Here is a 288,358-nt window from a genome sequence, read left to right on the forward strand (position 1 = left end):
GTAGCAGTGGCCTGAGTGACACGGTAGCCCTGGACTGGTTATCAGGGTAGCCGTGGCCTGAGTGACATTGTAGCCCTGGACTGGCTGTCAGGGTAGCAGTGGCGTGAGTGGCATGGTAGTTGTGTGTTGAGTGACATGATAGCTGTGGACTGGGTGACATGGTAGTTATGGGTTGAGTGACATGGCAGCTTTGGCCTGTAGCTAAGTGGCATGGTAGCTGTGGACTGGTTATCAGGGTTGCATTGGCTTGAGTGACATAGTAGCCCTGGATGGTTATCTGGGTAGCAGTGGCCTGAGTGACATGGTAGCTTGGACTGGTTATCAGGGTAGCAGTGGCCTGAGTGACAAGGTTGCCCTGTACTGGTTATCTGGGTAGCAGTGGCCTGAGTGAAATGGTTGCCGTGGACTGGTTAGCAGGGTAGCAGTGGCCTGAGTGTCACCGTAGCGCTGGACTGGTTATCAGGGTAGCAGTGGCCTGAGTGACCTGGTAGCTGTGGGCTGGTTATCACGGTAGCAGTGGTGTGGGTGACGTGGTAGCCCTGGACTGGTTATCAGGGTAGCATTGGCCTGAGTGACATGGTAGCCCTGGACTGGTTATCAGGATAGCAGTGGCTTGAGTGACATGTTAGCCTTGGACTGGTTATCAGGGTAGCAGTGGCCTGAGTGACATGGTAGCCCTGGACTGGTTATTAGGGTAGCAGTGGTCTGAGTGGCACAGTAGCCCTGGACTGGTTATCAGGGTAGCAGTGGCCTGAGTGACATGGTAGCCCTGGACTGGTTATTAGGGTAGCAGTGGTCTGAGTGACACAGTAGCCCTGGACTGGTTATCATGGTAGCAGTGGCCTAAGTGACACGGTAGCCCTGGACTTGTTATCAGGGTAGCGGTGGCCTGAGTGACATAGTCGCCTTGGACTGGATATCAAAGTAGCAGTGGCCTGAATGACATGGTAGCCCTGGACTGGTTATCAGGGTAGCAGTGGCCTGAGTGACATCGTAGCCCTGGACTTTTTATCAGAGTAGCAGTGGCCTGAGTGACATGGTAGTCCTGGACTGGTTATCAGGGTAGCAGTGGCCAGAGTGAACTGGTAGCCCTGGACTGGTTATCAGGGTAGCAGTGGCCAGAGTGAACTGGTAGCCCTGGACTGGTTATCAGGGTAGCAGAGGACTGATTGACATGGTAGCTCTGGACTGGTTATCAGGGTAGCAGTGGCCTGACTGACACGGTAGCCCTGGACTGGTTATCAGGGTAGCCGTGGCCTGAGTGACATTGTAGCCCTGGACTGGCTGTCAGGGTAGCAGTGGCGTGAGTGGCATGGTAGTTGAGTGTTGAGTGACATGATAGCTGTGGACTGGGTGACATGGTAGTTATGGGTTGAGTGACATGGCAGCTGTGGCCTGTAGCTAAGTGGCATGGTAGCTGTGGACTAGTTATCAGGGTTGCAGTGACTTGAGTGACATAGTAGCCCTGGACTGGTTATCGGGGTAGCAGTGGCCTGAGTGACAAGGTTGCCCTCTACTGGTTATCTGGGTAGCAGTGGCCTGAGTGACATGGTAGCACTGGACTGGTTATCGGGGTAGCAGTGGCCTGACTGACATGGTAGCCTGGACTGGTTATCAGGGTAGCAATCGCCTAAGTGACAAGGTAGCCCTGGACCGGTTATCAGGGTAGCAGTGACCAGAGTGAACTGGTAGCCCTGGACTCGTTATCAGGGTAGCAGTGGACTGAGTGACATGGTAGCTCTGGACTGGTTATCAGGGTAGCAGTGGACTGAGTGACACGGTAGCCCTAAACTGGTTATCAGAGTAGCAGTGGCCTGAGTGACATTGTAGCCCTGGACTGGCTGTCAGGGTAGCAGTGGCATGAGTGGCATGGTAGTTGGGGGTTTACTGACATGATAGCTGTGGACTGGGTGACATGGTAGTTATGGGTTGAGTGACATGGCAGCTGTGGCCTGTAGCTAAGTGGCATGGTAAATGTGGACTGGTTATCAGGGTAGCAGTGGCCCGAGTGACATGGTAGCCCTGGACTGGTTATCAGGGTAGCTTTGGCCTAAGTGACACAGTAGTCTTGGACTGGTTATCAGGGTAGCCGTGGCATGAGTGACATGGTAGCCATGGACTGGTTATCAGGGTAGCTGTGGCCTAAGTGACATGGCAGCCCTGGACTGGTTGTCAGGTTAGCAGTGGCATTGTAGTTGTGGCAGTGACATGGTAGCCCTGGACTGGTTATCGGGGTAGCAGTGGCCTGAATGACATGGTAGCCTGTACCGGTTATCAGGGTAGCAGTGGCCTGAGTGACAAGGCAGCCCTGGACTGGTTATCAGGGTAGCAGTGGCCAGAGTGAACTGGTAGCCCTCGACTGGTTATCAGGGTAGCAGAGGACTGAGTGACATGGTAGCTCTGGACTGGTTATCAGGGTAGCAGTGGCCTGAGTGACACGGTAGCCCTGGACCGGTTATCAGGGTAGCCGTGGCCTGAGTGATATTGTAGCCCTGGACTGGCTGTGAGGGTAGCAGTGGCGTGAGTGGCATGGTAGTTGTGTGTTGAGTGACATGATAGCTGTGGACTGGGTGACATGGTAGTTATGGGTTGAGTGACATGGCAGCTGTGGCCTGTAGCTAAGTGGCATGGTAGCTGTGGACTGGTAATCAGGGTTGCAGTGGCTTGAGTGACATAGTAGCCCTGGACTGGTTATCGGGGTAGCAGTGGCCTGAGTGACATGCTAGCCTGGACTGGTTATCAGGGTAGCAGTGGCCTGAGTGACAAGGTTGCCCTGTACTGGTTATCTGGGTAGCACTGGCCTGAGTGACATGGTAGCCCTGGACTGGTTATCGGGGTAGCAGGGGCCTGACTGACATGGTAGCCTGGACTGGTTATCAGGGTAGCAATGGCCTGAGTGACAAGGTAGCCCTGGACAGGTTATCAGGGTAGCAGTGGCCAGAGTGAACTGGTAGCCGTGGACTGGTTATCAGGGTATGTAGCAGTGGACTGAGTGACATGGTAGCTCTGGACTTGTTATCAGGGTAGCAGTGGACTGAGTGACACAGTAGCCCTAAACTAGTTATCAGGGTATGTAGCAGTGGACTGAGTGACATGGTAGCTCAGGACTGGTTATCAGGGTAGCAGTGGACTGAGTGACACGGTAGCCCTAAACTGGTTATCAGGGTAGCAGTGGCCTGAGTGACATTGTTGCCCTGGTCTGGCTGTCAGGGTAGCAGTGGCATGAGTGGCATGGTAGTTATGGGTTGACTGACATGATAGCTGTGGACTGGGTGACATGGTAGTTATGGGTTGAGTGACATGGCAGGTGTGGCCTGTAGCTAAGTGACATGGTAGCTGTGAACTGGTTATCAGGGTAGCAGTGGCCAAAGTGACATGGTAGCCCTGGACTGGTTATCAGGGTAGCAGTGTCCTGAGTGACATGGTAGCCCTGGACTGGTTATCATGGTAGTTTTGGCCTAAGTGACACAGTAGTCCTGGACTGGTTATCAGGGTAGCATTGGCATGAGTGACATGGTAGCCGTGGACTGGTTATCAGGGTAGCTGTCGCCTAAGTGACATGGCAGCCCTGGACTGGTTGTCAGGTTAGCAGTGGCATTGTAGTTGTGGCCTGTGTGACATGGTAGCCCCGGACTGGTTATCAGGGTAGCAGTGGCCTAAGTAACATGGCAGCCCTGGACTGGTTGTCAGGTTAGCAGTAGTTTGGTAGTTGTGGCCTGTGTGACATGGTAGCCCTGGATTGGTTATCAGGGTAGCAGTGGCCTGAGTGACATGGTAGCCCTGGACTGGTTGTAAGGGTAGCAGTGTCCAGAGTGGCATGGCAGTTGTGGGTTGAGTGACATGATAGCTATGGACTGGGTGACATAGTAGTTGTGGGTTGAATGATATGGCAGCTGTGGGCTGGGTGGCGTGGTAGCTGTGGCCCGTGGCTAAGTGGCATGGCAGCTGTGGGCTGATTATCAGGGTAAGTGAAGCCTGTGTGACATGGTAGTTGTGGGTTGAGTGACATCATAGCTGCTAACTGGGTGACATTTTAATTGAGTGATACGGTAGCTGTGGGCTGGGTGGCATGGCAGCTGCGGCCTGTGGCTAAGTGGCGTGGTAGCTGTAAACTGGTTATCACGGTAGCAATAGCCTGAGTGAAACAGTAGCCCTGGACTGGTTATCAGGGTAGCAATGGCCTGAGTGACATGGTGACCCTGAACTGGTTATCAGGGTAGCAGTGGCCTGAGTGACACGGTAGCCTAGGACTGGTTATTAGGGTAGCTGTGGCTTAAGTGACATGGCAGCCCTGGACTGGTTGCCAGGTTAGTAGTGACATGGTAGTTGTGGCCTGTGTGACATGGTAGCCCTGAACAGGTTATTAGGGTAGCTGTGGTCTGAGTGACATGGTAGCCCTGGACTAGTTATCAGGGTAGCAGTGGCCTGGGTGACATGGTAGCCCTGGACTGGTTATCGGGGTAGCAGTGGCCTTAGTTAATTGGTAGCCCTGGACTGGTTATCAGGGTAGCAGAGGACTGAGTGACATGGTAGCTCTGGACTGGTTATCAGGGTAGCAATGGCCTGAGTGACACGGTAGCCCTGGACCAGTTATCAGGGTAGCCGTGGACTGAGTGACATTGTAGCCCTGGACTGGCTGTCAGGGTAGCAGTGGCATGAGTGGCATGGTAGTTGTGTGTTGAGTGACATGATAGCTGTGGACTGGGTGACATGGTAGTTATGGGTTTAGTGACATGGCAGCTGTGGTGTGTAGCTAAGTGGCATGGTAGCTGTGGACTGGTTATCAGGGTTGCAGTGGCTTGAGTGACATAGTAGCCCTGGACTGGTTATCGGGGTAGCAGTGGCCTGAGTGTCACGGTAGCACTGGACTGGTTATCAGGGTAGCAGTGGCCTGAGTGACATGGTAGCCCTGGACTGGTTATTAGGGTAGCAGTGGCTTGAGTGACCTGGTAGCTGTGGGCAGGTTATCAGGGTAGCAGTGGTGTGGGTGACGTGGTAGCCCTGGACTGGTAATCAGGGTAGCATTGGCCTGAGTGACATGGTAGCCCTGGACTGGTTATCAGGATAGCAGTGGCCTGAGTGACAAGGTAGCCTTGGACTGGTTATCAGGGTAGCAGTGGCCTGAGTGAAATGGTAGCCCTGGACTGGTTATTAGGGTAGCAGTGGTCTGAGTGACACAGTAGCCCTGGACTGGTTATCATGGTAGCAGTGGCCTAAGTGTCACGGTAGCCCTGGACTGGTTATTAGGGTAGCAGTAACCTGAGTGACTATGGTAGCCCTGGACTGGTCATCAGGGTAGGAGTGGCCTCAGTGAAATGGTTGCCCTGGACTAGTTATCAGGGTAGCAGTGACTTGAGTGGCATAGTAGCCCTGGATAGGTTATCAGGGTAGCAGTGGCCTGAGTGACATGGTAGCCCTGGACTGGCTATCAGGGTAGCTTTGGCCTAAGTGACACGGTAGTCCTGGACTAGTTATCAGGGTAGTGGTGGCCTGACTGACATGGTAGCACTGGACTGGTTATCAGGGTAGCTGAGGCCTAAGTGACATGGTAGCCCTGGACTGTTTCTCAAGGTAGTTGTGGCCTGTGGCCTGAGTGACATGGTAATTGTGGTTTGATTGATATGTAGTGGTGGGCTGCGTGACATGGTAGCAGTGGCCCGTGGCTAAGTGGCATGGTAACTGTGTGCTGCTTATCAGCGTAACTGTAGCCTGAGTTACATGGCACCCCTGGCTGGTTGTCAGAGTAGCAGTGGCCTGAGTGGCATGGTAATTGTGGCCTGAGTGACATGGTAGCCCTGGTCTGGTTATCAGGTTAGCAGTGACCTGAGTGGCATGGTAGTTGTAGATTTAGTGCCATGATAGCTGTGGACTGGGTGACATAGTAGTTGTGGGTTGAATGATATGGCAGCTGTGGGCTGGGTGGCATGGTAGCTGTGGCCCGTGGCTAAGTGGTATGGTAGCTGAGGGCTGATTATCAGGGTAGCTGTGGCCTGAATGGCATTGTAGTTGTGGGTTGAGAGACATGGCAGCTGTGGCCTGTAGCTAAGTGACACAGTAGCCCTGGACTGGTTATCAGGGTAGCAGTGGCCTGAGTGACATGCTAGCCCTGGACTGGTTATCAGGGTAGCTGTGGCCTAAGTGGCATGGTAGCTCTGGACTGGTTATCAAGGTAGCTGTGGCCTGAGTGATATGGTAATTTTGGGTTGAGTGATATGTAGCGGTGGGCTGCATGACATGCTAGCTGTGGCCCGTGGCTAAGTGGCATGGTAACTGTGGGCTGATTATCAGGGTAACTGTAGCCTCAGTGACTGACATGGTAGCCCTGGACTGGTTGTCAGGGTGGCAGTGGCCTGAGTGGCATGGTAGTTGTGGGTTGAGTGACTTGGCAGCTGCGGATTGGGTGACATGGTAGTTGTGGATTGAGTGACATGGCAGCTGTGGCCTGTAGCTAAGTGGCATGGTAGCTATGGACTTGTTATCAGGGTAGCAGTGGCCTGAGTGACATAGTAGCCCTGGACTGGTTATCAGGGTAGCAGTGGCCTGAGTGACATGGTGGCCCTGGACTGGTTATCAGGGTAGCAGTGACCTGAGTGACATAGTAGCCCTGGACTGGTTATCAGGGTAGCAGTGGCCTGAGTGACCTGGTAGCCCTGGACTGGTTATCAGGGTAGCAGTGGCCTGATGACATGGTATCTCTGGACTGGTTATCAGGGTAGCAGTGGCCTGAGTGAAATGGTTGCCTTTGACTGGTTATCCTGGTAGCAGTGGCCTGAGTGATACGGTATCCCTGGACTGGTTATCAGGGTAGCAGTGGCCTGAGTGACATGGTAGCCCTGGACTGGTTATCAGGGTAGCAGTGGCCTGAGTGAAATGGTTGCCCTGGACTGGTTATCTGGGTAGCAGTGGCCTGAGTGACACGGTAGCCCTGGACTGGTTATAAGGGTAGCAGTGGCCTGAGTGACACTGTAGCCTGAACTGGTTATCAGGGTACCAGTGGCCTGAAAGAAATGGTTGCCCTGGCTGGTTATCAGGATAGCAGTGGCCTGAGTGACATGGTAGCGTTGGACTGGTTATCACGGTAGCAGTGGCCTGAGTGACATGCTAGCACTGGACTGGTTATCAGGGTAGCAGTGGCCTGAGTGAAATGGTAGCTGTGAACTGGTTATCAGGGTAACAGTGGCGTGGGTGACGTGGTAGCCCTGGACTGGTTATCCGGGTTGCAGTGGCCTGAGTGACATGGTTGCCCTGGACTGGTTATCAGGGTAGCAGTGACCTGAGTGACACAGTACCACTGGAATGGTTATCAAGATAGCAGTGGCCTGAGTAAAATAGTCACCCTGGACTGGTTATCAGGGTAGCAGTGGCCTGAGTGAAACGGAAGCCCTGGATTGGTTATCAGGGTATCAGTGGCCTGAGTGACATGGTGACCCTGGACTAGTTATCAGGGTAGCAGTGGCCTTGGTGAAATGGTTGCCCCAGACTGGTTATCAGGGTAGCAGTGACTTGAGTGACATAGTAGCCCTGGACTTGTTATCAGGGTAGCAGTGGCCTGAGTGACCTGATAACCCTGGACTGGTTATCAGGGCAGCAGTGGACTGAGTGACATGGTAGCTCTGGACTTGTTATCAGGGTAGCAGTGGCCTGAGTGACATGGTAGCCCTGGACTGGTTATCAGGGTAGCTTTGGCCTAAGTGACACTGTAGCCCTGGACTGGTTATCAGGGTAGCAATGGCCTGAGTGATATGGTAGCCCTGGACTGGTTATCAGGGTAGCAGTGGCCTGAGTGACATGGTAGCCCTGGACTGGTTATCAGGATAGCCATGGCCTGAGTGACATGGTAGCCCTGGACTGATTATCAGGGTAGCAGTGGCCTGAGTGACATGGTAGCCCTGAACTGGTTATTAGGGTAGCAGTGGTCTGAGTGACACAGTAACCATGGACTGGCTATCAGGGTAGCAGTGGCCTAAGTGACACGGTAGCCCTGGACCGGTTATCAGGGTAGCAGTGGCCTGAATGACATAGTCGCCCTGGACTGGATGTCAGGGTAGCAGTGACCTGAGTGACATGGTAGCCCTGGACTGCTTATCAGGGTAGCAGTGGCCTGAGTGACATGGTAGCCCTGGAATGGTTATCAGGGTAGCAGTGGCCTGAGTGACATGGTAGCCCTGGACTGGTTATCGGGGTAGCAGTGGCCTGAGTGACATGGTAGCATGTACTGGTTATCATGGTAGCAGTGGCCTGAGTGACAAGGTAGCCCTGGACTGGTTATCAGGGTAGCAGTGGCCAGAGTGAACTGGTAGCCCTGGACTGGTTGTCAGGGTAGCAGTGGACTGATTGACATGGTAGCTCTGGACTGGTTATCAGGGTAGCAGTAGCCTGAGTGACACGGTAGCCCATGACTGGTTATCAGGGCAGCCGTGGCCTGAGTGACATTGTAGCCCTGGACTGGCTGTCAGGGTAGCAGTGGCGTGAGTGGCATGGTAGTTGTGTGTTGAGTGACATGATAGCTGTGGACTGGTGGACATGGTAGTTATGGGTTGAGTGACATGGCAGCTGTGGCCTGTAGCTAAGTGGCATGGTAGCTGTGGACTGGTTATCAGGGTTGCAGTGGCTTGAGTGACATAGTTGCCTGGACTGGTTATCAGGGTAGCAGTGGCCTGAGTGACAAGGTTGCCCTGTACTGGTTATCTGGGTAGCAGTGGCCTGAGTGATATGTTAGCCCTGGACTGGTTATCGGGGTAGCAGTGGCCTGAGTGACATGGTAGCCTGAACTGGTTATCAGGGTAGCAGTGGCCTGAGTGACAAGGTAGCCCTGGACAGGTTATCAGGGTAGCAGTGGCCAGAGTGAACTGGTAGCCCTGGACTGGTTATCAGGGTAGCAGTGGACTGAGTGACATGGTAGCTCTGGCCTGGTTATCAGGGTAGCAGTGGACTGAGTGACATGGTAGCCCTGGACTGGTTATCACGGTAGCAGTGGCCTGAGTGACATTGTAGCCCTGGACTGGCTGTCAGGGTAGCAGTGGCATGAGTGGCATGGTAGTTGTGGGTTGACTGTCATGATAGCTGTGGACTGGGTGACATGGTAGTTATGGGTTTTGTGACATGGCAGCTGTGGCCTGTAGCTAAGTGGCATGGTAGCTGTGGACTGGTTAGCAGGGTAGCAGTGTCTTGAGTGACATGGTAAGTGTGGGTTGAGTGATATGTAGCTGTGGGCTGCATGACATGCTAGCTGTGGCCCGTGTCTAAGTGGAATGGTAAATGTGGGCTGATTATCAGGGTAACTGTGGCCTGAGTGACTGACATGGTAGCCCTGGACTGGTTGTCAGGGTGGCAGTGGCCTGAGTGGCATGTTAGTTGTAGGTTGAGTGACATGGCAGTTGTGGACTTGGTGACATGGTAGTTGTGGGTTGAGTGACATGGCAGCTGTGGCCTGTAGCTAAGTGGCATGGTAGCGGTGGACTCGCTATCAGGGTAGCAGTGGCCTGAGTGACATAGTAGCCCTGGACTAGTTATCAGGGTAGCAGTGGCATGAGTGACCTGGTAGCCCTGGACTAGTTATCAGGGTAGCAGTGGCCTGAGTGACATTGTAGCACTGGACTGGTTATCAGGGTAGCAGTGGCCTGAGTGACATGGTAGCCCTGGACTGGTTATCAGGGTAGCAGTGTCCTGAGTGACATGGTAGCCCTGGTCTGGTTATCAGGGTAGCAGTGACCTGAGTGACATGGTACCCCTGGACTGGTTAACAAGATAGCAGTGGCCTGAGTGATATAGTCACCCTGGACTGGTTATCAGGGTAGCAGTGGCCTGAGTGACACGGAAGCCCTGGATTGGTTATCAGGGTATCAGTGGCCTGAGTGACATGGTGACCCTGGACTAGTTATCAGGGTAGCAGTGGCCTTGGTGAAATGGTTGCCCTGGACTGGTTATCAGGGTAGCAGTGGACTGAGTGACATGGTAGCTCTGGACTGGTTATCAGGGTAGCAGTGGCCTGAGTGACATGGTAGCCCTGGACTGGTTATCAGGGTAGTTTTGGCCTAAGTGACACTGTAGCCCTGGACTGGTTATCAGTGTAGCAATGGCCTGAGTGATATGGTAGCCATGGACTAGTTATCAGGGTAGCAGTGGCCTGAGTGACATGGTAGCCCTGGACTGGTTATCAGGATAGCCATGGCCTGAGTGACATGGTAGCCCTGGACTGGTTATTAGGGTAGCGGTGGTCTGAGTGACACAGTAGCCCTGGACTGGTTATCAGGGTAGCAGTGGCCTTAGTGACACGGTAGCCCTGGAACGGTTATCAGGGTAGAAGTGGCCTGAGTGACATAGTCGCCCTGGACTGGATATCAGGGTAGCAGTGGCCTGAGTGACATGGTAGCCCTGGACTGCCTATCAGGGTAGCAGTGGCCTGAGTGACATGGTAGCCCTGTACTGGTTATCAGGGTAGCAGTGGCCTGAGTGACATAGTCGCCCTGGACTGGATATCAGGGTAGCAGTGGCCTGAGTGACATGGTAGCCCTGGACTGCTTATCAGGGTAGCAGTGGCCTGAGTGACATGGTAGCCCTGGACTGGTTATCAGGGTATCAGTGGTCTGAGTGACACAGTAGCCCTGGACTGGTTATCAGGGTAGCAGTGGCCTTAGTGACACGGTAGCCCTGGAACGGTTATCAGGGTAGAAGTGGCCTGAGTGACATAGTCGCCCTGGACTGGATATCAGGGTAGCAGTGGCCTGAGTGAAATGGTTGCCCTGTACTGGTTATCTGGGTAGCAGTGGCCTGAGTGACATGGTAGCACTGGACTGCTTATCGGGGTAGCAGTGGCCTGAGTGACATGGTAGCATGTACTGGTTATCAGGGTAGCAGTGGCCTGAGTGACAAGGTAGCCCTGGACTGGTTATCAGGGTAGCAGTGGCCAGAGTGAACTGGTAGCCCTGGACTAGTTGTCAGGGTAGCAGTGGACTGAGTGACATGGTAGCTCTGGACTGGTTATCAGGGTAGCAGTGGCCTGAGTGACACGGTAGCCCTGGACTGGTTATCAGGGCAGCCGTGGCCTGAGTGACATTGTAGCCCTGGACTGGCTGTCAGGGTAGCAGTGGCGTGAGTGGCATGGTAGTTGTGTGTTGAGTGACATGATAGCTGTGGACTGGGTGACATGGTAGTTATGGGTTGAGTGACATTTCAGCTGTGGCCTGTAGCTAAGTGGCATGGTAGCTGTGGACTGGTTATCAGGGTTGCAGTGGCTTGAGTGACATAGTTGCCTTGGACTCTGGTTATCAGGGTAGCAGTGGCCTGAGTGACATTGTAGCCTGGACTGGTTATCAGGGTAGCAGTGGCCTGAGTGACAAGGTTGCCCTGTACTGGTTATCTGGGTAGCAGTGGCCTGAGTGACATGTTAGCCCTGGACTGGATATCGGGGTAGCAGTGGCCTGAGTGACATGGTAGCCTGGACTGGTTATCAGGGTAGCAGTGGCCTGAGTGATTAGGTAGCCCAGGACAGGTTATCAGGGTAGCAGTGGCCAGAGTGAACTGGTAGGCCTGGACTGGTTATCAGGGTAGCAGTGGACTGAGTGACATGGTAGCTCTGGACTGGTTATCAGGGTAGCAGTGGACTGAGTGACATGGTAGCTCTGGACTGGTTATCAGGGTAGCAGTGGCCAGAGTGAACTGGTAGCCCTGGACTGGTTATCAGGGTAGCAGTGGACTGAGTGACATGGTAGCTCTGGACTGGTTATCAGGGTAGCAGTGGCCTGAGTGACATGGTAGCCCTGGAGTGGCTGTCAGGGTATGTAGCAGTGGACTGAGTGACATGGTAGCTCTGGACTGGTTATCAGGGTAGCAGTGGACTGAGTGACACGGTAGCCCTAAACTGGTTATCAGGGTAGCCGTGGCCTGAATGACATTGTAGCCCTGCACTGGCTGTCAGGGTAGCAGTGGCATGAGTGGCATGGTAGTTGTGGGTTGACTGACATGATAGCTGTGGACTGGGTGACATGGTAGTTATGGGTTGAGTGACATGGCAGCTGTGGCCTGTAGCTAAGTGGCATGGTAGCTGTGGACTGGTTATCAGGGTAGCAGTGGCCTTAGTGACACGGTATCCCTGGACTGGTTATCAGGGTTTCAGTGGCCTGAGTGACATGGTAGCCCTGGACTGGTTATCAGGGTAGCAGTGGCCTGAGTGAAATGGTTGCCCTGGACTGGTTATCTGGGTAGCAGTGGCCTGAGTGACACGGTAGCCCTGGACTGGTTATCAGGGTAGCAGTGGCCTGAGTGACACTGTAGCCTGAACTGGTTATCAGGGTACCAGTGGCCTGAAAGAAATGGTTGCCCTGGCTGGTTATCAGGATAGCAGTGGCCTGAGTGACATGGTAGCGTTGGACTGGTTATCACGGTAGCAGTGGCCTGAGTGACATGCTAGCACTGGACTGGTTATCAGGGTAGCAGTGGCCTGAGTGAAATGGTAGCTGTGAACTGGTTATCAGGGTAGCAGTGGCGTGGGTGACGTGGTAGCCCTGGACTGGTTATCCGGGTTGCAGTGGCCTGAGTGACATGGTTGCCCTGGACTGGTTATCAGGGTAGCAGTGACCTGAGTGACACAGTACCACTGGAATGGTTATCAAGATAGCAGTGGCCTGAGTGACATAGTCACCCTGGACTGGTTATCAGGGTAGCAGTGGCCTGAGTGAAACGGAAGCCCTGGATTGGTTATCAGGGTATCAGTGGCCTGAGTGACATGGTGACCCTGGACTAGTTATCAGGGTAGCAGTGGCCTTGGTGAAATGGTTGCCCCAGACTGGTTATCAGGGTAGCAGTGACTTGAGTGACATAGTAGCCCTGGACTTGTTATCAGGGTAGCAGTGGCCTGAGTGACCTGATAACCCTGGACTGGTTATCAGGGCAGCAGTGGACTGAGTGACATGGTAGCTCTGGACTTGTTATCAGGGTAGCAGTGGCCTGAGTGACATGGTAGCCCTGGACTGGTTATCAGGGTAGCTTTGGCCTAAGTGACACTGTAGCCCTGGACTGGTTATTAGGGTAGAAATGGCCTGAGTGATATGGTAGCCCTGGACTGGTTATCAGGGTAGCAGTGGCCTGAGTGACATGGTAGCCCTGGACTGGTTATCAGGATAGCCATGGCCTGAGTGACATGGTAGCCCTGGACTGATTATCAGGGTAGCAGTGGCCTGAGTGACATGGTAGCCCTGAACTGGTTATTAGGGTAGCAGTGGTCTGAGTGACACAGTAACCATGGACTGGCTATCAGGGTAGCAGTGGCCTAAGTGACACGGTAGCCCTGGACCAGTTATCAGGGTAGCAGTGGCCTGAATGACATAGTCGCCCTGGACTGGATGTCAGGGTAGCAGTGACCTGAGTGACATGGTAGCCCTGGACTGCTTATCAGGGTAGCAGTGGCCTGAGTGACATGGTAGCCCTGGAATGGTTATCAGGGTAGCAGTGGCCTGAGTGACATGGTAGCCCTGGACTGGTTATCGGGGTAGCAGTGGCCTGAGTGACATGGTAGCATGTACTGGTTATCATGGTAGCAGTGGCCTGAGTGACAAGGTAGCCCTGGACTGGTTATTAGGGTAGCAGTGGCCAGAGTGAACTGGTAGCCCTGGACTGGTTGTCAGGGTAGCAGTGGACTGATTGACATGGTAGCTCTGGACTGGTTATCAGGGTAGCAGTAGCCTGAGTGACACGGTAGCCCATGACTGGTTATCAGGGCAGCCGTGGCCTGAGTGACATTGTAGCCCTGGACTGGCTGTCAGGGTAGCAGTGGCGTGAGTGGCATGGTAGTTGTGTGTTGAGTGACATGATAGCTGTGGACTGGGTGACATGGTAGTTATGGGTTGAGTGACATGGCAGCTGTGGCCTGTAGCTAAGTGGCATGGTAGCTGTGGACTGGTTATCAGGGTTGCAGTGGCTTGAGTGACATAGTTGCCTGGACTGGTTATCAGGGTAGCAGTGGCCTGAGTGACAAGGTTGCCCTGTACTGGTTTCTGGGTAGCAGTGGCCTGAGTGACATGTTAGCCCTGGACTGGTTATCGGGGTAGCAGTGGCCTGAGTGACATGGTAGCCTGAACTGGTTATCGGGGTAGCAGTGGCCTGAGTGACAAGGTAGCTCTGGACAGGTTATCAGGGTAGCAGTGGCCAGAGTGAACTGGTAGCCCTGGACTGGTTATCAGGGTAGCAGTGGACTGAGTGACATGGTAGCTCTGGACTGGTTATCAGGGTAGCAGTGGACTGAGTGACATGGTAGCTCTGGACTAGTTATCAGGGTAGCAGTGGACTGAGTGACACGGTAGCCCTAAACTGGTTATCACGGTAGCAGTGGCCTGAGTGACATTGTAGCCCTGGACTGGCTGTCAGGGTAGCAGTGGCATGAGTGGCATGGTAGTTGTGGGTTGACTGTCATGATAGCTGTGGACTGGGTGACATGGTAGTTATGGGTTTTGTGACATGGCAGCTGTGGCCTGTAGCTAAGTGGCATGGTAGCTGTGGACTGGTTAGCAGGGTAGCAGTGGCTTGAGTGACATGGTAAGTGTGGGTTGAGTGATATGTAGCTGTGGGCTGCATGACATGCTAGCTGTGGCCCGTGTCTAAGTGGAATGGTAAATGTGGGCTGATTATCAGGGTAACTGTGGCCTGAGTGACTGACATGGTAGCCCTGGACTGGTTGTCAGGGTGGCAGTGGCCTGAGTGGCATGTTAGTTGTAGGTTGAGTGACATGGCAGTTGTGGACTTGGTGACATGGTAGTTGTGGGTTGAGTGACATGGCAGCTGTGGCCTGTAGCTAAGTGGCATGGTAGCGGTGGACTCGCTATCAGGGTAGCAGTGGCCTGAGTGACATTGTAGCACTGGACTGGTTATCAGGGTAGCAGTGGCCTGAGTGACATGGTAGCCCTGGACTGGTTATCAGGGTAGCAGTGTCCTGAGTGACATGGTAGCCCTGGACTGGTTATCAGGGTAGCAGTGGCCTGAGTGATATAGTCACCCTGGACTGGTTATCAGGGTAGCAGTGGCCTGAGTGACACGGAAGCCCTGGATTGGTTATCAGGGTATCAGTGGCCTGAGTGACATGGTGACCCTGGACTAGTTATCAGGGTAGCAGTGGCCTTGGTGAAATGGTTGCCCTGGACTGGTTATCAGGGTAGCAGTGGACTGAGTGACATGGTAGCTCTGGACTGGTTATCAGGGTAGCAGTGGCCTGAGTGACATGGTAGCCCTGGACTGGTTATCAGGGTAGTTTTGGCCTAAGTGACACTGTAGCCCTGGACTGGTTTTCAGTGTAGCAATGGCCTGAGTGATATGGTAGCCATGGACTAGTTATCAGGGTAGCAGTGGCCTGAGTGACATGGTAGCCCTGGACTGGTTATCAGGATAGCCATGGCCTGAGTGACATGGTAGCCCTGGACTGATTATCAGGGTAGCAGTGGCCTGAGTGACATGGTAGCCCTGGACTGGTTATTAGGGTAGCAGTGGTCTGAGTGACACAGTAGCCCTGGACTGGTTATCAGGGTAGCAGTGGCCTTAGTGACACGGTAGCCCTGGAACGGTTATCAGGGTAGAAGTGGCCTGAGTGACATAGTCGCCCTGGACTGGATATCAGGGTAGCAGTGGCCTGAGTGACATGGTAGCCCTGGACTGCTTATCAGGGTAGCAGTGGCCTGAGTGGCATGGTAGCCCTGGACTGGTTATCAGGGTAGCAGTGGCCTGAGTGACATAGTCGCCCTGGACTGGATATCAGGGTAGCAGTGGCCTGAGTGACATGGTAGCCCTGGACTGCTTATCAGGGTAGCAGTGGCCTGAGTGACATGGTAGCCCTGGACTGGTTATCAGGGTAGCAGTGGTCTGAGTGACACAGTAGCCCTGGACTGGTTATCAGGGTAGCAGTGGCCTTAGTGACACGGTAGCCCTGGAACGGTTATCAGGGTAGAAGTGGCCTGAGTGACATAGTCGCCCTGGACTGGATATCAGGGTAGCAGTGGCCTGAGTGAAATGGTTGCCCTGTACTGGTTATCTGGGTAGCAGTGGCCTGAGTGACATGGTAGCCCTGGACTGCTTATCGATGTAGCAGTGGCCTGAGTGATATGGTAGCATGTACTGGTTATCAGGGTAGCAGTGGCCTGAGTGACAAGGTAGCCCTGGACTGGTTATCAGGGTAGCAGTGGCCAGAGTGAACTGGTAGCCCTGGACTAGTTGTCAGGGTAGCAGTGGACTGAGTGACATGGTAGCTCTGGACTGGTTATCAGGGTAGCAGTGGCCTGAGTGACACGGTAGCCCTGGACTGGTTATCAGGGCAGCCGTGGCCTGAGTGATATTGTAGCCCTGGACTGGCTGTCAGGGTAGCAGTGGCGTGAGTGGCATGGTAGTTGTGTGTTGAGTGACATGATAGCTGTGGACTGGGTGACATGGTAGTTATGGGTTGAGTGACATTTCAGCTGTGGCCTGTAGCTAAGTGGCATGGTAGCTGTGGACTGGTTATCAGGGTTGCAGTGGCTTGAGTGACATAGTTGCCTTGGACTCTGGTTATCAGGGTAGCAGTGGCCTGAGTGACATTGTAGCCTGGACTGGTTATCAGGGTAGCAGTGGCCTGAGTGACAAGGTTGCCCTGTACTGGTTATCTGGGTAGCAGTGGCCTGAGTGACATGTTAGCCCTGGACTGGATATCGGGGTAGCAGTGGCCTGAGTGACATGGTAGCCTGGACTGGTTATCAGGGTAGCAGTGGCCTGAGTGATTAGGTAGCCCAGGACAGGTTATCAGGGTAGCAGTGGCCAGAGTGAACTGGTAGGCCTGGACTGGTTATCAGGGTAGCAGTGGACTGAGTGACATGGTAGCTCTGGACTGGTTATCAGGGTAGCAGTGGACTGAGTGACATGGTAGCTCTGGACTGGTTATCAGGGTAGCAGTGGCCAGAGTGAACTGGTAGCCCTGGACTGGTTATCAGGGTAGCAGTGGACTGAGTGACATGGTAGCTCTGGACTGGTTATCAGGGTAGCAGTGGCCTGAGTGACATGGTAGCCCTGGAGTGGCTGTCAGGGTATGTAGCAGTGGACTGAGTGACATGGTAGCTCTGGACTGGTTATCAGGGTAGCAGTGGGCTGAGTGACACGGTAGCCCTAAACTGGTTATCAGGGTAGCCGTGGCCTGAGTGACATTGTAGCCCTGGACTGGCTGTCAGGGTAGCAGTGGCATGAGTGGCATGGTAGTTGTGGGTTGACTGACATGATAGCTGTGGACTGGGTGACATGGTAGTTATGGGTTGAGTGACATGGCAGCTGTGGCCTGTAGCTAAGTGGCATGGTAGCTGTGGACTGGTTATCAGGGCAGTAGTGGCTTGAGTGACATAGTAGCTCGGGACTGGTTATTAGGGTAGCAGTGGCCTAAGTGACATGGTAATTGTGGGTTGAGTGATATGTAGCTGTGGGCTGCATGACATGCTAGCTGTTGCCCGTGGCTAAGTGGAATGGTAACTGTGGGCTGATTATCAGGGTAACTGTGGCCTGAGTGACTAACATGGTAGCCCTGGACTGGTTGTCAGGGTGGCAGTGGCCTGAGTGGCATGGTAGTTGTGGGTTGAGTGACATGGCAGTTGTGGACTGGGTGACATGGTAGTTGTGGGTTGAGTGACATGGCAGCTGTGGCCTGTAGCTAAGTGGCATGGTAGCGGTGGACTTGCTATCAGGGTAGCAGTGGCCTGAGTGACATAGTAGCCCTGGACTGGTTATCAGGGTATCAGTGGCCTTAGTGACATAGTAGCCCTGGACTGGTTATCAGGGTAGCAGTGGCCTGAGTGACCTGGTAGCCCTGGACTGGTTATCAGGGTAGCAGTGGCCTGAGTGACATTGTAGCACTGGACTGGTTATCAGGGTAGCAGTGGCCTGAGTGACATGGTAGGTCTGGACTGGTTATCAGGGTAGCAGTGTCCTGAGTGACATGGTAGCCCTGGACTGGTTATCAGGGTAGCTTTGGCCTAAGTGACACAGTAGCCCTGGACTGGTTATCAGGGTAGCAGTGGCCTAAGTAACATGGCAGCCCTGGACTGGTTGTCAGGTTAGCAGTGGCATGGTAGTTGTGGCCTGTGTGACATGGTAGTCCTGTACTGGTTATCAGGGTAGCAGTGGCCTGAGTGACATGGTAGCCCTGGACTGGTTGTCAGGGTTGCAGTGTCCAGAATGGCATGGTAGTTGTGGGTTGAGTGACATGATAGCCATGGACTGGGTGACAAAATAGTTGTGGGTTGAATGATATGGCAGCTGTGGGCTGGGTGGCTTGGTAGCTGTGGCCCGTGGCTAAGTGGCATGGTAGCTGTGGGCTGATTATCAGGGTAACTGATGCCTGTGTGATATGGTAGTTGTGGGTTGAGTGACATCATAGCTGCTGACTGGGTGACATGGTAATTGAGTGATACGGTAGCTGTGGGCTGGGTGGCATGGTAGCTGTGGCCTGTGGCTAAGTGCCATGGTAGCTGTGAACTGGTTATCACAGTCGCAATAGCCTGAGTGAAACAGTAGCCCATGACTGGTTATCAGGGTAGCAGTGGCCTGAGTGACATGGTGACCCTGAACTGGTTATCAGGGTAGCAGTGGCCTGAGTGACAGGGTAGCCCAGGACTGATTATTAGGGTAGCTGTGGAGTAGGTGAAATGGCAGCCCTGGACTGGTTGTCAGGTTAGCAGTGGCATGGTAGCTGTGGCCTGTGTGACATGGTAGCCCTGGACTGGTTATCAGGGTAGCAGTGGCTTGAGTGACATGGTAACCCTGGACTGGTTATCAGGGTAGCAGTGGCCTGAGTGACACAGTAGCCCTGGACTGGTTATCAGGGTAGCAGTGGCCTGAGTGACATGGTAGACCTGGACTGGGTGTCAGGGCAGCAGTGCCCTGGGTGGCATGGTAGTTGTGAGTTGAGTGATATGGTAGCTGTGGGCTAGGTGACATGGCAGTTGTGGCCTTTGGCTAAGTGGGATGGTACCTGTGGATTGGTTATCAAGGTAGCAGTGGCTTGAGTGACATAGTAACCCTCGACTGGTTATCAGGGTAGCAGTGGCCTGGGTGACATGGTAGTCCTGGATGGGTTATCAGGGTAGCAGTGGCCTGAGTGACATGGTATCCCTGGACTAGTTATCAGGGTAGCAATGGCCTGAGTGACACAGTAGCCCTGGACTGGTTATCAGGGTAGCAGTGGCCTGAGTGACATGGTAGACCTGGACTGGGTGTCAGGGCAGCAGTGGCCTGAGTGACATGGTAGCCCTGGACTGGTTATCAGGGTAGCAGTGGACTGGGTGACATGGTAGTTGTGGGTTGAGTATACAGTAGCTGTGGGCTGGGTGGCATGGTAGCCGTGGCCGTGGCTAAGTGGCATGATAGCCCTGGACTGGTTATCAGTATAGCAGTGGCCTGAGTGACATGGTAGCCCTGGACTGGTTATCAGGGTAGCAGTGGACTGGGTGACACGGTAGTTGTGGGTTGAGTGATACAGTAGCTGTGGGCTGGGTGACATGGTAGCTGTGGCCCGTGGCTAAGTGGCATAGTAGCTCTGGACTGGTAATCAGTATAGCAGTGGCCTGAGTGACATGGTAGTTGTGGGATGAGTGATACGGTAGCTGAGGGCTGGGTGGCATAGTAGCTGTGGCCCGTGGCTAAGTGGAATGGTAGCCCTGGACTGGTTATCAGGGTAGCAGTGGCCTGGGTGACAGGGTAGTTGTGGGTTGAGTGATACAGTAGCTGTGGGCTGGGTGGTATGGTAGCTGTGGCCCCTGCCTAAGTGGCATGGTAGCTCTGGACTGGTTATCAGTATAGCAGTGGCCTGAGTGACATGGTAGCCCTGGACAGAGTTACAGGATAGCTGCAGGCTGGTACTATTCTGACTTCCAGAGCTTAAGTAATATTATCATTTGAAAATGTACAAAACACACACTAAGGCCCAGAGGTATCTAGGCGCTAAAGGGACGGCAGCACATAACAACCGGAGTTTCGTGCTGAGTTTCCAGTCTGCTCCAGTTCTCTCACTGCACAGACGTGCTTCGTGCTTCTCTGCTGCTCCTGCCTCTGGGATCTTCGTTTGGTGGTATACACCTTTAAGAAAGTGCAACCTCGATCTGCTACAAAAACTCATTTCCGCGCGGAGCGCGCGCAGAGTTTCGTGCTGAGTTTCCAGTCTGCTCCAGTTCTCTCACTGAACAGACGTGCTTCGTGCTTCTCTGCTGCTCCTGCCTCTGGGATCTTCGTTTGGTGGTATACACCTTTAAGAAAGTGCAACCTCGATCTGCTACAAAAACTCATTTCCGCGCGGAGCGCGCACAGAGTTTTGTGCTGAGTTTCCAGTCTGCTCCAGTCTGCGCCGGGACCCGGAGGGCGGACCAACGCGCTTGCAGCTCATCCTTGCCCGAAGGATGCTGAGGTAGGCACTGATTGACTTATTGACTTATTGACACTCGCCAGTTGTGCCCTCGCCTCTGCCCTACCGCGGCTTCCCCCGCCGCCCATTTCTCCAGACCGTCCAGATTGATTGCTACCCGTCCCTCCGAGCCCTGCTACCCACCCACCCCCCCCTTTCCACCACTCCTTCCCCCCTTTCCCTTCCCTGCCTCCCCATCCCTTCTATCCTCACCCCCTTCCATGGAGGAAGACCCGGACCAGCGTCTACTAAGGAGCCGAGTGAAAAAGAACTTACTTCTCTCGTCTGCTTCCTCCACCGCTATCTCTCCACGCCAAGCAGCGGCGATGGCGGCGAACGCCATGCAGTCCCCTCTGGACACGGCCCCCCCTAGAAGCATTCTCCTCCTTTCTCAATTACCTGACAGCAACGTTCAGCCGCCAGGGATTCGGCCGCCGCCGGCCTCAGACTCTATGGACCTAGTGTCCTCACACGCCCTCCTTGGGCCCGGAGACCTGATGATTCCAGCGCCTCTCATCGCATCCAGAGACGGCTCCCTTGAGCCTTCCACAGACTTTTGGCCGGCTCTAGCACCTGACGCCACGCGCCCTCTTACCGCCTCGGCGAGCGGCCTGTCCTGTGCGGGGACCGGAGGGTTCCCGCCAGGGGGTCTGAGGGCGCCTGCGTCGGCGACCACAGCCACCCCGGCCTTCTTGAATTCTATGGCACCTGACCTCATGATCGATCCTCGATCCATTTCTGCTCCGCCTACTGGAACACCTTCACCTGCATTGGCTCCCCGGCTGGTGGGGGCTTTGTCCTCAGCCCAGTCCAGGGCGCAACCTACTACGACTGAACTCCACCTTAACTCTCAGAAGAACCTGGCCTATAAGACCACCATGGCCACAATTCACGCCGTCTCGGATGACAGCCGGCTCACTCCCGACACGGTTGGCCCCGCCTGTGTACAGAATTTGCCAGCAACTCACCCTGCATCGGGGGACCCCTCCATCGACTCCGTACAGGGAGCAGCCTCTCCACTTTTGACAGCTGTTGATGAACTGACTGGCCCATCACCAAACACAGCCGCGGACCACATTTTGCCTCCTGTTCCAACTTCGGAACCCCAAAACAAAGCTCAAAATAAAACCCAGGAACAACTCTTGAAGCCTCTTTTGGAGACAAGAAATGACTCAGATTCCGACGATTGTTCTAAATCATCGGACACATGCCCGCATAAATCAAGCCCATCCAAAAACAAAAAAAGAACGCTTTACAAAAAAAAGCCAATTCTGCATTGAAAGCTACGCCCTCACAACTATTGCACAATAAACTACCGACCTCAACAAAAAAGCAGCAAACCCTTCCTGGCACTTCACTAAAAAGTAGCAGGCAGTCCAAAAACGCTGCCCCGCACCAGGGCGGAAAAAAGAAGGGACATGCTAAACTTTCTCTACCCACCCCCCTCCTGTCAACCGCCCTGTTGAACTTTTTCAGACTCAAGGGAAAAGAAAGCTATCTACCGACTCCAAACTTTCAGACGCAGAAATTCTGGAAGCCCTTGACAAAACCTCACCTGCACCTAAAACCAGGAAAACTCTTGTTACCCAAGACTCCCACCTCCCTCCACCTACTCAAGCTCTTGCCCAAACCCTTGCATGTGGTGGAAACCCGTTAGATACTCCGGCTTTGACCATCCTGGACTCTGATCGCGCACACAGCACTGTTCCAACTGCCCCACCAGATGGCCAAGCGAAGAAGACCTCGCCTCCCATTCGAAGTCCGGAGGTCAGTCCACTCCCTCCGTCAACTACCAACGATCGACCAGTCAACCAGGGCCTCTCGGTAATTAAGGGCTCACTACAGCCCAAAGCTTACCCACGCCACAGAGAAATGTCTGCCCAACCTTGGACCAAGACGCACCTATCTACCTTCACCCCTCTGGCTGTGCCACGAGATTTCTCAGGCAACACCTCCCTCTTGGAATACCCCGAATTCCACCCGAGCTCCGCAACTACAAGGACGTTCAATCCATCAGCATTGGATGGTAGTACTTCAAGGCGTAGGCACTCATTGGCGAAACCCACATCTCTAGGCCCCAGAGACACACTACTGAACACTAGAAGACTCTTGGATCCCGCTTCCCCTCCCCATAAAGACTTACCAAGTAACAGAAAAGACTTAACCACAATCATGTCTGCAATAACCATCGCAATGGCCCCCTTTTGCAAACTTTACAAAACACTAGGTGACGCATCAAGAGACAACATGGCTATCTTAGCTACCATTCAGTCTAAGCTAACCTTCCTGGAAGGCTACATAACCGCCATCGACTTGAAGTACGACATCCCCCACATCCAAAAAGACTTGCCACTTCTGGCGCCGGACGCCCCTCAATTTCTTTCCATCTTGACGAAGAGTCCTTCACCGAAGACCATGGCCGATATGTCTACCCAGACCCTCCAACCCAAGTCCTCCAACGACCTTGCTCCAATATTCGTAAACAAACCGAAGCTGGCGCCATCTGTCAGCAAGTCTCTTTCGATTCTTAAGCTAACCTCTGCAACAAACTCCAGTCTGACCCAACGGAGGGCCCAAGGGAAAAAGGTTCTAAAACTAGCGACGAATGATCATCAGCCAACCTCGACCCGTCAACCCTGCAAACGCTCGCTGGAAATGGGTGCAGTCAGCTCTAATCACCACACGCCGCTGGCCAGTGCAGACCCTGCCGGGTCCCGGCCACAATCCGTGACGGACTTGACCCAGTCCCCGATATCACCAGCAGATTTCCTGAATTCAAGTATTCTATCAACAGCGTCTGCGCAAGAAGTCCAGGACTCGCCCGAGAAAGTCTCTACTTCCTATGACTCTCAACCAATTTCTCATCGGCTTTGCAACCCCCAAGCCTTGCCTGACACCCCAGGACTTTCATCGGGGGAGTCAGCTCCTCACAGCCCGACTCGGACGCGGCATCCTAACTCTCCCCTAAGTGCTTCACCAGAACCTCAGAGCAGATCCAGACCAAGACCCTATCTAGATAAATCCACGGCGTCGAGGCTCATCGTCCCCACAAACCAACTGGAAAGAACGAGGCTCTCTCTGAGAAGGACAGCCCCATCCGCCTTTTTAAAATTGAGCAGATATCTAACAAAGACAAGTACATCATTCTGAACAGAAGAACCATCTTAAAAATAACATTGTCCGTAGTCTCCCTAAAGCAAATGAAATCGGACGACTTCAAGCGGGTCGAGCCTTACCACAGGAACAAAAAGGCCAAGGCCTACTTGCATATCTACAGCTCCGCAATACAGGACATATGCAAGCAAGCAGGCGAAGAACTCAAATCACGCGGTCTTTTACTGTCGGAACTAAAACCCCTCGATCAAAAAATGGCCACCCGAGAATTCTATTCTAAGAACAGAAAAACCAACGAACACAGTCCATCCCGATGACACGTTGACCGTAGATATGAACTGAGGACCCACTTCACGGACGCTCCAAGAAAATTTACGTCCCGTCATGAAGCACCTGACTATCGTCCTCATTCCTCACGGGCCCACCGTGCCCAGTTAAGAACTCTATCTAAAGCTGTACGGGCCGAGGTACCAGCTGGGACGGACTCTCGTTTCAACGAAGGCAGACAAGAAATACCCACGCGCCGCCAGACCCACCACCAACAAGATAGATTTTGCGCGGACAGAAGAAATCAAATTTGGAGACAGCTGTCTCCCAGAAGAGAGGCACATATCCAGAGACCTCGTAACCGAGCTTCACCCCCCCTATCACCTGCGCCCAAAAAGTCCTCAACATCGGGTGGTCCATGGGACTGGATTAAAGGAGCTCTATCCTCAAACAGAGCTAAATAGCAATCACTGGAGGAAGCCGACGTTTGCCTACAGCCTAAACTACTGACGTTGGCCTCCTGAAACACAAGAGGACACGCTCACCTAATTAACGAAAACTGCTTGGATCTGGGTCAGTTCGATATTTTTTGCCTGCAAGAAACATGGCTTCAACACAAACCCTCGATGGATGGATACGACATCGTGATCTCGCCAGCTGTCAAAGGCCTTTTAGGCCGGCCATCGGCAGGACTTCTAATTGCGGTGCGGTCAGACCAAAATCTAAAAATCGTGAAGATCACGGCCAACTGTTACGGGGTCCTGGCAGTGCTAATTGAATGGAATCGACTGGCTGAAAATTCTAACTCACCCCCAAAAGGCCGTCCCACGCCTCTCCTCGCTCTGATCACTGTCTACTGGAATCCCCAAAGGACTTCGACATCGCTCTTCTGCCAAACCATGGCTGAAACAATTGATTCCATCCTTATCGATTGGGACACCCCATGGGTACTTATCTGCGGAGATCTCAACGCAAAGTGCGATCAACCAACGGATCTACGTACACAGCACACTGAGCCTACACAAGCTGAACTAAGAGGCGAAGCCTGGACGACCCTTATGTCCTCCAGGAATCTACACAACGCCGCCAGGATTCGGGAAGGTCAGCCCCACTTACCTACATGGAAGAGAGGCCAGTGGTCGGCTACCCTGGACTACATCTTCACTTCAAAAGCCCTGTGCGCAGAAATCCAAGGTTTTCAAGTGGTTGAAACTACAGCGAGTGACCACAACATTCTAACGCTGTCATGGTTCTCCATGGCTCGAAAGACAAACCACTATCTGCCTTCAGTGGAGTCTAATCCACAACAATCACGGCTGCGTCTGACATCTGCCAACATAAGGGCAATTACTCATCAATATGTTGCCGAAGCGGCAGGCGAGTTACCCTCCGCCCCACCTTGTAGACCGAACTACCTGCCTATGCTTCTAAACTACAAGCAGCATTCACCGTCGGGTGCGTCCAACCTTAAGATCCACACCCACCAGTACAATAAGCAAATAGCGCTTAAAAAAACTGCATTAAGGAAGTTCAAACGCAGCGCCAAGGCAGAAAACTATATCACCGATTGGAACCTGTGGATTAGCGAACGTCGAATCTACAAATCATGGATCAGAACGCGTCGGGCAGCCTTATATCAGCACGATGCAGAATCAATGCTCAGAGCCCTTACAACAAAAAAACAGCCGACTTTTGGTCCCTGATAAACCACACTCAAGGGGCTACTACGACAAACATGATCAACGCAGTACCGGAGCAAGCCTGGGTTACATTTTTCAGCGACCTTTTCGCCAGCCCGACTCCACTGTCATCTCTGCGTTCGGACTCCACAGACTCCCCGTGGATAAACCTGTCAGCTGCAGCAGACATAACTCTGACCATTAAAAGGTTAAAATCGTCAAGAGCTCCAGGCCCGGACGGCCTGTCCAACATAGACCTAAAGAAACACCTCCACGAGTAGTCCACCTTTATCAGCATTTTGTTCGACCATTGCAGAAAAACCAGGAAGATCCCACTGCCGTGGTGTAAAGCTATCATTATCCCCATTTTCAAACAGGGAAGCAGGGATCTTCCCGGAAACTACTGCCCGATTGCCCTACTGGACATTATGGGTAAACTCTTCGCTTCTCTCCTCCTAGTCCACTTTCAACTCTGGGCAAAAACGGCGCCGTGCAGTGATCCTCTTCAAATGGGCTTCAATAAGAACGGCAGCACTGTACTGAACATCCTTATACTAACCCTCCTAAAGGCAAAAATAAAACAAGGCTCACAGCCAGTGTACGCTGCATTTATCGACCTGTCTCAGGCCTTCGATAAAGTCGACAGAACGAGACTATGGGCTAAATTGAAAAACTGGAACTGCCCTGAATCTGTCCTAAACCCAATAATGGTTCTCCACACTGGCACCACTCTTAATGTTCGCTTGCCCTCTCTAGGGAAATCCAAGCCAACAGAGGAGTTAAGCAAGGCTGTCCGCTGGCTCCCGCGCTCTTTGTTGCATTTTTGGGAGACTACAAAGACTCTGAAGGCCTGGTCCACAGCTTCCCCCCGAAGTTCGGAAACACCACCTTGTCCCGACTTCTTTACGCCGACGACATGATCTTGTTCGACCAAACCCCCATTGGTCTACAACGGCAGCTGGACAACCTTGCAGTCTATATGTCCAATAAAAACCTGCAAATAAACCAGGCCAAAACCAAGATCATGATTTTCGCGAAAACCTGCCACCCCCGGAAAACACCTACGTCGTGGTCAGTGAAAAAAATCAGAATCGAAGTGGTTCCCCACTTTAAATACCTGGGGGTGTTTATTGATGGATCAACCCAGGAATTGAAAATGCAAGCCCATCTCTGGTCGAAAACCAAACTGTTGACCTCACAACTCAAAGCGATTGACAGGAAGTTCGGCAAATTTTCATTATCCCCGGCTATCAACTTCTACAAAGGAAAAATGGTCCCAGCCATAACTTATGGCATGGACGCCATGTTCACCATTCCAACGCACCTCTGGCGAAAGTTAGAGGGGTACATCTGGAAAACTCTCCTTGGCCTACCTAACGCCATTCCCATCGAAGCGGTTAGAAGAGAGCTAGGGCTGCTCTCGTTAAGTGCCACTGTTAGTGTGGCCTCTCTCGCTCTGTTCAGGAGGACCCTAATCAAAGATGGCCTCCCGATCTGCAACATCATCGGGCAGGAGTTGGCCACTACGACCTGCAAAGCTGTCCTTCTCTGGATGCGCCGCCAAGAATTCAATACTGGATGCACTAGTATGTTCCAAATCCGATTTGATCACGAACCCCGAAAGAGTCAACGAAAAACTGAAGATCCAAGACTGGATCAACACCATCGACAAAGCTGCTGCAATTAAATTCTTAAAACACCTCCCTCCCACGTACAACAAGCTGAAATCCCCCATGGGGTACTGTCTAAAATTCCCGGACAAAAAACTGCGATCGACATTCTTAAGAGCCCGATTCAATCTGCTCCACACGAGGGAAATTCTAGGGATAAGATCTGTATCCACTATTACCACCTGCAGGCTATGCAACGCCCCGGATTCCATCGAGACAATTCGCCACCTGCTGCTAAATTGCCCTTCGCTGGAGCAAGCACGCTCAGCTTTTCTAACCCCATTATGGCACGATTCCATCCTGATTGAAAATAACACATGGTGGTGCCGCTTGATCTCTGGGGAAAAACCCCGCTGGGCGGTTTCCACGGCTAAAATAATCGAGGAGGCCTTTGCCAAAATCGCGAACGTGGGACTGCAACCCTCACTTGATCAGCACGACTCTTGATAGGCCTGATCCACTTGAGGTCCCCTCCTGTCAGCTTGTGACTCTCTACGGAAACGGGGTCTACCCAAACTACCCATCTTCCCTACTGGTCGATCACGAGCTACTCTCCACGCCGTTTTGGCCCTGACCCCATCTTAGGATTGTAAACGATCTTGACCTGGAGTGAAGCAGGCGAAACAAGCTTTGTTCGATTCTAAATTGCCATCCTCTTGTAAAAATCATTTTCTTTTGATTATGCACAAGTAAATAAAAAAAATAAAAAAATAAAAATAACAACCAAAACTTCACACTCCTGCTTGAGGGAAAGCTAAGTTAGAAAAAGTATGCTAATCTTTTTTGGACAGCCTGCCTAAGCTGAAGCCAGCGACCTTCACCTTAGGGGGCAGTGTGGTGTCCAGCTGGTTATGCAACAGGGGTGAGCCCATTGCTAGGAGACTATGAATGACATGTAACATGACCAATGACTTTAGGGGAAAAGCACATGAAGATGAGCGCAATCAGGGGATCCAGCAGAATATACTTAGCCTGTGTCGAGTTAGAACATGCTTTTGACAATATAAGCAGAGAGACCATTTGGTCTAAACTGGAAACCAGAGGGTGTCCTAAGTATTTGCTCTCTGCAATACTGGCACATCTATGCAAGTTAGACTCGACCAAATAGGATCTGTGACAAAAATGATACCTACCTTTAAAGGACTGAAACAGGGCTGCCTAATGACACCTGCCTTCTTCAAATTCTTCATAGAAGATCTGAAAGAAGCTTAAAGGACTGAAACAGGGCTGCCCGATGGCACCTGCCTTCTTCAAATTCTTCATAGGAGATCTGAAAGAAGCTTAAAGGACTGACACAGGGCTGCCCAATGGCACCTGCCTTCTTCAAATTCTTCATAGGAGATCTAAAAGAAGCTTAAAGGACTGACACAGGGCTGCCCGGCGACACCTGCCTTCTTCAAATTCTTCATCGAAGATTTGAATGAAGCTTAAAGGACTGACACAGGGCTGCCCGATGACACCTGCCTTCTTCAAATTCTTCATAGGAGATCTGAAAGAAGCTTAATGGACTGACACAGGGCTGCCTGATGACACCTGCCTTCTTCAAATTCTTCATAGGAGATCTGAAAGCAGCTTAAAGGACTGACACAGGGCTGCCCGGCGACACCTGCCTTCTTCAAATTCTTCATCGAAGATTTGAATGAAGCTTTCCGCCAGGGCAGGTCCTTTTCACCGAGGATAAATAACACTGCGGCGGGGTGGTTATTATATGCAGACGATCTAGTCTTGCTCGACCTTACACGAATCGGCCTCCAGCGAAAGCTTGATCTCCTGCAACACTACGTGCATTTGAATGACTTAAAGATAAATGCAGAAAAATCTGAGATAATAAACCTGGAAAACTTGAAAGGGATGAAAAGAAGAACACAAAGCTGGCTGCTTAATGAAAACTGGATACGACCTGCCGAGAGCATGAAATATCTAGCAGTTACAATAAGGGCCAGTGCCTGTGATGCGCTGTGGGGAAATTGTTTAAGAAAAAAAGTAAAAACCCTAACGGCGCAGGCTGTGGTGATTGGGTGCAGGCATTGTAAGATCTTGCTTGTCACAATCATGAGATTTTAAAATCAAAAGGTAGCTCCATCGCTCACTTACGCAGATGATGCTTGTCTAGGACTCCCTTGGGAAATCTGGGAGGTCCTGGAAGGTCTCTTTTGGAAAACGGTCCTGTGTGTGTGCCCACGGCTATAATCAGGCACCAAGTGGGTCTCCTATCACTCTATGCAAGAGTGGTTTGGGATTCGCTCCTATTAGTCAGAAAGCTGAATTTACCAACTCACTCACCACAATTTGGAGTATTGGTGGCAAATCAACCTGGTAGACAGGACCCAATACTACATGTCTGTGAGACCCAATGTCAAACGATTTTAGGAAAGTTGGGAGTGTCTACAGAAACCCGGTGCAAAAATCCTATATTGGCAAGAAAGATGCTAAAGGTAGGCGTCTGGCGAGAAACCGAGCTAAGAAGACCAAAGTATAAAAAAGGGAACAGGCTCTCAGGATCACTAGAAGCCACCCTGGATGTGACACCGCCATACTTTAAGAAATGTCCCAAATTGAAACAAAGAGACCTACTTCTTAGGTGTTGTCTAAACATCTTGTGTACGAAGGAAACCTTACATAGATACGGTATTGTGAAGCATGACTTCCGATGCCATCTTTCTAAGACGGGCCAGCAAACCCTAAAACATTTGCTCCTCCGTTGTCCCAAATTGAGGACTCTGAGAATAGTCATCTTATTCGAACAGATGAAAAGACACTATGGTGTGGAGGCAGAGGCTTGGTGGGAGGTTTTGTAGGGGTGGGAGGCAGACACCAAATTTCACTTTACCCTTGTGAAATTCCTGGCAATCACCCTGAAAAGACTGAGAGACTCGGAACTACATCACTAGGCTCTACTACACATCCCTACATATTGACTGGGTCTTAGGTCCTGTCTACTCATTCTGGTTTCTCCCTGGGTTCTCTACCTTTTTTCTTCTTCTTTCTAAAACGTCCTACGTTGTGCAAACTGGACCTTGCTGTAAATTGGACTTTGCATACTTTTATGTTCTTACTGGCTAGACCGGATAAGCTGTTGGACAGTATGAAAGAATAGGGCCGGGCCGGAATTCTGGCAACATGCGAGTGCTAGCGGTGACTTAATGACAGGAGTAGGAGAAATCATGTCCCAAATGGGGGGGGGGGTAGTTCCAGCACATATTCCGAGAGGGTGGGGATACTGTACTGAAGACCAGAAATCCCTCCCACCCCCTGTCATTTTATGTCTGCAGAGAAGCCCTGTGACTTGGTTTATAGGTATTCTGGAAGAGTGAAAGGTGCAGTCAGGAGGACGAGTTTCCAGCCACCCCCTAAATCTGTAGAATGGGCTCGGCGGTGCTCTGTACGTGGCCCGGCGATCTTACTCGCAGGTGTTACACAGGTGCAAGCGTCTGGGGCCCTTCCTGGTGCGTACTCTTAGTTCTGGTTGAGGTAGCAGAGAGGGACAGGGGGCCCTCCTGATGTAGGGGTCCTTATTGCCCCGCATGGCGCAGCCTTGAGGGCAAGGGGGTTATTTTTCCGGGCAGGCGCCTCTCTACCTCACTTGTCACATGTGTCACTCGGTCTGGGCAGTGGAGGTCCGTGACATGTGATGTTTGTGAGTGGAAGAGGTCACGTGTTCATTGGGAAGAGTCCCCTGAAGTCAGCGGCGCATTCTCATATTTTCTGTCATGCTAAATCAGTGGCCTGCAAACTGTGGGGCTACCCCCCTAGGGGGAGGGGAACATAGATTATGGTGAAAATATAAGTAGTTCTCGCTTGTGGGGGTGGGTACAATATGTGTACTCATTGGGGGGGGGCTACGTATAGAAAAGTTGGAATACAACTGGGCTCAGGGAACGCTGTATTGCTTACTCGTGGTCTAAGGGAACTAAAATCATGAGGGGTTGCACACAAGTGAATCTTTTCGTGAATAGCTCATACAAAATAAATCCAACAATGAAACATGATAGCGAACAATGTGAACTGATTCCTTTCTAGGGGGCAATTTGTTCAGAAAAGGCAAAGTGACATTACATGATTTACCCAGGATCACACTCTTTGGCTAATTATCTCAGCCGGGATTTGAGCTCAATCTGAAATTACAGGCACCTGCTTGCAAGCCTTGTTAGCTGTAGGTTGAGTTTTAGCATTCGAAACTAAAATACCACTAGGCCTATCTATAATAGCTGTTTTTTAACATAGACAAATCACACGATAAAACAGCATGACAGTGAATAAGCAATCCTAAACCAAAAGAGTATGAATGTTTTTTTTATATATATTTTCCCGATCATGAATGTAAGCCTTCAAGTATCAGAATGCAAAGCAATTCAAGTATAAACGAAACCCCTCCCTGTTGTACAATTGTACCTTCTACCCACGCTGTTAGTCATTGTTTGACACGAGCACGCCGTTTGTTGTTCGTGATGTGAAGAGCCTTTGAAGTTGTAAAACAATAATCTTGTTTTGCATTTCTAAAACCGCAATGGGTATTTGTGTGATTCTTCTTAATTGATGTTTTGGAAAAAGGCACCCATTGGTAAGATTATTAGAGCCCTGTGGGGATTTGGACTTCCACAAATGTGTGTAGCAGAGTGCAGACCACCCACACATTGCCACCTATTGGGAGGACTTGTCACAAACAAGGCATTCACCAATGATCCAATCCAGACGCGTTAAGATGCTCTAGGTGCGGAAGGGGAAAAATACCCCAAGCCCCCCCCCATGGTAGCTCTGTTTTTGGGAGAGGGAGAAGATTGCCAGACCATGTACTCCGCGATTTGTGTGCCCTCATAGGACACCAGTCAGGCTACTTGCACTGCCCTGCAATTGCTATGTGCTTCTAATAACAGGCTTTATTCATGCTGGGCTCTCAAGTTCCTGGGGCCATTCATGCAAAGACCACTCAGTCCTGTGTTTGGAATTCTGGGACTTGTAGTTTTTCTAAATTTCAAATGGGAAAGAAACCACACAGGCACGCACGCATACACAGGGTACTCGACTCCCTCCCCAACCCCTTTCTTCTAAAGTCACCCTGGCACACATACACAGGGTACTCGACTCCCTCCCCAACCCCTTTCTTCTAAAGTAACCCTGCTTTTAGAGGAAGCGGGCCCCATTGCAGATTTTGCCACTGAGGTCCGTTTTAAAGGAATGTAAGAATAGGCCACTATTGTTAACGCCAAAGACCCCTGTTGCCTCTTTAAGAGTTTATGGGCAATGTGGCCCTCCCTTTCTAAGACGGAATGTATGGGTGGATGCATGGATGAATAGGATGGGTGAATGGACAGGATGGGTCGGGCGTGTCCCCTTAGTGTATGGACATTTCTTCTACGCACATACGCACGCAGATTTAGTCATTGCGGGGGGGGGGGGGGTGCATGGATACTATAAACATTCCTGTTCACTAAACTCGGACCCCCTAAGGAATATATATTAATAGCTCTTCTTTCTGCTTCTTCTTTTATATTTCTAGCGCGATGAAGCACTTTCGTCGCGATAAGGCGCTCAACTAATAAGATATGCATCCATGGATCGGAATGCTAGGCTACTAGCAATGAAGATGCAATCCCGTCCTGGCCCAGGAGTATACTTTACCTGCTTGCCACCGTTGCCAAGGTTTAATCCATTGCAGTCTGCAGGGCCTGGTGAGGGCAGTACCGCTTGGAGATCTGTCGGGCACTGAGGTCATTAAGCAGCTGTTGTATTCCCAGGACCAGTCCACCTGAATTTATAAATAATGAAAAAATAAACCTACAAACACGAGAATATCAAGAACAAATAGGACTGGACAAATTGGTTATCACTTGAAATCAAAACATTCCTTTTTTTTATTTTTTTATTCGGGCTCTTCCCCAACAACACTTGGCCTGCTGGGATCTGTAGAACCAGGCTTGAGGAAAACAAAATAAAGTTCATATCCCAGCACGCAAACTGCTACTGGCTATAATGCAAGTGAGGGATAAAGGAGAGCCAAGCATCTGGCAACTGAAACTCTAGAAAGGGCAAGTTATTCCACATGGGGTGTGGAAAGTGCACCCAGTCCTCGGTTCCCTCTGCATTCCACCAGCTGCATCGGCGCATCTGCAACTCGGACATACCTACCAACATTATCCATTCCATACAGGAGACAATAGTCACAGTTTTAACTTTGCATTCTGGGACTTGTAGTCCTCTGTTTAGAACAGGGCGATTCAGGACTACAAATCCCACAATGCACAACCGAAGCCTGGACTGGATTGGACGGGTGTCTCGCAAATGAGATGGATCATTGTGGCACGGATGCTGGAAGTAAGTGAATGTAAAGATGCATTTGTCTCAGACTGGCCCCAGCACTTCTCAGTTCAGGAAAAAGCTCAGGACCCTCCTCTTCAAGGAATGGCTCCTCCCTAACACCTAGGCCCACACACCCTGCACAACCCACCCTATTTGAGACTGGGTGACCTGATCCCCACTGTCTTCCTCCTACGCTGCCAATTGCCCACCCTCGTCCTCCCTTTAGCGCGCCGCACCCTCCTTCTCTGCTTCCTGTTCTGTGTTCTTCCCCCTGTGATTGTAAAGTGCCCTGTTGCGCCTCTAAGCTAGGTCTGCGCTCAATACATACCCTAACAACAATACTATGCAGTAAGATGGCTCACCGGGTAAGCACTCATTGCTGGGATCTGTATTTGATCCGCAGGTTCAAATCCCGGCAAGGTTAACTCATCCTATCATCCTTCCAAGGTCGATAAAGTGAGTACCAATTTCGATTGGGTAGTAATAATAATGTATGTTAACATGTCCCATGTAAAGCACTTTGGATAAAGGCGCTATATAAATGACACATTTTTATTAAATTATTATAATGGATTAATACTCGTACATAGCTTTAAAGTTTGTAGTCCTACATTTAAAATTGAAATGAAAGAGAACACTATATGACCCAGAATGCTAAGAAAAAATGGGACTGGATGGCTTTCTCATGCTTGGAACTGGGAAACTTGAGGGCTCTGCTGGCACACCACATGCCAGTGACAACTTGACTGCTCTAAAACAGGCGGCAGTAAAAAGACTCAGACCTGAGTCCCGCACAGATGCCGCTATGTTTCGGGATGTGGCTCGAACCCTTATAGCTGCCAAGTGACCCTGTGCCATGCACGGGACCTTGATCCAGTTCTGGCTTTTCACTTTGCATGCAGGGATTTGTATGCCCATTTTTATAATGAGAAAACACAACTACAAGTCCTAGAAGGTGAATTGAAAATCCAGGACTGGCTCAAGGTGCTACAGATGACATGGGCACATATAACGGCTAGCTAGGTGTCCTGTGTGGGTGCAGTTCTACCATATATAATCATGGTACAACCTATGCCAGAATCACATAAAGATTCTATATTATTGGTGACGTGTCTCCCCCGGCCCCCCGGCCCCAAGTGTGGCTCCTGCCCTACAGAAGCACAGGTGCACGTGGCCAGAGATGCTTTTTATGTTCCTGGGGTTTCTTGGTGTGACAAATCAACTTCCGGGGCACCAGTGGTGCAGGGATGAATATCAGTTTCTAAACCATCAATCAGCCCCACACCTCTAGTGCACCAGAAGGGATCTGAACAGATTGGAATAACAAGCATATTATAAACCGCTTTGTCCAATGTTGGTAACGTGGATGGAACGGCAGGCTTATCTCTGCAAGGTTGTGGTTCGTTGGTTAGTTGCAACACAGCAAAAATATCATTATTACCCAATGATAAAAGGTACTGTCCAGTCAAGTCTGTATACAAATATCTACTAAATTATTATCAAACAGCCAGTTCTAGCACACTACAAAATACAACCCACTCTATAAAGGAATGCAGAGGACATGCAGAAGAATGCAGAGGACAGACAGTTTCAAGAATGAAAAGGGATGCACTCTGGATACTGACAGGAGGGTAGTCGGTAAAGTAATTCATTGCAATAGTTCAAGGATACTTGGTTTCAGCACAAAAGGAGCAATGGGTAATTCAATGTCACTACAGGCCTTCTGAGAAGTACCAGTGGGACAGAACCACAATGTAGCTTGTGCTTGAAGAAGTTCTTGGTGCTCGACAGTGTAGAGTCGGTTTCAGGGTGCTTTGCAGCTCCTGCGGTAGAGTTCAAGATGGGAGACAGCTGCGGGTAGGCAGTTCGGCAAGCAAGGCTGGGCGGATGGCGCGAGGTGCTCAACTGGCTCATGTCGTCCTTTAAAGTGCATGGCCCAAAGCTGAGGAAAGTGTTGCAGGCAACGGCATTGTCCTTGGTTTATTTCAGAGACTCTCTGGCACTTCCCATCTAGGAAGCCTGCTTGCAGAGCTTAGCAGGGCATGCTGCGTGTTGGCTGGATACCGGTCCTGGAGCGGCTGACGGGTCCTCTGGATTCAGTATCTCCCTCGGTTCCCTGAGAGATGTTTAGGGGAGGGATCTTGCTTCCCTTTTTGGAAATCCTGCCCTTCCTTCACTGGTGGAAGCTGTAAGGCAGACTGTACTGTCCAAATTAGTTCTTATTGTTACTCCTTGCAAAGTATTCAGATGATTTGCCAAAGGAGGGGTTCAGCCCTCTTTTAAAGCCACATTGGGCACAATGATTGGTATACGCTAAGCCTACCTTATTTAACAAATCCTGGGTCCCCACCAACAATCTCCTGTATGAATGAGGTAATTACCAGAGTGCTTTGCAAAAGAAAAGGTAAAGGGGTGAAAATATGTAATACTAAGTCCCACGCATCTTCCTGTCTGTTGTGGATCAAAGGGTCACTCTGGTTAATTGAGCTCTCTGTGGTTTCAAATTAAAGTGGCAGGTCTCCCTTGAACCTTTGGCGACACCAGACTTTCTGTCTCCTGCAAACCACATTCTCATACCTTCTGAATGGGGTCCCTCATGCAGGCGTTGCCTACTGTAAACACCTAGTCTCAGGCATGACAGCTCAATGTTATTAATACTTTAGGATGGGAGCTGGTTTCAGGTTGACACAGTGCATATGAAAGGTTGTGGGGGTTTCCTGTCTCCTTTGTTAACCTCTGCAGCTAGGTCCCATGTAGGCCTGTTTGAAGTATACTCTATTAGACTTTTAAGTATGTTAATTGCTGCCATCCTCTGCAGAGGGTAAACAAACGGACCGAGTGGACCCATAGAGCCTTTGATAGTGAATTAGGCTAGCCATTGCAGGAGGAAGCTTTTGGCTCCCCCATTATGATGCATCGTGTACTCCACCTATCAGATCCCAACTAAATACTATATGGGTCTGTGTGCATGTCGTGCAGTGATCTTAGGAAAATCTGTGCAAATTAGCCCCACACATTTTCCAGAGGTTGATCTACCATCATTCAATTGCATTTAAAATTTCAAAAAAGCCCAGGCGAGCGCCCACCTACAGTGTGTATGATGGAATTCCTCACACTTGGACCGGCAGTTTCACTTTCCCACTGTCCATCCAGTACAAGTCCTGTAATGTAAACAATACACCAGCACTGGGAAAGCATCTCCTGTTTGAAATGGGGAATGTTGCATGTATGAGTGAGTGATTTGTAGGCGCACCTGCTTCCAGCCCACCATGGGCAAGACTTGGAGAGGGATGTATTCAGCCAGCCGGTGTGGGACTTCAGTGCTTATCGTGCAAATGCTTCTGTACACACCCTGCTGCACTGCTGGCATTGCCCAGCCTCATGCAAACAATAACTGGTGGGACTCTTTCAGATATTTCACTTACTTTTTGCAGGCTAATGCGCCCCCCCCCCCGCTTTATCATCTCTTTCTTCACCTCTCTTTTTAACGACTGCAATCAAGTCTTCCTGTCATTCTTAGTTAGTGCCTCTTTCCATATGTTCAGCTATGCACTCATTCTATCCCTTTCTGCCTTCTCTCTTTCCTCTCCCGCTTACCCGTTACCTCATGCAGCAGCAGCACTGGAATTTGGTTGCATTTATGGGAACCAGGCACAGTTGTAACATTGTTGCTAGGTGCAGAGAGAGAAAGAGAGAGAGAGAGAGAGGTAGAGAGAGAGAGAGAGAGAGAGAGAGAGAGAGATAGAGGGAGGCAGGTACTGGATCTGAGCAGGGTACGCAGTATTTTAGACCACCGGCCTGGCCTCGCTGCCTCTTGTCTTAGATAGACAGGGACCCAGAGAGAGGTGTGTTTCTGGTAATTATGTATGTCTGTTCCTGGTCTCATTGCTCCATGGTATCCAATGAATTCAGATTCATGGTGGGAGTAAGAGATCAGAAACAGCTGGCTGGAGGGTCCTCAGGGTTTTCCAGTGAGGGCACATGGACATGATCTTCATGCTGAAGATGTCCGATATTACCATGAGGATTAACGCGGCATGAAATGTCTTGCTAAACTCTTTAGGACGGCACAAGGCCTGATTCATCCAGATTGTGACCCTCAAGATTGCCCATACTGAGGACTGTTGCAGTGAATTACATCATTTCTTTGAGGATAAGAGTGAGTGCGCCCTGACACATAACCCAGCCTTCACTCCAAGTCTTGATTCCAAAACAGATCTTGCCTTAACAGAAAGTATCCATGTAACCACCTACAAGCTTCTCACATCAACCTTGCAAGCATGCATTGGGGAAGCTCTGGCTTTGAACCCCGCCAATCATTTTGCCTTAAGAAGACTTGGGTACAGTGGCCCCGTGGCTCTGAGGGATCACCAACTGGTCACATTTGATGGTGGTGGCCCTGGCACCATCAACAAGTGCCCTGATTGAAGACCTCCGTAAAGGTTCAGGCACTGATGTAGACTGCTATATCTCCAATTCCCAGGTTTGCGAAGATCTCGGAGACATGAGAATTCACAGAGCTGGGAATATGTTTGGAACCTGTCGGTCACGTTGATGTCTTTAACTCTGGCATTGACACACTCATAGAAGATATGATATGATATGATATGGTATTTGTAACGTGCCTATACACAAGTGTTTCAAGGCGCAACGAGGCAGGGAGGGTGGAAAAAAGAGCTACTAAAAGAGCACTAATCTACTCATCTGCAGGGTGCACTATTTATTGATGGCCGTGCACAGAGGCTGTTTGTCAGGGTTTGCCATGTGGAATTTAAGGCTTTGTCAATGTTGTCTGTTGACCAAGAAGGGTTGTTGACCCACCTTGGAAACCTGGAAGAGGTTGGGGTGCAGTTCTTGAATGCATCTTCTTGTTTTTGCAGGGCGGGGACACCCGGTGATAATTGATCCTTATGTCTCAGTGGTCTGCCCTATGCATTAGGGGGTTTCTCATTGCTCAGTCCTGTAAGAATGTTTATTTCTCTAGGTCACTTACACCATCTGCAGGAGCATGCAACAATGTGCACAATGCACCTCTGTTTGTTTTTGTTTGCTAAAGCATGGGGAACAAGCTCACTACTATACCTTCTGTCCTTATATGGGACCCTTGGCTAAAGCTATGCCAGACCTAGTGCTAAACCAGCAACGTTAATTTTGCCCCTAACGGTACCAGATGCATCAGGCTTCACACTCTATGCATCGCAAAAATAACCAAATCACGCAATAACCAACCAACTATTTCCTTGCCTCCTCATCAATCAAGCAAACACCTCCCCTTTTGGCCAACCTGCAGTAACTTTCCAAAACCCTTTCTTCTTTCACCTTTCTACAGCATTCTTTCTCAAACCTGGATGAATCTGCAACATTTTTATTCCAACTTCCTACAGCTTCCTGCTCAAAACAAAGAGTTGTCTTTTACATAGCACATACTGCTTCTCCATTGCTCTGAACCTCACATTCAGCACTCAGCAAACCAGGTTTTAATTTGTGCATTTATTTTCTAAACCAATATTGCAGTGCAAGGTCATGCATCCCCCAGCCTGCAGCTGGGCTATGGCCAAAGCAAGCCCATTCTAATTACTAATAGTTTTGTTTGTTGTGGTTCGTGGATTAGTAGTAGTCAGGTTAATTGTTAGTCCCTACACTACACTGTGCATTGCTAAACCCCAAATTACTCCTTCTTTGGTTTGGGATAGTTCTCATCAGTACCTTACATCAGCCCCAAATAACACATATGCTGCACAATGGGATCACTTTTGCATTGATGGTTACCTTCCCTATTGAGATCAGTGGCTCTGTTGAAATTCATGCACTTATTAACCCTACAGTCCTTTCATTGTTATTGTTCAATGCGTGTGTCGGGACACTCAGCGATACTATCCAGTGGCACAACCAGAAATGCCACCCGTATACTGATGTTCCGTATACTGGTGACTCCGATCTTTGACTCTGTCTGTGGCAGCCCGGAGCAGCAAATGTGCTGAAGGTAAACAGTGATTGTTAGGTAAGAAAGGGGACTGAGATCAAAGAAGTAGCAAACTGCCATTAGTTAAGAATGTGTTGCCTCTCCTTGATACTTAAGTAAGAGACCTCAGCATCCTTCATGATGGAAGCTTCAACATGTGTGCACAAATGTCCACAATGTCTACGGCTTAATATTTGTATCTCACGACAGTCAGAGAGCTGCATCCCCTCAGGTCGTCCACTGACCTAGGATCATTGATCCCTGCATTTGTGCATAAATGCCTCACTTGTGTGCTCCAACCGGTTCAGAATGCTGCACAATGTTTCCCATTCAGGGCACGCTACCACCACCCCCTGCTATTCACATGGGTTAGTAACAGTCTTCCTCGTAGAGATCAAGGTGGCCATGATGTGATGTGAGAAGAAGAATCATGGCATCTGCAGGCTCTTGCGGTACACCCCAGCAAAGTTCCCGAGATGAGCTGCACCCCGCTGTGCCACGCTTGCATGGGGCGTTGCAATGCCTCCAGTGCGGCCTGGGAGGTATGTATTGGTCTACTACATGCCCTAAAATGCATACTGTTATTGCACCAGTTGCTGGGGTGCAGCAATACCCAATATTCCCCTTTGACATTCCCGGCAACGTTGCTTTAGGATTCTATTGTTATGCTTTTTCTTGTCTGAAGTCTAACAGTATATGGTTACTCCTTTTGTGGGGTGGGGTTAACACTCCAAATAAGCCTCTGCTGGTGAGGCTAGAACCCTGAAAAATAGTATCTTCTTAGTCCTCCAACTTAGGCAGCACTTCCTGCCCTGGCATATGGAAAGGAAGCTTAAGGGAAAGGAGACACTGCTTTCAGATTAGGACACCGTAGGGCCAGGGCCTGCAACATGTAGCTCAGCTCGACGGATGTGTTGGACTATGACTGCCACAAGCCCTCACCCTTGGCTATCCTAGCAGGAGCTGATGGAAGTTGTAGTCCAAAGCACCTGGTGAGCCAAAGGTCTCAGGCCCCTGTCGTAGGGTTTGCATGTATAAAGACCAGCCCCCGAGAAGAACACCTCTAGTAGAGAGGGTCTTCGGTAAATAAGCAGGCAAGCACCTGTCTCTCTGACAGCTTCACTTGCTAATGACAAGAGGAGCATCCCTGCCACCTTATATTTAATCCAGGCATCTGATTGGAAGACCAAAGGACCAGCACTGTTCATAACTGAGTAAGCAGAATGCATCCATCTGATGTCACATACTTATTATGCCTTTGTGGGTTGAGCCGGGGCGAACAGCCTTCCTCTCTCACTTTTTCATCTTAGAGTCAAACTCGTTGAAGCCTCCTCTCAATTCATCTTCAGCTACTGAGTATTAAAACTTAAGCAATGTACAGTTTATTTTTAATGTCCTGGAAAAAAGATGTAACCAGCATTTCATGATGCAACAATCCCACATTTGCTGATGTATTAATTGAGCATTAGCAGTAAATTCCACATGCTCGCTTTCATGTGAATGTGTTGGAAAATGACCTAATTGGAAAATGTTTCAGCATTAACTTTTGAAATGTCTTAAATGGACATCATTAGTCATTTCCTCTACAGTTAAGCGTGCAGACCATACCAATTGTATGATATGTCATCGAGTGTAAGCCCTGGATCGAGAAAGCCCTGGATCAAGTAAGCACTGGATCGAGTAAGCCCTGGATAGAATAAGCCCATTGTCGAGTAAACTCTGGATCGAGTAAGCACTGGATCGAGTAAGCCCTGCATCGAGAAAGCCCTGCATCGAGTAAGCCCTGCATCGAGTAAGTACTGGATCGAGTAAGCCCTGAATTGACAAATCCCTGGATCCAGTAAGCACTGAATTGAGTAAGCGCTGAATCGAGTAAGCACTGGATCGAGTAAGCATTGCATCGAATAAGCTCTGGATTGAGTAAGCCTTGGATCGAGTAAGCCCTGCATTGAGTAAGCTCTGGATCGAGTAAGCCCTAAATCGAGAAAACCCTGAATGGAGAAAATCCTGTATCGAGTAAGCCCTGCATTGAGTAAGCACTGGATCAAGTAAGCCCTGGATTGAGAAAGCCCTGGAACAAGTTAGCACTGGATTGAGTAAACTCTGAATCGAGTAAGCACTGGATCGATTAAACCCTGCATCGAGTAAGCTCTGGATCGAGTAAGCCCTGGATCGAGTAAGCCCTGCATTGAGTAAGCTCTGGATCGAGTAAGCCCTGAATTGAGAAAACCCTAATCGAGAAAAGCCGGTATAGAGTAAGCCCTGCATTGAGTAAGCACTAGATCAAATAAGCCCTGGATCGAGAAAGCCCTGGAACAAGTTAGCACTGGATTGAGAAAGCCCTGAATCGAGTAAGCACTGGATCGAGTAAGCCCTGCATCGAGTAAGCTCTGGATCGAGTAAGCCTTGCATCAAGTAAAGACTGGATCTAGTAAGCCCTGCATTGAGTAAGCCCTGGATCAAGTAAGTACTGGATCGAGTAAGCCCTGGATTGAGTACGCACTGGATCGAGTAATCACTGGATGGTGTAATCCCTGGATCAAGTAAGCATTGGATTGAGTAAACTCTGCATCCAGTAAGCCCTGGATTGAGTAAACACTGCATCGAGTAAGCCCTGCATCGAGTAAGTCCTAGATCAAGCAATCACTGGATCAAGTAAGCCCTGGATCGAGTAAGCATTAGATCGAGTATGCCCTGCATCAAATAAACCCTGGATTGAGTAAACACTGGATCGAGTAAGCCCTGGATAGGGTAAGCACTGGATCGAGTAAGCCCTGGATCAAGTAAGCTCTGGATCAAGTAAGCCCTGGATCGAGTGAACACCGGATTGAGTAAGCCCTGGATCACCTGCCTGACACAAGTTATAGAGAGCTTACGATGGATCACCTGATGGATCACCTGCCTGACACAAGTCATAGAGAGCTTCCGATGTATAATCCCTGTGATTCAATAGCCATTGTTCTTTAAACTCCCAGTATTGGTTTTACTTCCAATGTAGGGCTTGGCAAGTATTACACTTTAACTAAATGCCTTGCACTCATGAAGTCCAAGATGTCATTCATGGAATACACAATCCTGCTGAACGAATACTTGTGGAACGGGACATCAGTTCCGACCATGTGACAGCAGGACGCGGGACCCCAAGGGGTGAGTAGACTGATTTCCATCTAGGAGCAGTATGTGGAAGGTTCCTGGACTCTTATCTGCTGATCTGTGGCAGCAGGACGCAGGACCCCAAGGGGTGAGTAGATTGATTTCCATCTAGGAGCAGCATGGGGAAGGTTCCTGGACTCTATCTGCTGATCTGTGGCAGTAGGACGCAGGACCCCAAGGGGTGAGTAGACTGATTTCCATCTAGGAGCAGCATGGGAATGGTTCCTGGACTCTCTCTGCTGATCTCTGGCAGTAGGACGCAAGACCCCAAGAGGTGAGTAGTCTGATTTCCATCTAGGAGCAGCATGGGCAAGGTTCCTGGACACTCTCTGCTGATCTGTGGCAGTAGGACGCAGGACCCCAAGGGGTGAGTTTACTGATTTCCATCTAGGAGCAGCATGTGGAAGGTTCTTGGACTCTATCTGCTGATCTATGGCAGTAGGACGCAGGACCCCAAGGAGTGAGTAGACTGATTTCCATCTAGGAGCAGTATGTGGAAGGTTCCTGGACTCTATCTGCTGATCTGTGGCAGTAGGACGCAGGACCCCAAGGGGTGAGTAGACTGATTTCCATCTAGGAGCAGCATAGGGAAGGTTCCTGGACTCTATCTGCTGGTCTGTGGTGTAGAACGAGGTAATTATGGGGAAAGCTTTGTTAAATTGACGCCCAAGTTTAAAAATAAGTGCTACAGTGTAAGATGGGGACACAGTTGTCAAATGTTGCTTTTATTTGAATAAGAGCTTCTTTTGCTTCCTCCCTTCTTGTTACATTGAGTTTATTTTCCACTGTTGTGCTGTACTGCACTCTGATTAAATGATATAATACCTAGACTCATGCTCCACAACATGCCATTACAATCAGCCTCCTCTGTGAATCAGTGAGTACCTTGTGTTATTTATTTTATATATTTATTTATTGGGCATTGATAAGGTACACTGTACAACAAACAGTGTTTCCAGGCGCCACAAGACAAACAGAGGGGGGGGGGGTGAAATGGCGAAATATTACAATAGTACCGGTCCTACTCGGCCTTGAGACATTGGAATCGTGCTAGTGCAGGAAGAGGCTCTAGGGGGTAGAGGAGTGGTGGATGGGGAGATCGTGAGGGGGGATAATGCAAGGAATAAATGCAGGGGGAGGGAGGGGATGGGCCCACCCCAGGTGCCAGCCAAGTGCTAAGGGGGAGGGCCCAGACAAGTGCTGGGGGGTAGGACAGGGTTGACCCACAGTCTAAGTGCGAGGGAGGGGGGTGGTCAACCCACCAGGCTGGTAAGGGAAAAGACCAGGAGAGGGCAGGATAGTCAGGAGAGTGCAGAGATAGAAGGACAAAGCTATTCAGGGGAGTTCAGAGATAGAGGTCAGGAGAATACGGAGATAGAAGGGCAAGGAAAGTCAGGAGAGTGCAGAGTTAGAAGTCAGGAGAATACAGCGATAGAAGGGCAGGGATAGTCAGGAGAGTGCAGAGATAGAAGCACAGGGATATTCAGGAGAGTTCAGAAACAGAAGTCAGGAGAATACGGAGATAGAAGGGCAAGGATAATCAGGAGAGTGCAGAGATAGAAGGACAGGGATATTCAGGAGAGTTCAGAGATAGAAGTCAGGAGAATACGGTGATAGAAGGGCAAGTATAATCAGGAGAGTGCAGAGATAGAAGTCAGGAGAATACAGAGATAGAAGGGCAAGGATAATAAGGAGAGTGCAGAGATAGAAGGACAGGGATATTCAGGAGGGTTCAGAGATAGAAGGACAGTGATATTCAGGAGAGTTCAGAGATAGAAGTCAGGAAAATACAGTGATAGAAGGGCAAGGATAATCAGGAGAGTGCAGAGATAGAAGTCAGGAGAATGCGGAGATAGAAGGGCAAGGATAATAAGGAGAGTGCAGAGATAGAAGGACAGGGATATTCAGGAGAGTTCAGATATAAAAGTCAGGAGAATACGGTTGTAGAAGGGCAGGGATAGTCAGGAGAGTTCAGAGATAGAAGTCAGGAGAATACGGCGATAGAAGGACAGGGATATTCAGGAGAGTGCAGAGATAGAAGGACAGGGATATTTAGGAGAGTTCAGAGATAGAAGTCAGGAGAGTGCAGAGATAGAAGGACAGGGAGAGTGGAGGAGATGTGATGGGGTCAATGGGCGAAGAGATATTCCTGCAACATCAGGGCCTAGAGTTCCTTACTGAAGTGCAGAAGGGATGGGGTCAAGCTGTCATTCCAGAGTCAGGCTGTGTATCAGAAAAAGGCCTATTTTCTGTTGTTTTTCTCCATCTTCCATCTCCTCATTCTAGTCTGGTTATGTTTTGGACTCTGGGTCTCTGGAGGTCTACCAAGATGGGGAATTTTAGTACCAGGTAGAATGGACATGTCTTTGTCATTGCCTTGAACGTGATGACGGCCGTTTGGACATAATACACGCTTAGAAAAATAACCACTGTGTTCCAAGTGGGTTGACTTGATGTGGTCACATTTCATCAATACTGTGATGAGATGGGCTGTAGCATGGCGGACATAATGGGTTCAGGAAGGAGGTTGGAGCTCTAGCAAAGAGACCGTTCTGTTTAGTTGGGCATGTCAGTATGTGTTTTCTTTGATTGTGACAACTTTGTGCTGCAGAATGCAAACTGATGACATGATGCATTATAAACAATCATTCTCCACATTATATCATATAAGAATATTTTTGGTTACAAACTATATTTTTAGGGAAATAATATGATTGCTCCTATTAAGTTCTACAAGGGCTGCTGGAGGATCCAGGCTGGATGGGTAATGTAGCATGTGTAACTTCTCTTAAGGCACCTTTTGATATTTCTTGTCAATGTACTGTACTGCAATGTATTTTAGAAAGCAGAGCAAATAAATACATAAGCATTATTTCTGAAAAGGTAATGGCGACAGTGTTCATCGTCATTCTTTTTGTGGTTTTCATATTCATAAGCACCCACTTATGAAGAGCAAGTCACGCAAAGGCGGCCACACCTCATCACAGAAGCATCGTTTTAACGCTGTACCATAGGATACAGAAACAAACATAAACCATAGAATCAGAAGCCATATGCTTTCGACATAGTAGAACACCGGGTGCTTATGGACACCCCTGCATTTGCACATGGGGATCAGCAACCTTGTCCTAAACTGGTTCATGTTCTAGCTCACCAACCGCCAGCCGTTTGTTCAGATGGACTCCTCTAGATTGCCAATGCTACTCGTCACCTGTGGAGTCACGAGGGTTCCATCCTCTACCCAGTGATCTTCAATCTATACGTCGAGCCGCTGCGAGCCCTCCTAGCCACACAGACCATCCACATCCACCAATACACCAACAACACACAGGTATAGCTCAAGATCGACTCCATCCAGGACATCCTGCCTCTCGCTGATTCAGTCTTGGATGTCCAGTGCCTACTTGAAGGTCAACCCCTCCAAGACCAAATTCCTACTCCTCACCAACAACACCGAACCCCCAGATGTAAAGACCTGGCTATCAAGCATGAAGTCTTAGGGCTTCACAAACGAGCTCACTTCCTGCACCAAGTCCCTCGGGTTCCACATCGACAGTCAACTCTCTTTCAAAACACACATAGCTACGAAAACTAGACAGCTTAGTATCAGCTTTCCTGCCTGTGGAAGGTCAAGCCCTTCCTCCCTCCAGACAGCTTTAGATCCACCGTTCAAGCACTGGTCATCAGGATGAGGGCAATGCACTCCTTGAAAGCCTCCAGACGTCCTCCCTTGTGCACCTGAGAAGTGTCCTACACGTGGCTGCACGCCTCATCAAGGATCTACAAAGATACAAGCACATCACCATGTGTCAGATCAACAGAGCACTTGATATGGAGCGACTTGCCTCGTCGTGTAGTTGACGAAGTCTTCCAAATAATGTACCTGTCTGGCTATTAGAATTAACAACCAGATTGGTCCATTACTGGAAAGACAGGAGACCGATGATCCAGGCGCCGTAGAAGGTAGACCTTGGTTGTGTAGACTTCGGTATTCCGGAGGACACACCACCAGCTGATAGACAATGGCAAGTATCAGACTTTGTATAACAATAAGGAAAATACAAAAGCATACACAATTGCCACTAACCTGCTGACCCAGGTAAGACGTTAACCGGCTGGTAAAGCGGACGCCTGCAGTCGTGTTGGACTCCTGTCCTAGTGGTAACACAGGTCCGGATAAGGAAGGGACAGACCATAGAACCTTAGGTGGAAAGCTCAAGAGGAAACAGCCCACAACGTACACAATGGAAGTCTCTAGTCCGTGTACTTGCGAGTGACGAAGGCAAAGAAGTTCACAGAATCAAGAAAAAAGGCCAAAGTCATTCAAGCTGCGGTAGCGGCGTGGAAACAATCCGAGGCAAGTCTAATAACAATCCGATGTCCTGCAGGGAGCGAGCAAAGCAGACCAAATCAGAATCCGAAAGCAATATCCAATGTCAGGCCGAGGTCGAGCAGGGAGCGGGTAGAGCAGACCAATTCAGTATCCAAGGCAAATCAGGGAAATCCGAGTTCAAAGAGGAGAAAGGCAGCCGATCAACAAGACAATATCCAAAGAGTAACCAAAGCAGTCCGAGGTCAACACCAGAAGGATCAGGAAACAACTATGTTCAGGAAACAGGAATCAAGTCCAGAACGCCACCGAAGAAAGTTCAGAAGCGCCGGTGTTTGTACAGGGAGGCGCTTATGAAGACTGCATCACGTGACTCGGCTTGCGTGATGCCGTCACAGCAGGGCGAGTGTTCCTGCAGTGTAGAGGACGCCAGCGTTGCCAGGCTACCTTCCAAGCCCTGCGCTGCATCCGCGGTAATGGAGGCAATTGACTGCTATGATAGTCTTTGGTCTTGTACTGCAGTCTTTGATCGCGGATGCGTCGGTGAGCAACTGGCGACGCCGTGCTTACTTTCCCAGCTAACAGATTAGAAGGGCATGGAGACTTAACACCATGGTCCTCATCGACCTTCACTGGCTCCCACTGCATGCATAAATCACCTTCAACTCTTGCTGCATCATCTATAAGGCAGCCGCCCTCAAGTCACTCAGCTACCTTGCAGAGAAACTCAGCATCTCCAGTGGACAGCGCACCACCAGAAGCCAGGACACGTGCAGACTTGAAATCTGCCGCTGAAAAAAGGAAAGGACCAGAAAACAAGTCTTCTCTGCCTACGCACCACCACTATGGAACCTCCTCCCCATCAGCATCAGACTCGCACCAACGCTCCTATAATTCCGAAAAGAACTCAAGACCCACCTCTTCAAGGAATCTCTCCTCCTCAACACCTAGGCCATCACGCTGGCCCTCACGCCACCTATATCGCTAGACCATACCCACCCCTCTCCTCCCCACGACGCAGTACATCTGTACCCCTCCTCTGTGCCCCTCTGTATCCCACCCCTGCTGTATATCTGTTCTGTTACCTCTGAAAAGCGCTCTGTTATGTATCTGTATGGTTGTATACCGCAGTAAAGCGTTCCGTTGCTTCAGGAAGATAGGTTCGCGCTCAGTAAATATTATAATAGTAATAAGTGAAATGAAGACGCTCACCAGGTTCAGGTTAGGGTTTTCTCTCTTGTTTATTAAAGACAAGTTATCCAACAGCTACCCCCAGCTCCTGTCAGCTCTGCTCCAACTCCCAACTGACTACAGTTCCAGCATAGAAACTCCCCCACCCCCAAATTCCAGAACCCCTAGCACCTAAGGGTGGGAGATATTCAGCATAACATAAGAATACACAATACAACGGTAATGATATGCTGAACTAACTCTCTGCTGTTACCAGTGGTAGCAGGAGGTGTGAAGACCACCCTAGCCCCCGGAGGCTTGCAGTCCACCCTAGTCCAGACCCCTGGAAACAGTGACAAGAAACTCAAAGAGGCAATAGTCTGATCATAGTGTGCGTTTAATTTAATGTCACCCCTCAGAGCTCGAAAGTTGAGAGCCCTACCAGCATATGTATCTTGCAGTACACAAAAAAGAAAGCAAACAGTGGACAAAGAGAGAGAGAGACAGCCCACATGTACCCATAGCGTGGTTTTCTTCCAAGGTGCACTGGACCACAATATGTTACCGTGGCTTGTTAAAATAGCATACAGGTTAGGTGTGGCCACTCGTGGATATCTGGCGGTCCACCTTAACCTCCCTCTAGTATGTGAAGTAGCCACGATAGCACACGTGGAAACACCTGATGTGATGCTCATTAGACACAAATAACCGACCTCAAGCAAGCCAGAGCTGATAGTGCAAGCCCTAAGCCTTTCCCAGAGAGTAGAGAGTTAATCATTCCCAGGATGCACCTGATCCCTAGGAGCTTTTGGACAAGTTGCAAACACATGAGATGAAGCACACCTTTCCTCATCACCTGGATAATTACTGCATGTATAGTGGGGTCTCAAGGGAGTAGGCGGATATTGTTTCTTCTAGCACCACTTTTCACCCACTCCAATCTCTCCTCTGCCTTTGCAATTCATGATGTGTACACATATGACACGATTTACTAAGCCACACAGCAGGGCTTCATGGCTATGTCAATGATAGCCTGATGTTTTCCGCATGTCTTTCAGCTGCTGGTCAGAAAACGGAAAGCCCACATAAGGCCGCAGAGCATACAGGGAGCGGGACAATCTGAAAAACATTGTGACGCGGACGCATTTATACGGGTCACATGTGATTATAACAAATTGAGAAATAACAAATGCAATTTTACTACGGAATTCTATTTTTTTTTTTATTGGGGGTCTCACCCTTCACCCAGTTTACCCATGCTTCTAACCCCACCCGATCTACCCCTCCTCTCCCCCACACCTTTTAGCACCTTATCCCCAACTCCTATACATTTAGCATTCTGTATTTTTTCTGGTCCATTGCATTCATTACTTCCTTTTCAATATAATCACTGCAAACCTTCATGAGCATTTACAATTCTATTAATCATTGGCACGGGCAATAAAATAGCATTGAAAATGTATAGCAGTAAAGACTTTTGTATATACCCTTGCCATATACATTTACAAAGCCAGACCAACCGTTTACCAATATACGCGGGTTTTAACCCATTCATCACATAATTCATCGATTCTTCCTTTGATAGAGTAGGGCTGGGTGAAAGGAAAGAGAAATATTGACATTGGCAAAGTGAGAAAGAGAAATGGGAACTGTCTGCAGAGGCCAGTGGTAGGAGTGTGAGGAGGAGAGCAGGCATTGTTACCTTGTTCTGACTGTTCATGCGCTTATCATACCTAACTAGACAATGTTAAGGCTTGCTAGATTTGGCTTGATTGCGCCCTTCAATGGCCTGCTCACCATTTTACTTTCTACAGTGTGCTATACTGCTCCCCAGTTCCTCACTGTGATTCTAGACACTGGGATTGGCTCTGATGCATGGGGCTTTAATTGGGCTCCTTTGTGTCCTGCTGGAATTGTGCCCCTTTAGGTTTTGAGCCCTGGTGTGACACCCTGGTGTCAAATGTGATTAGTTCCCTACCAGATTTTTCTCTCCCATGCCCAATGCAGTCTATGTGACTGGCTCCAAAACAATGCTCCTTGACCTCATAGCCTGCTGACTTGCTCATAGTGACTAAGTTAGGACTGTTTCCTCTCTGGAATCCCTACTATGAACCCTCCTCATGAATTATTCTCACCCGCTGTCTAATTGGTACCCATTTCTGTATGCTCCCTTTGTTTTGCAACCCCTCTCATGTTCCCCCACTCTCACCCAGGAACAATCGCTGTGCACTGTCCACTGCCAGAAACACCAGCCCACTCCAGGGTGCCTCGTGACATCTCCTGAAAGTAGCTTTCCCGAAGGTCCTCACTCCCGAGACGTCAACCAGCGTCTATACTGTTCTAAGTTTACCAATGAGCGCTCTACTCTAACATACCAAAAATCCTGATTGTTGAATCTCCCTCCTATAAGGCATTGAACAATAGAACGCTACACCTGTACAATCGACTTACAGTTCACAGTCCTGCATCCTAACACAGTGAGCATGTGAGACTCTCCTCTGTTCAAATATGCTTTCTGGAGTGCATTCAAAGGCCCCAAACTAAAGGTCCCTTTCACTTCAAAAGCAGGATTTTTCAATATTGAGACATCAGCTTTGCATTTATAATTGCAAATCAAAACTGAAGGGTCACGTGAAAAAGACTTAACCTGTCATTAATCAAGGAAAAGCAGCATTTTAATTCACAAAGCAAGAAGAAAAATCAAAGGTCCCTTTCACATGAAAAACAGGATTTTTCAACACTGACACAAAAATGGCTTTGCAGTTTAAATGTGAAAATATACCAGTGCTAACAGAAAAATGGCAGGGAAAAGACATGGAGCGTGTTGACAAAAAGTAATGTATATTATGTTTCGCATGCAAAATACCAGCAGACATTTGAAAGCAAAATCCACTTTGTTTTCATGAAAAAGTGTCTCTAAGCCAGAGGCAAACCCTTTTGCTGGCTGTTGAACACATGTCACAAGGACATTCGACAATGGGTGGCTGGCATCCTAGTGTTTACAACTGCAATGCAATGTGGCTTGCTCTGTAAGGTGTGGAAAGCCAAGTGTTTGTTAGACTGGCTGTCTCTGCGGGACCATTTTTCCTGGCTGATGCATGACCACAGAGTAGACAGTAGGTGTGAAGAGGGGAGCTGTGAAGACAATTCATTTAAGGGAGTCTGAAACTCCAACTTCAAACAGCTAATGCAGTTCAAAGAGACTGATAAAGAGAACATTCTGGTTAAAAGTGAGCCCAGTGAGAGCATATGGACTGAAGGCAGGAGAATTGCAATTTGTCCCACATGAAGATTTACTATTAATTTAAAAGGACTATTATCATTTAGGCCTTTTCCCAGCAATCGTAAGTCAGATTCTCTTCATTTATGTACTTTTTGTTAGGTAATTTCCGGGGGATTTGGCGCAATAAAATTCATCCACATGTGACTCAGCAAACTGTAATGGCCATCTAAGATTTGTTTCTGGCTGATCTGAAAATATTCCAAATTTGAGAGTTGGTGAATGGGTGGAGGATAAAATTAAGAATATGGGTAATACATTAATTATTCATAACTGTTATGCTTTTTACAGAAATGGCAGAAAATTGCCAGATGGTCATGCAAAATGGTGCAGATCTGGCTGTCATCTTATTTAATTCCCCATGATTAAGTGAAAAGGAAAATATATTTGTTATGGCAGTTGCTAGTAAAATTATGAAGTTTTGCCGCATAACTCCAATTTTCCAAATATGTGACATGAGAACAAATGGGGCTTGTAAATTAAGCTGCCATATATCTGCTCCAGATCCATAACCCAATCCTGACTGGGAGGTTGGGTTTGGTAGGTGAGAGAAGGGTAATTGTCCAATCCTAGTTGTGAGAAATCTGGCAGGGTACTTCCCCAAGATTGTAAAATTGGTGGTGTCGTCACTACTATATAAGGGGGACTGCACTAGGAGGAACAGAGAGAGCTGCTGAAATTTACTATGAAAAGAGTGCTGTTGCAAATTACAATCTGACAGCTGCAACAAACACCAGAGGAGATTGCTGAGAGTGCATCTGGGAGGCATTGTCTATTGCTAGGAAAGCCTAAACGCTGACTGGGTCGTATGGTGGAGAGCAGGAGGCCATCCTGGAGAGTGGAGTAACCAGACCCCTGCCCTATCTTTCCAGAGGGTCCTAACATGCAGCTGGCTTTCTTGAACTTTAAACAGAGGCTTTCTATGTAAGCAGAACTGAGCCCTGAGAAACCAAAAAGTGGGGTGTCTGCTTTCCTTAAATCCTTTTCCCTTTATAGTGGGCGAGAGGTAAAACTTTGTAGATCCTTAACCTACTTAACAAAAAATATTAATTTAAGTAATTCCCCATATGGTGAAACACTACAGGGTAATTTTTGTTAAAATTCGAAATTAACAAAGCTCACTTCCCAGTGTGCGCGAAAAACGATAGCCTATAATTTAATTGGGTAATCCTTTTTATCCCGTGGACCCCAACTTCTTTAAGGAAGGGTTTTTTTTATTTTCTTAAATCAGTCCTATCTATTTGTCCAACTTTCCCCTAACACTGGCCTTTCAGCGGAGGTGGGTCTGAAATCCAAAATTCCCCAAATCATTCCCATTTATCTGTCCAACTTCCACAACACAGACCAAAGTAGGGGTAGTCTAAAAAACAAACCACTAAATCAGCCTGTGTTTATTTTAAACCAAAAGTGTGGGTGAAATCATAATTGCCATATGTATTTGTACCAATCTTGAAATCCTGCTGTTAGCCTTTTAAGCCTGCAGGAAAATCAAAATTGCACAGCACTACATTTATAAGTGTTGTGGTTATTGATCAGTTTATTTCTTGAAGTGAAATTTGTTGAAAGTAAAGAATTGTGATTTGTGTCCTTTTAAACTAATTTGTGTAACAAGAAGTTAATGGTGAGCCATAAAGAATAATGCTGAATAATGATAAGACAGTACTTCTGATTGTAGATTGCCTCAGATTTATTTATTTTATTTTTGCATATATATAGCGCTACAAACCCTCAGTCACCTAACCGCTGCTTATAACCCATGGTGTGTGGTGTTCATTTATTGACCTCTGAAGGATGAAGGGCTCAGTTTGGCAATGCTGGGATTCAAACCTGCGTCGGCAGGCTCTGCATGGATGTCAAAGTGAGCGCTCTACTCGCTGTGATATCTGACCAAAACGTGAAGCACGGTATCCCTCTTTTCTTATATCTAACTGCCCTATTACAGTCAGCCCGCATGTAAAAACTCTGACCTGGCATAAATCAACATGTTTCACAAATAAAATATTCATGTTCATACATTAATAAACTTCTGAGACAAATCAAACCTTATTTGTCTCTAGAACATCGTGCCTCATTAGCTGCAGCACTTAATTCATTCCTGGATTATTGTAATGGCCTATTAACTGGCACTTAAAAAAAAGCCTTCATAGCCTTCAAATAGTAAAAAACAATGCGGTCAAAACAATTTGCAACCATGTCACTCAGTCAAGATGAGAATTGCACTGGCTGCCTATTTGCCATTGTATTTCTCAAAAGTCTTGACTTTGTCATATAAATGCCTTACCAACCAAGCACCCAGCTACCCAGCTAATAGATTAAGAAAGAACCCTACTACTCGCACTCTGAGGTCAGCGGGCAATTTAAACTTTCTGTCCCCGGCATAAGATGAGAAATGATGGTTGCCAGAGTTTTTCTGTTCAGGCCCCGTTCCTTTGGAACCCCATACCTGTCTGCAGCTGCCTTGCAGCTGATCTTGCAGGCTTCAAAGAGGCTGTTAAGACATTCTAATTCAATTCTAATGATTAGATTGGAATTGCTTTCGGTTTTCTGTCCTGGCCCTCACCCCTGTTATTGGCCCTCTTTCTTGCACTGAGGCCTTCGGGCGTGTTGCACTGTATGAGAATTCAATAACATAACATAACAAGAAGGTGGTGCGTGTAGTTCAGTGTGATTTCTATTACTTTTAATTTTAATAAATACAAATATATTTACTGTACACCAGCCTGGTTCTTGGCTCATTGTTAGCTTAGTCTGAGGAATCCAAGGGGCATGATATGTGTCTGAAGTAGGGCTGTATAAAAGAATCTGTTAAACAGTTTGGTGCGTCACACCTTGAGTGTGAGGGATGGAACTCCCTGTGTTGAGTGTGGCTTCTCAATAAACCATAACAGCTTCTATGCTCTCACCACAGAACACCAAGAAACAGACCCACAAGCAGAGCTCTGGGTACGTACGGACTCCATTCAGCAATGCAACAGCAAAGCAACCTTGCATTTTCAATCTCCCTCCAACTAACCTAAACCTCCTCTCTCTTTTTCGGAGCCGCTTGGATGCGTGAAAACCATGGAAATGGCAGCAGCACACGATGCACATCCCAGTAACATAACTTAAACAAGTGCTCTGTGTTCGTTTTCCCTAGAATAGAACGAAAAAGGTGCTTAATTCATTTCAACATTAGGTATAGCGCTTACCAAAATGCTTCGTCCGCATGTTTCAGCTGCATCGTCCAGCTGTAATTCTTTCTCAATGGGAAGTTAGGGACACTGTGCCCTGTCGCTCACATCTACATTACAAAGAATACAATTCTTAGCACTTCCTCAACATAATGTAATATACTACGAGCTGGAACCTTGCATTCTAAGCACTTGGCAGGTCAGCTTCAGCATGTCAATTGTACATCAATACAATGCTTTAGTAAAATGTAGGTATTTTGCATAAAGTGAATTCATCTCTGTAGAATGTATCTTTAATTACAGTGCCTAGGGTTTAGTTGATTTTGTTTATGATATGATATGATAGTTTATTCATATAGCACCTATACACAATGTGTTTCAAAGCGCTTCAAGACAAGGGAGAGAACAAGGGAAAATACAATGACATTCTTACAGGTCCTGAACAGTAAGGATGTGAAACTAACTATCGTACTCAGCCTGACGACATTAAACCAGAATGTATCAGGGCAGACTCCTGCAGAAATAGGCTGGAGGTGGGTAAGGGGAGCAGGGTAGAAGAATCAAGCAAAATAGGCAACAGGCAATAGGTCTGTATTTCTCACCCCCTCCATGAACAGGGAGATGTCATTAATTCAAATAATGCATATTTAATTCATATGCACACATATTAAAAAACACCTTCATTTCAATACATGTATATCTTTCTGTCTCATTTGTGAGGGGAATAATACAGTTGTACTCCCGAAGGCTAAATGTCATTTTTCTCCATCTTAATTCACAAGACCACATAATAAAAACACCAGTGCATCGGTATTACACCTTTTCCAGAGGGAGGTGTGATTAGGAGTCCAATTTGCAGTACACCTTTCTGCTAAACCACAGTTCTGCATTCATAACAGGAAAGGGCAAACATTAATTGCTGACAGATTTCGATTTCAGAGGCATTGCCAGTGCTTGGAACGAATGCACCCAAAAACACTAAAGGAATTCTGATAACGATTATTGTATTACACTACCCAAATTGATAACAATATTCGAAATCTATAAGTCGTGTTAGGTGACCTCAAATGTACTTATGCATCTTTGCATAACACAATCCATTTTGTGAATAAAAACATATACAAAATATCAATATATCAAAAGCAAATACAAACATTACAATCATCTGCAACCTTTGGCTCTCCAGATGTTTTGCACTACAACTTCCAGCATCCCTAGCCAGCATTGTCAATGGTGAGGGATGATGGGAGTCGTAGTCCAACATATCTGGAGAGCCGCAGGTTGCAGAGCCCTGACACAAATATTCAGCACACACGCGTCCCATTTAGTGAAATCCATTACAACGCCAGCACCGCTTGTGCGTTTAATACGTTTTGACATGCACAATCCCTCTCCTGGGGCATACAGGCGACCGGTTTCAATGAACGGCTAAAGAACTTGGGGCCTGGTATTCATCAGGGCTTTAAGTGGACCTCAAACAAACAAAGCAGATAAGAGACCTCATACACCAGATAGAAGCGCTCATAGAAACACTGACATTAATAGATTCGTTTTTACTGTGTCTTGTCCTCATTACACTTCCGGGTGACTCTCTTATATAATCAATGATAAAATATGATTCTGAATATAATTAGCATAATACTAGTATTTGTGAAGTCTGGTAAAAGTGATAGTGTAATGCACGCGCTGCTGTAACACTCACACTGCAACCAGTATCAGACCCCTTTCAAGAGTGTATGGTGCCCGCTAACAGCAAATGAAGCAGCACCTCAACACGTTGCTTTCAATACTTTCAAGCTACTCTCTACTCTGTAAAACCTACATTGTATTTCAGACACACTACGAGAAAGACATACACAGAGCATCAGCGCACATTAGACCTTCTGCCGTTTAACACTCGTTCATGGACCCTCCACAGAAACATGTGGGACATCACCTGACTTCAGGCCAACCAAATGAATACAATATGTGGACCCAACTCCTCAGCTAGCCTCAAGCTTCAACATTGCAGCAATCTTGCAAGCACAACAATCAAGTGCTGTTCCAACATAGGGCACGATTCATGGAATTATTTGCGTGGAAAATAGGGTACTTGCGCGCCATTCTGCACGCAAATCCCTGTTCGGCGATTCATGGAATTGAATGGTCGGTACTTCTCCTGTACTTGCGTGGATTTGGGGCAGGCTCGCACGTCTCGGCGAGCCGTCGAGGACCTTGCGCGAGACTCCATGCATAGCGTGGGCGTGGCTTGCGCAGATGGCTGGGAAGGGGGTGGAACACCAAAAATGGGGAAGAATTTGCTGAAAAATGGGTGTTCCGAGGGACGGCCTGCAGGAAGTCCCTCACACTCCCACAATTGTGCGGCATAAGATGTATTCATGGATTCGATCACAAAACCTCTCGGCTCGAAATTGACCACGCAAGTCCTTCATACAATCCGCTACCTGAAGGCAGGAGTAAGTGCACTTGCATGTAGTATTCCCAATGCAGATGTGTGGTTGCATGTCGGATTTCAAGGTGTCTGTACTAAACCAGGGTTCCGATCTAACTTAGGGGTGCATGTACACAGTTTAGTGGGGTGCAGGAACGGTTTACGGGGTTCGCATGCAAATTTCCCCAGTAATTATCGAGTTACGATTTTTTATACGCATGTTGTCGGGGTGCCGGATACAGATACGGGGGACCCCGTGCACGTGTTGGGGCGATCCGGCCACAACTTGCGAATACGGTTACTTTGCAAAAACAATTCCATGAATACACGAAGCACACATTTGTTAATCTGTGTGCAGGCTCGCGCAGTGTCCTTCTCGGCGCACAGCCCTTGAGGGATTTCTATGCACATTTCCATTAAATGGGCCCATAGTCTTACAACACCTATTCACGGTTTGATGTCTGCAAATCAAGTTATTCAAACAAGCAAAACTAGCGTTGCCTCAATCATTTTCAGTGCCAAGAAAACACCTGAGTGTTCAGAGAAAGCATAATGTCATCTTGCAGTGACGCTACTAAGCATGCCCAGGCCAGTTTTACTGTATATAGAATATAGACCAAGCATACCAGCTTCTTTCTCATAAATGGGTGTATTAGTGCCATGCACATAATTATCTAGAGGGGGATTGTGCATCTAGAGGTATTAATGCGCCATTACTTCAAGTGTGGAGTGTGCATAGAGCACCAGGGCATCGTAGGGAGTGCCTGGCACCACCTTATCTGCAGTTGCAACACTGTGCATGCACATACCAGGGCGTGTATATGTTATAAGGTATAGACTCAGCAATGGCGTGCGACCGCAGTGGTTCTTTTTCCTGATCCTTGCCATGGCGGCATACTTATTAGACACATATTTCAAAAGTTTGTTCGCAATGTAAACCTTTGATCTTTTCTCACAGTCAACTCTGCCAGACACCCAAACGTAAACAAAGGATGTTATTATACAGTCATTTACAACTGAGGCTGTCAAATTCGTGCCACACACTTAGGCCCTGATTCATGGAATTTATTGCGCAGTAAATATGGACTTTGTGTGTCAAACCGCATGCGAAAACTCCCTGCGTCGATTCATGGAATCGACTGCGCAGGCCTTTTACGTACTTTGCAGGGACTTTGTGCCGGCACGGCACGTCTCTGAGAATGGCTGTGTGCCTTGTGCGAGACACCACGCAGAGACCAGAGTAGGGGGCGAAATACACAAAATGTGGAAGAACAAGGGCAAATGTGGGCGTTACGAGGGACGGGCCGCAGCCAGTCCATCACATGCCCACAAATCCGCACAACCAAGCGGATTCATGGATCTGACCATGCAACCTCTCGTCGGGGAAATGCCCACGCAAGGCATTCAATCTATCCGCCACCGAAGGCAGGTGTACAGACACTTGAGCATAGGAATCACTGTGTAGCGGGGTGCAGGAACGGTTTACGGGGGTACGCACGCAGATTGACCAGAGTTCTACCACAGTTGTGGGAAATGGTAAGTAAGTATGTTGTCGGGGTGCTGTTAACAATTATGGGGGACCCTGCGTACTGTCGCTGAGGTGCTGGCCTGGTTGCAGGGGATCCACCGCAGTGTTACCTGGGTGCATGCCCTTGCGCCCGAGGAGCTCGCAGGGGTATGGTATGTGGCTGAATTTGCTTTGCGTGGGCATGTGTCAGGGACATTCCAGGCATGCCTTGCGTATAGGTTCCTTTGTGGGAATAAATACATGAATACGTGGAGTGCGTAGAAAAATGTCTGCACACAAGCTCGAGCAGAGTTGTTTTCAGTGCGCAGGCTTTGCAGGATCTATGCACACTTTTCCATGGATTGTGCCCTTAATGTTTTGTAATAATAATCCTGAGATTCAGCTAAGCACTATTCTATAAAGAGGGCCTGTTAATTATTACGGCCTTCTAAATGCAGACGAGTGCCTGCCACTCAACCTGTTCATTTGTGCCTTTCTCAAAGGTATGAGGGTTATATATCCACTCTGATCTCTTCTGGGCAACTTTTATAATCCAGTGAGTCACCACACCGACCTTTGGTCACTTTCTCTAATACCCTTTGGTTTAATTTATCTGGACCGTGGCACTATTTTTTTACTGTGTTCATCCCAGGGTTCGGTCAATACGTCATAACATATTCTTGACCTTTGTTCATTAATCTGCAGATTAACCTACAACAATGTTTTTTCCACATACATGTTGTCACAAGTACACATGATAATTTAGAAATTGTGCAGTTTGTATGTGTTCAGCTTCTATGTTTTATTCTTATGTTCATATTTTCTAATTTCTTCCATGAATGTACATGCTTCACAAGTGCCCTATGGCCAGTGCCCTACAGTGGGCCACTTATGTGTATTTATTTTTACTTCAGTGCAAGTAGCCCTTACACCATGAGGGCCTAATGGATATAAAATTGGGCAGAAGAGATCGGAGTTGGCTATGTAATCATCATACCTTTGAAGAGGGTGTGAATGAGATGGTTGAGTGGCAGGCACTCATCTGAGATTAGTGGGCCATAATAAGACTATTAGGATATGTATTTGATTAGCAATTACAAGATATTAAGCGGGTGGCACACATTTGGCAACTCTATTAATCCCTGATTATGGAATAACATGAGCACATGTGTTTGAATATTATTTCATCTGTTAACATTCTGGGTGTCTGACAGCACTGACTGTAAGAAGAGATCAAAGAGAACCCTTTAATGGTTTACATTATTAACAGACTTCACAAATATATGCAGAATACACATGCAACCATGGGCAGGATGAGTGTTAAGACGGATTTCTGAACTCTGTCCTGGTGGCGCAGAAGTTCAGAAGGCCAACCTAATTACTTGGAACAGGGTAACCTCTGGACGAGCCAGACCAATCAAGGTAGCGATCGCGGCGGTCAAGACTAGGTCTCAAGAGGGGTGAGGGTGACTGAAAGCCCGCAATGAGCACACAAAGCAAGATCACTTACAAACTACTCCAAACAGTTGTTATATTAAAAATATATACACATTTATTTCAAGGCCTTTAAAACAATGACCGTAGCGAGGAAATCACAATATCACAATATTAAACCAACACATACCATATCAACACAATATATATACAAATACGACAGTCGCAAGCGTTATATGCACGAAATGTGTAGTCCACCTAAAAGGGAGGGAAAACAGGCAGTGCGAAATAATGCTTAGACCCAGTTCACCTTCAGAGGCACCTAACTAGATGGAAGTCCGAGCCCTGCGAAGAGTGGAGCCTTGTGCTCAAAAGTACCTGCACGCGCTGGTGCCAACGGGCAAAAGGAGAAGCTCTTCGAGGGAAATCAGGCAGTTCAGTTTAGTGCACAAAAGAAGAAGAACAAGTTCCGTGACTCAAGCGCAGCCTCCACAGTGGGCAGAAGCAGAGCGCGAGTACGGAAAAGGGTGCTGTTTTACACAGCGGGGAAAAGCAATGGGCTCCTGCAGGAGGGCGACCAGATCCTTGCTATGCTACTCACCGGTCCCCGATGCAAGCAGACCCAGGCTTCTCCGCGTCAGTTTCAGCAGCTGGCAGGTTCAGAAGAGCAGGGAACGCCTCGTCGTCGTGTTGAGTAAAAAGACGTCCCAATCGAAGAAACCGGCACAGTTTGTTACCACAGCAGGGCAACGGAGCGGCCGTGTGTATCTGAGCCAAATGTACACTACTCACTTCAGACCTGGGAACGCCAAGTGTACGAAGCGTGAGAGAGTGACAAGGACTCGAAATACTACACAACCTGGCGGCGGTTACAGAGCAAGACTCCTGTGTAAGCTGGTCAGTCAGCTGGATGGCCCAGAGACGCTTCCGAAGGCTTACTGGCAGGAGATGGTGAAGATGCCGAGAATAGCTGTTCCCGCTATTCCATGGGACGAAGTACCAGTACAGGCCTTCTGGTTCGATCAAAGGTGAAAAGGGTTTCACAAGGCGACAGCAGTGCAGAGGAGAAGTCCTTCAGCAGGTCACCAGCGATTCCTCGGTCCAGCCTCTTGGTTGCAGGATACTTGGCTCCACGGTTCCCTTCGCGCCAAAACGGAGGGGACCCAATGGGAGATCCGCTCATCAACACTCACACCATTCGTGGACCAATCACGGACCAAGGTGGTCCCAGGCATTCACACCATCCAAGACTCTCTGGCACCCAGGATGTGTATTGGGACCAGACATCGCAGCCCACATCCTGGAGGCACACACAAGACATGTAGAAGCCCGCGAAAGCATCCGTGTTTCGCGGGAAAGTACATGCCCAAATAAGGAAGGCCCCGGGTCGGCTCGACCTGGGGAAGGTGAAGGGAGCATGACGGTCAGCAGACAGGACAAAGGAGCCTCCTGGTCTGGCCATTTTGGGAGCCAGGCCACCATTTTGGGTTAAGCGCGGAAAACGCGCTTAGAACGCCAAAAGGAGCTCAAAACACAAGAAACGATCGCTGCCACCATTCCCGTCCCTGAATCACTTGCACTGATCAGATACAATCCTAAACGAGTATCTAGGGCCTGTAGAAGGCTAGAGACCCAAGAGAGCTGTAACTTAGCTTACAGTGCCCTCTCGTGTCATGTTGCACGAAAGCCGCAACATGATAAAAGAAACTACGGGAAGCAGCGTTCCCCGGTACTGACTGTCTTAAGGGCATGTCAGTTTCCCCGTAAGAAAGGAGCGAAAGCCCAGAGGAGTGCGGCAGAAGGCTGCACTTCTCTGGCAAAGTCAACAACAAGGTGAAAAACAACAGCAAAAAGTTTAGGGGTTGCCACGTGGAAGGAAAATTACCTACAATTACGAAATCTTTCCGAACACTCGCCCCTCCCAGACTATGGACAGGGGGAACTAATCCACCCCTGGATGAGTCTCTTGTTCAGGTCGGTTAAACATTCTGGACAACCCATCAGCATTGCTATGTTGGACACCTGGCCTATGCTCAATAGTGAAGTCGAAGCCTTGTAGACTTATGGACCACCTAAGCAACTTTGGATTCTCCCCCTTCATGTTCATTAGCCACTTTAAGGGCTTATGGTCAGTTTGCACAGTGAAGTGGGTCCCATAGAGGTAGGGCCTCAGCTTCCTTAGGGCCCACACAACAGAGAAACATTCTTTCTCTACCGTGGACCATCTGAGCTCTCTGTCCTTAAGCTGGCGGCTAATAAAACCAATAGGGTGTTCCTTACCCTTCTCATCTACTTGTGATAGTACAGCTCCTATCCCAGTGTAAGAGGCGTCCGTCTGCACGATAAAAGGTATTTGATAATCAGGGGCCCTGAGGACAGGGGCCTGGCACAAGGAGTCTTTTAAGCCATTGAGGGCCTTCTCACACTCGTCGGTCCAAGTTACCTTCTTGGGTTTCTTCGGAGTTGTGAGGGCAGTCAGAGGGGCAGCTATGGTGCCATAGTCTGCCACAAAATTGCGGTAATACCCCGTGAGTCCTAAGAAGGCTCTCACTTGGGTTTGCGTAGTGGGGGTAGGCCAGTCTTGTACTGCTTGTACTTTACTGGGAAGAGGCTGTATCCTCCCTCCACCTACTTCATGTCCAAGGTAAACCACTGAGCCTTGTCCAATCTGGCATTTACTAGCCTTTATGGTCAAGTGGGCTTTCTGAAGAGCCTGGAGCACAATCCCAAGGTGTTTCACATGGTCTTCCCAGGTGGCACTGAAAACTGCTATATCGTCCAGATATGCAAGACAGAATTCGTCCAACCCATTCAACACATGATTCACAAGCCTCTGGAAAGTGGCAGGTGCATTCTTCAACCCGAACGGCATTACCGGGAATTGGTAAAGGCCGTCTGGAGTAGAAAATGCTGTCTTCTCCTTGGCATGTTCTGCTAAAGCTATTTGCCAATAGCCAGCAGTGAGGTCAAACGTGCTGAGGTATTTGGAGGCACCCAAAGTATCCACCAGCTCATCTGTTCGAGGCAAGGGGTGTGCATCTGTCTTGGTGACAGAAATCAGAGCCCTGTAATCCACGCAGAACCTCAATTCAGAAGTGCCTGCCTTTGGAACCAAAACCACTGGGCTGGACCAAGGACTACTAGAGGGTTCAATCACCCCAAGGTCTAACATCTTGTTGACCTCGGTCTTAATATAAGACCGTACTTTGTCTGACATCCTGTATCCCCTACTTTTGGTAGGTACACTGTCTCCTGTGTCTATGTTATGTTTGCACCAAGGTGTCAAACCAGGCGACTGTGAAAACAGGGGGGAAAACTGCCTAAGCAAACTTTTCACCTCAGCCTGCTGATCAGAAGTCAGGTGAGGGGCCACTCGGACACCCTCAAAGGAGCTATCTGAAGGACCGCTTTGGAACAGGTCGGGGAGAGGTTCAGACTCCTCTTCCTCAACATCTGAAGCCAGTAGCAGTGCTGCGATTTCGACTCTTGGGACGAAAGCCTTCAGCCTATTCACGTGAAACACTTTTGGAGCCTGTCCAGGCCTTCCAATGTCCACTAAATAGTTAACCTCACCCAGGGGCTCCACCACTGTGTAAGGGCCTGACCATTTGTCCTGTAAAGCTCGAGGCCTTATGGGATTCATGATCAGGACTTGCTGACCAGGTGTAAAGTTGATGAGGAAAGCTTTCTGGTCGTACCAATGTTTCACCAGCGCTTGTCCTGCCTTCAATTTATCACTAGCCAAGCCCATGAGAAGTACCATCCGTTTTCTGAGCCTTAGCACATAATCAACTACGTTGGTAGTAACAGGGGGAGTGGGCATCTCCCATCCCTCTTTGACGATGGCTAAGGGTCCCCGTACGGGATGACCGAACAGAAGTTCGAAGGGGCTGAAACCAACACCCTCCTGTGGTACCTCTGGGTAGGCAAACAGTAAGCATGGTAAAAGAAGATCCCTTTTTCTTCTCTGAGGTTCCTCCAGAGCCCCAATCATGCTCTTTAACGTTCTGTTGAAACGTTCCACCAGACCATTGGTCTGGGGGTGGTATGCAGAAGAGAACTTGTAGGTGACCCCACATTCTTTCCACATAGCCTGCATATACTTCGACATAAAGTTGCTGCCACGATCCGACACAACTTCTTTAGGGAAGCCAACCCTAGTAAATATGCCAAGTAAAGCTTTTGCAACTGACTTGGCAGTTACAGTTTTCAATGGGATGGCCTCAGGATATCTGGTTGCATCGTCGACCAGCACCAGGATAAACCTATTGCCTGAGGATGTTTGCGGGTCAAGGGGACCAACGATGTCGATCCCTACCCTTTCAAATGGTACCCCCACAACTGGGAGTGGTACCAACGGAGCTTGGATTGTCGCGCCAACCTTACCAGACAACTGGCAGGAGGCACAACTCCTGCAGTGACTTTCTACTTGCACCCCCATCTTGGGCCAGTAGAAGTGCATGGATAACCTTTGCTTGGTCCTCTTCATACCAAGGTGACCAGCAAGGGGAACTTCATGCGCCAACTGCAGGAGGAAGGGCCTAACAGCAAGGGGAACCACCAACCTCCTATGGTCTCCTTCTGTGGGCTCACTATACAGGAGTCCACCTTCCCAATAAATCCTATGCATCCCAGGAGGTTCACCCTCAAGTTGGGAGCAGGCCTGTCTCCTTAGGCCTTCCAGAGATGGGCACTCACGTTGGCCTTTACTGAATTCGTCCCTATCAGGACCTCCTTCAACTAACAAGTCTTTTAGTTCAGGATGATCGTTGGGGTCAAATACTTCAGGCATCGCCACCTCCTCGTCAGGCCTGGGCGATTGACCAATTTCCTCCACCGCAGTGGTAGGCGAGCTCGGGGGAATATTCTCTTTCCCTCGTCTTGACTTGTCGACTCCTTTCGCCTTGGGTTTCCCCTTCGGCTGGGGCGGCGTATTGGTCTTGGCCAATGCTGCCCGTGCTTGAGACCGTGTGTAGGGTCTTTCGGCAGTGTCTCCTACGAGCCCTAAAGCTCTGAGATCATTACCTAACAAGACCTTTCCCGGGACGTTTCTCTGAATGCTCACTGGAATCCTGACTGCTGTACCATTTAAAGTAAGATTTACAGGTATTACTGGGAACATACGGAGTGGGCCGTCAGCCAACTTAGTGGGCATCAGAGTAGCTCTGGCAACTTCCTCTGAGTCTACCAAGGTAAAATCCACTAGAGTGCGACTGCACCCACTATCCCTAAGAGCTGGAGTATCTACTCCATTGATCAGCACACTGTCTTTAAAGTAGTTCTTGGTATTATCCGGAATCCTAGCATAAGCCTCTGCGACTTTAGGCTCCCAGGAACCCAGGGACACTAAAACTACCTCAGCCTCTATCCCGCTGGGAAATGAGTCTGAGGAGAAGGATGCTCCTGTAATCTCTTCTTCCTCGTAGGAGGAGAAGGCCAGATTAGCGGAGTGGACCCCCAAAGGTCTAACCTTACACCGGGGATCCCCCTTCACGTGGTCAGTTGCTCCACAAGCAAAACAAGATCCATTGGGTCTGTTTACATAGGGAGGCTTATTGTAACCAGAGTTCTGTTTCGGAGGCTGACCTCCACTACCCTGTGAGTTCTCTTGTGTCTTACCCTTATTTTTCTTTTTGTGGCCCTTATGAGAAGATTTATCAGATTCTCCACCCTCCATATCTTTGGACTTTTTCCCTTCCTCCTGCTTACCAGGATGAGTTTTGTCCTTATGGGACACTCGATGTGACACCCATAAGTCTGCTGCAATGGCCAGCTTCTTAGGATCTATCTCCTTCGAATCGGCCAAATGCTGCTTAAGCTCTGGGGAAGAAGATGCAAAAATGTGTTCCAGCATGACAAGATTTATCATGCCTTCGAAGGTAGAAACCTTATAACCTTCGACCCAGCCAGTTAAGTTTTTCAAGGATTCAGTGACATAAGATACCCAAGTACCGCCTTCCTTTTTCTTATACTCTCTGAAACATTTCAAATATTGGGCCGGAGTCTTCCCAAACTTTAAAATGAGAGTTTGCTTTAACATTGCGAAATCAGCTCGCTCAGCCTTCGACATTTCCATAATGGCACTACAGCCAGAATGGGGCAGTCTGCTGAGTAACCAGGCAATCTTATCAGCATTGTCAACTAGTTGAACTTCGCATGCATACTCAAACGCATTCAGCCAGTCCATAATGTCATTCCTTTCCTCATACACACTGAGCAGATCTTTCGGAAACCGTGGATGAGAGGAAGCCCCAGACCCATGTCCAGGACCCTTGGACCCATTTGCAAACTGAAGCTTGGCCAGTTCCAACTGGTGATCCCTGTCTTTTTGTTTTTCTACCTGTTCGATTTTTAGTTTGGCTATGCTGAATGCAAGCTCCTGCTGCCTAAACCGCAGCTCTTGCTTCTTGAATTCAAGCATAGCCTCCCCATCAGCACTGGCAGAGGAAACATTAGACATCTCGTCCTCCCTGTCCTCGTGGTCGCGATGGATCAGTGCAGCGGCAGAACCGTCGGTTCTACCAGTGAGAGCAGCCCCACCACCTTCCGCACTGTCCTCAGAAGTTATAGCGTCAAGCTGTGCTTCTTGCCACGCCACGATTCTTTGGATCATTTCCAATTTAGTGCCTTGAGAGGAAACACCTCTCTCCGCACACATCTTTTTCAATGTTTCTGATTTGGAAGCATTTAAAGTTAACAAGGTATTTGTTTCCATACTGTTAGATAGGACTATGGCCTTTTTAAAGTTATACTACAACAATTCACTACGTGTCCTGGTTGGAATAACCTGAAATGCCTTAGTTCGTGCGCAACACTGGATACCTTCAGTCGTATCCCACCACTGTACAGCAATTTGTTAAGACGGATTTCTGAACTCTGTCCTGGTGGTGCAGAAGTTCAGAAGGCCAACCTAATTACTTGGAACAGGGTAACCTCTGGACGAGCCAGACCAATCAAGGTAGCGATCGTGGCGGTCAAGACTAGGTCTCAAGAGGGGTGAGGGTGACTGAAAGCCCGCAATGAGCACACAAAGCAAGATCACTTACAAACTGCTCCAAACAGTTGTTATATTAAAAATATATACACATTTATTTCAAGGCCTTTAAAACAATGACCGTAGCGAGGAAATCACAATATCACAATATTAAACCAACACATACCGTATCAACACAATATATATACAAATACGACAGTCGCAAGTGTTATATGCACGAAATGTGTAGTCCACTTAAAAGGGAGGGAAAACAGGCAGTCTGAAATAATGCTTAGACCCAGTTCACCTTCAGAGTCACCTAACTAGATGGAAGTCCGAGCCCTGCGAAGAGTGGAGCCTTGTGCTCAAAAGTACCTGCACGCGCTGGTGCCAACGGGCAAAAGGAGAAGCTCTTCGAGGGAAATCAGGCAGTTCCGTTTAGTGCACAAAAGAAGAAGAACAAGTTCCGCGACTCAAGCGCAGCCTCCACAGTGGGCAGAAGCAGAGCGCGAGTACGGAAAAGGGTGCTGTTTTACACAGCGGGGAAAAGCAATGGGCTCCTGCAGGAGGGCGACCAGATCCTAGCTATGCTACTCACCGGTCCCCGATGCAAGCAGACCCAGGCTTCTCCGCGTCAGTTTCAGCAACTGGCAGGTTCAGAAGAGCAGGGAACGCCTCGTCGTCGTGTTGAGTAAAAAGACGTCCCAATCGAAGAAACCCCACAGTTTGTTACCACAGCAGGGCAACGGAGCGGCCGTGGGTATCTGAGCCAAATGTACACTACTCACTTCAGACCTGGGAACGCCAAGTGTACGAAGCGTGTGAGAGTGACAAGGACTCGAAATACTACACAACCTGGCGGCGGTTACAGAGCAAGACTCCCGTGTAAGCTGGTCAGTCAGCTGGATGGCCCAGAGACGCTTCCGAAGGCTTACTGGCAGGAGATGGTGAAGATGCCGAGAATAGCTGTTCCCGCTATTCCAAGGGACGAAGTACCAGTACAGGCCTTCTGGTTCGATCAAAGGTGAAAAGGGTTTGACAAGGCGACAGCAGTGCAGAGGAGAAGTCCTTCAGCGGGTCACCAGCGATTCCTCGGTCCAGCCTCTTGGTTGCAGGATACTTGGCTCCTGTATTCCTTTGTTCGTGAGAACTCAGGAGATCGACATGGTAGTGGTGTTTCCAGCCCCCTCTTATCCACGGTTCCCTTTGCGCCAAAACGGAGGGGACCCAATGGGAGATCCGCTCATCAACACTCACACCATTCGTGGACCAATCACGGACCACGGTGGCCCCAGGCATTCACACCACCCTAGACTCTCTGGCACCCAGGATGTGTATTGGGACCAGACATCGCAGCCCACATCCTGGAGGCACACACAAGACATGTAGAAGCCCGCGAAAGCATCCGTGTTTCGCGGCAAAGTACATGCCCAAATAAGGAAGGCCCCGGGTCGGCTCGACCTGGGGAAGGTGAAGGGAGCAAGACGGTCAGCGGAGAGGACAAAGGAGCCTCGTGGTCTGGCCATTTTGGGAGCCAGGCCACCATTTTGGGTTAAGCGCGGAAAACGCGCTTGGAACGCCAAAAGGAGCTCAAAACACAAGAAACGATCGCTGCCACCATTCCCGTCCCTGAATCACTTGCACCGATCAGATACAATCCTAAACAAGTATCTAGGGCCTGTAGAAGGCTAGAGACCCAAGAGAGCTGTAACTTAGCTTACAGTGCCCTCTTGTGTCATGTTGCACGAAAGCCGCAACATGATAAAAGAAACTACGGGAAACAGCGTTCCCTGGTACTGACTGTCTTAAGGGTGTGTCAGTTTCCCCGTAAGAAAGGAGCGAAAGCCCAGAGGAGTGCGGCAGAAGGCTGCACTTCTCTGGCAAAGTCAAGAACAAGGTGAAAAACAACAGCAAAAAGTTTAGGGGTTGCCACATGGAAGGAAAACTACCTACAATTACGAAATCTTTCCTAACAATGAGTAATAGGAAAGACGGCAGAAGTTACCCGATTCTTCACCTAAAGCTTATAAAGTATTTCAACGACCAGTAACATGGTGACAGAAGATCTCACAACATTCTGCAGCTGTTTATACGCTTTGGCATTGAAAATGATGGCACAATAAGATTTCAGTTTCTTATTAAAGCAATAGAACTCGAGGGGGGTCATTACCGGTCCGATAATGTCCCCGGGCCAATACTTACAAGCCTGAGTGAACCCCCTTCGAGGTTTCTATTGCTATTAGTACCTCGGCACATTGTACCGGGTTACTAATAGTATTTCTACTCGAGTTGTGAAACAGTTTGTCAAGAGTTTCTCGACTTGAGCACAAAAAAAAAAAACATAAATGCTATTGATGGGCGAGAAGGGACTATGTGTAGTCCCTTTTCTCTTTCCATGGCAGCCATTAAAAAGCTAGAAAAAAAGGAAAACAAAGAAAATGGCCACCATGGAACGCGCAAAGGGACTCCATGTAGTCCCTTCTCCCTTTGCATGGCAGCATGGCAGAGAAAGGGCTGGAACTCTGAGGGACTCAGCACTGCTAACTATGGAAGGTGAGGTTTTGTCAGGCTGGTAAGGACCCAGTGAGGGCCAATCAGATTGTTTGTAACAATCTTATTGTCCCTCAGCGGGTACTAATGATAACGCTACTTCCAGATCTGAATTTACCCCTCTTGATAAACATGTTATGAAACACATGCAGCTGTCAGAAAGACTTGTCGTGCCATGCTTTATCTATGGCCTATAACATACATGAAAAAGGGTGCCAACTGCCAGCACCCGTAGATTCTTTAGTACAAATAATTATTGATTTGATTTGATTATTGGTGCTTTCAATGTGCAGCACCTCAAACTGAATTGCAGACAGGCATTGAAAGATGAGAGAAGAACGGTCAGAAGGAACATGGCATCCATCATTACATATAAAGATGGGGTTTGGCTTCTATGCTAAAGGTGAAATATTGGTGATTTTATGGATATCAGACGGGAGAGCATTCCAAGATCTAGGAACTTGGACACCAAATCTTCAGTTTACTCTCGATTTCAAAATGACTTTTAGTAACCATAAGACAGATTGTCCAGGGGATCCGAGGAGTTTATAGAAGGTGTATTTACTCCTCAAAGGCATCGAAATTAAGCACAAACAACGTTAAAACCTGCCTGTTGCTGCCACTGGTGGCCAATGGTGTGCGGTGCAAGGGGGAGCTAGAATCCGCAGGGCAGCTGCAACAGGTGAGCCCAGCACGCAGCTGCTGGCGTCAACGTTTCTCTGAACGCTGAAGAGTTTCCAGTGCACGTGACATTTACAATAATAATAATAATAATAATAATAATAATAATAATAATAATTAGGCTTTTATATAGCGCTACAAACCCTCAGGTATCTGAGCGCTGCTTATTATTACCCACGGTGTGTGGTGCTCATTTATCGACCTCGGAAGGATGAAAGGCTGAGTTTGGCCCCGCCGGGATTCGAACCTGCGTTAACAGGCTCTGCACGGGTGTCAAAGCGGGCGCTCTACTCGCTGTGCCACTTGACCGACAATGATTGAAGCCACAGTAGTTCCGTTTGTTTCCAAAGCGTAACTTTCAGACGCGGTACCATTAACTAGATGAAGGAAGCATAGATATGTTGAATAGCACCTTATTAGGCTGTTGCTGACATTTTCAGATGGACGTTAACTGAGGAATTGGGTAGAGAACCCTTTTTCTATTAATACTCTAATGAATGCTTCGATTGCTGAATGGTCATCCTCATTACTCCTAGTCGCAACACTTCCTCGTCACAGTACATATTTTTTTTCAGCACCACTCTCCAGGAAAGGAACCTTTCCAATCCTATCAAGTGTTCCATCCCTCCCTCCTGGAGGTGTAACGCCTCCTTTCACCCACGATCAACAGTTAACCTTTTCCCATGTAGGTTGATTTGCCATATAATTTTCCACTGGGAAGGTGAAGTGAGTCTTATGCATTGTGACGGGGAAGAGCAGGACTAGGTGTAATGGAAATCTTAGGATTACCTCCATGAGGAATGCCAAATACGGTAAAGATAGGGCCGACGAACCACCACACAGCGCCCAACTGGTGACTGTGTTTGGGTTTCAAATGTCCTGCCGAGAAACTCCATGTGATCCACCTACACACCTGGTCGACCCCGCCATGAACCTTTGCAGCAGTGGGAACCCTGTCAACTCATAGGCCTTGAAAATGACTGTCAAAGTCTACTGACTAATGAAAAACACTGAGACATTCCTGCCTGCCCATGAGGTCCCAAATGTTACAAACCAGATGCATTCCTCTCAATGTACATGAGCACTGCCCTCCTGACATCCAATCTATGCCAACTCTGCTCCTCTTCAGAGGGAGGGGTTGGACAGTAGGTTGGATAGGCAATGTCCTATAACCCATGGAACTTAGAAACTACTTTAGGGAGAAAAGCAGGATCCCAGCGAAGCAAAAAAGCCTGTAAGAAAGGCTTCTTACACAAAAACCCCAAATCACCCCAGCCTACAGGCATATTTATTTTATTGTTCATTTATAACATGCTTAATACCAGCGAGTGGTTTCTAAGGTTGCTCTGCATGGTTTTGCTTCCAAGACAAACACGTTGCCCCCCTTCAATACGTGATAGCAACCAAAAAGGCTGCCTTCAGAGTCAACAATTAAATATCCATCTCGCCCACTGATTAAAAGACTGACCTTGGAGAAACTGCAATACCAGTGGAAGACCCCAGGCTGGAGCCCTCAAATAGTCCACTGGCCTTGAGAGCGAGAAGCTTTGTGACAGGCATCCCATAAGATTCTTTCCTTCAGGCTCCCCAAAAGCCTTCAGAGCCGACCACTGTACTTTCGAAGTAAAGACAGCAAGCTCCTTTTTTAATACGTCCAACAGGAATTAGAGTGCGGCCAGAATGCAAATGACAGTGCCTGCACCCCATTCCTCATGGACACCCAATACCCATTGTAGAAATTCAGGGTTGCCAGCACCTCTGAAGAGAGTCTACCACTGGCAGAGTTAGGCCTAAATCCTCTGATCCTCTCTTCTCACTTCCAAACCAATCATTGTGCCAGGGACATGCACAGCTCTCCGATTGGAAAGCTGGTCGGTGATGGGTACCACGGCAAAATCCACACTGGAAACACCACCAAATGTACCAAAAAGGTGCACCAAGATCTCCTGGGCCAGTGAAGAATCACCAAGACCAGTGCCCACCTGGTGTCCTGGAGTTTGTTCACCCATGCTGGAATGTGGGGACACACATACAGTCCCCCTCACTCCTTTCCCTCTTCCCCCTCTCCTACCCTCCCTCTCCTCTCTATTCTCCTTTCCCTTCCCCTCATCAACATGTCCATTCCCTTTCTCAACCCCATTCCACGTCCACCCATCCCCTTCCTTCCCTTCCCCTTCATCCCAATCTTATCTACCCCCCTATTCTCCAACCCTCCAGGCTTATCAATATTGCTCTCTGGAATGTTAGATCTATCTGCAATAAGACCGCAGCTGTCTTGGACATGTTCTTCTGACTTAACCTTCACTTCCTCTGTATAACTGAAACCTGGTTCCAACTTCACAACTCTACTGTCCCTGCCTCTCTCATTGCATCCTTCTCCTCCTTCTCTCATGTCCCTCATTCCTCTGGTCGTGGTGGAGGCATTGGACTCCTCTTCCACCCTAAATACCTTTCTTCTACCTCCTCTGTACCTCTCCCAACCTTCCCTTCCTTTGAATACCTCTACAAATCCTTCTCTTCCCCTCACCCTATCTCTTTTCGAATTATATCTAGACCTCCTGGTCCACTTTCCTCCTTTTATGAAGACCTTGACCACCTCCTCTCTCTTATCTCCCCCTCTCCATCTCCTCTCACTGTCCTTGGTGATTTCAATATTCACCTCCCCTCTCCTTCCCCTCGTTTCTCCATCCTTGACTCCTGCTTCCTATCTCCTCTCCCTTCTCCTCCTACTCGTTCTTCTGGCTCCACTCTTGATCTTATCTTCAACTCTACCTACTCCTCCTCCTCCGTCTCTACTCTACCCAACTATCTCTTGGACCATGCCTTACTCCCCTTCTCCCTTACTCCTCCTCTCCCTCAACCCTCTCCTTAGACCTCCTCCTCATCCTTCTTTCGTAACTTTAGCCCTTCTCTCTTTCACAATACTTGCTCCTCCTCTCTTCCACCTCTCTCCGAAATCTCTTCTTTTTCGGCTAATGAAGCCCTATCCTCTCTGTCTTCATCAATCTCTTCCAGTCTCGATCAACTCTATCCTCTTTCATCCTTTCTCCCTACTTGTAAGCCTTCTCAACCTTGGCTTTCCTCTCACCTCTTGTCCATGCATCGTCTCCTATGCCACCTCGAGCGTCGCTGGCTCAAATTCCCCTCTCTATCTAACCAGACATCCTACTTCTCTTACCACTCTCTATATGACTCCAGCATCAGCTCTGCTAAATGCTCCTACTACTCTAAACTTCTACACTCCCAAGCCTCTCATCCTCATCGTATCTTTCAAACCCTTTCTTGCCTCCTCTCCCCACCTACTCATGACCCCTCAACCTCATCTCCCTTATCCGCTTCTGACTTCTCTAACTTTTTCTCCTCCAAAAAACTCTCTCTTCGCCAAAACATCACTTCCTCCTCTTTCTGCTACGATCCCCCCTTTTTCCCCCAGTGCCCCCCTAACTGTATGAGTGACTTCTCTCCTGTCACTCTGTCTGAAGTTTCCCTTCTCCTGTCCAAATCTCATCCCACTGCTGGCCTTTCTGATCCACTCCCTACCCTCCTTATTCCTAAGATCTACCCTCTCCTCATTCCTTACCTAACCTCCTTCTTCAATATCTGTCTCTCTTCTGCTACTTTCCCCTCTGCCTTCAAGCATGCTGCTATCATCCAAATTCTGAAGAAACCTTCTGCTAATCCTCATCTTGTATCCAACGTCCATCCAATCTCTCTTCTTCCATTCCTCTCTAAATTACATGAACGCATAGTCTACTCTCAGCTCTCTGCATTTGTTACTAACTTTTCTCTCCTTCCCCCCTTTCGATCTGGCTTTCGACCTAAACACTCCCCTGAGACTGCCCTCACTCAGGTTCTCAACTCCCTCCTCAATGCTCGCTACTCTAACCAATCCTCTGTCCTCATCCTCCTTGATCTCTCTACAGCCTTTGGCAACGTTGATCACCCCTTACTGCTCAACACTCTTTCCTCTTTAGGTTCTCTTCTTACCTCTCCCACCGCTCTTTTATCGTCTCCTGGGGTGGTCGTACCTCTTCTACTCTTCCCTTGCACTGTGGTGTACCCCAAGGCTCTGTCCTTGGCCCTTTTCTATTCTCTCTTTACACCTCCCTTCTCGCCACTATCATCTCTTCCTTCGCTATTTCTCACCACATCTACGCCGATGACACCCAGCTTTTTCTCTCATTTTCTTCCTTCACTTCTGAGCTCCATCTTAAACTCTCTTCTTGTTTTACTGCCATTAAAAACAGGATGTCATCCCACTTTCTCTCTCTCAATACAGACAAGACTAAAGTCTTATTATTTCCCTCCAACACTATTCCTCCTCCTTCTCCCCCTCCTTCTATTCACTTTCCTCCCGCTAATCTTCCTCTCTCTCGCCATGCTCCTAATCTAGGCATTTACTTTGACTCCTCCTTCTCCTTCACCCACCATATTTCTCTCACTTCACCCGCATGTCGCTACCACCTTTTCAATATTAGCAAGGTACGCTCCTCTCTCACCTTCCACGCCACTAAACATTTAATCTCCTCCCTTTTCTTCTCTCGTCTTTTCTACTGTTCTTCTCTCCTCTTTGGACTTTTTGCTTCTCATCTTGCCCCCCCAAATCCCTCTACCACTCTGCCATTCGTACCCTCTGTCTTCTCTCTCCTCACGACTCCATCTCCTCCTCGCTCTCACATCTTGGCTGGCTTTCCTTTCATTCCCAACTCAAATTCCACTATCTCGGTCTTGTCTTTAAATCTCTTCATGATCTTGCTCCCCCATATCTCTCCTCTCTCATCTCATTTTACACTCACTCCCATTCCCTCCGATCTGCAGGTCGCTTCCTTCTCTTTGTTCCCCCGTCCACATGTGCCTCCTCTCATTTTCACTCCTTTCAGCTCCTTGCCCCCCTCCTCTGGAACTCCCTTCCTCTCTCTATCCATTCCATCCCCACCTATTCCTCCTTTCGTGTCTCCTTAAAATCTCTTCTTCTGCACTCCCCTCCCTGATTCTCTGATCCTCCTCCACCGTACCCTCTCCCCCCTTTTTTATCCTCCTCTTCTTACCTCTCTCCCCCTGCTTCGTTTCCTCTTAAGTCCCCTCTCCTCCTCTCTTACATTCAGCTTATTCCACTTCATGTTCCCCACTTCCTCCCCCTCTTCCCTCATTTATCTTCACTGGCAAATTGTTCTAGTTGCTGTATTACTGGTTTGACTAATGTTTTGTAATTGCTTCTACTGTTATTGTATTCTTGTTGTTATAATGTAAAGCACTTTGGTGTAAAGCGCTATATAAACACAATAAACATAAACATACAGCAGCACCCATTGCCACTTCAACACCCCCCGCCCTCTTCCTCAGGAACCCGGAGCAGAACAAAAGAAGCTGGGCATTCTCCAGAGTGGCACAGAGATACAGTTACTGGGAACCAAACCTGACCCACTCCTCTGGAAAGTTCCAATATGATGCAACATCTCCTGGGAGGATGAAAATACCTGATTGACGCTGGACCATTGACTACATCTCTGATGTGCACTGACCTCAGAGACTCCAGGTTCGAATTTGCCCATGCCCTCAAGACCTTGACCCAGCCCCTAGCAATTTAGAGTTAGCACCTCCTTCCCGTTTAGAACAGTCTACAGCCTCCCTTTCTCCCTTTTCCTATCTCCTCTCCTCCTCCCCTTACTTTCTTCTATGCACTTACTCTATCAGAATTGTCCCTGGAACTAGTATGATAGCAACCTCGTCTGTCTCCTCCCCCCTCCCCTTACTTATCCCATCTCCCCTCCACCACTATCTGAAATTTCGTCAGGCCTAGAACGATAGTTACTTGTTTTGTTCCTCCCCTCCCTTTCCGATCCCCTCGCTCTCACCTTTTGTTTCTCTCTGGCTCTACGAGAAATGTCGTCAGGCCTAGTACGGTATTCGCCTGTCTGTTTCCATTTCATTCCCACTCTCCCACTCCCTTCCTTATCTATGTCTTAGATGCACTATCTGAACTGTCGTCAGGCCGAGTACAATAGTTAATTTCACATCCTTACTGTTCATGGCCTGTAAGAATGTCATTTTATTTTCCCTTGTTCCCTCCCTTGCCTTAAAGTGCTTGGAAACACATTGTGTATAGGCGCTATATAAATAAACTATCATATCATTGTGATGTCCTTCTGGACCAGCGCCAAGTGTCCCTGCACCCAGTTTGAAAAGACCCCTAGACACCTGGAACTGGTTGCCAACAACTTCTGATTGGAGGAATGTTTCCCCTCATGGTGTGTCTAGACCTCCTCATGCGTGAACTCCCAGAGAGTTGCCCTCTATCCTATGCCACAGACATATGTGGTAAGAATCTTCGGCATCAAAGTGGAACCCTTCCTCCGCGTGCCCAAATCCATCCACCAACAAAAGCTGTTCCTCAGTGCTAGAGTCACTAGCAACAGGATGCCTTGCCACAACACCACAAACACAGAAGATGCCATATTCCCTCTGTGTCTGGAACAGAATCCTGCCTGATGCCACCTCCATCATGGCCAACCTCAGCAACACCTTCTGAAGATGGACTGCCCGATCCATCAGTAGCAAGACCCGCCTCCGGTCCATCCCAAATGAATGCCAGATCCTGAGAGGGCAGAAGGTGAGATTTACCCTAGTTGACTCGGAAACCCTAGAGTGACAAGTGAGAGCGTGTAGAGCAAACTTATTCCTCCAGCAGAATCAAGGACGCCTTCACCGGTCAAACGTCTGGGCAAGGAGAGACCAAAACCCCTCCACGTGAGGAAAAGCCACCAAAGGAGCCAAATCTTTTGTAAACATCCCCTAAATTCACAATCCAAAAGGGAGAACCCAGAACTTGAATTGGTGCCTCCCACTGTATACCACAAGAACTGCTGATGAGATTTCTGATTGGGATTTGTAAATACACATCCGGAAGCCTGATGGAGGACAGGGAAGTCCCTCTTTCTCACCGGAGGTGTGATTCTCTACAGTGTCTCCATCTTGGAATCTTATATCCTATCCCCACCACTCATCTTGTCTCCATCTTGAAAACTATTGGCTGAGATTCCTCAAATAGATTGCTAAATGGAATTTGTCCAATCCCTTGGGGAATTGAAAGATAATCAAACAGAACCCCCAGCTCACACAGGCCTCTCTTGTCCAACAACTCCTGGATCTCTGGCTGAGGTGCCAATCTCTTGGTCCTGCCCTTGGACCATAGCATGAAGATGGGCCCTGATTGCAAGGAAGGGCCCAAGAATTCCATCTCATATCCTATCCCCACCACTCAATTTCCTCATGGATCAAATGACCAATATTCCTATTTGCTGAAGAAACAGTGCAGTGTCCCCCCACCCTAGAACTGCCCGCCTGTCTGGACCTCTGCCCTTCCTGCATGGGACAAAACCTGGAAGTTTGAAAAGCATCCCTCTCCTTCACTTGCCACCTGTGCCTAGGTTGAGAAGAAGACAGCGTCTTGCCAGTCTTGAGAATTGATAAGCCGCTTTGGACTTCCGCGGAAGCATATCCACTTGCATATCCACTTTATAGACCTTCTGCACCTTGTCCTTTAGTAACAGACCAAATACATCTCATGAGTCAGTTTCAAGTCTGTCAACCTGTGAGAACTTTCACAGTGCCAATCCCTGAGGTGTCATAGTAGCAGCTTGCATCCCATCAAAGCGAAGTTCAGAAGAAACTTCACCCGAAAACGCATGCCTTCCAGAACAGGGGCACAATTAGCATCTCCAAGAATTGCTTGATGCCTTTTATGTATGCCCCACCCCAAGACAGTCAGGCCAGCATAGGATGCATATGAACCGTCCAGCCCCCTCTCAGCAACAGAATTTCTCCTTCCATGTTTCTTAGGATTCCACCCAAAAGAGACCTACGGGTGTGTGGCGCGTTATACAAATTTAAATGAATAAATAAGAGGGAAGGGTGCTCAGAAGAGTCAGAATCTTCAGCAGTAGCCAAATGCAGACGCTTGTACTTACAGGTGTGCTTGCTCCAAGAACAGCTGCCTCTGTGATAAAATGACTACTGCTCTGTATGAGCAATGGAATATGTAGTGGCTAATGCGCCTACTCAGCCCTACACTGCTACTACATACACTAGCAGTGGCCCCAATCATAAATGTGAAACAGGCAAAGCACAACAAGTATACCTTTTAAGAGTGCTGGGAGGATAGCTCAGGGGCAATGCACTTGCCTTGGAAGCAAGACAATGTGGAGCAATTCGATCCCCATGTCAGCGCAGAGAAACCTCTGGGTATTAAGGCGTTATAAATAACCAATTAAATAAAAATAAGTAAATAAGATAGAGTAGCCGTGGGTAGGGTATACAGTTCAGGAGTGTTGCAAACCAAACAATTAAAGTACTGTGGTATCAAATAAAACCCAATAGCAAGTCTGTGTTGAGACAATATAATGTTAGCGCTCTCAGTGGGTAAAATCGTTGTTCAAGATGGGTTTGCGCCCATGCCTTCTTAGTGGGTTGAGTAGTTGTTTGAGTCAGGCTCAGACAAGGAGGAAGAGTTGGTGTGTAAGATGCATTGATGGCTTCCTCTTCCAGTGGGTTTATTCAGTGTTTTTGTCGAATCGAGGCAATGCTTCATCTGAATCGAGTCAGTGGTCGAGGCACAGCGAGCCAGTTGTTTCCAGAGTTGGGATGGCGAACGGGTCAAGCCAGGATGATCAGTTTCAATGCGTCGAGAAGGCTTGAAGAGCAGGTAACAAGTCAGAAGTACTTGGAATACTAAAGATAGCACCACAGTTCCCGTAGCGACCTTAAGTGTGTGGAGAACAGTCAAGCGAGCTCACAAAGTGTCTTGCGGCAGTCAACAGGCAATGGTGCTGCTTCTGGCCTTCTTGTTGCTGGGAGACTCAGTCCAGGGACTCTGACGGCAAACTAAGTCTGTTCTTTCACCATTCCCAACAAGGACATTTTGTAGACAGCATGTGCAGGGTTATGCCACCTCTAGTGAGAAGGTCCTGGGTACCAGTGGTCTCAGTTGCAGTAGGTCTTGTCCAACTAGCAGTCCCCCCGAATATCCCCTTGGTATGGTTAAGGAGAAGAACCTTCCTCTTCCGTGGAGTTCCTGGTCTTCACCTCTCTTTCACAGAACTTTGCAGTGGAATGTATTACCAATCAGGTTCTAGATGAACCCTTCATCAACAATTGTTGAAAGGTGAAGCAAATAAAGAAAGGGTCGTTCCATTCTCCTTAAATAGGCAGACAGCCACAGTGGATAGGTTCCCTTTTAGCCTTCTGTAAATGGTCCAATCCTTACTGATGTAACAAGAGTCATTTGCCTTGTTATGTCATATTGCGTCTTTAGGAGCTGGGTAGGTAACAGAATGTTTGGAACCCAAGCAAAAGCCACGATGGTGGGTCCCCTCTGTGGACTGAAACTCGCACCTGAGCTACTGTAACTCCATCCCCTCCTCGTCTGCCTACATCAAGGCTTCGGTAATCACACCCTGGTGATTACTATCACCAATTAACAACCATCTACTCTTTTCAACCAAATATTTCACCGGTATAAAGTCATCAGTGCGTTGAGCACCCATTCTTCTAGTATCTTTTCACATAGCAGATTTATCCCCATTAAAATTAAAATATGTTTATTTCGGAAATGTTCCCATAAAACAATAGTACAATAAAACATAAAAGGACAATCTGGAACATAAAATAGCAATTTGTTTACAATGTAAATCGATCCATTCAAATTGCATTCTGAAATATAGCAGCCTTTGTAATACTACAGGAAAGAGGTCTAACTCCCAAAACAAATACATGTGACAATTAGTCGTCATCCTAAAATATCAAAGCAGCAGAATACATGTTTATATAAACGCACAGTACAAGGTAGTCTCCCTTGTGAAAGGTGACAGTTGTAATGACAGGACTGCCCTTCAAGAACTGGTTCCGAGATGAACCCCCAAGGAGTGTCCCTGGAGGATGTGACAAGCTGCTTCAGGCGGATCAAAAAGAGGGTTTCCTGCGTTGGACCTACATGGGGTTGTGGGTACAGCAAGCCCAGAAAAATGTACACAAGCCAGGCCCTGCCATGAATTGTCCACCGAGCTGACGATATAAATGGCATCAAATGCTTGTGGCTGTATAATTATGTAATCACAGTAGCCACCATGACAAAAGAGACATGCCTTATACTTATTTATTAATCGTCTGCCTCCAGGCTGTCTGGGGGCAGACAGTTATGATGTTTTGAATTAGTGGTGTTTACAGTTAAGATATCACTCCCACCTGTTGGAATTTTGGCTTCTATTTCGCAGTTCAGGAATGTACATGTGGCCTGAATCTTCCCTGTTGAAACTGCAGGGCTGCTGCAGAGGAATGTCTACGGACAGTCACAGTGTGATAAGCAGAGCTCTCTTTCAGAGACAGACTTACCTGCATAGCTTGACCACTGAAAACAAAAAATGCTTAAGGATTTTGCAGGGCGCAAATTAGTTGGTATCATTTGCAAAGTGTTTGACATTGAAGGTACATTTCAGTTTCTCTCTGCTTTCCGAAAGGACACATAAAGATTGGGTTGGGAGGACAGCTCAGGGGCAACGTGTTTATCTTGGAAGCAAGACACATTAAATAATTAAATTATTAAGACTACTCAGAGCGCCACAGGTTTGGATACCGGTACTGTGCTTAGAGATTGTTCTCCATTAATTAGCATGTTACAAAAGATTACTTCATTAATTGCTTCCAGACATGAAACACACTTTATCAAAGCTCACTTCAGACGCCTTCACGCTCCTTTTTTCCAATTACATGTAAATCGATCAGGACTTCGGACTTGCGCGTCATGTTTTCTGCTTGGCCTTAATTCCTATGTAAGATTTTGCATGGAATTGGTCAGCCTTTTAACTGCTTTGAAAGTTGGTGGCTGTGACAGTTCAGAACAAAACGAAAGGCTGACTGAAAGGTTTTGAATTAATCATAACCACCCACAATACCCTAAGCAAACTCCAGCGTGTTGATATCAGCCTGCCATGATGTTACAGAAGGGAAAAAACCACATGAAAATCAGGCTTGGTTCCACCCCAAAAAGGGCAGTGCAACCCCAACTGGTAGGTCACATCCCTTCCAAACGATACTGAAGCATCCCCAGAGATGCTTCCACTGTTGCGTAGTACGCGATGCATGTGCACATGCGTGAGCCTCGTTCAGGCTCACGCATGCGCTTGTTGAATAAAGGATGTCCCGGTCGCCAGTTGCAGCCGGGACCCCGTACCAGCAACACGCGTCCCGTGTCTGTCTGTGTGACTGGCTGCGTGTGCTTGTGTGCGCAGGGGCCTGGGGGTCACAAACCGCATCCAACATTGGCGACGAGGATCTGCCATGGAGGGGAACGCGACATTGCTCCGGCTGATTCCGTCGGAGAAAGTGTTTCTCCCCACTCGGTCACGGACCTATGCAGTTGGCTGGCGGCCATCTTAAGAACACACGGATCACGGCGGTTGCAGCCCACACGGGTGCTTGTGCGCCGGCCGTGATCCAACATTCTAAATTCAATTTTTGGACATTCCAGGGCCCTGAATCATTAGAGGCCGTGGCTTCTCAAATGGGGGGACCCCAAAGGCATCACCTGCTGCAGATACAGGCCCATTCCATCATCAGCTTGGCGCCATCTGACACTGGGCACCTCTCCCTGTCCAGAGAAGGTTAGTGGGGAACACCCCAAACACCACCATGGATGAAGAGGATGGAGAAGAGGGGGCCCCCATGCCAGTCCCACGTAGGATGCACATCACTTTGGCACCCATGCCTTAGTTTGACACTTCAGGCCGCCATCTAAACTGGGGCCGAAGTGGCTACTGTGGGTGAAGAAACTGGAGATGATCTTCAGGGCCCCGGGTGAGACTGATGATGATGCGAAGGTGGCCACACTGGTGTACTCGGCTGGCACAGAAGTCCATCGGATTTTCGACTCGCCAAACCTTCAGGTGGTCACCTATGATGCGGTGAAACAGGACCTCCAGGATCACTTCCTCCCCATGGCGAATGTCGACTTTGACAGATTCGTGATGTGTGCCGAGAAGCAGCAAGGGGAGGAGTCTTTGGACCAGTTCTGTGCACGGTTGAGGCACCTTGCTAGCACCTGAAGGAGGGTGAATGAGGAGGAGATGGTGCGGAACCAGCTGATTCAGGGGTGTAGCTCCGGGAAATTGTGGAGGCAAGTGCTTAGTGAACCAGGACTGACACTGGCACAAATCCTGGACACTGGCCGAGCATATGAAATGGAAGAGTCAAGAGGCGTGAAGATGGACGCGGCGGTGCATCCTGGGAAGAGTGAGGACGCCTTTTCCATTGGGCGCTCTACCCCAGGGAGGTCGCGCTGGGGTCCTAAGAGACCAGACAGTCCCTCTACATCCAGTAATCCACAGTCCTGCCCATACTGTGGGTACAACCTGCCACATGCTGGGAAAAGCCCTGCAAAGACAAGGGTCTGCGGAAGGTGTAGCACGCCAGGACACTAAGCAAGAGTGTGTAGGGCCACGACCCCGGTAGCTGCATACAGGGGGCTGGCAAGATCAGGAGGGGGTAACCCCAGACGCTTCAGAAGTGTGTCTACGATCGAGCAAGGGGTGCAATGGCGGGACTAAAAGGCGCCATTAACATGTCTGACGATATTCTGGTCTTTGCCCAGTCAGAGTCTGAACACCTGAAGAGGCTCGAATGGGCATTGGGAAGACTCAAACGTTTGGGGCTGACACTACACTGAAAAAAATGTGAGTTTCTGAAGGACTGGATAGAGTTCTTCAGGTTTGTATTCCATGCAGGAGGCATCTCGCCCAACCAGGACAAGGTGAGAGACATACGGGTGGCAGCTCCCCCCCGGCGTCACCAGCTGAGATAAGAAGTTTTCATAGCATGGTGAACTATTGCGGGCGGTTCATTCGCGACTTGGCATCACTGTCAGAGCCCTTGCAGGCACTGACTAGGAACCATGTTGCATGGGCATGGACACCCAAGGAGCAAAGAGCATTTGCTGAGATCAAGAATGCTCTGTTGGGGAAGGATACCATGGCATATTTCAGCCCGGACAAGGAGTCGGAGATAGTCGTGGATGCCAGCCTGGTCGGGCTAGGGCAGTGCTGATGCAGGCTGACTCATAAGGATTCATGCGCCCGATATCGTATGCCAGCAAGGCGCTCACGGAAACGGAGAAACGGTACTCCCAGATTGAGCGGGAGGCTCCAGCAATTCTGTGGGGCTGCAAGCACTTTAGGATACACATCCTAGGGAAGCCTGTTGTAGTAATAACCAACCACAAGCCTCTCATTCCGATCATGGTGTGTGCTTCCTCCAAGCCACCTCCACGCATCGAACGGTGGATGCTGTCGCTGTGGAGTACGATGTGAAACTGCAGTATCACCCGGGCACCCATAACACAGCAGACTATTTGTCCAGACATCCAGGGGCCTGGCGCCCTCGTTACACCACCGAAATAGTTGACTGCATTGAGAATGTGGTGGAGGCGGCCCTGCCGGTGGCCCTGGCACGCCAGGAAATTGTGGATGCTTCAAAAGAGGATGAAATCTTCCTGGTCATCATGGAAGCGATGGACAGCGGCGAGTGGATGGAAGTACTCGCGATCAACTCCAGATGAAAGGTCAGAGCTCAGAAGGACCTTCAAGCGTTGTGGAAGGTGAGCAATGAGCTCTCGGTAACCGAGGATGACCTTCTGTTGCAAGGCCGCCAGATCGTCATCCCGCGAACCTTGGTGACAAAGGTGCTACATTTGCCGCAGAAGGGGCATCAGGGCGCCGCCAAGACCAAGGCACGCCTCAGACTGAAGGTGTGGTTCCCTGAACTGGAGCAAAGGTTGGGCGAATTTGTGCGCACGTGCATCCTGTGCCAGGCGGCCAGTCCGGCGGAGAGGGGTCCACCCATCGGAACAATGGAAAGGAGTGAGCAGCCATGGGGCACTGTGCATGCCCACTTTGGCTCCACGGGTCGAGGCATGTACTTTCTGGCTGTTGTGGACCAGTGGTCACGGTATCCAGAAGTCGAGCTGGTAGAGTCTACAGCCAGCGACCACACCATCTTGGCTCTGGAGAAGATGTTTGCCACCCAGAGAGATGCTCGGACAATGGCTCGCCATTCCAGGGGCAGCAGTTTGCCAGGTACTGTGAGGAGAGAGGAATCAAACATCGGAAAGTCACACCGCTCTGGCCCAGGGCGAACGGAGAGGCTGAGCGCTTCATGCAAACACTCAACTAGATCTTCAGAATCTCGCTGGATGGAGGAGGGGAACTGCATCAAAACCTCTTTGAGTTCCTGCGAGAGTATCGGACAACCCCCCACCAGTCCACCGGGGATGCACCGGCCAAAGCATTGTTTAACCGATGCCCCAGAGGTCTGCTGCCTGAGGTAGAGGGGCAACAACCCGCGGTGATTGACAACGACCGTGTATGCCAAGAGCTCAGGGTCAAGAACGATAGAGAAAGTGCCAGCTAGAACATGCAGGAAAAGACAATTAAAGTAGGGGACACTGTACTGGTTCGAAACAGGCGTCCGGAGGGGAAACTATCCCTCACATATGAGGCCCAGCCACTAGGAGTAACCCATGTCAAGGGGTCGATGGTCACGGTGGCCAACGAGAGGGGGACGGTCATGAGGAACATATCCTACTTCAAGAGGACCGAGGCCGGCCCACAGGTGGCCCCACCAGGAGCACCGCCAGAGGCATCTTCCCCAGGGCCATGACCCGTGGCACAGCCGGTGGACAAAGGGCCTCCAGATGTCCACAGGACACCGAGACCACCTTGCGGGGAAGGCAGAAGGTACCCGAGCAGGGAAGAGCGCCAACGCCTGTCGAGGTTCCAAGACTTCATCATGCACCCGGTCTCGTAGGAGGTCGAGAACTGTTCCCGTGCACCAAGGTTTTGTTTGTTATGGTCATAATTTAAACGTGTTCATTGTTTGGGGAAAAAGGAGGGATGTTGCGTAGTACGCAATGCATGTGCGCTGCGCGACCCTCTTTCCGGCTTGCGCATGCGCTTGTTGAATAAAGGAGGTCCCGGTCGCCAGTTGCAGCCGGGACCCCATACCAACAACATGCGTCCTGTGTCTGTCTGTGTGACTGGCTGCGTGTGCGTGTGCTTGTGTGCGCGGGGTCTGGGGGTCACATGCCGCATCCCACATCCACCTCATTGGAGATCGTCAGTGAGTTGCATCTTGAGTCTCTAGACAGAGCAGGCTCAGGACCCAGGTCAGGACATATCAGTCATACTCGGAGTGACAGAAGCAGACTTAAAGATTGATGGCTTGAACATTTTTATAAAATCATAACCACTGGCATTGCTCTGAGCTACCCCTCAGACCATCATTTTTCAGACTACCATGCCATTACATAGGGGGAAAGACAAGTCTGGGTGTGCTTGACTGAATTGTTTTTGATTGCGGCAAACTGACCGCAATGTATTTGCTTGGGGGCCAATTTAAATGCACATGCATTTTATTTTATTTTTTGTCCCCCACATGCAATTTTAAGGAAGGGGGGGAAACCCCTGCACTCCCAAAATTGCAAAATATTGAACATGGGAAGCAGGGGACATCCCTGCAACCCCTGATCTCCATGGTTGGTAGTTTGCAATATGTGCAACCAAATTGCCCCGAAGGCCAAATCACCCATGCAAAATTCGATCAAATTGGTCATTAGGTCAATTGTTTTAGGTCAAATAGGCTAACACCGGAAAGACCATGTGAAAATCAAGCCTGATGCCACCCCAAAAGGAGTCGGTGTGTAGCCCAAACTGCCAGGTCACAGATCAGAAGTGATGAACGTTTTGTGATTTCTCCCCTTCAGTGTTTTTCAGAATACTGCTCAGGTATACTGTAACTCAAAGGAAAATTTTGATCTTAATAGAAATGCCTTTTTCTGTGCAATTTAAGTTTGGACTATTGTTCATTTCTGAAGCCGGTTCAGTGGTAGGTTTTGTAACTTCTGCTCTGACATTTCTATAGGCCCTTGTGCGTCTCTGTATTGCTTGTGCCTTGCTTGCCAGAATCCTTTTAGAATCCCAGGTGTTGCCACTTTGGCATTAGTAGGTTCCATTGTACTGTATCTTGTCCCAACCTGTATTTATAATGTACTGTGTTGTTGTCGTACCTCTATGTGGATGTGTGTAGATTGTTATATCTGTCACATGTTGCTAGCTGCTTTTAATTAGTGTCTATGTTTACTGTTGCATGACTTAGTAATATACACAAAACCTTGTTCTTGGTTTGAGTCATTTTAGGGAGCTCATTGGTGTCTACAAACATGTGTTATTATTACACCTCTTGGAATCCTACTATTATAATAATGACGTTTCTAATTTAGAGATGAAAGGAAGTAAATGATAACTGATAAACAATGCAGAGGAACTCAACCAAGAGGCAAAGCACCAACCACCTACAGACCTGTGGGCAGACACCAAAATATGTCTGAGAGAATGAAAATGGAAACCAGGCAGGATGCTACTCCATTGGACAAACTTCTGGGCTATATGAGCCGGTGTAGCCCACTGTAACTACTGGAGAGGGGTATCTGAACTTCTGCCCTCTATATGGTTGGGACACAGGCACAGAGCACCCCAGAAAAGGTTTGCTGTCTGGTAGATTGGACGAGCAACCAGGCTTTAGCACTCAGGGGGTGATGCAGGCTGGTCTTAAGTACAGTGAGTCCCCAAGCCCCCACAAAGGAATGTCCACACACTATGTTAGGTGATAACACAGCTTTTCAAACAAAATAAGGTTCAGTAAAATATATATACTTATAAATAATAACACTTTGTACTTAGGTAGTTCTACTCAAAGAAAGACAATGATATGAACTCTAGGTGGTACCACACTAGACTTAAATTCAGCAAAAATGCACCAGCTGCTGACAGTTTCAAAAAGGCATGCACATTATTAAGTAAGGTGTACTTTCATAGATCATGGATGAAAAGCAGGATAGCTTCAGAACATAGACAGTATCCTTTCATGCGACTCTAATAGCAATACTGTGTGAGGATCCCCACCTGGGCAACCTGCAATGGAAAGGTTAGGGAGTACATTATCTTGTCATTTAGAGCCAAGTCAAAAAGTTTTCAATAATGCTCTGCTTTCTTATTACAGGTTCTACCACCCCAATGTACCTGGGAGGCTACAGGAGAACAGGATGCAAGATGACTCTGAGGTCTCTGGATGACTCCTGAGGCTGGAAGTCACGCTTCCTCGTCACAGTACCTTTGGTGCCTGGGCAGGTGAAGTGGCAGAGTTTCTCGGCTTCACTCGACGGGACCCTTTAAGGATGGGCCCCCTTTGCAGGAAGGAGTCGCTGGCCTGACAAGGCCAAGAGTAAAAGAGTGACCAGGTGCTAAAGAAAGGCAGCACTTGCGGTCTTCGCAGTGGTCTCCTTTGGTCGGCGGTTACTCTGCTTGTTGAAGTCCTAGGAAGGTGACACATGCTGTGGACTCCGAAAAGTCCTGGCTGAAGAAGATAAGACCCTTGGGGACCTTGGATGCCTTCCGGTGGCGCTGAGTGCAGTGGCAGAAGTAGGTGTCGGGTTTCAGAATTTCGCAGTTCACCGTCTTTTTGATCTTTGGTGCTGCAGCCGCAGCATAGACCTCTGGATAGCTTCTGGAGACCTGGACTCGAACAATGGACTAGACTGAGAACCAACATCTTCTTGGGATTTTGGTTGCAGGAAACCCACTGCTGGAAATTCCTCTGCACACAGCAAACTGGATTCTTCTACAGCAGGACAAAGCGGTCAGAGGTCTTGTCAGGGATGTCGCTTGAAGTATTCTTAAACCAGGTGCAACTTTCACAGCACCGGGTGTCACTATGCCAGGGTACCTCCTCTTGTGGGCAGTAGAGAGCAATCTGGCTTCCAGCGGTCACAAACACTCCTCCAGACCCTGGGTGACACAACTGGAATTCTTTGATTTAAGATGTCCAAGCACTTCCCTACTAGACTCATGAATACCCCTTCTCCGGATGGCAGGTACACAGGACTGGCTTCCAGGGTACTTTTGATGAAGAGTAGCAGGTGCATGATAGTTCCTCATAGCTCAGGAAGAGGTCTCCTATCCAGGTCGTTTCCTGATCAGTTCTTGGAAGAACACAGCAGCTTTCTGATTGCATTAACAAAATGCAGCGGCAGACGTCTTCCTCCAGCTGGGCTTCCAGGGAACAGCTTTTTCTGGCTTCAGTTTCGACTTCAGCTAATGAACAAATTAGTGAGTGAGAGGTCCCCAGATATACACATCAGTTCCCCATTCACTCAGGCTGAGCCAGGCCCAGCAGCCAATCATTCACAAGTAGATGCATGCAGGCAGACAGCCAATCAGGTGCACAGTGCATTCATACATGCAGGCAGTCAATCAGGCTCACAGAGCATTCATGCAGGCGGGCAGGCAATTAGGCCCACAGGCATTGAGACCATTCACTCCACCCAGACACCCATAACACTGAATGTGGGTTGGAGTAAGCACCCAGCCTTTCAGAATACTACACTGCATTCACCCCAGTTACAGACAGGGCTGTCCCAGGCATTGTGTCATACAACCAATAACAGACACCAACAACACACAATGGGCCTCATTACGACCCTGGCGGTAAGGGGTTAACGCCAGCGTTAGCTGCGCCGACCCCTTACCGCCAACTACGAGGTCCCTTAGCGCCATGGCGCTTTTAACACCTGCTTTTAGCAGGTGTTAAAATCCATGGCGCTAAGGGACCATGGAGTTAATTACGCCACCGTAATTTACGGTGGCGTAATTAACGCCTTCCCCACTCCCATTATGCCCTATGGGGCAAAAATGGGAATGGGGAAGGGTAAATGGGGATTGGGGACTTACCGCCCCGCCGACCTCGGAATGGGGCGGTAAGTCCGCCAACCACCATGGCGTAAACGTAGTTTACGCCATGGTGGTAAAGTCACGGCCCAGGCGGTAACTTACCGCCTGGGTCGTAATGAGGCCCAATGTGAGTACACTTCAGACACCATTCATACAGGTCCCACCCCAAGGGTGTACCCACAACAAACAGCTCCTTTGAAGGCTCCATTCAGTCTGACAGGAGGCATCCCCAGAGCCATAAATGGTATTTCCACCCAACAGCCAGTCAGGGGGAAGGGACACAGTCAGGGCTTCCGATGACTTTGTGAAACAAGGTGCAAAGGCAATAGAAACCAAGAGGCTACAGTGGCCATCTTGCCTTTCTTCAGGAATCCATTGATTCCTATGGCAGGGCCTGGGTGCCCAAAAAATTTAGGTCACTCAGAGCCACTGCCAAGTCAGTATGTAGCTTCCAACAGCCTATATCCTGCTCTGTGGGACACACACTTGCCCAAAAACACACATAAGGGGTACAAGAGTGTACCCCCACCCATGGGTGCCATACGGGTATCCCATGGGTGTTGTTCACCAGAAGGAAAACACAAAGAGCTGCACTGCCAGTGGTCTAGCTTGGCCTCAGTGGCATAAAACATAGAGCAAACACACAGAGAAGTGGTAGGACAAGGACTGGGAGGTCCTGTCCCTACAAAAGGCATTTCCAGCATCACACCCAGAATGTCTCATAAAGCCATACATTGAGACTCACCTCCAACTGATTTGAATTCTATCCGGCTGCTATTTGGCACTCTGCACCAATCTGCTGGGCTGCCCATTCTCTCTCCTCTTTCCGTGCCACTCCCTGCCCTCTGTGCAATCACCCGTTGCTGCCTGCCAGCCCCCTTCAGTGGTTGTCCTTCTCCTCCTACCCAAGTAGGCGCCGACTGTGCCTTTCATGCGGAGTCACAGCCACTTACCTGTGACCCCCCCAGGTAGATTTCACCCCCCCTAACTCCTGTTCTTTATATAGTCTATGGTTATTAATTATGTCACTCGCCCACAGATGTTTTGGATTACAACTCCCATGATCCTTCACAACTGAATATGATGGCTAAGGAAGACAGGAGTTAATGTGAGTTAATGTTCAAAACATCTGGAGGGCCACTTAATGAATAACCATTTCCACAAAAGCAAGAGCGACGTGGTTTATAATAGATTTATTGACCCTAACCTTGGGCCTTACCAGGAGTTATGGGCACTTAGTCCTTGTTAAACCCTCTCTCTACACTTGGGCCTTTACCTCAATCTTCAGGGTCCATAAAACTCCCGGCATGGCCCTTAGGGGCTTAAATACACATGAATGCCATTATAGAGCGCCTCTCAACCTGTCAGAATGCTCGGAATACAGTCTATAATCACTTCTATAGAACTCATACCAAACAGCAGCCTAAAATCAATCACTTTACTTTACATCTTCACAGCTCCATATGCTGATAGCCTCAAACCTCCTAGGAAGGGTCAGGAGCACTTGGGATAAGGACCCTTTCCCAACTTAACTTAGGGGTGGATCATTCTCCTATGGTCGTGACCCCTCCTCTGGACTATATGTCTTAATTACATTATATCATTCCCCACCATTTTTAGAATATTCAATTTTCTGGTGTGGAATTTCTAATTGGGGGTCTGCTTGAATTTAATATGTAGCATTATCTTATATTGTTTATAGCATAATCATATATAGCAAGAGCATGAAACACCTGTGTGCTTATTTTATATGTATATGTTTCCAAGAATGTCTTGTTAACATATATTTAAACCCCTGCTTACATTCATTTTCTGGAATGGTTAGTCAGTCCAAAGTATAAAGGAGCTCTGTTAGAGTGCTGAAGTGCACACTTCAGCCGAAACACCGAGGCATGGCAATTGCCATATTTCCACCGATCAGGAGTACAGTGAAACCAGTGTAACATACGCTGACGCAACTAACGCCAATCCGCCATTGGATCCGCCACAAAGCTGACAGAACAATGGTGGTCCGACGTTGGTAAATCACTCCTCTGGCGTACATGCATCCGCCAATAAAAAGCGGTAATTACACCACTAAATAATTGTAAATTACGCTGGACATGTACGCCACAACTGTGGCGGCGGAAATGACATACAAGCAATGTAGAAAGTCCTGCCCATCCACCAGACCACACGATGGCAGTTGCAGGGGTACACCTCGCTTTAGTGGCCATCCACCTAAAGACCCGGAGATGACAGCAAGAAAGAGAGGGAAGGGCCGCAAAGGATGGCGAGGCAGCATCTGAAGACAGAGCAGAACCAAATGACAATGCAACACAAAATGGACGGTGAGTGCAGCATGCGAAATACATACATACGTTGGGGACAAAGTGCTAGGAAGGACATGGACAGGCATACTGCATGCAACATTAGCAGGGTAGGTAGAACATGCAAAGAACGGTACACCCAATTCTGTGCGACACCAAGGGCTGCAGGGCCAGCATTGGATACAACCTGGGGGAATGACAAGTATGGGGTGTGCATGGGAAGCATGTGAAGCACATTAACATGCACACTGCTGAATTGAAATTGACACCCAATATTGTGCACCCACCAGGGCACATCGCAGATGGCAATGAAGACCACAGATTCATCTTCCAAAGGCATGTCTGCAGGTGATGTCAGCAGAGCACACAATCTCCAAATGCAGACTCGAACAATGGACCCTGAAGGACCTGACAGATAGCATAGCTGCTGACCTAGAGGCGCAGAGCAACATTATCACATCCATTTCTCCTGAAGGTAATGAGTGTATTGTATTTCTGTGCCAGAGGATATTTCCAGATCGCTGTGGGACATGTCGCTGGCATCTCACAACCAGCATTCAGTGACATCCTCACCCAGGTGCTAGACAGTATTATTGCACGTGTGGGGCAGTACATCAAATTCCCAACAGAAGACAGCACTATCACCAACAGTGTTACTTGCCTACCCAACGTGGTAGGTGTAATAGATGGGAAACATGTTGCCTTCATACCCCCAGGGCACATATGTATTGGAATCAAAAAGGTTTCCACAGCATCAACGTCCAGGCTGTGTGTGATGCAAACATGATATACACTCACATGTGTGCAAAATTCCCTGGACCCACAGAGGACACCATGGCAGTGCAGAACCGTAGTGTGCCACGAATGATGTGTAGCATGACCAACATGAGGACCTGGCTGGTACGCAGCTGTTGAAACACATGCAGAGCATAACTGTACTGTACTGTCACTGCGCATGCCACAAATCCAACATGACCATGCAAATGTGTCTCCCCATTAACCCACAGGTGATGCTGCCAAATGATGCAGGTGCTGCAGACCTACACTACAGTCATGCACACACAAAGACACGTAGTGTCATAGAACGTGCATTTTCAGTGCTGAAGAACCGATGGTGCTGCCTGCACAGAACCAGAGGCACCCTCAGTTATGCGCCTGGAAAGGTGTGTAGAATCATCCTGGTATCCTGCATCTTACACAACATTGCACTGTGGAGGGTTGTGCTATTGTCAGCGGTTGCAGACATTGAGGAGGAAGCAGATGACAGTGGGGAACCAGACGAGATTTCACTGACACACTCAGACAAATACACAGCCATGTGACCCACACTAAATGCGGTTACTTCTAGAGGTGTGTATAGTGGCACAGAAAACAGCAACACCTGAGACTTTTCCATCTCACAAATGACCACACCTATCCACGACAGCATGGGGCAATATGATGTAGCACACATGCTACCTCACGTGCAACTTCCTTGCAATGTATATTGCTCAACTCGGACCCACAGTCTAAGCAGCACATACGTGCCCTCACATGTGTGCAATGCAAATGTGCCGGTGAACCATGCAATGCACTATGATGCAGCTGCATTAGTCAGTTCACTTCCTTCGTCCCTTCTTTGCAGGAGCTTCCTGGCCCTCTGGAATGCCTTCTGACGGTGGTGTGGGAATGGAGCGTGAGAGGCGGTTTGTCTCCAGGGATGTCATCATACTGACTCAAGTGATGTGGACGACTGTCCTGCTGCAGCTGTAAAAGGGCCTGTTGGAGTGATTGGTCCTCTGTCAAGCACAGTTGTGAGACGTGCTGCACCCTGTTGGTGGCCTCCAAACAGAAACCATGTCTAGCTGTATGCCACGATGCAGGATACGAACAGCTGACAAAGCACACGTTAATCCCCTGTTTGATGCTTGTGGTCCAGCATTGCTTCGCTCCAGCATTCTCATAATTTTTTGCGGACTCTTCCTGCTCCACTCTTGACTTGTCATGTAGGCCCATGACGGCTGATGTGTGCTTGTCCAGGTATTCCCTGAGTGATGCCTGAATCTTTTTCTGACATGTGAGGCGCTGGTTGTGCTGCTCCAGTTGTTGCAAGATACTCTCCTGTATGTCCAGCTTGTTTTCAGCTGCATCAGACTGCTGTCTGGCCTCACGGACTAGGTTGTGCTGCCCTTCAACCAACAGGGCTGTCTGGTCATGGATCTCCACATCGTCCCGTGTAGTGGGTGTGTGCCGTGGGGTGGGCATCAGAGGTGGAGTGTTGGTCCAATCTTCAGGATGGTTGTCTGAGTGTTCATGCATGCCACCATGCACCCCTTCATCCCCTCCCTCCTGTAGAGGACGCTAGAGAGGCGTCCAAGATGGTGACCTCCCTCTGAGATCCGTGTAGCTCCCACAAAATCCTGAACAATCGTCGCCTCTGTGGCGTTTAAATTGCTTGACGCTGCCTCTCATCTGTTGCTGAGGTGATTCCACACAAAACGCTGTGCCCAATCCACTTGTTGGCTGGCGGTTCGCCACCGGTTGCCCGGCGAAGAGGAGCCCCCCCCCTGCCGGCGTGGAGCAACGGCCTCCGGCGCAGGCACAGAGGACCCCGCGAGTTGAGAGCGGCCGACTGCAGGACAGACCGGCGCCTGAAAAGAACACCCCAGGAGCGCCGGCCGCGCTTCGCTGGAGTTCCAGACCGTGGAGAAGAGCCGGTGAGCGTGAGGTCGTGGTGCCAGGGAGAGACCTACAAGGACAGTGAAGACCAGCGCGGGCAAGAGGAAAAGCGCCGGGCGCCCGATCGCAACCCAGCTGAAGACCAGGTACGAGCGCCCTGCATGCCTACACAGACATTCACCCGCGCGGCAGACCCACTTGAAGCCCCGGTCCTCCGTGTGACATAAGACTCATTAACAGCGGCTGAGGCTCTGAGAAACCCCACGCCCAAGGCCGCACGCATGGGGGGAGCAGGGATCGCGGTCACGCGACCCAAAACTACCCAAAAAGCACGACTCAAGGCACTTCAGCAGTCCCGAAGTGGGTGGCCCCAACTATAGAATACCGCGGGTGGCCAAAAACAGAAGAAGCATGCCCAAAAGCCCATCATAGGCGTGCCTGTCAGTAAGCCCGTGAGGTAAAAGCCATAATTGAACTTCGCATGAACATATGAACATGAAACTACGGCGGAGAAACCCAGCAACCCAGGTGTACCTGGTCTCAGCAGAACTACATCAGCACCGAGTCCTCGGATTCGGAAACCCCTGGATTTTGAAGAAGGGCTTTGAGACTATAATCTATGACAATAACACTGCAGTCAGACTAATGAACTCAGATGGGGAAATGAATCGGAGTTTACTATGGTGGACATTAGTGGACAGGGCGGCCTTGTAAGGGTGTTCGTAGTTAGTATTTTTGAATGTGCACCCAGTTGGTGCAAATGTATATCTGATGTATGCAAAATCCAAAAAATAAAGTTTAAAAAAAAAAGCAATCCCCTCCCTCCTGCATGGGTGCCTGGGCCACATGGTCAGCAGTTGCCACCACTTCCTCCTAAACTCTTCCCACCTGTGACATGGGCACTGCAACGTGGGTTGGGTGTGCCTGGGCTGGCTGGGTGGTAGCAGTACTGCTACCACAATCTAGTGTGGCTGTGTCTACTGGGTCTGCACTGCTGTCACTTGCGTGTGTAGTGTCACCAGAGGTGCTGGCCATGTGCCCTAGTGTTGCAGCATACTGCTTCTCGGCACTCCTTCTCTGCTGTTTGGCAGGTGCAGCTTCATGTCCTCTGGACTGCAGTGATGTGTTCACTGCATGAGGCACAGCATACATTCACAGAAACAGCTTGTGGTCAGGCGATATATTTGTATATCTAGGCATGTCTCATGGGTGTTGCCGCGTGGTGAGGGGTTGTGCACTTGGCATGGGGGTAACGTTGTTAGACATGTGTACATGTTGCATCTGTGTGATTATGCATATATGTGTGTTTGCATGGTTCATATATGTGTGGCAGGATGTGTCGGTGTCCACCCACCTGTGCCATGTCCCTCCTCTAGGCCTGCCACACTATCCACTTCAATCAGTTGGAGAACTTTCTGCTCCTAGGCAGTCTCCAGTCCCCCCTTACCAGTGCTGTCCTTGGCTTCCTGTGCCTTTTGAAATTATTGTGCGCATAGAATGCTTAAATCCATCTCACCTTTTGCGTTGGTCTTCTTTTTTTGATGGCAAAGTGAACACGGCATTTACTGCAGTGACTTGTCACATCCACATGTCCCTCTTCACACTTCCACTTGAGATGTGCATCTCTGTGCCAAAGATTCGTGCCTCTACTGGCATCGTCTTGTCCACCAGCACTTGCAATTCGGTATCTGTGAACCCTGGGGCCCTTGCAGTCTCCATTTCCTGTATGGGAAGGTGCCTGATTAGGCTTTTTGAATATCCTTCCATCTCCTGCAGGGACTTTGCTGGAGACATGGATCAGTGGTTCAGGCAGCGCTGTTTCCGCCGGCAGTCTGACCGCCGCCAGAAACAGTTTGACGTCACTTCCGCCGGCGGTCAGACCGCTGCTGGAGAGGGTTCGACATCGCGATTTGAGAGAACGGAGTGTCCGGAGGTGGTGGAGATGGCTTATCAGAGGTATCGTGTGAAAGCATATATGGCAATGCCATTAAGGTGTTATAAATGCCAACGATTTGGACATGTGGCGAGAGCATGCAGGAATGAGAGACATTGTGGGAGGTGTGGTGGAGAGCATGATATAAAGGAATGTAAGGTGGGGACTCCGGAGAAATGTGTGAATTGTGGGGGGGAGCATTCTTCCGCGTTTAGGGGATGTGAGAGTTACAGGGTGGCGAGAGAAGTGGTACAGGTGAGGGCGGCGGAAGGTCTGTCTTACGCGCAGGCTGTTGCAAAGGTGAAACCAGTACGGGTAGTGAGTGAGGTGAGTGAGAAAAAGTTGGTGGTGGATGAGGTTGTGGGAAGAAAGAAAGTGGTGGGTGAAGTGAAAGGTGTAGAAATGGTGGTTGTTCCGAAAACTGAGTTTTTGTGCTTTATAGTGAATGTGCTGGATCTGGTTCAGGGGAATACGTCTATCAGTTCATCAGATCTTACGAAAGGAGTGGTGGAAGCTGGGAGGAGGTTTTTGAATGTTGTAGATGTATCAGAAGAAGATGTGTTTAAGAAGGTTGCTAAAGTGCGGAAGCTGAGTGGGGTGCCGGCATGAGGCTTTTGCAGTGGAATGCGGGGAGTTTGTTGAGGAATGGACAGGAGTTGAAAGCCGTGTTGTGTGAGGAATTGGATGTTGACGTGGTTTGTATTCAGGAGACGCGGTTGAGGGGTGATTTGAGATTTGTGATACCAGGTTTTGTGTTGTTTTGTAAGGATAGGTTGGAGGGGAGAGGGGGGTGTGGCTTTAGCAGTTCGAAAGGGGTTGATTGCAAGGGAGATTGTGGTGGATGGAGCAGTAGAGGCAATTGGGGCAGGGATTCGGTAGGAGGATCGGAAGTATTGGTGGTGAATTATTATAATCCGTGTGAGGTGGTGGAAGTTGGTGTGTTGACTGGAGTGATAAGAGGACATGTGGGACCGTGTGTTTTGTGTGGCGATTTTAACCAACACGTTGTGGGGTAGTGATAGGACAGATACGAATGGAGAACTGTTGGAAGACATGGCGGATGAATTGAGTCTGGTATTGCTGAATGATGGGTCGGGTACGAGGTTGGATGTGAGGACTGGGAAGCTGTCGTGCTTGGATTTGACCTGGGTGACTGCGGCAATTGCAGGTGAATGTGATTGGGAGGTGCGTGAGGATGGAGACATTGGGAGTGATCATTCTGCTATTTTGGTAACTGTGAGGGGTGAGGTAGGGATCAGGTCACGTATGACTGGGAGTCGGTTGAATTTTAGGAAGGCTGATTGGGAGGTGTACAAAGGAGTGTGTCGGGATTTGATTGTTCCAAGGGGAAGGGAGGGGGGTTGGATGAATGGAATGAGCATCTGGTGCAGGGAATGAGAGCAGCGTCTGTGGCAGCAATTCCGGAGGTTGAGAAGGGGAAGGGTGGGAAGATCGAGGTTCCTTGGTGGTCAGTGGAATGTTCAAGAGCAGTGGCGGCACGAAAGAAGGCTAGAGCAAGAGCGGTGAGAACGGGAATGTTGGTGGATCTGGTGGCATATAAGAAGGCTAAGACGGTGGCGCAGAGGGTGATTAGGGAAAGAAAGAGAGGATATTGGAGGGGCTATTGTGGGTCCCTGGGGAGTGATTCTGGTGTGAGTGAGGTTTGGAAACAGTTCAAGCGGATGTCCGGATTAATGAGGTCGCAGGGTGGTATGTCTGTGTTGTTGAAAGGAGAAGAGGTGATTAGTGAGGATGGGGATAAGGCGAATTTGTTGGGGGAATATTTTGCGGGGGTTCACAGTTCGAGGAACTTCCCAGAAGAGGTGAGGATACGAATGGGTGTGGTAGAGGAGGAGTCGCGAGAGGTGGTGGCGAATGTTGGGCCTTGGGAGGAGCAATATGAGGTTTCATTTTCGATGGTAGAGTTGAATGGAGCGATTCGGAAGGGGAAGTGGTCTAGCCCTGGGGTGGATGGAATTATGTTTGTATTTTTGGAGAAGTTGCCTGAGGAATGTAAGTTAGAGGTGTTAGCGTTGTTCAATGAGATCTGCAAGAATGGAGTTTTGCCGAAGTTGTGGAAAAGAGCGATTGTAGTGGCGATTTTGAAGGGTGGCAAGGTTCCTACAGAGTGTAAGTCATATAGACCGATTGCGTTGACTGTTGTGTAAGGTTATGGAACGGATGGTGGTTGAGCGATTGGGGTTTTATTTGGAGTCGAATGGATGTTTGAGTGACTTTCAGAGTGGGTTCAGGAGGAATCGGTCGGTGGCTGATCCATTAGTGAGATTAGTGACTGGGGTGGAGGAGGCATTATCTGATGGAGAGTTGGTGGGAGCGTTCTTTTTGGATTTGGAGAAGGCGTATGATATGGTGTGGAAGGGAAGGTTGTTAGTGAAACTGTTCGAGATGGGTGTGAAGGGAAGAATGTTTCGGTGGATCAAGGCATTCTTGGCAGATAGGACATTTCAGGTGAGAGTGAGGGGGGTGCTGTCTGAAGTTTGGAAGATGGAGAATGGGACGCCGCAGGGGAGTGTGATTAGTGCGATGCTGTTTAATGCGATGGTGGATGGGTTGATTCGAGCTTTGGCGGGAATTGGGTGTCAGGTGGATTTCTTCGCGGATGATGGTGTGGTCTGGGTAAGAGGGCGGTGTTTGTTGTTGGTACAGAGACGGTTGCAAGCTGCGATAGTACGCATGGAGGAGTGGTGTGGGAAATGGGGTTTCTCGGTGTCTGTGGATAAGAGTGTGAGTATGGTGTTCTCAAGGAAAAGAGTGCAGCAGGAGTTGAATTTGGTTTTGAAAGGTGTGAGGGTGAAGAGCGTGGAAGAGTTTCGGTACTTGGGGGGGATTCTGGATAGAAAGTTGAATTGGAATGTGCAAGTGGATGGTGTGGTGGATAAGTGTAAACGCAGGCTGAATTTGTTGCGGGCGGTGACTGGGAAAGAATGGGGTGCGCAACAGAAGTGTTTACGAATGTTGTATAAGGGGTTGATTTTGAGTGTGATGGATTTTGGGTGTCAGGTGCCAGTGGGTTATACGTCGAGTCAGAAGTTGCGGTTAGATAGGGTACAGGCGAGGGCATTGAGAGTGTGTTCGGGTGTGATGAGGTCCTCCCCAGTGAATGCGGTTCAGGTGCTTGTGGGAGAGATGCCATTGGGGTTGAGGAGGGATGCGTTAAATATGAGATGGTGGGTGAAGTGCAGTGCGAAGAGTGTGGCTCATCCGGTGCGTGAATGTTTGAAGTATAATTGGAGGTTTGACTATTACAGGGATCGGGGGAGGAGGAAGGGGGGCACTTTTGGGTTTCACATGTGGGAGAAGGGAGTGCAGTGGGGTGTGGGTGATTTGATGATTGTGACAGATACGGATTTGGAGAGAAGGCCGAGGTGGATGATGAGATCTCCAAAGGTGTGTCTGGAGTTGGCGAATGTGATATCGAAGAAGAGAGGTATGCGGGGTGAGATCAAAGCTTTGGGTCAGGAGTATGTGGCAGGAAAGGAAGGATACAAGGTGTTTACGGATGGTTCAAAGGATCCTGTGTCTGGGAGAGTGGGAATGGCGTATTATCTAGAAAGCATTGGAGAGTATAAAATAGGACGACTGACGAATGATGTGTCTATTTGTACGGCTGAGTTGGTGGCGATTGCATTGGTGATTGATAGGGTGTGTGAGTTGGGGTATGAGAAAGTGGTGGTGTTCTCAGATTCATTGAGTGGGTTACAGGCGATTGTGGCAGGGGATGGTGATAGGAAGGATGTGATTTTGGACATTAGGATGAAGATTGATCGGTGTGTGCGCGGGGGTATGGATTTGGAGTTGGCGTGGGTTCCCAGTCACAGTGGCATTTTGGGAAATGAGTTGGTGCATCTGGCGGCGGGTGAGGGTATGAGGAGGGGAGCGATTGATGTGAGGTTGCCTTTGAGTGTGGATGAGGTGAAGGCTGTGATGGTGAGACGGGTCCTGGATGAGTGGCAGGAGAGGTGGGTGAATGGGGTGAAAATCAGGTGGATGTTCGGTGTTCGTGGGAAAGTGTCGGTGAAGGTGGATGCAGGGAGTTCAGAATGGAGGAGGGGGGAGGAGGTGATGCTGAATCGGTTGAGGATAGGTCATGTGGGGCTGAATGACTGTCTATTTCGAATAGGGAAGCGTGAATCAAGGGACTGTGCGGTGTGTGGGGTGCCTGAAAAGGTGGGACATTTTTTGATTAGGTGTGAAAGACATGTTGCAGAGAGAGAATTGATGACGGTTCGGTTGACCGCGTTGGGTGTGGCTGAGCTGAGTGGGAGGACTATACTGGGAGGTGATGGGGAGAGAGGCAGGAGGAGGAGTAGTGTGATGCTGGATTTTGTGAGGCAGACGGGGAGGTGGGAGGAGTTGTGAGCTTAAATGGAGCCAAATAATAATTAGTGGGTACGGTGCACATCATCCTATAGGATGGGGAAGCGCCTGCGTGGGTCCGCCCATGCCTCCGATAATTAAGAAGAAGGTTCGACATCGCTTCGATCGGCGGTCGGATCGCCACATATGACTGTGGCAGACAGGTCGTTCACGTCAGACACAGATCCTCTGTTGATGTTTACGCTGTAATACCTCTGCGCCAGCGCAAAGGTTATGAGACTTAGTGATATCAAAGTAAGAAAGTTGCACGTGAGGTGACGAGTCTTCAAATGGACCCATAGCCCCAGTTTGGCCATATATATTGCAAGGAAATGTGGTGCATCTGACATTGCTATGCCATATGAGGTGTCCCTAGATGACACTCCTGAGGGGGGGGGGGGCATACGAGTACAAGGGTATGTTTTCAATACCAGTCTTCAATACTCTCTTTTTCAAGAAATGGCGTTTAGCTGACTTTTTCTTGTAAGCCTACATGAACGTGTGTTGTATGTGTCTGCCTTACCCTGGTCTTGTATATTTTACAATTTGGTGGTTTAAATGTTCTGTTTTTCTTAATCCCCTTGGCTTATTCAATTAATAGGAATGTATACATTCTGTAATACACAATTCTGTTTCAACAAACTAATTGCACAGCCCTGTGCTTTAGTTATAGCTGTCTGTGTATAAGCATAGTTTAGGCATCACCTTCATGTGCATATGGTGCTGCGTCGTTGTCACACCCAGAATTATGAAAGTTGTCTTCGGCTTCAATATATCAGTCAATAGCCATTTCTAGCCTTCTATATATTGCATACAATGGGCCTCATTACAACTCAGGCGTTAAGGGTTAACGCCGTCGTTAACCCTTAACGCCTGTGCTAAACCGCCTTGGTGCTAATTACGCCACCGTAATTTACGGTGGCGTAATTAGCGCCTTCCCCACTCCCATTATGCCCTATGGGGCAAAAATGGGAATGGGGAAGGGTAAAATGGGAAATGGGGATTTACCGCCCCACTCACCTTGGAATGGGGCGGTAAATCTGCCATCCACCATGGTGTAAACGTAGTTTACACCATGGTGGTAAAGTTGGCGTACTTACCGCCTGGGTCGTAATTACCCCCAATGTATGGAAGGGCCACTATATCGCCTATATCGTATTGGCCACTGTTTCGCTTACTTCTTGTATGCCTTTAGGGTAGCAGCACTGTAAATGTACCATCCACATGCCTCTCTGGGGGTCATTACGACCGAGGCGCTAATTGCGCCAACTTTACCACCATGGTGTAAACTGCGTTTACACCATGGTGGATGGCGGATTTACCGCCCCATTCCAAGGTGAGTGGGGCGGTAAATCCCCATTTCCCATTTTCCCTTCCCCATTTACATTTTTGCCCCATAGGGCATAATGGGAGTGGGGAAGGCGCTAATTACGCCACCGTAAATTACGGTGGCGTAATTAGCATCATGGCAGGTTAGCGTCATGGATTTTAACGGCTGCTAAGAGCAGCCGTTAAAATCAGAATAGGCTTTAAGGGTTAACGACGGCGTTAACCCTTAACGCCTGGGTCGTAATGAGGCCCTCTGTCTTCTTGAATGCTAGTGCTGGGTTTGATTTGTAGCTCTCTTGATGCAGACTTAGGGCTGCATTACAAGTTTGGAGGCAGTCGTAAAACAAACAGTAATTACCATTACCATGGGCCTCATTACGACCCAGGCGTTGGACCATGGTGCTAATAGCACCATGGTCCATGCCGGTAACTTACCGACTCCGCCATGGCGGAATGGGGAATTACCACCCCATTCCGAGGTTGGCGGGGCGGTAATTCCCCATGCCGCCATGGCCCTTCCCCATTCCCATTCCCATTTTTGCCCAATAGGGCTCAATGGGAAAGGGGAAGGCGCTAAGTACGGTACCGCTAATTGCGGTACCGTACTTAGCACCAAGGTCCCTTTGCGGCACTCTACTTTAAAGGCTGGTCTGTACCAGCCGTTAAGGTCGGGTCCCGCAAAGGGACCTCGTAATCAGGCGCTAAGTGGTTAACGGCGCCGTGGCCTTTTACGGCGCCGTTAAACACTTAGCGCCAGGGTCATAATGACCCACCATGTGTTTTATCTGTGAAAAACTCTTTTGCATGCTGTAATTGCTGGGCCCCCAGGAGTCCCATGGGGACCGAAAATGGGGAATAACGGAAAGGTCTGCATGACTTGTAATCAAGGGGGCCTACTGGGGCGCCCAAGAATTACCACGTGCTGTGACTGTAAATGAAAAGTAAAGGACTGCCTTGGCTTGTAGCATTATCTGCTCAATATCTGTCTTTGTATTTGGGTTTTAATTCTCCTTACAGTGCACCCATTGATAATGAACTTACTGATCTGCATTCATCCTCTTTCTCCAGTGACTATGAATTTCTATTTAATATCATTAGATTGCGCTTAGTACTGCTTCTGTTTCTTATTGTGTGAACCCTTCTCCACTTTTCCAAAAAGACAAGGGTTTAAATTGGTGATTTTTTTCCTACAAAAATTGATATCACATTTCCATGCTTCACTTTACCTTGTTTGCAGTCCAAAACCATATAAACTCACTCTTAACCAGAATTATCATAAAATGCTTTTAAACAGAGTCTGCGTATGCAGATGTCTTGTTTGGCATATTGTAAACATGTGTGAATATGTGTGCTCCTAACATATACACCTGAAACCAAAAAGTAGACATTTTTGCTTATTGATTTTACTTTTGAAAGTCTGTCACTTTTTCTCTATTCGGTCTTTTGGAAAACCTCATCTCCCTTTTGCTATGTGTGCATTTGAGTGTGTGTGCACGCGCATATGTGTGTGTGTATGTGTGTGGTAGGCAACTGAACTTAATTCTTACTCCTGTTTAATCTAATCGTCTCCATTCTGTTTTGCCTTTTGGACATTAGAGTTACACTTTTTATCTTCCTGGCTCTTTTGCCTAAGAACTGCCTAAATTTATATCATGATTTTTGAGTTTTACTCTGCCCACCTGCTGGATGGGGCAGAAGACCCTGCCTATCACTATTTATTGGACATGTAGAATCTTTTCTGCTGATTCTGCAAACGTCACTTTCATTCTGTCTGCAATATTTTCTCCTATTTCTTGGAGTAATGTATTGGGATCCATGTACAGCGCCCCAGCCAGGCAAAACGGTTCAGATTGAGAAAAACGTGTTAAAATGGGATACTGTGGGAATAGACCGAAGTTTGGGCAGCAGAACGCATGTGCATTGTTTTTAGTTAGGTTTGACACATATAAGATGCTCACATATAACAACCCAGAAAGAACAACACATCTGCTACTGTTGTAATTCCAGAGGTTATAGGTAGGGCAGTATTATAATATGATTCTTCTACCCTGCTCCCCTTGTCCCTCCTCCAGCCTACTTCTGCAGGAGTCTGTCCTGATACATTCTGGTTTCACCATCACCGTCTTGTGGCCAATGCTGGATTTGACTTTTATGGACTTCATTGATTCATGGTGCGTCACCCTTTCTCAACTCTCATGCTGGACTTCCTTTGCATCTTGTACTCATGGTGGCCCTGAATCATGCTGTTCCATCTCCATCTTGTATCCTGGCTTGCAACATTATGTGTTACTATTGACTTCTGCAATTGTATTCGCAATCCTCTCTTGCTTCTCCACTCTTATTGACGGCTTACTCTCTGTTCTCTCCTCCTCTCCCTTTCTCCCTTTTCCTATCTCCTCCCCTCCTCTCCTAACTTTCTTCTATGCACTTACTCTATCAGAATTGTCTCTGGACTTAGTATGATGGCAACCTTGTCTGTCTCCTCTCCCTTACCTTGACTGCCCCCTACTACTCCAAATGTCATCAGCCTAATACGATAGTGGCTTGTTTTGTTCCTCCCCTCCCTTTCTGCACCCCTCTCCCTCACCTTTTGTTTTTCTCCAGCTCTACCAGAAATGTCATCAGGCCTAGTACGGTAGTCGCCTGTCTATTTCCATTTCCTTCCCACTCTCCCGCTCCCTTCCTTATCTATGGGCCTCATCACGACTTGGGCGGTAATGCTGGCGGTATTACCGCTGGCGATATTAGCCCTACCGCCGAACTCCCTGGCGCTAATAGCGCCGGATCACGAGTTCGGAGGTAAAGTAAATCCCCATTCCCCATTGAGCCCATTCGGGAATGCCCCATTCCCCATTGGGCTCAATGGGGAAAATTCACGCTTTTACCGCCAGTGGATTTCCCACCGGCAGTAATAGCGCACATTTTCGGCGGAATTCCTCCCAGCTCGGAGCTGGGGCGAAATCCGCTGAAGTCCTGATTTGGCGGCCCCTGAAATCCGGCGGTAATAGCGCTACCGCCGGATTTAAGAGTTACCGCCAAAGTCGTGATGAGGCAGTATGTCTTAGCTCTTGCACTATCTGAAATGTCGTCCGGTCGAATATAATAGTTAATTTCACATCCTTACTGTTCATGGCCTGTAAGAATGTCATTGCATTTTCCCTTGTTCCCTCCCTTGCCTTGAAGCGCTTTGAAACACACTGTGTATAGGCGCTATATATAAATAAACTATCATATCATATCATATAGGCCCAGTGTTTAGTTGATGCATTCGAGGTTATTGCCGGCAGTGAGTTGCAGGAAGAGTTGAAGCAGGTGGAAGATGAAGTCAGCAAGGTACTGTTGTAGAAGCAAGGTCAGCGTGTTAACATGGCAGGAGCATCGCCATACCGGAAGTTAAGGCCTGGTACACTTTGAGCAGAATAGAATGCAGGCCCGGATTTGCTCTGTATAGCATAGCTACAAAAACAAATTCCCTTTTCCGTTCCGAAGGAGAGAAGCCAAGGTCAGAGGCACGCGTAGAGCGCAGATAACACAAATTCTATCCAGCTGCAGAATCTGAATAGGGTGGGAACGGAAGGTGAGTTCCGGGCAGAGCTGGTAGAGATGCGCCCGTTGAAGGACAAATTCATGAGAACAGGACATATGGTTTTGTGATGCCAATGGGCAAGGTGAAGATTTAAAGCACTAGTGCCCTCCCCAATGAGCGGTCATCCCTTATGAATAAAAAGTAGACACAACCAAAGGCAAATAAATCCCTGAAATTCAGACTCAAGAACGGTGCCCCAGTCACAACATTACTGGGCACCTACGGTTTGAAGGAGATAAGGGAGAGCTGTGTCTGGAACATTCCGTGATTTGGGATAGGAGGAGCAGAGGTGATGCCAATAAATTAAGTACACGGTCAGGGAGGCAACTTGTGTGCACTGGGGGGTCTGGTATAATGAAAAGGCCTATTGTCTATTCATGCAGAATTGTCCTCGCCAGTTTACTTTGATCGTGTCTGGGCCGGAGGAGTGCGCATCACATGACCGTTACGATTTATCAATGTGTCAATAAGGTATAAAGACCAACCTCATTCATGGAATTAGTATGGAGGATGTAGTAAACCATGATTATAGGGGAATGGGTTTAGATTAGATGTGGCCAATCAGTCCCGGGACTATAGGGGGACATCAGCATGTTATATAGGTGGCATCCAATGAGGGTGGAGGGATTATGTTGAAACTCAGTATTATGTTAGTATTGTTAATTATGGCTTATCAGCCTATAAAAGATGTAACCATTTGAAAAGAAAAAAGGAGAGAGCTCTCTGTCATTTCAGTTCTACAGCACCATCTGAGACCTTTTGCGTGTAATAAAGCTTATTTTCCCCTGCAAGAGGTGCAGTGGGGGTATTGCATTGTTTGGATTTGTTTTCCTTGCAGTTGTTGGGTTACTTTCCTTTCAATTTGGTGATCCGACGTGATCCCACACTCTCTGTGAAGTCGGGGTTGTCCAATTCACAGATCCTGTATTGCAGCGCCCATCTGCAGTGACCACCATGTTGCCAGAAGGCCTGTCTGCTCTTTGGAGCTGGGTAATGCTCCCAAATTATGCAGGTTGTTGGCGGAACCCCATATCGGAGGATCTCGGAAAAATGCATAGATGTAAGTGCACCATTGCAGGAGAAAAGAATAAGGGGAGAGTGTGTATGTGTGGAGTAAGTTGATGGTGAGTGGATGGAGTGTCAAGGACCATGTGGCAATATATAGTGGTTTTGTATATGCTGATGTCATGATATATATGGATCTGTGTGATTACTGTGCCCAGTTTACTGCTTTTGCCAAAAATGTCAACTTTTATTTTTTAGACACAATTTTCACAAGACCCCCTTGCTCCCCATTATACTCCCCAAAAATGCATTATTTAATGTGTACTTCGGAGACCCCCAGCCGGCCCATAGAGCAGAGGTTTGCTCTGAAGTACTTTAAGATGAGATAGCTGCACCCTTGAGATGGAAGGGGTGCAGATTTATTACTCCAACACCACTCAATAAGGACAACTCAATCGTGTGGCAAAGGGAGTCTGTTTAATGACAAATACAAAAACGGGGAGTCATGGAAATCAGCAGTGATGTGATAGTCTGTCTCGCTTCAACTCCAATGAACTTCATAAAAAACACATCATTTATACTGAAAATTTGTCATAAGTGACGTGTAACTCAAAAGTTAATAAGCATTTCTATTGGTTAGGAAAAGGTAACTTTAATATAGGTACTATATCTGTATATGGCAGCGGAGTGAGGGGATTGGGTAAACACTGTCATGTGGGCGTCTAAGCCCTTCCTTAAAAAATGACTACTTAGACATCACTAAAAGTACAACGTCCCATTGGTTCTACTAACTATAGGACCCTAGATTATTTGTTTATGTTTATTGGTCCATTGTGATTGGATTGGCACCAACCCCATGCATACATTTCCACTTTGCTTAGCAGCATGCAGAATGGTCGGCCAGGTGCAGGGTGCCCCCTAGTTACCCAGCCTTTCTCCAATTAAGGTTACAATCAATCATCGCTTCAGCAACTATGTCTCAATTATTTTACTGTGGTTGGCCTCGAAACTGCATCTTCTGTCTGGAAAAGTTCTGATATCTCTGCCTGGGCGTATGCCAAGCATAGGTGTGAACCCGTGCTTCTCCTCGCTCGGCTGGTCACGTGCTTCCTACACCGTGAATTTGTCTAGTTTCTCTCAATTTGTGCATTTGATTCTTATTCAACTTGACACCTGCCTATGCCTTCTCATCTTGACCTTTCAGAGACAGGATATTCTGTTCTTAAGTTTCAATTATATGTAGCTACTGTTTGTTCCTTCTATTGGTATGACCTTGGCTCTCCTGGCACGAGTTGCATCTGCCGAGTTTCGATTCAGCCGTCTCTTCTCGTTTTGCTAGAATATGAATCTCTGCTCATGCAGCCTTTAGTAACCTGGGTTGATTCTGCTTCATTTACAAAGTGGAATAACACTTATAATACTGTGCTTCATTTTGACGTAGATTATGTATAATGGCGCTTGCCGCAGTATTCATCTACTTAGCATTGCAAGCCGCATTGTTTTCTTAGCTTTCTTGCGGTTCCAAGCATATGTACAGGCGTTAGCTGGTTGAATCTCTTCATCCTGTTTACAGCTTAAGCTTTTTTGTATTTCAACATCATTCTCCCCTTTTAGGTTCACAATATCCTTATTCATGTAATTTCTTCTCTGTATGTAATTCTCGGGTTGTCATTTCTTTTATTTGTACATCAGTCCGGGTCCTCGTGATGTCACCATTCGTCTTCCATTAAGACCTTATTGGTTTCTTCCGAGACTGTACTTAGGCAATCTTCATGTCGTCTCATTGGCTGGCACGGTTTCCTTAATGGACACCTTACTGTCCATGGTTTTCTTGGTATCAGTACTTCTATAGGTGTTGCTCTCTTAAAAGGTACTGGGCAGAGCCCTACTTCAGCTCCCTGCTGATTTATCTGCTCATCATATGTCACATATTTTGGTGTGAACATCCCTGGTACTTCAAAATGGGTGACTGGAGTGTAGGCTTTATTTGGGACCTCCTCTACACTCCTCCTTCTGGGTGATTCATCAACCACTTTCACCTCCTCTTCTGTATTTATCTTCCCTCCATCACCTGGTTTCATTCCTTCTTCATCTTCTGGGTCTATACATGATGATTTGAAGAAGTAGCTTTGGAGTCCATATTTTTATGACTCCTTTCAGGCTTTCTTCTGTCCTTACATGTTCGTCTTTATTCCATGTCATTAGTTGACATTGTCCATTTGGGCTACAGTAGACCCATTTCCTCACATAATTTCTGTGCTTCCTGGGATAGAGAAACTTTGTTCCTTCTGGTGCGTGAATACAGGTCTTCACAAAGTCTCTTATTTCTTTATCAGTCAGGTCTTTGGGCTTCCATCCTGGCTTGACAGCAATCATGATCTTCATCCCTATGGCTTTCTTCGCAGTCTTCTGGCACTGAGAGATTATTATCTTGATTACAAAAAGTCCTAGCAATATCATAACTAGCAGGGCTCCCAAGAACTTGAATGTGTCTGCCATCCATTGCGGGACTCACGAGACTAGTGATCCAAACTAGCTGTCATCATCAACTTCATCAGTTTCATTGATCATCTGGTTCTACAGGTTTTCCAGCATACCTATGGCCTCTGTTAAGGTTCCATTCTCCTCATCATGTGATGGTTTAAATGTGCAACATGATTCTCCGATTTTTGCACAAACTCCTCCATCCATGGCTGGGATCATGTCAAGGACATATCTGTTCTGAAGAGTCATCAGTCGGATGGCTCTTAGCTCTTCCTTGATCGCATTGAATCCTTTTATGGTTGTGTTGATCGTCTGCAGTAACTCCCATCTGGTTATCTGCAACCATTTAGTATTTCCTCCGACTTGGATTCTTGGCATAAAAATTGTTGTGAACACTGATGAGGTGAGGCTGAACAGTCTGTGTTCATTTGGGATTGCATGAAAGGCTTCTTCTGATTTAGCAGAGAAATAATTCTCTCTCTTCATCCGAGTTATCAGTTCCACAGATCTCTTCTTCCTCAGGTGAGCGTCTGCTTTCGGGAAACTGTCAATATTCAGGTCACTTTTCGGGATCACTAATGCTGGAACGTGGACGTTCACTATTATGCATATACCTCCCCATTCTATTGGCAGTCTGATGTATGCTTTGAATCAGCATGTCCAATAATGATCCATAATTACTGCAGTTCCATGCACCATTCCTGGAGCATCATAAACCCATCTGCAGTTCTAATTCTCTCCCATCTTCCTTGTGCCATTATTCCTGAAGCAGAATTCTGGGCTTTCTAGTGTCACTATCTGCAAGGATCCTCCTCTGTCTTCGACCCATGTCAATAGTTTTGCAAGTTTCGGCCACAATGGCTTGCAGCCGTTCTGCACGATGGCAACAGTTTCTTTGTAGAGTCCAGTGATCACCCAGGCTCTGCAAATCACCACTCCTTTTTCCCACCCATCTGGTGAAAGCCCTGTTCCCCAAATCTGCATCTCTATTCTTCCACTTTCAAGCTTCCTCTAGAGTTTTTCCTTGGACATTTAGTCTCAGGTTCACTTCCCATCTTATTCCTGCTCCTTTAACTCCAGACTTCTCGTACCTGTTCACATGATTCCTGGTATGAGCTCTGTTTCTTGATTAATGTCTTGGACATAATCATCTTCGTCGGGATAGGCTGTTTCAGTTGTCCATATTAATGAGGCATCACTACCCATGAACTGGCCTCTGGTCTTGCACATTGCTATGTGTGACAGACAGCGTGCTGTCTGGACATCGATTTCTACAGCTACAAAGATCTTGGACTTCCCCATGCTGTACTGTAGGAATGCACAGACAAAGCATTCCCCTCCTGAATTTTGTCTTCCAACTTCCTTCATATGCTGGTACTAAATGTTGTTTCCCAGATGTGCTGTGCTGTCCAGGTAGTTGTTTAGTTCATTTTCATCTCCATGCATGCTTCTCTTGATTCTTAGTGTTCTCCTGTAGTTTGCTATAACTACACCCTAAATGCATCTGTATGGCTCTTTCTTGCTGGAAGATTCTCAGGTATCCCGGTCCATGGTGCAAGCTTCCTCATCTGCACCATTTGAGTAGCTCTTTCCCTCTCTTCACACACCCTTTTCTGTCAGGCTAGAAATGTTCGTATCATTCTGGCATTGGTCTAATATGTGGTTATACTGTGGAACTGGTACTTGTCCCTTGTTTTGGAAGATATATGTTTGGCAATACAGTCTCTGCGTTTTATTCTTCAGCTCCTCTTGTTTCTTCCTCGCTTTGGCTATGAACGGCCATAGTTGAGTCTACTATTAGTTGTGCTTGTGTGATCTTCCTTGAGTTTATCTTTGTCTCCATCAGTGTTGTCTCAGGGGTGTTTATCATTATCATTTCTGTTGGTTTCTTCTCCGATTCCTCTTGTCTTTCCACAATGTCTGTTGCAGAGTTTCTTGTGGCAAGCAGTCTCTTCTTTTCTACTGTTTTGGCTTGTGGTTCTGCAGTCATTGACACTAGGCCTGTTTTATGTGCATTCAGTGTTTGCATGCGTGTGGTTGTGAGTATGCCGACCCTGTCTCCGGCTTTTCTATTTGTTTGTTACATTCTTTTTTATCTTTTTTATGTGCATTCAGTGTTTGCATGTGTGTGGTTGTCAGTAACCTTTCTTCATTCATTCTTTGCCGACCCTGTCTCTGGCTTTTTTATTTGTTTGTTACCACAAGTGTGTGTGTGTGTCATTACTAATCACATCCATTTCAAGTTCATTCACTCCACCATCAGATCTTCTAGGGACTGGAATGACTATCTAAGGTCTGGGTGCTTTTGTGGGTTTCATGCGTGCATCATTAGGTGGGTGCACTGGAATTGGAACGCTTTGTGCACCAATAAAAAATGCAGTTCTGATCATTAATGACAGTAAAAGAATGATGAATATGATACATAAATACATTATGCCCCTGTATGGCAGGCGGCAGCATTTACTTACAGAAAAGCGTGGTTGTCTCTCCACCTATGGGAGGACCAGATTGCTGCTCTGGATCCCCATCTCGATCATCCACCAAATGTCAATGTTTTATTGTATTCCTTTACACAATATTGTCTTTCGGACTCTGTGGTTAAGGGTCTCAGGTGTTCCACAAGTGTCCCCCCTCTTGTGGGTGATGGGTTGTCTCCCATTTCAGGATACAGTTCCTTTGCTAGACTATGGAAAAAATCAAATTAAATAACACTTCAGGAAGTCCTTTAACTGTGCATGTTCAAAGTAAGTAAGCTCCCAGTCCACTCCTCGGATTTGCTTCAGTCCTGAGGACATATTGTATGCTGATCAGTATGAAGAAATAAGGACAAAATAGATAGTTCTGCTGATGGTTACAGAGTTCTACTTGGAGCACAATTCCATGCAAGAGCATGCCCATCTGTGCAACATTAGCTGGATCTCTGATGAATGTGAGGATGTCAATATATCGATCGGTCTCTCCACTAGCTCTGGAAAGTCAGTGACTAGGCGAAAGAGGACATTGTGGCCCAATCTGCTGTCCTCTGGTGACAGGGACATTCGTCCTGTCTTGCTGAGGTTCAGAATTATATGTTCTCTCCTTGATGTAAACAATGCCTGCACTGCCCGGTCGCGTGTAGTGCGACTAGGATCACAATTTTATTTAAAATTTGGCTTAAATGTTCTGTATTTGCTGGGTCTCGAAGGAACATGAGTGTGTCTGTTGTTCTTCCGACAAGAGTTGGACAATCTTCGATTATGCAAAAGAACAATGGGCCTCATTACGAGGTAGGAGGTAAGGGAAAAACGATGCCGGTAAAGGATTACCGGCATCGTTAACCGCTCCGGGCTATTACGACCCACCAACCCGCTACTAGTGGCACTGTAAATAACGGTGCCTCTAATAGCGGAATGGGCGCAGGCACGTGACCCTACATGCCGGCAATAGTGGCATGGTGTAAACAGGAGAACATCACAAGTCAGGTGGACATGCAAATAGCGGCATGAGGAAGGCGCTAAAAGTGGATACCGGCATGGCGGAAATACCGGCATAGCGAACCACTCGTAAATGGCCATGTGCAGTGTTCTCAATTGCCACAGGTGCACACAATCAGCACAGGTGGAGGCAATGTACACTGGGCCAGCACAAAAGGAGCACACCACACCCCTTCCCACACCCATTCGCACACCAAAATGATTCCAATACTAGTAGCATTACTGGGGCTGGAGGACATGCTTGCATTGCTACACCAGCAACAACAACAGGCAGCACAGAGGAGACGCAGGAGGAGAAGGAGGGTGAGACAGGCACAGCATGCCCCACCAGTGCAGACAGTCGTACCACTGAGGCAGCCCCCAATCTCTCGAATCAGAGCCAGTCCATTCAACATAACCCCTGAGCAGATCCACACTCTGTACTGTCTGGCCCGGGACACCATCACCACCATTGTGGACATGATACACAACAACATTGTCAGCCTCATAGACATCCATACCGCCGTCCCCCCTCTTCTTAAGGTGGTGTCTGTGCTCCACTTTCTGGCCACAGGCACCTACCAGCACATGGTAGGGCAGATGCATGGCATATCACAACCATTATTCTCATGCACACTGAACCAAGTGCTTGATGCCCTCCTGAAGCACACAAGCGACCACATATCCCTACCACGGACGTCCCAGGAGATCTCCAACACCAAAGTTGGCTTCCATTCACTGGCAGGCATCCCAAGTTGCATCTGTGCCCTCGACTGCACCCATGTGGAATTGGCGGTCCCACATGCCATGGAGGCAGTGGACCGCAACTGCAAGCTATACCACTCCATCAACGTGCAAATGGTATGTGACTCAAACAAGATCGTCAAACAATGTTGTGCCCGATTTCCCAGATCAACCCATGATTCAATGGTTCTGCGGAACTCTACGATACCACGTTACATGTAGCGACATGCAGGACAACGTTCCTGGCTACTCGGTGAGTTGCATGGCAAGCACATGGCAGTGTGATGTGGGGAGATGATAGGGGGGGAATGCATACTTCACCTGGCTGAGATGGGGGGGAGAGATGCATACTTCACCTGGCTGAGATGGGGGGGGGATGCATACTTCACCTGGCTGAGATGGGGGGGTGCATACTTCACCTGGCTGAGATCGGGGGGAGAGATGCATGCTTCATCTGGCTCAGATTAGGTGAGAGAATGAACAATGCCCATACTCCAATACACTGTGCCCCAAAGAAGGCTAGAGTGGACCTGACACCTGAAACCAAAATGCAAGACGTAAGTTGCACAACAATAACAACAAGCCAGTACTGCAACCATTCCATAGCCATCCACATGTACACTGCACATAATCAGACTGTAGCCCCTGCAACACAATGCAGCGACATTCTGTTAGTATGGCCAATGCAAATGACCGATGAACAGCATCACAATGGACATATGCGTCCATTAGTGCGTACAAAGGAATCAAATTAAGCCAATATACAGAATTTCACTCATACACTACCACAGAAGTGTAGCATGCCAGCATGGGGACATCAAGCATGGAATGGCAGATCAACAAGAGTCTGGCTTCAACGGTGACAGGATCAAAGCATACGACACATCACCTAGATCATGGCAACAACTGCCATGGGCAACCACAGTGCATGAACACTCACAAGGAATAGGACACCCCTGCATCCACTAGACGATGCTACGCACACCTGTCGATCATGTGACTTCACACATTGCAGTTACTTTGATTAGCTCAATTCATGCAGGTGTATGTGGATGAGCACAGGAAATAAATGCATGCTTTTGTGTCATAGGTACAGGTTCCATTTGATGAAATCACTTACACATTACCTTTGTTGCACACATGCAGGTAATGCTGGATATCCCTTGAAGAGGTGGCTCCTTACCCCTGTCCGGAACCCGCAGAACAGGCACAAAGAGGACTACAATCGTGCATATACCCGTACCTGTGTGGTGATCGAGCAGGCATTTGGCTTTTTGAAGGAACGGTTTCGCTGCCTCAGCAGGTCGGGTGGGGCACTCCTGTACAGGCATGGGAATGTGTCCAAGATCATCATGGCATGTGTCATGCTGCACAATATATGCATCAGACAGAACGTGCCTCTGCCCCCTGACATTGAACTGCAACCGCCTGACGAGGAGGATGAGGAGGGAGGAGATGGGGCTGCACGTCAGGCAGGTGGAAATGCACAGGAGGGACATGCTGTGTGCCAGCATCTGATAGACCAATATTTCTAATACACATGGATGAAGAGGGTGCAATGGATGTGGGACTCAGGGCACTGGGTGTTGGGGGGACATGAACACTGTGCACTGTTCACCAATAAAGCATACATACACACTAATCAATGTCCAGTCATGTGATTGTACTTGACACAATGGGTGTATTAACCATTAAGTGATTAGGAAGTGCATGAACCCTCCACCCCAAACACCCTCTCCCACCTCCCCCCACAACTCCCCAAACACCCTCCCCCACCTCCCCCCACAACTCACACAAATACCCTCCCCCACCTCCCCCCACAACTCCCCCAAACATGGTGTGCACGTCAGTGCAGCATTAGTGTGCAAGAGTCACCAATGACAGGCTGCCCCTACTTCCCACGTCCTCTGCCACCATTGGGTGGTTGCTAGTCTGGCCGACGCAAGGTCTGCGCGGACCTGGGCAGGGGGCTGGTCTGCCTGGAGCTGGTAGAGGAGGAGGTGCTTGGTTGCTCCAGTCCCTTTGCGGGACGCTGGCTCCCCATTGCATCCGCGATGCGGCTGAGGACCTGCCTCACAGCTGCCAACTCATCGCAAATGCATGTTGTACTTGTTTCAATAGCGATTTGTATGTCCTTAGCATATTCCTGACACTCCTCCCTCGCCAGGGCACCCTCGCTCACGTGCTGTCCATCCCGCGCAGTGAGCTCCTCCTGGCGCTGTTGGATGAGGCTGATTCCCTGGTCTCTGTCCCTGCCTTTGGTTGGTCTTGGCGCAGCTTGTGGCATGTGTCCGCCATCAGGTGAGCTGTCCATGGGACTCCATCTCCCTGCCAATGATCCACCCTCAGATAGCTCATAGCTGCTGGCATTGGATGTGCGGCATGGGCTGTGGTTGGCTGACAGCTGCGGGCTGGGTGTGCGCTGTCCTACGGGTGTATGGCATGGTTCCTCTACATCTGACTTTGACTTGGGTACCATGGCAGCTGCTTCTCCAACCAAGCTGTTGGCAGCAGACAGTGATCCTTCTGCCACTGGCTCCTGTGTGGTGGGACTGGCTGGTGTGGGTGCCATTACATTGTCGGTCGCCCTTTAATGCATTTGTGACATATCGACATGAGTGGCTTTGGGCCTCTGCGACGGTCCAGGTTTGCCAGTGCCCCTTGATGTGCTGGGCCTGGTGCCTCCTTCCATGCCCGTGGCCTTTTTCATCGGTGTTGGAGCCTGCGCTGCGGAGTCATGGCCCTCACTGTCAGATTATGAGCCATTGGGGACCAAGAGAGGGACAGCATCGGTGATGGTTAACGTGCATCATGCATATGTTGTAATCACTGCAGTTCTGTGCATTTGGACTTTGAGTTGTGACATACAGGTTGCCTGCCATATGGGTTGGTCACACAGGCATACATCTGGGTGACACATGTATGAAGGGATGCATGCATGGGGATGTGATGGGGATCTGCACAGCATATGGGCAGGGTTGTGTTCATGTGTGTGTGATGCCCCATGCACTGGCTGATTTCAGTGTCACATTTGGGGGACAACGTCATGCTTTTGTGTGGACACTCACCTCCATCTGTCGATGACCGCACACTGCGCTCCATTTCCCCCACTCCCTCGATTGTCTCTATGCCAATGGTGCTGGCACATGTCTCCTCCCAGTGTGTCATCTTGATCGGGGAGCCTCCTCCACCGCCTGTCCCCATACCCTGGCTCCTATTGGCTGCAAGTATGCTCTGGACACAGAGGCGCAGGTCATCCCAGCGCTTGCGCACATCCTTTAAAGTGCTGGGGGTGGAGCCCACCGCACTGACTCTGCGTGCCACCTCCTCCCAGATCTCCTTCTTTTTATCTGGGCGGGACAGTGTGTCAGCAAGCATAGTTAGTTCCTCATTTGAGAAATGTTCCTTGCGCTGGCACGCAGCACCTTGCTTCAGGGCCTTGGGCATTCTGATGTGGTGTTGGATGAAGTTGGGGCTGCTGTAGTGGTGATGGAAGTCCTGGGGGCTGAGGATGGCATTGGATTGTGTTTTTAAAGATGGGCGCCGTGCTCTTTCCCGTTCCTGTGCGATGACGCCACTTCCGGTTCTGCTTATTTACAGTCACCGCTAATAGCGGTCACCGCTATTAACGGTGGCCGCTTTTAACGGTGACCGCTAAGGCCAGATCCATGGATGCGGTAGTGCTATCAGCACTTTCTTTGCTGCCGGTAAGGGCGCTTTTGGGGTCTTTAGCGGCATGGCGGTAATGTCTTTCCAGGCATGGCGCAAAGCTCGTGCCAGCATACGTAATGGCACGCAATTAGCGGGCTGGTTACTACATGGACACGTTAATTGCTCCATGCCGGTAAGGACCGTTACTTACCGCCTACCGCGTAATGAGGCCCAATTTGTTGATAAGCTCATTTATTTCCGTCTGTGTTTGGGACATTTGGTTCCTTCTCACTGTACTCAGAAAGTAGGAGAAATTGTTCGGCAATAACAGTAAGCAGTCTTCTTATTGTCTTTTCGTTTTCAGGATCTTGAAGAAATTCAGTGACATTGGTGAACCTCCCTACCAATGACGGGTATGATCTTAGCACTAGATCAAAATAGGTGACCATATCCTTGGCGATGTCGCTACTGCGGGACACCATAAGTGATTCCGAATAGGGTCTCGGTGTGAAATGAGTCGGGATATTGTATTTGCTTCCAATGTAAGGGTCCTCGGTCAAAATTTGGCATATTATTTTCTCGTCAAGGCTTTAAGTGTGCTCAGTCCAAAGTTCACAGGCTATGTTGTGGCTTATGCATACAATTTTTCTTCTTCGCCCTGCAACTAGGATGCACAGAGTGTTCATTTTTTTATGTCCTTATCCCCTTTTTTTGCTCAGAGGAAGTGTCTAATTTAAGCCACACTTTGCAAAAGTTCTTTGTCTTTGTCTAGCTGGTCATGCATCCTTCTTCCTCATCATGGATCTCGTCTGCACGTGCTGTGGTTCTTCCCCATCGCTCGTCGACTCCTCTCATTGGGGTGCAGGCAGGGGGCCTTCTCTGATGTAGGGTTTGATATCGCTGAGAAAAATCCAAGCTCTCCTGCCTAGTAGTTTCACTGCAGATGGGGTACAGTCCTCCACTGTGAAGGGACCGTTAAACCTTGGCTCGTCCCAATTTTTCCTTGTATGGTTCCTCACAAGGACGGTGTCTTCATGGAAGACGGATGGAACATGTAAACCCTGAACTTGGTCTGTTGTACTATTTTTTTTTTTTTATTTTTTATTTTTTTTTTTTATTTTTTTTTTATTTTTTTTTATTTTGGTTGGCTGAATAAATTCAACCTTTCAAAAAAGTTCTTCATTACAAAATACATTAATCATTCCCAATTTTGCAATTTTACAATTTTACAATTTTTCATAAAACATTTTTACATAAATTGATTTATCGAGTTTTACAATTTTTCAAGCTTTCTATAGCCTATGTGCATGTTTGATTAATTGATTTAATTTTACAGATTTGATTCAGAAGTAATAGACAATGTTTTGTTCACAAGGACAATTGACAAATAATGTTAAAAGTTGAAAACTAAAATGAATAAATAAAACCCGCATATCCTGAAGTTTAAAATACATTTGTCAAATGGCCATAAACGATAAATTGCGAGGTAATATCGTTTTTATAAATTGCGTTAAAGCAATGTGAATAGCAGTGAGATTGCTTGTCATTAATATAGTCCATATTTCATATGATGAGCGATCACAGTATAATTGTAATACATTACTAAAGAAATGTTTTCGTATACCACTCAAAGCCGGGCAATCCACTACTAGGTGAGCTAAGCACTCTACTTGCATAGCATCTTTACAGAAACGACAAGCTGTTTCAGTTTTTAGGATTACACCTCTTCGTGCTAGAATTTGATTTGTGGCCTGTAAATTCAAACGCAATCTTAACATTTCAGAACGAACATGGTGTGATGGAGACTTTAAAAGATAGTGGGCCATTTGTTTGAGCTTCTTGTGAGGGAACAAAGTTCGATCAAAATCTACATATTTTTTACATTGTTCTTGTGTTACGTTCCAATCATGCCAATACAATCTTTTTTTTGCTAAAACAGGATTCTTGATTAGCAAATCAATTGAAACATTTGCACTGGCTAGAGCAGTAATGATTTCTCTTGTCCACCTTTTAGGGAATACATCATTGGATACACAAATATATATTGCAATTGAACCCAGCATATTCTTAGTTTGAATACCCAATAGACATTTTCGATAAAAGTTACAAAATTTCCAAAGAATTAGGCCAAACAGGGAGATACTACCAAGTTCGTACCTTAACATACACAAGGGCGTACACACTGGTAAGCACAAAACTGTTTTCCAAAATTTTCCTTCAAGTCGGTCCCAGTAAGTTCTAGATTGAGGTAGCAGAGTTTCAACTCCGTAAGATAGAATTGGGACCGCTTTTTGATTGAAGAAGGTTACCACATGCACTACAGTGAATTTGCCATACTTATGTAGAATTATTTTGGCTTGTGAAATTAGGGTCATGACTTTGATTTTTACAGAAACATCGTAAATTTGGTTTGTCACAGAGCCAGAAAAAGGTAATCCTAAATATTTGTAACTTGGTACCGTTTGTAAAGGAACTTCGCGCAAAAACCACTGACTTCTAACCATTTTTGTGTGCCTTTTTCTTTGACAAATCACTATCTGAGTTTTGTCCACATTGATAGTTAGGTTGTTGGTGTGCGTATAAGAGTCCAATTTGTTCAAAAGGTTCTGTAGTCCGCTAGGAGTTTGCGAAATGAGGACAAGATCGTCAGCATACAAGAGCCATATAATTTTCTGAGCTCCTAGTTTGGGAGAATCGGACACTGCTTCTTCAAAGGAGGTCCCAATATCTAGTATGAAAAGGTTAAAGAGAGTGGACGCCAAGATGCACCCCTGTTTTAATCCTCTCATTGTATTAATGTTCGCAGACAACAGCCCTTCAAGCGATAGTCTGACTTGCATTGTCGTATTCGAGTGTAATTTTTTGATTATAGTTAACAATGACGGCAGACACCCATAGCTCTGCAATTTCTGAAATAACAAAGATCTATCAATTGAATCAAAAGGTACCCGAAAATCGACAAATGCCATATACAGGGGTTGATTAAGTTCTGCATATTTGGATTTTAACATATTTAATGTGATTAAATTCACTGAAGTGCCTAGCCCTGCAACAAAACCAGTCTGAAATGGGTCTCTTTTAAGGTCATATAGGGTCCAATTATTCAATTCTTGGAGAATAATACGACTGTAAAGTTTGCCAGGAGCGTCTAATAAGGCGATGGGTCTATAGTTCTGTGGCAGACACCGATCACCTTTTTTATGAATTGGCACAATCAAAGAATGAGTCCATGATGCCGGAAGCTCTTGAGATTCATTAATGTACTCATATATATGATATAGGATTGTCGACCATATTACTGGATGTTCTTTAAACATTTTGTTTGAAAGACCGTCTGGGCCAGGCGCCCTAGACTGACTTATTTTATTGATAAAATATAAGATGTCGGATTTATCAATATTAATATGAAATCGTTTGTAAGGGGTGGTACTTACAGGTAATTTGCAGTCAGGCGGATTGGCATAGATTTTGGAAAAATAATCAATCCAGCTTGCTTCTGGTACACTCTGCGTTTGTGACTTTATTTGCACCGGGGAAACGGCACTGGTCAGGGCTTTCCAGATTTGGGCAGTATTGCTATCACAAATATTTTGTAACATTAATTCACCATCCTGTTGAAATAATTTACTTCGATGGTTCCTCCGCCAGTTCCTATGTGATGTTTTGATTTGTGTCAATGCAGAACGCCTAATACTCAAAGGAAGTTTCATGGCTTCTCTTTTTTTAAGGCGAAATTCAGTTTTCTTACTTTTGGTCTCCAGGTCAAACACATGTGAATTTCTAAAGATGTGTTTTTTCTGTACCCTGTTATCTGAGAAATGATGTATTAAATCATGATAGAGAACTGGGGTGCAAGGTGTGTTATTCCGTGAGTGACAAAAGGCAGCTTGCAGGGAAGTATTGAAGTTAATTAGTTTGTTTTCAGTCCAAATAATACGATTCAACTGATTGGAGACGGTTAGTTGACCCAAATTCACCATCATGCTACGATTGATTTTCGTCGCTATTGACGCCCACTGTAGCGTGAGCATTCGATGATCACTATTTGGGTTTGTTACAATGTTAAAAGAGTGAATTTGTGAAAAAAGTCTATCATCAACATAAATGTAATCAATTGTAGCTTTTGCGCTGCCCTGTTGCCATGTATGAGACAGCTCGCTTTTGTCAAATTTACTCTCATTCATCATACAAAATCCTCTCGTAAGCATAAGTTGTTCCCACAATTTACAATTTGAATCCCCCGATCTGTTCATCGAGGGGAGGCAGTGAAGATTTAAATCGCCAGCGACAACTATATGCTGTATTTCCGGAACAAGCATGATAAAATCCAGCATGGAAACAACATCACCCAAAAACTTCCGATTATTAATGCTTTTGTGGTTCCAATAGAGATTAACTATAGCGTACAAGGTTGAGTCAATTGACATAACAGTTAATTGCGTAAATGAGTTAGGAGTATGCGAATATAACATGCTGATATTAGAGCTTAACTTAGTTGCTGTGATAAGGCCAGCCATCGGACGGCCTCTCTTTCCTTGAAGAGCTGGCAGAAAGTGAATTTCATGGTTATTCCATAAGGGAGCAGTTGTTAACCATGTCTCTTGTAAAAGAATCACATCGTGTTTATTTAAGATGTTTTGTGTGTTATTAACCAAATGATTAAAACCACGAGTGTTCCAAGAGGCCAATGAGATGTATCTTTCCTTCTCCGCCTTGTACACAAGTTAACTCTTGGAATCGCAATTACAGCAGCATTTGGGAGCTTCTGTTATTGCATCGCTATCTGTGTACACAATACCCTTATTAGGTTCCCTTATAACAGAATCAATCCACATTCGAGCACTAAGAGAACCATTAGATGAATTTGTTGGGCCCAGAAGTAGTATAAAGCCCAGTGACAAAAGTTGGTTTTTAGCTTCCCAGATGAGATTTCTGACGACTCTTGACGTCAGCCATAGGCATGCCGTACTTACTGTATTGTCAGTACTTACTGTATTGTCATTGAAAAACTCAACCTGTGCTATGTCTGCAGAGCCAATGTCTTGCAATAGCGGAATATCGGAGAACACCTGTAATATGCTTTGTCGATTTAGCACGTATTGCGGATATGGGGCTGGCCGGCATCCTAGCACTAGTGCAATATTGTTATCCTTTGCTACTTTGTATTTCAAAATTGATTTACCTGGTAGGTTATTAGAAGTATTTTGTGCAACTGTGGGAGTTTGTTTAACCACAGAAGAGCGCAAAGTTTTTAACATGGTACCAATTTCATCATCGTGGGAAGCCAAAGGAGAAAGCGACTCTATTACTTCTGTGTTTTTGTCGCATTTGAATGAGACTGAAGGTTTCGATAATGAATATTGAGTTTGAGAATGATCAGTTTTCTGTGATTCAAGTAAGGGTGCTTTGAGTCTCGGTGCTACAATAAGTCTGCTCATGTAAGCATCAACTTCTTTTCTGATTTCAGCACGACAACTAGCAAGCGTATCTTGTTCATGTTCGTCTTCCTTCACTGAAGAGGGTTGAGAAACGCGTGCTACATTGGTTTTAGATTTCTTAGTGCATGATGATTTAGCTCTTTTGGCAGAGGATAAATTCGCACCGGATTCAGTCAAAGCCAATGGATGATGTGTTTCCAGGGCAGCTTGTTCTTGTTCATGGCTATTGACTGCTTTGATCAAATTATCTAAGGGCTCATAGGGCGTTGCAGATACTTGTCCTTTCATCGCAGAGCCCAATTTATTTTTACGAATTTGGCTTAATTGTATGTACTTTTTCGTAATGGCACAGGCAGTTTGTTGACTATGTTTATTTGGAATGGTCAGCATATTAAAAAATTGTTTTGAGCTTGTTGGCGCCTGTACTTCATTTTTTTTAACATTTTTAGTTTTTTTAACAGTCTTAAGGTTTTTCCTTTTTTGCTGTATTGTTTTCCCCGATGAATTGGGTTTCAAAGCAGATTGAGTCATCTTTTTGCAAAATATTGTATAGGGCTCTGGAGTTGGTGAGCTGATAGAGTCACGCTCTGTCTCCTTTTCATTAACAGCAACAACCTCTCTAATCACCTGTCCTATATACGGCAAAGAACACAATATGCCGGAGTTGTCTATGGTGATTGGAGACAGTTGGTTCTCTGATTGGGCGATTAAATTTGATACTGCTGGTGTACTATTCGATTCATTTGCGGACATAATAATTGGAGCCATGACTGTTGTCATAGTGGCAACAGTAGCCATTTTGGTTGCCATTGAGGACAACTCAATTGGACTATTCGGCGGAACATGAGGCTCTTTAGTTATCAAGTGCGGAGGGGCTCGCCAAGTTTCTTGCTTAGCCTGCCAGGCTAGAACAGCTAGTAACTGGGCACTTTGTACATCCATTTTCGTGTTCAATGTATTGAACAAAGTAGTAATGGTTTGTAACGTTAAATTCATTGCTCCTAAGGTTAATTCGATTACATTTGGTACATTTGATGGAGTTTGAACCTTTTGCATAGGTGAACGCTGTCGAGGAGTGGGAAATAAAAAAGAGGAGGTGAGATTTGATTTCGTATAGCCTCCATTTGAATACAACTTGGGGGAAAAGGAAAGATTAGCAAGTGACTCTTGCATTGTAAAATCCGAGCCAGGAGAGGGTAGATCAATCACTGCTACATCCCCCAGCGTTTTGGCTAAGGCAGGGCTAGATTTGGTAGCGGAAAGTAGCGCCAATGATTCTCCTCTTAATACGGTGCTGTCCGATAGAGAGACATGCAGAGTAGAGCCACAGCCCGCCTGGTTGTGGTTTGCTGTCTTTGGGTCCTTAGAGTTTTTTAAAGAAGCACTTTGTATAACGCAATCAGGGTAAAAAAAGCGTATATCTTTGGTACTCAGATTTGATTTCAATGCGTTAGCGACAGAAGTCACAGCGCGCTTTTTTAGTTTAAAGTTCTTTGGTACTTCTGTATTGGCTGTACAAGGAGTAGATACACAAGGCACTGCCCCAGTTGATTTACCAGTGAAGTTAGGGACGGCCCTTGGATCGGGGGCATTCCCGTGCGAAGTGTGTATAAATTACGTTTCATGATGTTATAGTTTAATAACAACTGATTGCCCCTACCCACCAAGGACTTTGAAGAAATAATCCACCAATTTGCACTTCCACCAATTTGGCGACGCGCAGACTCTCTCTTATTAGGTGAACAACAGTCAGTGTTTACTAGCGATAGACCCCCGGCCCTCGCTTTGCTCGCGACGCCGCGGCAAAGCGGGACTTTCTCGGGACTTCGCCGGTGCGCGCGCGCGGTTCTTCTTAAATAGGCACGCCCACACAGAGGGCTGCAAAGCCTAAATTTAAAAAACGCAATATAAATATGTATGTATATAATGGGTTAACAGGTTATTAACAATACTCTGCTGATCCTGAGGGCTTCACCTTATGGGAACTGTAGTTGTTTTCGGTTCTTCACGAGCAATACTTCTCAGGGAAATGGCAGAGAGCAGAGAGCAGCGGCAAAGCGGGACTTTCTCGGGACTTCGCCGGTGCGCGCGCGGTTCTTCTTAAATAGGCACGCCCACACAAAGGGCTGCAAAGCCTTATGGGAACTGTAGTTGTTTTCGGTTCTTCACGAGCAATACTTCTCAGGGAAATGGCAGAGAGCAGAGAGCAGCGGCAAAGCAGGACTTTCTCTGTTGTACTATATCCTTCTATGTTCTGTGCTGCCCTGCACCCTTTTTGTCGTCGCTGCAGTTGGTCTGAAATTACAGTAAGGCATGAGGTCATGCAATTCAGATAGTTTTGCATTTCAGACGCTAACATTTCTCCTGTTGACTGGGCATCACATCTAGCTATATCTCGGGGGGTCAAGGGAGTTCTCATTCTTCTTCCTGTAGCTATGATATGATATGATATGATATTTTATTTGTATCGCGCTCACACACGTGTTTCACAAGTCTTTCTATCTCGTGTGGCATAAGATGATGGTCAGAAACGGGTTGGTTCCAAAGTGCATACAGTGCCAAAGGAAGGTAGTGCAACCATCCCTTTCTTAGAGTCAGCTTCAACTTTGCTATCCTTTCCTTTAACAAGCAGTTGAGCATCTCACAAAAATTCCGTTACCTTGCGGATGATACGCCTACGAGAACTTGTGCTTTATACCAAGCTGCAAGCTAATCTGTTCAAATGTCTCATTCACAAAATGAGCTCCGTTTCTGATCTCATGACTTCGCACACCCCCCTCCTGGGGAACACCTCTCTCACTAAAAATGTGGCCCTACAGGTATAGTCTGGGTGTGTACATGGACCTGCCTCAATCCATCTCGAGAATGGACACACCACAACAATTAAGTATCTGTGCCCATTACATACTTGAATCAGGTCGACGTAATCGACATGTAAGTGCTGAAAAGGCCCATTTGGCCTTGGGATGACTCCTCTCATTACTTTTAATGTGTGCCCAGCCGTGAATTGCTGACAGATTATACAGTTCACAATAAAGAATGCAACGTGCTCAGCTAAATTCGGTGTGAACCAGTCTTCAGCGAGCGTTGCTGCTAGATTCTCTTTTGTCATATGGCCGGATAATGTAACTGCTCCAGCGCTATATTTAATAGGGCTACGGGCATTACAGGTTTACCAGTGCTGTCTTGTCACCACAAGCTATCAGAGGTGTTTAAAGAACACCCTTGACGTCTCCAAATATTCTTCTCTTCCTGTGGTGCCTCCCCTTGGAGTTCCATTAGCTGTGTTTGCCCCAAATTACTGTAACTTTCAGGTGCAGTTCATTTAACCATCATTCGCTCGTTGGCATGGATAACTTCCACTTCCATGATCGTTTCACTTTTGGATGCCATACGCTTGGCTTCCATGTCTGCTGCTTGATTTCCGCGTGAGATAAAATCTGTCCCCTTCATGTGGACGGTGCATTTCACGACCGCAATGCCCACTGGGAGCTGTAGTGCCTTAATCAGCCTGTCCAATAAGGCTGCGTGCTGCACTGGCGTGCTGTCCGCTCGGAGGTAGCCCCTCCTTTTCCAGCGCACTAAGCCTGCGTGCACTGTTGATGTCACATAGGCGGAATCATTGTACACCGTTACTTCCTGGTCTGCGTGATTCTCAATGGCGAGTATCAACGCCAATAATTCTGCAGCCTGTCTGAGTAATGAGATGCTGTTCGCGCACTAATAAGCATTCAAAATTCTCCATTTGCTGTGTGCTTTACCACAGCAACGACAGTATATCTTTGTCCATCACTTTGATCGATCCTCGAAGACCCGTCAATGAAGAGGATCTCTCCTTCTCCCAAGGCATTTTCTTTCACCCTGGGGATTTCATCATAGAATTCTTCATAGTTCGCACAGTCATGTATTGGCTCTCCTTCAGTGACTGGCTCGGCTATGAACATAGCTTGGTTCACTATCTTGCATCGGACTACCTTAATCGATGGATTTGATATGATCACTTCATAAGCAAAAGATCTCTGAGATGTGAATGTGCCCTTTGGTTTCTCTAGAAGGGCAAATAGTGAGTGCTCGACGTACGTCATGGAGCATCCCATCACAATGGTTGTAGCCTTCTTCGTGGCAAATGCTGAAGCAGCTAAACTTTGTTCGCACGGGAAATGACCTCTCATTACTGGGTCCAAATTCCCATTGTACTATGCCAGGGGCTTGTACCCCAACGTGGTTCTCTGTGTGAGTACTGCCATCATAACGCTGCCATTCATGTGTGAAAACAGGTCAAATTGCTCTGCATAATTGGGGATCCCTAGAACTGGTGCTGTGCAAATGGCTCTTTTGAGTTTAGCAAATCCTTTCTCCATGGTCTCAGACCATTCAATCTTTTCTTTCGTCACTTGGGCCTTCTTTTGGGCCTGAAGTAAAGGCTTAGTGTAAGAGCTATAGTCGAAGACCCATGCCCTAACGTAGTTGTATAGGCCTAGAAAGCTCTGCATCTGTTTTATCGTGTGTGCCTTGCCCATGTTCAGTATGGTTTCAGCCCTTTCTGGGGTCACTCTCTTTCCTTCATGTGAGATCAGCTGGTCTATGTACAGCACTTCTTGTTGACAATATTGTAACTTTTCCTTGTTCTGTTGTGCTGCAAATTAAGATGTCATCCATGTATTGCAGGATCTCTGTTAAAAATAGATGGAGACTCACAATACCCCTGGGGTAGTCTTGTGCTTTTCAGATGCATCTGACTGAATGTAAATGACATCAGATCTTGTGAGTCACGGTGCAACGGGATTGAGAAAAAAGCATTTTTCAAGTCAATCACTGTGAAATATTTTGCCTCAACGGGTATATTACATAGAATTGTAGACGGGTTAGGGACTAGAGGGAACTCAGCCTCAACAATATCATTTATAGGCCTTGGATCTTGAATTAGCCTCCAAGACCCCCCTTTTGATTTTTTGATCGGATAAACCGCGGTATTGCATGACGACTCTGACGTCGCTAAAATGGCCTGTTCCATCATTGCAGAAATTGTATTAAAAATCCCCTCATCTGCCTCTCTGGACATGGGATATTGTTGGGCGTTTGGTAGAATTGCTCCTGGTTTCAGTTTAATCTTCACTTCTCCAACCCCCTTCAAAAGGCCTACGTCATAGGGTCCTGTAGTCCATACTGAGACAGGTTCTTGGGCCTTGTCATCATCAAAATATTCAGGACGGTTTCATGTCAACATCATTCTCTGAGGTACTTCTCTTTTGATCATTTCTACCCAAAAGGTGAGGCTCACTTCCACCATTGTCTCTCCAATATCTGCTTTTTCTTCAAACAGATCGTCATCGGTGACGTCAGTCAATCAATATCCTTCTTCAATGACAATCAATGCGCACCATTGTCGGCCCTCGTCATATCCATCAATCAAGGCCACCCTCCCTCGTATTGCAGCTGTGTGTATCATCAAGGGAAATACTTTTCCTTGTGCATCAGTATTCTTGGCCTGAATAGGAACTCATCTGGGGTTCTCATGATTCTGTCTGCAAGGACTGGCAGTCCTGCCATTAGCACACGGATACCATATGCAAATATTTCTGGCTCTAATGGTATAGCCCTCATGGCTGTGTGTCCTGCATATGATCTGATTATTTTGCATACATTAGAATAGTGCATTCCTGGAGTTGAACATATTATGCCCTCCTCAGTGAACAAGATTGTCATGTTTAACTTTGTCATTAAATCTCAACCCAAAAGGTTTACTGGGGTCTGACGTAAGTATAGTAAAGGCACATTCATTTCACATTCTCCAATGGAGACTGGAAGTGCATTTGTGGAGGGAACACGACTTGTAGCTCCTGTAAAATTCTGAGTATTTATGGCCTCGCCGGACAAGGAAAACTTGCCTTCGCGAATGCACAAGCGTTTTGCACCCGTGTCAACTAGGAAGGAATATTCTTTATCCCCTATAACGGGGATGGGAAGGGATAGCGTGGGGAACATGGGTCCCTTCAGGCCCTGTTCTGCAGCATTTTTCTTACACTACCACTGTCTACGGGGAGCTTCACGGTCTACTCAGCCAAATTGCAAAGGACTTGTGATCTTGCGGAAGACCTAGCGTTACTTTATGTCGATGGTCAATGGGTGTCTTATTCTAATCAATAATCGATAATCGATAAACTATCAATCTGTGCTACCAAGTGTAACCTGGAGACCCCCGGCCGACCCATAGTGCCGAGGTTTGCTCCGAAGTACTTTAAGACGAGATAGCTGCACCCTTGAGATGCATGGGGGTGCAGATTTATTACTCCAACACCACTCAATAAGGACAACTCAATGGTTTGGCAAAGGGAGTCCGTTTAATGACAAGTACAAAAAATGGGGAGTCATGGAAATCAGCAGTGATTCGATCGTCCGTCTTGCTTCAATCCAATGAACTTCATAAAAATCATAGCATTTATACTGAAAACTCATCATAATTGACGTATAACACTCAAAAGTTAATATGCAATTCTATTGGTTAGGAAAAGGTAACTTTAATATAGGTACTACATTTGTATATGGTAACGCAGTGAGGGGATTGTGTAAACAATGTCAGGTGGGCGTCTTTGCCCTTCCTTCAAAAATGACTACTGTAGACGTCACTAAAATGTACGACATCCCATTGGTTCTACTAATTATAGGGCCCTAGATTAGTTGGTCCATTGTGATTGGGTTGGCACCAAACCCATGCATAAATTTCCACTTTGCTTAGCAGCACGCAGAATGGTCAGCCAGGTGCAGGGTGCCCCCTAGTTTCCTGTCCTTTCTCCAATTAAGGTTACAATCAATCATCACTTCAGCAACTATGTGTCAATTATTTTACTGTGGTTGGCCTCGAAACTGCATCTTCTGTCTGGAAATGTTCTGATTTCTCTGCCTGGGCGGATGCAAAGCCTAGGTGTGAACCTGTGCTTCTCCTTGCTCGGCTGGTCACGTGCTTCCCACACCGTGAATTTGTCTAGTTTCTCTCAATTTGTGCATTTGATTCTTATTCAGCTTGCCACCTGCCTACGCCTCCTTATCTTGACCTTTCAGAGAGAGGATATTCTGTTCTTAAGTTTCAATTATATGTAGCTACTGTTCTTTCCTTCTATTAGTATGACGTTGGCTCTCCTGGCACGAGTTACATCTGCCGAGTTTCGATGCAGCCGTCTCTTCTCGTTTTGCTAGAATATGAATCTCTGCTCATTCAGCCTTTAGTAACCTGGGTTGATTCTGCTTTGTTTACAAAGTGGAATAACACTTATAATACTGTGCTTCGTTTTGAGGTAAATTATGTATAATGGCGCTTGCTGCAGTATTCTTCTATTTAGCATTGCAAGCAGCATTGTTTTCTTAGCTTTCTTGCGGTTCCAAGAATATGTACAGGTGTTAGCTGGTTGAATATCTTCATCCTGTTTACAGCTTAAGCTTTTTTGTATTTCAACATTGTTCTCCCCTTTTTAGGTTCACAATATCCTTATTCATGGCGTTCCTTCTCTGTGTCAAAAGGAAATAAGTGGGCACCAATAAGTAGATACACTTTTAATCTGGTATCATTGAAAATTTTGCATAAAAACTAAGGTTTTTAGAAAAGTTAGGAACAATGCTCACAGGAGCGGGCTGCAATGAGTCTGGAGACACCCTGACTCGAAAAATATGTGAAGCAGGAGACTAGATAACAAACCTAGTCACACAGCCGCTCTCCATTTAAACCCAACAAGGGTAATGTGATTCCAAAATAAATGTTATTCCAAATAATAAATGTTCACTACTTGAGCAGTATGAGTTTCACAAAAATATAAAGTCCAAGTCTTAGTCAGAGTGATATTTGTTTATCAAAAGAACAATTTCAAAAAATTATCACTAATCAAATCTTAGTGAGGGTGCGGCTAACACATCTCATAATTTGAATAGACTTAATGTGCCAATGCATTTCGGAGCATTTATCTCCTTCGTCAGGGCAAGTCTATGCCACTAAGGTGTATTGATAACAACAACAGATTCAAGTATTGCATAATCATAAGATATAAAGTAGTGAATATTATAATACAAATGACCAAAACATATTGCAACATAGTATAGTCATGAAAAATGATCACATACCAGGACGTAGTAAAATTCACATCATGTTGAGATGTAGGAAAGGAAAAAAATAAAAATAAAAATAAATGTAGTAGTGTGCAAGAGAGTAGTCAAATAACTAATAGTCAAATAACTGAATGCGGTTTGGAAATTGAGAGGTTACCTCACGAGAAGTGTAAAGCCAAAAAGAGGTTGAGTGGTGCTATGTTTGTATCTGCCGTGTTGTCTTCCAATGTAGTCAACAGAAACACACAATCCAATAGCTGGACGTAATCCAGATGCCAATTTGTGGGTGTAAGGACGTATTAAGTGTCAGAGCCAGGAAATGGGATCCTGGTAATTTAAATAGCTGTACTCGTGCATACCTTAGTTTGCAGAGCTAGAGCTGCGGCGGCTGAGTGAACACCGCCTCGCATCGCTAAGTGAAAGCGAGAACAATTGACTAAGACTTGGACTTTATTTATATTTTTGGGAAATTCATACTGCTCAAGTAGTGAACATTTTTTTTTAATCACATTACCCTTGTTGGGGTTAAACAGAGAGTGGCTGTGTGACTAGGTTTGTTATCTAGTCTCTTGCTTCACAAGTTTCTTCTCTGTGTGTCATTCTCGGGTTGTCATTTCTTCTATTGGTACATCAGTCCGGGTCCTCGTGACGTCATCATTCGTCTTGCATTAAGACCTTTTTGGTTTCTTCCGGGACTGTACTTAGGCAATCTTCATTTCGTCTCATTTTCTGGCAAGGTTTCCTTAATGGTTACCTTACTGTCCATGGTTTTCTTGGTATCGGTACTTCAATAGGTGTTGCTCTCTTAATAGGTACTGGGCAGAGCCCTACTGCGGCTCTCTGCTGATTTATCTGCTCATCATACATCACATATTTTGGTGTAAACATTCCTAGTACTTCAAAATGGGCGACTGGAGTGCAGGCTTTATTTGAGACCTCCTCTACAAATGTACCCCATCCCTCACGTATATATTCTGAGAAATGGGGGTAAAAAACAAGTCAGCATTTTCAACCGGTGCAGTAATTGTGTAATCCCATATATATTATGAGGAAAACAGTGAAGAGTGAGTAAACAGGATCTTCCCCATTTTGGAGGAAAGGCAGCGCTGCATAATTAAATAAGAGGTGAGGTCCAGTGTATGGAGGACCTGGGAACCCACCACTCTGCAAACGGGATTGGGAGAAGGTAGATACCCTCGTTCTTAGGCATGGCGATATAGGAAGGGCCTACACCATTTGTAAATAAATGTGATTTTGTTGTGTGGGCCCATTATATGGTGGGTCCAGAATCCCTTTGCCCAGCACAAGGGGGCGTAAGGAGGTAAATTCCTTTGTTTTGAAGAATAGACTGAGGAAGGGTTTAAACCATTGTGTATATAAACCAGGGTTGTCCCACTTCAGGCCTTGAGGGCCGGAATCCTGATGGATTTTCACGATATCTCTCATTAAAATTCATGAGAACAAATGTGCATACATTTAGAATCATTCTATGGAAATTTATCTTATCAATATTAATGAGGAATATACTGGAAATCTGACAAATTTATGGCCCCTGAGGCCTGGAGTTAGCTAGCCCTGATATAAACTGGGATAGTATTGATTTGTGATTTAAGGTGTTTTGGGAGTTATTGTGGTGTGGAGTGGTGGTGTTTGGGCTGTGTAGAGAGAGTTGTCTTGTGGTGATTGTGTGGTGTGTGTGGTGAAGACAACGGGGAGGGGGAAAGAACAGGGAATTTGGACAGTGTTGGGAGGGGGCCTGTGAGATCGGCACCATTGGATCAGTCTTTAGGAAGCAAAAGGCTGTTACAAGTATGTACTTGACATAACAATGAGTTCCTTTACCCCACTTGAATGCATGTGTACAGCTCTTCCTCTGTATAGGGAGATCATTGTGAAATATCACAAAGATGGATGTACAAGCCATGCCTCGAAGATGGAACAGATAATTAAGATGTTCTGGGCGACATGTACACACACTTAACTGAAAAATGTAAGGCGAAGAAGTTGAGAAAGTGTTTTGGAGCTGTGGAAGATGGTTGAGGATTTGGAAGATGTCCCTGAGGACTTTTAAAGGGGAGAAGTTGTAATACAAGCACCCTGTATTCACCCCTGCATCCTGTTTAGCCCCCAAGTTCAGTGATACACCTACAGCCTCCACAGCCCTCCCACCCCCACAGGGGTGCTACCCAATGCAAGCAGCAGCAGGTTGCATAACCCAGAGTATGTTCCCCATGCAGCCCCGCGACAGAGAGCCTCCACCACTTATGAAAATGTTTCACAAACCACAGTACCAGATGTCACACACCCTATTAGTAATGTAAACAAAGAACAGGGCACAAAGAGATATAGAAATAGTCCTACAAAGGACCGAGACAGAGCTCAAGTGAGGAAAGTGGGAAAGGGAGAAGGGCAAAGAGCACCAATAGGCACTGATGAATGGAGAGCGGGTGATATTTTATTTAGAATTGATAGTACCATTATTTGGGATGTACATGTTGAAAAGAGAGATGAAGGTCAAAGGGACGAGTGGTACGAAGAGGGATTGGCCCGGGCGGACAGTGTAGACTATGAGTCAATCAGATCCGATGCTGATGTAAGAGTAGCAGAGGAGGAGGAGTGTGGCATAGATGAGGAGCAGGGAGAACAAATGTCACCCAGATTGGCACCGAGAGTAGAGAGTAGGGAGTCAATATTGGGAATCCAGCCAGGTCGCATGACGGTGGTGAAAGTGAGGTGGGAAAAAGGTGCCGGCTAAGCAAGTGGGGGCACAGTTTCCTCTGTTACATAAAGGGCCCGGCAGAGCACATCATGTGCCATTGCCACATATGCATAGAAATAACTTGATGAAAGTACTGCCATCGCTCGTAGCAGGAGCAGGCTGTTTGTTCGCAGCATCTTAGGCAACCAAGTGGATCATATTTGTAAAAGAGCGAGGTATGCAAGGATATGAATGAGTGATGACAACCATAATGGGGCACATTTTAACGACTGTCAGGCTAAAGTATGGGCTGCCTTAAGAGCAGCATATCCCGATACACCGGACATACACTCGATAATGGTGTGGACTGTGAAATAGGACGAAGACCTGGCACAATACATATTACACCTTTAAGAGATGTGGAGGGCTGAGACAAGGGAACCATGGGATAAGACCATAGTGATATTTGATCTCATGTTGATGAAAGGACTTCCAAAGGAGGTGGAACATGATTTAGATAAGGTGATGGGGATTGCCGCCAAAGGATGGACATGGATCCAGGCAATTACAGTACATCATTGCAAATGAAGGCAAGCAAAGGAGAAGAAAGTGATAGACAAGGCGCAGTAGGCTGAAGCGAAGTTAGTATAGAAGGAATTTGCAAAACTGAGCATAGAAGGAGTGGTGATTATGGGCCCGCATGTCGGGCAGGTAGGACCACAGATGGCACCAGTGGAAACGAGAATGGTGCCGGAGTGAACAGGAGGGTATGAGGGCTACTAAGGCAACAGAGGATTTCAGGGAGGTTACCAGGGAGGTTATCAGGGAGGTTATCCAATAGGGTGACAGGGATTCCAAGCATTCAGAGGAGGCAGAAGAGGAGGATTTGGAGGAATCTGGCAACAATTTGGTGGACCTGGACCATGTTGATCATGTGGGAAAAAGGGTCATTTTGCTCAATAGGGTAGGAGTAAGTAAGCGGCTGCGTATGATACCTCTGCATATTCTAATGGACCGATGGCCCTGGTCACATATCTCCAGCAGTATGGGATGATGCCTCCAATGCCCCAAATGTAGAGGCACCCGGGCAGGTGCCCCAACGGGGCCATCCACCTCAGTATCAATATCAGATGCCCTTATCACCACTGATGCAACCCACGGTGCCCAACAGCATGCCAGTGTATGCCCAACAACAGGCACAACAGTCAACACCACAAGTATGGGACAAAAATGCTTTACCACATGGCACAGTGATGCAGTATCAAGGGGCGAGTGTGGTGGGTGGTAACCCCTTTGTGTTCCCAGGGTCTAACACCTATCCCGATTAGGATAGCCCACAGAGAACTTTGGTGTGCCCAGTCCTATCAGTTACTGTTGACCTGGAAGAGGAACTCCTAGTAGGTGTAGAGATAGGCAACAAATCATTTGTTTTCATGGTTGGCACAGGTGCAACAAAATCATGTATAAAAGAAGAGTGCTTCCCCTTTTCAGGAAAAGAAATGGACACACAGTGGTCTCTGGGGCAATTAATTTGGTTCCATTCACAGAAGACTTAGCCAACAAGGTAGGTAACAATGAGGATACTCTGCTATTGTTCTCAACTGCAACACCAGTGAACTTGTTAGGCAGAGATCTGTTAAGTAAGTTGAACATGACAATTTCATTTTTGATAGAAGGGATAGTGTGCTTCATACCAGGAATTTGTTATGCTAGGGTCCTGCCGAAAACACAAGCATTGTATCGCGACACTAGAAGAACACCTTTACACCTGGATGTGTTTATGTGTAGAACAACTGTTTTGTTGAGTTGGGTGCCAGGAATTAGAAACAAGCCATGGAGGGTGCCGTCAGAAGTTTTGCTTCTACCAGCAGTGCCTCAAGACCATGCTCTGGGTACCATCATTAGGTTAGATTTGGAAGGGGTGGTGATTGTGGATTACAAGATAGTGATCATAGGGACTGATGAAGAGGGGGATAAGTGGTGTACAGTTGTGTGCATTGACCCGGCTCAACCACTGAGTGGGATGATAGATGGAGCAATGTTACTCAGAGTGTGCCAGTATCCATTGTCATGAGAGGCAGATGAGGGAATACATGATACAATTGTTGTGTTATGGCAGCAAGCCGTTATACTACCTTCAGAATCCCTGTTTAACACAGCAATATACCCTGTCAAAAAAGCAAAAGGGTTAAGTTGTTGGAGGATGATACAGGATTTACGCCCCTTAAATAATATCGTTCAGGCTGAATTCAAAGTTGTACCAAACCCCACCGCGATATACCAAATGAGGCCACACACTTTACTGTCATTGTTTTTTTATTTTTTTTTATTTTATTGATATAGCACACAAAGCCCAGGTGCATCTAGGCACATTACTTAAGAATATGGTTTCAGTAAGTGCATGGTCAGACAAGTTACAATAATTGCAAGTCACAGAATACATACATGGAGAGATTTGCCTCAAGTCACAGAAGGCTTCACCGAAGTATATAGAGGTCACAATAAGTAAACAGCATAAATATTGGGGGAGCTCAACTCTTATTACAGGAGCTACGTCAGGTACATTTCAGACATAATGTTAAGTAATATATACTATGCAGAGCTTGTCTCTTGTTGTGGGGAGCTACATCCTGTACATATGGGACATAATAGGTAAGTAGTATATATACTGAGTAAAGCTCATCTCTTGTTGCGGGGAGCTACATCAGGTGAATATGGGACATAGTAGGTAAGTAGTATATATTCTGGGGAAAGCTTGCCTCTTGTTGTGTGGAACTACATCAGGTACATATGGGAAATACTAGGTAAGTAGTATATATACTGGGGAAAGCTTGCCTCTTGTTACGGGGAGCTACATCAGGTACATATGGGAAATACTAGGTAAGTAGTATATATACTGGGGAAAGCTTGCCTCTTGTTACGTGGAGCTACATCAGGTACATATGGGACATAGTAGGTAAGTAGTATATATTCTGGGGAAAGCTTGCCTCTTGTTACGTGGAGCTACATCAGGTACATATGGGACATAATAGGTAAGTAGTATGTATACTGGGGAAAGCTTGCCTCTTGTTACGGGGAGCTACATCAGGTACATATGGGACATAATAGGTAAGTAGTATATATTCTGGGGAAAGCTTGCCTCTTGTTACGTGGAGCTACATCAGGTACATATGGGACATAATAGGTAAGTAGTATATATTCTGGGGAAAGCTTGCCTCTTGTTACGTGGAGCTACATCAGGTACATATGGGACATAATAGGTAAGTAGTATATATACTGGGGAAAGCTTGCCTCTTGTTACGTGGAGCTACATCAGGTACATATGGGACATAATAGGTAAGTAGTATATATTCTGGGGAAAGCTTGCCTCTTGTTACGTGGAGCTACATCAGGTACATATGGGACATAATAGGTAAGTAGTATATATACTGGGGAAAGCTTGCCTCTTGTTACGTGGAGCTACATCAGGTACATATGGGACATAGTAGGTAAGTAGTATATATTCTGGGGAAAGCTTGCCTCTTGTTACGTGGAGCTACATCAGGTACATATGGGACATAATAGGTAAGTAGTATGTATACTGGGGAAAGCTTGCCTCTTGTTACGTGGAGCTACATCAGGTACATATGGGACATAGTAGGTAAGTAGTATATATTCTGGGGAAAGCTTGCCTCTTGTTACGTGGAGCTACATCAGGTACATATGGGACATAATAGGTAAGTAGTATATATACTGGGGAAAGCTTGCCTCTTGTTACGTGGAGCTACATCAGGTACATATGGGACATAATAGGTAAGTAGTATGTATACTGGGGAAAGCTTGCCTCTTGTTACGTGGAGCTACATCAGGTACATATGGGACATAATAGGTAAGTAGTATGTATACTGGGGAAAGCTTGCCTCTTGTTACGGGGAGCTACATCAGGTACATATGGGACATAATAGGTAAGTAGTATGTATACTGGGGAAAGCTTGCATCATGTTGGAGGGAGCTACATCAGATACATATACATATATTCACATAAAGTGCAGAAAAAACATATTTAACAACATGTTTAAACAGGATCGCATACAAAGGTATGCATGCGAGTGAGTGAGTGAGTGAGAAGGTAGGCTTTTACAGTACGTGCTAAAAGGCGAGTCAGTTTCAGAGAATGGTGGTTCACATACAGATATGAGATAGCATGGAACATGGCATGGTATATATATAGTAAGAGGCACTCTCCGCATGGAAGTCAGCAGAAAGCAAATAAGCGAATGAGGAATAAGGTTGCTGTGAATTAGCTACCACAGACATGTGTATCATAGAGGCAAAGGCATAGCATAAGTAGGACACAAGAGTATTATAGGTAAGGCTGGCAGGATGGTCGCGTGATGAGGTGAAGGGCAAAGGCGCTTTGGATGTAGTGAGTGGCTAACATTACAGGATTAAAGGCAATGGATCGCCGAAGTCTGCGATGTATTGTAGGGTAGCACCTGAGTTCAAGTTATGGGTGTGACATTCGTCGAGTCTTACTTGGCGGGTAGGCTCAGAAGATAATTGTCCTAAATAGATAGCAATAAAACTGTAGAGAAGACGTTCGAACTGCATGTGAATCAGAAACGGTCTGTTTAAAGGCAGAATCACACACTGGGTGGTAGCGAGCAGTGTGGATGGGATGAATGATGAAAACGGTATGTTGGGCATAGGCGCAGGCATAAGGGGACATTTTGAACATTGATCCTGTTACCTGCGAAATGCCACGGATTGTGAAAGAGAGCGGAGCAGGTGCTTTAGGCACACCACATGTGCAAGCGAAGCTGGTAGATAGTGGCATGCCAAGTATCCATGAGGTAGACAGGGGAAAGACAGTACCTTCAAAACACAGGCCTTAAAGTACTGGGCCCGGCTTCGCCTCACGGCTTAGCCGGGTCACAGTATGGGTCACAGTATTTGCTTGCCAAGTGAGCCAATCAGGAGGCTCCATGGGGCAAACTGCCTCACCTTCACTCATCACGGAGGTTTGATTTCCATGAAGAAAGGTGGCGGCCATCACTGAAAGGGTCCCGACTAAGAGGTCAGTGATGGCAGGCAGCAGGTGGTGGCAGGCTGCAGGAGGGTAGCCACGATGTATAGGGCACATCCGTCTGCTAGGCATTCATCAGGGGAAAGACAGGGCCTTTGAAATACGGGCCTTAAAGTACCAGGCCCGGCTTCGCCTCAGGGCTTAGCCGGGTCAAAGTATTTGCTAGCCAAGGGAGCCAATCAGGAGGCTCCATGGGACGACGTGCCTCACCTTCACTCCCCATCATGGAGGGTTAATTTCATTGAAGAAAGGTGACGGCCATCACTGAAAGGGTCCCGGCTGAGAGGTCAGTGATGGCAGGCAGCAGGTGGTGGCAGGTTGCAGGAGGGTAGCCACAATGTTCAGGGCACATCCTTCTGCTAGGCATTCATCAGGGAAAAGGTTAATTTAAAAAATGCATTCTTTTCCATTCCTTTGCACCCTGATTCTCAATATCTCACTGTGTTCACCTATCGCGGGCAACGGTTCCAACATACTAGACTTCCTCAGGGGTATTGCAAGACGACCATTATTTTTAACAGACATAGATTTGGGCAAAATACATGTACCGAGTACTGTCATTCAGTATGTATATGACCTCTTGATATAAAGCACAATGGAAGAATTATGTAAAGCGGACTCAATTACATTGTTGCAATTGCTCACAGACAAAGGATTCAAAATAGATAAAGACAAAATCCCAGCCAGGCAAAACGGTTCAGATTGAGAAAAGCTTATTAGCACACAATATTGGGGTAATAGACTGAGGGTTGCATAGCATAAAGCATGTGTATTGTTTTTGTTAGGTTTGACACATATAAGATGCTCACATACAGCAACACAGAAAGAGCAACACATGTGCTACTGTTGCGGTTGCAGAGGTTATAGGTATGGCAGTATTGTTTAGTTGATGCATTCAAGGTTACTGACGACAGTGAGGTGCTAGAAGAGTTGAAGATGAAGTCAGCAAGGTACTGTTGTAGAAGCAAGGTCAGCGTATTAACATGGCAGGAGCATCGCCATACTGGAAGTTAAGCCCTGGTACACTTTGAGCAGAATAGAATGCAGGCCCGGATTAGCTCTCTATAGCTTAGCTCTAAAATCAAATGTCCTTTTCTGTTCCCCAGGTGAGAAGCCGAGATCAGAGGCACCCGCAGTATGCAGATAAACACTAAGGGCCCGATGCATGGAATTATTTGAATAGAAAATAGGATACTTGCACGCAGAACTGCGCGCAAATCTGTCATTGTCGGTTCATTGAATCGAATGCGCAGTACTTTTCCTGGACTTGCGTGGAGTTCGCACAAGCTCAGCACGTCTCTGCGAGCGATCGAGGGCCTTGCGCGAGACCCCACTTGGAGAATGGGTGTGGCTTGCGCAGAGGGTTGGGAAGGGAACGGCACACCAAAAATGGGAAGAACTTGCTAAAAAAGTTGGTGTGTCGAGGGACGGCCTGCAGGCAGTCGCTCGCATGCCCACAATTGCACAGTACGAGATGTATTCATGTAATCAATCGTGCAACCTCTTGGCCAGGAAATGGCCAAGCAAATCCTTCATAGTATCCGCCACCTGAAGGCAGTTCGTCAGTAGACATGCGTGTAGGAATGGCAGCGCAGCGGTGGGCTTGGATGTCAGATATAGGGGTGTGTGTACACAACCGAGGTTCTGATCTAACTTAGAGGTGCGCGTATGCAGTTTACCGGGGTGCAGGAGCGGTTTACGGGGGTTTGCATGCAGATTTCCCGAGTAATCAGCGAGTTACGATTTTTTATACAAATGTTTTTGGCATACCCGATACAGTTACTGGGGACCCTGTGCATGGTCCCTGAGATGCAGGCCTGCTTGCGTGGGACCCCACGCACTGTTTGAAAGGTACGTGCATTTGTGCCCAGGGGAGAGGGCAAAGGTAGCTGTTTTGGCTGTTTATGCTTTGCATCTGGTCGTGTTGGGAGTGTTCCGGCCACGACTTGCCATTATGGTTACTTTGCCCTGTAAATTCCATGAATATGTGGGGCCCGCATTTTTTTTTCTGCGCGTAGGCTTACGCAGTGTCCTTCTCAGTGTGCATCCCTTGTGGAATTTCTGAGCACATTTCCATGAATCAGGCCTGAATTGTATCCAGCTGCAGAACCTGAATAGGAGCTGCAGGGAGAGCTGGTAGGGAGACACCATTTGAAGGACAAATTCATGAGAACAGGCCATACGGTTTTGTGTTGCCAATGGGAAGGTGAAGATTTAGAGCTCTACTTCCCTCCTCAATAAGCGGTCATCCCATATGAATTACAAGTAGACACACAACCAAAGCAAGGAAATCCCTGACATTCATAGTCAAGGACGGTGCCCCGGTCACGTCATTACTGGGGACCTGGGGTTTCAAGGAGATATGGGGAAACCGTGGCTGGAACATTCCATGATATGGGATAGCAGGAGCAGAGGTGATGCCAATTAATTATTTACAAGATCCGTGAGGCAACTTTTGTGCGCTGTGGCAACTGGTATAATGAGAAGGCCTATTAATGCACAGTTGGCTACGTCAGGTTATTTTTTATTGTGTCTGGGCCATAGGGGTGCACATCCCTTGATGGTTACGATTTATCAATGTGTCAATAAGGCAAAAACACCAACCTCATTCATGGAATTCAGGGCTCACGTCGAGGGTACACGTGAGCGGACGGAGTCCACCCACTTTTTCCAGAGGGTGGACTCAGTCCCCCCAGCTAAAATGAGAAACATTGAATGTCCTCTTTGAATTCATGAATTAAAGCCGACCTCAGGGATCGAACCACAGTCGTCAGGTTTGCAGGTTGGACACTTCGACCACTGCACTATAACCTGATGAAAAATAAGACACAACTGAAGGTGAAATGTCGCATTTCTGTACTGCAAGTTCCAGGGAAAACATTTGTAGTGGTTCTTAGAGTTTAAAACATGCACACCTTTCAACGTTTTCAAAAACACTATTACAAGAAAATATCCTCTCTTGGTTTTTGTGTGTGTGTTTATTTTATGAAAGGCAAATGCCATTCATCCTGTGCAATTTGGGTGGTTATGCATAGCCAGGTTTCATGAAATGTGGATATTTCCCCTCAATATGCTAATTTCTGGCGACGTCACTTCCCATTGCGTTTGTTGATGAATCCCCTCACTTTAATTTGTAGGACTTGACCCCTGATGGAAGTAGTAGTGAGCATTTAGTAAACCACATATATAGGGGAGTGGGCTTAGATTAGATGTGGCCAACTGTTCATGGGATTATAAAGGGAAATTAGCATGTTCTATAGGTGGCAGCCAATGGGGGTGGAGGGATTATGTTGTGACTCATTATTATGTTAGTTTTGTTAATTATGTCTTATCAGCCTATACAAGATGTAACCATTTGAAAAAGGAGAGAGCTCTGTCATATTGAGTCTAGGGAACCATCTGAGACCTTTTTGCATGTAATACACCTTGTTCTCCCTTGCAAGAGGTGCAGTGCTTATTTGACTCTTTGAATAATTGTTTCTGTGTGGTTTTTGGGTTACTTTCCTTTCAATGTCACCAAGTTGTTTTCTTGCTACAGATCTGCTGGCAATTGGTGTCATGACTCTGGTTTGAGTTCTTCTGCAATGTTTGTCAGTTCTCATTTGCTTCCTTTTATCTCTAAGGAAATGCCATTATTCTAACAGTTGTTCAGTCACTGGGCCTCATTCCGAGTAGGGCGGTAAGGGTTACCGGTCACCGGTAACGAGACCGGTGCCGTTAAACCCTTACCGCCCTACTACGAGTTACCTTTGCAGGTCCCGTCCTTAATGCCTGCTTTGCGGGTCCTTCCTTAATGCCTGCTTTTAGCAGGCGTTAAGAACGGGACCCGCAAAGGTACTCCGGGGTCAATAAAGGTACCGTAATTTACGGTATCGTTATTGCCGCCTTCCCCCTTCCCATTGAGCCCTATGGGGGCTCAAATGGGAATGTGGAATGGCCATAGTGAATGGGAAACTACCGGTCCCTCCGACCTCGGAATGGACCGGTAATTACTCCATTCACCAGGCCGGAGTTTGGACGAGTTCGGAAGCAACCATGCCGCAAATAGTGGCGTGGTTACCTCCGAACTCGGAATGAGGCCTACTGTCTCTGTTGTGTTTTGCACTTTGTTACTTTCTGTAGTGTACTGTGGCTCCGAGCTACTTCTTTCTTGGATGAGTGAATGCCCATGCGTGGTTTCAAAGCACTATACTGTACTTCCCATTCTGATCCCGTTAGGCTTGAAGAGGATGTAATTACTACTTGTGTAATCACCAGATAATTTACTTCCAATGCACGTGAGTGAATATGATCAAACACAGCTTACATTCTGCTTCATTACGTGGGTGATTAGAGTCTATGACGGTGTGAAATTGAAGCAGCTCGCTCAATTATAGACCAAACACTCTCAAGGGCTGATACCCGGTCAGTGTTGTTGGATATATCAGGCTTTTGGGAAACCACTTTCTATAGTCTGAGTGCTGCTATCACTGAGGAACTCAGACTATAGAAAGTGGTTTCCCAAAAGCCTCCAGCAAGATTATGAGTTTGGTGCAATCTGGGCAGTAAAACCACTGAGATACCACTAATGCAATATAATTGGGCTTTTGAAGCAGACCTTACAAGTCAGCGCAAGTGACACTCCCTAAAATGTCACTTGTGGACGCGTTCTCCTTTACTCCTTTTGCTAACACAGCAAATTCAAACATTAGGTCACTGTGCACCAGGCAAGATGATTTCAGGCCTATACAACCCAATTCACAGGCCTGTACCTTTATGGCAGGCTTGTGTATGACTTTCAAATTCTGTTTGCTTGCTACATCCCAGAGTCAATTGAGAAGGTACTGAAAAGAGAAACGCTGCGCGCTGGAACTGGAAGACCAAGTTCCCAGAGTCTGAGAAACAGACTGAAGAGAGAAACGCTCTGTGCTGAACCTGGGAGGTCAGGTTCCTAGAGTCCGAGAAAGAGACTGAAAAGAGAAACGCTCCACTCTGGAACAAGAAGGCCAAGTTCCTAGAGTCCGAGAAAGAGACTGAAAAGAGAAACGCTCCACTCTGGAACAAGGAGGCCAAGTTCCGAGAGTCCGAGAAAGAGAAAGAGAATCTCTTTATGCTGTAACTTGAAGGCTAAGTCACTAGAGTCTGAGAAACAGACTGAAAAGAGAAGTTCTGCATGCAGGAACTTCAGTCCCTATTGTCTGAGAAAGGGACTGAAAAGAGAAACGCTCCACTCTGGAACAAGAAGACCTAGTTCCTAGAGTCAGAGAAAGAGACTGAGAAACTCTGTATGCAGGAACTTGAAGGCTAAGTCACTAGAGTCTGATAAACAGACTGAAAAGAGAAACTCTGCATGCAGGAACTTGAAGGCCAAGCTCTTAGAGTCTGAGAAAGAGATGCAAAAGAGAAGTTCTGCATGCAGGAACTTGCGTCTCTATTGTCTGAGAAAGGGACTGAAAAGAAAAACGCTCCACTCTGGAACAAGAAGACCTAGTTCCTAGAGTCAGAGAAAGAGACTGAGAAACTCTGTATGCAGGAACTTGAAGGCTAAATCATTAGAGTCTGATAAACAGACTGAAAAGAGAAACTCTGCATGCAGGAACTTGAAGGCAAAGCTCTTAGAGTCTGAGAAAGAGATGCAAAAGAGAAGTTCTGCATGCGGGAACTTGCGTCCCTATTGTCTGTGAAAGGGACTGAAAAGAGAAACGTTCCACTCTCGAACAAGAAGACCTAGTTCCTAGAGTCAGAGAAAGAGACTGAGAAACTCTGCATGCAGGAACTTAAAGGCCAAGTTCCTAGAGTCTGATAAAGGGATGGAAAAGAGAAGTTCTGCATGCACAAATTGTAAGGCTAACTACCTAGAGTCCTAGAAAGAGACTGAAAATAGAAACTCTTCATGCTGGAACTTGTAGGCCAAGTGCCTAAAGTCTGACGAAAGAGACTGAAAAGGGAAACGCTCCACTTTGGAACAAGAAGGCCAAACTCCTACAGTCCGAAAAAGGGACTGAAAAGAGAAATGCTTCACGCTGGAACTTGAAGGCCAAGTTCCTAGAATCAGAGAAATAGATTGAAAAGAGAAACCCTGCATGCTGGAACTTGAAGGCCAAGTTTCTTGATCCGAGAAAGAGACTGAAAAGAGAAACTCTGCATGCTGTAACTTGAAGGCCAAGTTCCTAGAGTCCTAAGAAAGAGAATGAAAAGAGAAAAGCTCCACCCTGGGACTAGAAGGCCAAACTCCTAGAGTTCGAGAAAGAGACTGAAAACAGTAACTCTGCATGCTGGAACTTGAAGGCCAAGTTCCTAGAGTCTGGGAAACAGACTGAAAAGAGAAACCCTGCATTCTGGAACTTGAAGGCCAAGTTCTTAATGTCCGAAGAGAGAGACTGAGAAGAGAAATGCTGCACTCTGGAACAAGAATGCCAAATTCCTAGAGTCCGAGAAAGAGACTGAAAAGAGAAACTCTGCATGCTGGAACTTTATGGCCAAGTTCCTAGAGTCCGAGAAAGAGACTGAAAAGGGAAACTCTGCATGTTGGAACTTGAAGGCCAAATTCCCTAGAGTCTGAGAAAGAGACGGAGAAGAGAAGCTATGCACGTGGGTACTTGTGGACCAAGTTCTTAGAGTCTGAGAAAGAGACAGTATAGAGAAACGCTGACTGCTGGAACTTTAAGGCTAAGTCCCTAGAGTCTGAGATAGAGACGAAAAAGCAAAACTCTGACTGCTTGAACTTGCAGGCACATTTCCAATCAACATATGGGCAACTTGGAACGTGCATCTCTTACTGGATGGTATTACACCAGAATAATTCTGAGTACAAATAACCGGACAAGCTCAAGAAGATGGCAAGTTGCTGTTTTATTCACAATTATCTAAAACAGGGAGTTTACAACGAACATCAACGGACGTACGCTCATTCGAAGCGATTTTCACACAAAAATACAATTACATACTTCTTTATGTGTCAGAATGACGTCACGCTATATGGCAATAGAGAAAAACCTATCAAAAGTTGGGATTGGTTAAGGGATACATCTAGATATACAATCATATAGGAGCTAGGTTTGTTATTGGCTGTCCGAAATACGGCAGACAATTTATGCCTACCTCTTCATACGTGTCATTTAAGGAAAATCAGTTATACAGTATTTCATTTGTTTCTCAAGCTATAAGGTCCTTCATTATAAAGACTAATACAATTGGTTTGGCACACTTGTGCCATGTCTGGAACATTTGGTTCAATAACCAGCAGATAAGCCAAGACCCAGGTGCAAGTAGATAGGCCATGAGGCTGCCCTGCCACCCAATTAGCCCAACATCTCTTATCACCCATGCCTTCTGCCATGAAATTATCTTTGTACTTGGCCTTGCAGAGTATTCTTGTCCTGGGAATGCAAAGGGAGTGAGGGCACTCGATATTGTGTCTGGAACTCCAAGTTCAAACCCTATTTCCATCCTCGACACACATGACAAGAGACCATGATTCTGTTTATTCTGCAAGCTTTTAAATGTTTTCAATTAATTAAGTCTTGGCATCCTCTGTGTTCTTTCTTGCACCTTAACATGAGAAGATTGATCTTCTGCACACATGTTCCTCTTCAGCATAAATAGCTGACCTCGACTTCTCTGTTCTTGACTTCAGGCCAGACAGCCTCCCAACGCAGCTCCAATAACCTGCTATTCTACTGTGACACAGCCTTCCATTTTCTCTTTATGATACTTTGGTTTATTATCTCATGATACCAATGTCCAGTATCTGAACAAAGGCAGCTCCGCCTGCATTCTGTTCACTACTTGTAGCTAGATGACTTGATCTATCTTACGTTTCAGTGTATGTACATTCTTTATACTTCTGATTTCTGCATCACTTTCTAACATGTGATCTTCTTCTTTTACACTTTAAGTTTCACTTGATTGTTTACTTCGTCATTTCACCTCTAGGATCCATACATTGTCTTCATTCCGTATTTCAGGACGTTGTGCACACTTTCCTATGATGTCATCCGTCCATTTTCTTATCCCTCTCTCATATTCCTTCAGGGAGTTCCTCCTGCAGGCTGTCAACAACCGGAGGGTATATTCGATATCGTTGTCTTAACGGATACCGTCTTCCAAATACTTGCTGCTATATTGGTACAATAGCTGGGGTTAGACAGGGCATGGTCTCATGTCTTCAATATAGGGGATGTAGGGGGATAGGATCTCCTGTGGATGTCTTGGTCTGCTCCTCTACAAACTGCGGAGACTGGCAGCACTTTGACACCTGAAAGCCAAGTCCTCACCAGACTTTGGAAAATGAGAGCGTACTGCAATAACTCAACAGGATGAGATTAAAGCTCTTGAGCTCTTGCCAAATCCTGAAAACAATAACGCTGAGGAGCTCTGTTGACAATCTCACACGGTTTGTATTAAGGAAATCACCACATGGGTCACAAGTAGAAGATAGTCTTGCTATTGCTACATCAAGTGCAATCCATTGACCACTCCTGCTTCCAAGCCTTGTAGTCGCATAAACCACGGTGCAATATAGTTTCTGGCGTGCATCTTACCCTTACCTGAGTATAACTTAAAGAACCAGGACATGAGAGGGGTGCCACTCTGATCTTGCCTAAATTACTTGCCAGGACCCTGAATAATGCAACAATGTAAATGTGACCTCATTCGCCATCATCAGAGGCACAAGTGATCCCTGCCAACAGGTGGGATTAAAATGTAACAGTGTATTGATGAGCTAAAGGCTCTTTATAAATTGTCATTCCATGAGCACGACTGCGTGAACATTAACCCAACGTCCCCTAATCTTCGTTATCTACAAATAACGATATAGATGTTATTTTCAAAAAATGTAATGTTTTCATTTGGGAATATTAGATTATAGGCCCCTTAAGTGCCATGGACAAGTATTCTCGTCCTTTTTGCATAGACTTGCATATTAGGCTGGCCGTTAAGGGGTTGGCTACTCTTCAAGCATCCGCCGTCTCCGTGGCATCTCTGAGGGTAGCATAGCATGACCAGCATACAAAAAGAGCCTCCTGTCAAGCTTAGGTTGTTTGAGTATTTCTTTGGGCTGGGAGGATAGCTCAGGGGCAACACGTTTGTCTTGGAAGCAAGCTATTGCTGAGCAAAGCAAGTTTGATTCCCAGGCCCGCGCTTAGAGACTGCTCTCTGATATTGAGCATGTTACAAACAAATTATTAATGAATTTTCTTTAAAGTTCTTTATACAGTGCACGTCTTGACTGCAGGGTGTGGGGTGCCTCCCAAAACCCATGCAAACAGGTTCTTTAAGCTTTCCTTGGCTTACCCAGTGGTAGCAGGAGTTGAGCAGAGCAGGCGCCTCTGAGTGTGGGAGCAGGCAGACAAGAACACATGGTAGCACAGAATGACTTTGAATGAACTATGTCTACAGAGAGGTAACTAAGTGAATTGGTGTAGGTTACATGTAAGCAATGCAGTTTAGAAAGTCTCTAGAAACATTCTGTATGATGTTACCCTTCATGCTAGGTCAAGTGTGAAGTCAAAGGTCAGCCGGAACCTTCAGAACCAAAGTTTTGACATTTGTACCATGGGGTACCAAGGCGCTTATATGTGCTCAACAGACTTTCTGAATTGCATGCGAATCAATAGAAGAGACTGGCTGACTTCTGATTGGATGAGAGGATGCTGTTTGTAATGCTGAGCAGCACCCAATGGGAACTGGAGGAAAACCCAGGATGTTTCTTATTTTTATGTATTTAAAATGTATGGAGTGCTTTCACCAAAGCGCTGTACAAAGAATAAAATGCAGTACAATAAAAAGTAGATTGACCAACTATACAAACTTTACAAGGTGAGGCTCAGGACTGAAGAAGAGGATTCTTCAAGAAAGTGCTGAATAAAGAATGAGAGGTAATAGAGTCAAGAGAGCAGGAAGAGAATTCCAGTGCAAAGGGCAAGAAGGGGAAAGGAACAGAATTATGATTGAGCAGATGGAGGATGAGGGACAGATAATTGAAGATGAAAAGAAAGAGCGGGATAACAAAAAGATACCAAAAATGACAAATAACTAGAAGCAAGACTATAGAGGGATTTAAGCACAACATAAAGAAAGATACATTTGAGAGGCGATTAGAAGGAAAGCCAACCACGCGAGGCAAGATATTGAGAGCTAGAATCACGAGGGGCAAATGGAAGCATTGAAAACAAACTTACGTGGAGCCAAACGAGAAATAGGAAGACCAAATAGAATAGTGGAACAATAGAAAAGGTGAGAAGAAATAAGAAGTTTAGTAGCAGCTAAGGTCAGAAAAGGACAAGCTTTCCGAATATTAAAAATATTAAAATTACAAGAGCGAGAAATTGTAGAAATACAATAAGAACAGGATAGATCAGTGTCAATATAAATGCTGACGTTACCAGCAGTACTAGAGAGAAGTAAAACGGACAGAGGGAAAAAGACAGAAAGCAGGGGAATAGTTTTGACAGGAATTAACAGAATTTTGGTTTTGGTTGAGTTCAGGACAAGAAAATGGTCAGACATCCAAGACTTAATTGCAAGAAAACAGGAATTTAAATTGTCATGAACAGCAGACGAGAAGAAAGAAAAGGAAAGACAACGTTGTGTATCATCCTCATAAAAGTGATGCGATATCCCAAAGGATGAGATAACCGCACCAAGAGGAGAAGTGTAGAGAGAAAACAAAAAAGGGGCCAAGCACAGAACCTTGGGGAACAACATGAAGAAGAGGTACAGAACCAGAAGAAGAACCAGCCCAGGAGACAGAGCAAGTGCGATTAGAGAGATAACAGCAAAACCAGGCAAAGAAAGAATTGCCAAAACCAAGTGAAGAAAGACAAGAGTAGAGTATGATCAACAGTGTCAAATGCCGTAGACAGATCCAATAGTATACGGAGAGAAGAATGTTTAGCAGAGAGAGCCGAGAGCAAGGAGTCGCACATGGTTAAAAGAGCAGTTTCAGTGGAATGCCAAGGACGAAAGCCAGACTGAGCACAAGGAAGAGTAGAATTATCTGTGACAAAAGGAGAAACCTGAGAATAGACTCATCGTTCAAGCAGTTTAGAGAGCTAAGGAAGAAGAGAAACTGGAGGGAGGTTAGAGGGAAGTTAGAGGGATCAAGTGATGCTTTCTTCAGAATAGGGAGAATGGGAGCATGCTTAAAGGAAGAGGGAGAGGTCGAAGGGAGGAGAGCGATATTAAAGAGAGTAGCAAGATAGGAGACAAGAGAAGGAAAAACGTTAGGTATTAAAGGAGAGGGAATAGGATCAGAAGGAGAGCCAGTAGGAAGAGAGAGAGCCAGAAGAGACGATGTTTCCGAATTTAGGAGAAAAGGAGGAGATGACCGAGTTGGGAGATAAAAGTGTCGAGGGAGAAGAAGACGGAACAATAGCAGCATGTAGAGAAGACACTTTAGAAGACAAACACAATCAGAGGTGGTGAGAGCGGAGTGAAGGGAATGATCAGGGGTGGAGGGTGTAAGCAAACGTTTCTCTGAGAGGAGAACCTTATTGTGAAGAGAATGACAGGATGAAGAAGACAGAGTCAGACTCAGACAGGGATCTGCACGGGTTTGATGTCACATCGAAGTCCTTTTCAACTTTTAAAGATGACCTTTATTTCTTGCTAACTTCTCGGAGCATGAGGGCTTCCAAGCACTAGGCACTTCAGAGTCCGACTACTGAACACGTCAGAGGCTGCTCACAGTGGAGATGGCAGGTGCAGCTGTGATCATGCCTGGCCACAGGTGCTTTGCCCTAAGGGAAGCTCAAATCCCCCACATGGAACCAAAATTCCAGATTGTGTTTCCAGGGGAATCCTACCTAATACACTGTGCATAAGGGGAGCATCCTATGTCCCGAGATTTGGCAGATGTAGCCCATAATACTTCACCCAATCGCAGGCTGACACTGAGCGAAAGCTAATGACCTCAGTCTTTAGGTTGGCCTAAAAGTACTGCACACGCGTGAAGATTATGGCACAGGACACAGGGTCCTCACACTCACATACATCACGCGTCTGACCTTGCACCAGACCGGATTGGTGTTCATACGCAAGGTGCAGGTTGTCTACCACAAGAACCCACGTCACCGCATCCAGACCATTCCAAAGTGTTTCTACTGGGCACACATTTTCCTGATAGAATGAATAAACCAGCTTGATTGGTTACTGGACGAACCCTGACCCCCTGCAATGTTACATCATTTGTGTTGAACAACCACTAATCCCTTAAGCCAGTACTTCTGTATACTTGGCCCTTTGCCCAGAAATGTCATGCTAGGAAAACCCCTTGTGAAAGGGTAGCCTTGACCCCTGTGCTCGTCTGATGCTTGATACAAGGCCTGCATACAGCCCTTATGATTTCCTCTGGGGCTCAGAGTTGTCATGCCAGCAGCTATTACCAGCGTGAAGTATGGCTGGAGACAACACACGTGCAAAAAGAACAGAACACATGATTGCAGGAGATGCATGCTGATGCTTACAGGCTCATTGCAAGTCCCCCGGGGACCCAACGGTAATTCTGGTGGGATACCGGGGGACTACCGTACCGTCTCCGCTGCCCGATATCCCGGTATTACTGGAATATTACAGATGGCAGAGATCCTGGTAAATCCACCTTTCTCATGGAGCTCCATAGGACTCCATGGAATGGGGATACCACAAACACTGGAAACCGTGATACCGGTTCCGGTGATTGCGGCAATTGTCTGCCAGGAGTGGCCTGAACTACCGGAAGGTCAGGCCTACTGTTAGATCACGGCCCCCACCGGCAGACTTGCAGTTTGCCAGTCCAGAAGGCTGCCAGTATATGTCATTAACAGCACCGTACTTCCAGTCCGGCAAACCTTTAATGAGCTTCCTGGACTCAACCTGCTCCCACTAAATGCCTGTGGCAATTGGAAAGGAGGGCTGCACCCCGGAAATGTATTTGTGGAATGTGAGCCGATGAAGACCTGGGCCATGTCTTGGTAATCTGTAATCATTACAGAGACCAATGGAAAAAGTGGCTTAAACCTCTTTTTAAGAAGGCCAATATTAGAACCTGGCAAGAAGCGTTGTGTTTTGCATAATTAACTACACTGATGAGAGCTTGATCTTGAATGTATGTGAGGATGTGAGGGAAGCATTTATCTATCGCGATACTTTGCATGACACTTGTTTGACACTCCAACTGAATCAGGCATTTGTGGATATGCATTTTAAGGGCTATTTCCTTGCTGCCCCCACTCTGTAGGCACATTGATGGTTTGGATAATGGTGCTCATGTTATTAGAATATTTTATTTATATTTTTCGTGTTTTAATGGAGAAATCCAAATTAGTAAGGAATGGCTGCTACTACATATAAAGGGTGGTGGTGCGTGGCGTAGATCCCAGAAACATAGCATAACACCACCAGGGAGTATATTCATTAATGTGTGCCATTCCGTTTTATGTAGCGCACTGCTGACATCTCCATAGCCTCTTGGTGCTTTGGGAAGAGTGCTTACTGGTGTGTTGATGCCCTTCAGGTATATGTACTCGGAAGGGTGCGTGCGCCCATGGATCGTGGGTGGGTGTACTACAGTCCGTGTTATACAAGCTGGTCGGAGAGGTGGAGAGTTCTAGTGGTGTTAGTGTGTACTGGGGACGATGGCAATGTGTGAGTGGGTACATGATGAGTGTAATGTAGGGGGAAAGTAGAATGGCGACTGGGTTAGTCCATCAACACGCCAACATATAGCAAGTCATGAAATGGCACAGCAAGGCACATAAGGCACAGCAAGGCATGCAAAGGCAAGCCATGGTGGCAAGGCATGGCAAGGCAGTGCAAGGCACAGCAGGGCACGTAAGTCACAGCAAGGCACGTAAGGCACGGCAAGGCATGTAAGTCACAGCAGGGCACGTAAGTCACAGCAAGGCACGTAAGGCACGGCAAGGCATGTAAGTCACAGCAAGGCACGTAAGGCACAGCAAGGCACATAAGGCACAGCAAGGCATGTAAGTCACAGCAAGGCATGGTGGCAAGGCATGGCAAGGCAGTGCAAGGCACAGCAGGGCATGTAAGTCACAGCAAGGCACGTAAGGCACGGCAAGGCATGTAAGTCACAGCAGGGCACGTAAGTCACAGCAAGGCACGTAAGGCACGGCAAGGCATGTAAGTCACAGCAGGGCATGTAAGTCACAGCAAGGCACGTAAGGCACAGCAAGGCACATAAGGCACAGCAAGGCATGTAAGTCACAGCAAGGCATGGTGGCAAGGCATGGCAAGGCAGTGCAAGGCACAGCAGGGCATGTAAGTCACAGCAAGGCACGTAAGGCACAGCAAGGCATGTAAGTCACAGCAGGGCATGTAAGTCACAGCAAGGCACGTAAGGCACAGCAAGGCATGTAAGTCACAGCAGGGCATGTAAGTCACAGCAAGGCACGTAAGGCACAGCAAGGCATGTAAGTCACAGCAAGGCACGTAAGGCACAGCAAGGCATGTAAGTCACAGCAAGGCACGTAAGGCACAGCAAGGCACGTAAGTCACAGCAAGGCACATAAGGCACAGCAAGGCATGTAAAGATAAGGCATGGCGGCAAGGCATGTAAGACATGGAAAGGCACTGCAAGACTTGTAAGTCACAGCAAGGCACGTTAGGCACAGCAAGGCACGTAAGGCACAGCAAAGCAAGTAAGGCATGGCAAGGAGTGGAAGCATATGGCAAAGCATGTAAGGCACAGCAAAGCATGTAAGTCACAGCAAGGCACGTAAGGCACAGCAAGGCATGTAAGTCACAGCAGGGCATGTAAGTCACAGCAAGGCACGTAAGGCACAGCAAGGCATGTAAGTCACAGCAAGGCACGTAAGGCACGGCAAGGCATGTAAGTCACAGCAGGGCATGTAAGTCACAGCAAGGCACGTAAGGCACAGCAAGGCACATAAGGCACAGCAAGGCATGTAAGTCACAGCAAGGCATGGTGGCAAGGCATGGCAAGGCAGTGCAAGGCACAGCAGGGCATGTAAGTCACAGCAAGGCACGTAAGGCACAGCAAGGCATGTAAGTCACAGCAGGGCATGTAAGTCACAGCAAGGCACGTAAGGCACAGCAAGGCATGTAAGTCACAGCAGGGCATGTAAGTCACAGCAAGGCACGTAAGGCACAGCAAGGCATGTAAGTCACAGCAAGGCACATAAGGCACAGCAAGGCATGTAAGTCACAGCAAGGCACGTAAGGCACAGCAAGGCACGTAAGTCACAGCAAGGCACATAAGGCACAGCAAGGCATGTAAAGATAAGGCATGGCGGCAAGGCATGTAAGACATGGAAAGGCACTGCAAGACTTGTAAGTCACAGCAAGGCACGTTAGGCACAGCAAGGCACGTAAGGCACAGCAAAGCAAGTAAGGCATGGCAAGGAGTGGAAGCATATGGCAAAGCATGTAAGGCACAGCAAAGCATGTAAGTCACAGCAAGGCACGTAAGGCACAGCAAGGCATGTAAGTCACAGCAGGGCATGTAAGTCACAGCAAGGCACGTAAGGCACAGCAAGGCATGTAAGTCACAGCAAGGCACGTAAGGCACAGCAAGGCATGTAAGTCACAGCAAGGCACGTAAGGCACAGCAAGGCATGTAAGTCACAGCAGGGCATGTAAGTCACAGCAAGGCACGTAAGGCACAGCAAGGCATGTAAGTCACAGCAAGGCATGTAAGTCACAGCAAGGCACGTAAGTCACAGCAAGGCACATAAGGCACAGCAAGGCATGTAAAGATAAGGCATGGCGGCAAGGCATGTAAGACATGGAAAGGCACTGCAAGACTTGTAAGTCACAGCAAGGCACGTTAGGCACAGCAAGGCACGTAAGGCACAGCAAAGCAAGTAAGGCATGGCAAGGCGTGGAAGCATATGGCAAAGCATGTAAGGCACAGCAAAGCATTTAAGGCACAACAAGGCATGTAAGACATTAAAAGGCATGGCAAGGCACAGCAAGGCATTGCAAGGCACAGCAAGGCACGTAAGTCATGGCAAAGGACAGCAAGGCAATGCATGGAAAGGCATGACAAGGCACAGCAAGACAGGTAAGACACAGCAAGGCACGCAAGCATGGCAAGGCATGTAAGGCACAGCATGGCACGTAAGGCATGCCAAGGCATGTATGGAAAGGCATGGCAAGGCATGTAAGGCACAGCAGGGCACAGCAAGGCATGTAAGTCACGGAAAGGCATGTAAGTCACAGCAAAGCATGTAAGGCATTGCAAGGCAAGGCATGTAAGGTAAGGCATGATATGATAGGTTATTTATAACGCTCTTAATACCCAGTGGTTTCTAAGCACTGACCCAGGGATCGAACCTGTGTTGCTCCGTGTCGTCTTGCTTCCTAGGCGAGCATATTGCCGCTGAACTATCCTCCCGAGACGGCAAGGCAGGGCAAGGCATGTAAGGCACAGCAACGCACGCAAGGCATGCAATGCATGTGAAGACATGTAAGGCAGCAGAATGTCCATCAAGATGACAGAGATAGAGAGCAGTGTGACCAAAGCAACAGCACAATCTATCTGTTCGGGTAGAATATAAGGTGTGGACGCCAAGAGAGATCACATGGTGCATTTTAGGAGTTGCCCATGTGGGCCTCACTCCAGGGTAAAGGATCAGGCAACACACTTACATGAAGCTCAGGCCCCACAAGACCTTGAGGGGTATGCTGCTACCTGCACCTCTCCTAACCCCACGTGTTAGGCACCTACCAGGCGCACACAGGGCAGAGCACGGATGGGCGGAGGGGCTCATTGCATATGGAAGCCGCTTGCAGCGGGATCCATACATACTATCGTAAAGTGAGCATCGCAAAGAGTGCTCCCCGTCTTCCTAGGCCGGCCCAGCTGTGCGCAGAGTAGTGCCAGCCAGAGAAAGGAACAGGCAGGCCTGTCTGCAACAGTCAACAAGGCATGCAGTTCGCATCTCTCTTCACGCCAAGCCGCCGCTCTCGCGAGAATGGTCCAGAAAGCTTCTAGTGGCCAGGCCAGGGGGCAGACCACAGCCAATGGCGGCATCTGAAAGCCCCGTTGTCTAGATCCTTTTAAACCAAGGACAGTTGCCCAAGAAACGCACTGTTCCCTCTGAGGAAAGGCAGCTAAACAATATATTGTTTCTTTAAGGAATTAAATGTTGGCATGGAGCGTCTACCTGACCTCCGGTTCAGGTTTTTCCTGGCAGCATGGACTTGATTGCGTTAAGAGCCCTGGGTTTTGCCTTTGGGGCGGCCGGCGCGTCCTGCGCCAGTCCTGGATCCAGTGCAAGCACGGCCCATCAGATATCCAGAACAAAGCCTGCGCTGCTCATTCCCAAGCCAAAGGGAAGCGCCTATTTTGGGAAATGCACTGTGTTCTTCTGTTCCCTGTTGACCCCTGGATGAATACTCACTTACCTCTTCACCCTATTCGTAGGCTCCCGAGATCAGGCTTTGCGGCGTCAGTGCGGACCTGGCCGGGCCAATGTTCCCCCTGGTACATTTTCCTAGCATCTCACCGGGTTTGGTCCGATACCCGGTGTGGTGTTACGCGCCGGTTCACCGTTGAGTCTTCTCGTTTGGCACTGAATGCGTGCGTTGTCCTCTGGCACGGGTCCGTTGCTGGCCTACCAGTGCGTGAGTGGGTAATAGTGGTGCCAAAGTGGCGGTCCAGATGCCACCTAATTCTGGGTCTAGTGCTACTGTGCTTTTCTCTTGTTCTCACCAGGACTAGTGTGGGCCTGCAACCCTTGGGCTTCCAGGCAGTTTGGACTACAATACCCATCGACCCTAGCCAGCATAGTCAATGGTGAGGGATCATGGGAGTCATATCCCAGCACATCTGGAGAGCCACAGGTTGCACAACGCTGCGCATACATCTACCCCATAGTCTTTTTGGTCCGAACTCAGACTGGAACGGCTTCCAAAAGCACCACCATAAACGGAGAGCTTCAACCACACGCGTGCACCGCTTCATGCAGAGTGTTGGCACCGCGCTTATGGTGGGCGCTTAGCGGCGTCTCCGAGGTGCCCTCCATGCCTCGTTCGCATGACGTGGGTTTTCGTGCCAGGCGCGCTTTCACAGTTTACGGGGATCAAATGTACCCTCAGATGCAAATCGACAGAGAACAATTAAACATCCGCCCTGCTTTCCTTCCTCCACTTTTATTGATTTCTGAGTTGCTTTTCATTATAAAATGTTGCCAACAGTAACGTTTTTGACACTTTTACTAGCGAATATAGCAGCATATATGAACGTTTTCCATGTGCATTTTACTACAGTATAAGATCCCACAGCATCTACTTTTACTAAGAATACATCTCCTTATATTACCCTGACCTTATTTCCTGTAGAATATACTACCATGGGGGCCCAGTGTTGCCCCAGGGCGATGTGCATGTTGCCAGTCCCCTCCTGGCTTGGATGATGCCCTCGCCAGCTCCCTGGTCCAGCTCTCTGCTCCAGGGCCAGTGTTGCCTGCCCTGCTGCCCAAAGTTCACTAAATCCACTGCCCGTCCTAGCAAGATCTTGCTGTGTGCCCAGCCACCCTCCCATTGCCTTCTGCCCATCGCTCTGTGCCCCCACCATGCGAGAAAAGGCAAATACATGCCTGCAATATGTGAGGTGGGTAAGGCAGCTTGGCTGGCACTCAGCTGTGTAAGGAGTACGCCGGGGCAGTGTCTTGCACTATTACCCCCATACACCAGCCTCTGGCCAAGGCAGGGAACTCCATCCGACACACTGTGAGTAAGAAGGAGTGGGGTGGCACAGTGGTCTTGGCAGCTGGGGATTTTCCAAATTTTATGGGCATAAAAATTTGAAACAAGGATGCAAGAGCGACCGAAAGTACAGAGGGATCCCTAACCGATGACAGGGCTTCAGGAGGGGAGGGAACTCCCGAGAAATTGTTTTGAACAATTGGTTAAAATGGTGCATTCAGCACACTTTCTGTGAAAAATTGGGTAAAAAGCCAGACAATTCTGCAATCGGTTTTGTAGGGTAACTCATAAGAAAGTCCAATAGAAACAAGTCACCAGTGCACAGGCGCTTTTACTAACACATTTTCAGGATGTCTTTACCCCCAATATATGCCAGTGTAAAAAACATCTTCACGTTCACTGTGCCCACACATTTCCTTGCTGAATGCATCAAAATATGCCAGTTTTCCCATATAAAAAAATACTCATGTTTGCTTTGCGCATAATGCGAGTAGTAATACTATGAGAAAACATGTTCAAGCTTGCTCTGCCAATATATGCCAGTATCCTCACGAGCATACTCTGCAGCCTTTGCCAGTAAAAATGCCATGCCACAAAAAGGAACCATGTACAAACTGGCTCCAATGTAGGGCAGTCTAGACACATTAGAACACTTATACTTGATTTATCATAAACGACCAGTAAAGAAATGTCATGCCACCACAGTAAGAAATGGCTAAACTGGCTGCACCAAAATGACAGTCTAACCACATAATAACATTTATCCTGCATGCTTTATCATAGATGCCAGTAAAAACAGTTATGTAAGCAATGGCTAGAATGTCTGCACCAAAATGCCATTTTAGTTACATAACAGTCATTAAGTTGGATTTGCCCAGAAATGGCTCTAAAACATGCCATGTCACTTTATTTAAGGAAATGTCAATGCTCCAGTGCTCCCCACCTCCACCACCTGGCGCGCACGCGCGCACACACACACACACACACACACAATACCCACTCATCCACCAGTAACTCACCCATACACCATCTCTCATATTCATTCACCCTCAACACCCACACACAAAATCACATTCATACCCAACCATTCACTCACTGTTCACTCACCAATGCACCTTCTTGGATTTTCACATTCACTCACATGCACTGCACAGCCAGAACATTCACACTGCATTCTCCACATGCACACCCAAGCATTCACATATATTGCATCCTCATTCACATGACACATTCACTCACAACCATGCATATATACACTATTCACATTCATCTACTGATCGGCACAGAGTCTGTCATGATTAAATTCATGGACGATTTAGCCATGCGTCATGACCAATGGGGGATGGGGGGTCAGAGTGTTGATTCTTCTTGACCGCTCCAGAGCCTTTGATACTGTTGATCTTGACATTCTGATTGGCTGCCTAGAACAGGCCGGGATCTCGCGTGTTCCATTGGCATGGGTTGCCTTTTGCCTCCAACCTGTGGGCTTACACTCCACTGTGCTAACCACTTTTACAATAACTTATTCCAATAGTATCCAACTCACTATTTTACACTGGCGCTACTAGGCTGGAGAGGAGAAGAGAGCTGCAAGCACAAAGAAGCCGTACAAATATAAGATTTAATGTGTTTTAACCTCTGAGCCAGCACACATTAAATGTTTTATATTATCAAAAATTGCACTTAATAAAAGTTTGAGATCAAACACCATTGTGCATTAGGTATTATTTAATTTCTATTCAACCTGTGGACATCACCAACACGTGTTTCAACCTTTCGATCGTCAACAGGGCGTTAGGACATCGTTCCTAGTAGAGTTCCGATTGGTTCTAAAGATGTTTGTTTCTTTGTCTTCCTAATTTGAGGGGCGCAAGAACTTGCTTGGGCCATCGGCTTCACATACCTGCCATATGATATGAAATTTATAACGCGCCTGTACACAAGTGTTTCTAGGCGCATATGCAAAAGAATTACCGCCGATATTTCTGGGACACTACTTCTGGGATTGCAGAGCCAATTTTATATATTAATTTATTTAAAATGTATAAAGCGCGACTAAGGCCCAAAGGGCGTCTAGGCGCCAGAATTCTGATGCTTAGTCCCACCTTAAAGGGTAAAGTTTTTTTTGGAGGTGGCGAAAATGGAGGGAATGCAAGTGATGTACATCCATTCCATCATAGATTACACAATCACATCCGACATGCACACACACACTCAGGCATACACAAACTAAAAACAAATCTTTATTACCTGCTTTCTGCGGAATCCAGGCTCCACCAACTCTCCAGGCCACCGGCTCCTGTGTTCCATGCAGACAGGAACCAGGGAGCAGAGTGGGATTTAAGTTCCTGTCTGATATGCGCAGGAGCGGGGGGAGGGGGGGCAGAGGAGGAGCGCCACCTTAGACGCACCAACCAGCTGCAGTAGGCATCGGGTCCAGCTGTGTGGGTGAAGGCTGAAGCGAGGACATGTGGGGGAGGTGTGTGAGGGCTAAACGATTGAGAGTTAGAAGTGGACAATGGCAAAGTTGGTACTGACGGACCCCAACCAAAAGACAAGGTGATTACAATGATTTTTATTAAACGCGCTTCCCAGCTGTAGGCTCAGAACATTATCTGCCTCCAGTGCAGATATGGCTAACTGTTTCAAGCAACGGGTTTTCATGTTATTTCATGAGTAATCGAAAAGTACTTTTTCTAATCCTTCTTATCTGCTAATCACCTGTTGACATTATTAACTCGGATATCCCGAGAAACTGTTATTACAGACCATCAGATCAATTTTCTAAAAAAAAGAGCATCAGACGTTTCACAGTGTTTAGAAAAAAGGAGGGTTGTTATCTTTTTGGACGTCTTGAAAGCTACACGCAGCACATGTTGGGGGTTGTGCCAAGGCGCTACTTGGAGCAGGCAGAGCTTTGGAAGGAGACAGAGTGGGCAATGCCGTAGTGCCTGTTGCGTAATCCAAGGAAGGACAGACAGACATGGAGTCCTGATATATTGATGCATCTTGGCTACTCGCCTGGCGACTGACTGGCCCTGTGTATCTCAGTCATTGCATGAACACAGATCTCAGTCCCTGTGATTGCCTGCACTCAGTGTCTCTGTCTTTGACTCTGTCTCTGTGTCTATGCTGATCAAGGCTGTGCCTGTCGCCATTTCTGGGTGTGACCTCGTCATTTTCCCGGTCAGTGTGCTCAATGTCGCAGTTTTGGACTGTTAATGATGACAACTAATTCAGTTAATTCTTGCTGGAATCCAACACTGGCATCGTGGGTGGGACTGGATTCTGTGAATACCGTTTCGTTGGCAACCTTTTTGAAGCATGGCTGACTGTAGCCATTGAATCTGAATAGCACAGGGCTTTCATTCCCACTGTCTTTCCCTTGCCTTCCGTTATGCTTGTGCTCTCGACCTCACTAAGATAATGAGGGGAATTTCTTGTAAGGTCACGGTTTTCAAAGGGCAATGAGTGTAAGGCTTTAACTGAAGGACCAGGTTATCATGAGTGATGCTGATTCACCATTACAGGAATCAGGAAGTTCCCTCCACTGTGTTCCTTGTCCTAGTGCAAGACACCATTACAGGAGTCAGAAAGTTCCCTCCACAGTGTTCCTTGTCCTAGTGCAAGACACCATTACAGGAATCAGGATGTTCCCTCCACGGTGTTCCTTGTCCTAGTGTCAGCAGCCATTACGCGAGTCAGGATGTTCCCTCCACAGTGTTCCTTGTCCTAGTGTCAGCAGCCATTACGGGAGTCAGGATGTTCCCCCCACAGCGTTCCTTGTCCTATTTCGAGATACCATTACGGGATTCAGGATGTTCCCTCCACAGTGTTCCGTGTCCTAGTGTCAGAAGCCATTACGGGAATCAGAATGCTCCCTCCACAGCGTTCCTTGTCCTATTTTGAGACACCATTACAGGAATCAGGATGTTTCCTCCACAGTGTTCCTTGTCCTAGTGTCAGCAGCCATTACGGGAGTCAGGATGTTCTCTCCACAGTGTTCCTTGTCCTAGTGCAAGACACCATTACCGGAATCAGGATGTTCCCTCCACAGTGTTCCTTGTCCTAGTGTGAGCCACTATTACGGGAATCAGGATGTTCCCTCCACAGTGTTCCTTGTCCTAGTCCGAGCAGCCATTACGGGAATCAGGATGTTCCCTCCACAGTGTTCCTTGTCCTAGTCCGAGCAGCCATTACGGGAATCAGAATGCTCCCTCCACAGTGTTGCTTTTCCTCGTACGAGCCACAATTACAGGAATCAGGATGTACCCTCCAATGTGTTCCTTGTCCTAGTGCAAGACAACATTACGGGAATCAGGATGTTCCCCCCACAGTGTTCCTTGTCCTAGTGTGAGCCACCATTGCGGGAATCAGGATGTTCCCTCCACAGTGTTCCTTGTCCTAGTGTCAGCAGCCATTAGGGGAGTCAGGATGTTCCCTCCACAGTGTTCCTTTTCCTAGTGCAAGACACCATTACCAGAATCACGAGGTTCCCTCCACAGTGTTCCTTGTCCTAGTGCAAGACACCATTACGAGAATCAGGATGTTCCCGCCACAGTGTTCCTTGTCCTAGTCCGAGCAGCCATTACGGGAATCAAAATGCTCCCTCCACAGTGTTCCTTGTCCTATTTCGAGACACCATTACAGGAATCAGGATGTTCCCTCCACAGTGTTCCTTGTCCTAGTGTGAGCCACTATTACGGGAATCAGGATGTTCCCTCCACAGTGTTCCTTGTCCTAGTGTCAGCAGCCATTACGGGAGTCAGGATGTTCCCTCCACAGTGTTCCTTTTCCTAGTGCAAGACACCATTACCAGAATCAGGATGTTCCCTCCACAGTGTTCCTTGTCCTAGTGCAAGACACCATTACCAGAATCAGGATGTTCCCTCCACAGTGTTCCTTGTCCTAGTCCGAGCAGCCATTACGGGAATCAAAATGCTCCCTCCACAGTGTTCCTTTTCCTCGTACGAGCCACAATTACGGGAACCAGAATGCTCCCTCCACAGTTTTCCTTGTCCTATTTCGAGACACCATTATGGCAATCAGGATGTTCCCTCCACAGCGTTCCTTGTCCTAGTGCGAGCCACCATTACGGTAATCAGGATGTTCCCTACAATGCATTCCTTATCCTGGTGTGAGCCACCATTACAGGAATCAGGATGTTCCCTCCACAGTGTTCCTTGTCCTAGTGGGAACCACCATTATGGGAATCAGAGAGAGGAGAAGCAACCTTCAATTCCTCTGGATCCCGGAAAGAGAGAGAGAAACAGAGAGGGGCCTCAACAGTCGTTTCGTGAAGTGGCAAAGGTCCTATTTGTCGACGATTTGACAGTCGAGCTGAACATTGAAGGAGCCCACAGAGCGGGCGGGGCAGCCAGAGACCCGGGATCTGTGCTTGCTCAATTTCACCATTACCCTGAGAAGATGAGGATTCTGGACAAAGCTAAGATCACTGTCTTTCAATACTTTGCATCCTACACCCTAGCGAGGTGCAGGCTGTGTACCCCTCTGACCAAGTGGCTCACGTTGATGGGCATTCGCTACAGATGGGGCTTCCCCTTTTCGATTACATTTGAGAACGACAGATACAAATACCAGCTCATCACCGAGGACGACATTCACACAGTCACTGAAGAATTGGTGGGGGACAAGGCGAGGAGCCTTGGTGATAGAGAAGGCCAACCAAAGGAGGACCTGTGGCTCATTAAACAGTCAAATAAGTGTCAAATCCCAGGCTCCCGAAGGTTCATAAAAAGTAATACCCCCCAAAAGACCCTTCTGGACCATGAAGCTGACCAGGTGGTCACTGATTCTACGTAAAGTATAAGGTCTCCTTGACTTTTGTGTACGGGTGGTGGGCCCTAGGTGTGGTGCCATCTCACTTAAGCTCAGGTCCCAGACTAACTAGACCTTGGGGCTCAGCTATCATAACACTAAATATGGTGTCTGCCAGAGATTGCCTACCCATGGCAGTAAAAGTAGGGGGGAAGGGTTTTGCGACACCGAAAGGGACAGGGAGACCTTTGGGGGGTGGGAGGAATTGATCCTGTATGGGATGAGGAAATGCAATCTTTTTGAAGCTGGGGGTTTAGTTCACTTGTCCGGTCACTGGGTAGGGCTACATAGCATTTATGTTTTGAATTTAAGGTTGTGTTCTGTCTCTGACCACAGATAAGGGGGGGCTCAGAAGTTATGGGGTGGTATGTAGATCGGATGTACGTTGGGAACGCTACTGGTGGGCCAGTCGGTGGTCCCTCTTTATGACCGACCTAGTCTGGATGGTTAGGGGCGGTGGGGGCGAGAAGGGGGAAGTTGGGGTAGTTTAAAGTTCAGAGATATTGTTTTTATTAGGTATCAAGTTCTGGCGGCTGGTCCAGTGGGTCACATGTGAAAAAACCTGGGTTGTAATGCACAGATATGAAGATACGAAGATATGATGTAGGGGCCTATCATTCAGTGGTCGTGCACAAGGGTAAGAGAGCTGATGGCATTGACTTAACTATTGTCTCCCTTTTTTAAGGGGGCCAACTCTTCAACTAATAGATCCCTCAATCGGAGGGAATTCCGAAGGTCTCAGTTGGATGTGATGATGGTCCAGGAAAGCCATGGGAAAACGGGGTGAAAAGCCACCTCTGAAGGTGAACACAGCAGGGAAGATCCATAGAGCCTCCACCATAACTAAAAAAGGAGGGGTGGCGATCGTTCTTTCCAACCGTCTGACCTTGGACATGAGGGCACAAATGTCTGATGTCAAAGAGAGATAGGTATATGTGAAGGACGCAGGATTCAGTATATTACCCGAATGTGGGTCAGGTAGAGTTTTGGGAGAAACTGGGGGACAAGTTGAAGCTCTTTGTGGAGGGATCCCTGGTGGTGGGTGCAATTTTAATATGGTCCTTGTCTCAATCAAGGATCGCTCTAATCCTGGATTAGGGGAGGGAACCCGACCAAGTGAGAACGTTTCTGAGAGATTACGGAGAGTGAATGAAGTGGTTGGGTTGTCCGATGCCCTGAGGGAAATAAATAGGGTAACCAGACTCTTTCCGTTTTACTCCCCGGTTCACAACTCTTACTCAAGAATTGACATGATATTGATTGACATCGAACTTAAGGGCCAATCCTCAAGCTCTCATGTAGAAGTAGTTCAGTGGTCAGACCACGATCTAGTGAAAGACGTGGTGGGGGATTGGGCGGCAGGGAGGCCCAATGGGAGGTGGATGTGCAATTACTTCCTCCTCAAAGATAATGAAGTAGCACAAGCCGAGTTCGTGGAGGCCAAAGAGTACTTTAAATTTAATGATAATGTGGAGGTAGGCCCCCAGTCCCTTTGGGAGGGATTCAAGGTGACCATAAAGGGGGAGCTGATAAAGACGGGCTCTGGTAAAAAGAGGGAGGGGGCGGAGCGGGAAAAGATAGCACAAATTCGAACTGTGACACAGGAATACTCTGCCACCTCCACTCCCCTGACCTTAAACAGCTTAGAAGGTATGAAGCCCAACTGAAAGGACTGTTGGTTCAGAACACAGACCGGAAACTAACATTTCTCAAGCAGAAATACTACGAGAAGGGGGAAAAGGCAGACAACATTTTGTCCTGGAAACTGCGTGAGGAATGGAAGAGTAGAATGTTGGCTAGGGTCAATTCCACCGAAAGCAGAGGGGTAAATGATGATGAGGAAATCGGGGAAAAAGTTTAAGGCTTTCTATGAAAATCTATATACCTCGGAATACCAAGGAGACACCTCAGACATAAAAGACTTTCTGCAAATCTCCCCATTCCCAGAATCTGAGGCGAGTTAGAAGTGACTTTAGAAGACCCAGTAGAAGAAGATGTGCTGAGAATGATCAGGGGAATGAAAGAGGGCACGACCCCAGGAAGCAATGGCTTCTGAGTGAGGTTTTACAAACGATACAGATCAATCCTAGCCCCTTACCTGACTAGAGTGGTTAAGCAGTCCTGGCGGGTGGATCCTTAATGATGGGGAAATCATAGCAGTGATCCCCAAGGAAGGAAGAAATCCCGCACTGTGTTCATCACACAGGCCAATATTCCTATTAAATGTGGACGTGAAAATCCTAGCAAAACTCTTGGGAAATAGACTAAAAAATGTACTCCCATCCTTAATCCATGGTGACGAAGTAGGCGTCATTAAGGGCAGACAAGGTTCAGATAATATTAGGAAAACTATAGACATAACGCGCTGCATGGGATATGAGAATGGTGAACTAGTCCTCGTTACCATCGACCCTGAGAAAGCCTTTGACTGGGTGGAATGGCGATACATGATGGAAGTCTTAAAGAAAATGGGATTGGGAGTGAATTTTAGAAGCTGGGTTGCAGGCTTAAACAAAGCCCCATCAGCTTGCGTACAGGTTAACGGGAGGCTCTCCACCCCGTTCGGACTGACCAGAGGCACTCGACAGGGCTGCCCTCTCTCCCCATTGTTATACACCCTCGCAGTGGAGCCCTTGGCCATTTCCATTAGGGCCAACTGGAAGATTAAAGGGATAGCTCGAGGAGACACAAAATTCAAATTATCACTTTTCGCAGACGACATCTTAGTCTACCTGTCTGATATTTGCTCCTCCCTCCCACAACTGGTGTGACAGATCTCACAATTTGAATTTTTTTCAGGGCTTAAGATAAATCAGACAAATCTAGGCTGATGCTGACAGGCAAGTATGGCCCAACTTTAGAACAAGAGGCGAGGATATGTGGAATGAAAATTGAAAGGCAAATCATCAGATACTTGGGAGTTAATGTTACTAGGGATCTCTCACGTTTATTCACCTCCAATCTCCCTCCCACCCTATTGACAGTAAAGGCTGACCTGAAAATGTGGGAACCACTGGTTCTGTCATGGTATGGTCGAATGACCTCAGTGAAAATGAATGTCTTGCCTTGCCTTCTCTACCTGTTTATCTCACTCCCGATGACCACCCCAGATGACTTTTTCAGGGATCTTAACAGGGTTCTGTCCAGGTTCATCTGGGGAAATAAAATAGCAAGAATTAAAAAATCGACACTGGCCCTCCCCAGGGATCAGGGTCGTTTTGGTCTGCCCGATTTACAGGAATACTACCAAGTGTCTCAGCTGAGGGTTATGTTTGAACACATGAGAGAGGACCAGGGAACTTACTGGTCTTTCTTGGAGGATCTTGAGGCCAATCTCAGGAAAGTGAGAGGTTACCTATGGGCATCACACAGAGATAAACCAACCAACCTCAAGACCCACCCAACCCTAGATGTTCTGTAGGCTACTTGGCGGAGGGGTAAAGCAAGAGCGACTCAGTCTTCCTTGCCCTCGCCTCTGTCCTTTGTCTGGGCTCCACAAATACACCTTGACGAGCAGAATTTTAAATATTCCCAACAGTGGTCAGACAGGGGGCTTGTCGGGCGGGTCAGCTCTTTCATCAAGAGAGCTTTAAATCCATAGAAAGCATGCAGAATGCCATGCATAACACAAACATCCCAATCTTTGACTACCTGAGACTCAAGGGGATAATCACTGTACCCAAATGGAAAGGCTTACTATCAAAGGACCTCAAACCCTTCGAGAAGTCCCTGAACTCTGCTACAAGTTGGAATGGGAGGGTCACATGGCTTTACAAAGTAGTAACCATGGCTGACCTGGAAGGGAGGCAAACTTGTAAAAAGATATGGGAAGACCTTAAATATTGGGGGATGAATGGGATAAGATATATAGGGTAGGCTTCTACGGGAACCTATTCACTGCCAAGATGGAACATCATTTTAAGCTCCTCCACGGTTGCTATAGGGACCCGCTCAGTTTGTCTGAAATGTTCCCCCAGTCCTCCCCCACATTTCCCAGACGGTTTGGCCAGACAGGTACCTTCTCGCATATGTGGCAAAGTTGTTCAAAAGTCCAAATGTTTTGGGCGGAGGTATTAAGCTGGATTAAAGAAACCACTGGGAAACCCTTGAGTTGGACCCCCTCCAGATACTCCTGGGCCTCCCGACCATGGACAGGTTGGAAGCTAGACTGACCAGACACCAGGAAATGGTGCTACGGGCTCTCCAAATCACTACAGCTCACAGATGGAAGGGGGAATATCTCCTGACAAAATTAGATTGGGAAAATAAACTCCAAGATATGATAACAATGGAAACATTAACAGCATTGGTGAATGATCAGTTGGGGTGGTTTCTGGAAGAATGGGGATGGTAAGGATGGAGCTTGAGGGTACAACAAGCAGGGCTGGACTGCCCCACTGGTACACCGGGACATCCCCCGGTAGGCCTCTGGCCTTAGGGCCTCTTTGGAGCGGAAGGATACACATCTGCCTCTTCCTGGATAGTTTGCCTGGAATTAGCTGCCTGCAATGTAGGCTGCCATCATCAGGCGCTGCACATTTTTCTTTTCTTCCAGGCAGTGCTGGGCCCGTGCCTGCCCATAAGTGCCTCCTGGGCCGGGCCCCGGAACCGCACGTGCCCAGCACAGTACACAGATTGCCAGCAACGTCAGCAGGCCAGGCTGCAGTAGCTGGCCGGGCTGCGTGAGGCCTTCTTCTGGCAGTGGCAACTTCCATCCTGTCGACTAAGGTAAGCTGAACAACCATAATATCATATGAAGGAACTTTTGCTATGGCAATAAATTAATGCCTAGTGACTGCGCCCTCCAAGTGTCAGTTGCATATCATTAATCATAAAAACTGTGCTCTTTGCTTTACTTGGAACATGTTAAGGAAGGAATATTAAAATTAAAAATTAGGAAATAAGACATGTAGACAGACACCTCTTTCGTAAAATGAATGCTTATCGTTCATGTACCTGCAGGGGGACCTGCTTTTATTTCTTTAAATGCGCTTTACGATTTAAACAGAAGTCGCAATTTGCCCATGACAGGTCATTACAGCAGTAATGTACAGGCACATGAATTCGTACAGTGTGGCGGTGAAATTGCACCTTAGAAAGAGCGTGGCATAAAACATAGACCAGGCACTCAGGGTGCCAAGTGCTATTCACTTTTTCTCAAGGCAGGGAAGGGTCACAAAGACTCACTTCGAGAGCCCGTCCCTCGCGGTCCATGGACCCCTCCCCAAGCCTGCCAGTGCCAGTAATTGCAGCAGGTGCAGCTTTAACGTGCATGTATTTACGTAAGGCCTGTAATTTGTGCCTGCGTGGGATTGGTCCACATGCCAAGAGGACCGTCTCTTGCAATGGCCCAGTTTTACACGAGCCAAGCACCGGCTTTATTCTCCATCGTAACCAATGCAATCCAGACTAGGAAACGGGGTGAGCCTTGGGCACTACAATGGAGATCCTGGTCAATAGCGACCACAGCGAAGGAGAACTCTGCACACCTCCTTTCATGAAACTGGGCTGGTTTAACAGAGCATACAAAACAAGAAACATCTGAAGCAGAACAATTACAATAATTTAATAACTAAAGGGGATTCATAAATTAAATATGGGTTGCAGTCTGGGTACATAATTTACTTGCATTTTCCCAATGTAGGATGACACTTTAGAGAGGCGAAAACGACGAACCTAAGTTAATGAGCCTCCTTGCTGACGAATTGCCCAATGCCCGTAGGAAAAGAATAGGGTCAGGGAAATGTCAGTAAAAGGCAAAGAAAAAGCAGTGACAAAGCCAACAGTTTGGGCTTTTGTGTAGATACAGGATCAGCATTTTTCAGGTACTACCTAGTCATAATACGACAACAACTGGCAGATGGTGTCAGTACCTGGGCATATCATGTCTGTGCATGGCAAACGCGTATACAAGAGACAGAATTGTTGGCTTTGCCAGTGCCTTTTATTGTAACCAGGATTTCAGTGCAAGGAACACATGGAAGGCATCCTGCTCATAAATCAGGTGGCCGAAGGCACACTTGCTTAATGCATTTTTATTACAACAGGGGCAGGTTTATAGCTTGAACTAACCCATTACCCTTCATATGGATGTGCAGAAAGCACAGTGTTAGCTCAAACAGGTCCCTGTGGGATGTGATTTGGGAGGGCACGAGCAGTTACAGGCTGGGAACAGCCACAAAGATTATCATGGCCATGGACGAGCAATGAGTAGGTAAATAACTAAACTGAAACCAATAGGCAGTGTGCCCCGACACACACCCCATCACCTCTCATATGTTTACTTCTCAGGACAACAATTTGGCTTATAGGCAGCACTCACAGCTCTGTCTAATAGCCCATACTAAAATCAATACACGCATTGGCAATGCCAAAAGGTTGGGCTTTTATGTAGGCATTCGAAAGACACCTGTTGGCCACTGCCATTGTGGTATTAACTGGCCATTGACGGTAACAGGTGCAAAATGGTGCGAGTACCTTGGCATCAAATAGCAGTGTCCGGCAAATGCCTAGTACCTTATGCAAAAGCCAAAACTGTTGGCTTTGCCAGTGCTTGTTTTTAACGTGACTTCAGTGAAGGTCATGCATAGTTCTTACAAATTGAGTGGCAGAAGGCAGACTTGGTTAAGACATTTTATTTACAACAGTAGCAGGTTTAAAATTCCAATTAAGTAATTGATTCTCAGATGACGGCTTTGAAAAACAATGGCAGGAACTTGGACCATGCTAAAGATTGATAAAGTTAGCTCAAAGAGATCCCAGGAGGATGTATTTTGGGCGGGGAGTGGCAGGAACTGGATGGGAATGACCATCGGGATTAGCGTAGCCCTGTGCAGTCAATGGGTAGGCAAATAACCAAACACCTACAAGCTTTGTGTCCTTTCTCTTGTGCAATTTCTCCCCATCTGTAATGCAATGGTTTGGGCTTATGGGTGGCGCAAGCACCACATAACGGTCCACATTATATATAAAGAGCCTCAATTTACACAAAAAAGGAAGAATGCACACAGATATTGCTATAGTCCAATGTGTACTGAGGAGCTTTGTGGAAAGGCGGGCTGAAAGCAGAGCGGTTTAGAGATGGCATTATAGGACATTAAAACACTCACTAATTATGGACTCCTTTTTTATGAAGATATTTCCATTTTAAATGCAGCCACCTCCCACATTATAACAGCAAACAGAGCAAAACTACCCGAAGACGACATACATTTTGAGAATGAACTGAGAAAAAGCCATATCAAACTAACAGCTCTGGCCCTGTCCCCAAACGCCTTTAATGCTGCCCCGTGGACAGTCTATGCTGCCAAAGTGGCCTCTCTGGGAGGCAGCGAGATCAGCTGCTTCACTTCACATTTAACCTTAAAGAGTGATTATGGGTATAACGCCTACGGTTGTGCCCTATGCCCACTCAAAGATGCATGAAGGGGGCTGAGCTGCGTTGCCATTGTTACAATTTAGGTGCACCCAACAGCTCCTACAAACAGTGGAAATATAGTTCAAAATATAACAGACGTGGGCCGGCCATGCCCTGGTATCAAATACAGAAAACTCCAACGTCAAAGCGAGAACGTGACATTCGGATGGCGAAAGCTGCATGTTATCAGAGTATCATGCAGGCAGCCCGGAATCACTCGCCACCCCCTTTCAAAGAACATGCGGTTGCATTCGCCCCTTTCCGGAAACAAAGATGTGACTTTCTATTTTAAAAATGGATGGAAGTCGGTCAACACTGTTCATAAAAATAATGAACAGTAGTTGCGAGTTCTAGTGTAAACCGAGGTTAAGAACTTCCTCTACGCTTCAGGTGACAGGGGGAGAGTTGCACGAATGACACAAGAGCCAATATCTTTATTAGAATAATTCATTTTTTAAATGCCTACTTCCTCCTCGGATACCATTTTACTGTCTTGTATCCACGATCAAGAGGGAGACACCATGACTCCTCTACTAATCCGCGTCAACAGCTCACATAGCTGCAGGGGAATCCTTGGAGGATAGCTCAGGGGCAACGTGCTCACCTTGGAAGCAATGTGTCACTGAGCAGCACAGGTTCGATCCCCGGGTCCGCACTTACTAAGTGCGTTATAAATAACCAATCATATCATCAGTTTTCCCAGTAGGCCTCGGCACCCTGGGCCTCTTTTGTGTTGCATTTCTAATTTTTCCCATAGGAAAAGGGCTGGTGTTGGTGAAAATGTGTAATATGGGGCCACTTTGAAAATTATTTCCAGGGCCTCTTTTGGTTCCCAGTCCACCCCTGACAACAAGCCCTGGGGAAGGGGAGGCGGCATAGGGGAAAAGGTGACAACCTGGAAAGGGGTGGGGTTTCCAACGCATGGCAACACTCAGTTGAACCTTATTTAAAAAAAAAAGGGTGGGGGAAGAGGCCTTCGTGAAAGTCGGATTGATCCAAAGACTTGGAATGGACAAATGATTATCTCCTACCTGGTTTGACTTAAGTTTGGTCAGTGCATATCATACCCAGTGATGAGAAACGTCAGTTGGAGCAGGTGGGGTGGGTGGGTGTGAAGGGGTTTTGCAAACTGTGAGTAATGAACATTGTGTTTAGTTGCATTGTAAACATGTTTGCTGGGGGGAGTAAATAATACATGCCAATAAAGATGACTTAAAAAAAAAGCACCACGGAAGATCCTCCCTTTCCTTCCACTGGACGGTGGTACTAAAGTGGTTAGCTCAGCAATTATGGGATCACTGGACTATTGTAATGGAGTCTACCTGGGACAACCATTTTTTTCAGATACAGCGGCTGCAAGTGCTTCAGAATTCCGCAGCAAAGCAGGTTATAAACGCACCAAGGCTCCCCCCTTCAGTGAAAACTCAATTGTCTGCCTGTAAGGGCAGAGTGGAGTTTAAATCCCTCAACAGGCCTTTCACAGCACGGGTGCAACCTACTTGAAAAGTAAACTAGAGCGTTACCAACGCACCAGGGGCCTCCGTCCATTCACCCAAATGCTACTTAAAGTGCCACGTTACCAGAGAGCTTGTCTGGATGGTCGTTCTATCTCGGTTCTCGCACCCACCCTTTGGAACAAGCTTCCGGTCTCACTGCATGATATCGGAGACTATCTTCCAATCCGCAAAGTGCTGAAAACCTATCGTTTTAAATATTCTTGATGATGTGGTAGCACTACTGGTAGAGTAAGCGTGCCTTATCCTTACCGTGGTGCACTCTGACCCCGCCCTGTTTCTCCAGACCTTAATCTGCTCGAGTAATAGTGTGACAATTGAGGATCGCAAGAGTGAGAGGGGGAGAGAAGAAGGCAATTTGGGCAGCTGGGCAAGGCGGAGGGCTTTCTGTAAGGATAGATGTGTGCCAGCCCATCTTGAATGGATTGTCTTCTGGAGAAAGATAGGTAATTTGGTTGCACTGCAAATTTAGATGGCTATAAGTTAATTATTGACTAGTGTGGGGTGTCTGCCTGTACACAAGTGTATTTAGGCGCGTGTGCAATTGAATTACTGCAGATATTCTGGGACGCTACTTCTGGGATTGCCGAGCCAATCTTAATGCAGATGCTTAGTCCAAGAGTGGAACATCATAAAGGGGGACGTTTTCTTTTTATGTAAGTGATGTACATACATTACATACATACACAATCATATCCAGCACTCTCAGACATACACAAAATAAAAACAAACCTTCTTATCTGCTTTCTGCGGGCTTCTAGCTCCATCAACTCTCCAGGCCACCGGCTCCTGCGTTCCATGCAGATAGGAACCAGGGAGCAGAATGGGCTTCCAAGTTCCTGTCTGTCATGCATGGGGTGGGGGGAGAGGGGGCGCGCCCCCTTAGATGCGCCAACCAGCTGCAGTAGGCCCCAGTCCAGCTGCGCGGGGGAAGGCTGAAGCAGGGTTCCCCCTGGACATGTGGGGGTGTGTGAGGGCTACACCATTGAGAGTTAGAAGTGGACAAAGGCAAAGCTGGTCCTGAAGGACCCCAACAAGAAAGGGTGATTACTGTGCTGTCTGTACCTTTAAATCAGGCACACGCTGCAAAGTGACGCAACTCTGCCACGTGTTGGTTAATAAAGAGGGCGGACCACGTGAGCACGCCTGTGGAGCGCGGACAGAGAGCATCGAATCTCGTGTGCTCTGTATGGCTGGGGGCGTTCACGGGGAGCCCGGATGAAAACGGCAATATACAACAGCGGTCGCTAATTGGAACCGTGGGACCAAGGCAGCAGTGATATTTCGATTGTAGCTCACAAATTCATGCCGCGGGGTCGGCGAAGACAATGAGGACGGCCGGCATTTTGTACTGCACATGTGGTGAAGGGTGTTCCTCCCACACAATTTCTGGAAACCCCATGTGGTGAGGGGTGTTATACACACCTATTCTGGTGGATTTGGTGCTGCTGTGTCCTTAGATCACCGGATGACAAGGTGAGGAGGAGGGAGAGGCCTAAGAAAAATAAATTACTTCTTTTTCTCTTCAAACTGTCCTTTGCTCAACATAGTCAGTTGACTGGGGAGAGCACAGCCACTGGTCTGTGTTGGGCACTGTTAGGAGTGTGTCTATGGCAGCTTTCTACATTTTTGTGTGGGCGTCTCTTGGACTTTTTGGGGGGAATTCCTGTGATTTGCGGCCCATGGAGGATACGAGGAGTGCTTGTGCGCACACCGACATGTAAGGCCAACTGGGAGATGGCACAGCTGGCGGGAATACACAGCCAGGGCCTGTGGCCCCTGTGGAAGTCTGTGTTCCATGCCAGCAGGGGCCACTAACACAAATGCCCGAGTTTGATGTTTCTGGGGCTGCATCTAGCCTAGGGGCAAGGAGCAAACTATGATTTGACTGCCTGGACATTTATTTCAGGGCCACGAGTGAGATGGATGAGGAGAGCAAGTTTGCCACGTTGCTATACTGTGCAGGCCCAGAGGTTCATCACATTTTCCAGTCTCTGCAGCCGGTAAATGACTCTTAATGTAGAGGCCAAGAATGCCCAGCATGAACATTGTATGCCCCTCGCCAACACAGACTATGAGCGTTTCATCATGTGCAGTGCAAAACAAAAAGACAATGAGTTCCTGGACACCTTTTATGGGCTCCTCCGGGGCATGGCAATCTCTTGTGCGTGGGACAACGAAGAGTCCATGATTAGGAACCAGCTTATACAGGACTGTTCATCTGGGAAGCTCAGATGTCAGGTGCTGTGTGAACCTGGACTCATACTACCCCACAAACTGGAGTTGGGTCACTCCCGTGAGGTGGCAGAAGTGAGAGTGTCAAGGATGGACATGGCTATTCGGCCTGGAAAGGCAGAGGAGGTGTGTGCCATTGGCCGTAGTCAATGGGGGAGAAGTGCACGTCGGCCGGCTGGTACCCCAAGAGACAGAGGAGGCAGATCACCCGAGTCGTGTCTAAAATGTGGATATGAATCCAGCATCCTGCGGAGTGTCCTGCACAAGGAAAAGCGTCTGGGAGGTACGGAACAACAGATCACTACACGCGCATGTGCAGGGCACAGGTACCGGTCATGGTACAGAGAGGACCGGTCTAGGCAGGATTCTTTCGACCACAACACCCTCCTAATATAGCCTAGGTGGACCAGAAGGAAGAAAGGTTGGTCGTAGAAGTGGAAGAGGAGGACGATGAGGAAAACATCTGTTTCATCTCCAGTGTGAGCGCACTGCGTACCAACACCCGCAGACAACCGAAATGCCTTATCCATGTAAATGAGTCGACAGTGCCGGTGCTGGAGGGCATGGCTGCATCAGTGAATGTGATGGCCACAGTGCATTATGATGCAATGATTACACCGCCCATGTTAAACAAGCCGAAGTTGCGCATCGTCACATTTGGGGGTGAACAGCCCAATCCATTAGCTGGAGCATTCGTAGCAAGGGTGGAGCACAGCGGCACCTCGATCAAGGCCTGCTTTTACGTGACTAACGTGAGTGATAACACTCTGCTGAGCTGTGCGGTGGCGGAAGCCTTGGGCATTGTCCGTTTTGCCTACAGTGTCTATGTAGAGGATATACAAGGGATTCTCCAAAGGTATGGTCATTTGTGCAAAGGAATTGGCCGGATGGCTGTTGAGCCAGTGAGGTTACACATAGATGAGCCCACCCCTCTCTCCTATCTGAGGTGGTAGTGGACACCAGCCCGTCCAGTTTAGGCATGGTCATCACCCAGACAGATTCCCAAGGGGAGGGCAGGCCCATTGCCTATTCAAGTAGAACCCTGTCAGAGACTGAGCAATGTTATTCCCAGATAGAACGGGAGGCCCTGGCAGTGCTATGGGGTTGTCAGCATTTTAGGCTCTTTTGTTGGGATGGCCGGTGACTGTTGTGACGGATCACAAGCTACTGCTGCCGATCATGGCTGGATCCTCCCCGAAACGGCCGGCACATATCGAAAGGTGGATGCTGGCGCTCCTTGAATATGATGTGACATTGGCGTATCGTCCTGAAAAGAACAATGCAGGCGATAACCTGTCATGACATCCACGGTGCAAGGCTGAGGACAGGGAGAATATCAGTTTGGATGAGGCTGAGGAACATGTGCAATTGCACCAAACTCCCTGCCCCTCCACGAGCTGGAGGGGGTGGCAGCGGTGGATGAGTGCTTCCAGGTGCTCAAGCAGGCTCTTCAAAAGGGCGAATGGAGGTCAGTGGTGGAATCCCTTGGAAGAAGAACCCAAGAGGCACGGACGACAGTGCAACATCTATGGAGAGTGAGGGATGTAATAACGTTCGCAGAGTTGGTGCTTCTTCTCCGCGGAGACCCCATTGTGGTGCCGGCAAGCAAAGTTCAGCAGGTCATCGAGTGGGCACACCAAGGACACCAGGGCATGGCCAAGACAAAAGCCAGACTGTTGCAGAAGGTGTGGTTCCCCAATCTCGAGAAGTGGGTGGAAGATTATGTATTGGCGTGTGTGTGGTGCCAAGCAGCCTCCCCAGCACAGCGGGAGCCCATAATTGAAGCCATGCCCCAAGGATCGCAGCCCTGGGGAATCATACGTACAGACTTTGGGTCCACTGGCAGGGACGTTCATTTCCTCGTGGTGATGGACAAGTGGTCACGGTACCCCGAAGTTGAGTTTGTCGAGTCGGTCTCATTTACAGGGTCACGATGGCTCTCATGAAGATCTTTGCCACTTATGGGCTGCCCCAGACTTTGTGCTCAGACAATAGACCAACGTTCCAAGGGGACAGTTTTGCACAGCTCATGAAGGAATATGGTATTTTTATTTATTTATTTATTTAATATTTATATTGCGCCGGTAGCTCGTGAGCCTCGGGGCGCAGCAACAAGGACACGAGGACAGACAGACAGTGATTAGACAGAGCGGACGGGACAGTCACATAGATTTAAACTAACTGAGGTTTGGGCAGTAATGGCCGTTTATTTCAAGATGTGGGTTTTTACCCAGTTGCGAAAGCGCGAATAGTTGGTTTCCAGTCTAAGGTGGTCTGGTAGGTTGTTCCAAAGGTTGGCTGCAAGGGTTGGAAAGGCTCTGCCTAAGCCACTTTTGAGTTTGTGTGGTGTCGTAGCAATTTTACCAAGTTGCGATGATCTCAGTGTTCTATTAGGAACGTATGGTTTGATCCTAGTTTTTAAGTAGGTTGGTGCCTTTCCGTAGATGCATCTGTGAATGATGGTTAAGGTTTTGAAATGCACCCTGTCTTCGATTTTCAGCCAATGAAGCTCCCTTCTGGAGTTGCTGATATGCTCTGTTTTAGTTTTGAGCTTGACAATTCTTACCGCGTTGTTCTGTACAATTTGGTAGCTTTGTAGGCATTGCTTGGAGGCACCCAAGACTAAGGCGTTGCCATAGTCGAGGCACGACAAGATGGTGGCTCTTGCTATGGTCGCGCAGTTTTCCTCAGATATGAATGGTCTGATGGCTTTTATTAGACGCAGGTGGTAAGCACAGTTTTTTTTGATGAACTGTACTTGGGCGTCCGCCCCCAACGATGCTTCCAGCAGTATACCAAGGGTTTTAACCTTGCTTAGGACCAGAATGGGGGTATCTTTAATGTGGAAGGATGTGTAGGATGAGGGTAGCTTAGTACGAGCAGAGGACGAGCCGAAAATCATGAGTTCCGTTTTTTTTCCGTTTAGGCACATCCAATTGGAGTCCATCCATTGCTCCACGTGGTTGTATATCGTGGTAAATTACTCGCTATCTTTCTGATAATTGCCACTTGGTTCGAATACAAGCTGCGTGTTGTCAGCGTAGTTAGTGAAATAGGTGTTTATGTGGTGGAGAACAAGGCATAGGTACCTTAAGTAAAGATTAAACAGTAGGGGTGACATATTAGCCCCTTGGGGAACTCCACAGAGGATTTCTTTTTCGAGGGAGAACTTGTCCCCCCAGTGCACTCTGGATATTCTGTTTTTTAGAAAGGACATTATCCAGCTGACGGCTTCATCAGAGCAGTTGGTGGTCTTTTTTAGCGCATTCTGGAGTAGGTTATGGTCGAGGAGATCAAATGCGGTGCTGAGGTCGAGTAGAACGAGGAGGCCTGTCTTACCCTTGTCAATAATACCGAGCATTTTGGTCTGAAGATCTAACATGGCCGTCTCGGTATCCGTCACCGAAAGATCACGTCTGTCTGGCCTTGTGAAAAGGGCGAGGTGGAGCAATTTATGAGGACCGTCAACAAATTCTTCACAATTACCCATGGAAAGGGCAGGTGCCTTCAGCTGGCACTACAGCGATTCCTGAGGGACTATAGAGTGACCCCTCATGGATCGACCAGAGTCTAACCGGCAGAGACAATGTTTCAGCGATGCCCGAGGAGCATGATACCTGACACAAGTGTGCGGGAGACAGCAGTGATTGTCTATGCTCATGACGAACAGGAAAGAAGAGCAAGGACAGGCAGCGGAAATGTGAGGAGGGGCATCCGGCAGCATCACCTAAGCCCCGGAGATGATGTACTGGTGTGAAACCGCCGCCCTCAAGGCAAGCTGTCCCTAACTTATGGGCCCAACCTCCTGGACGTTGTTGCAGTCAATGGCTCCATGGGGACGACATCCGACAGAACTGCAACTGTCACACGGAACGCCAGCTTCATCAAGAAGGTGAGGGACTCTAGCCGAGCGGAAGTGACTGTGAATGCTAGGCCGGAGGTGACCCTGAGAGAGACTGTCACGTGGTACCCGATCAGGGCTGTGGCTCTGGCCACCTGCCAAGTTACCTGGACCGAGGGGATGCAGGTAAGGAGTCCAGGGGGCAGGAGATAGTCCCAGAGAGTAGGAAGGGGGAAGCCTACATACCTCCATGACTTTATATTGGACCCCTGAACTTGAGCAGCATGTCCATTGGTCTGAGTGATGGACAATGAGTGCCTGTTTTAATAAAGCAATGAGGGGGGGTATTTGCAGTGAAATGCTGTTATGCTTAAGTGTGTTATGCCTTTTTCTACCTCCCGTTTTGTATGTGTTATGAAAAAGGAGTGTGGTGTCTGTACCTATGAATCAGACAGACGCGGTGGAGTGACGCAACTCTGCTGCGTGTGGGTTAATAAAGGGGGTGGACCTCATGAGCTGGAGTACTCCCGTGGAGCCCAGACACAGAGCATCGAGTCTCGTGTGCTTTGTGTGGCCGGGGAAGCTAACGAGTGCACCGGATGAACACAGCACTATACAACAATTACAATACTTTTTATTAAACGTGCCTTCCCAGCTGTAGGCTCAGAACATTTTCTGCCACCAGTGCAGATATGGTTAACTGTTTCAAGAAACAGGTTTTCAAAAAGCATTGTTTCGTAAATGACTTGTGACATGACGCACAAAGACTTTTACTGGTTTTCATGTTATTTCGTGAGTCATCAAAAAATACTTTTTCTAATCCTACTTATCTGTTAATCACATGTTGACAATAATAACTCAGATATCCTGGGAAATTGTTAATACAGACCATGAGATACATTTTCTTGAAGAGTATCAGATGTTTCACAGTGTTCAGAAAAAAAGAAGGGTTGCTATTTTTTTGGTCGTCTTGTAATTCTCCACCAAGCACATTTAGGGGGGTTTGCCAAGGCACTGCTTGCTAAGGGTTATCTGAAGGACCAGTTTATCATGAGTGATGATGATGGGTTGGGGGAGTGAGGGATGCTTTGATCCAGTGAAGCATCAAAACCTTTCCGTATACGCTGTGGCCCACCCACATCCATGGTGCTGTGGACACCTCGCCCACTTCTCAATCCCTGTTAATCTCTTGGTGCCTTCTTGCTTTGCCGTCCTTTTTTCACTACTTAACATTGCTTCCAGCATCTTCTGCATTTGGTGAGCTGCTGCAAATGGATGTTGGTCATGTGACCTAAACCCCACCCACCTGTCAATCACTGCTAATATTTTTGGGGCATGCTTGTTTTGCTACACTTTTTCCCCACTTGAGCAGCCTTCCAGCCTCTTTTCTGGTGCAGTTGGTGAGCTGGTGCAAGTGGTTCTTGGTCATGAAACATGGCATCATCTGCACACCTGTCAATGGGCATCATCACTAGCTGGGCGTAGCCCTTAAATGCGGCGGTAACGGTATTACTGCCACATTCAAGGGCTGGCCCGATCACGAGTTGGGAACTAAATGGGCTGTTTTACCTCCAGCTTTTTCCCATTTAGCCCCTTGTTTTCGGTGCAATTACTGCCAGCTATATTAACGCGCAGTATTTGTGCTGAAATTACCCCATTGGGTCCAGAAATTAAACATACATTAGAGATTCTTTGAAAAAGTAAAGTCATATTAACATTATGCCAAAACGTCAATTCCTTATTACAAATTGGAAGAGAGAGAGCAATACCCAGATCTGTTTATAGGAGGATATCTGTTTCAAGGATAATATATGATACCCGTCGACAGTGACACATTTCGGCTTGTAGTTGCTATTTTTGTGTTTATACTTCAGTCATATCCTGCTCTTTTCAGGAGAGACGTTAATATTCACACCTTTCTTCATGACCCAATAATGGCCCGGTTATAAGAAGATGTGTGTTTGCAATAATTGAGCGGATTGTGCAACTACGAATGTAAATTGAACACCTATATTAAAATGATTTGTGAAGAAGAAAATCTGCTTATAGATAGAGAACGAGTACGATGAGTATTGGTATGGCATACTAAATGTTTCTCTAGACTTTTATGCCTAATATACACATGCATGTGTATTTTCTTCTTCTTTCTGTATCTTATATTTCAAAGTCTTTATTATCCTAATTTTCCATTTGAAAAAACAACACCTGTGATTTTTCCTTGTATGAGTGCAAATGAGGATAATTTGGGCATGTCAGGTGACATAAGAGGGATGCAGAATAAGATAACCAGGGGATAAATAACTATCTTGATAATTCTGCTCACTTGGTGAATAATATGTGGTACCAACACACGAGAAAGCTGAGGGAGAGAGCATCTGATGAGAATTGCTACGTCTGCTCTCTCATTCCCTACGCCATGAGTACAGTAAGAACTTTCATTTCAAAAGAGATATAAACGCCAAGTGCAAAGTGCCTCAGTCATCTAGCAGAATGTACTACTAAATAACTGTTTCAAGGGAGCAGTGCAACCCTGCGATGGAGCTCAAGACAGTCATTTCCATACCAGGATGATTATATCAAGACAACACAAATGGAAAAGGATCCTGGATGGACATACAAGATGCACGTGTATCCTTCTGCAGGACAAGACAAGGTGATTGTTGAAGAAATGAAGAGGATGAACTGCTATGACATGACGGAAAAGGCTGGAATGCCTGGATGCTGGAAACTTTCACAGCTGCGAACCTATGAACGACTGAGTGCAAACAAAGCATGGGAAGATGGAATGTTATCCTGTGCAGCTCATCTGCTAAGGAAGGAAGCAGTGCAAGTGGTACAGAAGGTGAACAATGAGTGTCTAAAGTCATGGGCCAACGACTCTAAACTGCTGACATGGGTGGAAGACGAAGCAGGGGCAGAGACTGTAGTCTCACTGGTTAATGCAACACTATGCTTTCGCAGAAAGGGAAAAAATCGAGTTGGAGAGAATAAAGGGTGCAAAACCATAATTGGTGTTACAGGAATGAGGACAGGAACAGCTGCCTTAATGGATCAATATTGGGCCCACGGATCTAATGAACATATGAAACTGCACAGGAATTGGGATGGAGTGTGTTCCTTGGAATATATCCATGTTCCAGCATTGGTGATTCTACAAAGTGACCTAAAGATTGAAGGATTTCCAAAAGTGGACAAGCACCTGAGAAAAAGGTCACTAGAACTCCGGCGGATGAAGAGAGGGAATCATTTCTCACAAAATCACTGAAGGCTTATGAAGACATTCCTGACAAGCACAAACTGTTCATCAAGACTACAGTGATGTTGACATCTATGTTCATGCCTGGAATTCAAACAGCAATGAATGCCAAATGGCTACAGATCACCAGATGGGAGCTGCTGCAAACAATCAATTCTACTAGAAAAGGTTTTAACACCATAAAAAGAAGAGCCGATGACCCTCCAGAATAGATATGTCCTAGACATGAGCACAGCAATGGAAGGAGGTGTTTGCGCCAAGATTGGGCCATTGTGTTGTACTTTCATAATATCTCACGACCACGAGAACAGGACTTTGACAGAGACAATAGTGGGCAGAACTCTACACAAAAATGGAGGATGAGACAGAAGCCCTTGAAGATGAAAGTTGGTTCTCGCTCCCGTTCAAATGGATTCCTTACTGGATGGCAAACCTATTCAAGTTCCTTGGAGCAATATTATTGATAATAATATTTGGATTCTGTATCATAAAGATAATAATTGTTCAATGCAGGAAACGGCAAAGAAGGCATTGGGAATGAAGATCATGATTGACACAAAGGGTGAACCAGAAGACAATGTGCTGACCAATAGTGGCATCAGAGACTATATAAAAGCAAGTATTGTGGCACACGAAGGAACAACATTCTGGCAACCAAAGGATCATAAGAATTATGTGGGACATTGGGTCTTCTGTACCACAAGTGGAGAATGTAATTACATGACCTGGAGTGTGGATGAACATATCAAAACTGCGGGCACCATGAGGGGGGTGATGAAGATATGAATACCAAAGAAACCTTTCTTCAAGAAAAGATCCAAAGAAGCAGAAACACTCAATGAGGTGGTCGAGGATTCAAACAGAGGGGGAATGTAGAGGGGCAGACATATGCAGACGCAGATCCTAGCCCTCTAACTTCCCTGTATTGGAGCCATGAGAATGTGCCCTGCCTACCCTCAGCTACTGTACAAATAATACAGCGAGCATATGGAAGAAGGTATCCATTAAGACAACCATATCGAATGTACCCTTGAGTTGATGACAGCGTACAGGAGGAACTCCCATAAGGAATATGAGAACGAGCTAAGAAAATGAACTGATGACATCATAAGAAAGTGTGCATGACGTCCCGAGATACTGAATGAAGAAAATGTATGGGTCCTAGTTGACAAATGACGAAGTAAAGAATTGAGTGAACTATGAAGTAGAAAAGAAGAAAATTACACGTTAATAAAGCACTGCAGAAAATAGAGGCATGAAGAATGTACAGACATTGAAACGCAAGGTAGATCAAGTCATCATATAGGCTAGCTATGAGTAGTGAATAGAATGCAGGCAAAGCCGCCATTGTATAGAAACGGGACATTGGTTTCATGAAATAGTAAGCCACGTAATCATTAAGAATGAACGAGAAGCTGTGTCGCAGTAGAATAGCAGGCTAGTGGAGCTGCATGGCGAGGCTTTCTGGCCTGAAGTCAAGATCCTAGAAATCGTAGTCAGCTATCGACTCTGAAGAAGAACGAGTGTGCGGCGGATGAATCCTTTCACGTTAAGGGGAAAGAAAGAACACAAAAGGATGCCAAAATGAATTACTTGAAAGCATTTAAAAGCTGTAGAATGAACAGATTTGTGATCTCTTGTCATGTGAGCCAAGGATGTAAATAGAGTTTGAACTTGCAGTTCCAGACACAATAGCGAGTGCCCTCACTCGTTTGGATTCCCAGGGTGAGAATACTCTCCAAGTCCAAGTACAAAGACAATTTCATGGCAGAAGGCATGGGTGATGAGAGATGCTGGGATAATTGGGTGGTGAGATAGCTTCATGTCCTATCTCCCTGCACTTGGGCCTTGGTTTACGTGCTGCTAAATTAATCCAATGTTCTAGACCAGCGTGCCAACCAATTCTATTAGTCCATACAACGAAGGACCATATGGCTTAGAAGACCAATGAAACAAGGTGTAACTATTTTTTCTTAAATTACATGTTTGAGGAGGCAGGCATAAGTTGTCCACCTGATAAAGGGCCGACAATAACAATCCTAGCTCCTATATGATTGTATATCTAGATGTTTCCTTAACCAATCCTGATTCTCAATAGGTTTTTACTATTGCCACATAGTCTGATGTCACTCTGATGCATAATGAAGTATAAGAATTGTTTCTTTTGTGGAAATTATTGAGAGACTGAGCACACGTCCGTTGATGTTTGTTGTAACCTCCCTGTTTTAGATCATTTTCAATAAAACAGTATCTTACAATCTTCTTGAGTTTGTCCGGTTATTTGGGCTCAGAATTATTCTGATATAATCCCATCCATTAACAGATGTACATTCCAAGGGCCATAAACTCCATGGCAAACATCAGACTGTAGTCCACGCACTCACAGTTCAATTTTGATTACACAAAGGTTTAATACCTCGATGTACATCAGCTATGACATCATTCTACGTGGCAAACTGTAAAACCTATTGAAGGGAGGGGTTGGTTAAGGGAACATATGTACCTATATATCATGTAAGGATTATTAATATTACTGGATGCCCCTTTTCTCATAGGCACAGCCTTGAACCACCTCTGAATACGTATAACAAAGATTACAGCAGAATAACAGCAGTGGGTTGGCCTGTGCAAGATTGCATAGCATACTGCCACATGGGCCCTCAGATTGGTTGGCATTCTTTTCCAACCTTGGACTTTCGGCTCATTAGCAGCACATAGGCAAAACGAAATTCAGGTGTAGGGAGCAATGTCAAACTACTACCCGCTTGCCCAATTAGTACATAATTTCTCATTGGTCAGGCCCTAAGCCAAGGCTTCTTCTCTATGATTGACCTTGCAGCCTGTTCTCTATTCTGGGGCTTTCAAGGGAGTGTAGGTACACCATGATCTTTTCCTAGAACTTAATGAATATCCCCTGTTTTTGGCTTCTGAATCACTCCACCTTGCATAGGCTTTCCGCATCTTTGATTGTCCAATACTTGCCACTTGCAGATGTTTTCTTCTTTGCTTAATCTATGAGAAATATTTCTTATGTACATGACCTATCCTCTTGACTCCCTCTGTGCCTTGCAATTATCCCTGAAAGTGGCATCCTTGATCCCAGGCCAATAGACTCCTCTTTATTCCTCACACAAAGCTGCTTTCCAGTGTTTCCCTACTCTGCAGAACTGGTCTGTCTCTGAGGTAGCTTGATTGGTTTTAACACAAGACCGGTGTCCATCTTCTCATCATGGCCACCTTAGCCACATTACATTTTATTCTGCAGCAAGCTTCATTATGTCTCAGCTACCTTGCATTTCGGCGTATATACGTTCACTACTCATTTAGATACTTATCTTCTTTATATATATGATTTATTCATCTCTTCATATATGTTTCTCTTATCACTTCAGTTACATCTTTATCATTTTAGTATTTGGATGTCATTTCAGTGCGTCTTCATGTCTTTCATTCATGACGCCACACTGGCCTCATCTGATTTCACTTATAGCTCTTCGATGTCCAATTGTGTGTGCAGACATCCTTCTACTCTTTCAGCACGAGGGCACATTCGATATGGTTGTCTGAGTGCATATCTTCTCTCATACACTCGGTGCAATATTTTGACAATACCTGGCTTCCCACATAGGACTCTTCTCCTGCTGTTCCAATATGATGGCGGTGTGCAGGAGGGACTCCAGCCAGCCCATAGGACTGGGGTTTTCCCAAACAGCATTTTAAGATGGAATAGCAGCACCCGTGAGATGTATGGGTATGCAGATTAGTACTCAAGCATCAAATCAATAATGACAACTCAATGGTTGGCAAAGGGAGTCCGTTTAATGACAAGTACAAAAAACGAGGAGTTATGAACATCAGCGGTTGCTCGTTCTTCCTTCTCGCTTCAACTCCAATGAACTTCACAAAAATCACATCCTTTATACTAGAAACTCAACATTGCTGCCGGGAAGCGCTAAGGTTTCATGCAATTCTATTGGTTATAGGAAGGTATCTTTACTATAGGTACTATATCTGTATACAGTAATGGGGAGAGGGATTGGATAGACAATGTCAGGAGGGGCAACTAAGCCATTCTTTCAAAATTACTACTCTAAACATCACTAAAAGTACGACGTCTCATTGGTTCTACAGACTATAGGATCCTAGATTACTTGATACATTGTGATTGGGTTGATACCACGTCACCTTTTACTTTTCCACTTTGCTTAGCAGCATGCAGAATGACGACCAGGTGCAGGGTGCCAGTCAGCTCCCCTACCCTCCAACAAACCAGTACCACCATCCATCACTGACCCCCTGGCCATGTGTCAATTAGTTTCTAATTTGTAAGCCTCAATTCTGCCTCTCTGTCTGGGAGAACTCAGATATCTGTGTATGGCTCAAGACTGCGCATAGGTGTGAAGGCCACAACTCTTCTTGCTTGGCAAGTCACGTGTTTTAGGCACCGTGAAATTGTCTCCATCTCCATGTAATTTGTGTATTTGATTTTAGCTTTCTGTCCACCAAATGCCTTCTGCTGCATATCTCGACTCCTTTGAACAGGATACTCCGTTCTTGCCGTCACAAATTGTATCAGCCTGTGTCAGCTAAGATGATCTTTGTTTCTTTGCATGGGTCTCATGCATCTGAGTTTCATTTCTGTCTTTGGCTTTCGATTCCCGTGTTTGAGGGCCTTCGCTCCTGGGGTCTCTAGTAACTTGCGGTTGGTTCTGCCCTTTTGCAAAGTGGACATATATGTCATATAAAGTGCACCTTTTGAGGTAGATATGTGTTTGTGGCGCTTGCCGCACTATACGTTTCTACTAAGCATAGCAAGCTGCATGATTTCCTCAGCTTTCTTACGTTTGCAAGCATATGTACACGCGTAAACTGGTTGCATATCTTCATCGCTCTTATGGCATAAGCTTCTTATACTTGACATCGTCCTTTTAACTTCAACTTAGGATGTCGCTTATCCATGATATTTCATCTCTTTTGGACATTCACAGGTCATTGTTTTCTTTATCTGAGAGTCAGTCCAAGTTCTTGTGATGTCACCATTCATCTTCTTTTAGGACTTTCTTGGCCTCTTCAGGGACTGCACTCAGATGATCTTCATTCCGTTTTATTTGTTGATATCATTTCCTCAATGGGTACTTTACTGTCCATGTTTTCTTTGGTGTCGGTACTTCAATAGGTGCTGTCAGTCTGATCGGTACCGGGCAGAGCCCCACTGCGTCTCTCTGCTGGTTTATTTGCTCGTCGTGCATCACGTATCTCGGCGTGAACATTCCTGGCACTTCAAAATGGGCGCTTTGAGTGCAGGTCGTGCTTGAGACCTCCTCTACACTCCCCCCTCTGGTCGATTCATCAACCACTTTCACTTTTCCCTTGGTATCCACCTTTTCTGCATCTTCTTCTTTCAATTTCACTTAATCACCTGGGTCTATACATAACGGACTGAAGAAATGTCTCTTTGGGGTCCATATTTTTATCACTCCCTTCAAGCTTCCTGCTGTTCTCACGTGTTCATCTTTGTTCTATGTCATAAATTGACATTGTCCATTTGGGCTGCAATAAATCCATTTCCCCACATCATTTCTATTTCTCCTTGGATATCTAAATTTTGTTCATGCTGGTGCATGAATGCTAGCATTTACAAAGTCTCTGATTTCTTCATCAGTCTGGTCTTTGTGTTTCCATTCTGACTCAACATCAATCATGATCTTCATCCCTTTGGCTTTTTTCACAGTTTTCTGGCATTGAGAGATTATCATCTTGATAAAACAAAATCCGAGAAATATCATCACTAGCAATTTGAATGCATCTTCCATCCATTGTGGAACCCATGAAAACAGTGATCTAAACCAACTGTCATCGTCCACTTCGTTGGTTCCATCAATCATTTGATTCTGTAGTTTCATCAGCATACCTCTGGCTTCTGTTAGAGTTCCGTTTTTTTTCATCATGAGAAGGTATAAATGTGCAACATGATTTTCCGATTTTTGCACAAACTCCTCCATCCATGGCTGTGATCATGTCAAGGACGTATCGGTTCTGAAAAGTCATTAGTCGAATTGCACCTTAATTCTTCCTTGATCGCGTTGAATCCCTTTATGGTTGTTTTGATTGTCTGTAGTAATTCCCATCTGGTTATTTGTAACCATTTAGTATTTGCTGCAACTTGGATTCTCAGCATGAAGATTGTCGTGAACATTGATGGGGTCTGACTGAACAGCTTGTGTTCATATGCAATTGCGTCAAAAGCTTCTATTGATTTGGCAGAGAAATCATTTTCTCTTTTCATTCTGCTTCTTACTTCTACAGATCTCTTCTTCCTCAGGTGAGCATTTGCTTTCGGGAAACTGTCAATGTTGATATCCCTTTTTGGAATCACCAGCGCTGGAACATGGACATTTACTAATGTGCATATACCTCCCCAGTTTTTCAGCAGTCTGATATATGCTTTGGATCCACATGCCCAATAATCCATGGTCACTGCAGTACCGTGTACCATACCTGGAGCATCAAAGATTCATCCACAGTTTGGATTTTCTCCCATTTTTCTTGTACTTTTGTTTCTGAAGCACAGTTTTGGATTCTTCAAAGGCACTATCTGTAGAGGTCCTCTTCTGTCTTTGACCCATCTCAATAGTTTTGCAAGTTTCGGCCCTAATGGCTTGTGTATCTTCTGCGCATTTTCAATTGCTTCTTTGCAGCTCCGGTGACCATCTATGCTCTGCAGATCACTACTCCTTTCTCCCATCCGTCTGGTGAAAGCACTGTTCCCCATATTTGCATTTGGCCTCTGTTCATCCACTTCCTGGCCTCTTCTGCAGATTTTCCTTAGACATCAAGTTTTTTTATTCACTTCCCATCTAATGCTAGCTCCCTTCACTCCTGGCTTCTCACATCTGATCACATGATTTCTCGTATGGGATCTGTTTCTTGTCTTTATATCTTGTGTGTATTCATCTTCATATTGATCTGTCTCTTCAGTCGCCCATTTAAGGGAAGCATCACTTCCCATAAACTGACCTCTTGTCTTGCACTTTGCTTTGTGTGATAGACAGTGTGCTATCTGGACGTCAATTTCTACGGCTACAAAGATCTTTGATTTCCCCATGTGTAGGGTAGGAGTGCGCAAACAAAGCATTCCCCCTCTGAGCTCCGTCTTCCAACTTCTTTCATGTGTTGGTACCATATGTTGTTTCCCAAATGTGCTGTGCTGTCCAGGTAATTGTTTAGTTCACTGTCATCTCCTTGTATGCTTCTATCGATTCTGAAGGTTTTCATGTAGTTTGCTATCCTCACATCTTTAATAACATCCATGTAGCTTCTTCTCACTGGGGGATTCGCAGGCACTTCCATCCATGGTTCAGGCCTCTTCGTCTGTACCAATGAGGTAGGCGAAAGTCTTGCCATTCTTTCCCTGATCTCCTGTCTTTTGCTGGCTCTTGTTATGAATGGCCAAATTGATTCTGCCACTATCTCTGCATGTGATCGTTTTGCGGGACCTGTGCTTGTTCTCTTCATTGGATCAGGTGTGCTTGTCAGTGCTGTCACTGTTGGTTCGTTCATCAGCTCTTTTTGTGCTTTCAAAGGATCAGCTTTTCACTTTTGTTTTTTCTCTTCACATGTGGGGTAGCTTCTTACAGTTGGTTGCCGTAACTTCTCCCCTTCTTTGGTCTGTGGTTTTGTAGCTATTGAAATTAGATCTGGTGTATGTGCACTCGTCGTTTGCATGCGTGTGGTTGTAAGTAACCTGTTTTCACTCACAATTTGCCGACCCTGTCTTAGGCTTGTTAATGTGCTTGTTACTGCAATTATGTGTGTGTCATTGCTACTCACATCCATCTCAAGTTCACTCACTCCATTGCCAGATCTTCTAGGGACTGGAATGACTACATAGGGTCTGGGTGCCTTTGTGGGCTTCATGTGTGCATCGTTAGGTGGGTTCTCTGGACTCTGAACACTTTGTTTACCAATACAAAATGCAGTTTTAATTGTCAGTGACAATAAAACAATGATGAATATAATGCATAAGTACATGATACCCTTATAGGTTAGACTGCAACATTTACTTCCAGAAAAATAAGGGCGTCTCTCCTCCTGGGGGAGAATACGGCTGCTATTTTGATTTCTCATCTCAAACACTTTAAGGAAAAAAGCTAACGCTTTAATACAATCTTAGGCAATATTATTTATGGATAATGCTGGTTCCTCTTGTGGTTTGCATGTACGGAAACAATTGTCCCTCTTGCCTGGACACTGGATTGTCTGTTATCTTTGGATGTTCTCTTTTTCTACGTATGAGGAAATGTCAAAATCGGGTAATGCGGTCAACACGACTCTTTACTGTGCATGTTCAAAGTACACAAGTTCCCAGTTGATCCCTCTTATTTGCTTCATCCCAGACGACATGTTGTGTCCTTGTCGGTGTAACAAGAGTGAGGTCTCTGGCAACACTTTCTCGATCTGTCCCTCGGCGGGAAGCTTCAAGGTTTCTTCCTCTGGTGGAGATTGGAGAGCTTAATTTGTTCTAAAATACCATGTAGGAGCATGCTTAGCTGGGTAGATTTTGCTGGGTCTCTGATGAACGTGAGGACATCAACACAGGCAGGTCTCCCTACAAGTTCTGAAAAAATTCCAGGGGCATTTGCCTAGCCTTGGCTGAATTCTGGAACAGTTCCGTACTCACTGTCAGTAAATTCTATGATCTAGGTTCATGTGGAGAGTGACCTGGATGATTATGCCGTTCAAGATTATGCTCAAGCATTCTGTGTTTGCCGGATCTCAAAGAAATGTAAATACATCAGTGTGTCTTCCGACAAAGTTTGGGTGCTCTTCAATCAGACGAAAAAATATCACGTTGATGAGTGTATTCGCTTCTTCTTCCGCTTGGGACATTTGTTTTTTCCTCTCTGTATTCTAGAAGTCAGAAGAGCTGTTTGGCGATCACGGTGAGTAGCCTTCTTATTATCTTGTTGTTTTCTGGATCTTGCAGAAATTTGGGGATGCTAGTGAGCCTTCCCACTTGTGATGGGTGTGAGCTCAAGACTAGGTGAAAGTAGTGCAAAACCTTTTAGTGATGTCACGACTGTGGGATGCCATTTGTGAGTTCAAACAATGTTCCTGTCTTGAACGAGTATTGATGCTGTATTTTCTTCCAACTCGTGTGTCTGCGATTGGGATTTGACATATTCTTTTCTTATCAAGGCTTCAGTGTACCTTAGTCTAAAGTTCAAAGTCAATAACCTACGTTGTGGCTTGCATATGCACTTCTCTCCTTCACTCTGCAACTAGGATGCACAGAGTGTCCATATTTTTTTAATGTCCTTATCCTCTTCTCATTTTGCTCAGAGGAATGTCCATTTTTAAGCCGCAAATTTGCACAAAAGTTCTGTCTTTGCTTTACTGCTGGTCATGCATCCTTCTTCCTCGTCATGGATCTGCACGTGCTGTGGTTCTTCCCCGTTGTATGTAGTCTCTTCCTGGTGGGGTACAGGCAGGGGTATTTCTCCGACGTATGGCTTGATATCACCCAGGAAGATCCAAGCTCTTCTTCCTGGTAGCTTGACTGCAGATGGTGTGACGTGTTCAACTGTAAAAGGTCAGTTGAACCTTGGCTCGTCCCACTTTTTCCTTGTATGATTCCTCACCAGGACGATGTCCCCAGCGAAGATTTAAGGAACACATAGACTCTGAGCTGTGTCTGCAGTAGAATCTCCTGCTGTACTCTGTGCTGCCCTGCACCCTTTTTGTCATCACTGCACCTGGCCTGCAATTACAGTAAGACAAGATGTCATGCAGTTCAAGTAATTTTGCATTTCAGACCCTAAGATTTCACTTGTCGGCTGAGCATCACACCTAGCTCTGCCTCGGTGTCATCCTTCTTCCTGTCGCTATTTCTTGCAACGTAAGGTGATGGTCAGAACCAGGTTGGTTTCTGAGTGCATACAGTGCCAGTGGAAGGCAGTGCAGCCATCCTTTCTTTAGAGTAAGCTTCAACTTGTTATCCTTTCCCTTAACAAGCCATTGAGCTTCTCACAGATCCCATTACCTTGTGGATGATACGCCGACGAGAACTTGTGCTTTATACCAAGCAACAAGCTAATCTGTTCAAAAACTTAATTCACAAAGTGAGCCCCATTATCTGATCTCATGACTTCACATACTCCCCACCTGGGAAATACCTCTCTCACTAGAAATGTTGCTGCACAGGTATAGTCAGGGTGGGTACATGGACCTGCTTCTATCCATCTAGAGAATGCACACACAACAACAATTAGATACCTGTACCCATCACATAATTGAATCATATCGACGTAATCGACATGCAAGTGCTGAAAAGGTCCATTGGGCCTTGGGATGACTCCTCCAATTACTTTTAGTGTGTGCCCAGCCATGAACTGCTGGCAGATCATACAGTTCATCATAAAAAATGCAACATGCTCTGCTATGTTCGGTATAAACCAGTCTTCAGCGAGCTTTGCTGCAAGATTCTCTTTCGTCATGTGTGCTGGATAGTGTAACTGCTCCAGTGCTAAAATTAACAGGGCTATCGGCATTACTGGTTTACCAGTGCTGTCTTGTCGCCACAAGGTTTCAGAGGGATTTAAAGAATACCCTTGCTGCTTCCAGATATTCTTCTCTTCCTCTGGTGCCTCCACTTGGAGTTCCATTAACTGGGTTTGCCCGATGTTATTATAGATCTCAGGTTCATTTCGTGCAACAATCATCTTTTCGTTTACATCAGTTATTTCTACGTCCATTATGGGTTCACCCTTGGACGCCATACACTTGGCCTCTGTGTCTGCTGCTTGATTTCTTGTGAGATAAAATCTGTTCCCTTCGTGTGGGTGGTGCTTTTCAAGACTGCTATGCCCACTGGGAGCTGTAGTGCCTTGATGAGCCTGTCCAATAAGGTTGTGTGCCCCTCCTCTTCCAGCACGCTAGGCCTACGTGCACTGTTGATGTCAGATAGGTGGAATCACTGTAGACGTCACATGCTGGTCTGCGCGATTCTCAATCGCAAGTATCAACGCCAATAATTCTGCAGTCTGTGCTGAATAGTGAGATGGTAATCGTGCACAAAGGAGCACTCGAAACTCTCCATTTGCCATGTGCTTCATCACAGCAGTGCCTGTATATCTTTGTCCATAGTTTTGATCGATTCTCGAGGAACCATCAACAAAGACAATTTCTCCTCCTGCCAATGCATTTTCTTTCACTCTGGGAATCTCATCATAAAATTCTTCATAGGTTGCGCAGTCATGTATTGGCTCTCCTTCAGTGACTGGCTCTGCTATAAACATACCTGGGTCCACTATCTTGCATCGAACAAGTTTAATCGATGGATTAAATATGATCACTTCATAAGCAGAAGCTCTCTGAGATGTCAACGTGCCCTTTGGCTTCTCTAGAATGGCAAATAGCACGTGCTCGACGTACAATGTCATTGAGCATCCCATCACAATCGTTGTAACTTTGTCTATGGCGAACGCTACGGCAGCTAAACTTTGTTCACACGGGAAGTGGCCTCTCATCACTGGGTCCAAATTCCAACTGTAGTATGCCAGGGCCTTGTACCCCAATGTGGTTCTCTGTGTGAGAATAGGTAGAATTCCTCTGCATAGTTGGGAATCCCTAAAACTGGTGCCATGCAAATGGCTTTCTTGAGCTCAGTAAACCCTTCCTCCATGGTCTCAGATCACACCATTTTTTCTTTTTTCACCTGTGCCTTCTTTAGGGCCAATAACAAGGGCTTAGTATATGAGCTGTAGTCAAAGACCCACACTCTGGCATAATTGCAAAGACCTAGAAAGCTCTGCATCTGCTTTTATCGTGTGGCTTGGCTGTGTTCTGAATGGCTTCAGCCCTTTCCGGGGTAACTCTTTTACCCTTGTGTGAGATCGGATGGCCTATATACAACACTTCTTGCTGACAATATTGTAACTTTTCTTTCTTCACTTTATATCCTTTCTCAGCCAGTATAGTCAATAGCTGAATAGAATCGTGTCTGCACTTTTCCTCTGTGGCGCTGCAAACAAGATGTCATCTACATATTGCAAGACAACACTCTCTAATGTGATATTGCTGAATTCCATCTGTAGGACTCTATTGAAAATTGAGGAAGAGTCACAGTACCCCTGGGGTAACCTGGTGCTTTTCAGACACATCTGTCTGAAGGTAAATGACGTCAGATCTTGTGAGTCTCGGTGCAATAGGATTCAGAAAAATGAATTTTTCATGTTAATCACGTGAAATATTTTGCCTCAAGAGGTATATTACATAGAATCGTGGCCGGGTTCAGGACTAAAGGGAACTCAGCCTCTACAATATCGTTTATCGGGTGTAGATCTTGAATTAGCCTCCAAGACCCTCCCTTCAATTTCTTGACAGGATAAACTGCGGTATTGCATGACAACTCTGATGTCGCTAAGATGTCCTGTTCCATCATAGCCGAAATTGTCTTGAAAATTCCCTCCTCTGCCTCCATAGACATGAAATACGGTTGTGCCTTTGGTAAAATATCTCCTGGCTTCAGTTTAATTTTGACTTCTCCTACTCCTTTCAATAGATCTACGTCATAGGGGCCTGTGGTCCATACTGAGACAGGCACCGGGCCATATCGACCTAAAAATATTCAGGATGGTTTTGTGCCAACATCATTCTCTGGGTCACTTCTCTTTTGATTGTCTTTGCCCAAAAAGTGAGATTCACTTGAACTGTTATTTCCTCAGCGTCTGTTTGTTCGTCGAACAGATCATCATCCGTGACGTCATTCCATCTGTACCCTTCTTCAATGGCGATCACTGTACGCCATTGTCGGCCTTCAACATCAAATACATCCTTCAAAGCAATTTTTGCTTGTTGCTCCTGTCAAGCCCTTAGTGTTTATAGCATCGCCAGACAAGGAAAACGTGCCTTCACGTATGCACGAGCGTGTTGCAACCGTGTCAAATAAGAAGGAATATTCTTCATCCCCTATAACGACATCCACCCTTGGTTCCTGGTGAGGGTCAGGTGTCACTGATAGGATAGAACACATCAGGTTTCCCAGTGAGCTGTCCTAGTCCATATACAATCTTTTCCCATTTTGCGTGAATGGTCTACCCCATCACCAGTGTTAACTCTTATCCCATCGATCACAGCCTGACCTATACTTGTTGTTTGTGACATTTGCATCAGTGACTGTTGGGACTGTCCCTGTGGACAATTTATCAAATTCTGGGGTTTCGAGCTTTGCTGTGCTCCTGGAGTTTGCTGTTGCACTGTGTGATTTTGCACAACTCCATTTCCTCCATGTTGTACTAACATAGGTGGATTCACCATACCTGCTCTGGTTCCTTGGTCGTTTTGCACCATGCCTTGACTTCTGCATGTGGTGCTAGGTGCCCTGTCATCCCACACACCCAACATATTGGTGGTGGTCTGATCATTTGCCCATTAGACATATCCTGACTTCCATTTTGCATGTTTTGAAAACCTCCCTGATTACTCTGCCATCCTCTTCCTCGAAAGCCTCTCCCTCTGGGATAAAACCCATTATTGGCCTGATTACCCTGATGTTGTTTATTGGCCTGCTGCATGTTTTATACGTCTGTGTTAGTTATCATTGCTGCTTCAATGGCATATTTTGACAATTTCTTTTGCACTAACTTCGCCTCTTCACCTTTTTGTGTAGCCTCTTTTTTACGATTCTTCTCTTGCAGCAGCCTGCAATAGTGCGCTATAGTCAACTGTATTTCAGACCACGGTTTGGCCTCGATTCCTACCAATTTCTTTAGCTTCTTCTGTACCTGATCTGGCGTCCCTTGGCATAATATATGGTAGAACACGGGTATAGATTTTCCCCAAGATTCCTGCGTTCCAAGTACCCACGCGTCTTGAAAATTCTGAATGTAAAGGAAGGGGTCTTCTGACTCCTTCATTTTCTGTGACATTATAGCTCCCATGTCGGAAGTATCTGGATATAGCGATCATAATGCTTACCATACTGCGGCTCTGCAATTGTTAAACAGTGCTCCGTCATGCGCGGTATTAACTGTAGTCACACCAGAGTAACCTGCACGTGTCCACACATCATCAGCTCTATCACCAAGTATGGTGATTAAAAGACCCTTTATATCCCCTATAGCTAACGTGTTCCATCCTGTCATTTTTTCTAACCCATGTATCCATTTTCCGGTTCCTGAAGTCAGCACTGGAAGCTTGTTTTTCAGGTTTTTCCGATCCATCTGTGGCCATGGAATATACTGTCATCTCGCTCCTCCTTTCTCGAGCAACGGAAATTGGGATGCATAGTCCTCTCTCTCTTCTCTCATTGTTTTTCATTCTACTGCAGGAGTGATATTCTCGCATCCCTGCCTACCTGGTAACGTCTTCAGTCAGCTCCCATAGAGTGGTGGAGACACCCCTCCCTCTGACCGTACAATATTATTTTGTGTCCGCCTGTCTGTGTGGCTGTTTCCGATGCCCTTGGTGCAGACACACTAGAATCCGACCATCTTATTCCCTTTCCCCTTGAGAAGTGTCTTTTGCATCTTCTCTCGTCTTCCTTTTCCTCATATTCCTCTCTTTCTGACGTCTGACATTATCTGTGCCCAACTTGTGCAACTTCTTGCATCCTCCTTGTTCTTACTGATTTCCCACCTATCTAAAGATAGCTCTCTATTCTTACTATTTAGAGAGACGTCCTCAGCATCATAAAGCAGAATGCTCTCCAGGCGCTCGTCCTCCCCTCCCCCTTGGGGTACTTGTTCTAGCCACATTTCATCATATATTCTATCGATCGTTTCTCTGATGCTTCTGGTGTCAATGTCATCCTCGAAATTTGCCCTAGACATGCCTGTACTGAATCGTACTCAGAAAATAATTCTTCGATGTCTTCCCACTCTACTACTGGATCAGATTTTTTAACCTCTTTCCAGATATTGAAGATCGCATGCTCTCTGTCTTCGCTTATGTTCTCTGTCGTCATTGAATTCTCTGCGCTTCCTCGCTTCTTCTCTGACTCTATCCTCGTCCTCTTTCTATGTATTTCTATGTTCATTTGCCCTTCGTAGTTCCGCAACCTTTGTATCTTATGTTTATTGTCTTGTTGTCTTTCTTGCTCTTCGCGATATAACTGCTCTCGACGCTGGCTATCTTTTTTCCCAAGTTTTTCATCTCTCAATCCTTTTTCCTGTTCCTATGCTGTTCTCTGTACATTGTCCAACTTCTCTTTTCGATTTGTGTCATCAATGCTTTTACCATCGAGTTTCAATAGAATCTGATCTCTCATCCATTTTTTCTGTGCAAATGCTATCTCATCAGTTCTATTCTAATTTCCTTTCTATCTCTTGTCTTCTCTCTCTATATCGGGAGATGTAATGGTTTGTACCTGGTCTTTCCTCTCGTTTTCGCATCTCTCCTAGTCCCTTGGGACCTTGGAAGCGATATCTCTACCACTGTCATTGTCTGGGCTTTCGTCATTAATTTGCGTAGGTGACTCCTATGCCGAGTTCTGTACCCCGTGGCTACTTTAAGCTCTCTTAGCGGGAATAATCCTTCGCCCTTACTGATTTTTGTTTCAGACGGAGCAGGTGGCGCGGAAGGTGTCTCACCCACCTGTGTACATACGTTAAGTATCCAATCTAATGGTGGCTCCTCCTCCTTATCCTCTTGGTACATCTTCCAAAGCTCTAAAATAGCTAGGCATTTATCTAACTTTTTACCTTTGTATGTGGAGTGCAAATATGTCGTCATGTGCTGAAAGGACCGCTTTAGACAGCGATCCACCCTGGGCCACGGCATAAACATTTTGTTTGCGGTTCCTTTAACCCATTCCGCACTGTACTTTTTCAGCTTGGGTGCATGTTTTGGCAACTGTTGGCACAGGTGTACTAATGGAGTCATATCCTTCATGCTTAAATGTGTTCCCCTTTCCTTCATATAACATTTGTTATGCCCTTCTGTTTCTTTACACAACTCCAACAATATGAGCGAGCACCAATCTTCGCAAGCTCCAATCCTGTTTTTTCCACAACAATTATACTTCTTTTTTCAACCAACAAATATCAATTCGTATTCCACAATATCTCAGTTACTCAATCGCGTAATTCTTTTATGCTCATTCCTTAAAGGAACATTTTCATCCTATGACGTCACAATGCAAAACGCATAAGACAGATGTTAACGGACTAGACAAACTCCAGCTGGCTACACAGATTTCTGCCCCTTATCTTACCTCGACATGGAGTGTAAGCCCATCCCTTTCACACTGTCTCAAACCGCTGTGGTCTCCTATTTATTCCCGTTTTATTCAGGACTATGGATGCAGGCTTCTTCTAACAGCTATATTAAGCGTAGGAATTTGGGTGTATCCTTTCTCTTCTTGGGTGTCCTCCCTGATATTCTTATCCACTACTTGGTCACTCCTTGAGTCTCTATTTCCTTCCCCATATATATATACATTCTATTCTACTTTGAACTATATTTTGTTTTCTTTTCTTCCTCCTCCCTCCGTTACCTTCCCTTACTTGTTCTAAGGCATGCACGTTTGCTAAAGTATTCAGTCTTTTTCGCTCACCGTTTGCATGTTTCATCTCTGGATGCTCGGGATCACCACCTTTGTCACCGCCTCTCCTGCAGTTCGCCCACTCAGCTGCCCGTAGAAGTGGGAACGGGTTTGTAGGGGCAAGTACAAGTCCCTTCAGGCCTTCACCTGCAGGTTTTGCTCTTTACTCTAACATACGGGGTGCTTCACGGTCTACTTAGCCGGATGGCAAAGGACATGTGATATTGCTGAGGACCTAGAGTTACTTTATGTCGATGATCAATGGGTGTCTTATCTTATCTATAATCGATAACCATCAATCTCTGCAACCAAGTGTGCAGGAGGGACCCCAGCCAGCCCATAGGACTGGGGTTTTCCCAAACAGCACTTTAAGATAGAATAGCAGCACCCGTGAGATGGATGGGGATGCAGATTAGTACTCAAGCATCACATCAATAATGACAACTCAATGGGTTGGCAAAGGGAGTCCGTTTAATGACAAGTACAAAAAACGGGGAGTTATGAACATCAGCGGTTGCTGGATCTTCCTTCTCGCTTCAACTCCGATGAACTTCACAAAAATCACATCCTTTATGCTAGAAACTCCTCATCGCTAACGTGAAACACTAAAAAGTTGCATGCAATTCTATTGGTTATAGGAAGGTAACTTTACTATAGGTACTATATCAGTATATGGTAACGGGGAGATGGGATTGGATAGACAATGTCAGGTGGGGCAACTAAGCCCTTCCTTCAAAATGGCTACTGTAAACGTCACTAAAAGTATGATATCTCATTGGTTCTACAGACTATAGGATCCTAGATTACTTAGTACATTGTGATTGGGTTGATACCACGTCACCTTGTACTTTTCCACTTTGCTTAGCAGCATGCAGAATGGTCGACCAGGTGCAGGGTGCCAGTCAGCTCCCCTACCCTCCAACAAACCAGTACCACCATCCATCACTGACCCACTGGCCATGTGTCAATTAGTTTCTAATTTGTAGGCCTCGATGCTGCCTCTCTGTCTGGGAGAACTCGGATATCTGTGTATGGCTCAAGGCTGCGCGTAGGTGTGAAGGCCCCAACTCTCCTTGCTTGGCAGGTCATGTGTTTTAGGCACCATGAAATCATCTCCGTCTCCATGTAATTTGTGTATTTGATTTTAGCTTTCTGTCCACCAAATGCCTTGTTGCTTATCTCGACTCCTTTGAACAGGATACTCTGCTCTTGGCTTCATAAATTCATCAAAATTGTATCAGCCTCTGTCAGCTAAAATGACCTTGGTTTCTTTGCACGGGACTCATGCATCTGAGTTTCATTTCTGTCTTTGGCTTTCGATTCCGTGTTCGAGGGCCTTCGCTCCTGGGGCCGCTTGTAACTTGCGGTTGGTTCTGCCCTTTTGCAAAGTGGACATATACGTCATATAAAGAGCTTCTTTTGAGGTAAATATGTGTATGTGGGGCTTGCCGCACTATAAATTCCTATTAAGCATAGCAAGCTGCACGATTTTCCTCTGCTTTCTTGCTTTTCCAAGCATATATACAAGTCTAAACTGGTTGCCTATCTTCATCGCTCTTATACTTGACATCGTCCTTTTAACTTCAACTCAGGATGTCGCTTATCCATGGTGTTTTGTCTCTTTTCGTCATTCACAGGTCGTTGTTTTCTTTATCTGAGAGTCAGTCAGAGTTCTTGTGATGTCACCATTCATCTTCTTTTAGGACTTTCATGGCCTCTTCAGGGACTGTACTCAGGCGATCTTCATTCCGTTTTATTTGTTGATATGGTTTCCTCAATGGGTACTTTACTGTCCATGTTTTCTTTGGTGTCTGTACTGCAATAGGTGCTATCGGTCTGATCGGCCCTACTGCGGCTCTCTGCTGGTTTATTTGCTCATTGTATATCATGTATCTCAGTGTGAACCTTCTTGGCACTTCAAAATGGGTGCTTTGAGTGCGGGTTTTGCTTGGGACCTCCTCTACAGCGGTGGGTGGGTGGGAGCTAGGGATGGCACGCCCTCCTACTTCTCTACAAGAGAAGGAGGGATGGAGACTGAGGGAGTGTGAATTAGAGAGGTGCAAAGAGCAAAGGAAAGCAAAAGGAAGCATTTGAGGGATGGCGAGAGGGAGTGATGAATGGGAAATGATGCAAGGAGAGTTGGTACAGGATATGTGGTGGGAGAATAGAGGGATATTGGAAAGAGGATTGAGAAGGGAAGGGGTAAGTCATTGTGTAGATACGCAAAGTGGCTTTCATGGTGCTGGTACTATGCCCCCAAATATTTACATGCAGGCACAAACCCTGCGGCTGCTGTACAGAATTGGAGCAAGTATGAAACAACTTGGGAATGAAGAGTTGACACGAGTTCCGGGGGATGGGGGTTTAGGATTATTACGTCCAATATTTTTAACAAATTTGATGTTCAAGGGGGTGCCCCTTTTCCCAAAATTATAGAGATATCTCCCATGGTGCTTTGCAGCAGAGAGACTTTTCAGAAATGAAAAGGACAACTTTTTTTTCCAATGCAAGAGATATTCACAAATATTTGGGGTAATATTGGTGGTTATCCAAAAACAAAAATTTGAAAAAATGCCTTTTGGAGGATAACAAAGGATGAAATGGCATCAGGATAGACTTGGGGAGGGGGCACAAGGGCATTATGTGAAATTGGGGTTTTGGGGGGTTGGTCTGCCGGCCAAATTCTGAGCTCTAACATTTTTGCATATCCTAGGATATTTTTTCATATTCAAGGGTATTTTTGAAAGTGTGTCACATGTGAAAAAAACAAAATAATTTCTACATTTTCTGGGTTATTTGTAGTTCATTGCAGAAATAACTGCAAAAATGAGAAAACATGTTTTTTTTTAAAAAAAGAGAGATCTAATGTGACAAATCAACTTCCAGGGTAACAGTGGTCCAGGGATGAATATCCGTTTCTAAACCATCAATCAGCAGCACACCTCTAGTACACCACAAGGGATCCGAACAGATTGGAAACTCAAGTCAATTATAAACCTCTTTGTCCAATTTTGGTAACACGGACAGAACAGCAGGCTTATCTCTGCAAGGTCGTGGATCGCAACACAGTGAAAATACTATTATTACCGAATGATAAAAGGGACTGTCCAGTCAAGGTTGTATAACAATATCTTTTATTATTACAACAGACAGTTCTAGCAAACTACAAAATACAACCCACCCTATAAAGGAACACAGAGGACAGACAGTTTCACAAAGGAAAGGGATGCACTCTGGATAGTGACAGGAGGGTAGTCAGTAAAGCAATCAGTTTAACTGCTCAAGGTTATTTGTTTTCAGCACCAAGGGAGCAAAGGGTCGTAAATGTCACTATGGACTTTCAAAGAAGGACCAGTGGGACAGAACCACAATGAACCTGGTGCTTCAATTGATCTTAATGCTTGACAGCGTCAAGTCAATTCCAGGATGCTTTGCTGCTCCTGCGACAGAGTTCAAGGTGGGAGACAGCTGCTGGTATCAGGCGGCAGATAGTTCGGCAAGCGAGGCTGGACGAACGGCTGCAGAAAGGCCTACACAGCAGCTTGGGGGTCAAGAATCATGGTCTTTGTGCTGGTTGGCGGATTTGGAATGCTGGTTGAGGCATCTCTGACAGCTTTTGGGACTGGAGCATGACAACAGTCAGTGGTGCAGTCGGTCGTGGTTCCAGGGCTCGACTGCCTCAAAAATGTCCTTAAAAGATAGATGCTGGTTGATGCTTGTTGTGGCACACCTCCTAGCTTCTTCGCAGTGCTTGTGTCATCTTAACCTGGGAAAGTCTTTGCAGGCAACAGCCTTGTCCTTTGTTCAGAGACTCTCTGGCACTTCCCACTTAGGTAGCTTGCTGGCAGAACCTAGCAGGGCACGCTGTGTGCTGGCTGGGTACCGGTTCTGGAGCTGCTGGATGGGTCTTCTGAGTTTGGTATCTTCCTCTGTTCCCTGGGAGATGTTTAGGGGAGGGATCCTGCTTCCCTCTTCGAAATCCTGGCCTTCCTTCACTGACTGAAGTTGTAAGGCACACTGTACTTTCAGCCAGTGACCAAATGAGTCCTTTTCTTACTCCTTTTGAAGTTGCCAGATGATCTGCTAAGTGTGGGGCACAGCCCTCTTTTAAAGCCAAATGGGTCATAACCAGAGAGCATTGCAACAGGAAAGGTAGGGGGTGACGACATGTACTACTAATTCCCACCAATCTTCCTGTTTGTTACGGATCAAAGTTTCTCTCTGGTTAATGGAGCTCTCTGTGACTCTTGATCAAAGCGCAGGTCTCCCTTGAAGTTAATTGCGAGAACAGATGTTCTGTCTCCATCAAATCACACACTTCTTCCCTCTGAAAAGGGGTTTCCTGCAGTGGTTGCCTGCTGTAAACACTTGTTTCATACATGACATTCACTGCCCTTCATACAGAGGGGTGGGAGCTAGCTTCAAGTTGATACATTGCATATCAAAGAGGTGCTAGTTACTTGCCCTTTGTGTTAGTTCTGTGACCAGGCCTCCTCCCAGGCCTGCTTCCGTTTAACTCTCATCAGTATGCGCTGACACCACACAGAATATTGACAAGAGAACAAGGCAGAACAAGGCACATCCACGGAGCCTTTGATATTTAATTTGGCTGGCCATGCCAGTCGGAAAGGGTTGCCTTCCCCCTTCCTAAAATGCTTTGATGTACCTTTGGCTGTCACATTACAGCTAAATGTGATAAGGAGTTATGTGCACATAGGCTGTGTCCCCCACAGAGTACACTTGACTATGTGTTTGTTGTGCTGCGAGCATAGAAAAATTAGTACAGATTAGCCGCAACCATTTTCTGAGGTTCATCTCCCATCATTCTATTTCTTGCAAAATTTCAAAAAAAAGCCCAGGGGAGTGCACAACTAATAAATGAGATTTATTCAAAATAAAAGCAGAATTTTACAGTGAGTGAGGTGTGCTCTATTTGGGCAACATGACAAGGGGTGCAATATGGCCCTGGCACTGAGCACAAAGGCCGTGGTCACAGGACAGGACCGTAGGCTGTGGTCACCTAGTGGGTCCAAAAGAAAAATATCGGGGGAACATGTACAGTGGACATGTCCAAAGGCCATGGCAAGTGGCCTGGTAGTGTTTTAAAATATACAGTGGGCACAGTCGAAGGCCCTGGCTAGTAGGCCCGAAAGACACGTAGAGTGGCCACGGCCGAAGTCCGTGTCCACCTAGTAGGTCCAAAAGAAGCATATTGGGGAACATGTACACTGGAAACGGCATTCGGTTGTGGTCACTAGTTATGGCTGAAGGCCATGGCTAGTGCCCCGGTGGTGTTTTAAAATATACAGTGGACATGGACGAAGCCCACGGCTAGTGGCCTGTAAAAAAACAATGTTAAAACAAAACCTTTGAAATTCACACAAAAAAACTTAATTAAGGTGCAGTGAAGTTGCACAGATTTAACACAACAAAACCCTTGTAATTCAGCCAGTCATGACCAGCTTAACGTTCCCATTGCAAAGCTCAGGAGCACATAAATATTATAAGAGAAGGGATTCACAATGACATACAAAATGGCATTATGGGGGGCATCAACAGGGGCTGGCCAAGTTAAGATGGTCATGACTTACCACATCTGCTGAATTGCAAGGGTTTGTTGCTTTAAATCTGCTCAATTTAACTGCACCCTCACTAAGGGTTTTTTAGTGAATATATAGATATATAGATACACACACACAAATATATACATTTTTTGAACATGATGGGAGAAAGTTCCAACTCTTGGGTGGGGCACAAAATGTGGGGAATTTCAATGTATAATCAGATGGTACTCTGGGAATACCACATGAGGCAAATATACCATAATCCCTTATTGGGAAGGTGGTAAATACATGCTATTTCAAAGACCGCCTGGATTTTGCAGTGGTCACTTAACTCATACTGCAGGACTTAGAGGGGTGGTGGTCATGTCCTTGTAGTCCCAGACCATTGATCGCATCATAGTTTTTATCAGGAGTCCTCCACAGTCTAGAAATAAAGCAGGTGGTCACTGGGAGTACTTGCATATCTCTCCAACGCCATAGGCACTGCTGTCATCTCTGGAAAATGAATTCCTTGAGGTTAAGCATCTTCATGCCTTCGTTCAAACCCTTTTTTCGAATACTGATCAATATCTGTTGTCTCAAGTGCTCCTTCCTGGAGAGGCCTAGTGATTCTTTTCATCAGTTTTCCAGCGAGCGGGGGCGAGTAGAGAGAGCAAACTCTTTTCATGGCATGACATAGAGGGGAAGGTGTAGTCACCCACTCTTTTGTAATTGATGCAAGTTTTGGGGAGAATGGACATGATCCCTAGTGATACTTGCAAAGGTGCGTAATGTGTTTGCTTGGAAAATAGCTCCCTGTGCTCCAGAATGATTTATGGTCCATGTGCTCTAACAAGCTCAGAAGAACATTCCCAAGCATTTATAGGACATTTAGCACAAGCGGCATTCACGACCACTTCTAGGGGAGAGACAGTACTTGGGGGTCATTATGACCCTGGCGGTAGGGGGTTAACGGGGCCTGGTACAGCTGCCGGCCCCCTTAACTCCGTACCGCCTCATTACGAGGTCTCCTCGCGGGACCGCTAAGGACGCCTGGTTTTACCAGGCGTCCTTAGCGGGTCCCGCAAGCAGACCAGTATGCTAACAACGGGCCCGTCATTAACGGGCCCGTTGTTAACATGCTCCCCATTCCCATTGAGCCCTAGGGGGGCTCGAATGGGAATGGGGATAGGTTCCTGTAATGGGGAAATACCGGGCCCTCAAAGGTCGGAATGGCCTGGTATTTCCCCATTCCAGGAACCCAGACCCGGTACCCGGAATGGGGGTGGCCATGCCGCAAATAGCGGCATGGCTACCTCCAGGGTCGTAATGACCCCCCTTGTCAAAGGAAAAGTTATCTGACACGCAATGTGTTATTTGCCCCAATACGAGACACATTGGGCTTCATTACGAGTAGGGTGGTAAGGGACCCCGGGCACGTGTAAGGAGACCGGTGCCGGTAATCCCTTACCGCCGTACTACACGTTCCCTTAGCGGGTCCCTCCTTTAACGCCTGGTCTGACCAGGCGTTATGGACGGGACCCGTTAAGGGAAATCAGAGCCAATAACGGTACCACAAATTGCGGTACCGTTATTAGCGCCTTCCCCATTCCCATTGAGCTCTATAGGGGCTCAAATGGAAATGGGGAATGGTTTGGTGAATGGGGATTTACCGGTCCCGCCATGGTCGGACTGGACCGGTAAGTCCCCATCTCACCAAACCGGACACGGTACCGTTATTGGTGGTAGTCATGGCGCAAATAGCACCATGACTACCACCAACCTCGTAATGAGGCCCATTGTCTCATCGAGTGACTCTGCTTTACACATTCCTTTCCCTGTCTCTCGATTATCCATAGAGAAATTTTAACTGCACCTTCCCACTCTCTCCACAGTGTGGCGTTAGGCAGTGCCCATGCACAGGTTTTGGCCCGAGCCAAGCGCATGGTGATGTTAAATAGGCAGACCTGGGTGATTGGCAAGGCAGTATGCAGCTAATGTCATGGCTTGGGTTGACTATGGGAAAAATCGAGCAAAGGCAACCAGTTCTTATTATACGATGTTCACTATGTTTCAAACCGCTTGACCATTTAACACCATTCTCATATTATTTTTTTTTTATTTTTTATTTATTTGCTTTTGTAAAGTCAAGGCTTAATATGCACAAACAGTACAAATGGAAACATACATGATATTATAAATGAAGCCATGATAGGTATAGGAGGGCATAAAGTAATGGCAATAAAGACCTGTACGGAATAAATGCTGTAGAACATAATTGCCCACATTTAATGTTGCATTGAACGTACACAGAAATCTCTTGGGCACCTTCAAAGTTTTTGGGGGAAGGGACGGGTAGAAGTTGGTCAGCAATGGCAGCGATTTTACTGATGGCTTTCATGGGACACAAAGGGAGGTTTCCATAGGGACGGCAAGGTATATGGTGCCTGGCACAGAAGTGCCCATGAACAAAGATGCCCTTAAACAGCCACTACCAAGTCCATAGCAGGGGAGCAGGTTACAAACAGGTGTCAATGCCTCGCTCTTTCGTAAGAGCAGCCAGAGGGAATTCAAGTGTGGGGCGAGAAGAAGGGCACAATCTTTGATGCCTGGCACACAATTGCTGTCTTGCCAGGGTCCTGTGGAGGCGACATTACCAATATCAATGGCAGGGTAACCCCTTAAAGTCAGGTGTGAATCTGCCACTCTGCTGCAAGACCAGTCCAAGATGGAGAGGTGAGAGAATTCAAGTTCGGAGCTGGGGGGCGGGATAGCAAGAGACAAGAAACAAAGTGTGTGCCACCTCCTCAGCTGTGCTATAACTAGGCATAACATCAGAAAACAGTGCTGAATGCGTTGCTGGCAGGACTGTGGGACACGGGGATGGTACAGCATCCTGCCCCATAACATGGAGTGCTGGAACGGGTTTGCCACCTTGTATGGGGTGCATGGTGACCTATGGGGTTGATTTGAAGTTAATTTCTGCTTGTTCAGGATTCATCACTATATCACTAGTGGGCAAGCAGCAAGAGCATTCGCCTCCTGGGACAAGGTGCTAGGTTCGATTCCTACCTCTGCCAATGCCTTTTAGAATGGGCAATTTGCTCAATTGATTTTGGTGCTTGAGCTTTGATTTCCTAAAGCAACTATAAGACAAAAAACAATAAGGAAATAATAATTTATATACTAAAAACACATGAAAAATTCAGGAACACATCAAAACTAGAAAGAATAAACCCAACACGTATTCAATCAATGCTGAAGGTGTAAAATGAACAAAATAATAAAAGCATTAAAAGTGGCGGCAGTGGGCAGATGAAATCCTGGGCCCCAGTTTATTGAGGGAACTCCCAATCGATGAGACTCACACCAAGTCCAGACCCTGGTCCACTGTCTATTACAGGTACACCTGGTAGGCGTTCAACCCCACCTGCGTCACACTATCCTACTCCCTGGAGCGAGCCTGCGGCCGGCCATCGCTACCCATAAAGGAGCCGGTGCTTCCACTCATGTTGCATGGCAAGGAGCCACCTAGTGGTGAATTGATGAACAGTGTTGGGAAAAGGTGTGCACGATCAAGATGAAAGATAGTTTTGGGACAAATCAGTGCAGAGATCTGTGTCTGGTGCATCTAATTTGACCAATAAAACTGGTTATATGTTTAGGACACTCACAGATATTGTAGAACACACTATGTTCCCTGCCATTTCTAGGCATTTTCCAGATGTTGTAAAGTGATGTCATTCTGTGCATTTCTAGGATACATATGACAGACCATACTCGACCATTTCTCGGATGCATAGCAGACACCATAGATAGCAAACACTATGCTCAACTGTTTCTAGGATGCATGGCACAGACCGTACATGACCATTCATAGGATACACAGTACACATCATACACAGCCATTTATAGGATACACAGCACACACCGTACTCAACTATTTATAGTAAACACAGTACACATCCATTTATAGGATTCACAGCACACACCATACCCAACCATTTCTAGGATACATAGCACACACCTTACTCAACCATTTATAGGTTACACAGCACACACCATACACAACCATTTATAGGATACACAGCACACACCATACCCAACCATTTATAGGATACACAGCACACACCATACTCAACCATTTCTAGGATACATAGCACACACCTTAGTCAACCATTTATAGGATACAGAGCATACACCGTACACAACCATTTATAGGATACACAGTACACACCACACTCAACCATTTATAGTAAACACAGTACACAACCATTTATAGGATACACAGTACACACCATACTCAACCATTTCTAGGATACATAGCACACACCTTAGTCAACCATTTATAGGATACAGAGCACACACTTTACTCAACCATTTATAGGATACAGAGCATACACCATACGCAACCATCTGTAGGATACATGGTACACACCGTACTCAATCATTTATAGGATACACAGCACACACCATACTCAGCTATTTGTAGGATTCACGGTACACACTGTACTCAGGGGCGTAGGAGACACACACAATCTGGGGGGGACAGGGGACACCTTGAGGACTTTGCAACAGACACAAACCACAGAGTAAAATCTGCCCATTTATTTGCAGTGAGTGATGGTCATGCTCATTTGTTAAAAAAACAAAATATTTTTTGCGGCCTTCGGTATGCATGACAAATTATGTTGCTATTGTTTGTATGTCAACTAGATCCATCATATCTTTGTGTATATTGCACACACAAGCATTATTCAGTCTTTTCTGAGTCATGGTTGAATGTAGCCACGTTGTCAGTCATCGCAAAACACTAAAGCTCCTCTCAGCCTCACAGGAAGATACTGGAACAGTTAGGAGGATCTGCAGTAACTTCTCCACCTGTGCAAATAAAGCTCTTTCTGTGGGTGTCATCCTTTGATGTCTACCAATTCTGAGATGGAAGAATACTTATGGACGCTTGATAATGCTGTTAATTGTGCAGAAAGGAGGAAATATTCGATTTCTTGGTACTTAACAATGTTTTCAGCACTTCTGCCTTTCAGAAGCAGCTGTGCCACGTGAGATGGTGTAATGCCTACTGCAGTACTGCAGGACATTATTTTATATATTCCACTCAATTGACTTTAGTACACAGGTGTTGGAAAACGATCAAGAGTGTTCAATTTTATTTGCACCTCCTGTAGTATGCAGCTAAGGCCTTCACGTGCCGCTGCATTAATGCCATGCTTCACCAGCAAGATAGCAAACTGAGTTTCTGAGCCATGCTTCGCTTAGCAACAAATTAGGAGTATGCGCCCATGATTTCATTAGTTTAACATACCGACCCAGAATACGACCCTGGATTAGAAACTCGGTAGCTGCCAGTCCAAAATCACCCCAGATTACTTCCAAAGGGGTGCTCTGCTGTAATCCCAACAAAGGTCTTCAGCAGTTTCCCTCAATTTGTTTAGTGTGAAAAAGGCCTCTTGAGGCCCACACTGCAGACCCACATATTATTGTATGCGTTATTTTAGAATTGTATATGTTATTATGGCTGGACTTAAATTATAGCCACATCATGTAATATAATTGAGTTGCCTGGCCTGCATGTACTGGATAGATTTTTCTGAGGAATACTGACCAGTGCTATCGTAACATAGCGCCCAGTGCCACCTCGCAGCCACTTCATGGCACTGTACAGGCATTTCTCGGAAGAGCTTGAATACATTAAAATCAGAAAAAACAGCTTTATACTTGACATGACTGCTCCTTTCAGCAGAGCCGATAAGCATTTGATCAGACAGAAGAACATTTTTTGAATGCTCTTTTCATGGGTCTATAGAAAACCTTTGAAACTGGCTGCTATTAATTGTATTAGACAGCATGGCAACAGATGCTGTGTGTTTAATGGAACTGTGCATCACTTGCCAGTAAGTCAACTAAACTATCAATGGGACAGTATTGACATCTCTCTCAACACGACTTGTACAGTTTTAATAAGACGGTGTGGCACTCCACATCGAGCAGAGCCTTTGCTGCTAAACCTTGCAATGGCACCTTCACAGCACATCTGGGCTGCTGTTTTTTCAATGCTCTATCACTTGCCTCGTATCTCAGAAGTGAGCTTGTGATTGAAGTGCAAAGACTCTACACTTTACATGCCACACCACACAGTGCCCTCATTACATAGACTAATTACAGAACTATTTAGTATTACGCAGCATAAGGCTGTATTTTCGTTTTCAGCCTTGCAGGGTTGCATTAAGAATGAGTTATATATGTTACGCCCACTAGGCAAGATAATGAATCTGGGCTTATTTTCATTTTTGTGTGATCTGCCTATGCTTTTTTAGCATGGAACATAAGGAGTAATGATGTATGGCTTTTAAACCTGTGCTTCCCACAGATATCTCATTCCTGTAACACACACAGTGTAGCACTGAGCTGCACTACTTAAAGGGACAACACAAATGTAACTCTAATTACAGTGCACTACCATCAGGGCTAAACATTTCAATTTGCAAGCTATTAGCCAGGCATTAATAGTCACTCATCCCCTCAATTCTTCACATACACACAGCACTCCATTTCTTACTCACCACAAGTCCATTATCACCAGTGAATGTCTACTGAACATTTTGAGCAGTGGAGTAACTTTGCTGAATATGTTGGGGGGATATGACATCTGAAGAAAAGGTGCCCCAGCCAAATGAATGTGGACAAACTGGTGTGCCATGAAGTTGGGGGGGGGACAAACACGCCTGTCCCCCCCTATAATTACGCCCATGATTTTGAGGCCTGCTAACATATTTGTTGACTGACGTCATATGATTGTAAGAATAAGACCTTATCCAATAGTGTGATTTGTTTCTCATCCCGGCCAGAACAAAGAAACACTTGATAGTTTCCTGGTACCGACAAGAGCGGTGGTCTATCAAACTTTCCTGAAAAACATGCTGCAGTCAAAAGCGTTCACTTATTAGCTACACTTGCACCATTATTGCTAGCAAACACTATATGTTTGGCCAGGTGATGCCAGCACACCCCACTCTGAAGATTATTCCACAAACGCTGATGCCAGGCAACTACATTAATTGCAAAGTGCTCACATCTGAAGCCAGGTATTCCACTAATTCACATTATCTAGTAGGCACGCCAATGAAATGTAAGCTGCCTTGGATATTGCACTCATATGCTGAAGTAAGCAAATCATATTCTAGGTAGTGCCATCAAATGCCAGCTTCTCAGATCATATAGCAGTTATCATCATCAAATGATCAGTGTGTGCTCGACATTTCCATTAAAGGGTAAGTATTTGCCCCATATGCCAACCATTTTCAGCAGATACTCAGGCACTCACACCACACACAGGATATTGCCAAATGCTAGGTGCTCTTATCCTATCCCAGACAGGCAGTGCTGCCCCACCACTAAAACACCACAGAAGCAAAGGTCGTCCTCATGCTTTGGGAGATGCTGTAAACAGGAGATGGAAGCAACATGTATTTATTTATTTATTGTTTGCTCGTTAAGCGCTTATACAATAAGAATATACTGTTTCAAAGCACCCACAGGGGAGGGAGAGAGAGTGGGAAGTACATTACAACAATTACAATACACTATTTAAGCGCAGAGGGGGAAGAGGGAGGGGGATGAACCTACTATGCCTTGTGAGTATTCAGAACATGTGTCTGTCGCAAGAAAACCGAGACAAGAAGACCAAACCTCAGGCTTGCCTGAAGTGCTGGCTTGACAGACTAGTGTGCACCGGTTTTGTGGACCAACGCGAGGGAATTTTGTGACTTGTTACACCTGGTGGGCCACGTCTGGTAGGTGTGATCATAATGCTGCCCCAATGGTATTTAAAGAACTTCATTCACCACACATTTTTCTGAAAAAAATACACCCACATCCAAGCACTAGTTTGTTGCAATAAATCACAATTTGTGTTTACAGGCCATATTTTTGGTGCCTGATCTTTTTTTTGCCACAGTCCTATCCATGGAGAGACAGTGAAATACATCTGCTTTACACATGAAAATGCACGAGAAGCCAATGTGGTGCTGTTTGCACCCCTTGAACTCATTTGGTCAATACTTGCCTTTTTTAGCAAACCAGATGCATTTAACAGGCAATCCCAGCACAGGACATTTGCCTGAGTTGGACACAGTGCACCCACTGAATGCAGCTTTAACAATTCATGCATGATCCCACGGAAATACTGCACTGGTAGCCACTGTCCTAACGGTCGGGTCCTGTTCTTGGAACATTTTCCAGCTCTGCACAGTGTAATACCGAGGTGAAGAGAGAGGAGCCAGGCCCTCGCAGGGGCTGTGTCTTAGGAAGGTCCTTTTTGGGGAGGGGCGGGCGGGGATGCGTATGTGGTGGACCAGCAGCCTGTCCCACTCCCTCCCCTCATCTTTTTGTCTGTTCAGTTCTGCATGATGACAGCCATGGAGGACACAGGGATCCTGCTCAGCCCTGACAGACATGGAGCAGACAACAACAAAAGTTCCATGACAACATTATTTGAAAATGTGATTTTCCAAGAAAAAAAGGAAAACATAGATTGTCCCCAGGAATTTGCACAGCACTGCACTGACCAGTCCTGTCCTTAAATGAAATCAATGTCAACTTTTCAAGCACAAAATCAATGGTAATTTGGCAGCGCCTGACACGCGTACCAGCCTGAGCATATGTTGCTGTCTGCCTGCTCCACTTGCCACCTCCTCAACACGCAGCAGACTTGGCACTGGTTGCCCTTTCCCTTCCTCTCCCCCGCTTCCCTGGGCTGCACTTGCATTGTCTGAGTAGCAGTCACTCAGGAGCAGAGGCCACCTGTGGTGTACTTTCCAGCCCGGGCTGTGTTTTGCCCCTCAAATCCGTACGCAGAAAATAAATACCTGGGAGCCAGATTACAGAAACTTTGCACTGGTGCAAGTGCAAAGTTGCACGGTATTAGCACTAGGGCAAAGTTTTCCCTATTTATTTAAACAAAGGGACGTATTACAAAACTATTGCACCATAACAAGTGCAGGGTGGCATGGTATAAGCACCAGGGCAAAAATTGCCCGTGGACAAAAAAGATACATTTTGACTGCATTATTGCAATGGGGCACAGTTTGCCCTAGTGATTATATGGAATGGTATTAGCACTAGGGCAAACTTTGCACTGATAATAAATGCATTGAAAAGGCATCTTTTTTGCACTATCGCAATTTTTGCCCCAGTGCTTATACCATGCAAAAAAATTCCACTTGTCATGGTGCAATAGTTTTGTAACATGTCCCTGTGTTTTTAAAAGATAGGGCAAACTTTGCCCTTGTGCTAATACCATGCAGTTTTTGCACTTGCACTGGTGTACAGTTTCTGTAATCTGGCCCCTGGCAGGCAGCGCAGCACTGGCAAAGGCAAATCCTTCCCAGTGGAAATGAAAAATAACCCCTGCCTTTCCCTCGCCTTGCTTCTCATTGTGGGGGGGGGTTAAATTACATTATGTCACCACCTTAAAATTGCGGGGGGGGATTTGTCCCCTCTTCCTCGTTTCCTACGCCCATGACTGTACTCAACCATTTTTAGGATGCATGGTACACACCATACTCAACCATTTGTAGGATGCACGGTACACACCCTACTCAACCATTGCACAAACTGAGAATTACACCAATGAGCCTTCTGGAAGAAGAACTTAAAGGCAAATATACATTTTCACCACAATTTGCTGTAGAAAATATGATTGAAGTGTTCTATCAAGCTACATGTAGGGACATCTACAACCTATGGGAGTCACGCCAAAGTATTAATACAAACACAATTTGAGCAAAATAGCCCTACATAATCTAAGAGAAGACAAAAGCATTGTTATCAAGGAGGCCGACAAGGGCGGGAACATTGTCATTATGGATAGGAATGACTATATCTCAATGGCACTCGAGCATTTGTCAACACCATTTTGTTACCAAGAACTTCCAAATAATCCAAAGAAGGAAATTGTACAACGGATTGAAGAACAAATTACGGGGTGGCATTGGAAAGGCCTCATTACTGACGATGAAAAATATGTTTTAGTTAACAAATATCCGAATCTACCAACTATGTATTTTCTTCCGAAGGTACATAAGATGTTTGAAAAAATCCCAGACGGAAGACTAATCCTAAGTGGCATAGGGTGGGTCACTGAGAGGATTTCGGAGTATATAGACAATGTATTACGCCCACGAGAACCAAAATTAAAGGAATACATTAAAGACACTACAGATGCTATACGAATTATAGATCGAGTGGATTGGAAATCACCTTACTTGCTGACGACCTGGGACGTTCGGGCATTATACACAACGATTAAACACGAGGCAGCCATTAAAACCATTGATTTTGAATTTAAAGAGGACCCTGTTTCCCACTACCACTTCATACAGATGATAAAGGAGATGCTTACGGTGACTTTGGAGTGCAACATATTTGTGTTTGATAACAAATTCTACCAGCAGAAAAGAGGAATTGCACCAGATATGCCCCAGCGTTGGCGAATCTCTTTATGGGCATGTACGAGCAAAAGACAATTTATACAGATGAAGCATTTATTACCAAGGTTATACTATGGGTCAGATATATCGATGAAGGCTTGTTAATTTGGGGTGGAACAGCAGATGATTTGAACAATTTCAGACTAAAAATTAATTTGAATGACTATGGCATCGAATTTTTGGGAAGTGCAACTGATTCAACAATCAATTTTCTAGATTTGTCGATGTATGTATCAAATGGGAGGCTATCAACATGCACCTATCGTAAAGACACTGAGGTGAACTCCACATTACATGCCAGCAGTTGCCATCACAGACCAGTAAAATGGAATGTTCTGACCAGAGAATTTATTAGGGCAAGACATAATTGCAAAGCTGAATGTGAATTGTTGGAGGGCAGATCTAAGCAAAGGGGCTATTCGAAAGCATGTATTAAAGCAGCAACCCTAAAGGCTACACACATGACAATGAAGCATATGTTGATGCCCAAAGTGAAGAAACTAAATCAAGAATCAGTGAAGGTCAATTTCATTACTACATAGAGTTTGAACAACTCAAAATTCAAAACAATTGTAAAACAAATTGCCACCTCCTTAAATTGGACTCACACCTAACCAAATATATCCAGGAACAACCGTGGATTATATTCAGAAAAGCCAAAAAACTAAACATTACTCTTAGCCCATTATTACTTCCTGAAGAACACCAAGAAACCAACAGAACTTTATTGGACAATCAAGTGTCCAGTTTTCGCAAATGTGGCACCTGTACCATGTGTCAATATGCCCATGTGACCACTAAGACATTCCAAGATGAAAGAGGAATTCGGATGGACATTAATGAAAATATTAACTGCAGATCTAAATGTATAGTGTACGCTATAATATGCCCTTGTAAGTGTATTTATATTGGAAGTACCACAAGAGAGGCCAGAACTCGGATACAAGAATTTTTTTTCAACGAATGGGAGCCAGGATGTTTCATTACCACTGGCACATCATTGGCAACTTAAACATCAAATGGACAATAACAAGACCTCACGTTTATCGGACTCCAGAATGTGAAACTGGGAAAAAGAGGTGCTAATCTGGAACAGACACTTGGACAAAAAGAGGCGCTGCTTATTTGCAAATTTAGTACAATTGAATATGGATTGAACATGGACAATGAGATGGTCCACTTCCTATGATTACAACTGTGATTGATTTATATGATGCGTAGTGACTGCTAGAAAAACATATACACAGTTCATAAGTAGTCCTTTGTATGCCATTGTAACTCAATTGTATATGAACCTGTTCGTAAAATGGCATAGGTTGTAGGACACCATGCCATGACAATGTAATAAGGCCGTAGTGCAAGAATTACTCATGACTGATTGACTACTTGGAGTGATTATGTACAGTCCAGATGTGTTTCTCTTGCATTGCTTTTTTACAGTATTTGTATATAAATTAGTTTGACAAGGTGGTGTAGGTTACAGGACACCAAGACATTGGTGTAAGAAAGATCCATGCCTGATCTATTCCTTGAAGTGAGTATGGGTTGCAGGGAACTCCATTGGGGTAAGTTGGATTTTCGAATGTATCATTTCATATGGTTTCAAGCCTTGAACATGAACATCTGTGAATACGACTTCCATTCCCACTAGGCAACACCTGCGCAGTGAATACCATTGGTCTCATGCTTTTATGGCATGAGTTCTAATTGATATTCGACAAATTCATCAAACAGAAGCATGTATACAAACGTTATGCCATTATGTCTCTTGATGGTATACTATTATAATTATTTAGGGTTAAAATACGGATTTTTTAATAACCACTGTATTTTCACGACAATGTAAAACAATTGTACCCTGATGTTAATTAGTACGAGATATGGACTTCAAGTACTTCCATTTGATCACGAATTTACAATTTTAAAGACTGAGTATACACGGCATTAATCATCAATACTTTGCATTCTATTTTAATAGCTTTGGAATCATTATAATAATGAACCCAATGATTTCAGATTACTCAGCCATGGCACCCAGGTTATTTGGGAACGGAAAGTGAGGAAGGACGTTTTCGGGTTGCCATGCCAATGACAACCATTAACTTAGCATGGACCTGCATGCCGGCGCCGCCGCGCAGAGGTCTGATGCAGCTCTGGTTAGGTAAGCAGCAGAGGGGAGGACTTAATCCTGGAGTGGACACGTTGACATGGTCATGGTGCACTACTTGTAGTAGCACACGCACAGGTATTTGTGGAAATTGTTGAAGCACAGTAAATGCACATAAATGACTAAATTAATGAGTACGGCCTAGACCATGTCATGTAGATACAATGAGTAACATGTTCTCTCTGGCATACTTTATTGCCATTGGGAACATCTATGCACACATTATCAATTTAGAATCTCTGTGGGCTTAGTGCTCTATAACTGAATCAGTAACCGGATTGGACTGTACTTAACATGGGTATTGTGTCGCCTGTACACGGTGCGGGCAATACAGTAATACTTATTAATGACATACTTTTATTTGGCATAGGTGGGATTTAACCCGAGACTTTATCTTCAACATAATGGAGGAAAGCATTTTCCTTACGTGGATTTAAGTTACCATAAATATAAAAGCAGACTTTACATGTATCTGTTGACCATTCCTATAACAAATAAGTCTTGCATTAGCATAAGTAATATTAGCTCAACTTCATGTTCAAGGTTTGAGCATAAAACAAATGAAAGAGGCGCTTCTGAGCCAACTGTGACTATGACCAGCACGTATTGTTTAGTACAATGGATGAATTGTATACTAATTAACAGTATGGCCCATTGAACCTAGCACCAACTTAAGTCTAAATGTTAGTTTTTATGTTTTTTCTTTTTATCTCTTCTTTCTTTTTTCTCCCCATTTGCCCTTCACATTTCTTTATTGTTTTTTGGTTGTTGATTTTGCAATACCATATCCAATACCTCCTACCTGTGTCTTCCTTATGTATACCAATTGAATGTATCTATACTATTTGAATATATGTCAAATATTGTACTTGTCATTAGAATCGCGCCCTACTTTGTTTTGAGAAAGGCTCAAGTGCAGCCGAAACACGTGTAAACTGAAGGGCACCATAACATTTTCTCTTAAATCAACTCAATACAGATTCTTTGAGAAAAAAAAGATCTAACAAACAGCGTGGCACAGTTATTTTGTGGGGAATCCTTCTTTCTTGCATTTTAACCACGGAGGTAGGGGTGTTGGTTCCCCAGTATTACCCCACAACAACGCGACACGTAGCTACAGTAATAATATCAGGCCACAGGCATAAGAAGTTGTACCCAGGCCTGACTCCTCACCTTGTCATATCAACCATTTATAGGACACACAGCACACACCGTACTTAACCATTTGTAGGATACACGGTACACACCAAACACCACCATTTATAGGATACACAGCACACACCATACTGAACCATTTCTAGGATACATGGAAACACCTTACTCAACCATTTATAGGACACACAGCAATCCGTACTCAACCATTTCTAGGATACATAGAACACACCTTTACTCATCCGTTTATAGGATACACAGCACACACCATACTCAACCATTTGTGGGATACATGGTACACACAGGGACATCATTTCACCAAAATGTCAGGGGTAGCATTAGTAACATCACATGACCTTTGACCTCTGATGACATCACAGGAATTGATGTAATTTGACCCCCACCTCGAAGTCACATCACGAGAAGCGATGGAACACGACCTTTCACCCCTTGACAAAACAGTTAGGGACATTACACTGTGTTACTAAGTACACTACGAGAAAGTTGGTTGCGATATCACTATAATGTTATATACATTTCATAGAAGAATGGATCGCCATATGTATCGTTAATATCAGTGTGCATAGGCCCATATTACCAAATTACTGTGAATGCAAGCAGACATTCAAGGTCAAATGATCATGATATGTTATTATATAGCACTTACGTTTAAGAACTTTATATAGAGCAAATATACATACAATATTACCCAACCTGTGTTGGTTCTCATTTATCAACATCAGAAGGGTGAAAGGCTGAGTTGAGGTGTTTACAAACAGGCTAAATCAGTGACTCACCCCCTCTGAAGTGTGCCTGAAATAAACATTTAATGAGTGTAGCAATTATTGGATAGAATTCCAGAAAGACAAATTATGCGCCATTCCTATTCTTTCCTGTTCATCACTTCTCAAAGTGATACACTTGTGGAACCCCATTTTTTTTATTTGTGAGGCCTGATCTGTAAAAGCAAAAGTAAATATCGAGGCTGAGTACCCCAAAAGGAAATACACCAAACACGGGTTTACAAAGATACACAGATCTTTATTCTACAACTGAACAGTTTTCAAAGAAACAAAGTATTGGATAGCTATCAGGCCCTCAGTTCATCACAGCGAATACCAGCCCGTTCGGTGTGAGAAGTGAGTGGGACTGTACATCAGAACATTTGCTCTTTTATACAATTTTGTAACATGATGTTCAGCCCATTTACAGGTTAACCATTTCTCGGGCTAGGGGTTCATGCCGAGTTCGCTTCTAATTTATTCATCTATAGGCATATGGATTATTCCTAGTATATTCACAAAAAGGTCACAATGCCAACAGTGTATTCTTTGGATTTAACATTAGGCCTTCGTACATGTTTTATACAATATAGTGAAACAAGCGTTCACATTCAGTATTTGAACAACATTGTGCTTAATATATGCTTGCGGATCATTATCGCTGGTACAGGTAATCCTTGATCTACAGGTCAACGAAGGACAAGGTCTCATTACATGACCCTAACATTTGGCCTACGGGCAGTTTAAGCATTAACTTGCATGTAGAGGTCAAGACGGCCATGTTACAAACAGAAAAACACTGTCAACCATTTTAGAACTCAGGGTGACTTTGGAGTGAAAATCAAAATGACGTATTGTAAAGACTGGTAGGGGGTGTCTGTACTTCTGCTCTCTATATGGTAGAGGAGAGGCACAGCGGACCCCAGCCAAGATTCTCTATTTGGTAGCAATGGACGAGCAATCAAGGCCTAGCTTCTCGGGAGGTGATGCGGGCTGGTTCTTAAGTACAGTGTAGTCCCCGAACCCCCACAAAGGAATGTCCACACACTGTATTACTGAAAACACAGTCTTTATATAATTAATATTCAAAGGTATGTACACGATCACAATAACACACTTTGTACTTGGAAGTCAATAATGATAAATATATACACGTCTAGAGTGGTACCACTACTGTTATCAAATCTCATTAAAGTGCATCAACTGTACGGTTAAAATGTCACACAGATTAATAATGAGGAAACTAGCAATAGAGAGAGGAAGGAACGCAAGTTGGTTGAAACAGTAGGCAGAACACTGGCCTATACCTCTAGGCGCAGTTCTGAGTGGAGATCCCCCCACCTTGGCAACCTGTAAATAAAAGATATATAGCACAAGCCCCGTCCATATGTTCAATAGTCTCACTTCTTCCTATGAAGGTTTTTACCCCCCCAGTGTACCTGGTGGAGTAGAGTTCTCCGATGATGCGCCGACCGATCCTTCTTGAGTGCCTCCCTTTCAGGCGGGAGCCACGGATCGTCGAGAGGTGTCGGGGAACTTGGCGTTCGGTGTCGGGGAATCGACGGCCCTTCTTGAGTGCCCTCCGTTTAAGGCGGCAGTCACGGGTCGTCGAACGTCCGACGGTGAACCGGGTGAACTACGGCAGGGAAGTGACAGCTTCGTTCCTAGTGGTGCTTGTCGATGACAGAGCGTCAGCGTCCTGCAAGGAAGAGGCGTGCGGGGCACCTCGGTGAGGATAGTTCTGGACCGCAAAGAGATGATGAAGAACTGTGGCCCAGCAAGGGCGTCGAGTCGTCGGCGTCTCTGCGGTCTGCAGGTGGCGGGAAACCCACTGGTGGATGCTCCTCGGCGCGTCGACGGTCAGGCCATCTCCAGTGGGAGACAAGCGGGTGACGATGCAGACGAGAGCATCCGATGATCAATTAAAGTTCTTAGGCAAACGGGAGCACGGCGGCTCCGGTCGGCGACGGCGGTCGTCGACAGTGGCGGACAACAGTCCGGGTGCTTATCCTTGGAGTTCCGCAGCAGTCCCCGTATCGGGTCGGCAGCCTGTCGAAGGTCTGTTTACCAGGGAGCGTTGGCAAAGATCAGTTGTGCACGATGGTCCCTCGTAGCTCCGGAAGAGGGCGCCTTACCAGGTCCTCTCTGGGTCAGTCCTTGGAGGCACAGCAGCTTTCAGATTGTGAAGGAGAGCAACAGCAATTCTTCTCATCCAGCAGGGCTTCAAGGTCAAGCGTCAGTTAATCCAGTTACTCGTCGTAGTGGACTTCAGCTTCTGAACACGATTCCTAGCAGTGAGAGGTCCCCAGATATACTGTTGATCTCCCATTCATTCCGCTGGGTCACACTCAAGCATCTAATCACGACTACAGGCATTCATGTAGGCAGGCAGCCAATCAGGCACACAAGGTATTCAGGCCATTCACTTCTCTCCAAACACTCACAACAAGTTATGTGTATTGGGACAAGTACCGAGCCATTCAACACTCCAAGCTGCATTCATAGTGGTTTCGGGAAGGGTTGTCTCAGTCATTGTGTTAACCACCAGATAATAGACACCCACAACACATAATGCATATTCGTCACACACTCTATTCACCCAGGTCCCACCCACAGGAGGTACCCACAACATACATCACCAGGAAGGCTCCAGCTAGTCTGGCCGGGCCTTCACAACAACACCATATATGGCACTTCCACCCAACAGCCAGTCAGGGAGAAGGGACAGAGTCAGGGCTTCCCAGGACTTTGGGAAAACAAGGTAATGGGTAATAGAAAGCAAGAGGCCACCGGGGCCATCTTGTTTTCCATCAGGAATCAACGGATCCCAATGGCAGGGCCGGCGTATCCCAAAATGGAGGATATGGCGCGCACCTGTCACATTCAGCATGGAGCTGCCACCAGCCCATACCCTGCTCTGTGGGCCACCCACAGGCGCCCAAAAACATACACTAGGGGCACAGGGTTGTACCCCCACCCATGGGTGCCATAAGGGTATCCAACAGGTCCGTTCACCAAACCAAAAGAAAGAGAGCTGCACCGCCAGGAGTCCCACATGAACTCCTGCGCGGAAAACACGACAGAACACACGATGAAAAGCAGTGAAGGACAATGATACGGAGGCCCTGTCCCTCTGATGCATTTCCAGCAGCACAGTCACCACCCCCCCAGACTGAGGAAGAGGGTGCCTAATCTCCCACGGGATAGACACCCTCATCCAGACGGTCAACATACCTTCTGGAAAGGCCATCTGCGTTATCGTGACTCTTCCCTGGTCTGTGCTCTATGGTGAAGTCTAGCCCTTGCAGGCTAATGGACCACCTGAGCAGTTTCGGGTTCTCACCCTTCATCTGCATAAGCCACTTCAGGGGCTTATGATCTGTTTGGACCTTGAAGGTAGACCCCGTAAGGTAGGGCCTAAAACGCCTAAGGCTCCAAACTATGCTAAAACATTCTGTTTCAACAGTAGCCCACCTAAGTTATCTACCCTTGAGTTGTCTACTGATGAATATGATAGGATGTTCTCTCCCTTTGTCATCTAACTGGGACAAGACAGCTCCAATTCCGGTGTCGCAGGCATCCGTCTGGACGATAAAGGGTCGGCTGTAGTCAGGCGCACACAACACTGGTGCCCGACACAGACTTTCTTTCAAGCCATCAAAGGCCCTCTGACAGTCTTCAGTCTACTTAACCTTCCTGGGCTGTTTGGGTGAAGTCAGAGCTGTCAGTGGTGCAGCTATGGTTCCATAGTCCGCCATGAAATTGCGATAATACCCGGCGAGGCCCAAAAAGGCTCTCACCTGGGTATGAGTAGTGGGGGTCTCCCAGTCCTGTACATCCTGTACCTTACTAGGGAGAGGTTGGATTTGACCCCCTCCTACCTCATGACCAAGATACGTGACTTTACCCTAAGCTATCTGGCACTTGGTGGCCTTGATAGTGAGATTAGCCCTTTTTAAGGCCTGCAACACTCTACCCAGATGTGTCAAGTGCTCTTCCCAAGTGGAACTGTAGACGGCAATGTCGTTTAACTAAGCCACACAAAAGGCTTCCAGCCCACTGAGAGCATGATTGACCAATCTCTGGAAGGTGGCAGGGGCATTCTTTAACCCAAAAGACATGACCCTAAACTGGTAGAGTCCCTCTGGTGTTGAGAACGCCGTCTTTTCCTTGGCATGGTCCATCCAAGCTATTTGTCAATAGCCTGAGGTGAGGTCAAAGGTGCTCACAAATTTGGCAGTACCTATGGTGTCCACAAGCTCATCAGCCCTGGGCAATGGGTGTGCGTCAGTTTTGGTGACGGCATTGACTCCTCGGTAGTCCACACAGAACCTCCAATCCTTGGTACCGGCCTGGGAACTTGCCTTGGGGACAAGGACCACTGGACTGGACCAGGAACTGGTTGAGGGTTCCATAACACCCAGATCCAACATCTTGGCGACCTCAGCCTGGATGTGGTTCTTAACAGTATCTGACATTCGGTAGCTCCTGCTCTTGACAGGCATGCTGTCACCAGTGTCAATCTCGTGCTTACACCACGGTGTAAGCCCTGGCGTCAGCGAAAACAGAGAGGCATACTGCTGGAGCGAAGTCCTGCAGGCCCTCTGCTGCTCGGTTGTCAAATCTGGAGAGAGCTGCACTCCCTCCACTGAGCCAGCCTGAGGGTTGCTATGCAGCAAATCAGGAAGGGGCTCACTCTCATCCTCTTCTTGCTCTGAAGCCAGCAAGAGACATGAGACTTCTGCTCGCCTGTGGAACGGCTTGAGCCTATTAACATGGAATACCTGAGGGGCTACCCCTGGGATTCCCATGTCAACCAGATAAGTGACCTTCCCAATCTTGGAGACTATCCGGAAGGGTCCAGTCCATTTATCTGCCAATGCCCGAGGCTTGGTAGTCTCCATCACGAGGACCTCCTGTCCCGGACTCCACTCCACTTGCGATGCTTTAAGGTCATGCCAGTATTTGTTCAATTCCTGGCTGGCCTTGAGATTCGTCGTTGCTTGACCCATCATCTGTGTCATCCTCCGTCTGAGGCCTAACACATAGTCCCTCACTTGCTCGGCGGGACCGGGAGGGGTGGCTTCCAAGCCTTCTCTGATCAAGGCGAGGGGCCCCCTCACGGGATGTCCAAAGAGCAACTCAAAAGGGCTGAAACCAACACCCTCTTGAGGTACCTCTCGGTAAGCAAACAGCAGGCATGGCAGGAGGAGATCACATTTCCTCCTTAGGGGCTCTTCCAAAGCACCTAGCATGCCCTTGAGAGTTTTATTAAATCTCTCAACCAGACCATTGGTCTGGGGGTGGTAAGAAGTGGAGAACTTGTAGGTTACCCAGCATTCTTTCCACATGGTTTTCATGTAACTAGACATGAAGTTGGATCCTCGGTCAGAGACAACCTCCTTGGGGAATCCAACGCGGGTGAAAATTCCCAGGAGGGCCCGGGCAACCACCTTGGCAGTAACAGTCCGAAGTTGTATAGCCTCAGAGTACCTGGTGGCATGATCTACCAAAACCAGGATGAACCGATGTCCACCTGACGTGGAAGGGTCAAGGGGACTGACGATGTCGATGCCCACCCTCTCAAACGGTGTGCCAACCACTGGCAATGGCTGCAGTGGGGCAATGACACTGCCTCCAGTCTTGCCAGACAACTGACAAGTTGGGCAGGTCCTGCAGTGGGACTCCACTTCTACTCCCATCTGAGGGTAGTAGAAATGGGCAGAGAGCCTCTGCTTAGTCTTCTTGGTACCAAGATGACCAGCCAAGGGCACCTCATGCGCCAACTGCAGTAGGAAGGGCCTGTAAACTTGGGGTACCACCAACCTCTTGAGGGCACCAGGTTCAGGCTTAGTGGGCTCACTAACAAGGAGCTCACCCTCCCAATAAATCCGGAAAGTCCTAGGCACTTCGCCTTGTGCCTGGGACAGGGCCTGTTTCCTCAGACGCTCGAGAGAGGGACACTCTCTCTGTCCTTTACAGAAGTCTGCCCAGGAGGGTCCCCCTTCAGCCAACAAGCATTGAAGATCGGGATGATCCTCCGGGTTGAGAACCTCTCCCACAGGAGAGTCTTCTGGCTCTTCTCCCACAGGAGTTGAGACGGGGTTTACCACTGGACCCAGCCAGTCCAGAGCATGGATCCCAATGGGTGCTGTAAGAACAGCGGGAAGAGAAGGGGCTCCTTCCACAGAGGTGGCCTTCTTGTTCTTCCTTCGTTGTGCCTTAGGCCGCGCCTTCGGCTCGGGTACCTGACTCACAGCCCGACCCGGTGTCACCTGTGACCTAGTGACCGCAGCAGCAGTCATGGGAAGACCATCCGTGATCACTCCCAACTCGACTAGATCATTACCTAACAGAATGTTAGCAGGGACGTTGTCCTGAACCAGGACAGGAAGCTTTGCTGTCTTGTCTCCAATTATGAGTGTGACTTGGGCTACAGGCGATAATTTGGGAGGCCCACCAGCTAACTTGGTGGTTCTCAGAGGAGCCTCTACATAGTCCTCTGGCTTGAGCAGGGTCCTGTCCACCACTGTCATGCTTGCCCCAGTGTCTCTCAAACCAGTAGCAGGCTGGTCATTCAGGAGGACACTTCTCAAAAATCTACGGGTGTTCTGTGGGATAGTCGCCAGTACTTCCGCGTTCTGGTCCCAGGCCCCAAGGGACACTAGGGAAATCTCTACGGGAGCACCAAAAGGGATTCCGGTAGAGGAGGGGAGGACAGTGGCCTCCACCTCAGACATGGGGTAAGGGTAGGTCAGGCTGACAGCCTGTACTCCGAGTGCCTTACCTTTACACTTGGAGTCACCCCTTTTGTGATCCAGAGCCCCACAGTCCCAACAAGTGCCGGGAGTGCGGGGTACGGTACTGGAACCACTGGGAGCCTGCTTTGCAGCAGGTGGACCACTACTCTTATTCCCACCCACAGATGACTCATCCCCACTAGATTTTTGGGTCTTAGGAGAGGAGGGTTTAGGTTTATTCGACTGTGACTGCTTTTGGGACTCCTCAGCTTTCTGAGAGGCCCCCTTTTCTTTGTCCTTGTCCTTCCCACTGGAGTCCTTAGGGGACACCCGGTGGGAGACCCACTTGTCAGCCAACCTAGCCAGCTTAAAGGGATCCAAAATGTTCTGGTCAGCAACATACTGACGCAGCTCCGGTGAACAGGCTTCAGAAAAATGCTCAAAAAACAGGTGGGACAATTCAACAAAAGTTTTCACCTTGTAACCGTCAATCCACCCCATCATATTCATGTGCGCAGGCACAGTGGACCCCATCCAAGATTCTCTATTGGTAGCAATGGACGAGCAATCAAGGCCTAGCTTCTCAGGAGGTGATGCGGGCTGGTTCTTAAGTACAGTGTAGTCCCCGAACCCCCACAAAGGAATGTCTACACACTGTATTACTGAAAACGCAGTCTTTATATAATTCATATTTAAAGGTATGTACACGATCACAATAACGCACTTTGTACTTGGAAGTCAATAATGATAAATATATACACGTCTAGAGTAGTACCACTACTGTTATCGAATCTCATTAAAGTGCATCAACTGTACGGTCAAAATGTCACACAGATTAATAACGAGGAAATCCAGCAATAGAGAGAGGAAGGAACGCAAGTTGGTTGAAACAGTAGGCAGAACACTGGCCTCTACCTCTAGGGGCAGTTCTGAGTGGAGATCCCCCCACCTGGGCAACCTGTAAATAAAAGATATATAGCACAAGCCCTGTCCATATGTTCAATAGTCTCACTTCTTCCTATTACGGTTTTTACCCCCCAATGTACCTGGTGGAGTAGAGTTCTCCGATGATGCACCGACCGATCCTTCTTTCAGGCGGGAGCCACGGATCGTCGAGAGGTGTCAGGGAACTAGGCGTTCGGTGTCGGGGAATCGACGGCCCTTCTTGATTGCCCTCCCTTTAAGGCGGGAGTCACGGGTCGTCGAACGGCCGACGGTGAACAGGTGAACAGGGTGAACTATGGCAGGGAAGTGACAGCTTCGTTCCTAGCGGTGCTTGTCGATGACAGAGCGTCGGCGTCCTGCAAGGAAGAGGCGTGCGGGGCACCTCGGTGACGATAGTTCTGGACCGCAAAGAGATGATGAAGAACTGTGGCCCAGCAAGGGCGTCGAGTCGTCGGCGTCTCTGCGGTCTGTAGGTGGCGGGAAACCCACCGGTGGATGCTCCTCGGCGCGTCGACGGTCGGGCCTTCTCCAGCGGGAGACAAGCGGGTGACAATGCAGACGAGAGCGTCCGATAATCAATTAAAGTTCTTAGGCAAACTGGAGCACGGCGGCTCCGGTCGGCGACGGTGGTCGTCGACAGTGGCAGACAACAGTCCGGGTGCTTCTCCTTGGAGTTCCGCAGCAGTCCCCGTATCGGGTCGGCAGCCTTTCGAAGGTCTGTCTACCAGGGAGTGTTGGCAAAGATCAGCTGTGCACGATGGTCCCTCGTAGCTCCGGAAGAGGGCGCCTTACCAGGTCCTCTCTGGGTCAGTCCTTGGAGGCACAGCAGCTTTCAGATTGTGAAGGAGAGCAACAGCAATTCTTCTCATCCAGCAGGGCTTCAAGGTCAAGCATCAGTTAATCCAGTTACTCGTCGTAGTGGACTTCAGCTTCTGAACACGATTCCTAGCAGTGAGAGGTCCCCAGATATACTGTTGATCTCCCATTCATTCCGCTGGGTCACACTCAAGCATCCAATCACGACTACGAGGTATTCAGGCCATTCACTTCTCTCCAAACACTCACAACAAGTTATGTGTATTGGGACAAGTACCGAGCCATTCAACACTCCAAGCTGCATTCATAGCGGTTTCAGGCAGGGTTGTCTCAGTCATTGTGTCAACCACCAGATACTAGACACCCACAACACAGAATGTATATTCGTCACACTGTTATAGTGGATATCACGAGATCGGTGGGTACCTGTTTGTCTTGCTGAAGGTCTTTGGTTGGCAGCCAGACTGTCTGTTCTTCTCCGAAGCTAGTGTAACGCGGGTAGCCAGTCCAAACCTAAACCCAAACTTGGCAACTGGGCGGAGGATGAACCGACTCCCAACGTCACGGTGTGCTTTACCCCTGATTATCGTGACGTCAGGACAGTGCGAGCACTGGCAGGGGGAGCAGAGAATGGTTTGTCCTTCCGTAGCAGTAGAAGAAATATCCGGTAGCAGGCGGGTCTTGTCCACGGCGGTTAGGTACTAGGCAGGCAAGGGGGAGTTCGCAGACAAGCACCAAGGAAGAGGCAGGCAAGGCAGGAGCGCAGAAGGACTGGGGGAGAACAAGCTGATTATGGTCAAAAGGACAGGTAGGGAACTGATAGGGTCTGGCAGGTAAGGATAATGGCCAGGGGAACCGAAGGGAACCAGGAGGGAGCAACCTGATAGAGGACACTGACCAGGAAAACAGAATTGAACCAGGAGAGCAACCAGGTGGAAGGGAATGGGCCCAGGACACAGATTAGAACCAGGAGATCAGCAGGGAAAAGGTAAAGGCCTGGAACAGGTGTAAACCAACGGGATAGGGGAGCGGAGCGAAAACACGGTCTGGGCAAAACCGCGTTGAGACGCGATAGAACATGGCCTGGACTCATTTTATAGGGCTGCCAGCACCTGAGAGGCTTGTACCGCAATCCGCCTCGTTCCCAGGTGCTGGCGAGCCCAGAACGAGGCTTGAGAAGCAAGCCCTCGTTGCTCCGAGTGCCCAATACACTGCGCATGCGCGGGCGCGAGGACACGAGCGACCGCGCATGCGCAGCGAAACATAACGCCGGACTCCCGGAATACCCCGGGGAGCCGAACCCCAAGAGCGGAAGCGAGGATAGAGCCGCCAGGAGGGAGCCGATCGGGCAGGAGCGGAAAGACCAGACCGCCGGGTGAGTGGCATGACACACACACTCTATTCACCCAGGTCCCACCCACAGGAGGTACCCACAACATACATCACCGGGAAGGCTCCAGCTAGTCTGGTCGGGTCTTCACAACAACACCATATATGGCACTTCCACCCAAAAGCCAGTCAGGGAGAAGGGACAGAGTCAGGGCTTCCCAGGACTTTGGGAAAACAAGGTAATGGGTAATAGAAAGCAAGAGGCCACCGGGGCCATCTTGTTTTCCATCAGGAATCAACGGATCCCAATGGCAGGGCCGGGGTATCCCAAAATGGAGGATACGCCGCGCACCTGTCACATTCAGCATGGAGCTGCCACCAGCCCATACCCTGCTCTGTGGGCCACCCACAGGCGCCCAAAAACATACACTAGGGGCACAGGGTTGTACCCCCACCCATGGGTGCCATAAGGGATTCCCACAGGTCCGTTCACCAAATCAAAAGAAAGAGAGCTGCACCGCCAGGAGTCCCACATGAACTCCTGCACGGAAAACACGACAGAACACACAATGAAAAGCAGTAAAGGACAAGGATACGGAGGCCCTGTCCCTCCGATGCATTTCCAGCATCACACCGATGAACCTAAAATGGCGGCTAAATCCATCTAAGGTCAGAACTTCGCAACGCGGATTTCTTCGCACAGTGACTGGGCTTAGTCCAATATATACAAAAAAGGAGGCACAATATGATTTCCCGTCTAACAGATCAAGAAAGTCAGCCACTCCCAAAATAAAGAGCCACATGACACTGACCACAGCCCAGGAGCTTAAATTAAAAAAAAAAAGTTTGAAAAAGAAAAAATTCTCTAGGGGTAGCAAGGGAGACCACAGGGGCAGCCAGGGAGACCTCAGGGGTCGCAACTGCGACCCCTGGCGACCCCCAAAGGACATCCCTGGGTACACACTGTACTCAACCATTAATAGGATACACAACACGCAACGTGCACAACCATTTTTACCTGTGTATACTGTGTACACTTTGTATGTAATACCTGCCTTCAAATATTTACGTTGTTGTAACTAAGCTTCGCATATACTTGTAACTGCTGCGCCCTGTTACCTGAGGGTATGTTGCGCATTATAAATAATAAAACAAACAAACAAACAAACAGCACACCGTACTGAACCATTCCTAAGATACATAGAACGCACCTTACTCAACCATTTATAGGACACATAGCACACACCGTACTCAACCATTTACAGGACACACCGCACACACCATACTCAACAATGTATAGGAGACACAGTTCACACCGTACTCAATCATTTCTAGTATGCATAGCACACACCGTACTTTAACACTCTTCATTTTCAACCACTTCTAGGCGACTAAGCTGACTCTGGTCCTTAACGACCTCTCAGTGATATAGATCGCAACCTGTGTACTTCCCCATAGTGTGGATTGATCTAACACCCGCGGTGATCTTCCCGTTTCGATAGGACACAACACACACTAGTAGCCACTAGTAGCAGTACAGATCACCCCGCACCAGTTCACTGGCACATGTGCACTACCCCCCCCAGCCACACAATGAAACCCGCCAGGCAGAGACCCAGTGAAATGCAGGCAAGACCTGCTTCCCTGAGTCCTAGACTTTGGAATCGTGTTGGAAACGCTTAACCCCTGCATCCCGGGGGAAGGACTGGCCTCCTGGGCGGGGTCCCTGCTAGTTTGTCTCGCCTCCTGCATAACTTTCGATTTATTTGATATGAAAACGTATTTCTTTCTTGTTGGACACATAATTAACCGAGGAGGGGGGCGGGGGTTGAATTGTTGGCACAGCTAGTATTAACACAAAGAAACCCGTCTGGAAAGGTTTTGGGTTCTGTTGTTTTATGCTAAGTTCAGCCTGCATGCGGCAGTAAATCCTGGCTGTGCAGCCGGGGAGGGGGCCACGGTGCATCCCTCCCTTTGGTGGGGTGTGCACGGGGTCCCCATTTCTGTCTGGCTATGCCAGGCCACCCACCCCTCGTTATGAGTCTCCTTGTAGTGTGCACAATCAGATCTCCCTTCAGGACATCAAACGCAAAAGGAGGGGTTCAGTCATGAAGCAGGCTCAGGCCCAGACTGTCTCCTGATGGGAGAGCGCCCGCCGCCTGGATCGGATGCCCCACTCCACGCCCCAGAGTGATTATTTGATGTAACTCGCCCCCCACACAAGCCACCCACCATGCAGCCTGGCATTGACTCCCAGGCCCAGCACCAGATAGACAGAAACTCAGGAACCTTGGAACCGTTTCATCAGTGTGCACTGTCCCTTTCCCTGCAAGTGATGGAGGCATGTGTCCGGTTGCCGGTGATGATTTGGAAGCTACATATCATGCCATGTCATGTTAGTGGCGTGTCCAGTGCATTTTGGCATGTGTGGAGGGCAATCAAATTATGGGAGAAGAAGACATCAGAAGGAAGAAAAGGGCGGCGAAGGGTGTTCTAATCGCACAACCACACACCAACTCCATCTTGTACCAAGCACCGCCTGGGCCATCTAGTACCAAGCACCACATGGGCCATCTAGTACCAAGCACCGCCTGGGCCATCTAGCACCAAGCACCGCCTGGGCCATCTAGTACCAAGCACCGTCTGCTGCTCATCAAAGGAACCAAGAGAGGCAACTCCCAAGGCTACAGTCTTGCTGGCTCTAGCAGGATTAGCCTGTCTGGGGGAAATACACATCATCCTTCCACAGCTGAGCTAGGCTCACAGGGTTGACACCTATTCTGAAATCAATTTCATGTGGCTGTGATAATTAGGAGAAGTTACTGTTCACCATACCATTAAACCAGGTATGACTTATATTCAAAGTTTAGTGTGCCACCAGAACAGTAACCCTCTTCCATTGGTGTCTGGTAACAGAGTAGCATATCATTAATGCAGGCACTGCTCTGTAGAGACTTGACTGTCAGATGGGCACCTGTGACCTCTGAACCTGCTCTGTGCCACTGGACAGCAGGCACTGCAGACCAGGCTACCGATGGTGATGTTTGGCAAAATACAAATACTGAATAAAATAACATCAGGAAGAATAAAGGAGTGTGATGTTATGTCATGTTTATTGCTGGTATAAGGCATGCATGCACAAATGAGAGACATACTCTATGGGTTAAATGCATTTATTGATTCCCTATTCCAGGTACATCATGATCCCATAACATTTCCATGGCACATGTCCATTCACTCCACCCTGTATGTGTTCCAGGTCCCTTGCCCTGCCCATATATATGAAGCAAAGGTGCAATGTGCTTTGTGCAGAGGCCGGGGAGGCTCAACATTCCCTGTTTTCACCATGTGTGACCTGTTGGGACATACAATCTCTCCCCAGCTTCTGCATCAACCAGTCCTTATTAATATGTCTTCTATGAGTCTTTTTTGTTGCCGGACCTCACTCCTCGGGACGGTTCCTTCTGCTTCTCAGCTTCCCTTGCCAGGAGGACCAATATACACTGGTTTGATCATTGGGAGTCATAATCCTTTAACCTCCTCCTGCTGGAGCAGAGTTGTGCAGCTCTGTCTCTTCTCCTGGAAAATCCTCTTCCTTCTTAATACATTTCCTGTAATGGGGGGTGTTCAGCATCACTAGTCTTCACCCTGACGCAGCACTCACAATAGTCCCTTTTATGCTGATTACACTTATTTATTTATTTAGTTATTATTTGTTGTGCATTTGTAAGGCGCTTATACATCAAGTAACAGGGAAGGAACATGGGAATTAAAAACAAATATAACAATGGAAGATAGAGGTGGACCTACCGGGCCGTGTGAGCATTCAGAACCTGTAAGTGCAGAGAGACACCTTTACATTAACATGCCCCACACGTATGCAGTAGGATGGGAGTACTCCAAAAACAAATCAGGGCAAAAGTAGCGGGTGTTGGAATGCCCTCTACACGATATCAATAATTTTCGAGTAAAGCTAGATGGAACACTGCTGCTGCAGCGTCCAGAGATGCCCGCTGGGTGTTTTCCAGCAGATGATGCTGCTGTATTGCCTTCTAAGCGGCAGTGGGTCTAATCAGGCTCAGGCTTAGCATATCCAGGGACCTACTTTCTCACCTGATGTTGTTTCACAATGAATTCATTCATCACCTATTTCCAAAGCTGGTTCTCTTGCACATCTTTTCTGGTCAAAATAGACCGTAACCCTCCTCTTGCTTATCTCATACTCACTGGTCTCAGCGTCTTCCTTGGGCACTTCTGGGCTCACTCCTGGAAGTTGTGATCAGAGATGGCAGCCCACCACTAAATTAGCCCGGTGCTGTGTTGTCATGTGATGTGTTGCAGTATCGTCTGAGGAATATGAAGAAGGCTAGCCCACAGGTATCTCCTCTGCCGCAGCTTGTTGACTCGCCTTCTTGAGGGTTGACATGAATCGATATTTTATCCATTTGCTGGTGCCCACACCAGCATGATTTTCTTGTGTGTAAATCCTAGATATCTTGCAGATGTCTTGAAAGTACTACTTTTGAAGGGGGATAGTCCATCATGGGATTTAAAAGTATTCACCATTTGCTGCAGGAATGGGGTAGATTGATTTTAGCCATAATGATTTGCTGCTCTTTCGTTGTTTTTACCATTTAATAGTTTATCAATTTTTAGGGATTTTATATTTGTGATTATAATTGTATTTTGTTTCTTGTGCCCATGGTGTGTATTGACTCTATTATATTCTATTTGTGCTCTTCAGGTGTTTATCCACCTAATAGTTACTTGTGCTAGTTGAATCAGAGCTTATGCTGCATGTACTTCTTGCCACGGGAACTACAGTTCCCATCAGAATTGTAGTTCAAAGGAAAATGTAAGCACAACTCAGGTACAAACGCGCCAGTGCGAACTTGCCTAGCAGGTCTGTGCTGGTCCGTGCAGGACCAGAAGGGAGGAAGGGCCATCCTCGTTGTGCTAACGCTCATATAGGTATTGCAGAGGTGCAAGCTGCTAGAAGGATTTTTGATCAGGGCAAATCAGCGCCTATCCCCATATCGTCGGAGAACATGGTTATATGTAATGTTGAAAATGTAATATGTATCCCAGTCGAAGCATTACGATGCTGAGGGCGCCAGAGGTGGAGTTACCGGGCAGAGGAGATGTGTTTTGTAAAATGACTATGGGCCTCATTACACGGAAGGCGGTAATGGTTAACGGCCACCGTTAATGGTAAAGGTGGCCGTTAACCATTACCGCCTTACTACGAGGTCCCTTAGCGGGTTGGTGTTTTAACGCCTGCTTTTTGCAGGCGTTAAAAACCAACCCGCTAAGGGACCTCGGAGCTAATTACGGCACCGCAAAATTGCGGTGCCGTAATTAGCGCCTTCCCCATTCCCATAGAGCCCTATGGGGCAGAAATGGGAATGGGGAAGGGCAATGGCGGAAGGGGGATTTACCGCCCCACCAACCTTGGAATGGGGCGGTAAATCCCCTTTCCGCCAAGGTGGTGCCGGTAATTTACCGGCATGGTCCAGGGTGCTAATAGCACCCTGGACCACCGCCTTCCGTGTAATGAGGCCCTATATCTGATCCTGTTGTGGACTTTAATGAAGACTCCTGCGCTACTCCCGACGTCTGCTTGAAGCCCATTATTCTAAAAATGGTCTCTGATCAGGATGATGTTGCTGGCATTGAGGGGCCGCGCCTCCTGTGAAGGATGTTAAAAGGGCCCCTGGGAACCTCTCCTCTCAGACGGAGGGAGGGATGGGGTCCTTATGGGTGTAGAAGCATGATCTCACCAGTGTTTAACCTTATGTTCCTTATGCTTAATACTAGATCATTAGTGAAACATGCTGTTGAGGTTGCGACCCATACAGAAGAAAATAGCATCAACGTTTGTGCTATCACTGAAACCTGGGGCCATAGTGCTGCAGCCCCTTCCTTGACTTTCGCAATTCCCAATGGTTATGGGATGGTAAGACAGGACAGGATAGGACAGGAAAGATGGAAGGGATAGTGGGGTAGCGCTAATTGTTAGATTATCCCATACCGTTTTGGAAATTAATGGCCAAATTGTGGATGCGATTGAATCTCTATATGTGAAAATAGGTTTAGCTGCAGAATCAACTATGAACGTTATTTTGATTTATAGGCCAGCTCCTATGTCAGAGGACTTTGTCTCAGGGCTTTCTAGCTTCCTGTATCCCTTAGTGAAACCTAAAACTAGTTACTAGCTTCCTTCTTATGGGTGACTTTAATTTTTGGTGGTGCATAAGGAAGATGACAATGCCTTAGATCTCCAGCTAGCACTAACAGACTTGGGCTTTGATCAAGATATCCACTCTCTCACCCACTGTTTGGGGCATACCTTTGATTCGGTTGCCACTCATAGAGTTGCTACGAAGGATGTTCGAGTGTCACCTTGCCCGTGGTCTGATTACTCTCTGTTCAGGCTGAATTCTCTAAGAAAATGAAGGACGCAAAAATGCTAGTGATGCTGACTAGAAATCTCAGGAACATTACTGTAGAAAGGGTAAAACCCCTTCCAAGCCCTCTGGCTAATCTCTCGAGTTTTACCTCCTCCGATGAATTGTCAACGGCTTTGTCATCTACCCTTGATAGCATCACTAACACTTTAGCCCCGCTCAAAAGGAGAAGGCATAAGGAAGGAAAAAAAAACAATTAATGGTTCTCTCCAGAGTTTAAAAAAAAAACTAAAAACTTCTACCCTGAAACTTTTCTATAATTGGATACTAAACTCCACCCAGTCAGCTTGGTAGCCTATGAAGATTCTACCAAAGACTATGGGCTACTGATAATTACTGTCCAAAAAAATGTCATTAACGCAAAAATTCAGAATGCGCACTCAGATTTCAGGGAGCTCTTTAAGATACTCAAAGAACAAGAAACCACGCACTCCCCAGATTCAGGACTGTTGGTTAAGGATCCAGCCTGGTGTGAAAAGATTCAGGAGGCTACGCAGGATATTAGGACTGGTATTGCCTTAAAAAAAAGAGAGTCTACCCGCAGTAGCTGGTGGAAACTCTAGTGGGGCTCACATTAGATGCCCTTCCATTCCTCGATTTAGCTTCACTGCTATTTCTACAGCAGAGCTTGCCACTATAATTGAACATCTGAAGGCCACAAAATGTAAAAGGGATCCCTGGGCGGCTATCATTATACAACCCTGTCCTCCTACCTCACTTGAAACTATCTGTGAGTTTGTTAATCTATCCTTCACGCAGGGTTCCATGCCCCAGGATCTGAAAAGAGCATGGGTAACTCCAATCCTCAAAACTTCTGGATTCAGGCTGATATCCCAAATAATTACAGGCTGATTACCAATAGCCATTTCCTCTTACAAATCATAGATCAGTTGGCGTATATGCAAATTGTAGAGCATTACAAAGAAATTCCCCTTTCTGAATGACCACCAATCAGGTTTCAGGTCAGGGTTTGGTACAGAGATGGCTCTGCTTGAATTCAAGTCAGAGCTTCTAGACTGCATGGATAAGAATAAAGCATCCATTTTGATGCTGCTGGACTTGTCTGTAGCCTTCGACCTGGTGGACCACTCCATCATGGTCGCCAGGTTGAGGTAAATTGCATGTTTTTCCTCCACTTCAGCCCAGAGGATATCATCTTTCTTCTGCAACCGGGACAGCAGAGTTTTCTTTAAGGAAGCAGAAGTAACACCTATCACTTTAAGGTTTGGTGTTTGGCAGGACTCCTGTACTTCGCCCTGTTTGTATAATATCTTCACAGCTCCTTTCTTTTACCTTTTAGTACAAGAGGGGGTGATATTTACAAACTATGCTGACGATACACAGTGCGTCATCTCCATCACTGGGAATCATGACACAGATGAAGCTCAGTTGAACAAAATATATGCATTGATAGGATGTTTCAAAATAGCCTTTCATCGACTAAAGATAAAACTGAGCTTTTGATTGTGGGCTCCCCTTGGTTTATTCAAAAACTCAGACCGGCATATGAATGCTTTCATATTGGGACCTCTAAATTAATCCCTCTTAAGAAGGTTAAGACTCTAGGATTTATGACCTCAGCAGAAAGGCGCATGTTGGGAGCATGGTGTCGGCCTCTGCATATCACATTAAACTTCTAGCTCACCGTAGGCCTCTCATTGCCCAAGCTAATGCAGTGACGATCGCAAGAGCAATTATAGGGCCTAAAATAGATTACTGCTCTAGCCTGCTTGTCGGAAATAATAAGTCAGTTTATAATAAGCTGCAGGTTACCCAGAATGGAACAGTGCGAATGGTCATGGGTCTTGCCCGGAGAGATCATGTATCAGCTTCAAGGAGAGCCTTACATTGGCTCCTGATTGAGTCTAGGATCTAGTTTCGGCTTCTTGTAATCACACATAAATGTAGGCAGGGAAAATGCCTGCATACATGCAGGATCTCTTAGCCAAGAAAACCTATGGAAGATCGCTGAGATCTAGCAATCAGGAGCTTCTGATGATGATCCCAAGGTGTAGGACGATGAAGGCTGCAAAGAGAATATTTCACATTACTGTCCCTAAGGCTTGGAATGATCTGTCTTTGAAATTGAGGTGTATTGAATCAATAGATTTTTTTATTTCTTTTAAACTGAAGACCTTATTGTTTGCCTAACAGGTTTTTCTGCTGCATCTGTTTTGTGTCCATCTGCCTAGTTCTTGTATAGCTATTTTTGTTTTGTTTCTCCCTTAAGCCTATGTGTCCATGGCCTGTGCAATATAAATCTATAAAAGTAAAAGTAAAAGTAAAATAAAGTATACATTGATGTAATTTCCTAGATGATGGGAAATCTTGACGTCATCAATCACAATTCTACAGTATCATCCTGTCTGCATTTGGCCCTAGATGTCAATGGGGCATCTCTTTGCCCACATTGTTGGGCAGTTCTCACACAGCTATTGGGGGATGCAGATCGCCTTTCGTTGTCTGTTGGCAGGGCATGCATACTTTTAATATCTATTCCACTATCCTGACAATCCCTGGGAACCATACATGGCTACACAGGAGATGTTTTGTCGTGTGAAAGGTATTTTATTTGATACGTTTAAATTAAAGATTCCATTAGGGTGACATGACTAATTTGAAGCCCTCTCTGTACAGTCCCACCCCACAATTCTGGGCAACAAACAGACAGTGATTTCTCAAAACTCTATATATACTGAAAATAATTAAGTCAATCTAGGAAATGGTGGTCTCTAGCTTTATGCCAAGGAAATCACTACAATTTTATATACTCATAAACATATACTCATAAACACTTAGGGCCTGATTCACAGAAGTTTTTTATAATGGCACAATCCCATAGGACAACATTCAGTGAATCGGCCCCTTTGTCTACAAAACCAAATTCACCCTGCCTGCATGAATGTTGCTAACATCATTTCACAAAGCATGCATTTCCATAATCAATTCTAGATATCGAACACTCTAAAATATACTGGTCATTTTAAATACACTCCTTCTATGATTGCTTCTTTCTAAGCAACTCACTTTACTTCAATGATAGCATTGTTGCTTTTTTGGCCAGTGGGTTCACATATAGAACAATTTCAAAATTCTTCAAAAAAAACACTTGATTCTCTCCTGTATCAAAACAAGTACATTGTTGGTGAAAAATACTTGAACAAATAAGGTGAAAAATCCTTGAACAAATAACATTTTTAAACATATATTAATTCTACTTGGCTGTCTGAGTGTGGGTTGTGAATATATAGTCTATGTGCAGGTAATTTATATATAGTCAAGAACAGATTACATTTGATTTTGGATTAGGAAAATAATACTTACAGGAATTATGCACTCTCCTCTGAACATGTGTATGTAACGTTCAATCTATATATGTGGGCAACTTTCAATCTATACATGTGTGTGCAACTTTCAATCTATATATGTGTGCACTGCTTTCATTGTACATGTATATCATTTTCAAACTGTTCCCATTAATTTACCTTCAGATCTGCAGGTTACACATAGGTCTGCCTGTGCATTTCAAGATAAGGGACGTGAGGGGTTAACACTTTGCATCATTTCAGTGAAGTTGATGATTTCTCTGTGCTAATTTCTGTTATGCAAACATGGACTCTTAATATTTTTAACTCTACTCCCTACAGACTTGCCTCAAGACCTCTGCCACATACAGTGACAACCTATGACTAAATTGCAGTTTTGCTGTACACATAACAAGTCTCTTGCAGTCGCAAACATTTGTGACCCCTCCCTCAGAACCCACCCACATGCCTGATCTCTTGGGTTGCTTAGCGGAGCCTAGTCAACCCATCCAATCCCTAATCTTGGCCATATGCACACATGCATTCTAAATCAAGGTGCTATAAAAGGAGTCGTGTTGGTTCCTACATTTTCAATTCTACAGGCAGCTGTAGTTATCACCTGCCAGTGTACCCTTCCTGGGTCAAGTCACAAAAATGCCAGGGACCGCCACCGCTAGCCTAACAGGTAATTTTCTACAAGCCTTCTTTTATAGCACCTTGAACTATCTCTAATATTAGCCATTTTAGGCTAAAAACCTGTGTTTTACATCAGTGAGGGTTGGTTTGACCATGTGCTTTCAATTGCCCTTTCCAAACTGACCAAATGCACCATTTGTAATTCTACAGGCAGCTGTAGTTATCACCTGCCAGTGTCCCCCTCCTGGGTCAAGGCACAAAGGGAGGGCGTTAAAGAGGGAGGAGCCAGCTGAGGAATGGGATCTACCTCCCACTCTCTGCTTGGAGAATCATTTGAGATGCAGAGAGTTTTACATTTCCAACTTCAATGGCTATTTTTCTGCATGTCCTTAGTATCATCCAGTCAGTCTCTGAATTATTTTATAGGTTGTTTGTCTCGCAGGTGTTCACACAGTTGTTTGCAGCTCACATTTTGCAGGGGCTCCCTTTTCATCAAGGCATCAATCAAGATGCGCCATGCGCCATCCATCAAGATACATCATTTTGTAAATGGTGCCTCTCTTTTAGAAAGACTTGTCTGTTGTAAGTTCACGTTAAGAAACTGTCTGTACAGCATATTCTCCAACAGTTGTGACCATGCCTTTGTGGCCTTCATGGCCGATGTCCACAAGTCACCATCCGAGTGCTATGGGGATCTCTCACGTTCACCTCTTAGGGCAGTCCATCAGTAGACACAGCAGGTTTGATGCTCAGAGGTTTTCTAGCCCTTTTTTGAAGATGCCCACTGCTGTTGTCACTGGATCTCTGCCGGGTCATCACTTGTTGCAAGTCGTTATCTTCTTCGCTTCTGTAAGCGTCATGTTGAGGCTGGAGGCGTCTTGCGATTCAGTGATGGAGATGATTGGCAAAAAGGCACAATGGGCAGCGTGGCAGACATGTTTTTCAGCCACGCTTTCAAGGTTATTCCTTCTCCAGCCAGTCGGGCGGAGGGAGATCCAATCAGCAGGATGGAGGACTCGTCCAGGATTGTGAATTATTTTGTAGTGTTTCTCATGCAGCCCTATCCCCCACCGCTCTAACCTCAGGCGCATTTTGGTCTTCATGTTTCCAAAGATGAATAAGAGGGCCTGGTGGTCTGTTACTAGAGTGAGTTATTTCACAATAAGTGAGTGACAGCAGTTCTCACATGTCCATACAGCGGAATGACTGTCTTACTCAGGCTCTCGGTATGCTACTGTGGTTCATAAGAAGGCTAAACCTAGCATATGCCACTCTTGTGAGTGGGCTTCTGGGCTGTTCTAGACTTCAGCTAATATTGCTCATAAGATTATGGGACTTGCATCCACATAACTCCGTTTTTTTTGGAAGGGTCAAAGCAAGATAGATGTAATGCTTCTGGCAGTGATTAATTATGGCTTTGAAAGCTGGCTAATATGCATCGTACCGCACAAATGGCAAATCTTCCTTCGTCAATTCGTATAGAAGGGTCTCCATGGTCAATTAATCTCGCATATCCTGGAGCGATCACCTGCCATCCCCGAAAAAGACTGCACATCGCTAATCGAGTTGTGAGGGTGCCGCCAGTTTATGGCCTCGACTTTGCCCTGGTCTGGACTCATTTCTTTTTCTGAGAAGATGTGGCCTTAGAATTTCAGATTTCGTTTGTTGATGTCGCATTTTCCATTGTTCAGTGTAAGGCCGCATGTTGCAGAACTTGGCACACTTGCGTGAGTGTTCTGTCTTCATGGCTTTTCTGGGAACTGTCAAAGACTAGGATATTGTCACTCTAATGTAGTGCATTGAGGAACAGCAACTGACTTGGTATGGTTACCCGGAAGATTTTGGCTGCAGAATTGACTCCAAAATGTAGACTTATATCTGTAAAGGACTGGGTAGGGCGAGCATGTCATTAAGTGTTTGGTGTCAGGGTGCAGTTCTATTTGATGATATCCTTTCATGAGGTTTGGCTTTCAAAATTATGTAGCATTGTTTAGTTGGACTAACCCATCTTCTCTCCTAGGCCGGGGGTGTCTTTCTCTCTCAATGGCTTCATTTGGGATCCTCATATTGACAGAGAGTCAGACTTGGCCACTTGATTTTGGGGCTGGCACCAGAGGGACATTCACGGATTTGTATCTGGGGCCACCTCGATAATGCCTTCTCACTGGAGTGTCCAGGGTTCCGCCAGTACTTTTTGCTGACGGTCTACACCTACCCCCTTTGGGTGCTGGGTATCTGGAGTGATCTTTGCATTGATGTGTAACTCCACTGTGCGCCCTTTAGCTTCCCTAGTCCTTGAAGAAGTTTGGGGAAGAGACTTTTGATGTCTTTGGTTGTGACCTCGCTGGGCAGAGCGGTATCCGTGCCTGGTGTCTGCCTGCATGTTTTGCTGATGTGTTTATCATTATAAATGAGTTAGATCCAGCCCGTGTGAGGGCTCGTACAGGAGCTGAGCCAGCATTTTCCTTCAAGAGACTTTCAAGGTCATGTACCTCTGTCTCGTGTGATGCTCTATTGTGGTCAAGTCTCCCAGTGAATAGTGCTCTCCACTTTAACAACATGGTTGTCCCCTACTTCTAAATTCCTGCTCTCGATGTTTGCAATGTGACATGCCCAGTCATGCTGAATTGTAATTTCCTTGCATCTAAGATGGCTGCAGTGGCACTGCTGTCGATGAGGAAGACTGCTGGTTGGCCATGGATCATCAGTGTGAACTCCAGCCTTACTTCTCCTTCCTCTGCATCTACCATCACATGGACACACTTGTCATGAAGATGCATGCGCAAGGCAGCTGTTGTGCATCCTTCACTGATGAGCAGCCATGTTGACTCTTCATTGGAGAGCACATGGAATTCACACTGGAGCACCAATGTTGGAGTCTGGTAACAAAATAGTTCAATGTCTTGAAGTTGTTTCCATTGTTGGAAGAAATGGCGCTTGTAATCCTTGTCCTCTGCACCGCACACATTGTTTTCCAGAGCTGCCTTCAATGTTGGGTGACTCTATCTGTCTTCCTGGGTTATCATTTTGATCACTGCCCTGACCATGCACCAGGTGGGTGAAAATCTATAGGTTATGGTTAGATTCTGTTTCACCTATGGCGTTAAGGAACTCCTCCTTCCATTCAGTCCATATGGGCCCACTGGCTCTGGGGGTGCCATAGTGTGGGACTGTAGGCGTCTCAGGAAGGGGGCATCCAAATGGCATTAGTGTTCATTCCACTGGCCCCCTTCTTTCTCTCTCTGGGAATAATGGTCTCCTTAACCGCTGTGACAGTGGAGGCATGTTTTATGGGTCTCTTTTTCTGGGCTCGTCACTGTTGGTGCTGAACACCTACCGGGACGGACTACCGCTGCATGTAGTGCGCATGTACTCACTGCAGCTTTGCATGACATGGTTCCTGGCTTTAGCAAGCGGGACCTGGGACGCCACTCACACAGTCTGGGGGATGTAATATGTCTCCTACTGTTGAGCGGCCCTGTATGCAAGCATGCTGGGTGGGAGAATAGTGCTTTCAAGGTTAGGCTTCTGGATGGAGGTCGTTGTCTCATACTGATCTTGAGGTTTATTCCTGCAGTTGGACTGCTGGACCACCGATAGGCATACTGCTCAACCTTTTTAGTTCCCGGGGCGGATGAAAACAGACAATTTCATTTTGGGACGGGTGAGAGCCCACAGAAGTGAATGGATGCTTGGCAGGTGAGAGAACTGATTCCATGTTGGGGGACAACAGGTGCGTTGAGAGGTGTGAGTATGTGTCAGGTACTCCTCTGCGGTTGCCGCTTGCGTCGCCTGCTGTTACACAGACACAGTGGAGGGAAGGGCACGAGGGTGAGGATGTCCGTGAACCCTCTTTATACCCTATTCCAGCCACACCATGGGCCGTGACCTCTGATTGCTCCATCCCGTATGTGTTCTGGGTCCCTAATCCCGCCCAAACATAGAAAGGCGGCATGTGCTTTCTACAGAGGTCATGTAATTTCACTGTTCCCTAGTCCAACCACTGCTTCCTGTTGGTACATAACAGTATGGTGCTGCCACGCTTATTTATAATGACATGCATTGACGTAAGCAATGGCTTCTATTTCACACCGTTGCTCGGACCTCATGTCCCATCACGGAATCAAGTGACGTTGGCTTCAACTCTCACACCAAAGCCTTCCAGACCCTGGGTCCATCTGCAGAGAATCATCATCCACTTATGGTTTCTTTCTACGGGGGTGGCAAGCCCTCCACTCCATGAGGGGTTGCTATGTTGACGGGTCAGGGGTTTGTGATGAGAAGTAGAACTTCACCTTTCTTTGGGGAGGTTCTAGGTGGTGTACTGTTTTGTGTCCACTCCATGTGTTCCTAATAAAAAGATGAAGCCCTTTCCACTGTACAACTCCAATGGAAATATGAGGAAGCCTTAACAGTGGTTGGGTCTATATGACTGAGCATAGGAATATCACCTCAAATAGGAGTGTCCTGAAGAAGGTCTTCCTGTGCATGTGGAGCGAAACTGAAGGAATATGAAGTGCCTGCTACTTTGGGAAAACAAGGAGCCGACACAGAGGTAAGTTCAATCCGTGGCACCCCACGGTTTATTCAGAAAGACAGTAACGTCCAAACTTAAACACATTTGAATATCAACATGCCGCACAAGAACATAGAACTGTGCACCTGAAACGTGTGCACAACGCCACGACAGTATATATCGAACCACATTTTCCCTTCCCTCCTTGTACTTGAATCTGTCATTGTGATGGGACCTCGCCGCACCTGGAAACACTAATCACTACAGTTCTTTCAGATGGCAAACATTATGTGCATCGACAATGGGAAGGTGTGCAGTTTATGGTCCCGAATTGTACATTTGTTTAACATTTTTATTTTAATCCATGTGGTCCAATATTGACAAATTTGCCAGGGACTCACTGTAACAGCGGAATGTAGAATGATGGGCTTTTTAAGGAGGTCGTGGCCTGGAATGTCAGGCCTGGAGCCCGGGTCCAGAAAGGCCATCAGAGTGATAGCTACACTGGTAATGCGGTTATTTTACATGCAGTGACTAGGGCAGCGTGCTGGGGTAAAGGTCTGCATGTCGGACCCTCCGCGCATAGGACTCTTTAACCATTTGGGCACCATGCAAACTTTAGTGGTGTGTGGTATAAACATTTGAAGTGGGAATGAATGGAGACTAAAATAGCAGAGGGTCTTGCCAGGATTCCCTAACCCCTGCCATCATAGAACCGGGGGAATTAGAAGGTTTGATTTTGGCTGCTCTAAATCAATCTCTCTTCATTTGCTTGTGTCCCTCTAGTAACGTGAAGGTGGGGAGGGGGCATGTCAGATTAGTATTGGCGTCTCTAGGTGCTTGAAATGTGCTCAACGAGTAGGTTGAGGCCTACTCGTATGGGCCCTGAAGAAAGCAGGGTCCTTGCATCTCCTCCTAAGAAGATGAGGGTGGATCACTCTGGAGGTGCGTCTCCACCTTCCCACGCGCACATCCTTGGATGGAAGACTTGATGCCGGACCTGCAGCAGACAACTCAAGGGGATCCCCTTACTGGAAAGACAAAAGGACTAAATGAAGATAAGAAACAGAGAAACATGGTCTTTCCGCTAGACAATTTCCCATACTTTCAATCTAGTATGTGACAAATTAGTTACTCTGCGGCTCTAGTAAGTCAGCCTAAAACAACCCTTCTTGGAGTCCTAGTGTGAGCTAGGTCAGGAAAAAGAGGCAAGAGGGTCCAAAGGTATTAATATTGCCTTCAGATGAAACACATGTGTAGCATTTCCATGTATTTTTTCTCTGCGGTTCAATCTGATACCACTATTCATTATTTAAAAAAAAAAATATTGGAACATTATTTTTTCTTTTTTCCCAGTCATGTATGCAGGATATCACAACAAACTTTGTGAACAGTTATGTGTTACAAAACATGGACACATATAATAATAAACCACACATACATTTGTTTTACACTTCAGTGCAGTCAAAGGCAAAACAGGCTACAAATCAGTCATTTGTTGTAGTATATATGTAATACCCGCATAATTAGAACTAAATGTGTGTATGCATGTTCGATATGGCCTAACTATGGACATGTTGCAGTCTAAAAAATGACCAATATAGGGTCATGCTGCAGGTGTATGTTTGTTTATTTATTTATACTACGTGCCGAACCCTGAGATAACTGGGCGCCGGAGACTTAGAGCATGTTAACAACATATCATAGACATGCAAAAGTTAGAATAAGTGCACATGACCGGGTTACATAGTGTCAAAGGGAGCGCAAGGTCAGGAATACAACGGTGGGAGAGAAGGTAAGTAAGTCAGACAATGGTAGTATTCTTGTTAACGAGCCAGGGCTTGGTTTTTGCCCTGAATGTGCAGAAAGAGGGTTCCGCTTTGAGGTTCACAGGAATAGCGTTCCACTGTTTGGCAGCTAGTACTGGGAAGCTGGAGCCTCCTGCTTTTTTTAGGGAGAATTTAGGAATGGATAGAGAGTGAGCGTACAGCGCTCTGATTGGTCTGGCGGAGGTGTGTTTGTTAAACCTGTCTGCCAGGTACTTGGGGGCGTTGTTGGAGAGGCATTTGTGGATGATGACTAGAGATCTTAGGGATATTCTATCTCGTATCGGGAGCCAATGAACGTCTTGTCTGGAGCTGGAAATGTTAGAGTACTGCAGTGCGGCTCCGAGGGCATTATTCTGCAGCACTTGCAACTTGTTCAGGTTGCGTTCTGAAGTGCCAAGGAAGAGTGTGTTGAAATAATCGATTTTTGAAAGTACTAGCGCTCTGGTTAGGGTAATGCAACTGGATGATGAGAGGAAAGCTTTGCAGGCGTTAATGAGCTTATTTGTGTAAGCCGTGGAGGAGGCTGTGTCGTTTACTTGTTTTTTGAGCGAGAGTATGGAGTCCAAGTAAACCCCTACGGTTTTGATTTCTTTGGCTACTGTGATTAGGTTGTCATCTATATTGATGGAGGTATATCGAGGGTCCAGTTTGTTCAGCCGTGGTTGGGAGCCGACGAGAAGGAGCTCGGTTTTCTCGTCATTAAGGCATAGGCCATGTTCTGACATCCAAGCTTGGATCTCCAGGTAGAGGTTGTTAATCTGCATGGAATCCTCTTCATTGCAGCCTGATAGGGTGATGAGAACCTGGGTATCGTCAGCATAGTTTGTGTATGTGACACCCAGGTTATCTAGGCGGTCGAACAATAGCTTAGTGAAGATATTGTATAAGGTTGGTGAGACGCACAAGCCTTGAGGGACGCCACAGAGGCTGAGGATGGTGTGGGCTGAAGCACCAGATGAGAAGATTCTAGTGGTTCAGTTGGCGAGGAATGATTGGACCCAAGCGGTTGCTTGACTGGAGAATGCAGAGGACATCATCAGATGTTCTGGGACGATCTGGTGGTCAACGAGGTCAAAGGCTGCTGAGAGGTCAACCAGCAGGTAGATGACGAGCTTGCCTTTGTACTTTGCCTCGTCCATCTGGATTTTGAAGTCCAGAAGTGCTGTCTCCGTTCCATGCCTTGGCCTGAAGTCCTATTGTCTGAGGCCTAAAATGTTGTTATCTTCCAAATGCTTTTGGATTTGTAGGTAGGCCACCCTGTCTAGGATTTTAAGGATGTAGGGGACCGTTGTGATTGGCCTATAATTGGTGGGGTTGTTGGGGTCTAGATTAGTTTTTTTTTTTAGAAGGGGCATGACCCACGCCTCCTTAAGTCTGCAGGGGACTGAGCTAGTTTGGAAAGAGGCGTTAATGAGGGTTGTTATGAAGGGGGCAAATTGTTGGCGCCTTCCTGGATGATGGACCAGGTTAGTCTTTTTCAGTTCAATTTTAGACTGTAGCATGCTGATCTTGTCTGCTAGAGCTTTCAGAATTCTCTCACACCAGTCTGCATCTTTCACGCAGGTTTCTGACGGTGTGGAGGGGACTCGAGTTCCCTGAGGATAGTGAAGAGCTCTTTTGTTCTTGATTTGGCGTTGGTAATTCTAATGTCATAAATCTCTTTCTTGGCCATTAGGATGGAGGTTTTGTAAGTGGTGCTTTATTGGCTGGATTGGGCGCTTTTCTCCAAGTGGCTTCCGCCACTCGTTTGGCATTCCTTAAGATTTTAAGCTCCGGAGTGGACCATTTGTTCAGGTGGGCTGCCGGCTTGGCTTTAGTGAGGTTGATGGGAGCGATAGTATCGGCTGCTGAGTCGAGTGTTTTGTTGTAGAGGATGGCAAGTTTATCCACATCTGGGTTGGAAAGGTTTGCCAGGGCAAGGATGTTTTGGATTAGTGGTCAAAGGTTTTGTAGGGTGATATTACGGTTATTCCTGGCCAGGGTTTGCAGGATAGTGTCCGGTGGGGTGTTCGGCTGCACCTTCCCAAGGATGGAGAAGGGGATGACATGGTGGTCTGACCAGGCAATAGATTCATTGTGAAGGATGGATGTGCAGCAGTTGTAATCTACTAGCCAGTCCAGGGTTCTGCCTTTGTTGTGGGTTGGGGCTGTAATCCTATGCTTGAATCCCAGCTGTGAGATTGTGTTTTCCAGGGATAATGCGTTAGCGTCATTGGGATCACCTAGGCCTAGGTTTAAGTCCCCAAGTAGGATGATTTGTGATCCTATTTTGGTGTTATTGGTAAGGAGGTAGAAGATTTCTTCCTAAAATGAGGAGGTGAGGCCTGGGGGCCTGTATATGAGGTGCATAAGGAAGGTTTGTGTTGTGGAGAGTTGGAACTTTACTGAGAGAAGTTCAGCGGACCGGAAGTTGGACGAGGGCGTTGCTCTAAAGCCAAAGGAGGTTTTAGCGATGAAAGCTACTCCTCCTCCTTTACCTGAATCTCTGCCGTTCCTTAATATAGAGTAGCCATCATGGATGGCCAGGGACAAGGCTGGGCCTGCTGCCTGATGCAGCTAGGTTTCAGTAATAGCCAGAAAGTGGAGGTTAGTAGTGGCAATGAGGTCTGTAATGTCTACGCGTGGGTGACCAGCGACCGAGCATTGATGAGAGCACCTCTAATCAGTGGGTGATCAACTATGCTGACTTGTGGTTGGTTGGGACAGGGATGATAGGGGTGTTTAATGTTGGGTGTCCTGCGGGATAGGAACCGGGAGCCAAGTCTCAGGTTTCTGTCCTTCACTCGGCAAGGGTTCCAAGGTGTGGATGGTGCCACATATTTTTGAATCCATCTAATGGGCTGAGTGGCTGGCTAGGCCGGCTAGGCATGTGTGCTTGGTTGGGCTCTTTGGTGGGAATAGTCATGGTGAGTGAGAGGGGTGGACGGAATAGTGAGTCAGTAATAGGAAGGGGAAGTATCATTGCTAGAATTAGGATAGATCTCCAGAGGACTGCCATGTGCTTGATGCCAGCTGGGGCAAACTGCACAAATAGTAAGGCAGTGGCAATGGGCTGCAGTTAGGCAGAATCAGGTAAAGCACAATGTGCAAATAGTAGGCGCTAAGAATGGACTGCAGGTAGGCAGAATCAGGTAAGGCAAAATGCACAAAATAGTAAGGTGGTGGCAGTGGGTTGCAGTTGGGCAGAATCAGTTAAGGCACAATGCACAAATAGTAAGGCAATAGCAATGGGCTGCAGGTAGGCAGAATCAGGTAGGCACAATGCACATACAGTAAGGCAGTGGCAATGGGCTGCAGGTAGGCAGAATCAGGTAGGCAGAGTATACAAGAAGTAAGGCAGTAGCAGTAAGCAGCAGCAACACAATGCACAAGAGGATAAGCTGAGGCTGTAAACTAGGCACTTGGGCTGGTTTAAAATGGATATACTATGCATCTATAATGGAGTAATAACAGTGCGCTACAAGAGCGGGCTGCTTCGCGGTGTGAGGTAGGCTGAATATGATGCTGGCAGAAGGACAGTGGTGTTCTCTGGGTGGGCTCATAATAGGCCTGGCGCAAGAGGAGCAGTCAAGATGTGCATTGAACGTGATGAGTTAGTGATGGTGATCAAAAGTTCGCAGAAGTTTGGGACAAAGTAGGGAGGCAGGGCCAAGAATCGGTCACAGGGCCACTTAGCCAGAGAAATATGCAAGATGATGAGCATGGACGCAAACGGCTTTAAAAGTACTTACAAGTTAGCCGCACATCCGGCCGTGATCCGTCGTGGACACGAGCAGACAGGCCCTTTGGCTCGCCCTTCGGCTTACGCCTAACGGTGTAGCCGGGGGGCGGGTGTAGTGTGCGGTGGCCAATCCGAGGCCAGGGCCGCTGTGGATGTCAGGCAGCTCAGATGTGCTCAGTTAGAGCAGCAATTGACCGCGTTGGTGACAATGGTGGCGGTTTTCCAGATAGGTGCCTGGGCAGAATCTGGGCTCCAGGGCTTAAATAAAATATTTTTTCTATAGATGGGGGCACACTAGCATCATTGTAGTGTCGCAATCTGAGAAATCAGATAGAACACACACCCTGCTAGATTAACAGTTTCCGGGTGTCGGCGGGGTCATCTCTCATCCAGGGTGTCGGAAGGGGGGAGAGGAGGCTCCTGCCCTCTACTCCCAGCGTGGCTTCCAAGTGTAGTAGTGACCAATCCAAGGTTGGATTTTGTAGTGACCAATACAAGGTTGGATTTCATAGTGACCAATCCTAGGTCAGGGTTTAGTTAAAAAACATAAGATATCATGCTGGGAAAATAGAATATGCATAAGGGCACCACTGACCTGGTCGAAAACCCCCTGTCTGGAAGTAGGACGCAAGTAGATGCTGTTCTACGTGTTGGAAAATCTTCTGTGGTGGTTGCGGGAGCCTACGGACCAGATGGACCCTCTGTGATAATCGTGAGTAGTCCGCTGTTGAAACCTTGGAGCAGAGCTGTGCAGCAGCCAGCACCTGACACCACTTGGGTGGTTACCTAGAAGGCCATGGTCTTTGAGTTTGATGATCTGGTGGCGGCTAAAAAGACTAAATTGTGAGTGTATGAGTTACCTGCTCATGTGTCTCATCATCCATTACCACTTTATTTCGGTCAGAATGGTTGTGAAAGTCAAGGAGATATTGATTAGGGCAGTTAGTGTTTGCACCTGTGTGTCTAGTGTTATATCGTTCGTGGTAATTTATTCATTTATTGTGTGTTCTAGTTTAAAGCAAATTTTTCACACAAGGAAAAAACATTAAAAAAATATGTAACAGTCAGCAACCTCAAATTAAAATATAATCAGTTTAAGACCAATTTTAAAAATGTTATAGCAGCAAAATATAACGAGATTTCTTGACCATTTAAAATACGATACCAAAACAACTCAGTGGTTAATGTATCTTCTCTGTGTACACATTTCCCAAACACTTTGGCACGTAGCTCAGTTAAAAAAAAACACTTTAAATAAAGAAATGCCTTAGAGTTTCCACTTTATCTAGAAAATATCACAAAGTCTCTTGTTCCTTGGAATATTAGTTCTTGCAGCAACAACTTCTCTAGCAGAACATAAATTAAGATTCATTCTTAAAATTGTATTTCTAAAAATCAGTGATGAGTGTTTTAATAAATATATTGGAATACTATTAAAAGGTTTAATTTCAATTTACAAATGATAAAAAAGGTGATATTTCATTAATGATGACTTATTAGCTATCCAATCTGCTTCAAACAGTTTCTTTCTTACCTTAATTGGGAAAGTTCTTAACTCCTCCTAGAATTAGAAGAGAACAATGAAGAGCCACAATGAGTCCTCTGTAATTATATTATTTTTTTGTTGTTTTCCAACCATTTTGTTTTTTTTACACATTTTATCTCAAATTCATATACAATTTCATAACCAATTTTCATAAAAACAACAAAGAAAAAAGAAAAAAGAAGGGAATATAAATATGGTTCATTACTACATACATAAATGAATAAAGCATACTAAAAACAAACTCCTCTCATAGTTTTGATTTATGCAATTACGTACTCCCATTGTTCATTTTTATCCATTTATCCACACATTCAGAGTGTTTGAATCACATTTAGCGTGAGTGCTGTCTTATGGCCTGCTGTCACTCTATCCAAAAACATTTCTGATAGTAGGCCACCTTCTCTGTATACAAACCTTTGGAGATATTTCACTCTTATATCCCAGGTTGCCCTGCAGTCCATTAGAAAATGTCTAATGGTCTGTCTCCTAGGATCTTTACATGACAGACAAAGTTTTTGTGCTTATTCACTACGCCCCCATTTGGTTAGCACTTCTCCTGTGTGGATTAGATTTAATTGAAATCTAAGAAAGTTCTGTCTTGCCCTCCAATCAGTTAAATGTTTGATATATTTTGGCAGGAAGCCAAGTGTTTGTCAAAAATTGAATGGGATCTTGCTATTAGTCCTCCATAATTGCAACACCTTAGAGGAGTTGCGTGTCGATTCCCACTGCAGATTTCCAAATAGACCTCCTGGAGGAGGAGAAAGTATCTTTCCATAGAGTTGCAGAAGCGTCCAATCAGTCGCGGCCTGCAGCGAAACTAAGCCAGGTTCATGGCGAATCACTTCCACAGGCACACTTAGGGAGGGATAACTTTTTCCTCCATAACAACGCTTAAATCTTTGCTCAGTCTACGGTGGAATCCATTGTCTCAGCACCATATAAATGTTGGGTAGAATGTTTTGATGGTAATATTGTAATGCCGATCAAATTGAGAAACAACCCTATCTCTTGTCGAGTAAATGTAATTGAGCTGCAGCAACAGTAGTAGAAGCTCAAACAGAATTATATTGAGTCTGTTTAACTTTGTTAGCATAGAAAGTCACACCAAATATTAAAAATGTATCACTACCTCCAGTTTAGTGCCATTAATAGACCAATTGATATTAGACTTATTTTTAGACTTATTTTTAGAGTGCTTGCGGGATTCAAAATTAACATTTTTGTCTTAACAACTTTCAGCTCCAAATCTAAATTAGTCAAGTACTCATTCAATGCAGTCAAGGATCTTTGGAGCCCAATGTGTGTGGGGTCGCATAGCACCATGTCGTCAGCCTAAACCAAATGCTGATGCTGCAGCCCATACAATTTCAGAGGATTCACCAAGACTTGCTGCAGGACGTTGCCCAAATCGCCTTTACATGGGCATTAAATAGGAATAGAGCTAGAATGCAACACTGGCGTAGCCCATGATGCGTTCTGATCCATTCTTACCCTAATAAAAGAATCAACCGTGATGTACACCAACCCCCCTCAATACTCGAGTCATGTAAGGGGGCAGTGAAGTACCAACTGTCCCACACTAACCCTAGAATGGATTTCCTAGAGGATGATCTATTATAGAATAATACACAGACTGTCCTTACAGAACTACGAAGGAGGTAGATTTTAACATTTCGTTTTTTTCTATTAAGTGGGTAACATTCGGCCGGTGTGTTCGAGCACATAATTAAAACTCTAAAGCATACTCCAACTCTGTCAATTTTGGAGTTGGCTGGTTTGAGTTCTTGCTGGAGCCCATGCCCTGCATATGCGGTGCTCGGATTCGATCAGTCTTTCCTTAGACTTGGCCTCATTACGACACAGGCGGTAGAGGGTTAACGGCGCCGGTAGAGCTGCTGGCGCCGTTAACCCTCTACTGCCTCATTACGAGGTCTGCTCGCGGGTCCCGCTAAGGACGTCTGGTAAAACCAGGCGTCCTTAGCGGGACCCGCTAGCAGACCAGGATGCTAACAACGGGCCCGTCATTAACGGGCCCGTTGCTAGCATCCTCCTGTTCACGAGGAGAGGAAATTACTGACAGGCCCATCGGTCAGTACTCACCCTTGAAAAGTAGTAATGCATGATAGCTGCACCATGTGAGGACAGAGTGCAGGATTCACATACTCCAGCAAGATTCAATAATCAAGACTCAGTAAATTGGCAAAGGGAAGTCTGTTTAATGATACATACATCAGCAGATGGAAATCAGCAGCATCACAAACACCTGCCTCACCCCGACTTCCTCGAACTTCAGTCAAACAGTCATTGTTATAGGCAAAACTCCGTCATCATTGACGTCTAATTCTACAAAAAATCATCATGCAATATAATTGGTTGGGAAAGGTAACTTAAGTATAGGTGCTATATCTGTATATGGAAATAACGCAAGTGGATTGGATAACTCTTATTGGGTGGGCGTCTACGCCCTTCCTTCTACAACACACGTGATTGACGTCACTACACGTACGACGTCTCACTGGTTACAGTGTCTATAGGACCCTAGATTACATGGTCCCTTGTGATTGGACAAGTTACACCCCTAACCATAAATCTCCATTTTAATTAGCAGCATGCAGAGTAGACACCCAGGTGCCTAGTGTCCCAAGATTCACCCTTCCTCCCTTCCATCAATAAGTGTTTTAGGGCTATGTGTCAATTAGTTGGCTGGCTATGGCCTTGGATCTGTAGTCTCTTATCAGGAAAAGTTATGGCACCCTCGGGTTCTGGATGACATCAGGCGGTGGTACATCTTCGCGCCTGTCTGGTCACGTGCTGGTCCACCGTGAATCTGCTTCAGTTTCCAACCTTTTGTGCATTTAATTCTGTGTGCGCTTGGCCACCTGCATGGGTCTCCCTTATCTTGACCTTCACGGGCGGCTGGTATGCTCTGAAGCTGGAGCCTCGTGGGCTCATGCTCACCTCCCCTTCTCTGGTTGACCTCGATTTCCCCGACGTGAGCCTCTCTTTGTTAAGTTTCGATCCCGCTCCTTTCTTCAGCTTGGACCTGGATATGAAACTTGGCCAGTCATGCCTTGGCCGCCTGAGTGTACTTCTGCTTTTACAAAATGGAGTCGCATGTGTACATAGTGCTGTGTTGAGGTAGATATATGGTTGGCGCTTGCCGCTCTATTCTTCTACTAAGCATTGCAGGCAGTATCGATTTCTTAGCATCTTGCATTTCAAGCAAATTTACACACGTTCAACAGGGTGGTTGCTTCCATCTCGTCTCGTGGCACCATTCCCTTATATTTTAACAGTGTCTCTCCCCTGTATCCGTTATAATTATCCTTGTAGTTACTAGTACTGACATACGTGCTATCAGTAGCCAATTCTGTATGTTCTTGGGGCTGCTCGGGCCCTTGTTTTATTTCCATTGGCCTTCCATTAAGGCTTTAGGGGTCTCCTCGTGGAACGTATATAGGCATTCCTCTTTTCGTACCAGTGGCTGGTAAGGCTGTCTGATAGGGTACCGTGCTGCCCAGGGTTGTCTCTTTATGGCTGCTTCACCGGTACTGATCTCCTTACGTACAATGGGCAGAGTCCCAGTGCGGCTCTCTGTTGGTTCATTTGCTCCTCATAAGTCACGTACCACGACGAGTACCTTACTGGCAACTCGCAAAGGGGGGCAGGGGTGCAGGTCATATCTGGGACCTCCTCTACACTCCCCCCTCTGGTCGGTTCATCAACCACTCCTACTTCCTCCTTTATATTCAGTTTCTTTGATTCCTCAGATTCTTGCTCATCGTCTCCTGGGTTTACACAAGAGGGCGTGAAAGTATGTAATTTTGGTGTCCATATCTTTATCACCCCTTTCAAGCTTCCTGCTGTTCTCACATGCTCATCTTTGTTCCAGGTCATCATCTGGCATTGTCCATTTGGACTGCAGTAAATCCATTTGCCTTCGTACTTTCTTCGTTTCTTGGGATAAGTGAATTTTGTTCCTTCTGGTGCAAATTCACTGGCCTTCACAAAGTCCTGTATCTCCTCATCTGTCAGGTCTCTGGGCTTCCAGCCTGGCTCGGCATCGACCATGATTTTCATCCCAATGGCCTTCTTTGCCGTTTTCTGGCATTGTGTGATGATTATCTTGATTACACAGAATCCCAGCAGCACCATTGCTAGCAAGGCTCCCAGAAACTTGAATATATCAGCCATCCATTGCGGGACCCATGAGAATAGGTTCCCAAACCAGCTGTCATCATACACTTCATCTGTCTCATCGGTCATCTGGTTTTTCAGGGTTGTTAACATGTCTATGGCCTCTGTGAGGGTTCCATTTTCTTTGTTGTGTGATGGTGTAAATGTGCAACCTGATTCTCCAATTTTTACGCAAACACCTCCATCCATTGCGGTGATCAAGTCAACCACATACCTTTTCTCTGGAGGGTCATCAGTCTGACTGCTCTCAGTTCTTCCTTGATTGCGATGAACCCTTTTATGGTGGTATTGATGGTCTGCAGTAACTCCCATCTCGTTATCTGCAACCACTTGGTATTTGCACCAACCTGGAATTGCGGCAAAAGTATTGTTGTAAATACGGATGAAGTTAGGCTAAACAGCCTGTGTTCGTATGGAATGGTATAAAATGCGTCCTCTGATTTGGCGGAGAAGTAATTCTCTCTCTTCTTCCTTGACATTAGTTCCACAGACCTCCTTTTCCTCAGGTGAGCGTCTGCTTTCGGGAAACTGTCCAAATTCAGTTAATTTTTTGGGATCACTAGTGCAGGAACGTGGATGTTCATCAGTGTGCATATGCCTCCCCAGTTGCTCGGTAATCTTATGTAGGCTTTGGATCCACATGCCCAATAGTGGTCCATCAAGACTGCGGTCCCTTGCGACATCCCTGGGGCTTCGTATATTTGCCCGCAGTATGATTCTGCCACATTTTCCTCGTGCCATTACTTCTAAAGCACAGTTTTGGGTTTTCCAGCGGTACTATTTGCAGGGGGCCTCCTCTGTCTTCGACCCACGTTAACAGCTTTACCAATTTTGGCCAGAGTGGTTTACATAGTCTTTGAGAGTTTTCTATGGCTTCTTGGCAGGCTCCAAGGACCATCCAAGCTCGGCAGATTACAACTCCTTCTTCCCAACTGTCGGGGGAAACTACTGATCCCCAGATCTGCATTTGGCCTCGGTTCTTCCATATTTGAGCTTCTTCTGCCTTTTTCCCTTGGACTTTCAGTCTTGAGTTTATTTCCCACCTTATTCCTGATCCTTTGACGTCAGGGTTCTCATATCTAATCACATGATTCTTGGTGTGCGCCCTGTTTCTTGTTTTGATGTCCTGGACATATCCGTCTTCATCAGGGTAGTCCTTTTCGTTGGCCCATATCAACGAGGCGTCTCTCCCCATGAATGGGGTTGCACATTGCCATATGTGACATACAGTGTGCTGTGGGGACATCTATTTCTACAGCCACAAAGATCTTGGACTTGCCCATGCTGTACGGCAGAGTGCACAGATAAAACATTCTCCTTCTGATGGTCTTCGTCCAACTTCCTTCATGTGCTGATACCATATATTATTTCCAAGATGGGCCGTGCTGTCCAAGTAATTGTTTAACTCATTATCGGTTTCATATGGACTTCTCTTGATCCTTAGCGTTTTTCTGTATTTGGCTATCACTATGTCTCTGAGTGTGTCTGTACTGCTCTTTTGTTCAGGCAGACTTTCGGGTGTTTTCCTTGGAGGGGCAGGTTTCATTTCCTGCCCTGCAGTAATAGGGGAGGTTTTACGCTTCTTTTCCTTCCCCCTGCATTCTTTTGTAGACCTCGTCCCACCACATTTGACTTGCCGCCCTTCCAACACGTGGCTGTGTCGTAGGCTTGGTAGTTACTTCTGGCGTTGGAGCTGGCGTACTCGTTATCCCAGTTGTGGTGGATGTCTTGTTCAGCTCCTCATGCAGCTTCTTTGCTCTAAGTGTGAGTGGAAACACATACTCAACTACCGCATGTGTTTTCTCAGTGAGTTCTTTTGTTGCTTCCTCTGTTCTATCGAGTGATTTCGCTCTTTCACTTCGGTTCGGTTTCTCACGTTGCTCCCGGCCTTCTGGAGCTGCTTGTTCCACAGGTGATTTCTCTCTTTCAGTTGGTTTGGCCTGCGGTTTCGTAGCCATTGACACTTGGACAGTGCTGTTATCATTCATTCCGTGCTGACCCTGTCTCCAGCCTTTCTTACCATTCATTACTTCAAGTGTATACGTATTACTGCTAATTATATTCAACTGTAAATTGTTTGCTTTATCATCAGTTTTCCTTGGAACAGGGATAACAATATAAGGTCTGGGTGCTTTTGTGGGCCCCAGACGTTCATTACCTGGTGGATGCACAAACATTGGGACGCTTCGAGTTAACGATAAAAATACTACAATAATCACAATGCATATACATATGACGGCCTTGAAAGACAGCTTGCAGCATCTCCTTCCAGGAATCTGGGGGCACCCTTCCACTGGCGGTACAACAGGGTTACTGTTTTGGGCCCCCATTTCAACCAAGTCCATAGTCAATAGTTTATTTTTCTCCTTATTCTGATCTCGTCGCTCAAAAGGTCAGTAAATACTAAAGTGACAAGTGCAGTTCAGTGTCCCCCCTCTTGCAGTGATTATGATGATAAGTCTCTGAGTATGGAGTACAGTTCCCTTGCCAGACTATGGAAAAAGGTTAGACTATTGTTTTCAGCACCTCATAATTATCCTGTATTTGTATGGCCGACGTATTCCCAGGGCACTCTTCCAACCCGCCTTGTCCCTGGGGACATACAGGGATTTGTTCACAGTGACACCATGAAAGGATGGATTCGTTACACATCACGCAAAAATAAAATATTGAAAAAAATAAAAATAAAAATAATAGTGAACATATGAGAAGGTAGGAAAAAATAAGAAAAAGATTGAAAAAGGTAAACACGGCAGTGACGTTCTTGTCTCTGTTCCTTTCACTTGGTCTTTTGAGGTCGAGTTGGTGAACAGTTTCTCTCTCCCCCATTTACTCCACTGCGGAACGATGATGCAAAAATAGAAAAAATAAGAAAAATAGGAAAAGAAGTTCAAGATGTCTTTGTCCTTGTTTCTGCCTTTTCGGTCCGTTCTACGTAGGAAGCACGAAGAACTGTGGCTTTGTTTCCTTGCTCTGTCCCCAGCTGGGGGATGATGGAAAGTTTGATCTTGGATCTCCCCCTTCTAAGGCTCTTCTTAGCAGTGGATGTCCATAATTGCTTCTTAGTTGTGATGCAATAGCCCTCAGGAGCCGATTCCATTGGGCATTTTTTGCTGGATCACTAAGAAAGTTTTCAGTGAGATGAAAGAGAACATACCGATTGTCTTCAGGTGTTAATGACATTTGCTCTGACTCTTTGGCTCTTAGGTCACAGGCCTTTCATGCAGTGTGATCAGTCTTTGCCTCCTCGACCTGTCCCTCGCCGAATAGTCTCACAGGAATCTCCTTACGAATTCTCACTAGAAGTTGGACAGTTCCACTTGGAGAATAATTCCATGGAGAAGGGTGTTCATGTGTGGGAAATTGACTGGATCTCTAAGGAAGGTTGCAACATCGACATCAGCAGGCCTTCCCACCATTTCTGGATAGTCTGTGACTAGCCTGATCAGGACGTTGTGGGCTAGCTGCGTGTCTGCAGGGGACAGAGACATTTGATTTGTTTTGCTGGGTCCCGATCACAAATCTTTTAGTTGTCGTGAACAGGTCTTGCACTTTCCTGCTGCGTGGTCTGCTACCACATTGTTCAGTTTACTCCATATTTGATTCAGGATGTGATTATTACGGGGATCTCTGATGAAAGTCAGGGTATCTGTGGTCCTTCCGATAAGTTCTGGGCTCTCCTCAATGATTCGAAAGAATAAAATGTAGGTAACTTCATCAATAACTGCTTGAGGCGGGAGCATTAATCTTTTGTTCACTGTGCACGGGGAACTTGGCGAAGACATCTGCGATGACAGTCAGTAGTTGCCTGTTTACCTTCTTATTTTCTGGATCTTGAATATATTCTTTGACACTTTTTTCTCTCCCTATGAGTGACGGATAGGACAGTACTACTAGCTGAAAATAGGTGAGCACGTCCCACTTGATACTTCTGCTGGGGTGAACCATATGTCCGTGAACAAAGTCTTGATACTGGATGCTTCAGGATACCAGTTTTAGTTTGCAAGAGTGTCCTGTTTTTACAGTTTATCAGAATCTGTGAGTTCGTGTTCAATGCTTTGTGGCTCAATGTGATCAAGCTATCAGTGTCACTGCAGGTTCAGAGTATGCAACTTTTTCCTTTACCCTGCGAGTTCAGCTGCACTTTGCGTTCGTTTGAAGGTCTTGTACCTCATTCAGTGCCTGGAGAAGTTCAGTGTACAGCCACAATTTTCACAGCAAGTTCCTTAGTTTATGTTTTCTGCTTGTGCGTCCTTCCTCCTCGCCATAGACCTTGTCTGCACGTGCTGCAGTCCTTCCCCGTTGTCTGTGGGTTCCCCGGCAGTAGATGCAGTAGCAGTGCTCTCTCCTATAAAGGGTTTTATGTCGTTCAGGAAGATCCAGGCTCTTCTGCCCACAAGCTTGACAGCGGACGGGGTGCAGTCCTCTACGATGAAGGGGCCGTTAAACCTCGGCTTGTCCCATTTCCTTCTCGTAATGTTTTTTACAGAACTGTGTCTCCAGGGAAGATGGGGGTGCACCAAGGCTGAGAGCTGTGCCTGCATCAGCAATATCTGCAGTGGTTCGTGCTGTGCGGTCCCCTTTCTGCCGTCGCTGCAGCTGGCCTGAAATGACAGTGGCGCTGAATGTTGGACACTCCAGGTAAGCTTTCATCTCTTCTCCCAGAACATCCCTAGTTGACTAGGCATCATATCTAGCTCTGTCTCGGGGGCTAAGGGGAGTCCTCATCCTTCTCCCAGTAAAAATTTTGTGCGGCGTGAGATGATGGTCGGAGCCTGGTTGGTTTTGAAGCGCATACAATGCCAGTGGTAGGCAGTGCATCCATCCCTTTCTTAATGTGAGCTTCAACTTGGCTATTCTCTCCTTAAGCAAGCCGTTGATTTGCTCACAAATCCCATTTCCCTCTGGATGATACGCCGACGAGAACTTGTGCTTTATACCAAGCAACGAGCTAATCTGTTCGAACACTGTGTTCACGAAATGAGGCCCATTGTCTTATATCATAACCTCACACACCCCCCCATCTAGGGAAGACCTCCATCACCAGGAATTTAGCAGCACAGGCAGCATCGGGGTGTGTACAGGGACCTGCTTTCACCCATCTGGAAAAGGGACACACCGCAACAATTAAATACCTGTACCCATTACACACTTAAATCATATCGACATAATCGATATGCAGGTGCTGGAAAGGTCCACTTGGTCTGGGGATGACTCCTCTCACTACTTTTAATGCGTGCCCAGAGGTAAATTGTTGGCAGACAATACAATTTACCATAAAGAATGCAACATGCTCTGCTAAATTCGGTGTAAACCAGTCTTTGGCAAGCGTTGCGGCAAGATTTTCTCTTGTCATGTGAATGGGGTAATTAAGCTGTTCTAGCGCTACTTTTAGTAGGGCGGCATGCATTACTTGTTTACCAGAGCTGCCTTGCCTCCACAATCCGTCTGAGGGGTTTAAAGAACACCCTCGATGCTTCCACAGATTTTTCTCCTCCTTGGGTGCCTCCCCCTGGAGCTCCATTAACTGAGACTGCCCCATATCACTATAGGCTTCTGTTGTGGCTCGCGCCACCATCATACGTTCATGGGTACGTGCACATCCACGTCCATGATTGTGTCAGCTTTGGATGCCATGCGCTTGGCTTCCGTGTCTGCTTCATGGTTCCCATGTGCACAAAATCTGTCCCTTTGGTATGAGCGGTGCATTTTACGACCGCTATGCCCACTGGGAGCTGTAATGCTTTTATCAGCCTGTCCAATAAGGCTGCGTGCTGCACTGGCGTGCCGTCCACTCGGAGGTAGCCCCTCCTTTTCCAGCACGCTAGTCCTGCGTGCACTGAAGACGTCGCATAGGCGGAGTCACTATACACTGTTACTTCCTGGTCCGCATGATTCTCAATGGTGAGTATCAATGCCACTAGTTCTGTAGCCTGTGCCGAATAATGAGATGGTATTCGTGCAGTGACAAGTACTTGGAACTCTCCATTCGCCATGTGTTTGATCACGGCCACGCCTGTATACCTTTGCCCCTCCTCTTGGTCAATCCTCGAAGAAAGAAAGACGATCTCTCCACTTGGCAGGGCATTTTCCTTGACCCTGGGGATCTCATCATAGTATTCTGCATAGTTCGCACAGTCATGCACAGGTTCTCCCTCTGTGACTGGCTCAGCAATAAACATAGCAGGGTTCACCGTTTTACATCGCACTATTTGAACGATGGATTGGAGATAATCACCTCGCAGGCTGATGCTCTCTAAGAAGTCAGCGTGCCCTTTGGCTTCCCTAGTATGGCGAAAAATGAGTGCTCAACATATAATGTCATGGAGTACCCCATCACAATGGATGACGCCTTCTCAATGGCGAACGCGGCGGCAGCTAAATTTTGTTCGCACGGGAAGTGGCCTTTCATGACCAGGTCCAAACATCCACTGTAATATGCTAGGGGTTTATATCCCAGTGAGGTTTGCTGCGCGAGTACTGCCGTCATAAAATCACCATCAGTATGAGAAAACAGATAGAATTCCTCAGCATAATTAGGAATCCCGAGGACTGGGGCCTTACAAATTGCCCCCTTGAGTTCTGTAAACCCTTTCTCCATTGCTTCATTCCATTCAATTTCTTCTCTCGTCTCCTGGGCCTTTTTAAGGGCCTGCAACAAGGGCTTGGTATACGAGCTGTAGTCAAAGATTCATGCTCTGACATAGTTGCACAGTCCTAGGAAGCTTTTCATTTGCTTTACTCTGCGTGGCTTGGCCATGTTAATGATAGCCTTAGCCCTTTCTGGGGTTACGTTTTTCCCCTCATGTGAGATCAGTTACAGCACCTCCTGTTGGCAGTATTGCAACTTGTCCTTGTCCACTTTGTACCCCTTCTCAGCCAATACAGTCAATAGCTGGACAGAGTTGTGTCGGCATTGCTCTTCAGTGATGCTACAGATTAGAATATCATCTACATACTGCAAAACAACACTGTCCACTGCAATATCGCTTAGGTCCATTTGAAGGACTCTGTGGAAAATAGATGGAGACTCGCAATACCCCTGTGGCATCCTCGTACTTTCCATGCGCATTTGTCTGAAAGTAAATGACGTCAGGTCTTGTGAGTCACGGTGTAATGGAATAGAGATGAATGCATTCTTCATTTCGATCACCGTGAAGTATCTCGCTTCAGTGGGTATATTGCACAGAATTGTGAATGGATTAGGGACTAGAGGGAACGTGGCTTCGACTATGTCGTTCAATGCTCGTAAGTCCTGGATTAAACGCCAGGACCCCCCCCTTAGATTTCTTGACAGGGTAAATCACTGTGTTGCATGGTGATTCCGTCGTCACCAGGATGCCCTGTTCCATCATGGCAGAGATTGTCTTTGCGATCCCTTCATCTGCTTCCCTGGACATGGGATACTGTCGTGCCCGTGGCAGAATTGCTACTGGTTTCAATTTAATTTTTACTTCGCCAGCCCCCCTCAGGTGACCTGCATCATAGGGCCCTGTAGTCCATACCTTGGCTGGCACTAGGGCCATATGGTCATTGAAATATTCCGGGCATACCAGCGCTAACATCATCCTCTGCAGCACCTCCCGCTTGATCATTTTGACCTAAAATGTGAGACTCACTTCCACTCGTGTCTCTTCTAGGTCAGGGTGTTCTTCGAACATATCGTCATCGGTGATGTCAGTCACTCGATACCCTTCTTCAATGGCGACAATCGCACACCAAGGTCTGCCCTCGTCATCACATCCTTCAACTAATACTACCTTTCCTTGCACCGCGGGAGATTGTACTTGTCCCTCCTCTTCGTGCATGGGTATTCTTGGCCTGAATAGAAACTCATCTGGGGTTCTCATAGTTTTGTCTGCGAGGCCTGGCAGTCCCGCCATAAGCACTCGCACGCCATATGCGAACACTTCTGGTTCCAGTGGTATAGCTCTCATGGCTGCACGTCCAGAGTATGCTCTGATCATTTTGCACACATTAGAATAATGCATTCCTGGTGTGGAGCATACTATGCCATCCTCAGTGATCGAGATGGCCATATTCAACTTTGTCATCAAGTCCCGAACCATGATATTCACCGGGGACTGACGAGAATACAATAAGAGTACATTCATGTCGCACTCTCCCACTGTGGGAGTGCATCAGTAAAGGGAACTCTGCTATGAGCTCCAGTAAAACTCTGGGTATCTATGGCCTCGCCGGACAAGGAGAACCTTCCTTCTCGTATGCACGAGCGCATAGCACCCATGTCAATTAAGAAGGAATATTCCTTCCCCCCCTATGGTGACATTTACTCTAGGCTCCCTGTTAGGGTCTGGTGTCACTGATAGGATAGAGCACATCAGAGTTCCCTGTGAGCCGTCCTATTTCATATATAGGTTCGGTCCACTCTATACCTGTGCGTTTCCCCCACCGGAATTAGTGCCCTGAGCCACTTGCGGCAGTGTCTGCTGGGGTTGTCCCTGTGGTACATTCCCCATGTTCCGTGGCTGGACCATTTTCTGTGCACCTTGCTGCAAGCCAACCGCCTGCTGCTGCACGGTACAGTTTTGTGCACTGCCCCGTTGTGGGGTAGCAGGTTGATTCACCATGCCTGCCCCCAACCCTTGTGTCTGGATATAGCGTATGCAGCGCTTTCCATACTGCTGCTCTACAGTTGTTAAATGGCGCCCCTTCATGAGATGTGTTAGTTTTGGTTACCCTAGGGTATCCTGCCCTTTTCCACACGTCGTCTGCTCTTTTCACCAAGTATAGCAATTAGAAGACAATTGATGTCCCCTATGGCTAGAGTGACGCCCCCCGCCATTTTCTCTAGCTCATGTATCCACTTCCCAGCTCCCGAGGTCAGCATTGGAAGATTATTTTTAAGGTTCTCGGTCCATGTGTGGCCATGGAATATATTGTGGTCTTGCTCCCCCTTTTCTAGCAGGGGGAGTTGGAATGTGCAATCCTCCTTTTCCTTCTCTATACCTCCTCGGTCTCTTGCCGGGGCGCCGTTCCCGCCTTGCCTTCTACCTGGCAATGCCCTTAACCTATCTGTATAGGCAGGTGCCGATGCCCCCTCTGACTGTGGGGTGTCTCTTCATGTCGGTTGGACTGTCCAGCGGACTTCGGTGTCCTATCTATGGACCCGCTAGCATCTGACCATCGTATCTCTCGGTTCCCTGGGAGTCGCTTTTCGCACCGCCTCCCTTCGTCATACGCCACTTCCTCCACTTCCCCATCGGAGTCTGATTCCGAGTACTCCCAATTTACACAACCTCTCGCATCAGCTTTGTTCTTCCCAACTTCTAGTCTATCTAGGGAACGTCCCCTACTCCCACTACTTTGGGTGACATCCTCAGTGTCATATAGCTGAGTGCTCTCTAAGCACTCATCTTCCCTTCCCTCTTGGGAGATTCGTTCCAGTCCCATCTCATCGTATATTTTGTAAATCGCTTCCCCGATGCTTCTGGTGTCGAAGTCATCATCAATAACTGTCCCGCTTGTACCTGGTACCGCATCGCATGCAGGGAAGAACTCTTCTTTGTCTTCCCAGTCTACAACAGGATTGGGTTTTTTCAATTCCCGTTGCACGTATTCTAAATCTCGCGCCCTTTGCCTGCGTTTACGTTCTGCTTCCTCATCCATTTCTCTTCGCTTCTTCGCTTCCTCTCTAACCTTATTTACTTCCTTCATCCGTTCATTCCTACGCTCCATTGCCCTTCTACTTTCCTCCTCTTCTTTCTTCTTCACTTTCCTTTCGTGCACCCTCCTTTCTTCCTCCAACTTTAGCATGTTTTGCCTGTACTTTTCATAGGCTGCATATTGCGTGCGACTGAGCGGTATACCTTGCTCTCGCGATTAGTTGTTCTCGCCTCAACCTATCCTTCTTTCTTGCCCTCTCGTTTCTTATGTCCACTTCTTTTTCCCTTTCCTTTCTTTGCGCCTCATCAGACCGTTCACTCGGCCTTGCACCATCACTTCCTTTTCCATCTAACTTCAACAGTATCTGCCCTCCCATCCATTGGTCCTTTGTAAATGTTAACTCATCGGTTCCTTTCCGCTTCTTTCCCTCTCTCTCTCTATCGAGAGCTGCACTCGTTTGTGCCTGGTCCTTCCTTTCCTCACCTCGTCTCTCTATTTCCCATGGGACTGCAGAGGCTGAGTCTATTTCCTGTTCCTTCTTTTTCGTCTCGTCACTGCTACACGCAGATGACTCATATGCAGGGTTGCTATAACCTGTGGCTGCTTTAAGTTCTCTTAGTGGGTAAAGGCCCTCCGACTTACTTCCCTCAACAACTGGTTCCGGCGGGGCAGGTGGCGCGGTAGGCGTCTCACCCCCCTCCGTACATACATTTAATATCCAGTCTGCGGGGGGTTCTTCTTCTTTTGCTTGTTCAAACATTTTCCAAAGCTCGAGAACAGCAAGGAGTTTTTCGAGCTTCTTCCCGCTATATGTGGCATGTAGGAAGGTGGTCATGTGCTGTAAAACAGCCTTTGACAATGACCCATTTTGGGGCCACGACATAAACATTTTACTTGCGGTGCCCTTAACCCACTCCTGGCTATATTTCTTCAATTTTTTTCCGTGCTTTGGCATGTGCTGGAACAAATGTGCAAGTGGGGTAACTTCTTCCATTCTTAATTTTGTCACCAACAATGTTCATACAGTTTTTCAACTTTACGCTATTATGAGCAAGCACCAGATAAGCAAGCTCCAATCCAATTTTCCCGCAAAATTTTATACCAACAGTTTTACTCAAAACACATCAATTCAGTGGCGATTCCCTCTCATTTACAGAATCACGTAAAGCAAAAATAAATTGCCATCAATTAATAACACAATAATTCCACATTCAGCATACACAGGACATATAGGACAGACGCTTGACAGACTAGACGGACACCAGCTGGTCATACGTATACCTGCCTTCTAATTATTACCCCGTCATGGGATTTGAACGAACCCCATTCTTACGTCTTTAAACGTAAGCGTAGCCAAATGTCCCCTCTCTGTGGGCTCTGGGTTCACGTTCCTTCTGACCACTCTTTAAAGCGCAGGAACAAGCCCAATTTTACAGTTTTCTCTCGTGTGCCCCCCCCTGGTATTCCTTACAGTTTTTTGCGCGGGTGCCCCCCCGGTATTTTTCCCAATTATTGCAGGTGCCCGGGTTTTTACCCTCTATATCTCTACAGTCTTTCCTACCTTTAACTGTATTAATCTTCTCCACCACCATCCGTTACCTTTCCCCTTCTTACTCTAAGGCCATAAGACCTTTGCCAGGATAACAAGTTTCATTGTTTTCACTCACCGATCGCCTCTTCAGGATCACCGCCCCTTCCTCTTCCTGCTTTTAAGGCTTTCGTCCGATCCGCTGCCAATGGAAATGAGAAGGGTTATGCTTGGAAAGGCTGGTATGCTCTGAAGCTGGAGCCTCGTGGGCTCATGCTCACCTCCCCTTCTCTGGTTGACCTCGATTTCCCCGGCGTGAGCCTCTCTTTGTTAAGTTTCGATCCCGCTCTTTTCCTCAGCTTGGACCCGGATATGAAACTTGGCCAGTCATGCCTTGGCCGCCTGAGTGTACTTCTGCTTTTACAAAATGGAGTTGCACGTGTACATAGTGCTGTGTTGAGGTAGATATATGGTTGGCGCTTGCTGCTCTATTCTTCTACTAAGCATTGCAGGCAGTATCAATTTTTCCGCATCTTTCATTTCAAGCTTATTTACACACGTTGAAGAGGGTGGTTGCTTCCATCTCGTCTCGTGGCACCATTCCCTTATATTTTAACAGTGTCTCTTCCCTGTATCCGTTATAATTATCCTTGTAGTTACTAGTACTGACATACGTGCTATCAGTAGCCAATTCTGTTTGTTCTCGGGGCTGCTCGGGCCCTTGGTTTATTTCCATTGGCCTTCCATTAAGGCTTTAGGGGTCTCCTCGTGGACCGTATGTAGGATTTCCTCATTTTGTATCAGTGGCTGGTAAGGCTGTCTGATAGGGTACCGTGCTGCCCAGGGTTGTCGCGTTATGGCTGCATCAACCGGTAGTGATCTCCTTACGTACAAGGGGCAGAGTCCCAGTGCGGCTCTCCGTTGGTTCATTTGCTCCTCATACGTCACGTACCACGACGAGTACCTTACTGGCAACTCGCAATGGGGGGCAGGGGTGCAGGTCATATCTGGGACTTCCTCTACACTCCCCATTCCCATTGAGCCCTATAGGGGCCTGGTTCCTGGAATGGGGAAATACCGGGCCCTCCAAGGTCGGAATGGCCCGGTATTTCCCCATTCCAGGAACCCGGACCGGGTACCTGGTATGGGGGTAGCCATGCCGCTACCTCCATACTCGTAATGAGGCCCCGATCGGTGAGCTGTAGCATGGGGCCAGCTATTGCACCACTGACCTCTCGGTTCATATACACTAACTGTGATACCTCTGCTTCAGAATAGATACTTCCTGTTCTGAAGGTGAGTTGTCACATGCAAAAGTAACCCGCGCTTCATCCAGCAGACTTGGCAGTACTGCAGGGTCCACTGAAAGCCGCCTGCTTGTTGTAGCGTGGGTAAAGTGTCGGGGAAAGTCCCTGGGTCTGGGGACAGGAGGAAAAGCATGTTTTGCTAGAGCAGTGCAGGTGTTCCTGGGTGTGGGCAGGGAACGGCCATGCTTTTGAATTAAGTGTCAGTGTCGAGGGTTTTGTCGCTCGCTTTCCATAAGCCGTGGAACTGATAACCTTATGGGACATGGACATATGCATAAACAAATATTGTGTTGGCAATAAAAAGGCTGTGGCTTTTGACTAACCATAGTACTAATGACCCAAACAGGAGTATTGTGTTTATTTCCCAACAAACAGGTGTTGTGCAGTGTTATCATAGTTCTGTACTTTGGACACTTGGGCCAGGAACTGGAAGTTGCCCTTCCTTCCTCACAGGGTGCCCCCAGCATGGGCTCCCAGGTCCGTGTGTTTGGGACCTGTACATTGTCTGGTGAGCACTGCTATACCTGCTGGCAGCTTCCGTCCAGGCCCATGCTGCCACACCTGAGCCACTCGGGTTCCCCAAAAGACCTTTGCTCTTATTCCGCTCTACTTGCGTCTCCTTCCTGCTAACATGTTCAGAATGCCTGTATGGAATAATTCCATCCCTTTTACTGACAGGTGTGTTCTTTCTGTATGAAAAAGATCTTGGTCGGAGAAAGCTATGCTCCCGTGTCTTATGAAGTTCAGCTGCCTGCTTATGCAAAATGTGTTTACCTTCCCATTCAGCTTTCTCCTGGCGATGTCAATGGCTCTGTTCGCTGATGCCCCTGTCCATGTTTTTCTGAGTAGTATTAGTTAGTTAGTAGTGTTAGCTGTTGCCTTCCAATCTCAACTAGATCATTCCTCCCTAGGTGTATTACTAGGTATTCCGGGGGAGTCCCTGAAACCCACCAGGTCAGCTAATCTCTCATATATGTCATCCCATTTCATGCCCCCGGTGCGCCACCAGGGCGTGATTGTGTTTTTAAATGGTAATCTGTCTCTGGTTTCTTCGGTCCACTTTCCTGTCCTACCCACATAGGAATGTCCCATGATCCATGCTGATTTGTAGAGGGCTTCTTTATTTGTTGAGAGATATTGGTCAAATTAGTTCTGGGCTTGTGTATTTTTTCAAAGAATTTGATTTCCAGCCTCCTGTTTACTTGACCCCTTGGAGTCCTATGCCCCCGCTCCATGCTGACGTGGCCGCTCCTATTCTAAAAGAGTGAGTTCAATATTCTGTGCTATCCCAGCCTGCCTTGGTGAAGGCTTTTCTCAGGATGGCTTGAAACTGAAAGTGACTGAGTGCCTTATCATGTTTCAAGAACTGGCCTCCTAGGTGGGGGCGGATTGCAAGAAAACTATTTATGATGCATATTGGGCAGTCCGCCCCTTTTTCTGTGCAATACAGGTTTATCAATCTCCCTTGTCCTGTGTTTGTTGTTCTTAGCTCTACTGCAATGCAGTCCTACCCCATGCACACATCTAACATGGCCATCCCATCATTCGCCTTCTTATTGGATGCTATCGGCCCTCTGACCCTTAGTGCTCCAAAGTAGGCCAGTGCAAAAGCTGCCCTGAATAGCTTGGCCTCATACATGTGTGTGCATATTTTGCCAGGTTTTACCATTAATTCTTTCAGTTTTTCAAAATTCAGGGGCTGTCTTTTGTCTCTTGTTGGCCCTTCTAGTTTGCTCCACCCTTTGAAAGCATACTCTATCAATGCACTGTGGGTTGGGTTCTTTCCCGAAGCTATTTCGACAAAATATGCTATTGTTGAATGATGCATCCTAGCCCATGCCTTCTTTTTATTCTGGCTATATGCACATGCAACACATTTGTTGACCTCCCTTTCATTTATATCTTCTGTGTTTGTGATATTTGTAATTTCTTTTACAGTGACCAGGCACTTACTGTATTGTTTGGCTGTCTTTTCTGCCAATGCCTTGTTGGCCAGCTCCATCAAGGCCATTTTGGGGGCCTGTGGCTCTCTGCCAGGGAGAGGGCCTTGAAAGGCACCTTGCTCTGAGGTGCGTTTGTTGCCCGCTGATTTCTTCTCCTGGCCTCGGCCGCTTGGTGTGTGCTCCCTGCCAGGAGCTTCCATACTTCTTTTGGCACTTCTGTCATCCTCTGGTTTGCGTCTGGTCTGGTCGGAGGCGCTGGAATGTATCACGCTGTAAGCGAGATTGAGCGTCAGCGACATCAGTCTCTGCTCCTGCGCTGTGTTTTGCTCTAATCTCTATGTTGTTGTGCAGAGAGATTGTGTTCATTGCCCTGAGCATTCTCAAAACCCATCGGCATGATTTTGTTCTTTTATTGATGATGCTGACTAGACTACCAGCTCTGTGTTGCTTTCATCTGTGACCCATAGCTTTAAGGCAATCCATATGGGGAAGATTTCCAGAAGCGTTATGTTCCTGGTCAACCCCTGTGTGTGCCAGGCCTTTGGCCAAGGGCCTGCAGACCAGCTTTTTCCCAAAGTTGCTCCAAAACCTTTGCTGCTGGCGGCATCTGTGTATAACACGCCTTTCCTTTCTGTATGCGATGGCGTGCGCTATATGACCGCCCCATTGAAACTCTTCGGGACATTTTCCCATGTGGTTAAGTCATTTCTAACTTGTGTGGTTTTTTGAAACCTCTGGTTTTTTGCTCTAGGCTTCTGGAAAAAAACCCTTCCTTGCAGTATTATTTGTGCCGTGAAGTTAAGACTGCCTGACAAATATTGTAGTTCTCTCACCATTGCTTTGTTTTTTAGTTTTAAGACCCTGATTGCCTTCAGTAAGTTTTCAATTCTTCTTTTGGGGATTCTGCATTCCCCTAGTACTGTGTCTATCTCAAGGCCTAAGAAAGATATTGTTGTCATGGGGCCTGTTGTCTTTTCATGAGCTAGTGGGATGGGATGCCTTGTGCATCTGTGAATTTTATAAAATTCCCGCGTGTCTATTTGCAGGTGCTTGACATCTTGTGTCCTATGATTAAAAAGTCATCCAAGTAATGGACCATGGATGTCTGGGGCATGAGCCTTTGGAAGGTCCTTTGGATGAGGAACTACATTTCCCAAAGGCAGCGCATGAGATGGTGCACCCCATGGGTAGGCACTTGCACACATATATGTTTACAAATTGAAAACATAGCCATGGTTGTGACTTGGGATGTACTGGTAAAAGCCTGAACGCAGCTTCAATGTCCACTTTGGCTAGGAGTGCACCTTCCCCTGCTTGCCTGACCAGTCTCATTGCTTCGTGGAAACTGGTGCAGGACACAGCTCTGTCCTTATCCGATATGATGTCATTTCCTGACCTGCCTGGGGGGAAAGATAGATAATGTATGAGGCAATACTTTCCCTGCTCTTTCTAGGGAACCAGTCCCAATGGAGAGCAGATTAATTCTCTGAAGGGAAGTGTGTCCCAGGGGCCACTTATCCTCCCCGATGCCAATTCCTTCTTGATTCCTTCCCTCACTGCCTCTGGATTTTCCCTGGCTGATTTGAGGTTCGGTGTTATGTGCCTTGAGCTGCTCCCTTTGAATTGTATGATGAACACTTTGTGAAACCTTCTTGCAGGCATTTGCTGGTTTGCCTGTCCAGATATGTGTCCAGCCAGCCCTTCATTGCCTGCATATTTATTGGTGATTGGTGAGCGCTTGTATTAAGGGCCCTCATGCTTAAGGTTTTTGGGAGGGGTTCTTGTGCATTTGCTAATGCTGTGTTCCCCCTGCATCTCCTGCACTGCTGATTATATCCGCATTATTTCCCCCATGTGCAAAACCCTTTGTCATATTTCCAGCATATGGTGTTGCTCCCCTTGGCTGTGTGCATTTTTGGTGCACTAGAGCTGCGGGTATGTGACCTAGCCCCCCCAGGCTGCCTCTTCCGAAAGGGCGACCCTCGCTTATTCCGATGCTGGTAACTCTCATTCCCTCTGTTCGCTGGTGGGGTGGGGGCCTTTCTGTTTTCTGCCCCGTGTGTGCGGCATATGTTAATAGTCTTGCCTTTAATACCTCATGTATGCATAGGTTAGCCTCGACTTCATCCCAGTTCTGAGTACTTCTCCATGCGCTGCCTGAATTCCCTATCATGAATTAGCCATGCCCCCCCATCCCCCTAAAGGTGTCATTCACCTCCTGAATTATGTCCAGGTATGACATCAGTGCTACCCGTCCTGGGGAATTTTTCCATTACAGTAGTCATCAAAATGCTAAACGCCCTTGACCAATTTTTTAAAACTTTGCTCAACTTGCTTTCTCTTACTTGTGTTTTTGTCCTCTTCTTTCCTGTCCTCTGGTACTAGATTGTATCCCCTATGTTTGAATTCTAATAGTGTGAATTTTTCAATTAATTCTTTCCTCCAACTGTTTTCCTTTACTTTCATATCTATGTGCCAAGCCAAAGTTCTTTTGAAATTTCTTTGTGTGCCATGCTCTGCTGTGGGTCTAGCACGCTTTGTTGAGTATGTCCCATGAATTGATGTGGTGATTGTAGCGTTATGAATATTATTCATGTCATTGGATGTGCTTATAAGAGCGCTTGTTCCTATGGCACTATTACGCACCACCCCTACTAGAGTGTTTGTGTGTTTCACACTGAGTGCTGGCGCCATTGCTGGGGTGTTCTGCATGGTTGCTCCATCAGTTATGCTGCTAGCTGTTGCATTATACCCCAAAGCTTTCTGCATGGTTGCTCCATCAGTTATGCTGCTAGCTGTTGTATTATACCCCCAATTGTTCTGCATGGTTGCTCCATCAGTTATGCTGCTAACTGTTGCAAGATACCCCAATGTGTTCTGCTTAGTTGCTCCATCAGTTATGCTGCTAGCTGTTGCATTATACCCCGAAGTGTTATGCATGGTTGCTCCATCAGTTATGCTGCTAGCTGTTGCATTATACCCCGAAGTGTTCTGCATGGTTGCTCCATCAGTTATGCTGCTAGCTGTTGCATTATACCCCAAAGTGTTATGCATGGTTGCTCCATCAGTTATGCTGCTAGCTGTTGCATTATACCCCGAAGTGTTCTGCATGGTTGCTCCATCAGTTATGCTGCTCACTGTTGTATTATACCCCTAATTGTTCTGCATGGTTGCTCCATCAGTTATGCTGCTAACTGTTGCATTATATCCCAAAGTGTTCTGCATGGTTGCTCCATCAGTTATGCTGCTAGCTGTTGCATTATACCCCAAAGCTTTCTGCATGGTTGCTCCATGAGTTATGCTGCTAGCTGTTGCATTATACCCCAAAGCTTTCTGCATGGTTGCTCCATCAGTTATGCTGCTCACTGTTGTATTATACCCCCAATTGTTCTGCATGGTTGCTGCATCAGTTATGCTGATAACTGTTGCAAGATACCCCAATGTGTTCTGCATGGTTGCTCCATCAGTTATGCTGCTAGCTGTTGCAAGATACCCCAATGTGTTCTGATTGGTTTCCTCACCTGCCTGGTGCCTTTGTTCATTACCGGTCTGTACTTGTGCATTATTACTAGCCCTGCGAGCACTAGTGGCAGGGTTTTCTACCTCCCCCCATGGTCTTAAGCGCACCCGTTCTGTTCCCCTATCACCTGTGTAGGAGCACTTGCTTCCTTGGAGCTAACTCCCTCGATTCTTTCCATTTTCTTTAGTAATTCAAATTCTTGCATAGATTTATGTTCAAAAAGGAATTTTTTAAAACATTTTCCCCATTCTTTTTGTATTCCCTTTGTTGTTCCTTTTTCCCCGCATGCTTCTTCCCCTGGGGGTCCTGGATAGTTCCCGTGTCCGTTACTGGTTCCTGACCGTCTTTTTCTTTTCTCTTTTGTCGGCTGGCCTTATTCCTGTTCTTCTAAGCTGTTTTCTTCCTCCGATGAGTCCTCTAAAAGCCTTTTCCTGACATATGCCCAGCCATATTTCTAATCGGCTGCTGCAGCCCATTCCAGTAATTTGGAATTTCGTTTCTCCTTGTACCCTACTGGTGAACTTGCCACACTGCCTTATTTTTGCTGGCTCTCCCCCATTTATAAATAGTTCATTTTACGCAGCAGCTTGTTCGTTTTTTGAGCAGCAAGCTTTCTGCTCTTCCCTCCAAATGTCTCTTTGTTATTTACTAATACGTTCGCTCTACGCTTTGGTCTTCGTTGCTGCAACTTTTTTCGTTTTCTTAAATGCCCTCAGAAAACTTCTGCAGCCCAGGGGTGTTGTTAGGTCTGGAAAAGATCCGGGGCTACGGTAATGTCGGGACTGTCAGGACTCGGTGCTAGCTAGCCTTTTGGTTGAACACCCTGAGCTTCTGTCTGGGGCTACAACCCAAAGACCCAGGGCTATAGCCCTCTAAGCCCCCCTTAGCAACGCCTCTGCTGCAGCCCTCTCCCTCCTGCACTTGCTTAGCCTTCCCTCTATGCTCTCCCCACTACTCGTGCTGCTCGTTCTACTAGACTTTCTCCACCATGCAGTTGCCGTGGGAATGCACTGTCTCCTAGTGAGGGAATGGATACATTCACCCGGGTTTTTTTTTTCTTACCACGCCCTCCTCTGCTGACTCTGCGTCTCTTCCCAGCTCCCGGTGGTTGCTGTTCCCGTCCGGACCTGCTTCCTGAATGCTAGCTTGTGGAGTGGGTCCCGGCTGAACGACGAACCGAAAGCACTGTCATGGATTTTACATGGGCCGAGCGGTCTCTCCATGATGCCCGGACAAGGTGTAGAACACATCAAGAGCAAAAGCCGTGCACAACCCCAAGAAGCTGGGCCTCCGAGCGCAGAGTCCAGTACACTGAGGCCAAAGTGTTCCTTCTGCAGGGCTACTCCAGCAGCCTTGTCTTTGTAGGGCCAATGTGCCCTGAGGCAGTAACATGCCCCTGTCTCCTGTGCACCAGGAGGGCCGGCATAGGCCGACAACCACTTTGCACCTAGGTCATACTTGCCAACCCTACTGATTTAGGCAGTAGGCTACTGATTTTTAAGCAGTCCTACCACCTACAGATTTGGGTGACAGATCCTACCACTTTTTAAGTGGCAGGTAATGTATGTGACTCTAAGGCAGGCTGCTTAAGACTAGGCCCAGGACAAAGCATGCAACTCATTGTTTAGTCTGTAGGATGGGGAGGTGGGTGGATACGTGACTACTTTGATAACCTCAGATTCATTCAATGGCCTGATAGCAACGTGACTGTCCTGCATTCTTGTTGTAACAGACCTCAGGTGAACCACCAGTGGTAGAGCGTAGCGCCATCACACAGCATCTGCCTAACAGACTGAGAGGGCTATCAATGTAAGTCTAAATGTCATGCATTCTTGCACTGCAGGTATACATATCTACTGCCTGGACTGCTGCTACAAAGCAGTGGCAAACGTTCCCTACCAGCTCTGTGTGATTACCTTCTGTGAAGTTAGTTAATTGAAATCAGTGTTGACTCACATGCAGAATTATAATTTTAAAACATTTGAACATCTTTCCATGGTGTGCTGTTCGATTGGTTGTGTATTGTATTTTAGAATGCTCCAGTGGGGCCAACGATGTTTTTCAGAATTAACCTATAAGTCTAGGCAATGAAGTCAAACGTATTTGAAAAACTGTGCTGCGGAAATGAAAACAAACAAATCTGAATACCTCAAACACAAAGTGGTTGCAAAGTCCAGGGGGGCCCTCGATAAGCACACCGGTCTTGTCTCTGCAGAGTTCTGCACTGCTGCCACTTATTCCGACAGCCTACGGTGCCATGATGAAGTATCATTAATCCACGACAACCCAGCTATAGGTGCCAGTTTATATGGACCCTGATGAGGTATCGTTAATCCATGACAACCCAGCTATAGGTGCCAGTTTATATGGACCCCGATGAAGTATCATTAATCCACGACAACCCAGCTATAGGTGCCAGTTTATATGGACCCCGATGAGGTATCGTTAATCCACGACAACCCAGCTATCGGTGCCAGTTTATATGGACCCTGATGAGGTATCTTTAATCCTTGACAACCCAGCTATCGGTGCCAGTTTATATGGACCCTGATGAGGTATCTTTAATCCATGACAACCCAGCTATAGGTGCCAGTTTATATGGGCCATGATGAGGTGTCATTAATCCATCCACGACAACCCAGCTATAAGTGCCAGTTTATATGGACCCATAGGCCTCTAACCCCACCAACATTTTCTGGGGCTCAAGATCTTGGGGCAAGCAGCCTTGAAGCCCCTGTGCTGGCACTAGCACACGCCACATGTTTTCAGGGGTGCTGATGTGCGCTCGGGTGTTTTTTAAACTGTAAATCACTGACGTCTACCTTTGATTTTCTAATTAAAGATTCATATTTTTTTCAAGCCAGGGATTCACTGATCAAGTTCTTAACACAATAACCTTAAGGCAATGACATGGTCGCAGGGCTGCAGCTGCAGCCCAGCATTCCCGCTTCTTTTACGCAGCCCCCATTGGGCACCCCTTTATTGCAGGCTGCCGAGACACCTGTGAAACGAGAAAGTAGCCCACTTGTGTGTGAAGTCACAACTCACCGAGGTGGGTCCATGATGATTTCATGGCACACGGCTCAGTTGCCAAAAAAACGCGTTCACCTTTTCTGCAGGTTTGTACATGTTATGCACACCCTGCATAGCAAGATGCTTGCCAGTATGACACATTAGGTGAATGACGTCTGTGGTGATCTCATGCGAAGCATGAAATAATTAGCCATCGCTGCCTTTCAGGCCCGCTTCATATGGCTTTCTGCTTCCTATAGCCGAACTATATTATATGGAAAACTAAAATATACAGGAATGCAAAATGACACGCACTAAAAAAAAGTGGCATTTACAGTACACAAACTAAGAGCTCTATCTATCCTTATTTTAGAGAACTAAAGGTGTGATAAAACCCAGGTTGCCCCTTTTTCGGTTCCCCTATTGTAGCTTCTGCCCAAATCTCCCTCTACTGGGACATGAAAGAGCAGGCCAGGGAGGCCCAGCACAAAGGTTATTCTCCAATTAAATGAATCACAGAAAGGAAGCATGCATGCATTTTCCTAAAAGCCAAACTGTTCATAAGAAAGGAAAATGAATCTTGGCCACTAAGTGGTGGCCTTTGTATTTTCACGTGTAAGGGTGTTCAATGGACATCACGATTTATTGGTTTTAAATGGGGGTAAAATGACTTTCAGAAACAAGGAAAAGTGGTGCTTTGAAAGAATGAGAATGATGATAGGTACTACTATAGACAGAGGGCCAGCCACTGCAGGCTGGATGCCGTAGTGGGAAGCGCTCCTCGAGCAGAGTCTTTCTTACCTGTTCCAGACCTAAACCCCCACATTCCCAAGGCTCAAACCCCCACATTCTCAGGTCTCAATGAGTGGATGCCTGTCCTGCCTGTTGCCTTTCATTTACTTATAGAGCAACAAAGGCTAAAATCATACTGCTTTTTCAAAAAAAAAAATCTATAATGATATAGTGTCAGGTTGTTTGATTTTGTGATAACTGTACTTTTTAAATTCATCCGTAAATAACAGATGCTATTTTAGCCTGAAGAAGTGAAAAATGAACACTTATCAGCACAAACTTGCGTGATAAGGGGCGGTGGAGTCTGAGATAAGGCCGAAAAATGAGGCAGTGGCCAGAAGCTTCAAACATGAGATTGCATCTGTGAGTTAAGTCTGCGTTCATACGATGTTGATCAGCTGGAGCAGATTCCCTGGTAGCTCATAAGACATGGATTCTCCCGGCACTCTATGTCAGTGACTGGCCCTCTATGTCAGTGACTGACACTCTATTTCAGTGATTAGCAATCTATGTCAGTGACTGCCAATCTATATCAGTGATTGGCACTCTATTTCAGTGATTGGCACTCTATTTCAGTGATTGGCACTCTATGTCAGTGATTGGCACTCTATTTCGGTGAATGACACTCTATGTCAGTGATTGGCACTCTAGTTCAGTGATTGGCACTCTATGTCAGTGTTTGGCACTCTATTTCAGTGAATGACTCTCTATGTCAGTGATTGGCACTCTAGTTCAGTGATTGCACTCTAGTTCAGTGATTGGCACTCTGTGTCAGTGATTGGCACTCTATTTCAGTGATTGGCACTCTAGTTCAGTGATTGGCACTCTATTTCAGTGATTTGATGTTGTTTCCTGAGCCCTACCAATACATTTGTGAAGTTGACATCCATGAACTCTGGTGTCCGTCTACCCAAATGTGTTTAGTGCATAAATAAATACTGCTCGGCTGTTCTCATGGCAGTGGACAACTAGTATAGTACCTTACAGCTCTCTGAGATACTTATCTGTGAAAGTTTAGTCAGGTTATTCTTTCGATTTTTCATTAAAATCTGAATTACCCAAATTTGAAGTTGTTGCTAGGTCCAGAACCTTTGTGGCGCGCACATGCCTCTGCAGTTCCTAGTTGGTTCTGCTTCTTGCTAGTTCCTTATGCTGTGAGTGTACCATGGAATATCCTTCATACATATTATAAATTAGCCAGAGTGCTCACAGGTCACTCATTTGGTAATAGGATATCTCACGATTGGTCCGAGGATTTAGGTCAGACCATGCCAGACATCCCTTTCCTGTGATCTGTTCATGGCCATATGTGAGGGGCTATAATTTCATGTTATGACATTAAGTCAAAGGCAGTGCAGCCCGCCACTATGGGGCATTAAATGTCGGCCAGTCTATCCACGTAATAACACTTATCTTTGCTTTACCCATGATGCACATTTAGTGTGCATCAAGGGTAGAACAAACATGATTGGGCTAGACTGCATTCAATGCAGTGCAGTCTACTAATGTAATAACACTTATCTTTGCTTTATACTTGATGCACAGACAGTTAGCAAGTGGTATTACCTGACTAGACTAGCTTACATTGAATGTAGGCCAGTCTAGCTGCATAGTATCATTTGTCTTTGCTTTGCCCTGCCTCAAGGGTAAAGACAACATGATAAGTGTTATTACTTGGTATACTGGCCTATCTTGGTATAGCCAGTTTGGAAATACTTTGTTCTGTGGTGTGTCATTTTTTACTGGCTAGGAGTCCATATATGGTAATACTGGCAGATATTGTTACAGCATGCATGGACAGGATGGGCACACTACCAGCATGTAAAATTTGTATATACTAGCATATGTTGTGGGCAAAAGCAGAATGAAATTGCATTGGAACATTGTTCTGTTAGTAATTGCATCAATTGTTTTTTTAATGCCCTACCTTACAAAACTGATTGCAAACTGTTTAGCTTTTTATCCCATTTTTGAGAAAAAGTACTGTAAAACGCACCATTTTAACCGATTATAATGTTCATGGGGGATAACCACCCCTTTCCCTGAACCCTTCCTGTTTGGTTTGTGCTCCCTCGCTGCGCTTGGCCACTCTCGCATATTAGGTGCATACGTTTAGGCACCTCCAGTTACAAAATTCACCAGCCGCCGCTAGGGGGTTGGGGGGCAGGAGGTGCTCCTTATGGCTGCATTTCTTCACTCTTGCCCCCCCGCCCCGCCTTCTGTCTCCCGTGAACAGCTTCCCAGGCTTAAGGGCCTGTGCCTTTTAGTTTCATGGGGGGTGCCCCCTCATTCTGTGGCACTAGACATTGTGGCACTTTACATGTGTTTCTTGGTGCTTGAACGTCATGCCATGGCACACCTGTTTTGCGCAGCGAGCCTCCAGACACGCGTGGGGCGCCCAGCTATTAGACCCCCTGCCACAACAGCTTGGGGGAGTCTTTCAAGGTCTGCCCCGAGCTGGCGTGGTGGGAGAAGGCACGGCAGGCACCCTATTGACACTAAATGTGTTCCACTTTCTGGAGAGTAGCGCATTTAATAACAATAGGGCGCCTGCCATGCATATTGAAAAATGTGGCGCATCCCAGCCGCATGACTATTGGCGCGTGGGGCGAGGGGAGGGGCACCTCATTTTTTATTTGCAGCCTGGTGTGCTGCAGCTTCTAAGGCCGGCCCCGATTCCATCACCAACTCAACGTAGGTTACAGTGGCAACGTCCATAAACTATACACTGCATTAAAAAAGTGGCAACACAATTCAATGCATTTTTAACATAGCGCTTCATGCCAGATTCCTAGCTCAGTGACAATAGCAGCTATTACTAGCCAAGGATAAAAAGATATGTGTTTGTTTTTTATTTGTAACTTATATAGCGTTTCACGCCAAAGCCAAATGAGAGTCCTGCCAATACTAGAACTTGTGAGGTGAATTCTTTGCCCATGTCAGAGGCGAACGGCTAACCTGTAAGCTATCCAGCCGGTTGACTCAAGAAATTGGTCTATTATCTGGTATTGAAAAGGAAAGCGCATACCACCAATTGAAAGACAATTTGAAACAATTAGCAAAACGGCGGGAGAGCGCTATCGAAAAGGAGACATTGTATACATGTAATAATACTCTGGTTTTCTAATTCCACCCTGGAGGCTCAACGTCTGCTTTTCTACTCCTTCCCTCCCCGCCCCCAGGACTGGCAGCCTTAGTCCGCCGCCATGCACGGAAGGGCTCACAGAGGATTGCTATTTTCCGAATTTGAGGCAGTCATGCAAAATTGTCTGGAGCTCTTCCAGCGGGAGAGCGTGGCAGCAGCGCAAATTGAGTGTGATTTCTCCCGCTTCCACACTGCATCCCCCCATAGCCTCCTACACACTGGCAACACACCTACAGACTGGTGGTGGGTCTGCTAGGTGGGCCTGACTCTGCAGCTGGCCACTAAACCTCAGAACCAGGGCAGTTTCTAGCCCATTTTGTGCCCAGGGCGAAACACTCGCCCCACTCCCACCGCACCCCACTCCCACTGCACCCTGCACGCCAATCCCAAACTCAATATAACACTGCTAGACAAATGGAATCGGTTTTATTACATCATGATTCAATAACTTTGAAGTAACTCCTTGGACAAAGCAGAGTACACAAACAGTATATAGTACTTTTAAAGTTTTGTGTCAATTTTTAGTCTATGTTAAGGGCACTCTCCTTGACTTTGCTGCTGTAAAAGCATTTATTGCTGCTGCATAATCAATGCTTTCCACAAGTTCACTCTCAATTGAAAGTATTGCAAGGGTTGATGGCCTTTCCTCAGCCATTGTGGAGCGCAAGTATGTCTTTATAAGTTTCAATTTACTAAAGCTCCTCTCACCACTTGCCACTGGATTTGGAATTGTTAGTAAGATCCTTATGGCAACCCACACATTTGGAAACAACCAATAGGTTTTTGTATAATGAATGTGCTTCAAAATTTCAAGGGGCGTAATAGAACTCTTCTGAAGTGATGGCTGGATATGTCTCAGTTCCTCAGCCAACTGGAAACCATCTAGATCAGATTCTGGTGTCTACCACCACCCTTTGCTAACAATTGCTCCAGGTGCTTGCACAGTTGTATCAGTCCTTCTTTTCCAGGCAAGAGCTTTATGTTGTACAGGAAACCCCAGTTTGTATTGTGCATGCACAGACAACTGGGAAAAGCGCCGTTCAAGGGAAGTAGTTATGGCATCAATCAGGGTATAAAATACGGTTACTTTAAAAAGTTCTTCATTCTCAGGGGTCTCGTACCGGGTCTCATATGGAAACATTTTCTTTTTTTTCCTATGCCGTTTAGTTTCCTTAAGCGTTGGGTCAACATCTGAAAATAAGGCTATCGCTTTTGCTGTTGTTACAGCAGACTCAAAACCATCACTCCTATAACCTTTGACAAAGGCAATGCAGTTCTTAGCAGGCCATTGCAGGCCGGCAAATCAATTTGTTTGGACTGCATGGATTTGCTTACAATGTTCACCTGAAATAGAAGGCCATACCACACAACTAAAGTACAAATAAAAATGAAATCTTCCAAGTGTAAAGCAAGGGACTTAGCCTCCGAGGACAATGTTGGGTCACTGACTTTTTCCTCAACGCTCATGAGTGCTGTGTGTAGCTCAACAAATTGATACCGCACAGCTCTCAAGCTTTCAATTCTACATTCCCATCGTGTTTCACAGACCTTTTTCAATGAAATATTTTTTACATGATCACTGAGAATGCTCCAGTGTTGGTTGAAGCTGCAAACAAATTATAGAGTCTCTGAAGAACACCAAAAAGAGAAACAGATTTCACAGAGGATTTGGAAACATTGCCAAACACCAAATTTAAATGGTGGCAGCCACATGGGTTAAACAATGCACAGGGGTACTGCTCAAGAACTCGTGCTTGGACTCCTTTGTTATCCTCAATCATGTTTGCACCATTATAACATACCCCTGACCACGGCAGTTGTCCCTCCCTAGACCACATTCTGACATTTCAGAATACAGAAGGTTTGCAAGTCCTTCACCAGATGTGTCTTGTGCAGGGCGATACCCTATAAAATATTCTTTCACAGAAATGTCTGTGCCTGTAATATGCACAATTCTTACAGTGTACGACAATTGCTCGGTGTGGCTGATATCTTGAGTACAATCCAAAATAACAGAGAAATATTTTGCAGCCTTCAGCCTTTGTAAAATTGCATTCTTTACTTGCGACCCCATTAGACTAATAAGTTCATTCTGAATGACATTTCCACAATAGTAATAGTGACTGTGGATCTCTTGTGAGGTCACTCGATCCAAATGATCCATCATGATCGGATCAAATTTCCCGAGTAGTTCAACAAGGCCTAAGAAATGGTCATTGCTTGGAGTGAGTAACGTGTTTGAAGAGCCACGAAATGACAAATTATTTTTGGGCAGAAAGACAACAACTAACATCATTCTTTCAAGCACAGCCCGCCAACGCCTGGTCTCTGCCTGTATTTGATCTTGCATGCGAGAATCAATACCATCGTGTCCTGTGAGGCACCTTTCAGCATCTGTCCTAGCATGTTCAAGAGACCCTTTGTGTGTATTCAAATAGTCACCAATATGCTTCCAGTTATTAATGGCATCACTACCAAGTTTTGATTTCGGCATAGGGTCAAAAAGCATACAGCAAAAAACAGTAGACTCGATCAGTCAAAATAGAATATTGCTGTCATGGGCTGGAGACTGTTTCGTTGTTAGGTAGCACCCTGAGCACATATGAATTAGAAAAGTGCCTATTTTTGTCATCGTTTGGGTATGCATAACTAGGAGGTGGCAAAGCCTGTGGCCCTTCCATTACAATTTGGTCACGCACATGTCCAGGCATTGATTTAGGCCATAAGGAAATGTCCTCAAACCAACACGCTTTAGAGCCTTGTTCCTGTTGGTCAATATTGCCTTCTAGTGCTTGGGTTCTTGCCTCATCTCTTGAAGCTTGTGGCATGAGCACAGGCAGTACCGTTTCCTCAGGGATGCCTGTTGCCTGGCCTTGGGGAGGGCCCGTATCTACTTCTTCCCTCCTAAAAAATAAAGACGGTACTTTGGCACTTCTGATACCTTGTGCCACTTCTTGTTTTTTTTCCTCTACCGGTTCTGTGCTCCCGAAGGTCTTATTGGCTTCGACATTGCCGGTACATTCAAATGCCTGAAGTAAAACAAATAGCTAGAAAATATGGCCCAATTATAACATGTTGCAATATTCTTGCTAGGAATAATCCAAACTCCTCAAAAACGTTTTTTAAAAAGGGTTTTCAGCTTATATGATGCATAGATTGCCAAGCGAAGTGGCTGGCTTGACTTTAGCCCACTTGATTGATGAGCAGCGTGAACGTGTCCTGTTGTGTATCTGGGGAATTGTCACAGTGCTTTGCACCTGGGAAAGGAAAGTGTTCCAGTGCAACAGCTGCTCGTGCCTGGTTCTGAGATGCTCATGTACACGTTTTACCATTCACTGTATGGTGTCTTTTGAATGAATTACGGATACGCAGAGCGATATGAGCCTGATATTTGAACGTGTGCGTGTGAGAGGTTGCACAGGGCTGCGCCAACAAGTGCTGCCACCTGCACACAAGGTCATGTTACAGCAGCGCCTATCAGTCCCAAGCCTGGCTTACAAACTGAGCTGCGAGTGCGGGGTGTGTTGCTTGCATGCTAGCAGGACGCAGTTTACACAAACGGCCACATCTGCGAAGTCACTTACGCCGGTCTTGCAGATGCCGAGAAGAACCTGTGTCCATGTGGCCCCACCCCAACTAGAAAACAGTCATCATTTGAGCGGGTTACTCATCAGTATGATGCTTCTTTGAATAAATTATTCCTGCTTATATATCCCTTCACCCCCTCCTAAATAAAATAACAGCGTCATTGTGTCACGGAATAATGCACACTTGCTACATTTAATAAACGCCACGTTCTGAATTGTGCACCGATGTTTCTCTCCCGCGCTTGCTGGCTGTTTAATTATTATTATTATTAATTTTTTTGTTTTATTTTTGAATACTGCTTTTGTATATTTCCTTTCCCAGAAGACATTGGTCCGGCCAAACGACTCGTCCCCCTCAGAAAGGATTCAGTATCTGGGAGAATGATTGTAAAATTAAAGGGGCACCTTGCTCTAAACAACAAAATACACCGTTCTAATCAGCCCTCGCTCTACGACAAGTCGTTTCAAAATCCCCTTCAAGCATTATTCTAGGAATCCAAGTTCCGCTCGGAAATGTGCACTTCGAACAGGTGCATTTACGATTTTGACAATGTTTCCTATGTTCGATGCCGGGCTCTTAAATGTTCCTCGCACAATCCAGAGAAATGTCCATGTATGTATGAAGGAAACTTAAACCCCAAAAAGGCGACCGAGTCTGCACCACTCACGCCAATGCTTTCCCCCACACTCCACCAGAATTACCAGAGAAGCGCAGCACGTAATAAGTAGCGTATTTATTATGAGTCATGCATTTTCACCTTAGGATGGTGGCATGAACATATATGGCAAAGTTAACCGAAAGCAAACCAAAAAAGTGTAATGTGCAGGTATTTAGCATCCGGCCAAAATACCTGGTGTAATTATGCATGGAATGGCCCAATGCAATAAACTGACACACACGCACGCATACGACCCACACTGGAGTACACCACAATTCATCACTGAAAACACACACTCTCATACTTTCACGCAGACACGAACACACAGTCAGTAGACGCACACGAGAGCAATCCTGCATTGTACAGCTCAGACAGGGAAAACATAAACAAAGGCGTCAATGGCTTGGTAAGGACTGAGCCACTGAGAACAAAACATAATAAAACAAACATGGCACCTACCTTCTTTCTGATGAAGCGGTGCACCGTGCACACAAACAAGCCCGAGTTGCAAAGGAAAGCAGTGAAGTCTTCGACTCGCAGGGTCCAACACCGGGAAGCCAGGAACGCAGAAAGGACAGCAGCCGTCTGGAGCACAGGATACAGCCAGCAGAAAAGGTGGGCAGCCATCAGGAAAGGTGCCCATTTATTCCCCCACCCCAGCCCACCCCCAGCCCACGTGGCGCGAAAGTCAAGTGCTCAGAGGGAGCCTGCTCTGACTTTCTAATGTCACGTAGTACTTGTGTACTACGTGACATTACAGTCAGAAGAGGCAGCACCAGCACCTGCTACGGTGCTGCCGAACTCTTTGCCCACGGCAATCGTGCCGCCCGACAAACCCAGAAATGTGAACCCCTCCAACCAGGGACACAGGGGCAGGGACCGGGGCAATTGCCGGCTGGGGTCATTACATCACAGATCCTGCCCAAATCCCCCATCCCGAACCCTGATTAAACCCATGACACATTACATGAAGAGACTTGCCCTCAGCCTAAAAGCCAGAGGGCTTTAAATGCAAGGGCATATCCTTGTATCCTAAAGAGAGGCACCGTTAAATGTCAGGACCTGTCTGCAACCCTTGGACATAAATGTTGCAGAGTGAACAGTGACAGTCCCCCTACCCTAGTTAAACCAGGAATAACGATAAAGGAGACAGAGGAAGGACATGGCACAGAGATGACAGAGGAAGAGGAGGGGCTACTCCACCCGCAAATAAAGCTAAGGACCAATGGCTCCCATTTCCTGGGCCTGTTATCTCGCGCCAGCCACAGCTGGGCTCATTACCTGCCAGATTGTGTCCACAAGGTCTGCAGCCGCGAGTCAAAACCAGGGCCATTAAATGCAAAATCCAGGTCATAACCCGGAATCACAACCAGGTTCTAAAGGAGGCCCTTATGCCCCTGTCGAAGCCATGAAGATGGGCAGTCGTTCACTCCAGGACTTGTGTATATGCATAACAACAATTTTTAATTCCTGGGTTAATTGACACTAGAATTAGAAGGAGACTGTGGAGGCCTGGACAGATGACTGGACACTGTAAGTGTTGATACAGGCGTTTATTGAGACACCTGAGGTGATGAAACAGTGGCGGTAATCAGTCCAGGGCAGGTGTGGTGCCAGTACTCACTGTTCTGTCCTTTCAGCCTATGCAGTTGCTCCACTGCATGGCATGGGTCGGGGTTCTAACATCCTTCATCAGTCAGAGCTCCCAGTAGCCTGCCCTCAGCCTTGGAATTACGCTCTGCTGGGAAGGGCCTGGGTATGCCAGACTGTCAGGTGGATCGGACCCTCAGCAGGAGGAGCGCCATGGCTGGTATCTATTCTCCAGCCTCCCGCTCCGTGTTCCCCGCAGGTCATCTTTTTGGTGGGCTTCCAGCCGCGAGCTCTCGCGAGATCATGGGGGCGGGATCTCGCAAGAGGGAGTCCCCACAGAGACCATTGTTTTATCTTATGTTAGCCCGCAATCTATTTCAAATTTATGAAAACAATCGACACCATCACGATCAGCAGGCTCAAAGTATTCATCGCAATGGTGGACCATTCTTTTTAAAGAAACACTGTAGTGTTTCAGTCAGTCTTCCAACGCATAGGACCCACCCCCCAACCTTGCCTGGGCCTTCTTTTGAGCCCAAAAATGCGAGGCCTCAGGTGTGAGCTACAAAGGAGTGCCGTCTGTTTCTATCTGCCTGAAGCTTTAGCTGCAAGGTTGCAACACTGGACCGCCCAAACCCCTGCCGCGTCCGGCCTCCGAAGGGGCGAGAGGCCTCTTTGTCCAATTCAATTTATTTGGTTTATAGGTCATTAGTTTCCTACTTGACCGCTTGTGTGACCGCCCTGTTGCAACAAAACAAAACCATTAATTGTAGCTGTAATGTAAATTGTAAGTAAGGTGAGGAGGGTAGTGAAATTTCTGCTTTGATCCATCTGGAAAAGGGACATACGAACATGTACCTATATCCTGTGCCACATGTTCGATCCATCTGGAAAAGGGACATAGAAGCATGTACCTATATCCTGTGCCACATGTTCGATCCATCTGGAAAAGGGACATAGAAGCATGTACCTATTTCCTGTGCCACATGTTCTAATACATTTGGTGTGAACCAGTCTGCTGCAATTGCTGCAGCAAGACTCTCTCTGGTGGTGTGTGCAGGGTAGTGAAGCTGCTCCAGCACCACCTTCAATAACGCTAGAGGCATAACTGGCTTTCCAGTGCTATCCTGTCTCCATAAAGCCTCAGTGGGGGATAAAGAACACCCCTGTCTTTTCCCTAGGCCCTGCACAGCCTTTGGGGGCACGACCATGCAGCTCAATTTACTGTACAATGGATATGGGGCAGCAGAGGTGAGGCATTTCCTTCAGGGCTGCCACTATAAAGCCTCCTGCTGGGCTGTTGTGCGGTCTGTTAACTTTTTTATCCTGTTAATTTTAAAAATCTATTGTTGGTATTCCTGTGTACCTTTTACTTTGTTTACTTACCGTGCTCCTATTTACTGGGCTACTGAAGCTGACACTGCAGACTTGTGCTACTGCAGAACAGTCCGCTTTTTACTACCGCCGAGGGGGCATTAAAAGCCTCACTCTCAGGGACGGGCGCTGAAGGCGCGCTTAAGGCATGCCCGTCCGTGCACGGGGTGTGCAGGATGCACCGCATACGTACGGTAACACTAAATTAGTGGGTAGGTTAGAACGTAACATCCTGCTATCACTGGCACCTCCTATTACGAAATGGTCCACTGGTTTCTTACTACTCTCTACTGCTTCTAAGATCAAACAAGCACTGGCTCTGCAATGTAGCCTTCTCAACACCGTGGCCTAGTAGCCAACACTATGGACTGCTATGATCTCTTATCTAACAACAGTTATGAGTTCCTCTTTCTCACAGAGACCTGGTAAAGAGAAATGACAGGTCCCTCTATTGTTCAGTCACTCCCAGCTAACTATGCTCTGGTCCATTTGGACCGTGTAGCCACTCACCCTGGTGGGATAGTGGCCCTGATCCATGATATTAAATATAAAGTATCTAGCACGTTCCTGAAGCACTCCCTTAAAATGGAATTGCTGTTGATTCATATCCTAGCATCACCTAAAGACACTTTGTCAATTCTGCTGGTATACCGTCCTCCAGGCACTGATGGCGCCTTCTGCACCCAATTTCCTGCATTGGTGCTGGAACTACAAACCACACACCCTAATGGAATGGTCATTGGTAACTTTAACCTGCCCACCAACTCTATAACTGGGCAAGCTGACAATCGCTCTTATGTCTGACCTTGGGTTTCCTCACAGGGTAACTGAACCTACCCACTGTCGAGGAAATACTCTGGATATTATTTTCACACCACAGACTAGCACTGACACAGCCCATCCTATCTCGATGGCCTGGTACGACTGTTTTCTTGTCCCTTTTCTCTAAAGAAACCCTCCTGTCACCAGCCTAGGCCCATCATTAGCAAACACAACTGGCATGGGGTGGCTATGTTATGAAGTAACTTCCTCCCTGCAAGCACACTGTGGACAGGCAGTTAACTGCTCCCTAGCTACTTTGGAAGCAGCCTTTATAGCACCTGAAATAATTTGTAAACAAAAAAAACATCTATCTGAACCTTGGTTCACTAAAGAGCTCAGATCCATTAAACTACAGTGTAGACAAGCTGAGAGGAAATGGAGCATCTCCTATTTGGATGAAGCCAAAATGATCTACGGCAATGCCCTTTCCTCATACCAAAAAGAAATCTGCACTGCTAAGAAAGCTTACTTTAGCCACACAGTTGAGATGGACTTGAATAAGGCCAAGGCCCTATTCAATATGGTCGACTCACTTTCTGCTCCTGAGACAAGTCGCCCTTCAGTGCCACCCTCACAGAGCCTTTGTGACTCTTTGTCTCCCTTTTTTTGGAAAAAATATCCACTATTAGAGATAACATAAAAGCTGAAGCTGAGGTGTCTTTTATTGAAAATGCTCATATTGAACCTCTCCCCCTGTTAGGGACGTGGTCCACTTTTCCTCACTTCTCAGATGCTGATATTTTGTCAGCCATCCAGCGCCTCAAGTCTGCCTCTCCAGCGGATGTCATACCCCTGGCTCTCTTAAAGGGATTATCTGGCGATATGATTGGTCACATTTCGTCTGCTGTCAATCACTCTTTCGCTACAGGCGATATCCCGCCCTCTCTTAAACATGCTTTGGTCATCCCTTTGCTAAGAAAAAACCTCCTTGGACCCTGAAGTACTGGCCAATTATCGGCCTATTTCTCTTCTGCCTTGCATGATGAAAGTCATGGAAGCTCTTGTCTCCCCGCTGCTCTCCAATTTCCTTGAATCCTCCTGCTATTTTGATGTATTTCAGTCTGGTTTCCAGCCGGGTTGTGGCACTGAATTGGTCCTGAACCTGGTGCTTGACGACCTAGCTCACCTGGTAGATCAGGGTGGTGTCGGAGCCGCCCTACTTTTAGATCTTTCGGCGGCTTTCAACATGGTTGATCACTTTACCCTGATCTGCCGCTGGACTTTCTGGTCATGTTCTTGACTGGTTCACTGCCTTTCTCACCGATAGGTCTCAGTCAGTATCTCTTCCGCCTTTTCGGTCCCCTCCTGTTTCCCTTGCTTGCGGGGTCCTTCAGGGATCGGCACTCTCCCTGATCCTGTTTAACGTCTATATTAGACTCCTTCTCCTTCTTCTCCAAGGCCATGGCTTCCGCTATTATTCCTACGCGGAAGACACGCAGATTTTAGTCCGGTCAGACTTGACTCAGACTGAGACTGCTGCGAGACTGAGGAAATGCCTGGAGGAATTGGGTAGCTCGATGTCATCTAACTGGCTTAAGCTCAATGCTAGTAAAACAGAGGTTTTGGTTGTTGGAACTACTTCCCCCTTGTTATATTGGACTGCTGACTTCTGGCCTTCCTCATTTGGCCCTTGTCCCACACCTGTGCTGTCGGTAATAAATCTGGGGGTTAAAATATCAGCTTCTTTGACCATGGAGGAGCATGTGGTGGCAGTTTGTAAGACTGGTAATTTCAAACTCCGGGTCTTGCGGAAGGTCCTTCCTTTTATCCCTACAGCCTGTCAAGCCCCGGTGGTGGCCGCACTAGTATTAAGTAGTCTAGACTACTGTAACTCGTTCTACTTGGGGCAGCATCGCTACCTCATTAAGCAGCTATATCTTCTACAAAATGATGCGGCAAGATCTATCCTTCTCCCTCCTTTTGGTACTCACATGTCCCCCCTTCTGAGGCAACTGCATTGGCTCCCTGTTGAGGCCTGTGTTATGTTTAAATGTATATGGTACACTGGCCCTTCTACGGTATGGGTGCAAAGTATTTGCAAACTAAATTTGTGCATTACTCTCCCACTCCTTCACTCTCAATCAGCTCTTCTTATAGTCATCCCTCGGTTCAGGCTGGCCCGGGGGGGTGGGCGTGCCTTTTCTATCGTGGCCGCCATCGCCTGCAATAAACTCCTGCTTACTTTGAGGAGTATTGTTGACCATCTTAGATTCCGGCGTAAACTGAAAACGCTACTATTCTAAAC

Source organism: Ambystoma mexicanum, chromosome 7q (genome assembly GCF_040938575.1).
Source record: "Ambystoma mexicanum isolate Mex_15411 chromosome 7q, UKY_AmexF1_1, whole genome shotgun sequence".
NCBI lineage: Eukaryota > Metazoa > Chordata > Amphibia > Caudata > Ambystomatidae > Ambystoma > Ambystoma mexicanum.